Source organism: Eulemur rufifrons, chromosome 19 (genome assembly GCF_041146395.1).
Source record: "Eulemur rufifrons isolate Redbay chromosome 19, OSU_ERuf_1, whole genome shotgun sequence".
Taxonomy (NCBI): Eukaryota; Metazoa; Chordata; class Mammalia; order Primates; family Lemuridae; genus Eulemur; species Eulemur rufifrons.
This window is the reverse complement of record NC_091001.1, coordinates 77803511-78091868: the sequence shown is the minus strand read 5'-3', so window position 1 is coordinate 78091868 and position 288358 is coordinate 77803511. Positions and strand designations below refer to the sequence as shown.

General features: G+C 40.2%; 1 protein-coding gene and 1 non-coding gene across 3 annotated transcripts; one reads left to right on the top strand and one right to left on the bottom strand.

Moving 5' to 3' along the window:
• The first annotated feature begins 58632 nt into the window (after positions 1-58632).
• On the top strand, positions 58633-58775 carry LOC138400343 (U4 spliceosomal RNA). The gene has a single exon (XR_011236245.1). It is a non-coding gene; the product is annotated as a U4 spliceosomal RNA (small nuclear RNA).
• Positions 58776-69340: 10565 nt separating this feature from the next.
• Positions 69341-236954, bottom strand: FSHR (follicle stimulating hormone receptor). 2 transcript variants are annotated; one of them, XM_069494448.1, is made up of 10 exons: positions 236714-236954; positions 169270-169341; positions 121902-121976; positions 118597-118671; positions 96790-96861; positions 95620-95697; positions 87718-87786; positions 87532-87606; positions 75557-75742; positions 69341-71147 (listed from the first exon to the last, which is right to left on the bottom strand). In XM_069494448.1, the coding sequence occupies exons 1-10, from the start codon at positions 236863-236865 to the stop codon at positions 69914-69916; spliced, it is 2088 nt and encodes a 695-aa protein (XP_069350549.1). In that variant the 5' UTR covers positions 236866-236954; the 3' UTR covers positions 69341-69913. The 2 variants fall into 2 exon arrangements, with proteins under 2 accessions (XP_069350549.1, XP_069350550.1); XM_069494449.1 differs by lacking the exon at positions 95620-95697.
• Positions 236955-288358: the final 51404 nt, after the last annotated feature.

Sequence of the window (288358 nt, the reverse complement as noted above, 5' to 3'; positions counted from 1 at the left end):
AAGTGTTTATCTTTACTACTCTGGAATATCCCTAGGGAGGGGTCTTTAAGCTTTATTATATTTGTTAGAAACAAATCCTTCCTCTGACCTGGAGGGATACACCATCTCTAGTTTCCAAGGTTGTTTGCTTTTTAAATTTTCTGGAAGAGATAGTTTGAGATGTATAGAAATGCCAGACTCATGGAGAATTGTCTTCCAACATATATGTAGGCCATATCTTTCCCACAAACAAATACATAATCAAAAACCAAAAGCACATAAACTATTTGAGGCCCCTCATGACCTACAGGACAACATCTAAACTCCTTAGGTTGACATTCAAGGCCCTTCACTGTCCCTATCTACAATTCTCCATCTCTAATCCTCTGCTTGAGCATAACCAATCTTCTCATTGCTGGATTTTCCTTCATACATCGTCTCCCTTCATGGCCTTTGTTCACTTTCTTCTACTTTTGGATAGCCCTCCCTCATCTCCTTTCGGCCTTTTTGTGTCCTTTCCCTATTTTAAGAATGAGTTTATTGAGGGTACATCATGAATCAGGCATCCATTCTTTCCAGCTGTAGGATAAGTACATCTTCCTATCTGAGCTAATATTAAAACCCCAAATCATCCTATGCCAAGGGAAGAGCACAACCTGATTTGTGTGAAAGGAGATTAGCATTCCTGAGGCCTGGGGCTTACCTGTTTAAGGTTGGATTGCAATTGGGAATAGAGTGAATCACACTGGTCGGGGGACTGGTTAGCCTAGTGCCTCAACCCCTCCAAGGTCCCCTAGATTGAAACAGGATGCTGACAACGCCATGGCTGTAGATTCTATTCTGGTCCTCTAAAGCCAAGATTAAGATATGCCTCCAGCTTCTTCACCCATGTTACACCTCTAGCTCTGTTCAGCTTTGTAGAGAAGGGCTTCTCAAAGTTTAACAGGCATGCGCAATACCTGAGGACCCTGATTCAGTAGGTCTGAGGAATTTGGATTACTAACAAGCTCCTGGGTAATGCTGATGCTACGGTCCCCCGGATGAGCACACAGCCCATGGGGGGTTGTGTTGTGTGCATGCACATGAACCTCTGCAAATGCTATTTCCCTAGAATTAGAGTCCAGAAAAGGAACTGATATTTTCTGACCATATCACCTTTTTTAATCTTCACATGAGAGGTAGTATTTTTTTTTCTTTTTCCATTCTGCAGCTGGAAAAACCTGATTTTAGAGAGGATAAATAAATTTTGGAAACAAGCTGAAGAGCTGGTATTCACACTCATTTCCCTTCATTTCAAATTATGAGTCTGCCCACCGCACTAAGGTCAAGCCTGGTATTTCAGGTCTGCTGACTACGAAGTGGAACTAACACACTATGCAGTCCACAGACTCTAAATAACCAATGCTTTTAGCTGAGGTGCGTTGCAGAGCACGCAGTCACGAGGTGTGTGGTCAGTTTGGTTCTAGTTGCTGAGAACCCCTGGAAGGCAAGACACCTCATACAAAGAAGCATGCTTGAAAGTTCACAGTTTTTCACCCACTCTGTAATTTTCTCTAAATTATCCAGACCACTTAATCCTCTAATTTTCAGAACCTAATAACTTTTAAAGTCTTTTCTCAATATTTATTTATTACTCAGCTGATTGGGTTGATTAGCTTGTAACCAAATGGCTTACAATAGGTGGGCAGTGAATACCAGTAAATAGGAGACTTTGGGGTTGGATGGAGATGCCACCCCCTCTTTGGCCTCCCCCCACCTCCCCTTCCTCCCCAAGCCCTAGCTTCTCCTGACTGCATCTGTGGTCTGTGTGATCTCTGGGTGGAGTCTGGCCAGTGAGCCATGGTGGGGGGGTCGTTTCCCATGCTCATCTTCAGATACTCCCTTTCACACACCAGGGGCTCCCTAAACGGGTGGGCTTCTCTGGGCCTTCAGCCCCACGAAGGCCCCAGCAGGCACACACTGGGAGCAACTGACTCCCAACCTGGCGACGTGTCAGAGTCACTTGGGGAGCTTTATAAAAATACAGATTCCCAGCCCCACCCAGATCAGGTGATTGAAAATCTCTATAAATGGGGAACCGACACTCTGTATTTTTAGAGAAGTTTTTCTGTGTGATATTGAATACAGCTGGGTCTCTGACCAGAGCTCGGGAACCTGGTGTGTAGAAGAAAAACACCCTCACACTAGCTGGCAATAGAGGCTGAACTTTGGCACCACTTATTCCTGGGCTCCTCGGCAGATGGTTGTCCCTGTCCTAGGCCTCTATTGTCACATCTATGAGATGAGGGTTTGGGTTAGGTAATTAATTTGGCTCCTTACAGTTTAAAATTCCTAAGACTCAGCTGGGATTGCTCTGGCCCTAGAGAGAGCTCGTGCTGGCCTCAGAATCACCTTCGTGCAAATCCTTGAAGTGTGGCTGCTTGTTTAGCCCTTGCCTGTCCACTCCTCAGGTGCAGGGCAGAGTTCGTCCCCTCGAGGGTGCCGCCGTACAGCCACTGCCAGCATCTGTGCTCACTTACAGGACTTGCCTCCTTCCCTACCAGTCACGTGGAGACATTAGATTTTTACTGTTTTCAGGGTAGCAATACTTTAACTGGTGTAATTCAATTTGGCCTAAATTCATTCAGCATTATGATGTGTCTAGTACTCTGAGTTTATGAGCTCTGATTCCTGTAGCTGAGTGCTTTATTATCTGACTGTAGAAACAGAAAGTCAATATAATTGAACTCAACAGTGATTCCACATGCGATTGTAGGTGCTTAGGGGTGGGAAGATTGGAGTCAGCTGGAGAAGTTGGGAAGGCTTCATGGAGAAGCTCACCAGCTTGGTTTTAGCCAAGTCTTTAGCACGGGTAGAGGTCAGGGGGGCAGAAAGAAAAAGGGAGGCTCATCCAGGAAGAAGGATCATTCTGGAAATCCAGGACACATAAGCCAGGAGACTAACTGGAAGGAACTGGGGAGTAGGAGATGAGAGTGGGTGGTAGATTGGCACATTGAAGAACTCTGACACTGTCCTGTGGCAATAGGGACACATAAGACAGGGATGAATGAGGCAGGGATGTGATAAAAATGTTGTTCTGAGAATATAGCTTCAGATGAAAGCCAACACAATGGTCTAGAGAAGGGAGGTAGCAATGGTAATATTAGCCAAGGAGTTAATCTGTGCCTGGGCTCTCCGCTGGGCAGCAATTCTGGGTCTGCTTGTGCTGCTTTGGCCTGATGAAAACCCCTTGCCTTACGTTGGATTCCCTTGGTGCAATATGCCCTCTGTCAATTCAATACACATTTACTCGAACACTTTCTTTCTTTGCTGCACTCAGACTTCCTAGGGGATACGAGATAATCAGGAGAGAGACCCTCATTTCAAGAATAGCTGTGTTCCTGACTTCTAGGTCCTGGCTCTCGCCAGCAAGGTTCAAAAATTACCTGTTTATTCTACATCCATTTATCCACCCTTTCCTGAGCACCTTACTTATTGAAGGTGTTAAGGGGAATTCAAGTTACTACAAAATATTCTCCCTGCTTTCATGGATCCATATGGAGAAACCTGTGGGCTAACAATCACCTGCTAAATTGTGAGGTCTCTAAGTAAAATAGAAGCCAAAGGATTCACTCATTGTGATGAGAGAGAGCAGAGAAGCCTTCTTGGAGGGAGTGAGGCTTCATTTTGCAAGTTGATAGGATGTGCCCAGAGCAGTACAGTCTAATAGTATATGACGTAAACCACAGATGTCATTTTAAGTTTGCTAGTAGCCACCTTAAAAAATGTAATAATAAACAGGTACAATTAATTTTAATATGTTTGATTTAACCTACTACATCCAAAATATTATCATTTCAACATGTAATCAATATAAAAATATAAATGAGACATTTTCACTAATCTTTGAGATCCAGGATGTATTTTACACGTACAGCATATCTCAATTTGAACTGGTCACATTTTGAGTGCTCAATATATTGAGTGCCACATGTATTGGACAGCGTGGGAGGAAGGAGCCATTTCGTGCAGCTATGTGGTCCCTAAATGTCCAATCTAGAGGCTGGGACTCTGGGGCTGGGCTAGGTGGGAGAGGGAGGACCCAGCAGCTGTTGCAGGAGGGAGAAGCCTGGGGCTGAGGAAGCAGAGGGCTGTAGGAAAATAAGAAATAAAAATAACTATAGGTTCTAGGGAGTTAAAAGACTTGGTGCAGGGAGGTAAGCGCTGCAACAAACAAATTCTAAATGGCTCTGGGAGAAAAGAGGCTCCGAATAGGAACTGCATTTCCAGAGAAATGAGAGTCCTTAAAGCTGTCTGAATAGAAAATAAGGTTATCATTATGCCTTATCATTAGAAGAGAGAAGAATATTAAAAGGACTCAGTTCAGCTTGAATAAAAAAGATAAATTTCAAGTAAACTGGCATACAGTTTATCCATGACTGGATTTGCTGTAATAAAGTCAGCGAGGGAATAAGCTGGGTGATTTACAGGGAGGCTGCTTCTGTAAAATTTACAAACTGCTGTGATAAAATGTCACCTTTTATGATGCATTCCACCCGGGTTGCATATATAAAGGGCACTGCAATGGAAAGAGTTGCAAAAACAAAGCAGCAGCCTGGCTCCCCAGCTGCCTTTGTCTGCTTTTCCAGCAGAATTGGGGATTTATGGAGAGATGACCCCGACACTCGTCCTTTCTGGTTGTGGATTGCAAGCAGCGAAATGGCATCATCTCCTTTAGTTTTTATTTTGTGACCTCGGGGACTGCTTTTAATAATTTAGACTAGGAAAACTCAGGGTTGGGTAAAGCAGGGTAGGATGAGGGAGGAGAAGTTCCCTGATTCCAGGGGTTTCTAATCCAGTAGGGAATCTAAACGCCTCATGAGTGATTTCACACAAATGTATCAGGTTTGAATTTTTAATACAATCCATGTCATAATCCCGCATTTTTCTAGATCACAGCTTATCTGTTATGAGTTTCTATCTGCCTGGTGGTTGGAAATTAAATCTCAGTCATTGTTGGGGTTTCCTCCCTGACTTTATGAGATCATAGGAGAATCCTGGGCTTGCATGTTTCCCCACACTGGGGAGGGGCCATGTCCTTGGTCCATGATGTTTCCATTTTTGCATTTGCCTTTTTGTCTACACAGTGGCTGTGTAGGAAGCGATCCTGTCCCTCTGTCTCCCAGTCCTGATGCTCTGGGGGACATCACAGAGATGTCCCTCCTGTACCTTTCCCAGTGACTGCAGACCACCATCAAGCAGCCCCCATCTCCTGTCCCCACCCATCCAAGGTACTGCCTCTGAGCGAGGCACTGGTGTCTCACCTTAACCTCTGTCACTAAAGAGACTTCAACTCCCCACAAGTCTGGTGGCTTCTCCCTTTTCCCACACAGCACTCTCGTCCTTGCTTCCCCAGCAGCAGCCCCCGCTCAGCCTTCCTCAGTGGGCCTGAAACTTCTGAATGTGTGTGTGTGTGTGTGTGTGTGTGTGTGTAACACCAACTTGGGTCTTGGATAAAAAAGCAATATTGGCTCCCTTATCCTGAGGTTGATGTGGGGAAAATAGTGTTCATGTCAATGACTTTCTTTCTCAATAACTCTCCTATTTGTATTAAGTAGACGAGGATAATACTATCATGGGGCTAGAAGCACAGAGCCTTGGGATACCCAGAGGTGAAGGAGATTACTTTGAACATGGGGGAACCAAGGAAGGCTGCATGGAAGAGGTGAGATTTGATCAGGGCTGTGAAGGACGGAAGTTTGCTTCATGGGTGAGGTTATTTCAGGCAGAGGAGAAAGTGTGAACCAGGCCTGCAGTGGGGAAAATGGGGCCTGGGGGAGAATGCTCAGTTTGTGAGGGGGCAGTGTGGGGGCTGGGGGGAGGATGAGGCTGGGGTTTGACAAGTGGAAGAGAGGTTGGTGGCTGTTGTGTGAGGTGCTAAACAGTATAAAATCATAAGAAGGCTTATATCGAGTATTTAAGGTCATCTTTGGCAGTTCTCAAGTAGTAGAAATAATTTCACATATAAAACTGGATATGTGGGTTGCACTGAAAACAGGAATGCTTTCCTGAGACATTACCACAGAAATGCTCATCCACCAGGTACTAGAGAAAATCCAGGCTTTCATAGCCAAACAGGTCCTTGGACAACTCTATCCAAAGTGCACTCCTTTATATTCCCTTGACCAGGACCTAATTCTTCACCGCACTGAGAGCCTGGGGCAGCATTCCCGAGCTCCCTCCCAGTACTCTAATCCCTGCCCACTCCTGCTTCCCCCTCTCCTCTGTTGTGCAGTTCCTGCACAATGTCCAGTTCCTGCTCGCTAGACCTGGACGATCCTGGGAGGGGGGAACGGAGTCCAACAGAGGCTCCTGGACTGGCATCGGCCGGGGAGGCTGGCAGCTGCTGGCAGTTGTGCTGGAAGGAGAACCCCAGGATATGGTACTGGGAGAACCACGACGTAGTCAGTATCAGTTGGGAACAGACAACAAAGCAAGCAAGCGAGCAGTTCCTTTACAGCAAAGAGAACTGAGAGCACGTTAGTCCAGGGATTAGTGGAGCCAGTGCTTATCCAGATACTAAAATTCCTCAGTTATATGCTGCTTGGTCCATATGGTAGGTGTGAGGACTTGCAAGGACCATAGACCTAGCTTGCTAATGAGAGAATAAAGCTGTCTGGTTTGAACTTCAACTTCTCCTAAGATCTGAACTTTCTTAGCCAGAGGAGGGGAACGTCAGCTTCGTTGTTTCACTTTTCCTTTGTCAGAAGGTACCTGAGGGTCTGGTAGGAGAGTGGCCTTGAGTGTCACCTTTGTGTAGTTACAATTGGTCACATCTGGATAGCGTCCCAAACCCGAATCATTGGGCTCAGTGATTTTATGCCGTGGTTTCCTGCTTTCCAAAGTCAAGTCAGGCTTTGGGAGCTGTCTATTAAGGACCTGTCAATTGCAAAAGATGTATCTCCCAAATTAAGAGTTTAACTAGATTTCATTCTGGGAATTGAGCAAGAACTGGAAATAATTTAGCTTGTAAAACTGTAGTTTAATGAAAGTATAAGACAATAGGCCTGGTAGAGGCTTTTTACTATCATAAGATGAGAGTTTCTATGGGCTGTTCTGACAGATTTACTGTTGTTTTAACTTAATAAGCTATTTCTGTTTTAGCGTTGTTATTGTTTCTCTGGTTATAGGACATTTTGTATTGTTTTATTATATTATGCCTCCCCCTCAGTTTTTATGGTGGCATTTTTCTCTTTGCTTAGCTTGTAAATATACGAATTTGCTCTGATCCTCCCAACTCTTCTGGGCACATGTGGAAACAAAGCAGTTTGTCAGCACATGGGTTGGAATTTGCCCAGCGCCTCCCTCCCTCCCTCCCTCCCTCCTTCTCTTCTGCCCGTCCTTCCTTCCTTTCTTCTTTCTTTCCTTCTGGTTCATAAGGGCAGGTTCTTCTTGAAATTGGTGCCCTCCTCCCAAATTGTTTTCATTTCTTCCTTTAAACCATCTAGATAAGAATAACATTAATAAGGTTTTATGCTTGTAAAGCATTTTTAGCTTTTAAAACTGTTGTGATCTTTTGAAAAATTTTTTATGTTTTATTTATTTCAGAATATTGCAGGGGTACAAATGTTTAGGTTACATATATTGCCTTTGCCCCACCCAGGTCGGAGCTATAAGTGTGCCCATCCCCCAGACAGCGCACACTGTACCCATTAGGGTGAATATACCATCCCCTTGTTGTGATCTTTATGGGCACTTTCTGCAGTGGGTCAGGCATGGTTACCACTTCAGCTTACACATTGGCAAATGCAGTCCTAAGGGGATAAATAGGCTGCCCGTGATTGCTTAGCAAGTCAGTGGCAGAGTGTAGACCTGAACTCGGGTTTCCTGGCCTGTGGTTCAGGTACTTCCAAGGTTGGAAGTGCTGGGTTGAGGCAAGAGGCCTCTTCTAGCAGCAAGGACTGATTATCAAAGTGCTGTCCCATTGGCTGTGCAATCCTCCATCACTCCTTCCATTATTGGCTGAACAGAACATAGAGCGTTTTATTCCCTCTCCATATACTCTAAGGATTATAGTGGGGGTGGAAAAGTAAGTTTAAACCCATCTTTCACTGTCAGTGGGCAGAGCTGATCAACATTCGTTGGGCAACAGGTGGTCAAAATTAAGTAGGGAAGTTATAATATTCACTTGGGAATGGGTTAAGGGAAAATATCAAGTCTAGTAGGGAAAGGAATGGAAAGAGAAGCAATACCCGTGCCAGGTAAGTTGTGTCAGTTAATCCTTTTAATTCTGCAAGGTAGGTGAATCCCAGCCTACAAAAGGGAAACCTGGGGCTCAGAGTCGGGGATGTTTTTGAGATCAAGCAGCTAAAGTTGTGGCAGAGTTGGGATCCAAATCTTCCTTTAAAGCCCACAGGCTTGGGTCTCTGTCCACTTCTATTTCTGCCCTTTCTCTTCCTCAGGTACCCAGGAGCCGTATCCTTAGTGAGAGTCTCCAGTCTCTCTCACTTAACCCCTGAGAGTAGGGCTTAAAAATTGAGCAACATCTAAGTATCTCTGAAGGGAATAAAGGGTTGACAAGCCCAAACCTTTTGGCTATGTTTGAATTTTAAAGATGATGAAATACACTAATCTGTTAGATCAATCAGGATGAAAAAAAGTAAAATGACTATTCCTGGAGCTTTAGGCAGCCAGTCAGGCTGGGGCTCCAGTCCTCTATCCATCTGCATCCGTCATTTTCTGGTTTCTCAGATGTCACGTGAAGGTTTTTGCCCTAGTTCTAACATTCTAGGTTTCTATGACTGAAATCACCTATGTTGATCCCTACCTGGGCCTGGCCCCTGTGCCCCATTCAGGAAGAGCATGCACTGAGTGTGTGCTGCCCATCTACAGATACTCTGCTTTCTGCAGCTGGTTCCTTGCCCAGCCCACCTCCTCCTTCCCGTGGACAGCCGCAATCACAGTCTTCAGACAATTTCCTGCCCCGAAGTCCTTAACTGAAAATCCAGAGTACAGGGGCAAGGAGGGCTTCAGCCTGTCGGGGTTCACATTCTCTATTTTGTCTCCTTTTTGTTTTCCCTTCCCTCTACATCATGCAGATCTAAGATTTCTGGGATTTGAGTTTCAGAATGACAGGGAAAGGGTGCCTTTCCTAGAGAAGGAAATTCTTCTTGATCCGAAAAGACCTAGTTGACCTCTCTAGCGCTTTCTCTTTCTGAGCCTTCATATAATGTTAACTTTCATTTCTGTCTTCCTTTTCCTTTTCTTCCCTTCTCTCCATCCCTTCCTTTTTTTTCCATTCATAAATATGGATTTTATTGAGAACTTTCCTTTGGGGCACCCATAAGAGGGAAGGCTAAGCATGACAGATGATGAAAATCATTCTAGGAGAAATTCTGATAATTTTAGGGTCTGTTTCCAGTGTGGTTCAGAAGTGTAAGAACTGCTAACTTGGGGTTGAGCTTCTTGATTTCTTATGTTTTAGGAGGTATTTTACTATTAATAGTAGTAGTCTTTTTATGTTCTCTCAGCATCAGCATTCCTAGCTCCAGGTGACTGCTTGACTTATCACTAATATTTTAATTTTGGCCAATTCTGCTATTTCTTTGAGCCCCAAGTCAGCATCCCAAGTCTCAGCATCATAACTCTATGGGAAGCTGCAAGGCACTGGCCCAGGCTCCAATATAGCTGGAATAACTCTCAGTAACTATTCTTTAAGCACTGAAGTGAGTACCAAAACCTAGCCTCTTAGGCCAAGCATAGAACACATTTTTGGCAATGATTATGGACTCTGGACATAAGGAACTGCCAAAGATTTTGAGGATGAGACAGAATATAGTCAATGGATTACTTTATGAAGTATTTACTGAGATTTTGAGATACTTCAGGTCAGCAGTTGTGTTTTATTCATCTCTGAATCCCTAGTGTAGAACTCAGCACCAAGCATATACAGGCATGAATAGTTTGGGTAGCATTAATGAATAAATGAATGAATAACTATGTGCATGGCACTGATTGTAAAGAGGAGAAATCAGAGGCTGGAACATTTTCAGAAGGCTTTTGTAGTAGTGAGTTAAAGTGACATGGTGACTGATTACAGATGGAGGGAAGGAAATAATAAAAACTGATTTTAGGTTTTATTATTAAAACTTGGGAGAATGGAGATTTTAAGTCTTTAGAAACAGGGCAGTTAGATAAGGGAGCAGGACTGAGGTGGGGAGGGGAGATGTCAACACTTGTGCAGGCATGTTGGGATTGAAGTGATACTGGGACATCCAGATGAACACACAAAACAGGCAGCTGCAGAGGACAGGAGGTCAGGACAGAGGTCAGAGCTAAGGGTGGGGAGGCTGGAGTTCTCTTCTAGTAGGTGATATTTGCTGTGGAAGAAAACTAGATATTTGAGGGAGGTAGTACAGAGAGAATGAAAGAATGGAAAAATTATGACTTGATGAGAAAGTATTTAGTCCTTGTATGGGGTTGGTGGGTTTGACTAAATATACTTCAGTCACCTATAGAAAACTAAATTAGTTGTGATACCATTTCCAGTGGCGCCAACTCCAAATGACCACTGTTTAAAAATACTATTGGAAAGCAGAGGATGGATTTTTCTATGTGGTATAGAGATCTACCCATTTATCCACCCATCTATTCATCCACATCTGTTTACCTCTCCATCCTCCCACCCACCCATCCACCCATATACCCACCCATAATTTTTGCAACATTTATGGAATGGCTGTTCTAGGATAGGCTGAGGAACAGAGAGAGACTTTTTAGCACTATTGATAAATCTTAACACCAAATTGATATTAAAGTGAAATTTTACTTGGAGCAAAATTGGCAAACAGCCTTAAACCCTGAAACTAATGTTTGGACCTTTTCCCTCTTACTTCTGCAGACCCTGGGGAAATAAAGCTGAAAGGGATTTCAGAGCCTTCAGAGGTCAGATGTCAGTCTTAAAAATGTTTTATTAATATAAACCTTGGCAGTAAGTTTTAGGTACTTCTCCATTTCTTCTTTCTTCCAGTAATTCCATCTTTCCTCCTTTGTCCCCCAGGTCTGGCACTTGTTCATCTCCCTGTCTGTGAAAAATATAGTGATTGATATTTTTAATATGGGTGGGTGATCTACGAGCAGAGGGAGTCCCAGTGGTGGTGGAATTGGGGAGGATGAGCTGTTTTATGAGCAGTTTTCATTCCAGATCCTGGAAAGGGTGATATGAAAAATGAGTAGGGGTGGGACATGCAAAGAAACGGGAAGAGAAAGTTCAGTCTTGTCTATTACTTAGGTCTGGGATAGTGGGAAGTCCCTCTCTATCTCTTTCTTCTTCCTTCCTCCTTTCCTCCTCTCTCTCCCTTTTCTGTTTCTTCTTTTTTTCCCCTCTTCTAACCTCTTTCTGCTGGAGTGAAATCACTGGCCCACTCCAGTTCAGCCTTCTTTAGAGGTTCATGGTAAGCTATGTTCTCTGTCTTGGGGATGAGGGTTGAGCCAGATCAGTCTCCATCTCACCTGTGCCCTTGGTCCCTGTCCTGCCACACCAAATGAGTAAGCTTAGAATACTCTGTGCCTACAGCAGAGTGGAAAGCTCACTTTTTCCTCATGAGTCAATTTAAGAAACCAACCATGAGGAGCAATTCTGGGAGGGCCACATTTGCACTGAGTCTGCCCACATATGCATACCTGTAGCACCAGCTTCTCACCATGCCTATCTCTATTTCCTTCTGCTCCAGACTGTACAAAAATGTGATGTCCCACAACCTGCAGTACTCTTGTGGTAATGTTTCCTTCGGAAACCACACCTCCTATGCAGCCCTCCTATTACCAGCTCAGTGTAGCTCTACCCAAGCCTGACCTTCCGAGATCCGACCTCTTTCCAACCCCAGATAAAACAAAAACTTAAAATCAGTAGCCCCAGAGTTCCATTCTCTGGTGATCCTTTTGCAACTGGCCATCTGCTGATTAGTTGGGGGTGGGGTTCTTACTTTATAAAAGGAGCTTGGAATGAGATACTTTACCTTGAAGGGTGAGTAGATGCTGTACTTGGCTAATGGGGAGAAATTTTGTGTAGTGGCTCTTCCCAGAGCCCCCCAGGCTCTCTGGGATGCTTACTGTAGCAAGGCTGGTCTTTGCACAAATCGGTGGTTAAAAGCATAACCTTTGGAAGTGAACAGGCTTGGTTTGAATCTGACCTTGTCAGTTCTCATCTGTGTAGTCTTAGGTAACTGCTTTTACTTCCTTAAGCCTCAGTTTATGAATTGCTAAAATGTTGATGGTACCTGTTTTGTAGGACTGATGTGAGAGATAAATGGGACAGGAACAATAGCTTTTTACTTATGGATGCTTAGTGTGTGTACCAGGAACCAATCTAAGTTGTCATTATAGGGGTTGCATGATTTAGTCCTTGTAACAACTGCATTATGCCCATTTGGTAGCTGAGGAAGCTGAGGCTAAGAGAGGCTAAGTAACTTGCCCAAGGTCACATAGTTAGTGAGGGACAGAGTTGGGTGTGACTCTGACAGTATAATTCTGCAGCCAGGCTCTCAAGCAGTTTATTGCCTCCTGGATTATGAGAGTACAGTCCTTGGCATGTGGTTAGCACTCAGTAAATAAATGGCAACTATTATCATACAACCTCCCTCCCCTTCTTCCCCACTGCCAAAGCCTTAATTTATTCAGCACTTTTACTTGTTTACTCACTCATCTAGTTCCTAAAATGTGAGCTCCATGAGGGCGGGGATGGGATTTTTGCCTGTTTTGTTTGCTGTTATATCCCAAGTGCCTAGAGCAGTGCTTAGTATAGAATAGTCAATAAATCCATAAATGAACGCATCCACTCACGCATCCATCTATTTGTCAACAAAGATACTGAGCACCTACTATGTGCCAGACTCTGTGCAGGGTGCTAGGATAAAATAGCATTCCTGACCTTGTGGAGCTCATAATCTGGTGAAGGAAATAGATTTGTGAACCAGTAACTCAATTTCAATATGATGTATCTGAAAGTGTTGCCAAGTACTAGGGCAAATGGAGGGGATGGCTCTCTTTTGGGCTGTAAAAATTTTCATTTAATGCTGCCACCTGATATTCTTCCAGTCAACAAATTCCTGTCTATCAGAGTTAGCTTGCATTCAGCTGGATGAGCTACAATTTCCTGCAAACCAGAGGCAGGGCTATGGCTGGAAATGTTTCGTTGTGCAGGTTGTATACTGCACAACTCCAGGGGGTTGCTGTTAATGTAGACTATGATAGGAATGGTGACATCATAATTATGCAATGTGTTGGTTCTGTGACAGCTGCCTTTAAAGCATCTCTGAATCATTTAATTTAGGGCCTGGGAGATTGGAGATGATGTATATAAAACCTTTGAAGGCACTTGCCAATGCATTTTCTGGGTTGCAGTGACGTGTGGAGAGCCATGGCATGGTCAGTAAGCAGTATAAACAGACTACATTGCTAAAGGGGATGAGCTCTGTTGGGGTCCCATTGCTGCTTCAGCCTAACTGGGTGTAGGCTACATCGGTATCACCAGGGACATAGCTATGACCTCTAGGTTTCTCCTTATGCAAACTTGGGCCCTTTTTATTTTCCACATATCCTCCATTCAGCACTGCAGTGGGGCCTGACAAAGTAGGCTGCAAGCCTTGCCCTTGGCAACCTTGTGGAATTGAAATTAGCAGTAGTTTTTTTTTTTTTTTTTTTAACAAGTCTTCTCATGCTTTCCCAGGTCTCTTCTGAGAGGCGTGGTGGGGGAGGTGAGAAACTTCTGAAACTCATCACCCTGGGATGGCTGGAACTCAATGTCAATAGGACCCTGGGATTTTAGCTAAAGACTTTGGAAAACAATAATACTTGTCCTCAAAGGGAGGAGGATGCTTCAATAATGGGATTTAAGTCTTAATGACTAGGCTGAATCCCTTACCTTAGAGCTTGTGGACCTACCCTGTTTCAGGGCATGAGGGCTCCTCAAAAGGTTCATACCCGACCCCTCTTATCCAGGATCTAATGCCACTATACAGGGTTTTGAGGCACACCCAAAGCCTAACCAATGTTTTTCACCTTGATCACTTCCCTTTCCTCATATTAATATTTGGGTTCTCTCCCATGGCAGATTAGTTCCTGTCTTTTCACTTGAGACTCTAACATATGGGTTAGAATTTCAGGGTATGGTGAAAAGAACACTGTCCTGCAAAATTAGTTCTAGACTCTGGATCTGCCACTCATTGACAACTTAAGTTTTGGGAAAGTCAATTTTCCTTTGTGGGCCACAATTTCTCCATCTATAAATGATGTTATCACATCACTTAGGAGGAGTTCCTCCTCCTAGACCTCTTATTAGGGTGCTGTGGTCCGAATGTTTGTATGTTGGAAGTATTGGAAGATGGAGCCTTTAGGCAATGATTAGGTCATGAGAGCTCCAACCTCGTGAACAGGATTAGTGCCCTTATAAAGGAGGCCCAAGGGAGCTTACCTGCTCTTTCTGTCACTTGAGAACACAGTGAAAAGCTGGCCATCTGTAAGTCAGAAGCAAGCCCTCACCAGACGCTGAATCTGCTGGCTCCTTGACTTTGGACTCTCCAGCCTCTTGAAATAAATTTCTATTGTTTGGAAGCCACCCAGCTTATGGTATTTTGTTGTAGCAATCTGAATGGGCTAAGAGGATAAACCGAGATAATGAATGAGGTGTTTGAAGCAGCATTTATGCTTTAAGAATGTGAAGCACTGTTGCTTGTTTGCTGTTTCAGCACAGTTTGGCTTGACCTCATGGAGCTATGGACAGAGAGGTGCCTTTTAGTTCCCAGACATCAAGGATTGAGCCTGTCCCATGCAAAGGAGATACTAAAGAACACCTTGAGTATGCTTTGGAATAAAAATGAAAACATTTCATTAAGTCTGTATCCCTAATGGACTACATTAGTTGTAGTAATAAATTCTACTGCTGTAAGAAATAAATTCTCAAAGTATCCATAGTTTAAAATATTAGAAGTTTATTTCTCTCATTAACAGCAAAACACATGTCTTCATTGTTAGTGGTGTTTTCCTTGCACTGTTCAGAGATCCAGGTTTCTTCTATCTTGTGGCTCCACCATCCCCCCTAGGGCAGTGGTTCTGTCTTGGATGATTACTGGAATCTCCTGTGGAGTTTTAAAAACTGACACCTGGATAGCACCCCAAAGATTCTGATCTGATTGGTTTTTGGTGTGGCTCTTGTATTGGAATTGTTAAAAGCCTCAGATGAATCTAACATGCAGCCAAGGTTGAGAACTCTGGCATGTACTGGAATCCTCTCCTTTGCCCATCAGATGGGATAAGAAACAGTGAGTGTGGTACCATCTATTCTTAAAAATCTCAGCCTGTAGTTGATGGAAACAGCACTTCTGCTGACGTTCCACTGGCAGGAGTAGCCACATGGCTACCCTGGATGCAAGGTGGGCTGTGAGGTGTGGTCCCAGGTTGGGTGATGTTTCCCAGTACTGGCTTTATACTATGGCAAGGGCCATGCAGTTGTTCAGTTACACATCTGTGTCCCAGGGGCCAAAGCGTTGACTTCCCCAGACCCTGTGAGACCTGAGCTGTGGCAGAGAAGCTTGGAGCAGTTGTTAATTCAAAGAACCTTTCCTGGTGCTGGGAAAGGAATAGGTATCACCTGGATGCCTTGGATGTGGGAGCCATGGCCACTCCACATTCTGTGTACCTCCTACAAGAGGGGGCAGTTTGTTGTGATAAAGAGTGCTGACTTTGCAGGCAGGCAAACTTGGTTAAAATCCTCACTTACTGCTTACTAAACTTGTGATTTGGGGCATGTTAATTAGCATCCTTAACCTTCATTTTCCCAAATGTAAAATATGTATAATTATGTCTATGTGGAAGGGCTTTATAATAATACAAAAATGCCTATCTTGCCTTAAATAAGATAATGTCTGTTATGGTGCTGGAAATGACAGGCTGAGGGCAGGGGTGGGATCCTTGTAGACTCTTTCCTCACTCAAGTGAGGGGGAGGGGCTCTCTGTAGTGGCTGAGGGTGAGGAGAAAGATTGTGTTTCACCAAGAGGCTGAGAAACAGCTTCAGGACCACACCTCTCCTAACATATTGGAATGATGGCACTGGTCCCACTGGCCCCAACAGGCTGGGACCCCCTGGGACGTTGAGGATCAGGCTCTTCTAATCAGTCCAGGGCATCAGATGGTGGGCTGCCACCCCATTTCTCCGCATCCTCCTGGTCCTAACTGCCTCCAGTAAGGAGGAGACCTTACTCCTGGCACTCTCTGCAGCTCGGTGAGAGACCGCCTTCCAGGAACAGAAATGTTTGAACAGAGCAGGGGCCCATCCTGGCCTGGCTGGAGGCACCCACTGGGGTTGCTGAGGCTGACACCTGGGGCTGTGGATAAGGGAGATGGCAGAGATAGCAGGAAGCCTTCCTATCAGTGCCAGCAAAAGAACAGCTGGGCACAGATAATGCAGCCTGTCAGCTCCCAGCCTGGAGTGTGACAAGACTGGCTTTGTGTGGCTCAAAATTAATTCTGTGTGTCTGGAAGCGGGTGGAGCAGTAGCAATGGGAGGAGCGAGAGGCTGAGGCAGGACTGGGAAACTGGCAAGGATAGCTTTTTGGGGCTTTTCCATTTCCTCTCTCCACACCTCTTTTCAGCTACCCAGCACCTGTGGATGCCTCCATAACCCCTTCCCTTCATTAACCTGCAGTGAGGTGGGGCGAGATTATCTCCTAAGATCCCAAGACAGCAAAACTGAGGCAGCATCTGCTCAGGACCACAGTTTGCCAGCTGATGCTGCGGGTCTGTGTGACACTCCAGGCAGATGGTATCAATAACGTTTGGGGAAAATCCTGCTCACTTTACAGTTTATCTTTTGGGGGCCCTTAAGCCCTCATCTTTTTGTTTCTCCTGGTATTCAAGAGTCTGCAGGGAAAGCTTCTGTTATACAAATTGCTGAAATGATAGCAAACACCTACTGTGTGCAGTGCACCGTGCTTGACATATATTCTAGTGACGGCTCAAGCTTCACAGCAGATGTTCAGGGTATCTATTTTTATCCCACTTTTACCATGGAGGAAAATAGTCTCAGAGAAGGGAAGAAATGTGCCCAGGGTCATGCGGCTTGTTAAGAGGTACAAAACTGTCTGGTTTCAAAGTTGCCTCCTGCATGCTCTGATTCCCAGCTGGTTTCCTAAAACATCTTTGTAGATGAACAATGAATTATTACATATAAGAGATGAGGTGCTATTTTATGAGACAGAGTTTTGCAGTCTGAATCCAAACACATCATCCTCTATCCTTTTGGAAAAAATTATGGTTCTGTGTCAGTAGTTACAAAATTAAACCCTAAGATCCCAACATGCCCACTGTGTCTCCTTGGCCTAAGATGACACACTGTTATTTTGGTACAGTCATCAGCAATCCTGTTTCCTTTCCCCCCTCCCTCTGCCCAACCAATACCTGGCAGTGTTACTTTTTTTGTTTTTTAAACGATGCTCTCAGCCAGTTGAGGTGGTAATCAAACAAGAGGACGAGCTTGTCGGTGCATGAGCTCTGAGATGGAAGGATCAGAATTTCTGGAGAGCATGTGTGATTTTTTAAAAAGTATATTCAATACTATAATTTCTTTGATTTGTTTTAGTCATGATACTTATGGTGGTAATATTAAATAATAAACCAATAAAATATTCATTTATCAAAAAGGAACATAGGTTAAAATTTTGTGAAATATAGGAATTTATAGTCAGGTATGAAAAGTCAACATAAAATGTCTCACCTTTCTCAGAATATGCTGATTTTAACATGTGGCTGTGACAAAGGAATGATGGGGTTTCTATAACAGGTCAGGCCAATGAGAGAAATGGGGAGGAGAAATTTTAGGAGCAGGAGAGTTACATGTCAGCACCCCTAAATCATGCTCTGTGGACCCCGCGGAAGGGTTTGAAGGCACACTGGGGAGATTCAAGTCCGTTGTGCCCTTCCTCACCCTCCAGGTAGTAACTGACTCCTCAGGAAGCTGCTCTCTGGCCAGTGTGTTTGTGGTGGGGGTGCAAGGGCTGTGACAGACAGAGCCCTCCTTTGGAGTAGAGATAAACGCTTTGGACCACTTTTGTTCTCACTGTCTGGGAGGACTTGATTGTGGATATAGTCATTTTGATCATAACCAGTATGTGGAATAAGTAGGACTGGGAAGGGAAGAGAATATTGCTTTCTCTATGTTTAGATTAGCTCAGTGGGGAGAGCTTTCTCTGCCCTTGGGGGAAAATTCTGGAAGCTTCCATGGCCTTAATGCTCATCCTTAGTTCATAGTCTGGTGGATACTATCAATTATACAGATTCAGTTGAGAAATTAGAATAGCCAGTCCAAAATACACATCAAAATTTTGAACTGGACCAACATGAAACATTTCCCTGCTCCACTCCCAAGATTGGACCTGCCTCACCCTGGAAGTCTTTGGTGGGATTGGGGACCTTGCCCTATGCTGCTCCTCCTCTCCTCAACCCCCTTTTATTGTTTGCTGCTGTTTTGATACCCCATGGATTGGTGTGAGAAAAAGAGAATAGGACAACTTTTATTGGCTGGGTGGCTGGGTGCTTTCTGGGTCCAGAAAGTGGTTAAAGAAAAGTCTTTCTCTGAATGCTTTAATGGGCTTTTGGGGGCTTCCCTACTGGGCCCTTCTACCTGTCCTGCTGTTCCAGGTGTCCCATTGAGATTCCTTCCTCAGCCTCTGTTCACTCGGTATACCTTCAGCCTCTTACAGACACCCCTCTCAGGGCCCACAAAGACCTTATGTCTGTTGTCTTTCCTGGGTGGCTCACATGTAGCTCATGGGGAGAGCTCCCATGTTCCTTGGGAGGACAGGCTCGGCCCTATGCAGCAGCCTCTCTCAGCTACCACTAAGCAGTTGCTCTTTTCTTGACTTCTACGTTTCCTGTACAGGAATCAGTCCTCAGTCTACAGTCCTTGTGCTCTTCCTCAGATGTGAGCCAGGCACAAGACCTCAGTATCCCTTTTTCCAGAGGTCACACTGTAGAGCATCCTGGGGTGGTGGTTTTGGAGCCCCTCTTTAGGTGAATTTTCTATTCCTGAGAAGAGAGCAAAGTGGGGAATCATAGCCTGCAACCACTCTCTCCAAAGAAATCTCTCAGTCAACTTATCTTAAGATCCTCCTCTGACCCAGTTTTGTATCCTTGATCTGGGTAGAGGGTCCATGCATCATAGAATAGGTTCTCCTTCATTCCCCTTGTAAATTCTTACACTGTGCACGCCTGCCTGGGAGGAGGTCTGCTTCCCCCTTCCTTTGACATCCTGATATCTATCGTTTTGGTGCCTCCATCAAAACTGAGGCATACAGCATTCTGTTCTCATATCCTGTGTGTGATCCGTCTGACATGGGCTGTCATTCTTCAAGTAGAGTATCCTGCTGAGTGGAGACACAGGAGACTTGACAGCGAGTGATGTGAGCGTACCTACCATACCAACCACAAAGCAGTGGGGCTCGGGGGTGGTGCAGCTGCAAAGGGCAAAGGAGAGCAGGGTGAGGTGGGAGGTGCTAGCTGGATAAGGGAAGGGGCACCTCATATCACTTGTGGTGGTAGAATCCTCTGATGAGACTTTGACCTTTATGTGAGCAGACTGCGCTCTCCTAGGGAAGCAGTATGATCCTTGGATCCAGAGCAGCCCAAATCCCGAACCCACAGGCCTTTACCAAGGATAAGCTGCCCACCTAGGAGGAGCAGCAGGCAGCTTTCTGTGATGCTAACACTTTGGCTCACACTGAGGAACCTCCAAAACCCATCCTTCTCCCTGGCCCTGGTTCAGCCTTTTCTCAGCTCCTTGCTGAGTTATTATGGTGCTGTGTCCTGTTGAAGTCAAGTGTAAAGATGGGCTGAGCTGCCCAGGCTAACGCAGCTCTCAGGAGCAGGGTGCAGGGAAGAGTGCAGGTTGCTTGACAGCTGGGGCTGGCAATCCCAGAGGATGTTCCCACTGCCAAGAAATGCTTCCTGTATTGAAAGCATTCAGCCTAGCAGAGAGCTGCACTCTCCAGTTAGAGTGAGGGCCTCAGTTAGCACAGAGCTCCAACGAGGCTCAAAACTCCTTCAGAACCTCAGAGCTTTGGTGTGTTGGCTCCTTGCAGTGGGGTGCAGCACCACGTCGGGGTTGGGAACCCCATCTCTGGAGTGAGGGGACCTAGGTTTGAATTTTTACTTTTTGAATTTCAAGTTGTGTGACCTGAGCAGATGACATTTTTTCCCTGGGCCGTAGTTTTCCCATGTGTAATGTGGGAGTAATGGCAACATGATTGAGGTAAACCATAAGGCACATAATTATCTGTTTCTCCAGAACAAACCAACAAAATGGCAACAGCCAAACACATGGACACAAAACCCTCCACAAGTGACCCAGGTAGTGTGGGAGAATCTATCTTGGGGACAGACCTTTAATCTGACAACCACAGAATTAATAATATTCATGCTCACAGGGTTGTAACACAATGAAATCCTGTCCCCCTCCATCAGAGTACAGATTGTTCTGTCTTTCTTGAAATTGCATTTTCCTAAAAGTAGCCTGGATTAGTGAGCAAGGGTTAGTAACAAGGAACCTCACTTACCTGGGCAATCCTGTTTGGAAACCATGTCTAATTCCCAATGTTTTTACCCCAAATCTCGCAAGCCCATCTACCATCTTGTTAATATTTACAGTTGCAGTTTGCTGTTCCAGTAGAAAAAGCCAGAAGTGCTCACGAATTGCCTCATAAAAGAAACTCAATTTAGAAAGTCTTATTCGCTAAGGATTTATTAGCTCTTCACACTCTGGAAGCCTGGAGTTTTATTTTGAGTCAGATAGTTGTGTACCTAAACAGGCTGAATAATTCTACCCTTGAGACAGCAGGCCAGTTGGAGGCAAGAGTTTTTCAGCTGCCAGCAACTTCTCCATTGGCTTAAAGTCTGGTGTGTGTGTGTGTGTGTATTTTGGGTGGGGATGGGTGCTTCATCCCCCACAGTGTAGCCGTATGGATGTGCCTATTCATACAGGCTGAGCCAGAAAGTCTTCAGTTATAACCACTTGAAATAGATGTTGGAGTTGGGGTTGGGACAGACATTTCTAAAAATTCATTGCCCAAGATAATTTACAGTGAAATTACACAGTAGCGTAAGCTCTGCATGTGGTCAGAAGGAGGATGGAGTAATGAGGAAAGGCCACACTTGAAGAATTAAATACCAGTAGGAGACAACCTTGCTAAAGCAGTCTGGAGGGCCCAGATGAGTAACTGAATTGAATGCAGAGGACAGCTCAGTGTGGATTGGGTTGGTCAGGGAGGGCTTCGTGTCATAAAGAGACAGGCTTTTAACTGGGCCTGCTAGCATGGGTTTTATTTAGTCAGGCAATGAGGAAGGGGAAACACTTCCAGTGTGCACTGCTAAAAAGATCTCCATTTGCTTTGGATTTCAGGCAGAACTTGTCTGCCATTGAAAGGGGAAACTGTTAAAGCTTTTGGAGCTATGCTCAGTTTTAGCTGCATGTGCCCACACCAAGTATTTGGGAACATACGGAAAAAGGAATGATCAGAAAGCTGTCTCTAGTGCTTCCTACTTTTTACCCTCCCACCTAAGCCTTAAGAACCAAGTAACTAATGCAGACTCAAGGGAAAATACAAGTTGTAAGTTACACATTTAGTAACATCCACTTCAGGTGTTCCTTAAATTTTTTGGGGGGGGTGAGGATGCACTTCAACCTCCAGAAAACATCCACAAATATGGAAGTCAGATCCAAAGACCTCTGAGAGTGAAGGAGAAGAGCAGCCACAGAGCCTGTAACTATCACTCTGTAGGAAACAACAGCAGGAGCATCTTCCGCCGGAATCTATTTTGAATTATAGTTTGGTGAAAATTGAGGTTGGTGATGTGGCAAAGGCCAGGCAGGGAGGAATGAGGGTGGGAGGGAGGGAGGGCTGCTTGCAGCTGATGCTCTGAAAAGTTCCTCAAAAGAGGAAGAAGATGGTAGAGTCAACGATCTCTAGCCACTCAGTGTAGAAGCAGATAGTCTTGCATCTCAGCTGTGGCCCTGGGATATCAAGAGAAGGCTAAAAGATGTACATTTTGTTCTGTTTAATAAGTCAGGGAAGATGTTTAAGAAGATTTCTGTAAAAGTTGGTCAACAGTGTTGACATGTCTAAGGGGAAGTTGTGGATGTCCCCGTGGGGGAGAAGGGAGCAGGCCTCTCCTGAGGGCTTGCTCTGTTAGGTGCTCCGGCCACTGTATCATTGATCATCACAACTTCTGGTGAGGTATTCTTATTGTACTTTGCCTTTGATGCAACTGAGGCTCAGAGAGATTAGGCAATTTGTTTGTAGTCACATAGTAGCTAAGAAAGGATCTGAACTCACTTCTTAGACATTGCAAATCACATCTCCATTTACACTCCATTTTACTTTGCTCTATTAGCAACATAGAAACTTTGCTTTTCAACAATGTGCATGACAGAAGTTTTGTTGTTCCGCTTTGTGGTTCCTTTGTCAGGCTGCCTGAAATAAAACCATCTGAGGACAGGCACTAGCTTTGTTTAAGGTGAGGAAGGAATGCCTTGTGCCCTCTGATACTTTCAATGTTTTCCGAGGCTAGGAGAAGGAGAAATGGTAATTCATATAGAGTGACTTGCATATAATAAGAATTCAATAAATGTTACCTATCTTTATGATGATGATGATAAAGATGATTAAATAATCCCTGCCCAGAAGGATTTCCTCTGACAGGGTATTGATTTCTGCAGCAAAACAATCAGCCTAATAGGATAAAGATTGTCATCTCAGCATCATTAATTATGAAGCACTTATAAAATGAAGATGAGGAAACACGCTCCACAACTCAGGGCTTAGCTTCCTGTTCTACTGACTCCTAGGGTCCTATAGGGCTCTGATTCTATGTAGCAGAGGGCAAGGTGTGTTTAGTTTCTGGGGTTTTTTTTTTTTTTTTTTTTTTTTTTTGGCAATGAAAAACATTAGAAGTTCCTCTCTTAGATTAAGGTAACTGGCTGAATGACCTTGTGAAGGTTTTCTTTAGGAATGTACCCAGCCTTTGCTGTGTGACTAGTGTTCTCTTAGCCAGTAACTAGTTCTCCTTTTGCATATCCCAGGTCCATGTTCCCTTGACCAACCCCTCTGTGCCTTTGTGAAGACAAAATACTATGCATGGTAAAGTCCTCATTTGGGCCTAAGGGAAGATGAGTAGACAGGATCTTTTGGCCTTAACTTCCATGCAAGAGCACCAGATGGGGAGTTAATCACCAAATAAATTGTGCTGAAAATAATTGCTAGAGGGTTTCAGAAAAGGTACAGAACTTATACCTAGGTTGGGGTGATCAGGTAGGCTTCTTGGAGGACTTGACCCTGAACTGGTGGGGCCCAAAATAGTTCTCAAGGCAGATAAAAGCCAGACTGCTTAGCTTTGAATCTGAGCTCCACTACTTACTAGGTGTATGGCCTTATAGGTTTCTTCATCTTTTTGTGCCTCAGTTTCCTCATCTATAACATAGGGATAATAATAGTACCTACCTCATAGGATTGTTGTGAGGATTAAGTGATTAGGTACTTCTCAAGTATGGAGAACAGTGCCTGAAACCTAGCAGAAGCTCAATAAATATTGGTTCTTTTTATTAAAAACTGGGGAGATTTGGGTAGTCTGAGAGAAGAAGCCAGATCTCAGAGACAGGGAAGAGAATTCAGGTCAAATGTATTCTGCCTCCCAACCATGGCAGGAGGCCTGACTTATCCTGTTCACTAGTGGACACAGCAAAGGCAAAATGTTTTCCCACTGACATCCCTGAAGACATAAGTGAGTGACTCCCTGGGTGGCTGCAATGTGGTACACAGTTTTCTAAAGAGCTTAGTTCGCTCTTTGGGAATATATTTGGGCCTGGGGAAATGCTGGCCCCAAAGGGGACATTTTTGTTTCTTTTGGAGAACATGGCTTGTGGGAAATTCAGAAGACTTGCCTGCTTCACTAAAAGCCATGCCTAAGCCCAGTTACTGGTTTACATATTGGTTCTAAGCTGAGGTTGCATCTATTCTTAAGGCAATACCTGGATTCTTCTTAACACTTAGTATGCATTTATCAAATCTTCAATGTGCCATGTTTCTGCCTTTACAGAGCTCACAGTTTATTAGGTGACCTAGACAAGTAAAGAAGGAATTACCTTGGAGTGTGACAAATATTCTCATGGGGGAAGTGTAGGTACCATGAGAGCAAGTAGGAGAGGCAACTGGTCCAGTCCGGGATGCTGGAAGGATGGACACATAAATTAAGACACTCAGGAGGAGGAGGAATTACCTAGAGCTATGTGCTGAGGGTGGGAATGTGAGAAGTAGAGGGGCCGGCTGAGAGGATGAGAGTACTGACCTGCCGACACGAGTCAGGATTTGTGCTGTGTGTACATGTGCATATGTGTTGTGCATGTGTGTGTAAGGGGAAACGGGATAGGGTGGGGGCACTTTGGGGATAATTAAGAAGACCTGATCTGGATTAAGGAGAAAAATATAGTTTTTGTAATATCTTAGTGGCCAACTTTGGAAAAGTCACTTCACCTATGTGGGACTCAATTTCTTCATCTGTAAAATGGAGATTATAATAATATAAATTTGGCCTACTTCCCCAGGCTATTTCATAGCTTAAAACCTATAGTATTCTACATATTTAAGGAATTATCATTGCCATGTTATGATTTCATTCAGGAAGACTGACAGTAACTTCTTTCCTAAATCCATAGATCCAGGAGTATGTGAAAGTGATGAGGAATCACTATCCTGAACAATATCTTTAATATTTCCAGTGCCATTAATAGAGGCAGAGAAGTAGTGCCTCTGTTTATGGTGGTGGGCAGTGTTAGCCTACTAGCAGGTAGAGTAAGTGGTCACCTATGCTGTCCATTCCCTCTGCCTCACAGCACCCCACCCCCACCTGCGCACACAAAAGGTGGTGGCTGATAGAATGTATAAGAAGATGGAGGCTGTGTCTCTCTAAATCCCAGTTACAGAACAGCAATTCTTGCTACTACTTTTCCATGGCGGGTTTAGTGATTACTTGGTCAGATGGGTTAAACAACAGTGGGAGGGCTGTAAACGGTGGGATAATACGATACAGCAGGGAGATTTCTCACTGCAGAGATCTGACAGGGAGGACTTCAGAGACAAGCTCCAGGAATAGGGCATGTGGGTGGTGATCTGGTTGTCAGAAAAGTCGAATAGTCTTTCATCTGTAGCCAGTCTCAAGGCTACTATGTGATCTCGGCACAGTTCAGTTTCCTTCTCAAAGCCTCAGTTTCCTTACCTGTAAACTTGAGATAATGATACCAATTTTATAGGGTTGTTGTGAGAATTAAGAATTTTTTTAAAAAGTAAAATCATGACATACAAATAAAATGAACAAAGATTTTATATAACTCATTAATTAATAGGGAACCAGTGAGATGGTATAACTGGCTTGCAGAAGAATTCAAAGAATCACACATAACACAGGCAATACGGAATTACGAAGTGAATTTTTAAGTAATTGCAAACTGGGTTTATTTAAAAGGCAATAATCAATTGCATTCCACTGTGCACATTACATTTGCATTTCAATGGATGAAAGTTATTTTCATTGTTATCAGTTTTCTACATCTTACAGTGTCGTAGAATAGCTTAAAAAATCATAACTTGGATCATGCCGTGTTTTCCATTCATGACACCCAGTAATCTTTTTGGTCCCTTTTAGTCTTACAATTTTCCCTCACTTAATTAAATGCAGACAATGCATGCAGAGTGTTTGGCAAAGAGTAAGTGTTCAATAAATGCTATTGTAAAAATCATTGAAATGATAGTAATAAAAAATCTGTACTGCTAACAGTCACCTCTCTGAAGTAAAGCTTTGGTCATCATACCTTCTTCTCAGACTTTCAGTGACTCCTCGTTGTTTCTGAAATAAATTCCACACTTCTTAGCTAGATATTTCAGGTTCTCTGCTCTGTCCCCATCCAAACTTGCCAGTCTGTCTTGTACACATAACTTCCTGCAAGGTCTGTCGTGATGCCTGGAATTTTACCATTAGGGATTAATCTTTTTGGCTATTGAAGCTTTTTGGGTCTGTAAGTGTTCTCCCTGAAAATGCAAATGCTGCCGAGGGAGGATTTTCCTAAGAAATGATCTGGCAGCAACACAGTTGTCCAGGTTAGCCAGTGTTAGTCTGCTTGGGCTGCCAATAGCTTAATTAAGCAACAGACATTTATTTTTCTCACAGTTCGGAGTCTGGGCAGTCCATGACCAAGGTGCTGGCTGATTTGGTTTCTGGTGCTGGGTCTCCTCCTAGTTTGCATGTAGTCATCTTCTTGCTTTGTCCTCACATGGCCCATCCTCTGTGCATGTGGAGCAGAGAGAGGTTTCTGATGTCTCTTCCCCTTGTCAGGACATCGGTCCTATCAGGTTTTAGGGCCCCACCCTATGACCTCATTCAACCTTTTTTTTAATTTCAGCATATTATGGGGGTACAAAAGTTTAGGTTATGTATATTGCCCTTGCCTCCGCCCCCTGAATCAGAGCTTCAAGCATGTCCATCCCCTAAACGGTGCACATCGCACTCATTATGTATGTATACACCCATACCCACCCCCACATCTCCCTGACACCCGATTAATGTCTTTCCTAAATGTGCTCTTAGGTGATCAGTGAAACCAATTTGATGGTGAGTACATGTGGTGTTTACTTTTCCATTCTTGGGATACTTCACTTGGTAGAATGTGTTCCAACTTTATCCAGGAAAATACAAGAGGTGCTATATCACCATAGTTTCTTATAGCTGAGTAGTACTCCATGGTATACATGTACCACATTTTATTAATCCACTCATGTATTGATGGGCACTTGGGTTGTTTCCACATCTTTGCAATTGTGAATTGTGCTGCTATAAACATTCGAGTGCAGATGTCTTTTTTATAGCTCATTCAACCTTAATTACCTCCCTAAAGGCCCTATCTCCAAATTCAGTTACATAGGCATTAGCATGTCAGCCTGTAAATTTTTGAGGGAGGACACAATTCAGTCTATACAGTAAGGTATATGACAGAGGGTGACCAAGAATGGAGACTGGAAAGGCTGGCTTCACCATTACCCCACAAACTTATTCTGTTGACTTTTCTTTGTGATGACGTCAGGACAGCTCTCGCCTGGACAATTCCACACCTGACCCCCCATCCCAGAACACCAGTCAGCCCTAGCTGGGGAAGATGATGGGTGCGATTGTTTGTCCTTCTGCCACTCTCTCAGCCTCCAGTGAGTGTCTCACTTAAGCTAAAAACACGGGACAGCTGTCTAGAACTGGCTGAAATTTTCACTGGGAAAGAAACACCCAGAAATGCTACCAGACTCTTTAAAAAGAGTCATGAGATTCTGTGGATTGCTTTATTTTAAATATTTTTTTAAAGTTTTATAGAGACAGAGTCTCGCTATGTTGCCCAGGCTGGTCTCGCACTCCTGGCCTCAAGCAATCCTTCCATCTAAGCTTCCCAAAGTACTGGGATTACAGGTGTGAGCTACTGCACCTGGGCTGGTTTGCTCTTTTGAGTGGCTAAAACATATTTTTCTTTATTCATACATTTGATTTTTGCCAAGACATGTTTATTTTAAAGAATTTTTTCATTCATACCACTTTTTAGGGACATTATAGGGCATCATTTGGCTTAATAACAACAATCCAGTCCATCTCAACATCATATTAAAAAAATCCCAAACTATACATACAATTTTGGGGCAGCAAAGAACTTGGAATTAGCTAATGACATTTTTGTCTTGGGAAAAGTATTTTCTTTTTCAAAGTGTGCTGTATGCCAGACTGTAATACCAAGGTTTGCAGGAAGACATTTGGGTAATTGCAGGAGCAATTTCAGGGTAGGTACTATCATATGAAATTGTCTGCTGAGTGGGTAGATATTACTTCCTATTATTATGGTTTATTTATTGAGAGCCAAGTGGGATGAGTGTGTTAAGTGGTGTATACATAAGTTGAGGCAGTGAAACACAGTGAAAAAGGAAAAAAAAAAAAAAATGATGTGTTGGATAAGGAGCCTAACAGACCAGAGCTTACTAGCTCTGAGAAATTGGGTATGCCCCTTAATTCTCTAGGCTACAGTTTCCTTATCTGTAAAATAAATGCTGATGACCTCTGAAGTTCTGTAATAGTTAGGATAATTTTAGCTGTTGTAACTAACTCTACAATTCCAGTGGCTTAGCACGATAGATATAACCTTAAAATAACAATACTTTTGGCTGTTGAAGTTTTTTTTTTTTTTGTATTTTTATCAGAAATAATAGATTTTTTAGAATTATTTCAGCATATTGTGGGGGTACAAAAGTTTAGGTTACGTATATTGCCCTTGCCCGCCCATCCCCCCGAGTCAGAGCTTCAAGCGTGTCCATCCCCTAGACAGTGCATTACACTCATTATGTATGTACACACCCATCCCCTTCCCCCCACATCTGCCCGACACCCGATTAATGTTATTCCTAAATGTGCTCTTAGGTGATGATCAGTGAAACCAATTTGATGGTGAGTACGTGTGGTGCTTATTTTTCCATTCTTGGGATACTTCACTTGGTAGAATGGGTTCCAACTCTATCCAGGAGAACATAAGAGATTCTATATCCCCATTATATCTTATAGCTGTTAAAAGAACTTTTAAAGTTGACGTGTAGCATGTATGCTGAAAAATACACAAATCAAAAGCTTGTAGCTCAATTAAGTTATATGAAAGTGAATACCCTTGTAACCAACACCCCAGGAACACCTTTCATAGCTCTCTCATCACTCCTTCCTCCAAGTTCCTCAAAGCAGCCACCATCCTGACTTCTAAAACCAGAACTTAGTTTTGCTTGTTTTCATATGTCATATAAATGGAATCATATAGCGTGTATATGATGTGCATAAAGTACATATACTTTTGTATTTGACTTCTCAGAGAAAATTTTAAAATTCACACATATTGTTGCATATAGCAGCAATCCACTAATTTCTATTGCTTCATGGTATTTTTTAAAATTTCAGAATGTTACAGGGTACAAATGTTTTGGTTACATATATTGCTTTTGTGCAGTTTGAGTCAATGTAGCAAGTGTGCCCATCACCCAGATAGTGTGCATTGTACCCACTAGGTGTGAATTTACCAACCCCTTCCTCCCCGCCCCCACTTGCTTGATTTTTCTCTGAGTTTTCCTTCCATGTGTGCATATAAGTGTTGATCGATTACTTCTAGTTTAATAGTGAGTACATGTGGTGTTTGTTTTTCCATTCTTGCAATACTTCACTTAGAAAAATGATCTCCATTTCCATCCAGGTTGTTACAAAAGGTATTATTTCCCCATTTTTTTATGGCTGAGTAGTACTCCATGGTATACATATACTACATTTTATTAATTAGCTTATATATTGATGGGCACTTCGGTTGATTCCACATCTTTTTGATTGTGAATTGCACTGTAATAAACATTCTAGTGCAAGTGTCTTTTTTATAAAATGACTTTTTTCCTCTGTTTAAATGCCCAGCAGTGGGATTGCTGAATCAAATGGTAGATTTACTTTTAGTGCTTTGAGGTATCTCCATGCTGCATCCCATAGAGGTTGTACCTAGTTTGCAGTCCCACCAACAGTGTGTAAGTGTTCCTTTCTCTCTGCATCCACACCACCGTAGTAGTATTCTATTACGTAAATACACCAAAATTTATCCATCCTTTGATCTTTGGATTATTATGAATAATGGTGCTATGAACATTCTTATATACATTCTTTTTAGTACATATGTATATCCATGTCAATTGGTATATATTTAGGAACTGCATTGTTCAAAAACAGTTTTCAAAGTGGTTGTACAAGTTTATGCTTTTGCCAGCAAGATTTGAATGTTTCTGTTTTTCCTCATTCTCACCAACACTTGGTATTGTTAATCTTTTTAATTTTAACTATTTTGGTGGGAATGAAGTGACAATCTCATTGTGTTTTTAACTTGCATTTCCCTAAGAACTCATGAGGCTAAGCAACTTTTCATGTTTGTAAGCCATTTGGATATTTTTTTTAAGTGTTTAAGTTCCTTACATATTCTTATTTTGGATTATCTATTTTTTATTGATTTGTAGGAGTTCTTTATCCATTCTGGATATGAGTTCTTTGTCAGCACTTCACCATTATATTGACTTCTATTTTCTAATTTCTATTTTTTCCTTTTATCTCTCTCTAGTTAACTCTCTCTCTAGTTTTCTTCAGTTTATTTGGTTATATTAACTTTTTGCTTTGGAAACTTATTTTATTTTTAATAATTTTGCATTTAAAAAAAATTAAGGCAGTGATCCTCTGAACACTGTGTTAGCTTTTCCTATTGGTTGTGACATGTTGTGGTTTCACCACCATTATTTTCTGTGTAGTCTTCAATTTCATTTGGATTTTCAGTTTAGGGAAAAAGATTTTTCTCTTTTGTTAATTTCTCATTTATTGCGTTGGGATCAGAAGGCATTATTTATAATACTTTTGGAAATTTAATGACATTTTCTTTGTGACCTATTAATAATTTTATGGTGGTTTCATAAGCACTTGAAGATATATTATTTTCAAGGAATAAACATTTTTTCAGATTTACTTTATTATGTTATTTAAATCTTCTGTAACCTTAGTTTTCATTGCGTTTTTGGTCATAGATTGAGATTACTCTTAAAGGACTGATGTGTGTTTCTCTACTTCATCTTGAATGTCCTAAAGAGTTTTGTTTTGTGGATATTACTTCTAAAGCTCATATTCACATTGTTTTATCTTCATTGAAATTTTTACTCTTTGGTATTATAAAACACCCTTTCTTGTTAAATACTTCTTAGCCTGAATTAAACTTTGTATAATATTCATATTGTGATATTTTTCTTTTTATATGCATTTACCTAATACATTCTGTCCATTCTATTTTTTAACTTCTCTGAGAATCTATTAATATATTCGGCATAGACTTGAATTTTATGTTGTGATTCAATCTGAACATGTTATTTAGAGAGGTGAGCTTAGCCCTTTCACATTTATTGGTATGACAAATATATAATATCTCAATCCTCTATTTCTTTATATAGTATCTATTAATTTCCTCGTATGGTCAATGGATAGAATTAACGTGTGTCTTTTTCTCTGTCTCCTGCTTCACCTCCTGATACTACAATTATATTATTGTTCTTACTGTTTGTCTTTGTGTGGTTCCGTATAATTAGGTCTTTATTACTTGATTTTTAAAAAGTTTGTCCTTTATCCTCAGCAAAATCACTTTATCTACCCCACCTTTCATCTTCTTTCTTCCTTCCTGTCACTTTTTTATTATAGTAATTCCACATTGTCAGGACATATGACATTTTCATTTTATCTGTCACCATAGACTCCCATTTGTTTTGGTCTTAGTAATCCAGTTAAGCAAAGGAGGCTGTATTCTACTTTTTGTCACAATTATTCTAGTAATCTCTTGGTTGGATGAAGTTTTACTTCTAGTAGGTTCCTCAGGATGGCTTATTCAAATGATCTAGTTTGTTTTATTTAAACCTTAATCACAGTTTTGATGAATTTAAAAATTCTTGGGTCCCACTTTTTTTTTGAGGATTTAATAAGGGTTGTGTCACTCTCTTCTACCACTGAACGTTGCTATGAAGAACTGTGAGGCCAGGCCATTTTACCTCTTGAATTTGTGACTCTAATTTTTTGTTTGCCTGCCTAAAGAGTTCCTTCTTCATCTTTGAAGTCTGGAATTTTTATTAGTATATGTCTTAGCATTGGCTCTTCAGAGTCTCTTATCTCTAATATATGATGTTCCCTTTCAATAGATAGATTCAGGTTATTTTGAATTATATTTTATGATACTGTGGAAATAATCTAAGACTACTCAAGTGAGAATAAGCAAGGGCTATTTATTCAGAGCTTGCTATACAGGGGAGTCAGCAACCATCATTTGTGTTTGGCAGAGACTCAAAGGCAGACAGAGGAGTGGGAAAGTTTTAAAGTGTGGGGAAAAAGGAAGGCTCCAGGTAAGCTCTGAATGGAAGAATCTTCAGGCATGGGGGGAGGCTGTAGGTGGGTGCTATGGTCTGAATGTTTGTGTCTTCCCACAATTCACATTTGAAACCTAATCCCCAGAGTGATAGTGTTAAGAGGTATGGGGCCTTTGGGAGGTTCTTAGATCACAAGGGCAGAACCCTCATGAATGGGATTAGTGCCCTTATAAAAATAGGTCTGAGGGAGCTTGTTGGCCCCTTCCACCATGTACAGACACAACAGGAAAGCACCATCTATGAAGCAGAGAACAAACTCTTCCTAGACACCAAATCTGCTGGTGCCTTGTTCTTAGACTTCCCAGCTTCTAGAATTATAAGAAATAAATTTCTGTTGTTTATAATACATTCAGTTTATGGTGTCTTTATTATAGCAACCTGAATGGATTAAGACAGTAAGCTAACTAGCAGTGTGGCACCTTATGTGGTTGGTTTAGGGAGCATTTTTGGCTTTCTCAGGTTGTTACTAAGTGGTAGTTGGGGCAAAAATTATGAAAGCTGGCAGTTATTGATCAAGTCTTGTCTGTTTGGGGATGGTTGCTACAGTGATGGTTATTTGGTTTCCTGGACTATTCACTGCACAGTGTAATAGTTGTGTTTTTTAATATGGTCTGAATATTGTCCATTTGTATATTCGGTCTCCCAATTTTTATTTTTCCCTTAAGATTTCTTCCTCGGACATTCCAATTATGTTTGTTCTGGCTATTGTTTAACTTTCTTCTATATCAATTACCTTAAATCTTTCAACTCGAAAGAACTTTTTTTTCTACTTTTTTCCTTCATTTCTCTATTTTTACGTCTCATACTGTGTTCACTGGTGTTTATTTTTGTTCCTTATGAATTTGCCTTTATTTCTGTGATGGCTTTCTTTTTATTTTCTTTTGTGTTTTTTTTTTTTTGAGTGATTCCAGTCCATATTTAATCTTTTCTTATTTTGCTGTTTCTTCTTTGAGTTCCTGTATATGTGTTTTGTCCTTGTATTTAATAGAGGAAATTATTTTAGTAGGTATTTTAAAATTCCATAATAATTTTCACTTTCTCCATGGGAACAATGTTCTATGTTCTTCATTGCCATCTGCTTTTCTTGATCTTTTTCTCATTACATTATCTTTGTGTAAATCCTATGCTTTTATTTTTCTAAATTATTGCTACATTTTGGATATGGTTTGGCTTCACCAAGTCTCATATTGAAATTTGATCCCAAATGTTGGAGGTGGGGTCTGGTGGGAGGTGTTTGGATTATGGAGGCAGATAACTCATGAATAGCTTGGTGCCATTTTTGGGGGTGTGAGGGAGTTCTCACTCTTATTTCCTGCAAGAACTGTTTGTTAAAAAGAACCTGGTACCTCCCCCCACCCCCTTGCTTCCTCTCTTATCATGTGATCTGCACACTCCTGCTCTCCTTCACCTTCCACCATGATTGGAAGCTTCCTGAAGCTTTCACCAGAAGCAGATGTTGGTGCTATGCTTTTTGTGCAACCTGCAGAACCATGAGCCAAATAAACCTCTTTTCTTTATAAATTACCCAACCTCAGATACTCCTTTACAGCAACACAAATGGAGTAAGACAACTATTCAACTTTAAAAGAGGCAAATATTTCTTGACATACTAAATGTGTAAGAGAGGAGCCAAGGCTATTCAGATTGGTTGAATTTTTTTCTATGATCCAAGATTTTGTATAAGTTCATTTAGATTTCACTTAATGAAGACAGTCAGTTCCATTGCTTTTTATTTACTGTTATTTTAAAATGAATTTCTATACTTTATATTATTTTGTCTTGAATCAACTTTTCTTATGAAATCATCTCAGATCCAGCATTACCAGAAAGATGAAAGTAATCTCTGGAATGTGATTTTTTTTTTTTTTTTTCAGAGGCTTTTGGAAGCCCCCTTGGCCAAAAAAGTGTCCTCCATGGGCTCTTCTTCCTGCTTGACTTTGCAAGGAGAGAAATGAACTCCTTTGAAACCTGCTCCTGAAGTCATCTTCCAAAATGCCAATTTCCTACAGGTGAGGCAGTATACCAAGGACATATTTTAACCACTACTGAGGTAAGAGCCATCCTTCTTATTTGATTCTCACAGCAGTTTTTGAGCTCCATCTCCCTGAGAATTTCCTAGCTCTGCCCCCAATGGTGACAGTTACATTTGTGATTGATAATAGACTAGGTCATCAAGCCAATGGATTAAGCTATAATGCACAATATGGCAATGAAGGTGGGGTTGGGTTCTTCTGCCTCTCCCTCTTTGTCAGGCCTGGGATTTCAAGCACATTCCCCATCTGGTAAGGTGACTGGTCAAAGCCTGAGTCTTTGGTTAGTCTCAGAGGGGGTAGGGTGAGGTTAATTATGCCTAAAAGGAGCAGCACCCAGTCTTTACCTTCTCTTTTTTGGGCTCAGTGATTTCTCTTATCCCCAGTTGACAATCGTGAGTATCTTTGTTGCAACATTTAGAAGAGAGAGGGAATAAATACGGGACCCCACTCTGACCTTGAACCTTTATCCACCTCAGCTTTTAATCAAAAGTGTGTATAGGTGGAAAGCATGCTTGTGACCTGGAATAAAAATAGTACTCTGATTTCCATTCTGAATCTGTTCTCTGTGAATACCTCCCTAGAACTTTTCTGGGAGGGGATGGATAGGGTAATTAACTGATCAAGATTAGGTCATTCTCTGGTCTTGACCAAAATACTATCGTAATAGCACCTGATACTCTACTCTTCTAAAGTAAGCTCACTGGGATGTAAAGACCAGGAGCGAGAAATATGCCATGGGAGTGGGGAGAAAGCCCACCAGCTGAGAGAGGAAGAAGTTCTGAAACAGTCAACTAGGAGAGCCTCTGGGGCAGGAGGATGTGGGTGGGGGAGTTGGTGGCTGCAGACACTGCAGTTTTTAAAATTAGTGAATGATCTTATAAAACATAAATCTGATTGTGCAGCTATCTTGTTTGCAACCCTAGTGCTTCCCCCCTGCTGGCTCTGAGGATGAAGTCCAAACTCTTTAACAAGAAACTGCTGCCTGATGTGGACCTTGTCTCACATCCTGTCATACCTCACCCTGTCCCAGGCACACTGAACTTTAATTCCTTAGGCTGAGCAAATCCCATATTGATTCAGGGCCTCAACATCATAGGTGCTGTTCCCTCTCAGCATGTTTGACTCACCTGGCAAATACCTGCTTCTCCAATATGTCCCCACTTAAACTCTTTAGAGAAGTATAGCAGGTGTCCTCTATTTAACCCACAAAACTCAGGGGTGTGTCAGACATTCTGTATCTCAACTATCTTTAAGTCCTCTTTTGTCTAATGGCAGGAAAAACCCCTACAATTTTGTTAATACATTAAATCCTGTCACTTCTTGGATTTCCTCTGTGATTCTAGAATTAAATTTAGTCAATTTGAATATGTATCCCACCTTTGTTTTGGGTCTCCAAGAGGCTGTATCTAATTTTGGGGGGTGCTTGCAAGTTGTCAAGGCATTTGGGAGGATATCAAGTCCTTGATCTCTAGCCACACAATGTCTGTTTCTATTACTGCTTTTTGTCTCATCTCTGGTCGTGGTGTCCTGGCTTCTGTCAAGGTGTGCCATCTTGTCCAGCCATGGGGGGTGGTCATTATCAAGAGAGAACTAAGTATGTACTCTACCATCCATGGCAGGGCAGTGTACCACCCAGCCTCTGCTAACATGCTACTTTTCTGGATTGTAAGATATCCACAGGGCATGATGACTTTGTCTTCACAGCTAACCTTGGGAGTCATGTAAATACATAAATTCACTCTTCACTTATTCTCATTTTGAAGCATTATGGGAATAATCTGCTACTATAATTGTTTCAACATTGTGTGATTGATACTCAAGCATAGGCTTTGAGAACTCAGAAAGCTCTTATTTCTCAAGAAGCCCAGCTCTTGCCGATGAAAGCTTTGGCTTTCAAGCCAGTTTGCTCTTATAGCAGATTTAAAAGTCTATTTTGAAATTCAAAAGCTGCGAATGGACTGTTCCTTTGTATTCTTGCTATAAAAATTCTATTCCTTTTTTAGAGCATAGAATGCCTCTGACAGTGTAGAGAAGAGTCACAACAAGAAAATTATGGGATATAGAGAGAAGTACTTTGATTGTTCAGGAAATTAATCCACCACAGAAGACTTCTTCAATGTCAGGACCAGATCAAGTTCCACTGTTTCGGTCTGAAATTATGTGAAGTGACTTATGTCTCAGTGTAAGGCCCGTGTGTCCCACCAAACTCTGAGCTTCGTGAGACATCTGGGACTGTCTTGCTTACCACCAAAGGCTGAGCTCTAAGCACAGGATTTGGCAGAGACAGGGGTTCCGCAAATTCTCATTAAATGGTTGAATAATCTAAGGAGAGAGAAGAGATCAGTCTGGCAGCAGGAGGGTTCTGGTTCAGAGTTGGGAGGCTGAATGAACAAAGATGGGAAATGGCAGCCTGCTAGTTTCTCTTAATTAGTGCAGTGATGCTTTGTAGGTGCAGTGAGGCCTTGAATATTGCTGTGGAACCCATTGGTCCAGAATCTTTGTGCCCTACATAGATTTCAAGTAGATGTTGAGTTCAGTTGGGAACAAATTCTCTGGGATAGCAGCAATGGGCATGTAATAAAGAACAATGGTGAGAACACATCTGCATGTAGGTAACACTATTTTCATCCAAATGTAGAAGCCTTCTTATATGATTCTTTTCCCCATCCCCGTGCCTCCCCCCAAACATAGACTGAGTATAGCTCTAGTTACGACAGAGCGGGGTCTAGGTTGCCATGGTGAGGACAGGGCTTTGGAAAGTTCTATGCTCTTTTTTGTAGCACTGGAGTCATAGGTTCGCTGCAGAACAAGCAGGCTTGCTTGAAGAAAACAAATAAGTTAAAAATAACAAGCTGGTAATTCACTTTCTCATTTTATCAGGTTGTCAGGAAATTTATGAGTTTTGTGTGTGTTTTCATAATTTGAAAAGCATATCTGACTCTTCCTTGTCAGAACTGATTTACTTTGGGATTTTAAAGGCAATACACTCAATCAGAGTAAAACTGTGGAAATTCCTAACTTTAAAGCAGATAGTGAGATTTCATACTCATTTGGCTCTCAGGGAATGCTGGCACTCCAGAAAGAGGGATAATATCATTAGTGTCACTGTGTCAATTTATTTTTCGCAGAGGACACAAGAGGAAAATAAGGCTTAGCTTACCCTCTACATGACCCAAGCTTTAGAAGTTGGTGGCATGACATTGGCTTTGAGCTTCACATCAGAGAGAGAACCTTTATGAAATGGATTCAGAGACCAGCAGAGGACCTCCAAGGCCAGTGACCCAGCATTTGTGTTTCATAGCCGAGGAAACTGAGGCCCAGGGAAGTGAACTAACTTGTTGAAGGTGATACTTACTTGATTAGTGAGAGAGCTGTAATATGCATTTTGACATACTTAAAATGCCACTTCTTAAAGATTTCTTTTTGTACAAGTCACATGATGACCATGTTAAAAATGCAGATTCTAGTTTAGGAGGTTAGAGACATGGCCCGAGAGTCTGCATTTCTAACGTGCTCCTGTGTGGTATTGATGCTTCTGTTTCCTGGGCAGCAGACACTGTGATTTGTTATTTTTTAAACTAGGTAGCAAGGACTTCATCCTAAAGCATCCCTGAGAACCTCCCTCGGGGGGGATTCTGTGTTCAGGTGTGGGAAGAATGCTTAGAGGCCCTCATCCAGTGTGGGTTCTCGCTGGGCATGCTGAGGTGCACTCACTCCATAGAGGAGAGTTTGTATGGTTGGAGAAGCTAGGTCTGGTTTAAAAGGCTCTGACTGTTCGGGTAATCTTTTTCTCTTTCGTTGTTGACTTTGGTACTGTTTCCCTGCTTCTGTGGGACACAATCTTGGTAAGACAGGTGACATGTTAATAATGTAAAATATTTATGGAAGACTTTGCAATGGCCAAAAAATACATATTACTGGGTATCCTACGGAATTCTAGGTGCTGTCTAGCATACCTATCTGGATTATCTGATGCTATGGTGGTCTGTTCCTCTCATTGTCTATGAGCTGTTTCTTCATCTCTTTGAATTGTAGAACTCTAAGTATAATGCAAATGATTCTTGTTTGATGAAATGCAATTGATTGTTGCCATGTGGATATTGGCCACCTCCATTTGTAAATTCATTTTAGCATTCTTGATTGTCTATATGTATATGTGTTCTTTGAATTATTCTTTAAACTGATTGTAACATGATACTGGTTCGCTCATTAATAGGTTATACAAAATAGCTGCCACAGGTACTTATTATTTCTTGTGCAAGTTACAATTTTGTCCCCTTTTAAAAAAAATTGTCCTTTACAAACTTTGTGTATTTGGTTAAATATCTTCTCCAAGAGGTAAAATTGAATCTGCTCTTTAATGTGAAAATTTAGAATGTTGATTTTCAACGTTTATATAACAGTGTCACACCATCTTGTGGAGTCTCAAAGGATCCCAAATTACTGATGTTACAATTAAAGCTCAAGGAAGTGAAGAGACTTATCCAGGGATAAATCTTGGCTAGGACAGAGTAGAGCAAGGACTCTTTCCATTTTTCATACTACCTTTTAGTTATTTGTGTATTTGAATGTCCCAAATCTTTTTCCACTCACTACCCCAAGCAGTGAGTTGGTCAAATGTAAGAGAAGAATCGACATGTGGGCCTGTTGGAACTGGTACCCTTTGCCTGTTTGGACCCTTTGGGAAGAGGGGTGAACAAACATATGAAGGCTTGTGCCTTGTCATAGATTTTTATGTCCTGTTGTCAACCTTAGGTCTGTGACCTACAAAGATACAGAGAGCATCTTTGCAGCTAAATGGCTCAATGCTCCTGCAGATGAGCATGGCTGTGGTGACAATGATGGTGATGATAAAAATACTTGGAATGAGCACATGCTTTGGAGTCAGATTGACTTCAGTTTGAATTATGCTCTCTTGTTAACAAATTGTGGACCCTTGGTAGAGTTGCTTAACCTCCTTGTACTTTTTTTTTATCTGTAAAATGGGATAGCACAATCTCAGCATTGTTGCAAAGAATTCCATAAGATAATATGACAAGCATAGCATAGTTCCTAGTCAGTATTTATCAAATATTAGTTCTTTTCCTTTTTGCCAAGAAACGTACTCATTGACATTCAGCTCTGTTTATCCAGAAGACAGTTAGCTGCTCAATGGCATTTATTGAGTGCTTATTATGAATCTAGCCTTGTGGAAGGAACTGTGAGGTATACAGAAATACACACATTCTCTGCTTTCAGCAGATGCATGGTCTAATTAAGGAGAGGGTGGTCAGTGACCTGGAACAAATGAAGACATCAGTGCATTAAGAGTTTGGAGAAAGGAAGCATCAAAGAGGGCTGGAAAAGGTGGTTGTGGGCACAGCACGGACAAAGGGGAGGCTGTGGGAAGGAGCATGGTGTGGGGAAGAAATTGGCTTAGCCTTCAGGGAGGCGGGAGGTGGAGAGCAGGGAAACACAGATGGGGAAGGCAGGCCTGTGCTAGGCTGGGGAGGGTTTTGGATGCCAAGCTTGAGTGGTTAGGTCTTGATGCAATAGGTGGCAGCAACCTGTGGCAGGTTCTGAGCAGAGGAATGAGTGACATGCCCTGCAAGCCGGGATGTCGCCTTCTGGAGTTTCTTTCATGGGGCTCTATTTGTTACTGTTGAACTCCCTGCACCTCCCTTGGAGGTCAGAGACATCGCCTGCTGCCTGACGCTGATTCAGAGGTTGAGTCTAAGGAGTGGTGAGGAGGAGGCTGCTGTTGTGGGAAGAGATGACAATTTAAGTGCCCCATGAGGGCAGCTCCCTCAGATTCCTGCACATGACACTTTTTTTTTCTCTGAGTGTCTGCACTTCTAGTTACTTTGAACAGGAACATGTTATCTGTAGTTTTTCATTATAAGTCTGTTTAATTATCTTTTTTGTTGTTCTCTGGGGCCTCAATTTAATGAAAAGGTATAATTTTGACTGGTAAAAAAATCAAGGTTTGATATTCTAGTCAATATTTTTTATTACCATTGTCGTTTCTAGACAAGCCTCTTGATAATGGGATTGCATATGAACCCTTCATGAGGATTTTGACAAACTTCCATTCTAAACCAATGGCTTAGACAGCAGATGCTGCAGGCTTTGGACAAAAGAGATGGGGGCAGCTTTCTTTTTATGGATGTGTTAGTGTCAGTGCAGGTACAGCAGGCAGACCATCATGACCAGGTACCATATTCATCAGCAATAGAAATGGGAGACACTGAGCCCTGGGGCAAGGGGAGATGGAAAACACATACATGAGCCACTTGGGAGGTGGATGAGAGCCGTTTATGGTGATGAGATGCAGAATGCAACTGACAAATGACATTGATGGGAGCACAGCCAGGGTTGCTACCAGCTCCTAGAGTGGGCAAGATAATGAAAAGTAACGGATACCCTTGCTGAGTATCTCACATAACACCATTTCATTTTTATCCTCACAACAACTCTGAAAGTTCGATATTATTATTCTGATTTTATAGATAATGACAGATCTGTGATTAAAATCCTGGTCTTCCTGAGGCTGGAGGCAGAGCTCTCCACAGCATTGCACTCCCTAGGGAGCATTGTCTCCCTAGGAAGACATTCTAACTAGGAGGATCTTGGCTTGAGGTGAAACTGTTCTTACCCCGGGGTCAGAGGAGACCCAAGGAATGGTGGGTTGTGCTTGCAGTAATCTATGTGCATGGGAGAGTGGAGAGCACCTAGGAACGAACAACTTCTCAGTGAAAGGGAGAGAGAATTAAGTCCTATTTGCCAGAATCAGAGTCTCTTCCAGCTGAAATGGGGGACTGATTTGAGTATAGCCAGTGGCAGACACTCAGGCCATCCTCTGGTTCAGTCCCCGTGGAATGATACGTGGATGTTAGGAATCATAGGATTATTGGACAGGATGATACCTAAAAGTAAAGACTGGGTGAAGTGTATTGTCAAGACCGTCATAAAGTGATAAGAGAAATAAGATGCTTGTGATGACGAGTGCATTGCACACCGTTTGGGGAGTGGTGACACTTGAAGGTGCTGACTCGGGAAAGGGGGGGTGGGGAAAAAAATATGAAACTATTGTTTTTAACTTGCACTGTTCACTTAATAATTTATCATGAATATTTCCCATATTATTTCATATCATTGTACAAGAAATAATGTATACATTATGAGGACATACTGTATCTAACAAGATATACTGTTAGACTCTTTGATTCTGTAAAACTAAATTGAAAAAAATATATATATAATTAAAAAAAAAAAAAAAAGATTCACACACTTCACACAAAAAAAAAAAAAAAAAAAAAAGATGCTTGTGATGGAGCTAGGAGAGCAGTTTTTGAAAGGTTTGGTTTAGAGAGGTACTCTGTGAACTGCAGGTATGAGGAAAGTAGATGGGGAAGGAAAGGGAACTTCATTAGTTGTGTTCCCATTCAGTGTCTGATAAGTACAAGCAAAGTTATTTTGAAAACACATTTTGGTTTTCTGGTCTGTCTCTTTAACTGTGACTTCTCTCTGAGGTGTCTGCTGGGTTGGTCATGGTTTTATAGTTTTTATACCAACAAACTTGTTATTGGCCATGATAACTTTTAAGGATATGCCCACTCACACTTTGGTATAAGCAGGCCTTTTAAACCAGGAAAGCGAGTTATGGGTATGAAGTCTCAGCAAAATCCCGAAAATAGGCCCTGTTGTTTTTTCTTTTAGTTTTCTAGTCCTCATTTCCCATTTTCCTCTTGTTTCTAATAGTGTTGCTAGTTGATGTTACAATGCAGTAGCAAATAGCAAATGTTTGCTGCTGCTTAAAGTTCGTCAAATTGCTGATTTTACTGGCCATATATTATCTGCTATGGATATAAGGAACAATTTTGTCCTTTTCTTAGACTGATCAAGAATAAATGACTAGGGCCAGTTTTTTCCCCTTACAAGTCTTCCAGCCATGCAGAAAATATGACCTTGACCCAAATAGAACAATGTCTAAGAGATGCTGGGATGAGTGACCCAATATCCACAGGTCACCTTTCCATCTGAGCCTCTGTGCTTTCCTTCTTGACTGTATATTGGGGACCACAGGTTAGACTTTAGATAAATAACTGTGCATCAAAGGCAAGACTGTTCTCAGAAGCAGCTCAAGGTGGGACCTATCTCTGCCTGTCGTATTTGGCATTCCTATTGTAATAAACATCCTTTTGTTGTAATAAAATATGTAATTGGTATAACTTAATCTCCTTAGACTCAGTTTCTTTATCTGTAAAATGAAAGCACTAGACTAAATGACTTCCAAATTATTTTTGAGCTTAATTTTCTAAAAGTCCATGGATTTCAAGCATGAACAATAGGCGATGAAGGTCTCCCTCTCATTTTTCTACTATGCCACAGCCTGCTGCAGTTCTGGCCTTGGTGTTGAATCTACTGATTAATAGAGAATCAAATTAACTGGAGTGAACAGTTCTCCAGTTAATTCTCCAGTTCTCTATTTTGGCTAATTAAGATTGCTCTGTAAGGACACTCAACTGCCAAAATCACTCTCTGGCCCCGAATGGAAACGTGAGCGCTCACATAGGCAGAACAGGTCAAAACTGGTAGAATCGAGTCAAATGATGCCAACTGGTGGCAGCCGTTGGTGCAGGTTAACACTGGTCACTTCCCCAGTGATTCTGGGGGTTATTTGGAAACCTTACGGGACCAAAATAATAGAACACTTTGGCACTGGGAACCTGGGATGGGAGAGGAGATGCCACAGGAAGTTCATCAAGAAAGCAAACAGAGGTGCTAAGGGCGGGCATCCCTGGCTTCCTGTCTCACTGAGGGACAATGTGAGCCTCAACAATGGTCTGGTCCAGGACAATGCTGGTTACCTCATGGATACTATCACAGTCTCTTCAGGTCAGCTGCTCCCACGTGAAACCTGGGACAAGACAAGCTCTTGGTCACCTTGAACAGATTGACACAAGCTCTCTTCCTAAGCCCTGTGGTGGCCACAGACAAATATCACCCAGGCACTGGAATGTATACATGTTGCTTGAAAACTAACACTTATTTTCTGGTGATGAAAGAATTGTCTTTCTTTCATTACTGTTCCATCAGCTTCAACTCACAAAACGGCTTAGGTTTTGAAGAGCACTCGTATAATTGCCTGCTCCAGTAATAAAGAGGTGATATTCTCTTCCGTTGTGATGGCAACAGAACATTTTGGGAATTTCCACTCCCCTCTGGCCTCTCCACTTGCAATGTGTTTGTTGCGGGAGGGATTCTGGATCTGACTCTTTTTCTGTTTTCTAAAATTAAATTCCCCTGTAAGTTTGCTCCAAATAATCTAAATGAAGGGTTAAAATCACGTGCTAACTGGTCGATAGTAGTAAAGTTTCTCTCTGGTTTTGCCTGGAGGCACTTTTAAACCACTTTCTGGGAGAATTGGGGTTTAGCTGTTCCACTTGGTTCAGGCTTTCAGAAACACTGCCTCCCTCTTCAGTCTGCTTTTCCTGTTTCTTTCCCCATTCTGGCAGGACCGGCCCTTAATTCGACTTGCCACTCTTCGTTCTGGCCAGTCTACCCTTCCAGAACACACTGCACCGTTACCAGGCTCCAGAGACTCAGCTCAGGTTCATTTTGCCACAGAAAACAGGTAGTTGGGGGAGACGGTCACTGTCTTGGTCTCTTTAGGTTCCTTTTTCTTTCAGGTTTGCCGGAGAATAGAGAGCCTACATAGCTTATCCAAAATGGGGACATTCTTTGAGTGTCTATTGATAGTTAGGTATTGGCAATTACGCATGGACAACAAGAAACAAGCCAGGACCATCCCTGGTGAACAGGAACATACGGCCCCCACACCAATGGACTAGGTGTTCCTTGGCCCTAGGCCTTCATATATGCTGTTCTGGCTGTCTGGAACGTTCTTCCTCTCTCACCCTGGCTAGTTCCCATTCACTCATTCTTTAGGTTTTGGTTTAGATGATGAAATGTCTTCTAGGAAGACTTCCATGACTCCCTAAGGCTGGGTTAGATGCTCTGCTTCCAAAACCTCCCTTTCCCCTCAAGGCCACCACACTGTATCGCATTTCCTGTTTATGGCTCATTTTCTCATGAGTGTGCACGTAGGGCCCAGGGACTGGGCACTGTTTACCTTGTCTCTGCAGCACAGCACCTAGCCTGGTGATTGCAGCTCAGTAACTATTCACTGGATGCTACACTGATTTCCTTCCCTCTCTCCTTTCTTGTGCCTTAAGTTTTTAGTGTCTTCTACGGCATTTGCTTATATTTAGTTTAGCTTTGGCTTCTCACTTCTGGTTTCTCTGTGCTTTGGGTTTCCTCCTCACACTTTTTGCTTCCATCAAGCTCATCCTTCTCTTTTCTCCTCTCTGCTTCCACTGTGTCCTGCGCTAGACAGCTCAAATTCTCTTCCCACTCTTTCCCCATCTTATTAATAAAACAGTGCTTAAGGTAAGTGGCTGGCTCCTTCTGTGAAAACGTACCCCTAGAGTAAAAGCGTCTGTGCTACATGGCTTTGAAATGAGAAAAATGGGAGTCCAGGGCTTGCCAGCCTACAAGATCTCTGCTTCTATTTTGAGTTGGTGACAAATTCCTTTTGGCAGGTATGCATGTTTGTAAGTCTTTAGCTCTGCTATTCTCCCTTTGCAGTTTGGTCCTTTTCATGGCTGTAGGTTTGAAGCAGGATGGCTGCTGGGATGCCTTCTATTATTAATACTGAATGTCCTTTGAATCCTCAAGCATTCCAGGTTTGAGAAGTAGCTAACATTGTTTGTCTTGATCTTCTTGGGCACCAATAATCCTAACCTGGAGAAAGGTATCTTGCTTGACATAGATATTCCCCCCAAAAATGTGGCTCAGGTGGAAGGGGGCTATTCTGCAGAAATTGAGATTTTTCCCCTCATGCTGCCCCTTTGGACTCCACCTTCTCCTTTAATAGTCCTCCCTACATTTTGGGCAGTTTTGCCCTTGGTATTTGCTCTCTTTTCCTGCCTTTATTCAAAGCTAAAAATGAATCCTGTATCGCTGTTCTCTTCTGGCTTATCTGAGCTCCTCTGCCACCTCACATGCTTTGTCATGTGTGGCTTCTGGGCAGCCTGTCGTCCAGAAACTGAAGGCTAGACATTGGTGTGCTGGAGCCACCTGGCACTGGCCCTCTAGAGCCAAGCCTGTGGATCTCCTCATTTTGCATTTGGTGACATCACATCAGTGGTTTGAAATCTACCGTAGTGGGAGTATTTACACCACGGGCATTAGCAAACTTGGCAAATGCTACAAATCAAGGGGTGTGTGCATTTGTGTGCATATGTCCACCTCGTTAAACACCTACCAGTACACAACTGGCTGAGGCATCAATGTTCTAGCTGTGTGCTATTCAATATGGTAGTCACTAGCTATAAGTGGCTATTTACATTCAAATTAATTAAAATTGAATTCTTCAGTTTCCCACATTTTAAATGCTTCATAATCACATGTGGCTGGGGGCTACTGTGTAGGCACAGACGTAGAATGCTTCAATTATCACAGATGATTCTGTTGGCCAGCCCTGTTTTTTTTCTGTTGTACATTTGGTATCATGGTCCGGTTGAGGCATTAGGGTTAGAATTAGGTATTTGTAGTCCCCACAATAAACACATGCCATAGGAAGCTTAAACTACAATCTGTAGATTAAGGGTAGGCAAACCTTTTCTGTAAAGGCCAGATAGTACATTTTTGGCTATGGGGGCCATTCAGTCTGTGTTGCAACTATTCAGCTCTGCTGGCAAAGCACAGAAACACCCACAGATACTACACATAAGAATGAGCATTTCTGTGTTCCAATGAAACTTTGTTTACAAAAACAGGTCATAGACCAGATTTGCCCCATGGGCCATAGTTGGCCAATCTCTGACCTATACAGCCATCCAATTTTTGGAACTTAGAAATACATTTGGAAAATCTAAACTTGAGTACATTTTAGTGACTAAATTCATTCTATTTTTAAAACGTCAATGTGCAAAATTTCAAACAGATATGAAAGTAAATAGTACAGTGAATTGACACATCCCTATCACCCAGTTTCAGCAGTTATCAATACGAGATGAATCTTATTTTGACTCCCCACCATTATACATTTTTTTTAAATGTATGAGAACATTATATGTCAAAATGCAATCAAACTCAAAAATCATTTAATCAAACAGGAGATCACTTAGTCTACACAAGCCAAACTCTGGATATTTTCGAAAGGAAACTTATCTTCTAATATTTGATTATCATCTGTGACTACTGGGAGCTAGGCATTCCAAACTCACATTCTAAAAGCCGCTCTGCTTCCCAAGGCTGGTGGCTGTCCTCACTTGGGTAGTGTGAGGTAGAAGTGCACGTCATGGATTTGCTTGAGTATTAAAAATGAAATGGGCTGTGTGGAGCATGCACCAGAAAGCCTCCGCTGCTTTGTGTTCCCGCAGCCCCTGGGCTATTCTTTAACAAGCCCAACCTTGTCTCCAGGGAGTGACACAGGCAGATGACAAGGCTGCTGTGAACTCGGCCGCTGCTCAAAAGCACAGCCCCCCTGTTCTCCTTTCCTTTGCACACACCTCCTCCTGCTTTTGCTGTGAGAGGTCTTAAGGACCAGCTTTCTTGAATCAGAATTAAAGAAAGTTAGAATGGAAAAGGGCTTTCAGGAACATATAAGTTCAACTGTCACAATTTACAGGCAATGAAGAAAAGGGCTCAGAAGTGAGTGATTTACTCAAGGCCACATAGTTAGATGGTGACAGAGCTGGGTCTGGGACTGAGTCTCCTGATTCATAGCTCAGCATTGGCAAGAAAAACGATGAGGAGGAGAGGAGTCATGTACCAAATTACCAGCTATTTCTTTACTGTCTGGGTTCCACTTGCTTGGGCCCTGCTGACCTATCTTGCTTTCAATTGGCTATTGACTAACTAATCCCTGGCAGGAGCAAGTCACCAACTCAGACAGAGCTGATGGAGTTACGTCTCTTAGGGAAAATAGTGTTATGATTGCAGAGGCTTGGGCACAAGAACGATACACTGACGCTAAGCAACGAGTGGGCCTTTCAGTTTGTCCTTCCTTTTTGCAGTATCTTTATCCCCTGCTGGCTCAAACCAAACTCTTTGAATAGAAAAAAACCTATGCTCTTCTCCCCCACCACATATAAACACAGATTCTGCCCCAAAGATAGATTAGAAAGCTGCTAGTCACTGCAGGATAAGCTCAGTTTCCTAATGAATGTTCAATAGCTGGAGTCAGATTTGAATGGCTGATGTCACATTTAAAATGCATCCCAAAGGGCTTCCTCTTCCACTGGATTTCCATTTCATCAGAGAATGGATCTGTGACCGAATCAGCAAATTTGATGAGTGAGTGATTCCCACTGTCCTATACTGTCAAAACATTGGGTAGATCGTGATACTTCTTGGCTTAAAACCCTCAAAGTCTTCACATTTCCACTGGGGTAGAAGGCAAACTCCTTCACCTGTCCTCAGGGCCCTGCATACTTCTCCATTCTCTCATACTTGCTCCCATTTGCAATGCATCTTTCCAGGAACTGAAAGCAATTTCCTGCCTCAGGGACTTTGTTCATGCTGTTCCTCTGCATAGAACACTATTCCCTGACTTTTCAATGAACTAATGCCACTTCCTCAGAAAAGCCTTCTATACCAGATCTGAAATTAAGCTGCTTTAGTTAGGATACTTAACACATGTTCTCTTTTGTGGCACTTATCACTTATATTTGTGTTTTTGCTGATCTAACATTTTTCTCCACACCTAGATTGTCAGCTTAATGAAGAGAAGGACCACGATTATTAAATACCTAAGCCTACTGTTATGCCTGGCATATGGACATATGCAATAAATATTAGCTAGATATAGTTTTCTAATTATCTCATGCCTCCCTCCACCCTCTGCCTTCCTTCCTCCCTCCTTCCCTCCCTCTTTTCTCTTTCCTAATCAGTTTGCAAACTTTTTGCATTTAGGGACCAGATTTCTTTATTTTTTTTTCTCTCTCTCTCTCTTTTCTCTTTCTCTCTTCCTTTATCTCTTTCCCCCTTTCCTCGTCTCTTCTCCCCTCCCCTGTCCTCCCCTCCCCTTCCCTCTCTAGCCAGAGTCTTGCCCTGTTGCCCAGGCTAGAGTGCAGTGATGTCATCATAGCTCACTGTAAACTCAAATGCCTGGGGTCAAACTATCCTCCTGCCTCAGCTTCCCGAAGTGCTGGGATTATAGGTGTGAGCCACCATACCCGGCTGGGACCAGGATTTCTGCTTCTTATGTTTCTATTACAGTGCTCAGAACAGGGCTTATTTAATAATTGTTCACCTGGAGTACTATTTTCACTATAGAGAGAAAGGGACCTTGGGGATCGCAGCTCAGTGTGAAGATGTTCTTCTAATTTTGTAGTTCTCCTATGCGGAATATAATAGTTTAAAAAACATATACTTTCTAGAGCAGTTTTAGGTTCACAGCAAAATTGAGCAGAAAGAACCAGTTCCCATAAACCCCCTGCCCCTACACAACCACAGCCTCCCCCACCACCAACATCCTCCACCAGAGTTGTGTATTTGTTAGAATAGGTGAGCCTACATTGACATATCATCACCCTAAGTCCACAGTTCACATTAGGGCTCACTCTTAGTATTGTACATTTGGTGGGTTTGGACAAATGTACAATGACACGTGTCCACCACTGTACTAACATACAGCATAGTTTCACTGCCCTAAAATTCGTCTGTGCTCTGCTTATTCATCCCACACTCTCCCAACCCCTAGCAAACACTTATCTTTTTACTGTCTCTATAGTTTTGCCTTTTCCAGAATGTCATATAGTTGGAATCATGTAGTATGTAGCCTTTTAAGATTAGCCTCTTTCACTTAGTAATATGCATTTAAGTTTATTCTGTTAATATAATTTTTTTAAGCTATAAGATTAACCCAGCATTTCTTAAATGTATGTTTCATGGAAGGTCTCTGTGCCTCTAGGTGAAAAAGTGATCCATGGTCAATTAGGTTGGAAAACCTGACTGCCCTGTCCTCCTTTGGGAGGGTCAAGTTCACACTGGCATTATCAGCAGCATTTAACCCACCGTTTGACTCAGAGACTTTTCCAGTGAGAACTATTGATTACTTGCCACGTGACATCGTTTGTGAAGCCCTTATCTAACCCAGCCCCTTATTTTGCCCCTTCTTCCATCTTGTTTCCTGCTCAGACAATGGCTCCATTACATTATCTTCAACTGTTCTGGTGGAAATAGTACCAGAAAGTACTTCATAAAGCAATATTTTAGCAGTACCACATGTTCTGTGCCAAATTTATCTGTACAAATGTTGCTGTGGCAACAACACAAACAGCCAAATACTAGTTAACACAAACTGGCAGGCAGAACAAAAATTCCTTTTGATAAATTCAAGGCTGCCTTAGAAACACTGTCCACATTTGTGGTATGTTAAATTAAGGTCTTGGAGGAGGTGTGCGATGGTCAAAGGCAGAGTCAGTCTGAGAGTTTACCAGTGAGTTATGCTTTTGGAGTAGATTCATGCATATGTCTGTCCATATTGTGTGGTCATTGGTCAGTAGAGTACATGTCAAACAAGCTAACGTCAGAAACTGGCCAATATGTACACATTTTGTGCAAGTACACTGTATTAATATTTCTGTTTACGTTTGATAACTGGTTCATTCTCCCTGTGTTATCTGAAGTAGAGGCTCTTATCATATCATGTATTTGCAGTTGTCCCAATGGATAATGTCCTGCTGTGTCATGCTCTGAGCACATGTTTTTTGTCTGCAATATCCTTCTTTATCTTGACTGCAAAAACACTCATCCTTTAAGACCCAACCTAAGTGTCTTTTTGGTGAAGCTTTGCCAGACTCCTACCTGCCCTCTTCCATAGAACCTTCCATGCAGAACCTTGTCTGAGTTTGTATTTATAGCTCTTACCTCTCTTAGTGTTTTATAATTCCCTGTTATGCTAGAAAGCAATTTTCTTAAGGATAATTACAATGTCATAGTCATATTTATCTACTCAGAAACCAGCTCCTTGCCTGGCACATAGTAGACATTCAATAAATGTTTATTCAGTGAAGGAATGAAAGAATGGATAAATCAATCACTCAGGCATGTAAGTCTGTAAAAATCAGAAATTAATATTGGGACTACGAACAAATACAAGTCTTGATTTTTAGTTTCAGTAAGCATCAATTTTAGCTAATCTTTCCAAGTATAATAAGCATAATTTAGATTTTTAGGTTTCCAACAAAATGATCAAAATAGGCACACACTACTAATTTGCCTCCTAGTAACAAAAGCTGGTGGTTTCATAGTTTTGACTAAGGCAAAGCACGTGTACAATTTTCGCCTAATTAACCCCATCTACCCTCAAAAGTTTAGAAGTTGTTTCTTAATTTATGAAAATGATTTCATAAAGTTAAGCAAGAGTTGAGGTTTAGGAATACAACCTGGTCATTTTCTTTTCTTCTTTTTACTATCGACTATGTACAATGTGTCTCAAATCCTGAGTTTCATTACAGTTCACTTAATGGGTAGCCTGGAATGAGGTGTGAGATGGTGATAGAGCATCTTGTTCCGTTGAATAAAGGAGACAAGGGTGAGAATGTTGAGAAGCTTTTATTTATGCCTTTCTTCACTCATATTTTTTTTTTCCTTTCCCTACAATAACAGATATGCCCTGTCAGAGCAAGGCTGCTGTCTTGTTTGGTCCCTGCTATGTTCCTAGTGCCTAGTTGGTGCCTGGTATGTGACAGGTTCTCCAGAATATATACTTAAAACAAATATTTGCTGACAGATGTGGTCAGAGTAGGAGAAAATGAGAACCTGAATCAGGGTAATGACCCTAGAAAGAGATGGAAAATGGGGATGACCAGAGATCACTGCAGATACAGAGCTGACTGCCCTTGGAACTCGTTTAGATAGAAGCCATTGAGAAAGGAAGGAGTTAAAGTAGCAGCAAAGTATGGAGCCTGCTGGGAGGAAATGATGAACAAAGAGAAGTGGAGCAGGGAGCAAAGTTGCTGGTCTCTGATACAGGTATGTGGAGTGTGAAGTTCCAGTGGGAGATATCCAGTAGGCGGTTAACAATGTGAAACTAGAGCTTAGGAGTCATGGATGGAGATACAGACATAGCACCTATATGTTATGACAGCTGAAACCACAAACGTGATAGATCGTCAAAATAAAGAAAAAGAGTGGAAAGAAAAGGAGCTCCAACCAAGCTAGATCTTTGAGGGATACATACCTTTGGAGGTATGGGGTGGGGAGGAGGGGATCAGAGAGGTAGACGTACAACCACGAGGGTACAGGTGTTCAATACATGCTGCTTGTTTGAAAGCAGAGTCAGAATTCACATTCTTAGAAGCAGCTGTTTTTGCTTGTGAAGTTCTTGCTTGGTTCCCAGGAAGTTGCTGAGATTGACTCTAGAGCAACTGTAATGAAAGTAGAGTCTAGCACTTAACTCCAGTTGTGATTATCTACAATTATCTGCAATATGGTTTGTATCTAGTGTTCACTTGGAGCCTCTTTGGATGTTAAGCTTTAGGCTGCTCAGAGCAGTCTGCTGGCAGGTAGAAAATTACATGTATATGAGTCTAAGTGTATTGGCTTAGTAGATGCCTAAATCTCAAAATAATTTTAAAATTACTTTGTTTTTATAATGGGAAATTAATGACTTCCTTTGCAAATTATTTCTAGAAGTTGGCTGAAAATAACTTGGTGGAGGGTAGTGGGCTTGGGGTAAAAACTGGGGAGTACTGAGAAGAATATTAAGATGTGCTGTGTAGCCTGCAGTTACTTGCTTCAACCACTAGATGGTGAGCTTGTACTGGCCTGGTGAGCTGCCCACTAACAAAAGGTGGCATAAAGTCAACCATAGGTGGTTGGAACCTACTACAATGAAATAGAGAAGCTTTTCTGATGTTATGAAATAAAATGGCTGAGATTTGAAGTAATAAAAATTGAGGAATGTCAGTGTCCTTCTGACTCGTTTGCACAGACTATGATGAGTTGAGAATACTTGAGCATCTGTTTAAAAATGTACATTGTGGGAAATGGGGAGAATCCTGTTTTAAGAAGCGCAAAACCTGCGTCTAGTTCACCTACTGCCGCTCGCTTGTAGGATACTTGACAAGTCGTTTAACTTCTAAGGGCTTCGGTTACTTCATCTGTAAAATGGGAGATGATAATATCTAACTTGTCAAGGGCTGGGCCAGGTTTCCCCAAGACCTTTTCTTGTTCTACTAGTGTTGGGGGCAGAAGAGTTGAAGGTGTAGTGTTTCTTTGGAAGGATAAGAGGGAAGACACTAAAGAATCATGGTTGGTCATTGTCTACTTTTTTCTAATTTTGACTTTCTTCCCTAGTCAGGTGGATGGAGTCTCAGAAGGTATTTCTCTCATTTAGATAGCCAGCAGTATGAGTCTGCGCTACAGACCGAGAGTAGAGAAGGAAGGAGGTGGAGGTGACAGCTGAGACGGAAAAGTTCTATGAAGGTATTATGGTATATGTGTATGTCTGCATGTGTGTCCATTTAGGTCTAGAACCATAGGAAAGGTGGAGAAATAGGGAATACACGTTATTATCGGGAATTACATTATTATTACTGATAATGATTGGTTATGACACCTTAGTTGTCACTGAATCCTTGTAACAACCTATAATGACGATCTTGTGGTCCAAGTCTACAGTTGAGGGATTGAGGTGGTCTTGTGATATATCTTTATTCAATGTTGAGGCCTTATTTTCAACCTCATAATCAATACAATTATTAATGGCAGTGCTTTTATTTTATTTCGTGCTTAATCAAAAAGCCTTGTATAGGGGATCCTTAGCCATTTATCCAGAAATTATTTGACTTATAATTGATACTATTTCACCAGGAGAAAATAATGTCTCTAGCAAGGTAAATTTCCAGGATGCTCAAGTCATGGCCCTTTTTCTCAGTTTTGTACAGGATGCTATGCAAATGCTGAGTTACCTTTGGCAGAGAAAAGGATTTTGATTCTGTCCTCTGTAATCCAGAATGTCAATAGGAGTGTCTTGCTCAATCTCAGAGTGATTGGAGGTTATCCAGAATTCGCTGAAGGAACTAGATAGTAACATTTCTGATATGAGAACCCATGCAAGACTCTATTTTATTGTCTATATTTTCTTACTAAAACAATAAATAAAATTAGGGTAGATGAAGATTTGACATTTCTGGGAAATAAAGGAACAGATAGCTATGGAAGTTTAAAAAGATATGCTAAGAGAAAAGAGGGATTCGATGAGGGAAGAGACTGTGCCCTATGGGATATATTTCTGTGACTGTCAGTTCATACCCCTTAGGAGTATTGAGAAATTGTTAAAAGTAGTCAAATATTCTGTCTAGTACCCCTGGTGAACTTTGATCAAACTAAATTGATTCTAAAATTCTCTCTCTGGTTTGAGGCTGGTCCGGAAAGCTGTGTAGCCTGAGTTCAGCGAGCACATGCTCTAGCTCTGGCACTCAGTCATCCATACCTGCTCTCTTAGAGCTTATTTTAAAAAATTTTCTCTTGGCAAAGTGTTTATTCTGTAGCCTTAGTATTTCTAGAGTCCTGCGTGGCTCAGTCTTTGCCTGTCGTTGGTTTTCTTCTCTGAACCCAACAATAGAGAACACCGGGGGAAAATCAGATTGGCGGATCTCAGTGGTTTTCAGCAGCTAACACAAAAATGTGAGAGCTCGTAGGAGGATGAATGTGTTTGGCTGCCAGGCTGGGAGGAATGACAGCCCGGAGAGGAAGAAATCCAGGGACATACAAGGGACTGGTTGGCAGAGAGCTTTCTAGTGTGTCCTTTCTTTCCCCCCCATTACTCTGGGTGATTGTTGCCTGTGATCTGAGGGCAGGAAAGCAACAGTGCCTGGCAGAAGTGGCGGTGTAGTGTCAGGGCAGCTCCGGATCCAAGGTGAGAAGTCAGTAGTGACAACACCTCGATGCCCACTGAGCATTTTCTTATCCTGCCTTCTCCTTCTGTCCAGTGGGCTCGGTACTTACAATAGAGCCTTTCTGTTCTTCTGAGAACGTGCCTGGGGATGAGGTGATGAGAGGCCAGGGTGATGCTTGCTGGTAGTGATGGTGGTGGGGGTTGTGTAACGGTTGAATTCAGATTGCAACCTTTGAGGCTTTCTACCTTAAAGACTACCCTCCTTTAACTCACCTGGATAACAAGTAAGACCTAAGTTTTTACCCCTTTCCTAAGTAGACATTATTTGCAAAAGCAGTTGATAGTCCTAAGGGAATGAAAGATGAGCTTACAAGAAAAAATGGTAAGACAAGTGAGGAGTAAAAATTCCATGAAAGAAATTTAACAAAATATCAAATAAGCTGAAACAAAGGGAACAGAATAAACAGTAATTTAAAAAATACAGTAATTATCCTTAGATAAAGGAGAATATTGAAACAAAGCAGGGAGAAGCAAATATGAAGAACCAACTGGATATTGGGTGTCTAAATACAATTGCTGAAATAAATAACTCAGTAGATGGGCCACATATCAGAATGAATACAGTCAAAGAGCATATTATTAGACTAAAATATTAGAATAAGGAACTTTCTCAGAAGGCATTGGAAAAGGATAAAGAGATACAAAGAATGCAAATTAACAGAGATGAAGGATTGAAGTAGAAGTGTAAATATCCCTCTAAGAGAATCATGAAAGAAGAACAAAGACTTCAAATTGAAAGGACACAGAGTGGTGAATAAGAGAGGTAACCCCACACAGAGAGATTCCATAGTTAACATAAAGGATATCAAAGAAAAATAGAAAATTCTAAAAGCCTTCAAAGATAAAAAGCATATTACCCCAAAGGAACAAGAATATTAGATTATAATCATACTTTCAACAGCCACACTAGATATGGGAAGGCAATGAATTAATATCCTCCAAGTGCTGAAGAAGAAAAGAAGACAGCACTACTAGAATTTTATAATGGGCAAAATTATTACATAAATTTGAGGTTGAAATACAGATAATTTTGGGCATACCACGTCTCAGAGTAATTACTATTATGGATTCATTTTGAAAGAACTCCTGGAGGATGTATTCCAGCTCAAAAGTAAAATGAATTTGGGAGAAAGGAATTAAATCCAAGAGGATGCGATGACTCCAGGAGGAAGGTGAATAAATAACAAATACAGAATACTTAGTATTCTGAGTACACAAAAATACTTCTTAAAAATTGGCAATGAAATTAGCCCCCCACAAAGGATTTATTATTAAATTCTAAAGAATCAACTCTATACAGCCCAGTTCTCCAACTACAAAGAAATAGTTTAGCAATTAGAAATAATTAAAGCACCATATGTATGTATTGGTGTTTCTTAAAGAATAGGTGCAATGGTCATTCTTGTACACGTCTTGTGCATGAGAATAAGACATTTCCTGGGGGCACATTCCTAGAAGTGAAAATTCTAAGCCTTGTGATATGTATAATATATGCATCTTTACTTGATATAGTCAAATTGATCTTTTAAGTTCCATGAATCCCTACCCATGAATTAAAGTTGGGAATTTCATTAGTATTGCATTGAATTTATACATTCATTTAGGGAGGGAACTGATATATTTATAATATTGAAATTTCCCATTGATGAACATAATTTCTCCATTTATTTAGATCTTCATAAGTTTTGTATGTACTTCTTTTGTTATATTTACTCCTGTGTACTGTATGGTTTTCATTACTATTGTGAGGGTTTTTTCCCCCTCCTCTATCATATTTTATAATTGCTAATAAAGGAACACAATTAGACTTCTTTTGTGAATTAAAAAAAAACTGAAGTATAATGTATATGCAATAAAATGCATAGATCTTCAGTGTTTGATAGGTTTGGTAGTTTACATCTGCATAACTGCTTCACAAAACAGACTATTTTGATTACTGTAGAAGGTTCCCCTTCTCAGTCAACGCTTTATCCGTGAGACAACTGCTTTTGGACATACATCTCTACACATTTGTTTTTTCAGTTCTTGAATTTTATATAAATGGAATCATACAGTATTTACTCTTTGTGTCTGACTTCATTCATTTAATGTAGTGTTTTTGAGATTCATCCATCATTGTTGTGGTGTACGAGGTATATCATTAATTTATTCACTTTTATGGCTGAGTACTATTCCATGGTATAAATATGCCACAATTTATTTACTTATTTACCTTATTTGTAAAACTTAAAGTATTATGGGGGTACAAATGTTTCAGGTTACATGGATTGCCTTTGTAATGCTTGAGTCAGGGTTAAAAGTGTGCCCATCAACCCTGTTTAGCTTTTGATGGACATTTGAGTTGTTTCTAGCTTTTGCTCTTTATGAATAAGGCTGTTATATATATATCTTTTTGTGATATATCTTAAAAATTTCTCTCATGTAAATAACTACAAGTGGAGTTGCTGGGTCATATGGTAGATGTATTCACCCTCCCCTTTTTTATTTGTTGGATTATTTATCTTTTTATTCATTTGCAGGAGTTCTTTATGTGTCCTGGATATGAGTTCTTTTTTAGATCTATGTCCTGAATATTTTTTCTCAGGCTTTGCCTTGCCTTTTGATTTTCTAAATGTGTCTTTTGAGCAGAAATGTTTAATTTTGATTAAGTCTGATTTATTATCTTTTTATGATTAGTGTTTTTTTGGGTTCTGACTAGGAAAGCTTGGTATTATAAAATCATGAAGATAATTTTCTGTTAGTTTTTATGAATAGTTCTATAGTTTTATCTTTTAGAAGCTAAAAGTTATATTTCTATCTTTATTTTGTTGTGTTTCCATTCAGTGATTGCCCTTTAATTTTTAGCACATAATCCTAATTAAACATTTTTTTCTACATGTAAAGTTATTTTTATCTCTTTTCTTATCTAAAACATCAGAAGGACTTAATACTCTATACAGTTTTACCATCTTGGTATTGTTCTTAAGCAATAAAAAAGTTATTTCTAAAAGGGTTTATCGTTGATTACATCTACTCATCCATGCTGTTGCTTCTGTGTTTCCCATTGTCTCTTACTTCCCCCATTTCCCTGTGGATTTACTTCTCTTCCCGGGTCTGAGATGGACAGCTTTCATAGTCATTGTATTCTGGAAGGTCCACTCTGTCCTTGCACAGCGTTGGCAGAAAGGGTTCACAGTTGTGCATTCTGGGGTTACAGCTGAGTCTTGCTCAGTTGATTTCTGCTGATAATCATGCCTTGCTGCTGGGTCCTCTGTGACTGACTGGTGGTCAGGGGCCCACGCTGCGCTCTGGCTTTCTTCTGGGCTGTGCTCTGGCCCTGGAGGAGTCCGAGTCCTGTGACATGGCTGGGTTGCTCTTCAGTGTTCCTTCATTTCCTTTTGGCTGTTTCTTCTTCTCAAATACTCATGTCCCCAGAGCTCTAGTGCTGCCCATCTAGCTGCCTAGGAAGCTCTAATGCCACGTGGTCCACCCTGGCTGCCCAGCACCCTGACTCTCCTTCCTCCATCACACAAGCCCTGTGAGCACCATGCCTAAGGGTAGTGTTGGGGGCAGGAGAAGGAGCTCAGCTGATAAATAACATTAGCTGGGTACCTTTCCCAAGCAGACTTTGTATTTCAGCTGGACCAATATTCATGATATTTGGTCAGTTTTTGACATTTTTTCATATATTTTAACTCACATATCCTTTTCAAAACAGGGTGTTTCCCTCAATTTACAGTTGCAAAAATTGAGAATCCTAGATAATCGTGATTTCTTTCAGGTCACAAGACCAGTGAAGGGTGAAGTTCAAACTTTCAAATTAGGTCTTTGAATATGTTGTTTCATGTTCTTTTCACCACAATACATTTGATTGATAGAATGAGGATTTCGGGTGTTGTAGGACACTGATAGGGAGGATGTTCTGAATTTGGTGTGAGAAAGGGGGTGGTGAGGGAAAGAGGAGGTGGGTGGTAGTGGTGGTGGTTGGGAAGGTAATGAGCTTTAACCTCCTTCAAATCACTTGAATTGGGAGATGCTCATGAACAGACATGCAGCTTGCAGATAGATCACAGTGACCTAACTAATTCATCCACAGTCAGCAAAGTGTACATTAATCATGAATTTCCTTATGATCCTTGCTCTTTGGTCACGCATTGATAGATCTCCTTTTTATTCTGTTGAGGGAGAGAAGCATTATATGAATTCTGCAGCATCTTAGGGAAAGAATCTGAGAGTAGTATGCAACGGCAAGCTTTGCAAATGTTTGCTAGACTTGGAAAAAGTGGCAGAATATATGGAACCAGAAATATGTACTGCAGAGGCACACTGGAGGGACAACAGGGATTGTGAAAAGAACTGTGCTTTGCAACTAGACAGATCCTTGACCATCCTGTTCCAGAAAGCATCCACCCCTTCCCAAATCCTCCTCATTACATCCTTCCATTTATTTATAGTATTGTCCCAATCTGTTATATTGCTTGTTTCTTGACTTACTTATTATCTGTCTTCCCCACCAGAATGCAAGCTCCATCTGGGTAGTGACCACCTTGTCTGCTCTGTGCAAGTCTTTATCCACGAAGTCAGGCATAACACTTAGCATATAACATGAACTCAATAACCACTGAATGTAGCTTTACGCAGTGGCAGTATTGTAGTCAATGAAGGTTATCCGAGGCGTGATTATTGCTAATTGAAATCTTTTCCCAATACCCTGTCACGATGACTTGAAATACAGTCAGCAGTGGCAATTTTTTTTTTTTTTTTCTTTGAGACAGAGTCTCGCTCTGTTTCCTGGGCTAGAGTGCTGTGGCCTCAGCCTCACTCACAGCAACCTCAAACTCCTGGGCTCAAGCAATCCTCCTGCCTCAGCCTCCCGAGTAGCTGGGACTACAGGCATGCATCACCACACCCGGCTAATTTTTTTCTCTATATATTTTTAGCTGTCCATATAATTTCTTTCCATTTTTTTTAGTAGAGACGGGGGTCTCGCTCTTGTTCAGGCTGGTCTCGAACTCCTGACCTCGAGTGATCCTCCCGCCTCGGCCTCTCAGAGTGCTAGGATTACAGGCGTGAGCCACAGCAGTGGCAATTTTTGACAGTCTCTATGGAGACTGAACAACAACAACAACAACAAAACCCACTGAATGAATGAATGAGAGCATCCTGTTTGACCACTTGCCAGCCATGTAATGCTGGATAATTTAACTTTAGTTTTTGTGTTTGTAAAATTGCATAAGACGTAAATACCTTGCAGCATTGTTGGAATAAGTACTTGGAATCATGGTGTAAAGTCATAGCATGACATTGGGCATGTTGGAACTCAGAACATGATACCCCACAGTGTGGTGCCTTGAAATGCTGAGCACTTTGAACTAAAGGAGACCAAAGGGGCCTCAAGAAGCAAGATCTCTCTGACCCTCTCCCATACTCCTTTCTCCTTCTCTATTTTCTCCTCCAAGGCAGGCTAAAAAACTAGAATGCCTCTTTCCCAAAGTGAGTCACAGAAACTAGAACTCCTCTTTAGGAAGCAAGCCATAAAACCTAGAAATACTACTCTGTACTTCCCCCTTTTCTGTGTAGGAGCTGGCCATAAAGAAATTCTCTGATCTATTAATACCTTGTCTGATAGTAGGTCATAAGACCCTCATTCCAGAAAGAGTCCCGCCCTATACCTGGGAAGAAGAAATGCCACATAGAGGGGTCAAGAAGAGTCTGAGCAGACAGGCCTTGCTGGTTTCCTCCCAAAGTCTGTTACTGTTAGACCTTTCTTTACGCAGCTGCCCATTCTTCACCAAATCTAAGCGTACAAATGAACAGCTTTTCCTGGGTCTTCGGGTCTTCATTTCTCAAGGCTCCTGTGTCATGTAAAACTTTAATTAAATACATTTGTATATTATTTTCTGTTAATCTACCTGTGTCAGTTTTATTTCAGACCTAGCCAGGAACCCTATGAGGGCTGAGGAAACTTTTTCTCCTCTACAGGAATGTAGTAAGTGCTGAACTAATATTAGCTGCTTTATTTCCTAAGATGAACTCTGTTCAAGTGGATAACAACCCAGTAGAAGAAATCAGACAGGATGTTTCCATTTTGCCTACAATATATGTATTTTTTTCCAAGAAGATACCTGAATGTGTAAAACTCCAGGCAGGACATCCTTCTTTCTCACTGGGCACCGTTCCCTGCCTGGTAAAATTGAATTTGGTAAAATCCTCTCTGCTCTCGTGGTAACTTGTTTAAATGACCACACAGATGGAATTATATGTTTACTTGTCTATTTTCTGAACTAGCCTCTGTGGGGGAAGGAAGACATTCTACTAATTTTTATAATCCTGCTGCCTAGCACAGTGCCTGCTTCCTAGGAGTAGGTGCTTAATTGATGTACATTGAGTGAAAAGTGCTGTTTGAGCTGAGTTTTTATAGACAAAGATGCATATCCTGCAGACAGGTGCAGGGAGGGTTTCTAGGCAGGGGGCGTGGCGTGTGCAAAGGCACGGCAGCCTGAAAGACGAGGCATGCTCCAGGTGGAAAGGCTTGAGAAAGTTGGTAAATTAGTGAGGGAATCAGGGAGTGGGTTTCATTGGGGAGAAGGGGGTTATTTCTGGAAATTTCAAGATCAGGATTGTGGCTTCAAGTTGCCAAACTCCATGAAAGTGTAAGGCACTGGGATTGGGTAAGTCAAAGCATTGTGAGGCATAGATCCAGGCCTATGAGGATGCTGAAGTCTCCAGGAAGGTGCATGAGTGAGAAAGGAGATGGAGACTGAGTTAAGGGTCAAGGGTTCTGATAAATATGATGGAATGATCTGAAGGGCAGAGCAGGGTCAACATGTATGCATCCCCAGTGAAGGTGACCACACTGGCCTGCCAGCTGTGCCTTGCGTGGTTTTCTCAGCAGTGAGGATGGGAGTGCGTTGATTTCTCTCTACTCCGTCATGAAGACCAAACTGGCATCCGCAGGACTCAGGCAAGGGTGCAAACAGAAGTTCTGGCCTGCAGAGCCTCCTTTCTCTCTGTACCCCAATTCCACCCAGCATGCATTGGGCCACCCCAGCCTGCCCCTGTGAGCCCCATCAATACTCTGTAACAGCCATCTTCAGGCCTGTGTGTGTACACTGGGGGTTCAGTCCACCCTGGGGAGGACAAGCCAGGCCCCAAGTATTTAGGTTGCAAATTTTGGGGTCCCAAGTATCAGAGTATGTTTAGTGTGGACTTGGGTGATCATGTCCTTTTGGCCTGTGAGCACCCAGACTCCTTTCCTATGGGTGGAGTATGGCCAGAGCGGGGTCCTCTGAAGCATGGTGTCCAGGGAAGGGGCCACACTTCTGCCCTTATTTTGCTTCATTATCAACTAGCACCCAATTGTGAAATGACTGACTGTAGCAGAGAAAATAGCCAAGGCCATGCAATGGTCTTATTTTCTTCCAGCAAATGGGCTCTTTTAGGGATGAACAAAGATACACTTAAAGGTTATTCTCCTCTTGAGGAAACACCTTAGAGTTTTCAAACTCCTTATTAACCATATCAGACAACAGCCAAATTTGGCCCATGAGTTAGGGCTCTCCTGGGCCAGAGTACATTTCATGGACTCGGTGTTTCTCTCTCTCTGGCTTTTGCTGAGCTCAGCTGCGTGTCTGTCAGGGGGCAGCCTGTGCTTAGGTTCAGGAAGAAAAATGATGTTACAGGGAATTAGGAAAAATTCTGCTCACTGGAGTGCTGGGCTTTGCTTTGTAACTCCATTTTCCTTGTTCACCTAATTAAATTTGTACCACCAAGGTTTCAGGGTGACCAGTGGCCATGAGCTGCGTGAGAATGCAATACCTGGTCAGCTGCTGGCCCAGTCTTGCTACCAGAGGTGTCTGATCTAGGTCACTGCCCTTTATTCATGCCAAGACCAGAGTTTCCAATAAATCTACTTTTATGTAACTCTAGGAAGTGGACACATTTAGTTGTGACAGTTATTAAAGGGACTAGAACCAAGGGACTTGAATCCTTTTATTCTGCCATTAGTTAGCTGCATGGCCTAGATAGATCACTTAACCTCTGAATGGTGATTTCTTCTTTTATAACAAGAGAACCCTGTCTTCCTTCCTAACTCACAGGAATGTTTTGAGGATCTAATGAGCCAGTGCAAGCCAAAGTCTTCTGGAATGTGTAAAACTCATTGAAATGTAAGAGATTATTATCACTGTGGTATGAACCATTTATCATATCCTTTCCAAAGTGACAGCCCCACAGGAGCGTGGCTTTGCTGTGGGGAGGGTGGAGAGATGACAGTGGGAGAGGATTAGTATAGGGGCTGGGAAACGGGGAGGATGGAGCAGGGGCAGATGAGGTAGAGCAAGCTGTTAAAGGAAATGAAAAGTGACTGGAATTCAGGACCTCCTAGTGCTAAATGCTAGGCTAGGCAATCTACGCACACAAGCTCACTTAATATTTACTATACTCTTTCAGGCATTTCTTTCTTACTACTCCGCTTCTACCTTTTTAGAAATAGGGAAATTGAAATGTTCTGGCTTCCTGTACTTTTCTGTCTTCATCTCTTACTACTCTCCCTCACCTCCTTTTTTCTACTACAGCCACACTAATCTTGTTTTTCTGGAACATACATGCCCGGCTCACTCCACCCTGAGGCTTCTGCACTTGCTGTTCCCTTTGCCTGGAACCCCCTTCCCTCAATATCCTCATGTCTCACTTTCTACTTCCTTCCGTTCTATTCAAAAGTCACCTTCTCAGGGAGGCCTTTAAGTACCTCCCCCCCCCCCCCAATGTTTTATATCTCATCCCTCTTCCCTGATCTATTTTTTTTGTCATCAGCACTTGTCACTGTCTAGCATCAATGCATTTCCCTAATTATCTTATATGTCATTGAAATATGTATTTCTCACGACTGGAATAGTGCTTAAAGTAGGCACTCAATATCTATTTGTTGAATGAGTGAATGAATGAATGGAAAACAGAACCATGTGGGCTTGTTCAGAGTTAGTTTTTGATGTCTCTGGGTGACCACCAGTGGATATAATTTATCCCAACACCAAATATTTGCACAATTCCAAATGCTAGCTCTTATGTCTTTTAATTAGACTCCCTCTCACAAATAAGTTTCTTGAATTTTGCTGAAGTACATAGAAACCCAAAAAGCTGCCTTAAACATTCCAGACTTCCTGGGAAGGAGGCTTGGCACACCAGCCTGGTGGATCCGCAGCCAAGGCTCCAACAGCTTAAGGTGGATGGAGGTCTTCCTGGGCCATTGCCTGAAGAGGCGTTGCCTGGGCTTGTGGCATTGGGGAGCCTGGGCTGGAAGCAGCTCCTACTGCGTAGGGAACAGATGGGGAGGAGAGTTGTTCAGGGTGTCTGTGGGGGTGGTCTATGAAGGGTTCCCATCACTTCATAGGCAGAGGCAGTCCCTTTTCTTTCTGTGCAGAAGGGTTGACCTAAATCTATTTTGGAGGTAGAGCATTTGCAATTGTGTCAAGGAGACTTAGGGAAGCATCCAAGGGTGGAGATAAAGGCCAGGGGCTCTGCGCCTCCTATGGTGGTCACCAGGAGTCGGTGCGCCCAACTTTTTCTCTCCCAGTGGAACATTTTGAGAGAACAGAGATTAGAAATTAACATAAACTGAAGGATAAGAATGTGAATTCTCACAGCTCTTTTAAAGTCTTAAAAAACAAACCACCCCTGATATTTAATTACCCAGAATAGGTGTTTTTTTTTAGGCTGAGTCCTCAATTCAGGGAGGCTGGCTCTGTTTAAGTGTAGGGTGTATGTGTGTCTGTCCATGCACGTGTCTGTGTACGCACATGTGTGTGCAGCTAAGCCCCTTGATTCAAGGAGGGAATTATAAAGAAGAGCTCTGGCTGCAAGTCATAATTGAATTCCAGTCCTTGCTTGATCACTGTTTAGTCATATTACCTTGGGAAAGTCATTTCTTCTCTTCCCTCATTTACTCATCTTTGAATGAGGGCCTTGGATAAATAAAACACTGGTTTCCTTCAGTTTTGAAATTCCTTGAATCTGTGCAATGGAGAGTTAAGCCAGACTGTCCCAGGTAGTGGATGGTACTGGGCACAGTTCTCATACTTCTAGGCTCATCCTCCAACCTGACTTGCAAGGACAGATGGGAATAACTCTTTCAACTCCTGGGCCACAATGCCTTCTAACTTGGTCAATTGCAGGAAGCAGGAAGTTATTTGGGTGGCCAAGTCTCAAGAGGTACCCTGGGTATCCTTCACCTTCACCCTCCACTGGCTGCCTGATTTCCATAATATAATAGGAACAAAAAGCTGTTAGATTCATACTTCAGAGGCAGGAACCCTATGGTACAGCTTTTGCTACTTGTGAAACAACAACTTAAAACTTTCCCCGACCCAACTACATCTTTATGCAACTCGCTAATACCTGGCAGTGTGAGTTACCCTAGCTAATGACACATGGGGGAAAATTGCCTGAAAGTTCTCTAAATGCAGAGCCAAAAATATTCTTTGCATTTGATCATGTGGAGAATATCACTCAAAATAAGATGATTTTTTTATATTCTCCTTGTGTATGTGTTTATAAGGAGTGTCTCAGGATTCAAGAAATCCTGTTATAAGTAGAAGAAAAGGGAGCAAGAGCATAAGGAATAGATTTGCTCTTACAAACTTTGGGATTCAGTGCATTTTCAAAGCTCATCTATCCCAGATCAGAATGCTCAGGGGCTGTGGGCGATGCTGTTGGAGAAATATGACGAAGACCTTGGGTCATGAAATGGATCCAGCTGTCTTTACATTGTCTGATGTCTGAGCTGAGGAGGCTTTGAGATCTTCAGAAATATTTTCCATTACTCATTCTTTGAACTAGATCTGGGGTTCCCCAGATCTTGGTATGGGGAGCCGTTGGAAACCTAGAACATCATAGGACCATCGGGCCTTTCTACTAGGACCTAAGACTGAGCTCATTCAGTGTTTTGAGTTGAAGTCTTTGTAACAAATTTAAAAAGTTTTCTTAAGACAAAGATGAGCGGGTACCAGCCCAAAGGGGCACAGTAATGGACTGGCTTTCTTCCACATTGCCTCTTTCTTTGGTTTGTCTTGACCTTCTCTCTTTTCTCCTCATGTCTCCTCCTTGCTATCCTACTCCATTTTTTATTTGTTACTACTTCTCTTGTGTCTTTTCTTTCTCCTTCTCTTTTTCCTTGTCTTTTTCCACACCTTTCCTCGAACGGGGATTTCTTGGCCAATGTCTGACTCTAGTGGTTGCCTTCAGATCTGAGTAGCCTTTGGGTTTTTTTTCAGGGAGGGATGGAACAGACCAACATGGGGTGGAGGAGCTGCACTGCAGGTTACAGGTGGAGGGAGTGATGGCATGAATGTGAGGTGTGAAGGTGCCACATGTACCTCAAACCCCATTGGCTTCATCCCATGGGAGAGGAATTGGGTTGACTCAGGTTGGAGGATAAGGTTGCCTACCCAATCACTCCCCCTATTCTAGCACCTTCTTCCACTTTACTGACTGGCAGAGCCTGTCTTCCACTATAGAGGTTGAAAATAGTAGAGGCTCATTTTGCTACCTCTTTTGCAGCCAGGACAGCAATCTTGGATAATGAGTAGGAAGGAATGCTTTCTTAGGGTCTTTGGGGAGAAATTGTCTTCCCTTTGAAGTGAGAGATGCATGAAGGGGAGAAACCTCTCTTGTTTGTTTCTGGATTTTGTCTTTGCCTGCATGTGGCATCTGGAACCATGTAGCAACCTAGCTATGATGTGGTTGAATACTCCAAGGATGGCAGAGCAAAAAGATGGAAAGGTCCTGGGTTCTTGAGATCATCAAGCTGCCAGTCAAAGCCTGAGTGTCTTATGTAACTGGCCTTATTGTTTATTCCATTTTTAGAGTTTCTGCTTCTTGCAGATGAAAGCATTTTGATGAGAACCAGCAAGCACAACCTTATGGTTGAGCTTTATTTTGTCCTGACTTTTATTTTGTTCCTATAATGGAATCAATTTTATTTTAAACAAACAAAACATCCTATATATGTCTTCTTTCTCCGATGTCCCTTGCTATGCAGTAGCCAAAAGTTTGTTTCTTCTTTGCTTGTGCTTTTTCTAATAAAATAAAACACTTTATGAACCCAAAGGTTGGCCATCAATTTCAGTGATCTTTTCCTGATTTCCTAATAAATGCCAGGTGATGCTGGCCTAAATAAGGCATAGTGCCAGGTATGGTGAGAGTTGCAGCATCTTGGTGATAGGAGTAAAGAGGAGCCTTTCTCTCTTACTCTCTCCCTCCCTCCATTTATCCCTCCCAGAAATAAGGTCTGAAGGGTTCCCATGTTTAGCACATGGAGCCCTGCAGGTGAAATGATACTTTCCAGTGCCCCACCCAATCCCTTTCACCAAAATTACTGCTTCTGTATATGGCAAGACAAAAATTGTTTATCAGTGTGTTGTTTCAGTTCATCTCTTCACTCTACCCCTTAAAAGCTCTGGATTTACCCATTCAGTCTCTTTGCTCTGACCCCTTCAAGGAGGATCCTACCTTGCCATCTTTGGAGGAAAGCGGGGAGGGAAGAAAGCAATATGAGAGGCTAGCCAGGATGGGGCTGAAGGAGTTTATGATGCGTGAATATTTGAGGAAAGAGATAAGGGAAGCAGCTCTTGGGTGAGGTGAGGGTTAGGAGGGAACCATGCAGGGCTGGAATTCACCCAGTTTATACCAGGATAGCCAAATGAAGTGTTCACAGCCAGCATCCATTCTGGGAGATCAGTACCTGGGCTGTGTCAGTTGTTAATATTTTGAATTGCACCCCTGGAGATGTGGGCACTTTAAGAAATCTCTGGGTGCTATTAGTCCTCTTCATGGTTTTTAAGACTTGAAATGAAAGCTTAAAAAAAAACAGGGAAAAAAACTTGTATTATTTTGAAACCTCTTTTGAGTGTGTATGTATGTGTTTTCCATTTGGGTCACCACTTGGACTGAACCTCCACTGCAGGAGGCACAACTTCAGATGTGTTACCTGTAAAATCACTATTTAGGGAGAAGAGTGATTGATATACTAGATTTCAATTGCTTTTATTCCAATATAGGAAGTGTAGGAAATGTTTCCTTCCCTTGTCTAGAGGGTTTAGGAGCACTGAATTTAGTGGCCCATAAATCTGCTTGCTTATTTGAGAAAAGTCTCATCTCTTCCCAGGATGTAATGACAGAGTGATAGAAGGAATACCTTCTGAGCATGTCTTGGTGTGTATTTGTCTCTGAACATACTCTTGCCTCTCAGAGCCACAATTTCTTAAAGCAGTGTGTCATCAGAAGCCATGTTGTGAGATAATTAATACTCTATCATATTTTTAATTTAGCTGCTACTTGCTTTGGAATCTAAATTCAGAGATACATTGCCTCTGGCCACAAATAAGAAAGATAAATGACTGCAGATGGAGCTGGGACAGCCCAATAGTGCAGCAAACAGGTGCATGGGGGCTGGTAAGGAAAATGCCACCAGAGAAAGCTTTATTTTTGTATAGCTGTAGATCAGTGCTCTCCAACAGAAATATAATGCAAGCCACAAATACAAGCCATATAGGTAATCTTAAATTTTCTAACAGCCACATTAAAAAAAAGTAAAGGAATAGGTGAAACTAATTTTTAAATGTATTATATTTGTCCCATATGTTCAAAATAGTATTGTTCTGAATATGTAATCAATGAAAGAATTATTGAGCTATTTTAAATTGTTTTGCTTGTGCTAAGTATTTGAAATCCACCATGTATTTTATGTATAGCACATCTCAATTCAAGCTAGCTACACTGAGTGCTCAATAGCCACATGTGGCTAGTGGCTACTAAACAGCGAAGCTGTAGACTACTTATAAGGATAATTACTTTTCACTTCATGCTCACAATATATTGAGATGCTGCCAGGTCAGATGGGCAGGAATGATTGCTTTTTCTTCTGGCTCTATAAGGACTTCCTCGTTAATGCATTTTGGGATCAACTTTTGAAATGTTTGCCAAAGTGCAAGAGGAGGAAGGATCGGCTTCAACACTGAGACTCTGAGAGGAGAGCTTGGCCAAGGCACAGAGCTTGGTGGAATTTATGGGTGATACTTACCACCCAGATTATCCAGATGGGGTCATTTATGAAAATAGAGGTGGGTAGTGTGATTATTTATCAAGAGCAATATGCTGCAATGGAATGAGGTCTAGACTGAGAGTCAGGAGAGGGCACTAGTCCAAGCACTGGCCTGGGGGGAGAGAAATAAACTAACATTTACCCAACCAGTTACAACACTAGGCACTTTACAACCACTTTCTTATCTATTCCTTATAATAAGTTCAAAAGTTAGTTATGTATATAACCAACTCTAGTTTACAGAAGAAGTTGAGCCTAGAGAGGCTGAGTCCTGGTTTATCATGGAGTACAAATAAAATCTCAATACTGGATGGGCGTGGTGGCTAATGCCTATAATCCCAGCACTTTGGGAGGCTGAGGTGGGGGCGATTGCTTGAGGCCAGGAGTTCAAGACCAGTGTGGGCGACATGGTGAGATTCTGCCTCTACGAAAAGAATTTTTAAAGAGTCAGCTGGGCATGGTGGCGTGTACCTGTAGGCCTAGCTACTCAGCAGGCTGAGGCAGGAGGATCACTGGAGCCCAGGGGTTCAAGGCTGCAGTGAGCTATGATTGTGCCACTGCACTTCAGCCTGGGTGACAGAGCAAGACCTTGTGTTTTTTTTGTGTGTGTGGGTTTTTTTTTTTTTTTTTTTTGAGAACTCAGTGCTGACAGCAAAGCTGCTGTGTTCTTAACATTATAATCCATACACATATCATATAATAGGTGTATCTTCTATTACGGTTCAACCAGAGAAGCAGAACCAGTCACATATATGTATGTATGTAAATATACGTAGGTGGTAAATATTTGTTGCAGGGAGTTGGCTTACACGATTGGGGGGCTGGTTAAAGTCTTTATAAGGATGTTTTCGTATCTGATGCTGACGCCTCAAGTCTTCAGGGCAGGTGTTCGTAATGGAAAGATCATGAGCATGCTGGAAGCAATTGCACGAGGTGGAACTCCACAAGCACAAACTGAGTTCCGTTTACGTTCTTGTTCTTGTTGCCTCTGACCTTGGTGATGAAAGTATCCTGCAGAAGTTGGGACCTTCATCATGGAGCTAAACACATACACCTGGCTCAGGAGTCAGAGAACCTGGAGGGAGGATCCAGGGGAAAGTGGAGCAATTGTAGACCCACCTGCTGCTTCACAGTGATGAGCTGAATCAGCATTGGCAACAAAGTGTGTTGAGCTACAAAGTGGCCGCTGTTTCCCTCTGCCTTTGGAGGGATCTTCCCTGTGGCCCACCCTAACTGGAAACATGAGAAAGAGAATTCTGGGAAATGTAGTTCAGCCTATCCAAGTTGACACATTACAAAGCCATCACTCGGGTGCTTAAAAAATATTTGTTGAATGAATGAATGAATACTGTGGTGCTTCTCTTGGAAATTTTCTGGAAGTCAGAACACCTAATCCTGGCTCTGCCTCTTACAAATAAAGCAATTTTGAACAAGTCACTTAATTCTTTGAGTCTTGGTTTCCTCATTTGTAAAGCTCCAAGAATAATCCCTATCCTATATTTAATGGAATTTTGTTGGGATCAGTTTAGATTATCTGAATAAAAGCACTGTAAACATTATAAGGGTTCAAAATCAACATACAAAAGCATAAAATATGACATAGTATTATTTTAATTATTGTTATTAATAATTCAGCTTCCTAATGTATCACATGGAATTAATAGTTCCTGACCAATTTACCTTATAGGTATGCCAGGAAGATTAAACTAGATAAAATATGTAGAAGCACTCTATCAGCTCTCCAGTGGCATACTCTTCAAAGGCGAGAGTTAATTATCATTCAATACTCAGATACATTTTCACATTGTGTTTTTAGTTCTGGGCTAAATGGCTTAGAGGAACAAGTATGTAACTGGAGCCATTGGTGACTCTGGGAGCTGAAGAGCAGTGGCCATTCCTTGGATGGGAGTTGTGGGCAGTAGATGAGGTTTCTGTCCTATAAATTTGGGCTTGCATTTCATAGCAGCCAAACTTGCTCAGCAGAATGAAGAAATCTCTGCGGAAGTTTTTGGTAAAGATGGCATAGAGGAAGGGGTTGGCACAGGAGTTGATGGGGTAGAACAGGACCAGGAGGATCTTTGCCTTGGACACAGTGATGAGGGGCACCTTGAGGGAGGCAGAAATGGCAAAGAAAGAAATGGGTGCCATGCAGAGGAAGTCGGTGAAGATGAGCATAGCCATGCGCTTGGCAATCTTGGTGTCGCTGGAGGAGGATACGATGTTGGGGTTCCTCACTGTGAGGTAGATGTGGGTGTAGCAGCCACAGATGACCACAAAGGCCAGGACATTGAGCACAAGGAGGGACATGACATACAGCTGTGACAAAGGGCTGTCAATATCCATGGGCAGGCAGATGCTCACCTTCATGTAGCTGCTGATGCCAAAGATGGGAAAGAGGGCAGCCACAAAAGCAAAGATCCAGCCCATCACCATGACGCTGGCAGCATGACGGAGCTGCACTTTGCAGTCCAGCTGCATGGCATGGGTGATGGTGTGCCATCTTTCGAGGGTGATGGCTGTCAGAGTGTAGACGGAAAGCTCACTGGCAAAGACAGTGAAAAAGCCAGCAGCACCACAGCCTGCTCCAGTTTGCCAGTCAATGGCATAGTTGTGGTATTGGCTCTTGGTGTGGATATCAACTGATGCTATGAGCAGCAGGTAGATTCCAATGCAGAGGTCAGCAAAGGCCAGGTTGCACATAAGGAACCGGGGAACTGTGAGTTTGTATTGGCTGGTAATCAGGATCACCAGCACTATGATGTTCCCGGTGATGGCCAGGATGCTGATAAACCATATCAAGACTCTGAGAATGTTGTACCCCATGATATCTTCACATGGGTTGAATGCATCTGGCTTAGGGGAGCAGGTCACGTCAACCACTTCATTGCATAAATCATAGTCAAATTCACTGTACATTATGTCAAATCCTCTGCCATAACTGGATTCATCGTCTTCTGCCAGAGAGACTCTCTGACCCCTAGCCTGAGTCATATCATCAAATTCTTGCCTTAAAATAGATTTGTTGCAAACTGGATGAAACTCAGAGCTAGAAAAATACAAAAAAGAAAAGAATCAACAGCCTGGATCCAAAATGGCAAATACATCACTCTTTGTGCACAGTAGAAATGATGGGGTTTCTTCCTGAGATGATTATTTTTTCTTTAACATCTTGTCTGCCCTTGTGGCTAAGCTCAAGGGTTAATGCTGCTTACTGTAAATGCGTATAACAACTTGTGTATATATTCCTAGGGTTGGATGGCCCACTGGGGAAACCATCTGGCCACAACCTGAATGTGGGGAGGAAGGCGCCTGGGACTAGCGAAGCCTTGCTGTTAAGTGCAAATAATTTACAGACCTGGCATCAGCTCTACCCTTTTCCTTCCCCCATCCCCATTCGTCCATCTCTGAATATGCCCGAGTAGGACATGCCCCTATTCCTCTACTCTATACTCCAGTCACTGGAAGATTTGGACTGTTGTCTGACTCAAATGAGAAGTTATTTGCTGCTTCTAGCTACATAAACTAGAGGATCAGAATCTGTAGTTAGTTCCCAGCCAGCCCCTGTTCCCTGGCTCTTTGGTACTCAGGCTAGGAGGAGGCCAGCTAATTTGCGTGAAATGTTACCAGGGTCCTGTTCTTTATTATCTCACTCCCCAGGAGCCACAGTAGTCCTTGGGTATGTGTTTGTCTGCAAGGTAAGCCTGGCTCTCTCATACTACATAGTTTCCTAGTGCATGCTCAAAAGAACAAATGCAAGTTGCAAAAGGGCCTAATTTATTCCAAGATTGCAACTTATCCCCTGGGAAGCCTGGTTCTTCTTGGGCTCACTTTCCTGTCTTGCTTTTCCCTTTAAACCCAAATGTACAAGAGGCCTTGTTGATAGGATAGAGGCACTTACAGAGGGATTTGAATGAAATCCAGATGATAAATATTCAATCCATGAGCATACTTATAAATATTCTACCTCCGAGTATTCTACTAATACACTGCATATAGAGACAGAAGGTAGCACTTTGGTTTTGAAGCAAAGGCTTACAGAATGGGAATGGTTTACACTGGGACTCTTTTTGGATGGAAAAAAAAAATCACACATACACACCTCTACCTCTCCCTCCCTCCCCAAGGGGCAAATTCACAACAATATTAAGTGACTATCTTTCTCAAACCTTAACATTATCTCAGATGAGAGTGGGGAGGTGAGTATCAAACCTTTCAAAAGCCCTCATAAAAAGAGAGGTGGCTGGGGAAAGTAAAGACGTTGTTTCATGTTAAAGGATGTGTCTTGCCAAATGTTCCAACATACACGGACTGAACCTTTCCCATCAACCTCAGTGAGAAGCGGCTTTTGGGGAGAACCCTCGCCTCCCTTCCCACACCTCTGGGAAGTAAATTGAGTTGCCAGGAAGTCATTTTCCCTTGGCCCAAGGGATTCTTTTGTTGTTGTTGGAGAATGTGTCATCTTTTGTTTTAGAGACTGTTAAAACTTTTCAAATTAGTCACAGGTTGCACTAAGGGGGCTAAATGATTAATGTGTGTAATCGAAAGGGAATGGAACCAGAGCCTAGAAAATCTTTTGGTTTGGTCAGCAATATTTCAAGAAATGTGAGGCAAGCTCTTTAATGGGCATAGAGGGGAAAAGAAGGTCATTCTGTGGTCTTTAGTCTAACTCCTGACTTCTGTTAATAAATCCTATCATTGAATTAGCTGCAGCTCAATTCTAGGAACAGAAAGTAACATGGTACTTGCTGACTGCAGTTTGGTCCATTCGACTGACATCTGACTTAACCACCTAGAGTTTTCACTTCTTGGAGCTTATGGTTGGCTTCTGTGAATATTCCTATTATTGATACTGCTACCAACATATTTCAAATGTTGTGCTTCCCCTTTCTGAAACAGAAGTGACCCAATGACATGAGGTGGCGAGAAAGGTAAATAATGTATGCCTCTGAGATAAGAACAGACACAGAAGTGGAAACTGAGGGAAATACAGCCTTGCCCCTGCAGTACCTTGGCAAATCCCAAGTATCATAAGGAGCTGAGAATTCAGCTTAGGGTCAGTTTAAAAAGTGACATTCTTGGACTCTGATCAATCAATGAACAGATGCTTAGGAGGTGACATAGCAGAGTGTCCCAGAGCCTGAGCTTTGGAGACAGGCAGGCCAGAGGGTTTGGATTTGACTTTGGTCAGTGTTGGTCAGTTTGTGTAGTATCTCTGAGTCTCAGCTTCTGCCTGTTTGAGAAGAGACTAATAATAAGTTACCTTTGTGAGAATTAGATAAAGGTGCAAAGTATTACAGTGCTTAGCAGTGAGTACTCAGCAAATGTCAGCAATATGAAGACAAATGATGGTGACTACTTATTGAGTTCTTGCTGGGGCCCAGGCCTTGAGTGGGTATTTAGAAGTATATGCCACAGTGCATCAATTCAAAATCTAGTTGCGAAGAAATGGCCTAAATGCAAGAAATATTAAAGAATAAAATGAGAGCAAATAACATAAGCTGAGAACAGAACTATGACAAGGAAATATCTGTATCTGGTTCAATGACAAATGAGGAGTGTGATTTACACAGCCTTTGGCAAAAGTCCGGGAGGACCACTGGCCAAAATCTCAGTCACAGGGGCTCACATTTACAATTTGGGCATTATTTCCCAATGAAGACCAGAGGCACAATTTCATCATACAACTATCATCAAACTATACCTACTGTGGTGTACAATGAAATAACACTATATAAGGAATAAATTCTGAGATTATCTTATGAATAGCATAATTATTTTGTATTGTTTGTGTGAATTTGTTACATGTAAAAATTAAGCACCGATTTCAAAAGAAAACACAACACCCATTGCAATTTTTGTTACTCCATTGTGGCATGTCATGGAAAAGGTGTGTGCGTCTCCTTTGCTGTACCCTGAAAGGCCCAGATGGTAGGTTACTACACAACAGGGACACAGAGGGGATGAGGGCTGGGTGGTCTGCAGGGATCAGGGAAGGCCTCATGTCATGGTACCACGTAAGGTGGTCCTGGAGATTTCTGGTTGGGAGAACCCTGAGACTATGTCTATACTACCAGGAGGTGACGAGACCAGAGGAGTCTGAGCAACACAGTGAGATAATAAATTCCTGTGGTGTGTTGGCATTGGCCCAAACACCACATGCAAGCTGCTCTTACAGTGATCTTAACATCCTTTGAGATTTCTCCTTAGGGGTATTCAGTTCTAGGGACTTGGCAGTGCATTGGTATCTCACTCTAGAATTATTCTTGTCTGGAATATAAAAGAGGCAAACCTTTGTTTCAGCCAGGACCTTAAGAAATTCTGGTTGTTAGGAAGAAATTTCCTGGCTTTCAAGCTAATCTGTGAGGAGTGCCCAATTCTGGATAGTTTCCCCATGATGCGTGCTAATTCTGAAAAGCAGCCTTTTTTCCCTACACATCCTTCCAATGGGTCTTAGTATAGATTCCCAATTACTTTGAAAACATTTTAGGGTATGTACTGTTTTGTCGCTTTTCTTGTTTTGCTCTTGAGCAAGAGATATGTATGGGCAGGCGGAATAATAGAGGAGACTATTAAACGGTGAAATAGTACCATAGGAAAGCTATATTCGTTCTAGGCTACCACACAAGTGTAGTGAAAAGGCATCATTTGGTTGTGTGCGACTACATGGTATGGATTGTATAGGTGAGCTCAAGGGAGAGTGAGAGCTTTGAGAACTCCTGATATTTGTTCAGTTCTTACCTCCAATGGATTCTTTAAATGTCTGCAACATGTGTAATCTCCACCGCCATTCCCTCTTCATTCTCTCCAGATCCTGTCTGATTACCTCAACTTGTTAACCAGTTACCTACTGGGACTTAGGTCTGTTTAGATTGTCCTCTATAAGTCAGGGCCTCCTTGAACCTGGCCTTCCTTGAAAGCCAAAGTAAAGCATTGCTTCAATATTTGTCCTCCCTGTGAGGTGGGAAGATCTGAAGGTGGATTAGAGAGGCCTAGTGTGGTTGGGACGTGCTGCAGATATGCACATCAATCTCTGGCATGACATTTGTGCTTCTCCCCTCCAAAGCTGACATGGATGGTAGTGGGCTAGGGCAGACTTTGAGACTTGAAGGATAAACTCATATTGGTATGAAGGAGAGAGGGAAGAGATATTAAGCACCAACTATGAGTCAAGCATTATGCTTGGTGCTTTTCATGTTTTCTCATTTAATATTTGGTAGATGTTTCATCATGTGGGTAACTCTCTCCCGTGAGCCCATTTTCAAGGAAATTAAAGGGCCTAACCATCCCTCAACCTCCACAAAACTGAATTTTTGACTCAGAATGTGCCTAAGGACTTTGGTCAGGGAGATCTCTCTACAAGTAGATTCTCTGCATGTCACAGATATGTAGAAGTTGTGGACTCAGTTCTACGTTGGGGAATTGCCCAGGCAGGGCTCAAGACAGAGGAAGACTCACATTTGCCGTCTCCAGTTTGCAAAGGCACAGCAGTGGCTGGGATAGGTGAGGCTGGCCTCCATGAGGGCAACAAGCTTTTCCAGACTAGGAAGCTTTTTTAAGTTGTAAGTTGACCTGGCCCTCAGCTTCTTAAGATTTTCTAAGCCATAGCTAGGCAGGGAATGGATCCTTGTTCCTGAAATATCTCTATAAAGAGAAAAGGTAAATATAACATGATTACTGTGGGCCTAAAATTTTCTGCTCTCAGTTAACAGCCAAAACAGCAGACATTCTAGTGATATTCTTACACGGATGAGGAGGGAAACTACAGTTCATCTAACACACCTTGGTTAGATGAGTATTCAGCTAACAAGAACATTTAGTTTGGTAGGAGTCCTGGCCCTTGTGTTCCTGGTAGGAGAAGTTAGGTAATAGGTCATCCTGATTCCTAGATATACTTACATTCTGACTGATTGGGGGCTTAACTGTTGCCGGTGAGTAGAATTAGCCATCTCTCCAATGGCTTTACAGCTTATTTGTCTGTACTCATGTATTTGCATAGGACTTAAGGGGTTGAGACTATTTGCCCTTACCATAAAGCTGGCTACAGAAATATTTCTAATGAGCTCAGGTGGAATCTGTGGCCAAATTTCAGAAAAGGGTGAGAAGAAAACACACCATAAGGAGAAGAAGTATCTGGCAGGTAGTAGAGGCAGCCTCAGCACAAAGCCCAGGTGTCAATACAGAGTGGTGGTTGTGAACTTGGCATCCACAGCAGGCTTGTCTGCCTATGTGTCCTGGCCCTACTATCAGAATTATGACTTCAGTCAAGTACATCACTGGTCTGTTTCAGTTTCTTTAGTTATAAAATAGGAAGATAAAAATCATACTTACCTCAAGCAATGGCTGTGAAAATTAAGTGAATTAAAGTACATAAAGAATTTCGTGGTCAACAGACATCATGTAATGGTTGGCAATTATTATTGGTAAACATCACACACTGAGAGGCAGCTGTTCTTGCTTTGTAGGAAAGTCTCTCCCCAGGTGAACTAGCAGAGGTCTAATGGGAGCCAGCACAAAGGCCAGTTTAACCAAGTCCCTGTCCCTGGAGAGCTCTAAGTCCCATCGTTTCTGGCAGCAACACCAGAGATGTGGGTGCTTTTCTGGCAGCACCACTGGCAGCTGAAACCCTCAAAACCAAGACCAGCTGGTGAGAATGAGGAGATTTAAATGGCACCAGCTAGGACCTGTTGGGGCCAGCAGCGTGGTCATGAGTGGGTGCTTCCGATTGGGGTTGGTAGCAAGTGATGATCAGGATGAGCTCATTTTAGCACCCCTGGGGACCCTTGGATATACTTGAGGAAGAAGAATCTTTTAGTTCTGGCATTCCCTGTAAGTCAGAACAGTAATCACTCACAGCAATGAAACTTGGGGGTGTGAATATATATTTGCTACCCCATATGTTCTCACAATCTGGTGAAAATCACATTCTCAAAGTCTTGTTTTCATTGTGTCATTCTCTTACTTAAAAATTTATTAGGGCTTTCTATTGTCCAGTGAAACCCACCCCAACTGCTGCTCTGTTTGTCACTTTCCTTTCCCAACCAAACTGATACTAGTTGTTCGTACTTGATGTCACTATTTCCTCATCTCATGATCCAGAGTTTCTCCCCAATCTCTAGAGAAATAATACTAAGGTGCCATGTCTTAGTTCTAATCTTCTTGATTTCTCACTTATGTTGAATAGGGAAAACACTCCTTTCTGAGATGCTTTTTCTTGGCATCACATTCTCTTTGATTGCTTCTGACATCTTTGACTTCTGATTTTTTTTGTTTTACTTCTTTTCTATTTGTTCCTTAAATATTGGCATTTCTTCAAAATTAGGTCCATTCTGCCTATACATAATCTTTTGTTGATCTTACCTACTCCCTTAGTTTCGGATACTAGGCATATGCTGGGCTTCCAAATTTATGGCCCCATTCAGATCCTACTCTTGAAACTCAGGCCCAGATAATCACTGGTCTACTGGACCCCACCATTTTGATGGCTTGTGGGCATCAAAACTGAACTTACCATCATTCTTATATTCATCCTTGTTTTTCCCCTGTCATCCAAAACAGAAATCTGGGCACCATCCTTGACTCCCTTCACTCCCTTCACTCCCTCACTCAGACATCAGTCTCTGTCCTCTCAAGCCTACCTTTTAAATGTATTTCAAATCAGTCTACTTCCTTCTCCTGTTACTTTGGTCTCAGTCACCATAATCTCTGCCTAGACATATGCAATAGTCTCATAACTGTTCTTCCCGTGACCATCTATTTCTTTCTTTAATGCAGTCTCTACACTGCAGATTTTAAAAATGCCAATCAGATCATGATTTCCTGCTCAAAACTCTTCAGTGATTCACCATTGCTCTTAGGATGAAGGACAGATCACTGGATAGAGTGTCCTGGGGATTTTCTTGCTGTCTGTTGCATCCATTCCGTGCCCTTCTCTGTACTCAGCTCTGTATTGCAGGAGGCATGATCCCTGTGGGTTCCATTTACCAGGTACCAGCTTGTCAATCAGCTTCCACTTGGCTTTAGCAAATGACACTGCTGGGAGATTTGAGAGTAGGTAAAAATTAAGGTGTGTCTCATCCCTCCTCTGTCTCAGGCCACAGCTGAATCTTCAGCTGTCATTGAACAGATCTGCTGAGGATCCAGCTTCTACCAGTTGGCCCAGTTCCTGGGCATCAGTAAGACTCACTTCCTTACTTGCTGCTCAGGTCTTAGGGTTAGTGGTTACCGGATTGTTGATCCCCTGTTTAATATTTAGGAACATTTACATTTTCAGAACTAATGATTACCTTTATATAGTACATATATGTATATTACAGTTACTCTCTTCTTTGTTAGATGCCAATTTGATCAAATTTGTTCATACTATTCAAATTTTTTGTATACTTATCAATGTTTTGGTTGTTCTATCACTGAGAGAAGTGTATTAAAATCACTATGATTTTTGGATTTGTACACTTCTAGTTTTGTCAATTTTTGCCTCATATATTTTTGATGACTTCTTTTAGGACCATACGAATTTAGAATTTTTGAACTTCTTGGTAACTTTCTTTATGTAATACTGGTCTCCTAACTCTTCAGAAGTTTCTTCATATTTGCTGGTCCCTCCCTGACTGCCAATCATTAAGAATACCTATGAACTCAGTGCCTAGACTTCTTTTCTCTACCTTCACTAACTTGTGTAGTTGAGCTCATTCAGCCTTATGATTTAAACACTATTTATATACTGATGGATCTAAAATTTTTATTTCTAGGTAGGTTCTTTCACATGAACTCCAGACTCACATTCAACCATCTCCTAGTAATCTCCACTTAGATGTCTAATAGACAGGTCAAGCTTTGGATATTAAAAATTGAGTTCCTGATCTTTTCTGAAAACCTGCATTCTTTCCAGTTGTTTGTGCAAAGATTTTGAAGTCATCCTTGATTCCACTCTTTCTTTCACTTCCCTCTCAGAAAAACTTCTTGGCTTTACATACCACTTTATCTGGAATCTGACTACTTCTTAAAATATCCATTGCTGTCACTGCAGAGTAAAGGTTCTGGTGTTTCAAGGTATCTTCTAGTTCCTGCTCTTGAATTATAATTCTTCAGATTTGGGGTCCCTGGAGATAAGAGTCTGGTCCAACCCTTGTCTTTGTGATGAGACTTTGCTCTCTGCTGCCAAATGACCCAGCTGTCCCAGCCAGCTCTCCATTTATATTTGCCATTGTTCCAGAGCTTCCCAACTTTTTCTGCCACAGGAGATGTTTCTGGTTTCTCTCTTTAGTCAATCCCTCTTATGACCAGTTCTGCTAGCAACACTTGCTCTGTTCTCCGAGATCAAGTTCTCGTTTCATCTGGCATTGGGGCTCCTCTTTTTTTCTCAAGTGTAGAAGAAAGCAAAAATTGAGACCCAATTCCCTGTTTTTCTAAACAGTTGAAGGCTCCCTCCAAGGAATGAGATAAAAGAATATAAAAAGTCCTTTTAGAAACAATTTAAACAGTTAAACCTTTACCTATTATGAACATTTTTTCATATTTTTCAAAGCAAGCAATACAAAACAGAAGACAATTTTTTTTCTTAATTATGCCTCCTTGAGTTTAGAATATTTAAAAAAATCACATTAATTGAAAATTTCCAAAGAAACAAATTTTTATATTACATGGAATATTCATCCTATTATCTCATATACTCTGTGGTAGATTAAAGGTGACTGCAATTTCTTTGACACTCTACTCATCAATGGTCTATTTGCTCTACCCTGGAATCTGGCCACAGATGCAGCAGGCATGTGAGTGAAGGGAACAGCTTGGAAGTGGATCCCTCACACCCAGCCACCTGAGCAGACATCGCAGGGATTAGAGACAAGCCATCCAAATTTCTGTCATACAAAATTGTGAGCAAATGGAATGGTTGTTTTAAGCCACTAAGTTTTAATGCAGCAATAGAGAACCAACACAGACTCCACTGAGGTCTCTATGACTTCGTCACCTCCATAATTTTTAATGGTTATAGAGGTAATTTTTCCTTGAAAGCCAGTAAGAATGCAATAGCATTATATTCTGCATACTTTCTGCCTCTTGCCACTTACTATGTTTTGCTTTATGTACTAGCTATTTGTATTTCTATTTTATCTCTCCTTGAAGGTAGCACTGACTTTATTGTTGTAAGGACCCAGAAAATTATTGCTTTGTTTGAAGATATACTGGGAAATGACATTGGAGAATGATCGGGAAAGGGAATAGAGAGATCACCCCAGCCAACTGTGACATCCTCTGACCTCCAAAGTCTTGTACCTTGTGTTGGCTCTTCTATTGTTTCATACGGTTATTTTCATGTATGTATGTTTGTCTCCTCAGCCAGATTTCAGATGCCCTGAGATATCAGGGATTATTAAGACACTTTTGTGTTCTGTATCATATCTGGCACAGGGCTGGGCTCAAATCTATTCAATCAGTAGTTGTCTCATTAGCAGAGATGCCTTAGTATTGTCAAAAAATGAGAAGCTGGAGAAATCTTACAGGAGAGCTGATTCTAACAGGAGAGGGATGTAAGGCAGACTGAGGAATCCAGAAATCCGGTTTAAAGTGGGCTCAGCAAAATGGTGCTTGTGCAGCAGGAAATTATGTGACTGAGAGTATCAGAGTTACCAAGGAAGGGAGCAACCTTGTGCGAAGTTTACAAGGAGACAGACGTGCATTAGGGAATGAGCAGAATATGTTGTGTGGATTGACCTGAATGCAATTCAGTGTTTAGATGTCAGATTGGGCAGCCTCCTTGGGAGACTTCAGTGCCTTTCTGTCTGCCCAATGTTCTGGAGCAAGCTTGTTATCTTGGATTCCTTCTTATCACAGCTACAAAATATTTGTGCTGCTGCCATTTGCACAAAGTGGCTTTGCTCCTGTGAGACTAAAGCATCTTGACAGCGTCCTGGGATCCAGATCTTCTGTTGGTGGATGTTGAATGAGGAAGTGGTCAGTAGGAGAAAGAGGAAAAGTCACTTAAATTTCAGTAAAGCAAATTCTTTAGCAAAAGTGGTTCCTGGATGATAGGGAAATAAAAATTTTTGTAAATGTGTTTACTTAAAGCTTACTGGCTAGAGTGACCAAATATAGAACCTGTCAAGACTTCTAAATTTTGGACTGAGAGAAAAATGTTTGGTATCTCCATGGATTAAGAAAAATCCACAGAAATTTATATAAGCAGGGACAAAAATAAGTAGATCTTATTCAGTGTGGTTTGAGATTTAACTACATTAGTATTCTGACTTTTGCTTTGTTCCCCTAAAACATGCACTCACACACACACACAGTCTATTCCCTGGCTATGATTTTTCCACATGGCCTGAAAATCTGATGTTTCATTTTTATTCCTTTATTAAAACACTCTCCACTTTTAGGATGCAAGTATCCATAGGGGGAAATAACAAAAAAAGACATTATCAGTTATTCATATCTTCATGGAAGTAGGTTAGTATGACTGTGATGGTTAATTTTGGGTGTCAACTTGACTGGATTAAGGGATACCCAGATATCTGGTTAAGTATTATTCTGGGGCATCTGAGAGTATTTCCAGAAGAGACTGGCACCTGAGTCAGTGGACTGAGTAAGGAAGATCTGCTTTCACCCTCTGTGTATCATCCAGTTGGCTGAGGCCTGGACAGAACAAAAAGGCAGACTCTTCTAAGGCTAGGGCACCTTTCTTCTCCTGCCTTTAGACATCAGAACTATGTCTTCTGGCCTTGGGCTTAGGGACTTGCAATGGGTCCCCCAGACTCTCAGGCCTTCAACCTCAGACCAAGAGTTACACTATCGAATCCCCTGATTCTCAGGCCTTTGGTTATGGACTGAGAGTTACATCAGTAGTTTCTAGGTTCTGAGGCCTTTGCACTTGGACCGAGCCATGCTATGGCTCCCCTGGTTTTCCAGCTTGCAGACAACCTGTCATGGGACTTCTCAACCTCCCTCGTTGCATGAGCCAACTTCCCTAATAAATCCCCTTTCATCTCTCTCTCTCTATATATATCCTATTGGTTCTGTCTCTGGAGAACCCTAATACAATGACTATTGTCTAAAAATGGGCTGAGAGAGAGGCCAGAACACAAATCATGGCACAGTGAGGGGTATTTAGAATAGTTATTCTGGGCAACTTTATTTTGAGGAATAAAGGTAACCATGAGATGGCTTAAATTTTTGAGGCTTGAAATCCAGGCAGAAGAGTTCAGAATTTACATGAGCAGAAGAATGACTTATTGAAAACTATATTTTTGTAAGGCTAGTCTTGAGAGCCCTGAGCCTGGCATGCAGTAGGTGCTCAATAAAAAATACTTGATAATGAATTGGAGAGAGGATCGAAGGTAGGAAGGGGACAAAGAGGCCATTGCAGAAATTTAGGCTAGGATGATAGAGACCATCTCCTCCCACATAGTAACTTTGCCTGTTAAAAGTCATTGTGTCATATGTCATGTCACATGATGACAAGGATTTATTGGGCATCTGCTCTGTGTTACTATAGTCTTCTGTGAAAATTTCTGCAGTGCTTATCGTCCTGGGAAGTAAAATTTATCCCTCTACCAGAGATTCATTAGGGCAGCTACTGTTTGTGGTTTTCATCTCTCTCTACTGAGTCGATGCTAGATACATAGTAGGTATTCAGTCAACATCTACTAAATGTGTGTCACCTAAGACTTGATACTCTCCATGAGTAGTTGAGAATGTTTTCTTTTGTTCTTGCCCTTGTTGCTGGTGGGCTGGGCAAGGGGGACGGGGCAGGATATTTAATCCTTTTCTTTCTGGGTTGTCTGGTCTGATGACTGTGGTCTTTATTTTTAAATTATCACTGTGGTTAACATTTCAACACATGTTACAGTCTGGCAGTGAGTGGTTTGGAGAATTTAAATCTCCAAAAGTATCAGCAGAGACACCATGGGATGATGGCTAGCACTGAAGAGATTTAGTAATCCTAAATTGTTTCAACATTGCTAGGATTCTTGGATTTGAGAGACAGAGTGGCAAGAGAGATAGCAGTTGGTAATATGATGCTGAGTCAGGAGAGGCAGGAGTTAAATAGCGCTCTGTGCCCCATTTAATAAAGTGTGTTATAGCCAGTGCCACAAATTTGATTTGAACAATTTCTATTTTTCCCAGCAAAGATGTTATTACAGGTCAATCATTTCCATAAGTGAGAGCACATTTCTGGTGTATACTACACTGACAGATGGCTAGAAGACCTCTCTTTCATGATCCCAGGCGGGATAAAAAGGCAATTTACTATCTATAGGACTGTGGGTACACTGGTAATGGAAAAGAATCATTCTTATACAAATAACTCAGTGTTTGAATCTGAACTATCAAATGAATCTGAGCTATAGCCAAATCAATTTGATAAACCATCAGAATATGATTGTACTGGCTCCAGCCTGCAAAGGCAATGCATTAAATTTTCCCCACAGGAAACTGTTTCCCAAGAAGACAGCAATTGCTCGATTGCTTAAAAAAAAACAAAACAACAACAAAAAAACTTGAGTGAGTTCAGAAAATCAGGTGGAAACTCAGGTGACTGCTGATGTTCAAGGTCAAGACTCATGAAGGGGAATGAGGATTCTGGGCTGCTACTCTGAAGCCTGATGAGGCTTGTTTGTGTGGCCCTGGCTTTCTCTGCATCTATTTCTCTTTGCAGTGGAGCTGCTTGGCCTTGTACTGTTAGCTGATCAGAGGCTCCCCGTTCTTCCCTCAACTAGAAAGGAGCTTGGGTGCATTCCCTTAGAATCCTTTTCACATATCTACTTGGGGCAAAGGACTAAGCCTGTGGGGGAAGAAGATCCACCACAGTTAGCTCAGGGAGGAAATATTTTGGAGGCTGGGAAGTGATTTCCAGAATGCTCTCTGGACCAGCAGGTTTACTGAGGAAGTTGTTAGGAATACAAGTTCTCAGGTCTCAACTCTGGCCTTATGAGTCAACTCTGAAGGTGGGGATCAGCATTCTGAGGTTTTGTGATCCCTCCAGGTGATTTTGATGCACAGTTTTAAAACCACTTCTCCAGGGCAGTTGAGAACCACTTAGAGCAGGGGTAGCTCATAGCCAGGTTCTACTCTGGGAATTTCCTTTGGCTGACTTAAGGAAGATTTGGCTTCTCCCCAGAGACAGCCTGCACCCAGGGACTGTTGATGCATAGGACTGGCCCTTGTCTTAATTCAGTATGACTTTGAAGGACCATCCTCCCTCCAGAGCTCCCTGTGAGATCCTCTGAGCCTTCTGTTGCAAGTGCATCACTGTTCAACTTCCCTCTAAGCCTGATTCTGCTTCCATCAAGCATTCTCCATGTACCCTGAGAGCACTTTCCAGTAAGCCTCCTGCATGCAAATATATCACAATCCAACCCAAGGCAGAGTCATATCCTTGGCACAAACAGCACATGCTGTAGGGTGAGCAGTCTGCAAAAATTCCCACTCCTAACTCATGGCCTGAGGTGGGCCAGTCTTCTGCAAAAGCACCTCTCAGGCCAGAGCTTAGCACCAACATGCTTGGTGTTTCAGGTTGCAGAAGTGGGAAACAAGATAGGCCATTCATCTTCTTGCATCTTAAGTTAGCAGGTGGAGAGACTTGAAGGACATCTATGGACTAACCCGAAAGCCCTAGAAAGGGAGGCTTGATGTTAAGGTGATCAATTCTTATGCCGCTAATGGGAGGGGAAGGAAACTAGTATTTATAGGCTGGGCTTTCAGCCAGTATCTTGCATTGAGATGAAAAAAATGTGGAACCATATTATCGCTTTCTTTTCTAAGTCATGGGAAGTGCTTCATAATTCGATTGGATTTTCTGTAAATTTTATTCACTTAATTCTGGCCGAGATATTCTTGTGGTAAAAGGAATAAAACAACAGGCCTGTAACTTGATGGACGCTGCAGAACTGCTTCTGATGCTTTCACAGAGGCTCTCTTCTTGCCTGCGTTCACAGCAGGGCTGGCTGGGGGATTTGAGTTTTGTGCTCTCTGTTAAACATTCTTATGCGATACGTTGTGCAGTGCCTTGGCCTGGAACCTGCGTATGCAACCTCAGGAGACGATGTTCTTCTGTGCCATGTTTATATATCATTGACTTGTGTTCCTAGGCCGAGAAGCTGATGTCAATAATTAATTTCCCCTCTATTTCAGTTCACAGCCCGTTGCGAGGGCCTTATTGAATAACTTTTATATGTTTGATTAAACTTACTTATGGCAACATGATATGGTGAGAACACGTGGAATGTGAGGCAGAAGCCTAGTTTCTGCCAGGCTCTGCCACCTCCAGCTGTAGTGTGAGCTTTAACAGGTCACTTTCCTCCTCTGGCCCCAGTTCCTCTGCTGGATGATGAATGACTTGGGGATCTTTTCCTTCTTAAACATTCTCAGGAGCAGACAGTGGGTTAAGTGCTATGGATTCACTACTGTACCTGTTTACAGGTCACATATGGAAACATACCCTTTCACTGATACATTCTGCCATGAGCAGACAGAGGTGCCTATTTAAGAACATTCAAAACTCTTAGGCCTTTTAGCTGAGTAAAATTGACAAACTACTATTGTGGGGGTCAAAGGTATCAAAGGTACTTTGTAAAGGTCATTTGTCTCCCCCGTAGTCAAAGAACAGGGACAATTAACTAAGCATCAGAAGTTCTAGGTACTTTGCATACTACTAGCACATAGACGATATGCCCAGCACCCTTCATTTGTTAGGACTGTGTCTTGCTTTGTACTTCATAGCACCTATCATGACCTCATATATTAAGCTGTGAATTACTTTCTCACTCCCCTCTGCCCTCCTGCACCAAGAGAATATAAGCTTTCTGTGCAGAAGAACTTTATTGTTTTCCCTGCACTATACGTAGGGCATGACATAGAGCTGGTGCTTAAAATCTATTCACTGAGTGAAAAAAAAGAAAACATATTTACATATGTATTTTTTAACTTCAAACAACATTAGGAAATAGGTATTACTGTTTTTGCCATTTCTTAGGCAAGGAAACAGGTCTTAGAGAGGCAAAGGCACTAGTTTTAAACCAGGGCAATCTGGCTCTGGCACTTCTGCTTTAATCGTGCCAATGCTACCTCCTTTTGCAGAGGTTGCCTATGTCAAGCCAGCCATTCTGGAATAATCTTTAAATTTGGTCAGGATGATAAATCTGTCTTAAAGCATACATTTCTTTCTTCAAAGGGGCAGAGTCCCATGTATGGGTCACAATATACCCTTTATCATCAATAATAAACATTTATGGAGTTCTCATTCTACCATACAGGGTCTAATTCTAGAGATACATAAGTTTCAGCCTGCAGGAGAATATAAGCTATTTGGTGAAAAGAAAAGTGATGTTGACAGATGTTTAGTGGGTAGGTAGATAAGTAACCACATATGCCTACGCTGATTGCCAAATAAGAGGTTCAGGTGAGTGGCTCCAAATGCCTGAATTGACTTGAGGCAGGCTTCCTAAGGTTCTTCCAGTAAAGCTTTAGATTTATTCACAGATTTATCCGTTTCTTTGCTCACCATTCCTTCTTGCATCTCATGCCTGCCTTCTGGGTTCCTTTTTTCTTCCTGAAGTACATTCTCCAGCAAACTTAGTAGGTCTTGCTCAGAACCCAGAAGAACACGTTTTTTAAAAAAGGTGTTTTGACAACTGTGATGCAGATTTACTCCCTCCCTCCAAGAAGCCACAAAGGCTACTGGAGCCATAGGAAGAAGTCACTGGTGGCTGAGGTGGTCAGAGAGGCTCGAGGAGGTGGAACTTAGAATGATCCTTGATGGGAAGGGGCAGAGTAGATAAGGAGAGAAGAGGGGCAAAGTCACTTGTCAAGGGAAAGATGGGGGTGAAGAAGTGACAATATGAGAGGTATGGATGCAGGGCTATGAGGCACTGGATGTATCCCAAGGTAGCTGGAAAGAGGATCCCAAAATAATGTGCCTGTGGGTCTTGCTGGGTTGAAGGAAATTCCTGGATGTTGAGGATAAGAAAGGAGAACTGTGCTTTCCCTTCTAGGAAAGATACGTATTGCAGAGTGGTTATGAGTGTGTACCACGGGTCAAACCAGTCCAGCTTTGAATCTCTGCCGTAACACTTGCATGACCTTGAGTTAATCAACCCCTCCAGAGAAAGTAGTTTGCTCTTCTCTAAAATGGGAATAATAGCTCCTACCACAGTGGGTTATTACAAGGATTAAACAAGAAAATGTATCTTAACTTCTTAAAACACTGCCCACTCAGTAAGTGCTCATTAAATGCTATTATTACTGTTGCTATTTTATTGAAAGTTAGACAGTGGATTGGCCTTAAATTATCCCTATAAATCTTTGTAGATGACATTAATAAAAATCTACTTTGATTGCCAGCCCTATCTTGGAAGCTTCTTTGAGTGGAGAGGGTTGACCTCTAACTTACACAAACTGAGCTCTTACACACAGAAACAGGGGATGCTACTCACAGAATGACTGGTCCAGAGGCTCCCTGGAAAACATCATTAGGCAATTCTTCCAAATTATTGTTATCACTTAGATTCCTGGGGATGGAGATGAGGAAAGAAGAAGGAAAACACAAAGCCATATAAATATTGCTGTTGCAAGAGCCATTTCCCTCTAAATGGCCTGGAAGAATAGTCAGGGCTACTTACAGCTCATCTAGTTGGGTTCCATTGAATGCACAGTTGTGTATTTCTTGAATCCCATTCTTACTCAGCCATCTGAAATAAAAGGCCCATTAAAAAAACAATAATGTCAGATGCAAACAATACACGGATTTCATAATTGAAAGCACAGGGCAAGGTCAGACAGTGCAAGTTAGTGGCATAAAGAAAGTGCCACCCTTAAAGCTCACAGACAGGGTTGTGAGGGAGACTGATTTATCACTGTATAACCTTTTGTAACTTTTAAAGTTTGTATTATGTGCATGTATTACCTATTCAAAGGAATAGATGAAATTTAATGTTGAAGGGCACATTGAGGCAGAGTAGCCTGAATCCTGTAACTGTAAGGTTTTTGCACACATGAGTAGATGTCATGGAGGGAGAACAGAGATCTAATCCATCCCGAAGGAACAGAAATCACACAATTATTGAACAAGTGTTTATAAGACAGAGAAGGAACATTTTGTGTCGCCTTTCTCTAAGGCTTTAAGCCTTACACCCATGCTTACCCACAGCAGCAAGCCTGGCTGTCATCAAAAAGTGATCTAATTAAGTTGTCAGACAACTTGAACATCTCCTGTGACCCGGGGGGACCTAGTTATTGGAGGTTTGTGGAGGTGGCTCTGGGTTAAGCCAGAAAGGAAGAGAAATCAATTACAGAGATTGTGGGCTGTGGCAGGGCAAGGTGGTGTGAAGGGGTGTGGGAGGAAGCTCTGAGGGAGGTGGTGGGTGGGAGTAGAACAGTCACCCTGATTGTGCTAAGTAGGTCAATGAGCAGGGTTGCCTGGACAGGGGACCCCAAGGACACCTTGGGCCCACAGTTCTGCCTTGCTCTGCTTCTGAGTGGGTCTGAAAACAAAAACAGATATCCAAGGTCAGGAGTGCTTAGCCCGAAGAGCCGCTGACCACCTGCTCTTGTTTTGCTGTTGCGTTCTTTTCCCTGTCAGGATTAGTGGGTTTATAAATAACACTGTTCAAAAAGTGGACCCAGAGATGCTCCTATGTGTTCAGGACTCTATTTCCTGGGCTGCAATGGGTAGCTAGAAAACACTTAAAATCCCAGGAGGACAACTGTATGTCTTTTTCCTCCTCTTGAAAGCTAGTTAGCTCAAAAATTCAGAAAAGAGCAAGGTAAATATTTTAAAACATTTGCAAACAATTGGTAGGTTCTGATGGGAAGGAAGTGGCTATGTACTCCCACCATGCCCACTTCCTCCTACCCATGAGAAACCCTCTCCCAGGGACCTCCGGGCTCCTGCCTTATTTGTCAACTTGTCCCAGATTAGCGAGAGTTTCTGGGGCAGCTGCCCCTAACCTGTGGGATGAGGGAACTAGAAAAGGCAGAGCAAACCAAATGCAAAGCCAGCAGAAGAAAAGAAATAAGATCAGAGCAGAACAAAATAAAATGGAAAGCAATAACAACAACAACAAAAAAAAAAATACAAAGGATCAATGAAACAAAAAGTTGGTTCTTTGAGAAGATAAAATTGATAGACCTCTTTGCTAGGTTAACCAGGAATAGAAGAGAAAGGATCCAAAAAGCTCAATCAGAAATTAAAAAGGAGATATTACAACTGATACCACAGAAATAGAAAATATCATCTCTTAGTACTATGAAGATCTCTATGCACATACACTCAAAAATGTTCAGGAAAGGGACAAATTCCTGGAAACACACAATGTCCCAAGGCTCAACCAGGAAGAACTAGAACCCCTGAACAGACAAATAATGAGCAGTGAGATTAATACATTAATAAAAAATCTTCCAACCAAAAAAAGCCCCTGACCAGACATATTCACAGCTGAATTTTACCAGAGCTACAAAGAAGAGCTGGTACCCATACTGCAGAAGTTATTCCATAACATTGAGAAGGAAGAAGGGAATCCTCCTCAACTCACTCTACAAAGCCAGTATCCACTTGATAGCAAAGCCAGCAAAGCACACAACAAAGAAAAGAAAATTACAGACCAATATCTCTTATGACTACAGATGCAAAAATCCTCAATAAAATTATTGCAATTCAAATTTAATAGCACATCAAAAAGATAATATCCACCATGACCAACTTGGCTTCATCCCAGAGACCTAATTCAAAAAATGTGATTAACCACATAAACAGAAGCAAAAACAAAGACCGTATGATCATCTCAATAGATGCAGAAAACGTATTCAATAAAATCTAGCACATTTTCATTGTAAAAACCCTCAACAAATAAGGCATGGAAGGAACATATCTCAAAATTGTAAAAGCCATATATGACAAACCCACAGTCAACATCATACTGAATGGGGAAAAGATGAAAGCATTCCCACTCAGAACTGAAACAAGACAAGGATGCCCACTGTACCACTTCTATTCAACATAGTGCTGAAAGTCCCAGCCTGAGCAATCAGGCAAGGGAAGAAAATCAAGGGTATCCAAATGGGGAAAAAGGAGGTCAAACTATAACTCTTTGCTGATGGTATGATTTTATGTCTAGAAAACACTAAAGATTCTGCCAAGAGACTCCTGGAATTGATAAATCAGTAAATTCTCGGGTTACAAAATCAGGATACACAAATCAGCAGCATTCCTATATACCAATAATAGTGAAGCTGATAATTAAATCGAAGACCCAATAGCTTTCACAATAGCAACAGAGAAAATACCTAGGAATATATTTAAACAAGGAGGTGAAAGATCTCTACAAGGAGAACTATGAAACACCGAGGGAAGAAATCACAGATGACACAAACAAGTGGAAAAACATATCATGCTCATGGATCAGTAGAATCAACATAGTTAAAATGTCCATACTACCCAAAGTGATTTACAGATTCAAAGCAATCCCCATCAAAATACCAATTTCATATTTCAAAGATCTAGAAAAAATTCTACACTTCATTTGGAACCAGAGAAGAGCCTGAATAGCCAAAACAATCTTAAGCAAAAAGAACGAATCTGGAGGTATCACATTACCAGACTTCGAACTATACTACGAGGCTATAGTAACCCAAACAGCATGGTATTGGCACAAAAATAGAGACACAGACCAATGGAACAGAACAGACAATCCAGTTATAAAACATCCACATATAGCCAACTGATCTCTGACAAAGCAGACAATATACACTGAGAAAAAGAAACCATGTTCAACATATGGTTCTGGGAAAATTGGATAGGCACATGCAGAAGAATGAGACAGTATCCATATTTCTCACCATTCACAAGAATTATTTCAAGATGAATAAAAGACTTAAATGTAAGGCATGAAACTGTAAGAACTGTAGAAGAAAATGTAGGAAAAGCTCTTCTAGATATAAGCCTAAGCAAAGAAATTACGAAGAAGGCTGCAGTGGCAATCACAGCAGCAACAAAAATAAATAAATGGGATCTGATCAAATTAAAAAGCTTTTGCTCAGCCAAGGAAACTATCATTGGAATGAATAGACATCCTACAGAATGGGAGAAAATATTTGATCTCTACAGATCCTATAAAGGGCTAATAACAAGAATCTATCTAGAACTTAAAAAAATCAAGAAGAAAAAATCAAACAACCCCATCAACAAATTGGCAAAGGAAATGAACAGAAACTTTTCAAATAGAAGACAGAATAATGGCCACCAAACACATAAAAGAATGCTCAACATCTCTAATCATTAGAGAAAGGCAAATGAAAACCACAATGAGATATCACCTAACCCCAGTGAGATTGGCCTCTATCAAAAAATCTCAAAACAACAAATGCTGGCGAGGATGTGGAGAGATGGGAACACTCTCACACTGCTGGTGGGACTGCAAATTAGTGCAACCTCTGTGAAAAAGAATTTGGAGATACCTCAAAGAGCTAAAAATAGAAATATCATTCAATCCAGCAATAGCACTATTAGGCATCTACCCCAAAGAGCAAAAGACATTCTATAATAAAGACATCTACACCTTAATGTTTACGGCAGTGCAATTCACTATTGAAAGGATATGGAAACAACCGAAGTGCTTGTTGATTCATGAGTGGATTATTAAAATTTGGTATATGTATACAATGGAATATTACTTAATTATAAGAAATAACAGTGACCTAGCACCTCTTATATTTTCCTGGATAGAGCTTGAGCCCATTATCTGAAGTGAGGTATCACAAGATGGGAAGAATAGGCTCCACATGTACTTGTCATCAAATTGGCACTGACTGATCACTATGGTGCTCACATAGTAGTCATATTCTCCAGGGATTAGAGGGTTGGGGGGCGGTGAACTCACAACTAATGGATGTGGTGAGCATTTTAGAGGGGAAGGGCAAGCCTCTAAATCTTGCATGGGTGAGGCAAAGATATAAAATGTAACCAAAATGCTTGTACCCTCATAATATCCTGAAATAAAAATAAGAAAAGTCCCAAAACATGAGATATTGGTGTGGATGCAGAGAGAAAGGAACACTTTTACACTGTTGATGGGACTGCAAACTCTAGTGTAACCTCTATGGAAAGCAGTATGGAGATTCCTCAAAGAACTAAAAGTATAACTTCCACTCGATCCAGCAATCCCACTACTGGATATTTACCCAAAGGAAAAGAAGTCATTTTATCCAAAAGACACCTGCACTCAAATGTTTATAGCAGCACAATTCACAATTGCAAAGATGTGTAATCAACCCAAGTGTCTACCAGTTCAGTAGTGGATTAACAAAATGTGGTATATGTATACTATGGAATACTACTCAGCCATAGAAAGGATGAATTAATGCCTTTTGCAACAATTTGGATTGAACTGGAGACCATTATCCTAAGTAAAGCATCCAAAGACTGGAAAAATAAAGACCACATGTACTCACTATTAAATTGGAACTAACTGATGAACACACATGTGCACAGATGGAAGTAAACCTCAGTGGAAATCAAGTAGGGGGGAGGGGATGGGATTGGCCACACTACCTAATGGGTACAGTGAATAGTGAATGCTGTCTTGGTGATGGCCACAATTATAGCCCTGACTCAAGCATCACAAAAGTGATTCACGTAACCAAAAACATTTTTACCCCCTTAATATTTTGAAACAATAATAAAGAAAAAAAAAAAAAACGATAAAAAACAAATCATGTCCAGAACTGATGCCCTTGGGTTTGTTAGGCTGTAGGAGTCTCAAACTGCTAACCAAGGGTCTTAAGAAATGTAGTACCTATTTTAAAACCAGATGATGATGATGACAACATCAACCTGGGCAAAGCATCAGCTAAGAAGTAAGTGCAGCAGGAGCTTACCTTAATCTTTTTGTTTCCTGACCAATGTGCTCACTCAACAGAGGCTCAGGAGGCTACAAAAGCAGTCTGCCTTCATCCTAAAGAGTGAAGGTGCTGGGGGACCTGGCCAATTAATACTCATTGAGGGGCAGGCAAGGGAGGTGGAAGGCAACATGTGAAACAAGCCTCAGAGTGTGCTGGGAGCTCCCTTCATTTTATTTCTTCTGAATTAGGCCATTCTCCTGGCTGGCCATAACCAGGTGCTTCCCCTATTCAGGCAATCTGCTTGCCAGGGCAGAGTGGGAGTGGGGAAGGTCTCCGAGGCCTCCACATGGTGGACTTTCCACCCCCCCTACACCACTAATTCCCCTGCCTCAGTAACCAAGTGTCTGATAATCCCTCATTGCTGGGCTGTTTGAAAAATATTTAGTTTTAGAAGAGAGCCTCAGAATTTTGAAAAATGCTATTGATAGAAAGCTTTGTCAATCATCAGTGCCATGTTAGCCATGCTTTTTTCCTTGTGTGTGCTTGGATGTTCCTGCTGTACAAAAGTACCCCTGCATCAGATAAAGCACCCAAACTAAGATCAGTTGGAGACTTAAGCTATGTTGAGTAGGAATCTTCCGATTCTATTGATTATGGATTTTATGGATTTTATTGATTAAGGAACAACCAAGGTAGGAAAAATAGATGATGTTCTCACAAATGGGAATTTATCCTTTAGAGACATGTCTGAGAAGTATTAGCTGTTAAAAGAAAATTATCCTCTCTTGAAAAGTGTATTCCTAAATTCTGGGGAATCACAGTATCCACGAATAGGACTTAGTGAAGAGTGCACAGGATCTATGTTTCCTTTGTAGCACTGGGTTTGCAAGGCTACATCAGAAGTTATTTCCTCAGGTTCTTTTTCTTCCAGTTGGGGGAGTTGAGACTAGGTAGCTTAAAATGTCTTATGGTTTGAACAAAAAAGATGCATGTCAATTTACAGAACTGTGAGACTCCTACTAACTGTATATTTTATATGAAAATAAATATTTTATTAATTTGCCACATTATAACATTAATTTTAAGTCACTATTTAAAAGTGACATGTTTTGAGTAAGAGTCAAAGAAACAAACATCCAGGTACAACTGTTGACATTTATCACTAATCTCTGTCTATGCTGTAGCTCAGGAATCCTTTTACTGTCGTTTGCTTCACAATCCAGCAGGCCAGCATTCCTCACTCACATATTCATCATTTTCCAAAAGCTCTTTGTGTTGTTATTTTTGTTTTTAACCTTCATGTCCTTGATTATTCTATTTCCCTTGTTTGCCCTTTGCCAACTCACGAGGTAACTACCCCTCATCTTTTAAAGTCCATTTCAAACACAACCTCTTTTCCAGCTTTCTTTCCCTTATTTAACTTTTCCTTTAACCCTCACATCACAGGCTAGTCAGAATAAAATTATGCCTTCTTTACTCTTAGGACAATTGCTTGTTCTTTTTATATTGCACACCATTTATTCTTCTTGTATTTTAATTAGTTTGTTTCTTTTTCTTTCTCTTTCTCACTCTTCCCAGGCCCCCATCACCTCATCTCAACACACATACCCCCTGCTTCACTCCGAATACCATGAGCTTAAGTGAAAGGATTTCATATTACTCACTTATTTGTTTTTTGTCCTAATACTAGGCACTCTGAATACATGCCTTTGATTTAATTTTATTTTTCCCCTCACACATTCCATTTCTATGCTAACCTGTTTTCAAACCTTTTCCTTTGTTCTCTGTAATTAACGTCAAATATAGTGCTTGGCTTTACTCATCAATGTATCATCTCTGTCTACTGTTTCTCTCTCTCTCTCTTAACAGCTGGATCTCTGAATTAAATACTTGCTTTGAAAAGGACTAAAGTTCTTTTTGAACTTATCTTTTGTACATATTTTAAAAACTCATACTGGTATATTTTTTAAAAATGCAATACTTTGTAAAATAGAAGGATAAAATAGTTTTTTTATCTTACAGAGGAAATTTGCAATTACTGGTCCCCAAAATGTCATTCTGTGCATCTCACTGGCATGGATCCCATGAGTACGTAATAGCCCACAGTGCCACATTTCTTTGCCATCCGGAAGTCAGTAAACTGCCACACTGGCCACCGGCACACAAGATTGGAAGGTTGTTCATTAACGACACAGAGTGCATTTAAAAACTTTCCCAAAAGTCAGAATAACTCGAGCTCATTAAAAAATGTGATTGTTCCAAGAAAATGAGAAGTCATCTTATGCTCAGCGTGGGCCTGAACGGGAGCTGTTTAACACGGTTATGAGGAAATAGCCATATCTTTCCTATTCTGCCTCCTTCCTGATCTTTTTTTGGGGGGCAACAAAAGACTTGCCAGGCAATAACTAGCTTTATTGATGCATGAGTTATTCTGTCCTTTGGAACAGATGTTGCATCACAGGAGACCATCATTCAAAGAGCAATTTTAAATACTTGAATTGCACCACAGAACCATAAATTATTAACATGACTTCATGTCGTGATTCTGAAACGTAAAGATGAGAGAAACACACAGATTTAAATGCTGAAATGCCAAAGTTACCCAAACAAAATAGGAGCATCCCATTATAAGAGATCATTAAGTGAAAAATCAAAATGTTGGTCTGTTGGATTTTTTCCTTACTTACAGAATCACACTTTCAAAACTCAGCCCCATGAAAGAATTTCTTTCAACTGTATGGATGTTTATGTTATCTTGAACGTCTCTAGAAGAAAGAACAAATAAGATATTTATATCAATTCCACTCGTGTAACCTTCCCACATTTAGTTTACTTGACATGATGTGGTCTTTAGCTGAGGTCTTGATATAATACAGTTAGCTACTGTTCAGAGGATAATAAGCTCAACGTTTGGGAAATAGATGGCCTCTAATTTATCTTTAGTATGTCCATTCTTCTTAAAAATGGATTTACAGACATATAATGTCTTTTCTCTTTGAAGATTTTCTTAGCTAATTTCACTGTGTTAAAGTTCTCTCTAACATACTCATTTATTAGCCTTGCCTCCATAGTTGGTCTTGGCTCAATATAGAACGCTTAAACTGACCTTTTACATCCATACCAAAGTTGAGCCACCTTCTTCCTCCCATCTCAATCCCCCTTCTTACAGCTAGGTTCTTTCCTTGTATTCTCCTTGGGTCACAGAACAATTTTATCATTGATTTTTCTTTTTCTGGATGAAAGGATGGGGAAATTGTCATTTTTCTGTTTGTATTTCTCATGTTCCTATCAAACTTGCCTGTTAGGTCTGATCTAATATATAAATGGAGAAGGAACAGCTGTAGAAGTAATGTAGTAACAGCTTGGAACAATTTGAGAAATTCTGAAAGATTCTCTGTCTTTCTCTCTCTCCTCGCTCCTCCCTCCCTAGCTCCTTACACCCCCTTCCCAGCTTCTTCCTTTTGGGTCTGTCCACATTCTTATAATTTCACTACTGGAAATAGTCACCATTCTACATTGCCTTTTCTTCCCATCTTTCAACATAACCAAGATACTTCGGGAAAAGGCAAACACATCCTGTCACTAATATGTTGGTATCGATTTGTCAGATAGTTTCTTTTTAAAGTGAAAAAAGGCTTGACTTGCAGATTTTACTATAACCTGGCTCTGTGGGACAACACTCTTACTGAGGACTCTGTGACTTCCAAGAACTTTACTGCTTGTGTTCCTATCTCTGCTTACCCAGAGTAATGCTTTTGGAGGATGTAGGCTACACAATGCATATTAGAGGCCCAGTAGGCTGCAGGGAAAGACAGCTACTGAGCAAAGTGTTGGTAAGTGCTCAAGGAAAAACTTACAGTAAAACCTTTTGAAGAGATTGAATCTTGTGAACAGCTGGCAAGTGCTTAATACCTGTGTTGGATATTAACCTAGAGAGAGACAAGATGAGAGTAAGTAAAAAGGAAGCTGGCTATTTAAACAATTGTTAGAGTATGAACTTCCCAAAATCAAAATATCAATTTTGAACCATCAGAAAAATCTACAAAAAAAAGCCCATAATATACCAGAATTATGCTTACATTTTCTGTTTTAAGATTCTCTCCAGGGTCTAGTAAGCCACTGATTTCTTAGAGAAAAGAAACTTACACTTCAGACACAAGGGAACTAGGATGCTACAATGTTTAATACATTATTAAAAAAAAGATTGATAAATTATTATGATCCCAAAAGAACTTCCAACTAGATAACAAAATTTTCCTAAATTGTCCCTTACATCCAACCTTGTCATACTCGTTGGAGAACTGACCCTTCCCCACGCCAAGTGATTCTCTTGGGATTAGAACATGAGATTCCATGTCCTTTGACCCCAGGGTATGCATGTGACCTGAGCAGGGCCAATCAGACTCTGTCCTGGAAAGTGGTTGGAGGTAGGTTAGAGGTGAGTTTGCTGCTGCTGCCACCCTTAAGGGAGGGATGGTCATAAATTCCTGTTGCTGAAAATTCCAGACCTACCCTGGATCCTTCCCTGGTCGTCTTAGTCTGCCTTCCTCAGGAAGCAGGGCCTGTGATGAAATCTGACTGTGGGTAATATATTTGATAATATGAGTTCAGAGCATTCAGGGCAGGGGAGTAAAACAGGGAAGGAAGAAAGCTAATCAATACAAGGATGAATTATTGAGTTGGCCATCACTACTGGTGATTGCTGCTAAATCCCAAGGACTTGACTTAGGAGATTTTCAAAATGGATCTCAGAACTATTGATCTAAGTAGGGGGAGAGTAGTGAGGGGAAGTATTTATCTAGAGAATTTATTTTTGGTCAAAGGTGACCCCGTGGTGTTAACTTCCCACTTCTGGCTTGTACATTTGTGAGTAGCTGGCGAGTTCCTGATGAGCATCTCTTACAGTGGTGCACAAGAAGTCTCGGGGCAGGAAGAGGGAGGTATCCAAGGCAGGGCTGGGTGATGTCCAGTTATACCTTCATTAAGCTGGATGAAATTTGGGTGGAACTGGCTGCCTCAGCAGTGAAGGTTTTTAAGTGGCACATGAGAATTGTCTGACACATTGTTCTTTAGCATTTCCCTCAGTCCTGTGAGTTATTTGAAATCCTTCTAATACCTCTCCACTCCCATTTCCCTTTTCTGTGTGGTTTACCTAAGCTGGAGTTGGTCTTGCTTGCAACATAAAGAACCTTCACTAATATACTCATTATTGTGAAGGACCAAAAGTCTTTTTGAGATTATCATTTTAAAGTAGATTTAGTATCTTATTCTCTGCCTCTATATTGAGAGTGGGTGGATCCTGTCTATGGGTTCTCTGTAAAGGTTCCCAGATGTTTTGTTCCCTCTCTGTTCCCAACGATCCACGTAGAACCCATCTTGGTCAACTCTTCTTTTGATTACTTCAACAGCCCTTCGGATGATCTCCCTTTGCTTTTTATTTGGAGAAAGGGGTTATTAATATACTTTTTGGAGGATGTTTTATGTTGCTATTTCACTTTAAAAACTTCACATGCAGAAAAATGAACTCTCCTTGGTGTAGAGGTCTATGAGTTAAGACAAATTCATATAGCTGTGTAACCACTAGCACAATCCAGATAGAGAACAGTGCCATCACTCTCCAAATTCCCTAGTGTTTTCCTCTGTAATTAACCTCTCCATATACTTCCTGTCCCTAGCAACCACTGATCAGTTTTCTTTTCCTGTAATTCTGCCTTTTCTAAAATTTCATATCAGGGGAATTGTCTAGAATGCAATCTTTGAGTCTGGCTTCTTTCACTTAGCACAATGCCCTATTTCTCTTCCTTCTTTCACAGCAGTTTCTAGAAAGCATTGTCTTATAAACTCTCTTCATTTTCTCATATCCCATTCATTTTCCACCTGCTTCCACTTCACTGAAACTGTGATTGTCATGCCAAAAATCCACCAACCCACTAACTACCAAATCTATTGAACACTTTAACTTCTCATTTTATTAGACCTTTCTGGATCATTCAGTACTCTTTGCCAGTCTCTCTCTTCTATTGGTTTCTGTCATTTTGCACTCTTCTGTTATTCCTCCTTTTCCCCTGTTACTCCTTTTTAGCATTCTTTATTTCCCTTCCTTTATTTGTACTCTGGGGCTTTTGCTTTTCTTCTAGGTAGATCTGACTAGGTAGATCTCATTTCCGAAGGTTTTAAGTAGTATCAATGTTGGGACTCCTAGATTCAAATGTGCCATCTGATCTCCATAGTCTATTGCTAATTAAAGATACTTCACATAGCCTCCTTAATGTCTGATTGATGTAGCCAACTAAACTTCTTCCCCCCTATTGTCACCTCCACCAAACTTGTTTGTTCTTCTCCATAGATAGTATTGCCATCCATCAATTGTTTCTTAGAAGTATGACAGTTAAAGTCAGCTTCTTCCTCCTCACTCTCTAATATCTAGTCCATCTCAAAGTCCTTTAAATTCCAAAATACATCTTGATTCCATGTCCATTGACAACACTCAGATACAAGCTACCGTTCTCCTGCCTCTGGATTTTTGCAATAGTCTCAAGCTTTCTACACATTTAATCCTGTGCTTTCCAACCCATTCTCCATTCAGCACACAGAACATGCTTTTAAACAATGTAAATCAGATTGCTGTACTTCTTTGCTGCTAAGGCTTTAGTTCTTTCCCATAATATTTAGCATACAATTTATATTCCTTACTGCCTACTCTTGCACCTTTATCTCATGCCATTTCCTCAATGCACTTAGGCCCCAGTGCCTTTCTCTCAGTTTCTTAAGTTCTTCCATGTCTCTAGGTAAGGGCATGTGCTTATCTGGAAGGCTCCCACCTGGCCAAATGTAACTTATTTTTCAGAGTTCAGTTACAAATGTCACTTCTTCAGAGAGGAACTCCCTGTCTGCCAAAATTAGGCCCCTGATTTATTCCTAGTATAGCTGTATCCTTTTTAGCATTCATCAAAATTCTAAGATGTATATTATTTTGTGTTTATTTTTCCAATATCTGTCTCCTCAACAAGATTGTGAATCATACGAGGGTAGGATTCAGGTTTTCCCTGAAAACCCACTATTGGCACAGTGGTTGGCACATATAACGTACTTGATGTTTACCAAGTTCTTTATGCCAGGTAATGTGCTATGTGCTGTCAAGAGATGAGCTCACAAGGAATTATTCATTACCTATGTTCATTACACCTAACTGATTTGACATTATACGGGTAACAACTTGCTCATCTTTCTTAGTGAATAAGAGTTTTATATAATTGAAGAAATGAAAAGTTCATGATTGCCCAATAAGAATGGTACAGATACATCATTTAACATCAATAGCATAAGCTTCCATAGCCACTGTACTTATGGAATATATATATATCTGTAGATGCACATTGAAATTGTTGGTCTTTATAGGAAAGAAAACACATTGCAAAAATGGCTAAAATTATTCCTGTAGTGCTGAGTTTAAGACACTTAAAAAGATCTAGTGACTATCTAGTGAGATGGATTATCGGTGATAACTCTGTAGCTGAGATTCTCTATAACCCCAAGATAACACAGGAAATAGAGTTGGGATGAACACTTAGTTTTCAATTCATTTTTCCCCTCTGATCAATAAATTCATGTCTGATGGAGACTGGAAGTGAGTAATCAGCTATGAACTCTATGTCTCAATGGGTTTGCTTTGGTCAAATGACTGTTTGCTGCAAAATTATTTTGATTCACTCAACCATGGTTTATCTTCAAAAAACAGTTAAAGGCCTGAGGGTAAAATGTCAGCAAATTTAAGATCTGAAAATGGGTCTTTTAAAGAAAGGTAACTGGCTCCGAGTTTTCCCTCTCAACAGCCAGTTTCACATTCTAAGCTGGTGTTAGCACTTTTCATGCCTGCCTCATTGCTCTTAATGTTTAGGTTGCAATAATGAAAATGAGCACCTCTCCTGTCAGGATGAACTTTTTGGGGTCCCTGTGATTGCTGGGAACCTCATTCTCACCTACCCTACCACACGATAATATACTTGTCTTTCATGAACAGGTGACCCTGTGGCTCTGATGCTCATTACCCTAAACAATGAAAGTACTGATACTTTCATTAATCTTCAGTGATGTTGGTGGGTTCTTGTTTTTTCTTAACAAGATCTGTGTTTGCTTGTGTTGCTGGTTTTAGGGAGCTTGCAAGTGAATTGAGAAGCCTAGCAAAGAAGCCTAGCATAGAAGAGACACTCAGAATGATCTAGTGCTAAACTGTATGCTACTGATTATGAGTGCCTTAAGAATTCAGAGAAGGGGAGAGAAATGTGGGCTGGAGTAGGCAAGAAGGACTGCTTACAGGAGGAAGAAAAAACCAGATATCTTAGTACAGAGCCTTCTGGCCTAAACTAAGAGTAGTAAATGTGCACAGCTGGACCACAAGAGGCGGTGGGAGGATAGGAAACAGGGGAAAATAAAAGGGAGGGAGGAGGCATGATCTCAGGACACTTTAAAGCTAGGTAGAGAAGTGTGGGCTTGATGGGCCAGCATTGGAAGGCACTTTAGGGTGCTGAACAGGGAAGCAAGAAGACTTGGGGGTTCCCTGAGCAGAGGTGGCCCATGTTCTCACCGCCCTGTCACCTCCAAACTTCACAGTAGCAATAAACCAAACCAATCCGTGGTTATCAAGAACCTCCTGCGGAGGTAAATACTTAACCTACTGGACTGAGAAAAGTAAGTCAGGAAAAAAGATAAGATATCCCTTATCACACATGCCAACCAAAAATACAATTCTTTATTCCACCCAAAATCCACCAGGCCACGGAATGATCAATCTGAACCAGCTCTCTCTTAATCCAGGACCTGAGGCAGCCAGAGTTCATGCTGTGGCTTGAACAGACCATTGATGCTTTAGGCAAATTTGATTTAGGGAGGGGATGCTGTCAGCAGGGTACATGTGCTCAGCTTATCATTGTTGCCAAAGAACGTTTCCTAGTAGCCAAGGCTGAGGGTTTAAAGCTGAATTCCATTCTCTACCTTCTAATTGGTTTCCTATAATAGAATTTGTTTGCTTTTAAGCCGTTTGAATCTTTAATTTTTTAAATTTTTTTTTTTTTTTTAACATTTTTAAAGTGTCCTACATAAAATTGAAGTTGATTCCTTCTTCCTGACCATTCTGGAAGAAGTTAGGCCAATGATGGGTAAGAATAGTTGATTATTGTTATTCACAGCAGTTATGTTCTATGAAGTCACCTCAAACACTGAATTAGTGAATCATTGCTCCTAGGGAAGTGCAAGGTTAGAGTCCTACGAGCCTTTGGTCACAACATTCTTGTCATGGTTTGATCAATATGTAACCTTTTTTTATGGTGTTTCTATTTAAAGACACCTTATTTAATATAGATTGATTTATTAACATTGAACTCATGGCCTGCAGCACTATAACTCATGTCTGAAGGAAGCTAATATAACACACATTATTTTCTCCATAAGGCACATCAATCCTTCTTGAGGTTAAGAATACTAGACAGCACTTCAGCCCTACTCTTGGGGGGCATTTTAAATAGTGAAATCACCAACAAAAATGACATACATGAAAAAATCTGGTGCTAAGTAGACTATGCAAGGGACAGTTGTTTACAGTATGAGAGCTGAAACAAGAAGGCAGACTGTTGACTTGTTCAACCTCAGTTGGGAACATATGTCAGATAAATTTTTTGCCTCTCTGCACATGTGCATGTCCAAGAATAATGCAAAAGTGTTTGGAGGATAAATTTAGCAAGTAGGTGAATTAACAAATATGGAATACTGAGGATCAAATGTATATGAAAAGACTCCTTTATGTGGCTTAATGATGTTTAGATTTCTATTAACTACCGATCCTTATTAACTGGGAATTTGCATATTTGTATACAATATGATAAAAGATACTAACATATGCTTTCTGAATCATTAAATAAAAATCTAGCTTAGTATCACAGAATCTTGGGGTTAGATGGCAGAGAGTGTAAGAAGCTGTGGTGCTACGAGAAGGGCCTTAGACTTGAGGTTAGCGAATGGATTTGAGTGCTGCCCACCAGCTAGCTGGATGACACTGAACAGTTCATTTCCTTTTCAGAGTCTCAGTTTCTCTCCCTGTAAAATGATTTGGTGTAAGGAATTATGTGTGATGGTAGGAGATGCCGGTTTCCTGCCTTCTCAATCTCATGTCTTCAAAACTGGATCTCTCATTTAACTGGGACTGTTTGTCTCAATCTCCATGGAAACCAGACTCCTTAGTAATCAGGGGAAATTGAAGGAGCATAAGAGCCGTATTTCCAAGAGGTCAGTCATATAGTTCTGGCTGCAGATTCTGTTTGGACCTAGTGTCTCAGTTTAGCAATCAGCCTCTGTTTTTGAGGAGGGCATGCAGCATAGCTTCAAAGGCAGTGCCTCTGGTGCCAGATGATCTGGGTTCAAACTCTGGCTTTATCACTTTTTTAAGATGTGTGGCCTTAGGGGTGAGTTGAAATCTCTAGGACTCAGATCCTTCATCTTCTACATAGGGAGATGAAAAGATTTACTTTCTGGGAAAACTTAGCACCATGGCCAGGCACTGTTACTGCTGTGGCTGTGCTCCAGCCTCTATTCAATTGCCATATCTGAGATCCTGTCTGATGGCTTTGTTCTACTAGAACCTGGGTCATGTCTGGCATTTCCCCAGTTCTCTTGGGTGCTGAAATGCTGTTTCCATGGTCTGAGTCCCTGTGGGACCTCCATGACACCTGAGTGAGCTGGTCTGTTATCTGCTGCCTGAGGCTCCTAGGGCTCTGCTGCAAACACTGGAAGCCACAGTGGAGTTTCCCAGATTCCTCCTGCCCCTGTTCACTAATTGCCCCTGCCTCCTCCTGATAAACTTGCCTGGATTAACCCTCTCACCTGTCTGATTCTTAGTCTCTAGGGTAGGCCTGGCTTTTTCTGGTCAGGATCATACTATCACTTAGAGATTTGCTGAAGTCAGGGAAAATTACTACAGAGTTGACAAAGATGACTTGCACATTTTTTTTTACAAAAACATAAGTGATCCAAATTTGTTGACTTTTCCTATGATGACAAATGGCTGTCAGAAATAATGCTACAAAGCAGATATTTTCAAATTAGACACATTTGATTTGTCCCTTAAAGGGAAAGGTGATATATTAACAACGAGGAAGAAGTCAACAGCATTTGAAAGAAATCTATGCAATGGAGAGAGCATTTGGCAAAAATGTGTGTAAATGGTTAATTTATTGCTGAAAATGATGTATGTCATCATGTATGAAAGCTCATTCATGTATTTAAAAAATAAGAAAATATAATTTTCTGACCAGTTTTTCATGGGGTTTTGAATACTTTCATTAAAAAATATAAAAATGCAACATCTTCCAGGTAGTTTGTAAGAACATCTGACTGACATTAGGGAAGGAAATTTACGAGCTGACTTTCACACAAATTTTTGCATAAAAGGAGTATAGAATTGAACACTAAGAATCATGACCCAGGGAATGTATTTATAGAGCCTTTCTTCCATTGGATCTGCCTATTTTAGTGAAATTTTGACAGCTTTCACAACCATTAAAATCTAGTATTGATAAGACCTGTGAGTTAACTAAGGATTAAAAAAAATAAAGCATGTCCTATGATATTTATGTCTCTAAAATATTATTATATTTAATGAGAGCAAAACAGGCTTTTTGTGCCATATAAATGATATATCAGAGAAGATGAAAATATAGAAACATATTATTTATCTCTATCTCATGTTTTAAAATATTTTTGTGTATATTTTGCAGTGCACAAAATGCTATAGTCATATATGTATCTACTTTATAAATTAACTTGGGATATATGCTCAAATATTTTTTTGGTTGATGGGGTGCGGAATTAAGACTGTACTATTTAATGCATAGGATATTTGGCTTGGATGAGAAACTTGTGATTTTGAAGTGCTGCCAGGTGGAAATGGTAATAGATTTGTGCTGTTCTGTTCTGGAAAGTAGATATAGGATTCATAATAATAATAGCCAACATTTATTGAACACTTCCTATGTACCAGGTACCACACCAAGTACTTACCATTGATTATTTTATTTATTCCTCCCCACTACCTTAGGAGACAGATATCATTACCATACGCATATTAGAGTTGAGGATGCTCAGCAGAGAGAGGTCCAGTAACTTTGTCAAAGCCACATAAAGAGAGGCAGAGCTGGAGGTTGAATCCAGATCTTTCTGAATCTAAAGCTTATGCTCTTACCATTATCTGGCTTACCTTAATGACAGAGTGTAAGAGTCGCCCAACAGAAGAGTGCATTGTACTGCTAAACACTTGGTTCCCTACCTCTGGAAATGTATCCAAGAAACTGCATGGAAGAGTTTATTCCTAAGGAGGGACTTGGCCTCTGTGACCTCTAAGATGCCTTCCAACTTAGAAACTAAGCGTTTCTCTAGAAATCCTATTTCCAGAGGATATAAATTCTTTGTGTACAAATTAAAGGCTATGATGGTCTAGTAATTTTGGGAGGTTCTGGGTTAGTAAGGTTAAGCAGTTTCTTTCCTACAGGATTTTCAGAGCCTTTATGATGATACTATTCATGATAAATGTCCAAGAGAAGGAAATAGCATATTGGCTTTTCCCAAACCTAATGACCTAGGACGCCCCCTTTACTGTAGAGTATCTCCTGAGTTCGGTGTTTCCTAGTTCAACCTTGGAAGCCCTGGTAGAAGCTAAAGCATTTATGTCAAGTTTTTTTTTTTTTTTTAACCATAGATTAATTCTCTACAAATGCTATTATTATACTATTAGGACATGGTCGGCAAACTCTCTGTTAAGCAGGGTATTCTATTAGTCAGCATCTTCTATTCCGCTACCATGATGCACATCAAAGTTTGCAGTACAGAAAATAAGAACTGTATTTGTGAATGGGCAGACTGTGTCAAGTGACGTCTGAGTTACATTTTACTAGCACTTTGGACGTTTTAGAATGGACTTCTTTAGATTTCGACCAGGAGAGATAAGGCAAGAGACTGCATAATTCACCTAGAATTGTATAGGATATCAATCACAGGATCAGATTCCTGCTCTTAGTCCAACAATTAGAGTTGATATAACTGGGTTGGGGTAAAAAGAAATCTCGGCAAACTGAATCAAAAGGGAACTGAGAAAGAAGTCTTTGACAAAATGGGCCTGACCTGAATGTAAAAAATAAAGTTATTTGTCCTTTTATTTTGGAGCATGCTATAGGATACTTTTGGGGCTAGGGCAGAACTCAGTGTAACAGGATGTCATAGTCAGTTTTCCTTAAGATTCTAAGGTATGTGAGATGCTACATTCCAGGTTTCTGGAAACTAGTTACACACTTCTTAACCTCTCATATACATTGGGCATGAAAATGGCATGGAGAGTTAAATTTGGGGAGAGACCTTGCAAGAAGGGTTTCTGGAGATAGCTATGAATTTTCCCTTGCTATTCCCCCAGCATGGAAAGGATGGGGATTTCTTGGTGCTTCATTTAGGTTGAAAGAGGGACTTTAAAAAGACCATGTAGCAAGTTTCATACCCAATCCACGCCCCCCCGCCCCCAGTTTGGGGGACACAGTAACCAGTGTCTGACTTAGGCTGGCTAAAGTGACAATAGACCAGAAGACTGCTAATTGGGAAGTAACTGAACTCCTAGGAACTGGTTACGCACACCACGGTTCTGACCCGGGTTTCTCTCCTAAGAAGACAAGACTGGGAAATAACCTCGCTTTATTATTTGTGCAGGACATACGACTGACAAAGTTATTTTGTGTTATCTCGTCTGACTTTACAGTGAGCTTCTAAGGTGAGCATAATTATGACTACCATTTTACTGACAAGAGAGGCAAGACTCACAGGGGGTAAATTACGTGCCCAAATTTCTAGACTTGAACCAGAAAGGATGACAATTGGTACTTGTCTGTTACATTGCCACAAGCTAGGTACCATTGTAAATGCTTTACCTGTATTAAAGTCACTTAATCCTGCCCACAACCCCATGAGGAAGGTATATTATTAGCTCCATTTTATAGATACAGAAATGGAGGCTTAGAGAGTTTAAGCTAACTGTCTGATAAAAAGTGAAAGAAATGGAATCTGAACCCAGGTACTCTAATTCCCATGCCTCTTGGTGATATTGGTTTTATTATACTACATGGGCTATATAGGAACTTTAAAAACCTAAAGATCTCTCTAGGTTAGATTTAGAGCTAACAGTGTTGCCAAGTGGCAACCTTTTGGGACCTTCTTGGATGCCGATGTAAGAATAACTGTAATCAAGCTACCAATTTGTTGCAAGCATATACTTTAAAATTACATATGGGAGTCACAGAAGAGTTGATATTTTAAACAATTTACACACCCTTCTCCACAACTCATTTCTAATATTAATTATTTAGAAAGCTATTTCTTAGGTACACACTTCAACTTAGCCCAAGTCGATAACAAATTCCAACTGGCAAACATATTAATAAGGTGTCAATGTTGTGCTCAGAACACTGGGCCCCTTCACGTTGGCTTCATCCACATCCTATACCCCTCTAGCTATCGTGTGATGGAAAGTGGGATGAAGTGGGTTGGAGTCAGACATTCCTGGCTTCAGTTCTCGATTCTACCAACTGTATAATCTCTGAGTTTCAAAACCCTCATCTGTAGATTGGGGAAAATGCCTACTTCACTATTTTGGAATATTGGAAGATAGTTTATGTGAACAAAATGCTTAGTTCAGAGTCTGCCACATAGTAGATACTCAATAGGTATCTTTTCCCTGAGCTTTCTGCCACAAGATAATTTCTTAATCCCATTTTGTGAGCTTGGGCGATTCAGTCAGCAGCTCTGAAACTCAAGCTTCTCATCTGCAAAACGGAGCCACCAGTTAAATACTTTGCAGGGCTTTTGTGAGGGTAAGTGAATTACAAGGTGAAAGTGCTTTTTGAATTATGACTCCTGTTACCCACCCTCATACCATCCAGCAATGCCTTATACAACTAACAGTGCTTGCACTTGTTTGTTCCTTCAACTTTCAAAGTGCTCTCATACCTGGTCTCATCTTGCCCCTTCCCTTCTTTTCTTTACAACAACCTTTCGTAGCAGATGGGGAAGTTATTGTTCTTGAGGCCTAGGGAGGTCTTCTTACTTGCTTACAGGTTCTCATAAGCTGGGCCAGGGCTGGAACCTAGGTCTTTGGCTCTCCTGTAAAGAAAACAGCTTTTCCTTGGTGTCTTGCTGAGTGAGTCTGTGTCCCTCATAGTCTGGTCCTTGTCTAGAGACACTGTGCTGGAATGAAAGTTGGGAGGGAGGTCGGCTAGTTGCTTCCCTCACAAGTCCCCCAAACTTCCCGCACCCTCTCTTTTCCTAGCACTGCTATCTTTGCATTCCAAATGGAGGAGGGAGAAGCACACTGCCTCTTGAACTAGACGTTACTTGTGGGTTCTTTGCTGTGGGTGAGCTCATGATTAAACCACAGCAGAACATTTTTTTGATGTCTGCTGAAGATGAAAATATTCTTTAGAGCATTTGTCACTTCAGTGTTCACACTCTGTGACACCCCAAGATATTTCTCTAAAAACAGCAGCTGCTCCCCTCTCACTACCCAAACAGAAAGGCTCTAAGTCAGGCCCATATTCTCATTAAGGGCCTACTGTGTACAGACCCTGCACTTTCTAGAGACCTAGAGATAAAGTGAACACAGCCCTTGCTCTGGATGGGAGGGCAGTGGAATCTGCCGGGGGGCATCTCCCACTGCCTCATTGTTTCCCGGTCCTGATCTGGCTGGCTGGTGAGTTCTCTGCATGCATTCTCCCTGCAGCCATGCCCTCGGGGAAGACACCCTCCTTCCCAGAAGGGCAAGTGAAGAGTTTGGGAGAAGCTGGGACATTCTGCTAGAACAAACCTGCACCAGGAACTTGAAGCCTAAGAACACACGTTACAAAAGAAAAATTACATGAGATGAACGAATGTAAGGAAAATGAGTTTCCCTCAGCAAGTATTGCAGAGTGAAGTGAGAATGAGGTAGGTGTAAGAGGTCTGGGCCATAGCCAGGTTCCTCTCTAAAATAATAATAATAATAATGATAATTTTCCTTCCTTCCTCCCTTCCTGGGCCGTGCGCTGGGAATGAGAAAACCTGATCCTCACCCTGGAGTTGCATAAAATTCAGTTGGGCTCGCTTGGGGGGCAGTCTCCCTCTGCTCCATGTCCTGCCTACCCTCACTGCCCACTGCCCTGCCCTGCTTCCTATGGCCCAACCCCATGGAGATGGTAGCTCTCAATGTGTGACCTTTCCCAGGTTTCATTGCAAATACAAAGGTGTCTGTAAGGAAAAAAAAATGTCCTTGAAACCTCTCAACATGAGTCTGCAGTGGTGGGCTAAGAGGCAGCAGTTTATTGTCCATGGGCTTTGCCTGCTGCCCCTTCCAACGTCACTGTCCAAGCTGGCTGTCATCCTTGTGCCCCAGGCAGGCCCTGCCAAGGATCTGTCCCCCCCACCCCCCCGACAGGTGAGCTGCAATGGCTGCTAGGTACTGTTTGCCTCTTAAGCCTTATCTTCTCATCCAGTGCCTCTCAGGCTCTGCTGAGGTGGTCGTGAGGCACTGAAGTGCCAGGGACACAGCCTATGACTGTCCTTTAGTGCTAGTTGAGTTTCAACTGTACTTAATTGATGAGTAATTTGCAGCTGGTTTAAATTGCTTACTGAACCCACAGGATCTCAGCATTTAAAGGATCTTCTTGAATCCTGGGGAAGGATGCTGGATTTTCTTATCTTGCTGAGCAACTTCCTCCTTTCACATAAGGCCGTTCATGCAGGGCCTGAATGTGCTGAAGTCAGGACAGGCAGGGCACGGGAAGCCCCAGGTTCATGAAGGTCCCTGTTCAGAAATCAAACACTTGAGGTCCAGAAGAGATCTTAAAGGATGTAGAGTCCATTTTCTTCATTTGACAAGCCTCTTAAAGCATATTTTGTTATGTCAATTTTTCAGATGAAGAAACTAAGACCTGGAGGGATTAGTACATCACTGTCTGTTGGGGTGGGGCGCGTGATACTAGTGATGAGGAAGAAATAGGGGCTGAGCTTTACTTGGCTATCTGTTTCACATTGAACCCTCTCTAGATTTGTCTTTATATCTGATTTCTGGTGATGAGAAACAGGTCTTGTTTCAAAGTTAACAAGGTGAGGATACACCTACCCATAAGAAGGTGTATCCTATGAAAATAAAACTGCACAGACTCTGCAAGTGGCTAGAGTACATGGTTACCCATGTGCTATTTGAGTGGGTCTTGTAGAACTTATTTTTCCCTCTTGGAAGTCCCTGTGTCTGGGAGTCCATCATTATCAGCTCTTGGGTTTAGCATTACCTTTTCGAAGTTCCTCTTTTAAAAACACACATTCCCCTGGAAAGAGGACTATTAGGACCCAGAAATATTGACATAAATTGGATCAAGTGATTTCCTTGCTGATGGCACTGACTTGGGCTTCTTGCAGGGGAAAGCAGACTGAAACAGGTTAAAGGAAGAAAACAGGGAGGAAAGGTTAGCAGCATGAAAAAGTCACCGTCTTTATGATAAAGAGGAGGCCTTCGCCCTCCTGGAGATGACATGCTTAGGCTGAACTCTCACCTTGAACATCAGTGTTCTGGAAAGAAAATCTGGCCCCATTTTTCTAGAGTGGACAATAGTAGGCAAAGTTGAGTTGGCTCTGCCAGACAGCTTACTGATAAAAGCAGCAATTGCGAATGTACATTGTGCCCAAATACCTCGTAGTCATGACAACATCCTTAGATACATACAACACTGACATCCAGGGAGATGGCTAATAATTTCTTCCCAATAATCACAGCCCCATGTAAGATGACTGGATTCTTGATGAGTGCTGCCTGCAGGGTGACTGTATGTGGCAGGTGCTTGGGGGAGGACTGGGGGAAGGGACCCCTTGGGGGTGACAAGAGGTGAGTGGGCAAAAATTCATTGCAGTCACTTGGCTTCCTATCTGACCCAGAGGTAAATCATGAGATTCTTTTTTGGAAATGTGTCCCCCATTGAGCCATGCCTTTCTGTTCTTCCAGGTGTCATGATTATTGTGACCCTGATCATTCTCATCATGTCACTCTGCTGCTCAAAAATCTCTTATAGCTTATTCTTTCCTATTATGTTAGGCTTAAAATCTCCTCCCTTAATTTTTCTCCCAATCTTACCCAACCCAATCCACCCAAATCTAGTCATACTTCATCCTAGTGTACAAACTCTTAGTCTCTCCCCATCCTCTGCCTACTCCATGGTCCTTTCACATTCTGTGCATTTACACTGTGCACCTCTTTCTTTCACAGGAATTTTTGCTTTTTCGTCTCTCGAAATCACATTTATCCCTCAAGCTCCAGCTATGTTCCCCCCAAGAAGCTTTCCCTGACTACTGTGGCCCAAGGCGAAGTATCAGTCCTCTGATTTGTGACGAGTGCAACACAACTCTACAGGTATATTGTTACTTTCAGGGGTTAGTGGATGATAGTCTTTTCTCCCTAAGGGCTGAGCTCCTTGAGGTTAGAGCTGTCCATTGACATCTGTGTGTGATATCACACTAATGTCACACATGTGTTCCCCTCCCCACTTTCACTGCTTTACTTTTCTTCCTAGCACTATTACCACCTGACATTATCCAACATCGTTTCCTTGTTTATCTTCCCAACTAGAATGTAAGCTCTGTGAGGGCAGAAGCTTCATCTGTCCTGTCATATTTTGCACACTCAACAGCCCAACACAGCCTGGGATGTAGTATGTCCTCAATAATTATTGTCAAGTGATTGAATGACTGACTGACTGAGTTCTTACTAATTGGCCAATTCACTTCCAAAATAATGGAGAAAGGGGGAGGCACCAGTCCTTTCTACCATGCACGTGGCTACCACAACTTCTAAAAATGAACCCTAGTCTGACTCTTTTTCTAGTCATCATAGAGAGGTGAACACGGATGAGAACCAAAAGCATCACAGTAGTCTGTTCTGTAGGGACATTGTACTTTGCATTCAGAAGAGCCCTACAACCAAGGACTACATACTTCTCCTAAAAAATGGATGTACTTTTAGTGCCCTGCCTGCCCTATGGATTGCTGTGAGGTTCAAATACAATAAAGTATGATAAAAAGCATTACATTATAAATCAATATAAGAATGGGAAGCATTATCCAACCAGCTGTCTCTGTGAAGAACTGTTATTAATTTGAATGGAGATGGCAGGGAGCTTGTGGACCACTAGTGTTGAAAATAAACATTAAAAAGGTAGGGTTAAGAATTCACTATTAGAACTCTGCAGGATACTGTAGCTTTGCTTATGGAAAGACCTTTCTGGATATATCAGGGGTTCTGTAAGATTCCTTTGTCCTCTGAGAAACACAAATGATGTGTTTCCATGTTTGAATACGTTCAGTGGATTCTGTCCAAAAGAAGCAGTTAAAGATGCCTCCTTAGAAATATGGGAAGGGGAAAGAGGCCACTACCACCACCACCACCACCACAATTGTCATCATCAAATCAGAAACACTTATTGTGCCTGAATGATATACCAGAGACTTAACAATCAGTATCTCATTTAACCCTTACACCAGTCTAAAAAGGTAGGTATTATTATAATTTTCTTTTTCCTTTTTTAAGCAGAGGAGTGAACTGAGGTACAAAGAGATGAAGTTCTCTGCATGTGCACCCTTAAGTGGTAAATGACAGGGTCAGGAATTTAGTAAGAATTGCTAACAACATTTATTGAGAATTTTCTAACTGTTGGTCATTCTTCAGAAGCACTTCATTCGTTTTATCTAATTTAGTAAAATTCAATGATGCAGGCAATGTTAACATTCCTATTTTACAGAAAGGAAAATTCAGACTTGGAGAGGCTAAGCCAATTACGTAAGGTCACACAGCTAACAAGGGAAGGAGCTGAGACCTGAGCCCACACAGGCAGCAGTGGCATCTGTGTGCTTTCTCGCAACCCCGACTGCCTCTTGACTCCCTGCTCTCTGTCCCACCTCTAGCACAGGGTTCGGCTTTTATAATCAGAAAAGCTACTGTTATTACTCCCCCCAAACCAAATGAAAGAGAGGAGACTTAGCAGAGGGCTGGGAAAGAGACAGCCTGGACTGCTGAGGGGAGTCCCAGTGAAGAATCTCCTGGAATTGTTCACAACTGGAGAAAGCAGATGGCGTGACAGCCATTTACAGGCCCACATCTGAGTGGAAGATGGGTGTCAGTGGGGGGGTAGGGGAGGGGCCCACACAACTGTGTGAAAGCTTTGCTAAAATAGAATTATGGTTTATTGAGTAGTAAAGAGCAACATGCAGCTGCCTGAGAATTACATTGACAGGATGCAAAGGCAAGAGAATATTGTGTAAACCTTATTTACTGATCAGAAGATAATCTTTCATACACAAAAGGTCAGCTCCAGGAAGGCAGAGCAGTAAAGAAAGAAATACTGCCTGTAAATACAATATTGACTTAAAAAAATCCACCCAGATGAATCTTTTGATGCATATTCTTCTAGTTAAAGAACATTTCTTTATTCATGAATTTTTTTCCTAACCATTTCAGGTTCCTCAGTGAAGCATGAAAGCATTGATGAAGAGTACTGATTTCTAGTTGTCTTGAATTCTGTGCCATCAAAGGAGCAGCACGAAATGACATCAACAGGGAGAACTTCAGAATAACATTTATAAGTATGTGTATGTAGCAATTAGTGTGCTCAAATCAAACAGCAGCTCATTGCTGCTTTAATGGCTGTGATGATAAACATTTATCCAGGCTTAAGAAAAAAAAAATTCCAACCACTCAATCCTACTGGTCTCCACTGGATTCCTTCATCCATTTTGTGTTTTTTTTTTTTTTTTTTTTTTTTTTGCCTTGCAGCAAGTACTTCATCAACCCAGAGAATATCTGAAATCATTGCTGTTGACCTCTACCTGGTTGCTAGATCATAAAGCTGTTGTGACTGCTGCTCGGACACAAATAGGCACAGAAGGAGATACGCTATGGACTGAATTGTGAGAACACTAAATTCATATGTTGAAGACCTAATCCCCACTGTAACTGTATTTGGAGATAGGACATTTAAGAGGTAATTAAGTTTTAATTAGGTCATAGTATGGGCCCCAATCTGATAAGATTAGTGTCTTTATAAGAAAAGACATCAGAGATATGCTCTTGCTCACTCAAGTACACTCTCTCTTTTGCTATCTCCCCACTTCTCTCTCTGTGCCAGTTGATGACACAGGAAAATGGCTGTCTGTAAAGCAGGGAGAGAGCCCTCACCAGGAACCAAATCAGCCAGTACTTTCATCTTGGACTTCCCTGCTTTCAGCATGGTCAGAAATAAATTTATGTTGTTTTAGCCAGCTAGTCTATGGTATTTTTTTTAAATGACAGTCCAAGCTAACTAATATAAGATGGAAGCTTAACAGGGTTTTGTTTCCCTGATAAAATCTTTCAGATTCAAGGATCAACTGTGCAGTTAGGTGATCCCTCTTAGCAGTTTGGAAAATATTTCAAAGGGCTACAGGCTTAGCCCTGAATAGATGTATTGCTGGTAGAAGTGCCTTTGGAGGGGGATCACCATGTGCCACATGCTGAAGAGGTACATACAGCTGGGCAATGTACACTCTGCCCAAGAAGTTGAAAGGCAGACAACTCTTAGTCTTAATTCCTAATGGGGGATCTACATGGAAGTAGATGTAAAAAGATTGTATACAGAGAATTATAAAAAGAAATATAGACTGTATAATTGTGTACCCCCCAAATTTATATGTTGAAACCCTAACTCCCAAGGTGATGGTATTTAGAAGTGGAGCCTTTGGGAGGTATTTAGGGTTAGATGAGGTCACAAGGGTGGGACCTTCATGTTAGAATGAATGGCCTTATAAAAAGAGGAGAAGATTCAGGATCTCTTTCTCTCCATGTATATGCACCAGGGTGAGGCTGTGTGAGGATACAGTGGGAAGATGGTTGTCTGCAAGAGGGCACAGTGCCAAGAACTGACCATGCTAGCACCCTGATCTTAGACTTCAGCCTCCGGAATCATGAGAAACATTTGAGTCACCCAAGCTGTGGTATTCTGTTAGAGAAAACTAAGACAATAACATGTTACTTTTCAGAGCAATCAAGAAGAATCTCTTGACAATGACAATCCCTCCCAACTCCTATTTGTTCATTTCTTTCCCCAGTTGGAGAGTTGGTATAAAATGCTCTGAGAACAATAACTTTCTCTCAGAAAAGGATATGGCTGTAATCTGTCACCCCTGGCATTGTGTGAACTTGATACAGGAGCCAGGTGGAACTGAGGACTACTCAACACCTAGAGTGGGACAAGGACACAAAGAGGAGGCTGGACTTAGATGATAGATAACACAGATTTCAGCCTCTTCCACAGTCAAAGGCATAGCTCTTTTCCCCCTGTTCTGCCAAAGATCTCCCACTTTCCCTTTCTCTGTCTGGGACTGTGCTTATACGTTCTTACTATTTTTCCCTTGCCCTTATCCCTGAATGGTGGGACCAAGGGTCCTTATTAATAAGAGTGAAGAGGCCAGACTAGAAGCAGCACATGCTTGCGCCACTCTCAGAGAGGCTCAATGGAAGATGCCTACCTACAGCTGGTTCTTCTTGGAAAAAACATTGTAAAACCTTGAAGAAGCAATGTGGGACATTCAGAATGAAAGAGAAAAGGTGATGGGGCCATTCATTTGGCAAGCTCAGATCAAAGGGATCTGGGGGGGGGGAGCATCCACACAGGGGGAAGGTCAGGAACATAGAGCCCAGGGGCACCATACTCAGCCTGCAGACAATGTGGCCCGAGTTGGTGTGGGGGGGCCCCTCTACTACTGCAGACCTCTGGAATGACTGAGGAGCTGCTTAGAGTCTATGCAAAGACATTGCACTGAGAGCAGACACAGCAGGGATCTGATGGGTACCAATTCCAGGTTTCTGCAGCTGATGCCATCCTGAGCTCCCAAGTGTACACAGTGCCAGGTCTGCTCAGGACTTGGCATCACAGACACTCCCCAATGCTGTGCCCTGTGACTGGAAGCTGAGCAGGGGCAGTGCCTTAGGTACTACAGTCACCATCTAGGAAGCCTTGGGGCCCACCAGAACTGATCTCTGCCCACACAACTTGGCATCCACAGTCCCCATACTGGTGAAACAGCCCTCTGTTGGGTGGCCCTGCCTCTGTGGTCCTAAGCCCCCACCCCCGAGTCTCCACCACTGCTGCTGGGCTGGCAGAACTGCACCAAGGTCCAATAATCTACCAGCCTCAAGCCACAGTTACACCTAGACCTGGTTGAGCAAACACTCACAGCCTGGTCAACCTGGACCACTGCCTAGATGGCGTCACCCATATTCACTGTCACCTCTACAAGGAGACCACAGGCAGAACAATCCCCCATAATACCAGGCTCTGTAGAAAGGGTCTCACTCAGCCCCCAACTCAAACTTCCTACAATAACCTGGGGAACAACCTACCACTCCACACAAAGATCATCCAGCACCAGCTTGAACTGTGGTAATCACAGCACAATAGATACCCACCAATATAAAATCACTCAAAAGGTAGAGCTCACAGGTTGTATAAAACAATAGCGTAAGAGGGAAGACAAAGCAATAAGGTACTATTCAACATTATGAACACCACAGTATCCCATATATCAATTCTATCATTCAACATTAATGGTCTGAATACCTGACTCAAACGACATCGTCTGGCTGAATAGATGAAAAAACACAACCCAAGTATCTACTGTCTCCTGGAAACACATCTAACCCACAAGGACTCAAATTGAAGGGATGGAAAAAAATATTCCATGTGAACAGACACCAAAAGAGAGCAAGTGTAGCCATACTCATATCAGATAAAATTGATTTTAAATCAGCAATGGTAAAGAAAGACAAAGATGGTCATTATATAATGGTAAAGGTAGCAATTCAACAAGAAAATGTATCAGTCCTAAATATACATGCACTTAACACAGGAACGTCCAGATTCATAAAGCAAATTCCACTAGATATAAGCAAACAGATAAAAAATAGTAACATAATTGCTGGGGATTTCAACACCACATAAAAGCAGAAAAACACTGGACTTAAATGGGACTCTACAACAAGTGGAACAGACATTTACAACACATTCTACCCCAAGGCTACTGAATATACATTCTTCTCCTCAGCACATGGGACATTCTCCAAGACTGATCATATCTTAGGCCAAAAAACATGTCTCAACAAATTAAAAAAATAGAAATCATACCATGTATCTTCTCAAACCACGGTGGAATAAAGCCAGAAATTGATTCCAAGAGAAACACTCAAATCTACAGAAATTCATGGAAATTAAACAACTTGCTGCTGAATGATTATTGGGTCAATAGTGAAATTAGAATGGAAACAAAGATTCCTCAAACTGAACAACAAATGGGCCACAAGCTATCAAAATCTATGGGCTTCATCAAAAGTGGTCCTAAGGGGGAAATTCATAGCCTTAAATGCATATATCAAAAGACAGAAAGATCACAATTAACAACCTAATATCACATCTCAAGGAACGAGAAAAGGAAGAGCAATCCAAACCCAAACCCAGCAGAAGAAAAGAAATAACAAAGGTTGGAGCAGAACTAAATGAAATGGAAAACAAAAAACCAATACAAGGGATCAACAAAACAAAAAGTTGGTTTTTTGAAAACAAACAAAATCAAGAAAGCTGAGCCATCCCAAATGAGACCACCTAGAGCAGCCAATCACCAGCTGACCTGCCAACTAACCATAGACGCATGAGTGAGCTTAGCTGAGGTCAGGCAAACATAGTTGAGATCAGCAGAACCATTCCACTGACCAACTCACAGACAGGTAAAAAATGACAAATGGCTATTGCTTTAAGCCTCTATCTTTGGGTGGTGGTTGGTTATGTGGCATTATTGATGCTACCATAATATACACATGCATTATTATTATTTCCATTCTCTTGACAAGGACACAAACTATAAGATGTCAAGGCCTTGCCTGGGATCAGTAACTAGTAAATGGACCTAGAAAGTTTAACTCCAGGGTCCAAATTCTTGTGTTATTTTGTTGGGGACCCATCAGAACACTCAGGGCTCTGTCAACAGCCCTCAGCAAAGTTGAAAGCCATTTATTTGATTGGAGGAAGCTGTGTTTCTGCTGATAAGAGCAGGCCCAAAGGAATAGAGCTCATACACCAGGAATCTCACTGCTGATAAAATACAATGTCTGTTACTAACCAAAACTTACAAAATAAAGTGCTGTAATCTATCAGAGGAAAAATGCATATATGCAGAAAAAGAGACAATGCCTTCAAGGTCAAGGTCACAAGCTAAATGCTAGCAAAAATTTTGGCTGCATCTTATTAACACTAAATTATGACTGAGTTCTATAAGAGGTCTGTATGATAGTCCCATTAATGCAAATGACAATTCTTATATCTGTTTTTGCAAATGGAAACAAAATGCAATTATATTAGAATTTGCTCATTAAACTAAACTAATTTCCACCACCATGTGTCTCTTACCTCCATTTCTGCCTCCCTCACATCGTCCTTGATAAAAAGCAATTGCTCCTCAAAGTAGTAAGTGGGAATTTTACTAAAATAGGCATGCACAAATTGATTATAGAGAGGGTTCCAGAATATATGCGTTCTTACAGATATCGGAGGTTGGGAAGGTTCTGGAAGGCCTCTGGGTTGATGTAGAGCAGGTTGTTGGCCTTTTCAATTCTACTGTAAAAGAAGAAAAAACATGCAAAAGTGATTTCAATAGTAAGGAATGCTGTAGTACCTTTCATGTACACAGGATTCATTAATAAATCATTCATCCCATCTGTCCGTTATTCATCCATCCATCCAAAATTTCAACAAATATTGAGGATGCATGCAGTGTGCAAACTAAATTAGCTAACTATACAAACTAAATATTAACCCTGTCCCATTTAACCCTCATTGCCTGGGGCCTGTCCATGAGAGGCAAACAGAGCATTGGCTGGGTGAGTCGTTTTCATCCTGAACAGAGCTGGGTCTTAACCAGTAAGGATCTGCCAGGGTTTGAGAAGGCTAAGAGGGCAGGGGTGAGACTAATCTGGGAAAATGAGCTTTTGTCTGGCCTGGAGATAAGAGAAAGAGATGAAAAACAACAAAAGAAGGTGAAAAGAAGATGAGAAGGTATACATATACCACATTTTACTAATCCACTCATGTATTGATGGGCATTTGGGTTGTTTCCACATCTTTTCAACTGTGAATTTTGCTGCTATAAACATTCGGATGCAGGTGTCTTTTTTATAGAATGATTTTTGTTCTTTTGGGTAGATGTTCAATAATGGGATTGCTGGATTGAATGGTAAGTCTACTTGAATCTGTTTAAGGTATCTCCATATTGCTTTCCACAGGGGTAGCACTAGTTTGCAGTCCCACCAGCAGTGTATGAGTGTTCCTGTCTCTCCGCATCCACGCCAACATGTATTGTTTTGGGACTTTTTGATAAAGGCCATTCTCACTGGAGTTAGTAAAATGTGGTATATGTATACCATGGAGTATTACTCAGCTATAAGAAATAACGGTGATATAGAATCTCTTTTGTTCTCCTGGAGAGAGTTGGAACCCATTCTATTAAGTGAAGTATCCCAAGAATGGAAAAATAAGCACCACATGTATTCACCAGCAAATTGGTTTCCCTGATCATCACCTAAGCGCACATTTGGGAATAACACCAATTGGGTGTCGGACAGATGTGGGGGATGGGGGAGGGGATGAGTGTATACCTACATAACGAGTGCGATGTGCACTCTCTGGGGAATGGACACGATTGAAGCTCAGACTTGGGGGGATGGGGGGGCATGGGCAATATACATAACCTGAACTTTTGTACCCCCATAATAAGCTGAAATAAAATAAAAGAAAAGAAGATGAGAAGGAAGGAGAAAGGGTGAGGAGGCAAAAGGATATTGGAGAAAAAGAGAGTAAAATAACAAAGAAAAATGAACATTGGGAGAAAACCAATCAACATCTCTGGTTTTAGCCATGAAATCTTGGCAAACAGTAGCTGGGAATGGCCAGTGGTTCCCTTAGTGCTGAAGACTGAGGCTGCTCCCTCACAGCTCATGGAAAGGGGTGACTTCCTCCCTGTGTTGGCCTGTGTTGTGTGTCCTGATCAATAGTCTGGAGATGAGCATGTTCACATTTGGATTCCCACAGAGAGCCTGCCCTTGCCTTGTCTTGCTGGATCAATGTATATTTGCAGAGATGCTCTGTTAATTACTTCCTCCCCGTTTCATTAGTTTTTATGTTGCAGTAACCTGTAGCTACCCAGATCCAAGCACCAGGCAATTAATCATTTTAAGTACAGTTAATGCTGCCTGGGGGGTGAGCACCTCTTCAGGAAAGGAGGAGATGAAAGACCCATTCCATCAGCTCCACTGTCCATGGAACTGCATCGAGGGTTGCATGCTTGACCGTGCCCAGAGGGCTGGCTCCCCTTTGGTTCATTTCTCTGATATTCCCCGTGGGTTCTGAGACCCTGGTCAGATTTCTTTTCCCAACTTGGGTTTGAAGAGACCAACGAGAGACAGAAGAAAGGAAGGAGCATGAGGGTAATGAGTAGAGGCAGAGAAAGCATCTAGGAGGCAGAGAAAATGAGGAAGAATGAGGGTGGGAGGCAGAGTGGCTGGAAGGAAGGAAAAAGGAGGGCATTTGCTAAAACGGACAGACCGAGTACCATTCCTAAACACATTCCATAATATTAATATATATTCCTTAATATAAGTCCCCTATTGATATTTGGCAAATGCTAAAAGCAAAATTCTTACTTTTTAAAAAGATACACAAGAGTCAAGAGATTTATGTTCAAGATCTTATCCTGTTGTGGATTAGGCTGAATGACTTTAGAAAAGCCTCACAAATTCTCCATAACTTTCATTCCTTGTCTGTAAAATTAGGAGGTGGTTAGCTTTCCAAGTGTGCTCCATGGGAATTTTATAGATGTTAATAAATGATCCACAAAAGAAAATTTTCCAGTGGCATTAATTGAGAAATCCTCCTATATTAGCATACTATAGGCTCTGAGAAGTTTTCCAATGGGAAGCAAACCTAACTATATTTGCCCAGGGTTTCCTAATCTTATTTAACCATAGAATCTTTACTTTTTTTTTTCTTTAAACACCTAATAATTTCCTGTGTCCTCAGCGATACACAGAATATACTTTGGAAAATTTTCAACCAGTCTCTAAAATCTCTCTTGGCTTTGACATTCTATGATTCTCTGAATTAATTTATGGTAATTATAGACTGGTACAAAACAGATGTGGATCTGTGCGAGCACTGACAAATATAAAACTGGAACATCAACAAGAAAATTTAGTTGAAGAAGTAGAGAAACTAAAGATTGTTATGACATACTTACTCTAGGCCAGCTGATATGCTAGATCTAATTTATATTTATCATCGCCTTTGTTCATCACGATAATTCTAAGACGGATGTAATTTTATTATTCCAGTTTTACAGATGAGAAAAACTAAGTCTCAGATGTCTGTATCTGGGCCAAGGTTTCACGGTGAGTGTATGGCATAGGCCAGTATTCAGACTAGGACTACCTGGTTTCAACTACGTCATGTGGGACTTATCTGGGGCTTTGACTGTGGCATAACTTTGAAAGGGAGGATGGCATAGAGGTACTTTCTCACAGTCACTGGACAAAGTTCTCAGGTCTATGATGCTAAAAACTCTGGGAGGCAGGGAATAGGATGAGACTAGGCTCTGGGATGGTGCCTGGGTCACCAGCCATAGACACGTAACAGTGCTTTTCAGGCTGACTTTGACATCTTATAATGACAGTCTAGGGATCTGAGGACAGAGCAGAACCAGGGCCTCTCAGGAATATAAGAGCACTTTAATGCTTTGGCCAAGAACAGCCATAAACCACCAACCACACCCCTCCCACCCCAGGGCTCTTGCTTACATTTCATGTAGCTTGGGAAGGTTGGAGAACACATCGGCCTCTATCACTTCCAAGACGTCATTCTGAGTGATCTCTCTGCAGAGAAAGAAACATCATTCCAGCCAGTTCCGTTACACTCCATAAACATATTTAGCGCTCAACACAGAGCCCTGTGCCTAGGAGGATTCATGAGACACACAAAACTCCTTTTCCTCCCTCAAAGAAGTCAGCTGTAGTAATGAGACAAAACTAATATATTAGATGCTAATATTTACAGAACATGAGAGAATAAGTCCAAGGCAATGGTTCAATTTAGAGATTATCCAGTCCATAGATACAGAAACTGAGGCCCGGAGAGGGAAAGAGACTTGCTTTGAAAATATTTGGGGAATATAAAGGATGAGAAAAAAAATTTGAGTTCCTCAGAGCAGGAGGTCAGGGCACTTTTTCTACAGATCCAGATAGTAAAAATATTTTGGCTTTGCTGGCAATTTGGTCCCCATCACAACTACTCGGCTGAGGTTGTTGTGCCAAAGTAGCCATAGATGACACACAAACGAATGACCCTGACTGTGTTCCAATAAAACTTTATAACAGCAGATGGCAGGCTCTGTTTGGCCCAGGGGCTTTAGTTCAATGACACTGTCCTGGACTTTCTGCTAACCTGGCTCTGGAAGATGAGAACCCCGATCCAGTCTCTTTCATAATAAACATGGATTTAAATCCCCTCCCCTCCATGCCATTACCCAAGTGGAAGTTGCTGTTGTAAGGCCTGTGGCATTAATGATATCTTGGACTAAAATACCCAGAAAAGATCCTTCAGGTCTCAGGCTTTTTTTTCTCCTGGAGTAATTTGAGGGCAGTAGAGAATGAAGCCCATTATGCAAAACCCAGAGCTTGTGAGGAGAGAGGGTGGCTTAATCGGTTAATATTTATAAAGCGGCTCACAGATGAAACGTGCTAGTACTAGGCCTCCCGAGGAAGATGCTTATGCAGTTTTAATGCGGCAGCTGGGAGTGTCAGGAAATCTCACAGGCGGCATGCATTCAAATTGGCTGAGACAGAAGCACTGTCTGCTGGCCTGGGATTTAGAGAAGAGTCCGAGAAAGGCTCTTGATCAAGGGAGAGGCCTGGGTGGGGGAGGAGATGCATATCATGAGCAGCGGCTGTCTCAGTGAGGGGGGGCTGGCGGACGTCTGGAGCTTGTCAACCCCGTGGTGGCAGGGCCTTTTCTCACAAGCCCCCACGAATGAGGAGACATTTTTGTGAGAGAAAAGCTCCTTTTATTCCATAACAACATCTTTCATCATTAATTTAGTAAATTCAGGTCTTCACGGTTTTTACAGTGGAATATGGATAAGGGTGGTGTATGCGAATTTTGATTTTTAATAGAACATGCTGGCTACTGGCCATTTGTTTTGCCCTCTTGCAAGTGAAGGGAGTTCTGGGAAGTATAGGAATGAGGAAGGAGGGGAAAGGGATGGAAGAATAAGGCATTTATTCGAACACTTAAAAGAGCTGAAAGGGTGGAGAATGAGACGTGGAGGAACAGGGTGGATACCAGGGAGGGCTTAACTGCAAATGGGCCAGATCCCCCAAATGCTATTTCTAGCAATAGATTTGGTCACCACTCAAGGTAACATCTCAGCCTAATGATGAAGACGTAGCTCCTTACCAGAATTCACGCTTGCGAGTTCCCTTATCTGGATTTTTTTTGGTCAAGAAATTATTAGAACACACGAGCCAAGAAATACTTCTAAATTATTTCCGAATGTAGCTCATATTTTATGGTCTCAACTTCAAAGACAGAAGAGAGTACTGGGGTTAGATGAGGGGGGTGCCTTTGGCCAGGTGAGGGTTGGGGGAAGTTGAACAGGGTACAGCAGTGGAAAAGGAGAAATTCAGAAATCTTGTTCCAGCCTAACCAAGTTTTGCTTCTAGTTATTTCTATTATCATTTTTTGGGTGTTTACTATTTACCAGCCACTTTACATACGTTCTCACTAATCCTTCTGATGTACTCTGGTCTCCACTTTAATAAGTGGCCCTGCCTGTGTGCAGAACCAACTCTGGCTGACGGCAGGGCTCACGTGCTTTCTTCAACACTCCCTGTCTCCCAGGCCACACTGAGCCCCTCTCTGGACCTTGGATTCTTCATTGCAAAAAGAGGGGGTAGATCAGATGATTTGTCAAGTCCTTTCCAGAACAGTGCAACAGGCCTCCGTCCTCAAGCACAGCAGCTCTGTAGAAGGCTTATTTCCAGAGAGAAGACTCTCCTCATCTTGTAGGACAGCACTTCCCCAAGGCTAACACATATACAAATCACCTGGGGATGTGTTAAAATGCAGATTCTCACTGGGAAGGTCTTGTGTGGGACCTGAGGTTCTGCATTGCTAATAGCTCAGGTGCTGGTGCTGATCACAAGACCATGCTTTGGATTGCAAGGTTCTCTAGGGACATAGTAATAATTAATACTCTTACCAGACTTTTCCCGCCAATGCACATACACATGGGTGGTATGAAAAGCGTGAAGGAGGAGTTCAACTACATTAGTTCAAGGGGAGTGAAGTACCTGATTTTAAAAAATGTACATCCCCCCTGAAAAGCTGCCCTTTACTCTGTCATCACTGAAATTTTCACTGAAGTCTTTCTATTCTCTAGGTACTCACAAGACTTTTTAAATTTCTCAGTTACAGCACTCACCACCACGTTTTTATCTTTTTTTTTTTTTTTTTTTGGTAATTGTCTGATTTCCAAGCCTGACTTTGGGTTTCTGGATGGTATTTTTATTCATCTGTCTTTGTATCCCCAGCATCTAATGATGAGTTGGTATGTGGTTAGTGCTCAGTAAATGATTAGTAGCTGGATGAATGAATGGATGAATAGAGGAAGGAAAAAAAGTCTTCAGGCCTAGGAATGGCATCTGCTACACTGCAAAGGAGATAAAGTGTGTCTGTGGTATTCTCTCACCCCCTTTTCTGTAGCCAACATGCCCAAGTCCAGCAAATGACAGCCAAGCCTAGCTTGTCCATGACTTAGGCTTTTGTCTCAGGAATTTTCAAGAATGCAGTATGTAACATGCAAGGAGCACACACATTCCACACTAATAGCATCTGCCATACTAATGGCATGAACTAATAGTTCTGCCATACTAATAGCATCTGAATGCCTTTTTCCCTGCCTCTCTGGGTCACAGTTCTCCCCAGCCTTTCTCTGGCTACCAGATGAGGTCCCTGAATGGAAAAAACACCCACAGAAGAGAAAACAAGGGAGAGGACTGGTATCTGGAGGGGTTCATAAGGTGTCTGGGGATTAGAGAAGAGAACTTCTAAGGCCCCTTCTGTGCATGAGAGCCCATGTTTGTAGGAGGGAAGGGAAATGTGCTTGCATGAGATGCTGTGGGTTATCAGTGCATTCCCTCTGGAGTGGGTTTCAGAGCCATTATAAAATTTTCCTCCTCAGATTTGCATTCTTCTGGTCAATGGACTGATATTCACATAGAAGTACATTTGACGGAGGGGTGGGGTGGGACTTTAGGGAGCGAATGAGCGTTTAGAATTCAGTATGGTTCACCATTAAGTTTCAACCTATTATAGAGTACTAGAACTGTGTTCACCACTACAGCTGACACTCATTTGCTAGATGCTTGAACTATTTCATTCCGAACAGAGTTGCTAATGGTTTGTAGGATGAAGAGATGAAGAGCTGTGACCAGTGATTAATGGCCTCCCTAGCATTTCAGTGACATGAATTGGAGAATAGGAAATAAGATATCAAATACAGAAATCTCTTCTTTGCTTTCTTTCTGATAGAGGGAGATATTCTCCAACTGGGTCTTCCCTACATTTTCTTCCTCCCTTGTGTCTCTTGTCGCAGAGCATTTTCCTCCAACATATCCAATATAAATTTCTCCCTAACTTGGTATATTAGTGGATTCAATTGAATTAAGATATTTGTAATACTCACTGAATCAAATTTCTACCTTGTTTTTAGTAACCTCAAACTAAATTGAGTTGACTATTTTCCTTCCCTGAGTCCCTCATAGTCTCGGATTCCCACAGACCCTCTGTTATTACCCCTCTCACACTTCATTGGCTTTGCATTCTGCTTTGTCTTCCTTCCTAGGCAACGAACTCCTGGAGGACAGTGACATTGCCTTTTATCTTAGTATTCCTGCTCCCAGTGAATTGTTTGCTGAATGAATGAATTAGAAAGATTATAAAAGATTTTCCATGTCTGCTTTTGCACAATAAAGCTGTATTCCTGAAAACTTGCAGCAAACAGAGTATTTGCAAATCAAATCGTGTACTTGCACAGGAGGGAGCTTCTTGTTTAGCAGAACCTTGGAGTGAATCTTTAAAAGAGTGGAGAACTAATTCAACAAATGTTTAACAAATTTTGATTAAGCAGCTGCTGTGTTTCGGGTACTGGGATCATTGCTGGGAATCTAGAGGTGAAAAAACTGGGTCCTGGGTTTCATCAGTCATCTCTAAGTCAGCGAGTCTAGTGTTCTAGGCTTTCCTTACCTCGGTGCTGTCTTTATTTGATGGGCTACACTGAGTTACCAGAAATAATAAAACAAATTTTTCATGTAAGGCTTTTCAATATAACAAGATATATATATGTATAATATATGAATGACATATAATTAGATATGTTGTATATCTTGTTATATTGAAATGCAATATACATACAGTGCAATTATAATTATAATATACATGTAATTCTTATATATATATTATAGAAGAGGGCAAGTGAAAATTCCCATGAAAATGTGTTGCAGAAAAGTTCACAGAGCTCTCCAAATACACATTCTCACCCTCACTTAGAATTCACTTAAGGTTAGATCCAGAGACTTTACAAAAAAGTAGACAGCTGAGTTTGAATCCTGCCTTCATTTCTTATTAGCTCTATAGCTGTGGGCAGCTTACAGAGTCTCTCTGAGCATCAGTTCCTTGTCTGTACGATGGGAATAATAACTCCCCTGCAGGGTTGCCAAGGGGATTAAACAAGATAAGGTGGTCAGTGTGAAAGCACAGTGCTTGTCACATGCTCAACTCCAGCATCACCACGCCTGCCTGGCATTCTGCCTTCCTGTCTCTGTGGGTTTAGGACTGAGGTCACCTGCAGCTGGAGATCCTGGGCTAGTCAACCATCACGGTGAGGGAAAACTGCCAGCACAGATCCTACCAATGCCTCTCTAAGCTTTAAATACAGAAATCCAGGTTATTCCATTAACCTCATCTATAGGATCATTTAAATTCTTTAAACCAGGCGATCGCACTGTCCCAAACTCTAGCACCATTCTGATTCTTACTTACGTTGAGACCACCATCTGATCCCTTGGCCACACAAAGGAAATCAGGCAGAGCACGTAGGCCTCTCAACGCAAATTGTCTCCGCCACTGAAATCCTAACCTAGAAAGCATGCTGCTCCCTTGGGGAAAGGGTCAACTCAGGGCAGGACATGTTGTCAGGGTGTGGTAAGGACATTGCCAAAGGGCTCCTTTCACCTCCTCACGTGGCAGCAGCAGGTAGATGCCTTTCTTTCCTGACAGGTCTGAGATGGTCCTACCTCCCCAGATCTGCTTCCTTTTCTCATGGGCAAGGACAGTCTTTGCATAAGATGTCCTGAAGATCTGCCCCAAACGAGACAGAGATAAAAGTACTTTCAATGGCTTGGCCTAATTCAGAAATCTGAAGTCAGCTCATTCATTTTCAAATAAATTAACAACAAACTGTTGTGTTCCTTTTTAGTTTTATCTTAATTTAAATATTAGGTAATCTACATTTTGGTATATTAGGTTTCTTTTGCTTCCCTTAGCAGGTGAGGAAAAGGACTAAAAAATCACAGTCACAAGAGCTGACATTTATTAAGCACCCAGGTGTCAGGCAAGTTTTTTGTGCTTCTCATTTATTACGTTACTTAATCCTCTCAGCAACCCTGTGAGTTAAACACCATCCTTAGCCTCTTTTACAGAAGAGGAAAAAGAGACACAAAGAAATCAAAGTTCCAAGCAGCAACTCATATAATATGTGCCTTTTTAGCACATTTTCTATGCAAGTATAAAGCATACACAATAATAAAAAGTACTGCCCTTGCCTTACAAAAATCTGCACTGTGGTTGGGTAAAAGTCACATGCACGACAAATTGAGAATGCGAAGTCAACGAAACAGAAGTGGAAGGCAGGGTGGGAAGGATGCCAAGTGCCCAACATGGAGCTGGGTAAACAGTGGGGCTTGAATATATTTTATTATTTTTCCTTATCTACCATATTTCCCTCCATCACACCCTCTCTAGATGTCAGCATTTCTCAAGCCTGTCTTGGTATCCCTCAAGCTTTCCCTGCTGAAGACCCCTTGGACCACCTCATCCCCACTCCCCCTCAGTTAGGACCTCTCTGCTGATAATCACAGGTTATCAACATAAGCTCCCCTCTTGGGCCAGAGTCCCATGTCTGCAACTACCTGAGGCATATTCCACTACATACTCTGTGAGCCCATCACAGACTAGTCTAGAGCAGGCCAAGTATTTTCCTCTCCCAACTCTCTTCCCCTCCCTAATCACAACCCAAGCCAACAGTTCTGTCTGACATCCCCTACTGGCCCAGTGGATCCTGGGCGGGGAGGATCATCTCTGACTCCTCATCATTTAATGTCCAAACAGATCCTAAATTCTCTCAATTACTTTTTTCAGTAGTTCTTGCAAACCTCCTTTCATTTCCTACAATTATTGTCATAATTATGGCTCCCTGCAATTTCTGCCAAACCAGCAGTTTTTTGTTTTTAGAGATGGGTCTTCACTCTGTCACCTAGGCTGGAGTGCAGTGTTGTGATCATAGCTCACTGTAGCCTTGAACTCCTGGGCTTCAGTGATCCTCCTGCCTCAACCTCCCGGGTATCTGGGACTACAGGCCTGGAGTGTGCCACCATGGCTGGCTACTTTTGTAGAAATGGGGTTTTGCTACGTTGCTCAGGCTGGTCTCAAACTCCTGGCTTCAAGTGATCCTCCCAACCTGGCCTCCCAATGTGCTAGGATGACAGGCATGAGCCACAACACCTGGGCCAGACCAGCAGTTCTTGACAGTTACGGCATATCACTCAGGAGTAATTTGATGTTGGTCATGGGTCATCTGTTTTCAAACAAACTATGTGTCCCAATGAGTCACTTAAAATTTTGGAGTAGATTCAAGGTTATTTGTACAATATTCAAGACAGGGAGAATGCAGTAGCATGTGAAAAACAGAGAGAGCAGAAGCTGGTGGGCTATGAGTCATCCATCTCTGCCTGCACACAGGAGTGCAGCTAGTACTTGTGCTTGGGAGCCACGCATAGGGTATGGTTTGGGAAAGCACATGGAATTAAAAGAGAATGACAGAAAGTGAAGGAGGGACAAAGATTTTCTGGAGGTAGAACCAGATTAAAATTGGGAGCTAGAAAAGGTAGTCAATTCCTTTCTTACTCTGTGTATATTTGTCACAAATTGCTTAAACGGGAATTCACTGAATTCTTGGTGATGAAAGACAACTGGTTTGGAAGGTAGTAAGGGAGTGGACATTGTGTATAGGGCAGAAAGGAGAGGCATGTTGATTGAGTCATTTGGTTTCGGTGTGACCTGCCATCTTTGGCAGAGACCAAAGAAAGGGAGTTGGGAAGTTAGAACACCCTCTGACACACAAGGGACAGGAATGGTAAACTGTTCTTAGGTTCAGGACACTTGTAAGTTTGAGCTGTATAGCTCACAGCTGCAGGAATAATGATGATGGTAATAATAATTAACCTTTATTAGACATTTGCTGTGTGGCAGGCATAGCAGTAAATGCTCTACATGGGTAATCTCACTAATGGCCTTGTCTTGTCAGGGCCTTGCTGGCTTGTATTTGTCTTAGTTCACATACATATGTGAGTGGCAGCATGAACCTGGAAGCCAGACAGGCCTGAATTCAAATTCTGGCTTTATCATTGCCTAGTTGTGTGACCTTGGGCAAGGCAATTAACATCGTGACATTTGTTTATTTCAATGGGGACGGTTAAAACTACCTTTTACAAGATTTGTGAGAATTATGGAGGTAATATGTGGCATGGAATAGATTTCCAGCTGTCCTCCAAAATCATTTTCCCCCTCTTATTCCTGTGTGCATAGCTGGACTACATTTCCCAGCTAATCTTGCTGTTAGTTGCAGCGTTGTGAGAAGAAAGCTCTTCCCGTGGAATGTGAGCAGAAATGATGTATGTTGCTCCAGGCCTGACCAGTAAACCCCCATGTGTGAGGAGCACCACCCGGACTACTAGGTAAGAAAGAAACAAACTTGTTCCAAAAGTCCCTGACATTTTGGAGTTTGTTGTTTTCATCTATCCTACTCTAATACCTAAAGTGAGAGTCTAGCACCCTGCATGGTTCCTAGTACTTGCTCAATAAATGCTCCTCCCATCGGATCAGGGTAAGAATTTGGCATCTACCATCTGGTGAGAACTGATACATATAGTAGATGTTCAGTAAATTCTTACTGGCTGATTAATTAGTAGTCATGCAGGAGTATTGCTTGGCCAATAAGAAGAAAACAAATAACGAAAAATATCCTCCTCAAAACTAAATCTATACGTGACCTCTTCTATCAGAGACTACTCTCCCTTAGTGACACAGTATGTACTACCTGGGACTGAATTGCCTGGCCCCTTGTGGTGAGCACACAGGTGGCTGCTGCTTATTGAATTATGAGCCCTTGGCTTCTTTTCTCCCTTTTCCAATTACTTTGTGAAAAAAAAAATCTCAGCATGCCAGAAAGAACAATTTTTAAACAATGGAGACTACTAAATTCATTAGCACGCATAATCTAGGAAGTATTAAGGTTAAGAAATTTGAATCCCCAGCTTTCTAAACTCCAGAAATGCAGAGCTACATGAGGCAAGGTCTCTGGAGTGGGCAAGAGGAAGCCCTTCGCCACTTTGGCAAATCACTGGAGCTCTCTGAGGTCCATTTTCCCCTGTAAGATGTTGCTAAGGTCCTCTCTCCCTCAGTGTACTTCATACTCAATCCCTTGAAGTTGGCTGGGCTGTTGAAAATCATATGAATAATGCATGCCATGCACTAGGAAACAGGCACAACGTGTTACGCAAAGGTCATGCCGCTTACTATTATTTTTATTATTTCAATGGAGTCAGGAGACCTAGGTTCTAGTCCTGACTCTGCCACTAATTAACCATTCTCCTTGAGTCAAATCAATTACCTTCTTTGGGCCTTTGTTCCTCATCTATAAAACAACACTCTTGATCCAAATGATCTCCAGGGTCCCTTCTGGCCCTAGAATTCTGTGTTTTTAATTTTTTCTGTGATTCTGTTATTAAAAAGCAGTCAGCCACATCACTGGCAGCCCTCCATGACAGCCGGCTTTCACTCCTCACAGGCGAGGGCAAGGCGGGGCTCCGTGAAGCGTCCTCCCCAGGTGCTGCCCGTGTCCCCCTGGGAGCGGCTCTGGGGGAGACCCGGGAGGGAGCAGCAGCAGGGGGGCCAGCAACAGCCATTCTTTCTAAGTCCCAGTCAAGGTGAGAAAGAACCCCTAGCCTGTGCCATTATTCTCTTGAAGACAGTGTATGTTTTATCATCAGCTGGAAGAGGGCTCCACTGATACTCCCTGTAAGCCAGTATTGATTTCCTCTGGAGCCTCTTTACTGAAGAAATAGCAAGTGTGTGTGTGTGTGTGTGTGTGTGTGTGCGTGTGTGTGTGTGTGTGTGTGTGTGTGAGAGAGAGAGAAAGAGAGGGAGAGGGAGAGAGGGAGAGAGGAGAGAGGGAGGGAGAGAGGGAGGGAGAGAGGGAGTGGGGGAGGGGGGAGAGAGAGAGAGAGAGAGACAGGGAAAGAATTATTGCAGGCTGTCCTGTCCACTGCTCTCACCCCACAGTACCCCAAAAGCTTCCTCAATAATTCTCTCTGGGTTCTACTGCGCCTTTTTGCTACCCTTGCCACACCTATAACATAATTCCTCCTTCCCCAACTGGCTTTCCTCCTCCTACCAGCCTCTGTTTTCACTCTGTAATTCATAATTACTCTATTTTTTATGCCTCTCCATTTTCTACCTCATTAACTCTTATTCTTGGCATGAAAGAGCTTCCTTTATGAGCCGCAGTGAAGGAACAACAAGGACCTCACATTTGGCCGCTTCTGAATCTGAGTCACACTGATGATTTTATTTTCATTTTTGGAAAGCTTGAGTGTAGCACCCTTATAAGCGCCCGGCCTGCAGAGCTGTTATCCATCTTGCCCTTTGCGACCATTCAGACACTGAGGGTACTACATTCTCTAACTTCATATTTAATTGATTTTTGAATCCATTTCTGAGCAGTTTTTCCCCATGCCACCCCCAAAGGGTGGTCAAAAGTACTACTCTTGCATCTCCTTTGCCTTGTGAAGGTCCCAAGAGTGTCCACATTTTTACAACAAAGGACCACATGGTCAGGAGAAAAGAATGAAGGTTTTTACAAGCTTCCTATTTTATGAGACTTTGCCACTGACTAGAGAAAAATGCCATCCTGCCAGGGAGGAATGTGGAGAGTGGATTCTCTTTAAATGCCAGTCCTTAGATTCAGCTGGTTAAGGCCACCCAAGATGTTGGGAATCCCCAACCTAGTTCAGTACCTGTTCAGGCCCTGTTTGTGCCTTGGAACCCTTTGTTTAAATGAAAGCTTAAAGAGTAGCAACACAAACAATGGCATTATTCCTGCTGAGCACAGAGGGCGCTGGCTGTGTGGGTGGGAGAACAGAACCCAGACCCCTTCCTCCTGTTAGCAGCTTCCCAGGGGCTCTTTCCTAGTTCCATGGATTTGTGTAATTTAATTGTGAAATACACATTTGCCTTTACTAAAATAATTTCAGGTAATGGGGATCTGTCAGAAAGATTCCTTTCAGGAAGCTCTTTTTGTTATTTTTCAATGCCCTTGAAATTAGAATTTCAGAGTAATCGGCAAAGGAGGGAAGGGAGTTTATCAGCTATCTTCTAGATTTATTTTCTTACAATTTCCTGCTCTCTTTTTTTCAAACAGATAAAGTAACAAAGGCACAAGAAGCAATTGTTACGTGGCTAGTTAATAACTGAGCTGGTCTAGGTTAAGACAGTCTTTACCTATAATGACAGGAGTGCATTTTCACTAATCCACTCAAGTTCTATTGCATGGGTCTCCTTGCTGGGGCTGTAGAACCAATGGGTCAAGGCTATTACTTCCTGGGAAGGGGGTACCTAGGTTGTGAGCCAGGCAGCAAAGGTAGCATTGCAGACCCATAGAAGTACTTACTAGCTGGGTGAAGCTGACAAAGTTACTTAGCCTCTCCGACTCTCAGTTTCTCATCTTTGAAATGGGTATAGTGGCATTTGCCTTTATAAACTTTGTGAGGGTTATGTATAGTTACATGTTAAATATCTGAAGTTTAGTAAGTGCTAAAGAAATGGTATTTATTATTATGTTATTTTCTAGTGGCTACAAATCCCGTGGGGTCGAGGACTTTGTTATATTCATTGTTTGTACCTGTGCGCCCAGCAGGCATGTCATAAATGCGTGCTGAATGGACGGATGGCGTCTGCTGGGCTTACAGTCTTTGCCTGATACTCAGTAAACATACATTTAACCTCACATCTGAGCACTGGAGCAGGAAGGAAAACCCATTCAAATTTCAAAGCCCAACCTTTAAAATTCTCTCCCAGGAAGCCCTCTCTAGCCCTCTAGAATTAAGACATTTTTCCTCCTCTGAGCTTGCCTAGCACATTGCTTGTGCCTTTACCAGAGTATTTTATCACAGTCAGACTAATGGTCACACTAGCTGTATGTACGTCTGTCTGTAGCCCCTGGGTGTCAGAGCTGCAGCGGTTGTCACAGTGCCAGGCCCCTCGAATCACACTTGGCAGGCTCTCAATTTTTACTGAGTTGGAGGGAACAGGTATTAACAATACTTTAGTATTTTTGGCACCAATTCTCATATTCCTTTGTAGTCCTATTCTTCAGACATGTTCAAGAGAACATAGTTTTTTGCCTTCAAGGAGCTCCTGATCTAGTATTCATAGAAACTGCACTATCTTCTGCAATACAAAAAGAACAGAGACTGATTTTCAAAGCTGCCTACTATTGGCCTGGAACATAGTAGGTGCTCAGTAAGTGACTATTGATAGACTAAGTGAATGAAAAAAGCCTAAGCTGTCATCTCATTTACTCATGAGGAATGGTAAAGCACAGAAAGGTTAGGGGATTTACCCAAGGCTACACAGCAAGTTAAAGAGAGGAGGAGGAGCAGCATCCGGGTCTGCCACCTCCCATGCTCCTGTTCTTTCAAGCACATACGGCAGCATCCCCGTGTTATAGATCCCGTACCTAATTTTGAGCTATAAATAACCACCTACTTCTTGCTTGTCCATGATACGTTTTCTTTCTTTTCTTTTTGTTTTCCTAAAAATATAAGTATTTGGAAGGGGAAAAAATACATTCTGACCAAATGTGCCTTTGGTAGAAATTCCAGTACCAACTTATTACATCAAATCCTGATTTAGATTTCAGAATTCGTTTGAATACATTAGTTTTACAATTTGCATATCTAATTATGTTTTCCTCTGTCACCAACCACAAGCAATTTTCCCCCTTTGAGGATCATTGTGTCTTTAAATGTAAGACATAAGACACAGAAATTACCATAGCAACTTGCTTTCCAATTAGACCGCAATTGCTGACAATCAATATGATTAGACAAGGTCAGTGACTGAGGAAGCCCTGTGGTATTTAGAGAGAGCTAGGGATGTGCAGGGACAATGAGGAAAGAGAAAACCATTGGCAATCTCTCCTCAGAATTGAGTGTGACTCCTTCATTGCTTGTTGCTTATGTAACCCAACGATATTTCTTACAGTAGCAACAGTTTATAACCTGCCAAGAACCTGGGAATGGGGGCTAAAAGATGTTTGAGTACGGTTGTTTTTTCTTTCTCCTAGTCTCCAAACACTTTGCAAAACTAAAGATGGAAAATCACCAATTTGAAAGTGAGAATAAATAGTAGCTGAAGGGGGGTTTGATGGAGAAGCAACCACTGGAGGGCTGTTTTCAGCTCAGACAGGGAACGAGGATACTTGAGAGGAAAAGGTTGGATCACAGCCAGGCTCACCTGCCCTGGGGGCCGTGTGCAAGCCGGAGCCTGGCTCAGGTGCCATGGCAGGTGCAGCTGGCCTCATACCCCGTGTCACCTGGGACCCTTTTAGAGTCCTACTCTCCCCTCTTTGCATCTACTAGTCTACATGCAAAAAGAAACACTCATTCACCCCAAAGTGTCAGTGTCTGATGACTGATTAAAGTCTGATTAGAGGAGAGGGAGATTACATTTTAATAAGGAGCAAAGCTTTAATAAAATAATCATCATGAATTTTGGGCACAAGGACCAGGTTGTGGAGGAATTTTTGGTGCTATTGGGTCTTTCTGGAGCCCCTTATATCACGTCTGTGACCAACTGTGATTTCATAGCAGGCTGGATATAAATGAGATTCAGGTCTTCACTCATTGAAGGAAAAAATGAAGTGAGGTTAATTGTTCTAATGCCCAATTTGCAGACACCTCTTGGGCACAATGCAACACTGTGGAAAGCAAACACAAAGCCACACTGTCTGGGAACATTTGTATTGAGCAGATAAGACCCAGAGTCTGGGGGGGCTTGGGTGGTTACTATGCAGTAGAAAACTTAGAGTGATTGGCATTCTGCCTGGCGCTCCCTCCCCTCTCCTTCCCCAGTTATTCTCTACCTGAGGACTGAGTGGGAGGAAGCCGGTTCTACTAACACAGGAGAGGATGAGAGCTGGAGCTCATGCAACTGGTAGGATAAGGCCTTGGGTTACAAGAGTATCAACTGACCCCCTAACAAGATCCTGAGTAGGTAAGAAAAGTCTGACCTGCTAAGCTTGTGGTTAACTTCTGCAAATCTCTCTCCTCTACCGAGATTCTCTGCAGCCCTTCAGATACCTTTAGAACAAAGCAGTATGTGCAGGAGTCAACAGCTGGCATCTAGTTTTAGATTTCCACCTGCCTGTCGGTGGTGGCCTAGAACAAGACCCTTCAGTTCTCCAAATCTCATGTGTAAAGTGAATGTGTACTTCATATGATCAACATGAAAATTACACGATGCCTGCAAAAGTGTTTGGTTAACTGTAAAACATTAAACACATAAACACCTTTTTGGAATGATTGGAATGCTTATTATCACTGCTGTTAGTTAGTTTTCTTTGGTGACACCCCCACCCCTGCCCCATCCTGCTCTAGCTTTCCCCTTTCCATTATGCTTTTCCTCCAGACACCCATGTTTGCGAAGAAACCCATAACTAACTTGACAGAGTCACCCCCAGAGCTATTACTGTAGATCCAGCATTTCTCACCCCTGAAGAAATGGATGGAAGGGTTAGAGGGTGACACTGACAACAGAAGATGGTGTCGGGAGGTGGAGACGAGGTGTGTGGGATAAGCCAGGGAAGGCGTTTTGTTTTAAAATTCTGTTTTGTGGCAATGAGCCCTTCCAGTGCCCTTGATGCCGTGCTGCAGCTCGGGCTGCCTCCTCTGCTCACACAGGTGGCTGCGCACTGCCACACTGGACGTGTTCCAATGTCTTTAAGCATCAAGGCCAGTCTTTATAGGCTTTATACTTTACACAAAGCCTTGCTCTTGTAGAACTTGGGATGACTGTGTTAAAGATAAACTGTATTCTTTAATGCCGATGAAATGACAAATCACTGGGAATTATAGGAGAGAGAGGGGAACAGAAATGCTAACAATGTCCTAAGGGGGTCTTTTTATGCAGCTTGCTCCCTGTGGGCATGGTTTTGTCAAGTGCTTTATTTGATTTCACACTGGCTTTCATTTTCAAAGGGTCTTTGCCAGTGACAGAAGAGACCAAGGAAAATGAGCATTTTATATACATTAACATCATGCCCATCCAAGGAACAAACCTGTGGAGTACAGCTTCTTGGGAACATCTTCTCTGCTTCCCACCAGGGAAGTGTTTTGGATCCAGAGGACTTTGTGGCTATGCCTATCTTGGCTCTAACCACCCCTCCACCCCAACTACCCCAAGTAGCATTTAAGGCTCTGGATCCACCCTGATTCCTAGTGCTCTATCAAAACTTATCTGCCTGTGAGATCATCGTGATACAGAATAACAGAGCTACAGAATAATACCTAGTGAGAGCAGAGACCAAGAGATCATTTATCTCAACTCTTTCAGGAATCTAAGGCCACAAGGAGGTGACTGGTCTCTAGCCGCTCAAGACATTCACAGGTACATGTGGTTTCTAAGTAACTATTTCCAGACAACAGCTTTGCAGTTTAATAAGGGCTGCAATCCTTAAACCATGAGTATGATGAGAATTTCAATCACTCCAGTAGGCCAGTAGGAAGAAAAATCTTTGAGCAAAGTGGGCTTTGGGTATGTATTTCTTAGATCACAAGATGTAGAACTTGATACCTTTTGCTTAAGGTGAACATCACTAGCAAGTTCAAGCATATAGATTTAGATTTCATTTGAAAAGTTGAACAATACTTTTTTTTTTTCCCTCCCTCTCTCCCCATCCCATGATCAATACGTGGATAGGTAGATATAGATACTATATATACTAGATCTAACAAAAAGAAAGGTAGATACATGTACCATATATTTTAGATTCTTTGCTATGGACATTAACCAACATCTTTAGCCAAGATTATTTATACTACATGGACACGTCCACCAGACCCATGTTTAGAAATTGTGATGAGAGGAACAGTGGCTGATATTTTGCTGCTCAAGGAAATTATTCTCTCTCTCTTTAGGGGTCTGAAATTTATTACCATCAAAGAAGGATTAGACTTGATGTCTTTGATCTCTGTTTCATCATCTCTAGTCATCCTTGTTTATGCTTTTTTGTCTATTTACTCTCTACTCTCCACTTAAATATTGTGTTATGTTGAAGCTTTGAATGTCCTTCAAAGCTTTACTCAAAAAAGCATGGTGTGTAATGGAAATGCCTCACTCTGGGATACCATCTTCATGATCATGGTATCTTCCCTGCCAGACCTACTGAAGAGTTAAGATTTTTCTACAACTATGTAACTTTCTACATTTGCTTTTGAATTCTTTTAATTATCACTCTTGTTAAATGAATGACTGTTATTTAACAGTGACCTGTGATTTTATTTTAATCAAGTATTTTAAACTTTCGATATTTTCGACAAACTTCTCAAAATAAAATTTTAAGTTAATTAAAAAAAAAGCTTGGATAGACTCTCTTCCTAAGGATTCTTGCTGCTGGCTATCATTTCAACATTAGTTTACTTTGAAACCTCAGTTTCTCAAAAGCTTATTGAACACTGGAATTTCATATTCTATTATCGTTCTTGGAGTCCAAAATATGATTCTTGCTGCTTTGTCTTCTCTCAGACATGTGACACACTTGGAGCGAGTGGGAGGGGAAATCTGGAACAGGGTTGACGTAGAGGAAGGATGGCACCAGCCTGCAGGTCAAGCTTAGCAAGGGAGTAACCATATGCCAGGCCCAACTCTGTCCAATCTTTGAATCAACTTCTCTTCAATGGTGCCTATCTGCACACCGGTAAAGACAGTTTAACACAATATTCTAGGAAGAGAAAGGGCTCAGGAGTTAGGAGAATCAGATTCTAGTCCTACCTTTTCTACACACCAGCTGTTGGCCCATCGGATACTACATCAAATGGAGTCCAAGTAGTCTCATGATTTACATAGAGATGATAATACCTATCTCATCACCCTTCTAGGAAGACACAAAGATCAACTTAGCAGCATATGCTGAATCGATAAATGAACAGCAGTAGGAAAATTCTTTGAAAAGTTAACTGTGCAACTAATGCAGGCATAATGCTATTACCTGGCTGTGGAGCTGCTGTGGTGGGGTGAATTGCTCGATTTGCGATCAGACTGACTCAGTTCTCATTTGTAGGCGTGTTATCACAACCCCATTTTCTCACCCCATGGCTTGAAGATATTTTTCTATCCTGTAGTTTAGATTCCCAGCTAGTCTCACATATGAATGACAGGATTTAGCTTGTTCAGTTTCTGTTATGGGACATCCTTTGATGTTTAGATATTTATATGGGAGCTCTGTCTTCATGAATATATAGATATGTATTATTGTATATGGATATATGTTACCATATATTATTATATATAGATATTATATATATTAGTATATATAGATATATATAGTATATGTAGATATCTATACTTTTTATATATACTTCTATATAACTATATTTACATTTATATATGAATATAAATATATTTATATTAATTATATACTGCATATCTATTTCTATTTTTTCATATATATCTCTATATTTAAATACACATGGCGCAGTCATGGCTAGAACTTTGGAAAATTTGGCCTTCGGTGTCCTCAGCATCCAATTTCTATAACCTCCTCTTTCTATCATTTCTTCTATGTCTAGATGCTTGGTACCATCAGGCAGCCCCAGTTTGTCAGGGTAGAAGGTAATCTAGACTATCTCTTCTACTAAGGCATTGGCTACCTCTCTCTGGCATCTTCCTATCTGCAAAGGAGAGAGGAGAGGTGATACACTACCACAAAGAATCAATCAGTGATGCTGCGAGTTCTGGCTAATATGGAAGTCTGAGATGAAGGCCTGTCTGCCTCCAGACACATGGAAATGCTGAATAAAATATGTCAAACATTTAAAAATCACATAGTCAATTTAGAAACCATAAAAGTTACTCCATCCCCAATACGGTCAGAATAGTGAGTGTACACTGAAGTCAAAGGACCAAGGAAAAATTTAAATGAGCATAATGGTTAGGTCTTGAAGCTTCAAAACCCATGAGAAGATGAGCCCAAGTTGCAGACCCCTTTGTCTGAGAGGAGCTAGAACTTAAGTTCCTGCATAAGTCAGGAGTCAGTAAAGGCTTCCCATTAGTGAAATGGGGGGACTCTGCACCAGGGAAAACCTCAAAGGAGCAGTCATCTTGCTGGAAATAGTCATCTGCAAGTATTTATAACATCAGACCAGTGATGTGTGATTATGTTGGGTGAGGATTCACAGCATCCACTGGGTACAGTAACCTCAAGCCAAGAAATTAATAAAAAGATCACCACAGAACTGTGGAAAATGAAAATGCTTGATAGTAAATGAGAAACTTAGGATTTTTTTTTTTTTTGTCCATGGAGGGAACAGAGTCTCACTCTGTTGTCTGGGGTAGAGTGCCGTGGCGTCAGCCTAGCTCACAGCAACCTCAAACTCCTGGGCTCAAGACGTCTTCCTGCCTCAGCCTCCTGAGTAGCTGGGACTACAGGCATGTGCCACCACGCCTGGCTAATTTTTTCTGTTTTTTGTAGAGATAGAGTCTCACACTTGCTCAGGCTGGTCTTGAACTCCTGAGGTTAAGCAACCCTCCCGCCTCAGCCTGCCACAGTGCTACGATTACAGGCATGAGCCACCATACCCGGCCATGGATATTTCTATACTTAGAACATGGGACTCCTACTAAACACATTTCCTCTCTCCTGAGATGGAATGAGAGTAAATGTTACAGATTGTACAAGGAAATACCATACTAGAGAGAGTATTTATACTCTCAATAACTGAGGATTAAAATAAGACTGTGGGAGATTTTAAAAATTATTTTTAAGTGCTCAAAGAGATAAAGATATATAAAATATAACAAAAACAAGAAAGTATAAAAAAGGACAGATTTGAAAAAAGAATAGGGAATGCTGATATAAGAATATGAAGTCAAGGTAATTAAAAACCCAATAAATAGATGGAACAGATATAATAAAAAATGAAATGAGTGACTTGGAAAATAAATGTGGCACTCATAATACAACTCACAGACAAAAAGATGGAAAATAGAAAAGACAAGTGAAGAGACATAGAAGATAGCATAAGAAATTCCAACATAGGTGTAATTGGAGATCCAGAGGGAGAGAAGAATAGAGAGAGAAGAGGATAGAGATAATAATAAAAGCTTTTACAGAATTGAGGAAAGACTGCCTTTAAGGAAGACATAAGCATTAAAAATAAAACTAAACAAAACGACAAACTAACAAAAAAACTCAATTGTGAAACTACAGATGAAGAAAAAAATCTGAAAACCTATTAGAGAGGAAAGACAGATTACCAAAAATTAGATGGATAGCCAATTTTACATAAGCAACAATAGTTACCAGAAGATAATGGAGTTATCTGCTAAATAGAAATTATGGTCAACCCAGATTTATAAAGTCACCTAGTCTATTATTAATAGGTCAGAAGAGACAAGGATGGCATTTCAGACATACAAAGACTGAAGAGAGCTTACCACTGAAATTTTAATTAAAAAGACAATTAAACGATTTTCTTCAATAAGAAAATGAGACCTAGAAGCGAGTTTAAGAAGCAAATCTCTGGCAAATGACAATAATAAATAATTATTCAATTAAAATAACACTAATTTGCAGGAATTTAAAAACAAGATAGAACTAAAGTACTGGACAAAAATGGCAGGGACAATTACAAGGGAAAGAATGGGTTAAAGTATTCTAAGATTCTGGTGTTGTTCAGATAGAGCAAAGTGATGCTGATTAATTTTGGGGTTTGGTTAAGATATTTTTAAGAATTTAAAGTAAATATCATATGAATAGACCATATAACTTCTAGAACAGTAGAAAGGGAAAAAAGGGAGCTAAAGAAATTGTAATGATAACGTTTCAAGCACTAACAGGAAGTTTTATTACCATATGTGTGAATACATGTGTGTGTGTATGTGCTGGATGCCAGATGTCTTCTGAGAGCACACAAATCCACTCTATTTCCATGAGGTCCTGTACCTGTCCTAACAGATAAATCTAAAGCAAAGTTTTAACACAGCCACAGACCTAGAATGGCAATTTTTTCAGGTTATTCTGTTGCAGCAAGTACAATTATACATGTTGCTGCAGTCAACAGATTCTTTATCTCTGGAAAACCAGGCTGCAGGTGCCTCCAGGGGACTTTTTACATCTTTGCTTTCTGGTCAGTTTTTGAAGGAACCCAGGGTCTTTTTTTCTTGCGTTGCCAGGCTTGTATTCTGGAGATCTGATGTCTTTTATATTGATTTCCCTCCCTCTTGTGATGTTCAACACCCATTGTCTATAAAGATATATCACAGAGCCCCTTTCAGAGAGGCCTCCAGCCACAGCACAGTCCACACTCAGCCTTCGTGCAGGAGGACATAGAGCAGCACAAAAAGAAAAACAATGTTCTGTATTCTCATTGTCTTTCCAAAATGATTAACTAACATTTACTTTCCTCATAAAAGTGTCTCCCTGTTGGGTTTTTGGTTTTGTTTGTTTTTTTGCATTATTCTGCAAGGCTTTTGGTTCAGACTAGAGGTGATGTATTCTTTGCAGGATCCTAGTTTTTCCCTAACTGGTATCTGATCCCTTCTACTTATCACAGTCATGGGTGAGTTCTAGTTTTCTTGAACTAGGGATTCTTGCCTGTCTCCTTTAATATCTTAGCAGCCATCACTTTTCTCTAAAATATTTTGTCAGCATACAGTTAAGTGAAAAAAGTAGATTACAAAAGGGCATGCATAATATAATCTCATTTTTATTTTTCTTTTTTTGAAAAAAATGGGAGTTGTGAAACATTGTTCATCAAAATGTTAACCATGGATAGCTTACTATGGAATTATAAAAAAATTATTGTTTTTTAAAATAACTTTTATAACTGTTTTTTTCCTATAGCAAGCATGTATCACTTTCATAATCATAAAAAGTCCTGTCTTTTTTTGTACCAAAACCTAAAGGGTTTCTATCAGGTACATCATTTCTGACCTCACACCCTGGAGAGTCTATAGATTGTCAAAGGCAGGCATACAGTAAGTATGTAGACTGTTTTGTGAAGGAATATAGACACTGCAGTTTGGTGAACCACTTGAAAAACAAAGCTGCTGCCTACTATTCAATTGCAGTTAGGTTTATTTTAGAAAAAGGCCCGGTGAAGTGCTGCAGAAGTGGCCATGGAGATATTATGACATGGTAAGACCAGCATGGAATTTGAGAATCTTATGGACTGTGTACCTCAGGCCAGGGGAGCAGGCCTTCATACAAGAGGCGCTCCTTATCCTTCTTACCCTGTTCTAATTTTTCTCCCCCACCAACCCAAGAAGTTATCATCTTACTCTCTATATAAATTACTTGATGTTCATTATTATTCACTTTCTGTCTCCTGCTCCAAGAATCTAACCCCCCTGAGGGCAAGCATCTCTGTCTGTTTCCGTCATTGTTGTCTCTGCGGATTCCAGCACACAGTAAGTGCTCGGTCAATATGAGTTGAAGGAAGGAATAAACGTGAAATGGCTATGTCTGCACGGAGAGAAATGTGGTACACTGCAGGCAGGGGGGTGGCATGAGTAGAGATGAGAAGGTAAGAAAGGCAATAGCATGGGTATGGGGCCATGAGGAGTCTGACCTCGTGGCAGGGAGGATCCTTGAAGATGAGTAGTAACAAACGAAGTTGGATGATTAGACTGGGAACAGATGATAAAAAGGAAAGGAAAATAAAACAGAGGAGAATGAAAATAAAATGTGAGCACACTCAGAGGATATGCTGAGAGCAATGCAGGATTTCCTGACATGGCCTTAGGTCAGGGCTCAAGCTTTGAAACAGGGAAGAATCTCTCACCTGACTTACTTTAAAGGAAAAGTGGACACTGGTATAAGATTTGAAATAGGAATGGGCTGGCTGGTTACTTTCATTGTCTGTCTGTGATAATATTACCTGATTCAAACATTCAGAGCTTAAAGGCTTTGCATTTGGAATTATTTTCAGTTCAAACCACCTGACAATGCAAGACAGCTATATTCATGCAGAAACAGAACACTTAAGGAGACACAGACCTTTTTTTCTTTAGGCTTCTTTGAAACTCTAATTAAATGAAATGGATCTGTGTCTCGTGCTTAGCTCTGATTTTTTTCCATACAGTGCATTTGGGAGGCAAACCGTGAATATGTATTTGAGTATTTTGGTAGTGCTCATTTGTGATGAGTATGGATAGAAATGGAACTCACTCAGTATAAAATGTTTACATGCTACAATGAGCACGCTTTTGCTGTTTCTGAAAAGAGACAGCACGCCTTTTTGCTTAGCCCAGCTTCTGAGGGTGACATGTCAGGGAGCTCCTCCTGCCATGCGGAAATCATGAATTACACTAGAAAATGGAAATCGTAATTAGGATGGGCAGAACTGAGACCCTGTATTCTTTCCAGATATGTGCGTATCTGCTATGTGATTTCCAAGCTGCATGAAGAATTATTTCAGTCCTCAGGTTGTTTGATTGATGGCCCTGGAGAATTTTCTATTTCCAGATTATTCCAAGGAAGACCCAAAATGGATGTCACTGGGAAACATTACAATGGAATATTCTAGAACTGAAAGGGAGTCTGAGAAAGTCTAGACAAGGAATGCATTATTTCCTTGAGATTATCCCCCTGAAGGGAAAAGGATAGACTCTCTCAGTCTCAGAGGGATCTTCCTTCCTGTCTCAGCCTGGGACATTTACTTTTAGAAAGTGAAGAGGAGAAAAACACACTGGAGAAATGGTGCAGTGATAGTAGCTTAAAGTACCTTAACCACCCTCTTACGATGTGCATAGCCATTCATTTTGGAAATATTTTTAAGAGCATAAGCAAAGCAAGTATTCCATGCCTTATTTTATACTGCAGAATCCAGAACTGGTGCTTTTGAAACTTTACCTTTCCAAATTTTTCCAGTGGCCTGGTACTGAGGCATTTAACCTGTGGCTCAAAGCTGGTCAGTCATTCCTGTCTTTAAGATTTATTTGGAATGAGAACCAAACCAGCGTAGGTGTCAATGGGGGAATGAGGAGATTTTGGATGCTGAAGAAGGAATGGTAGAACTAGAGCAGAGAAACACAACGGCCTGAAAATGGGATCATCAGAGCAATGGAATAAGTGTCATAAGGGGCAGGGAAAATCTGGCAAAGGTGAGAACCAAAGTTCATCAATGCCCTCAATAAAAAGCTAAAAAATTCATTGTCAGTAAAATTTTCTCTGGTTTATATGACGGCCACAGAACTGTCGCATGTGTTCATATTATCGTATCTTTTGAATTCTTTCACAGGGCATAGTTTTGCTTTTAATCAGTCATTAGTGAACATTGGAGCAGCAATTTACTTTTTTCATGGCTTCAAATGAGGTGTAATAATCTCTAAAGAACCAAATGTATCTGTAAGACTGGTTATTCCTAGACTCCAGGGACAGGAGCAGGTTAGTGCCAAAGAGACATAGTTAATGGGGAAAACCTGAGGATGTGGCATATTTAGTCAAATCTTGCCATTTTCATTGTTTAAAGGATTACTAAGAGTCAGACAGACACCAGCTATAGTGTTATGTCACCCATAAACTTACTGACCAGTCAGCCTGGTTTTTATGCCTGACACTGACAACAGTTTATGAAAAAAGAAAGAATATAGCATAACCTAGAGCATTTGAAGAACCATGCCAAGACATTCCAAGATTTCTACAACTGAGAAAACTAGGCTTAAGAATAGCCAGCACTCACCTGACTTTCTCCAGAGGAGATTAGGAAATCACTATCGCTCTTTCAATTAGAAGCAGAATATTTCCCTTTCTGGCTTCATTCCTGCCCAAGTTTAGGAGAAGATTGAGGAATTTTACTTTATCCCCAGTAAGGAGAAATACTTCTTAGAGCCAAGAGCTCTGGTTGCACCAAACCACCCTGGGTATGGTTTTCCAACTCTCCTATGTATGCTCCTGACTTGGGCGGGCAGGGTTGGGTTTGGGGTTGGGGTAGTGGAATGCCTGTTTATTATTTACTCAATGACTGAAGTCTACAAAAACAGAGATATTGGACAATTAAGGCCCTGAAGTGACTTTTATGTGTGCCCTGATTTGACTACGTAATTAGGCTGAGATAAATGGGCACATACATATCTCCCATTTCCCTTGTATGAGCCTAGCCTAAGGGACATCTATGTTATACGAAGAGCCAACTTCCTTAACGCCAGCTCCCCTAAGTCAATGACATTAAGCAGTCTTAGATGTAATTTGAGTCTGTCTATTCTACATAGACCACCACACTATCAGGACATTGATGGACACACTCCTAGCATCTTGAGAATCACGGATGGGACATAAAAGGAGTCAATATTCTGATAAATCCAGATACAGTTATCCCAGTGCAAGGAGCTTCTTTTCTATTTCTGTTTGAACTTTCAGAGCTCAGTGGGAGCCCATTGTGCATAGGGTGATCAAATGGCAAGGATCGTGGGAGCCTGCAACCTCTTTAGGAAGACCTCAGATCCCCATGATGACTTTGAATCCCTTTCATTAATATCTGCCACTCAGAATACTTTCCCCTCTCTCCTTTGATAATGGAAATCCTACAGTCTCCGGAAAACCTCTTGCTTCTCTGCCTCACACTGATCTCTCACCTCCTCGAACTGTTTTAGCACCAAAGGTCTGGACAGCAACACTTAGAAGTTGCTTATATTCTGGTTTGTACCCAGTTTCACATGAATTCCTTTTTCTGTGACCACGTTATAAAGTTAGAACCAAATCCTATCTTTTCTTTTAGCTCCTCCTATGGAAGACTGGCAGAGACGAATGGATAGACTGATAAAAACAGCTTAGGAGCTACTAATAAGAATGAACATGAGAATGTAAGTGATGTGCTGTCTTTTCCTGATTAAACAAAGTCATAAACAGCCAGGGGACACTCACATTTTCAGTTGGTGAGGAGTACCTATTCTGTTTATTACTGTTCCTTGCAGGAAAACTTTCTCCCTCCCTCATTTCTTTTATACACCACACTTAAAATTGGAGGCATAACCTTGTTCAAGAATGTGCAAAACAGGAACATGGTAATGAACTCTTGTTGCTGCTATAAACTTGATGAATGACTTGTGGAGGAAGGGCATTAAATGGCAATCTCAGTCCAGTGATTAGCTCTGTGGCATTCCTCCCTTGGAACTCATGCACACCAGCATAGATTTCATTTTGCTCTAAGTTTCCTATGGGCTCCAGCAGGTGTGCAGGAATGTTACTGGGGCTTGGCTGGAAGAGAAGGAGCAAAGAAGGTCTTTCCGTTTCTTTTTCCAGCATTCCTACTGCCTGCCTCCATCTCACCTCCCCCAACCCACCTCACTCACAATTCTGTGTTTGGTCTGGAAGGAACCTTAGGTGTTACAATGACCTGCACTTCTGCACTTGCCCTCTGACCTTTGCCCACCTCAGACTGCCAGGACAGGAATGCCCATATTTAGTCTCCTGCTTCTTTTTTTTTCTTTTCTCCATCTTGTTTTAAATTATTACTATTTTAAAATATTAAGGGGATACAAATGTTTTGGTTTATGTGGGTCCCTTTGGTAATGCTTGAGTCCTGGCTATAGGTGTGCCCATCACCCAGATAGTGTTCATTGTACCCATTAAGTAGGTTTTTGCCCCTCCCCTCCTCCCTTCCCCCCTAGTGGATTTCCGCTGAGTTTTCCTTCCCTCTGTGCAGCTCAGTCTCTTGCTTCTTACCTAAGATTCAGATTCCTGCCACAAGAGGGCGTGCTCCGGCCAATTTGCCCAGATGAACCGTCCAATGGGTATGCTCCTAAAACAGTTTTATGTGGATTGCCTTTTTCAGTGTCTAGCTGTTTTTCCAGAACACCAACAGAGGGGCTTTCAGAAACTGCAAGAGCACTTTTATAAGTGACTAGTTATACTAAAAACTGAGGACCATTTTAACTATTAAATGTGATCTGACAATGACAAAGAGAATAAGAAAAACTTTTTCCCATGACCTATCATTTGGCTAATAACAATGAAGTGTGTGTTTGTTCTTCCCCTTTCTGATTGTTTCATGTGTATTTTATCAACAACTCAACTGGAGCAGAGATTGTGTGCCACGTGTCTTGCATCCTCTATTGCACAGCTCCTAACACAGGACTAGTATTTTATAGACCTTATTATCCAGTATGGATCCTGGAGCAGCAGTGTTGGCTTCACCTGGGGGCAGGTTAGTGGTCCCACCCAGATATGCTCAATCAGACCCTAAATGGTAGTGAGGTCCCCAGGTGATTTATATGCACATTAAAATTTGAGTTGGCTTGATGTAGGAGACACTAAGCAGGAAGTCATGAAATGCTGAGTTTAACTATAAGAAAAATCCTCCCTTTTTGCAGAGATGAAATCCTGTATCTTGGCTAAGAGATTCTGGTTGAATCTACATGTCCCTAGAATGTTAATTTCAAGGGAAGGCAGAGAAAAGTAGGCAAAAACAAGAACAAAGAAAGCCAATAAATCTAGTTGACTTAGATAGAAAATTTCCTTTAAAAATGTTTTGCTGAGACAGCTTGGGCCAATTTTTATTAATGGATACACCCTATTGGAGCATTTCCCCTTTGGCATGGAAAAGGCTAGCTTTGCACTCGGGTTTTTACTGCTTGGATCAGACACCCATCCACTTCTAAGGCATCCTTTATTTCCTCACTGCCAAGTGCTTAAGGCTGAGTGGGAAGTAGGAGAAATGCTGAGCAAAAAGACCCGCATGTGAAAGTCACATACTTGGCAGAAATAGAAGGGTTACTTTTTTCTTCAGACTTGGACATGCTCTTACTATCCTGTACTAACATGACTGTAAGACTCGCAAGATCTAATTTCTCCTTAATAGATGAGAGGCAACATGGCAAAAAGCAAAGCATTATATGGAAAATTGCAGAGGATGTAGAGTCTGAGGAAACCCACTTCCATGACTTCCTAACTGTTGATCTCAGGCCAGTTAATCAAACTTCTCTGAGCTTCATTTTATCACCTGTGAGATGGACATAAATACTTATCCCAGCAGCCACTACAAGCCTGCTGTGGGAGATTAATGAGCTAATAGGTATATGAGGCATTTTGAAATCAAGAAATAGAATAGCAATACAAAGATATTCAAGCTACCACTGCAAATAAAATGGATGAGAACTTTGTGTGTATGTATGCCCTACCTCTCTCCATTAGAGAGCAAGGTTATCACCCTCCTATATATTATCTGGGCTATCGTTGTTGCATTCATAAATATCACAGAATAGATCATTGCACGAGCTTTGGAGTAAAAATGCCTGGTTCGAATGCTAGCTCTGCCACTTACCAACGGTGTAATGTTGGGCAAGTTACATAACCACTTTGGCTTCCAATTCCTCACTGTAAAATTGGGATGATAATAAGATTGTTATGATCATTAAGTAAGATAATGCATGTAAAATGGCATATCTCAGTTTCTGGCAAAAAAAACACCTCAACAAATGGCAGCTGTGATTGTTGTTGTTTAGCAATATGGGAACTCCTCAAGAGCAGGGACTGTGTGTCTTTATTGCCCATAAGATCTAGCAGTGAGTGAAACATAAGCTTCACCAAATAATTCCTTCATCTAATTAACACATTTTGTGGCTCAAGAAGAATTTGTTGAATTATTGATTGATGGACAGATTATGCTTCTCTTGTTTTGCTTGGTTTCCCTTACAGTTGCTCACAGTAGAATGGAACAAACACAACAGTGCATATGCTAGTGAGAAGGAGGTGGACCCAGCTTGAGGAAGCTCATTAGTTCTAAGCCTCATCCTCCCAGATGCACAGGGAGTGATGGCAGCTTCAATCGCTTACTCTGTGAACCCTGATAAATCACCTGATGGATTAGCAGGTGTCATCCATCAGCCTGCACTTGTCTTGAGTATTTGACTGACGTCTATAAATCTCCTCCTCTTAAAAATTGGCAGTGATCTCAGATTTGGCCTCACTCTCTTAAAGTTAGCGTGAAACTTACTCTCTATGCAGGATTTTGTTGTTGTTGTTATGGGACTTGATGCTTCAGGAAACCACCATCCTTTTCCCCCCAAAGCAAATATCTGCTTTAGTAAATGAAAAGTTGCCTCTTAACTATCTTAACTTGATTGGACTGAGTGAAAAGTTATATGTACAAGTGAAGAGAAGCAGGAATTTAAGGGAAGGTATACGGGGGCTACCTTCTAAACAAATATGTGAAGGTTGGTATCTCCATTTTTAACATTCAGTAAAGAAAAAAAAACAGCTTGAGTTCTTCACCTGGTCAGTCAGGCAGCGAGGGGCCACCCTCAGTAGATAGGATCTCGGAAGCACAAATGTCAGTGTGATTACAGGAAGATCATCCTCCTCCCAAATTTAAGTTCATGTTCACATAGACTTGCAGTCCAAACAAGTAAGTTAGTCAAGATATGGTTTTTCATGTATTAAAGCAGATCTCTTTAAGCACCTGTTCCACACTGACTGAAATCTCACCATTAGTAATTAATCCTTTAGACTGGGAATTAACCATTTCATCTTTTTTTTAAAAGGCAAATTGTCTTGGAGGAGCCAGTTCATGAACTCCTTAGACTTTCAGTGTCAATAAGTTCTTCAGATGCTGCTATCCTTACTGGGAAAGAAGAATTAAGCATAAGATTTTAGAAGATTGAGAGCCTGATTTAAGAAAGGTGAGGTGATGGATATTTTAATTAGCTTGATTATGGTAATCATTTAACAAATGTACACATATATCAAAACATCAGGTTGTATACAATATATGTGATTTTTATATGTCAATCATACTTCAATAAGATTGGAAAGAAAAAGTTTGGGAAAATAATAATAGGCAAAAAAAAGTGGTTTTCTTATAGAAAAAAGGGGAGGGCATTCTAAAAGCTTGGAAAAGGAACCAAGAGGTAGAGATGACAAATTCACAAATTTTATCTGCCACGATCATTTCCATGTGCCCAGGCCTGTGCTAGGTGCTTTGGAGGTATGTGAGAAGAGGGAAAGGCAAGATCAGTGGTCAGTGTGTGGTTAAGCTGAGACCCCATGAATGGGAAACAGAGCAAACACGATTTCCTTATTATTCATATCTTACATTTCTATGCACTTTTAACGTTTCAAAGCACGCTCACATCCAAGTGCAAATTACATGTTTATAAAACATTTGGCATCAACAATTACTATCTCTATGTCCAGACTCTCTCAGAATCTCAGACCTACTGGAATGGTTAACCTCCTCTTGATTCATTTAGGCTTCTCTGGCATTTATCCCTCACTTTTATACTCTTCCTTTCTGCCTGTTTAACTTCTGGAATGGTCTGAACCGTAAAAACGCATCTCTGGTCATTTGATTTCTGTGTGGGCGGGCGAGGGTGGATCTCAACACTGCCGGGGAGATTTATGAAGTGTAAGATTCAGGTAATTTATTTGTTGGGGGATGGGCAGGCGAACGGGTCCATATTCTATTTGAGTCTTTTACTGTTTAAAACATCTTATTAAGCCATAAACAGCCCAGATGGATGTGGTTGTGATGGGCATGGGCTAAATGAGGAAATAAAAATAAATAGTTTGTGCATCGATTGGAGCTTGCCTTTAGACTGCATCTTTTCATTTTAATACCATTCTATTAAAAAACAAAAAACTAGCAAGATTCCCTAGAGCAAAGCCATGAGGATATTTTTAACTTGAGTATTATTCTTTCTTAATTGTATCTTCTCTGGGTAGACACACACATTGAGTTACCAGCAAGGAAGGAAAAAAGCCAGTTCATTTCTGGCATATCTGTGAGTGCCGACAAACATAACACATTGAGAGGTCTTGCTCACAGTTTGCCTTGTCAAGAAAGGTCAGCAGGGCAAGCATGGCCAAAGCAGAAGTCTTAAAATATGGAGATGGTGACCTCCCTTGGCTGTTGATTAGAAGGAGACTGTGTTTGATGGCAAGCCAGAAAGGCCTTGAGTGACCTCTGTCAAGTGCTGCCACCTGGAAGTATTAGCTGCTGAATAAAAGGCACCAAGCAGGTCACCAGGGCCATGAAGGCTTGGAGCATCAAATAACCAAGAGGGTGGAGGATCTAAGAGAGGGAAAATGTAAATGAGAGAATGCCTGTGCTTTCCCAAGCAAGGAAGCATCCTTGTTACTATAAGCTTACTAGTTCACAGTGGGGCTCTCACCTGTCTTCTTCCTATATTCCCTTCCAGCCAAGGGAATTGCCCTCTACCCTCATGGATAAAGCATAAAGGAGAGAAGTGTGGAGAGTTACAATGAGTACAGTGTCAGGGGCATCTATAAAATTATGGATTTCAGGAACTCTGCTTTTTTTGTCAGACTCACACAGCCCCTTCTCCAATACATAAAAAAGAAATAAAAGCAAAACCAAACTAAAACAAACAAGCAAAAAACCCAAGCATATAGATACAAAGCTAATAAATTATTCTCTTTCTGAGCTGGGCAGCTCTTAAATATTATAGGTTTTATTTTAAGGATCCACCTAGAAACAGATAAAAATAAGGAGACTTAATGGGAACGCTAAAACCACATCACCCCCAAAAGTGACAAGAGCTTCTGTGTTCTTAGTTGAAGCAATAAATACAACAAAGATACTTATTTACAGAGTATTTATGGAGAACAGGAAATTAGATAAGGACTTTCACCTTCTAGACACTAATTCATGTTTGACCTTGGTCAATAATGACAACTTAATTGGCCCAATTCTTCCATTTCCCAGCTGCTGACTAAGTTAATTTGCAATTTAACAGGCAGTTGTATGCAAACCCTTGGGCCAAAGCTACTCTCAGTTGGAGCTTTACCCAGGAATGAGTTGGCACACTGGAACTTGAAGGCAAAACAGCTCCAGGAAGAGATTTCCTTCCCTCTATGACTGTCTCAGTGGAGAAACTGTAGGTTCTGGTTTATGACAGTCCCAAGTGCTTAGGCTCAGTAATCCTTTCCTCTAATTATAGATGACAACAAAGGAAGTTTTAACAGTATTAATTTTCCTGTTAGTCCCTCTTTTACTCTAGTAGGATAATTCTGGAAAATGGTAGATGCCAGCCAAAGGGAGGCCTTACGTAGGTAGCAGAAAGAACCAGACTTGGGTTCAAATCCTTGATTCACCACATAAAGACCTTCTGATGTCAGTTGGTTGCTTACCCTTTCTGAACATCAGTATCTCTGTCTCAGATGTAGTGTTTAGAACACCTGGCCCTTAATAAGTGTGAAATAATTATTGTTTTTAAAAAATCAACTTTGTTGAAGTGTAATTTGACAAATAATAAAATGCTTTCATTTTAACTGTTCCACAAGAAAAAAAAATAAAAAAAATAAAAGAAAAAAAAAGAAAAAAAAAGAAAACAAAGAAAAAAAGAAAAAAAAGTTAAAAAAAACCCAGAAAAAAAAACCAGAAAAAAAAGAAAAAAAAAAGAAAAAGAAAAAAAAGATACATTCTGTAACTATCACCACAATCAAGATATAAATGTCTCCACCACCCTGAAAAGTTTCCTTTTGCTCCTTCCCAGACCATCCCCATCATCACCCTGGGGCCCAGGAAACTACCAATCTGCTTTCTTTCATCATAGATTAGATTTTCTTTTTTTGAGTTTCATATAAATATAGAATAATATGGCATATATTTTTTGGTGTCTGGCTTCTTTGCTTAGTATTTTTTGAGAAATGTTTCCATGCTGTTTTATTAGCGGTTAATTCTTTTAAAATTATTATTTGGTATGGTATTATATGGATATAACACAATTGGTTTACCTATTGACTTGCTGATGACTATGAGTAATTTTCAATTTGGGGTGTCATGAATAAAATGAGTGAACATTCTTGAAAAGTCTGTGTGAACATATGTTTTTATTTTTCTTGGGTAAATATTAATACTTTATAAAAAACTGACAGACAGTTTTCCAAACAGATTGTACTATTTTACATTCTCACCAAAAATGTATGAGAGTTCCAGTGGCTCCATAGCCTTACCAATACTTAGTAATATCAGTTTTTAATTTTGGCCATTCTAGTGGGTATGTAATAGTATTTCACTATGGTTTTAAATTGCATTTCCCTAATGAGTAAAGATTAGCATATGTTCATGTGCTTATTGCCCATTTGTATTATCTTCTTTTGTGAAGTATCTGTTCAGATCTTTCACACATTTTTAGATTGTCTACTTATTTTTTATTTCTAAGAGTTCTTTATATATTTTTGATATAAGTCCTTTTCCAGATATATGTATTATAAATATTTTCTCTTAGTCTGTGGCTTGTTTTTTCATTTTGTTGATGGTATGTTTTTAATTTTTTTGGATGGTATCATTTGAAGAGTGGAAGTTTTTTATTTTGATGAGCTCCAAAATAACATTTTTATTTTATGCTTATTGTGTCCTCTTTAAGAAATCTTGCCTACACCAAGATTGCAAAAATTTTTTCCTACGTTTTCTAAGTTTTAAAGTTTTAGCTTTTGCATTTAAGTCTATGATCCATTTAGTTAAATTTTGTATATAACATGGGGTAAGGCTGAGGTTTATTTTTTTTCCCATATGGATATGAAGTTGATTCAGTATCATTTGTGGAAAAAGACCTATTCTTCCCCTATTGAATTCTATAGAACAAACTCTTTCAGGATACAGAAGATGAGGGAACATTTCCCAATTCACTTTATAACACAAGTAGAACAAAACCAAAGAAATGACCAAAAAAAAAAAAAATAGACAAATATTCCTACAAATAACAAAATTTTTAACAAAAATATTAGCAAATCCAAATTTGTGTGTGAGCAATGTTTAACAAATGTAAATCAGATATTTTCACTTGGTTTCTCAAAACATCCCATTAAATTCCTATCACACTAGCTATGACACCTAAACTTGTTCCCATGGCCTATAAGGTATTGTATGACAATACACAGCTTCCTCTTTGACCTCATATCTTACTAACTTCCTCTTTGTTTATTCCGCTCTAGCCATACCATGTAGACACACTGTACATGTTCATATATATTCTTTTTACAAACTGGATTTAAACTTAGCTATCATCCACCTCACTGGCTTTCAACTCTAGATGTATTAATACATTAGAATCATCAAGGGAGTATTAAAAAATAATTAATGCTTAGACTCTCTCCTAGACAAATGGAATAAAAATCTCTGGAAATGGTATTTAGGCCTGTAGATTATTTTAAAAGCTCTCTAGGGGATTCTAAAGTGCAACCTGAGATGAGAACCACTCACCCTCATTTCCTCATTATTCCCAGGGACTCAAATCCCCTTGCCCCATTCAGAGATCTAACCAGTCTAACATTGGCCTCCCATTTTTTACCAGGAGCCAATAGAATCATCATCCTCTCCTTCTTGCTTTATTTGAGTAAGTGGGACTCAAGGCTCCTTGGCCCATTAACTCTCAGAATCACAGAATGATGGGATAGAAAGGGACTTAAGTCATCTAACAAGGAAGTGCTCAGAGAGGCAAAGCTGAGTGGAACCCAAATTTTCTAGTACCATTACAGTTTTAGTTACCCAACTTACTTTCTTTCCTTTCATCTGTGCTGAGTGTGCCTAAAGAATTGAGAATTTTGGGGCGTGGGGGGAACAAGATGGCAGAATAGAAACCTCCAGTGATCCTCCCTCCACAAGAACACTTAGTTCAGCAACTATCCATGCAAACACACACCTTCTGAAGAACCAAAAATCAGGTGAGTGATTGTATTACCTGTTTTAAAAGAGGTACTGAAGAGGGCAAAAAATACAGTCTTACATTGCCTGTACCACCCCTCCCACATCCCCCAGCAATGCCACACCAGCATGCCAAGCGGAGAAAGAGTCTGTGTGCCCAGGGGAGGGAGAGTGAAGTGACTCTGGGGTTTGGATTGAAACTGAGGGCCACCTTGGCAAAGGGGAACACAGCACAGGGAAGAATTCTACCAATGCTCATGGGGGAAGCATTTTGACCAGCCTGGCCAGAGGGAAATTCTCTGCCCAGAAGTCTGAGTTTCCACTAGCCCCACCACTGGCAGACAAAGAGCAGCTTAGGGCCTGGACTAAATTTGTGAGGCAGTTGGGCCACAAGGGCTGCAGTCCTTGAGCAATTCCTGCTGCTGTGCTGGCTCAGAGCCAGTGAACTTGAGGTACACATGACTCAGTAAGATACCAGCAGCTATGGCCAAGGCAGTGATTATATCACCCCTCACCAACTATAGGCACCACAGCTCAGAGAAAGGCTTTTTCCACTTGAAGAAAGGAAAGGGAAGAGTCTAGCAAACTCCTGAGGCCCCTGATTCCAGGCCTTAGTTCCTGGACAGCATTTCTGGACCCACAGTGGGCTAGAAGGAAACATGCTGCCTTGAAGGAAAGGAACATTCTTGGCAGGATTCACTACATGCTGACTAAAGAGCCCTTGGGCTCTGAATAAACATCAGAGGCAGCCAGGCAATGGTAACCACTGGGTTTGGGTGAGACTGGGCTGGCTTCAGGTGTGACCTAGTGCTGGTGGTAAGGGAGTACCCATATCACTCCTCCCCAAACTTCAGCAGCCTAGCACAGAGAGTGAGGAAAGAGAGTGAAAGGCTTTGCCTGGTAATCCAGGGAATTCTCTTGTATCTCACTCAAGCTGATCAAGGTGGTACCCACCAGGAGTCTGCAAGAGTCACAGCACTACTGGGCTTTGGGCACCACCAGTGCTGATATGCCTGCAGTGACCAAAGAATTAGATCATAACACTCAATTCCCTTTGAGTATCTGGAAACTCTTCTCAAGAAGTACAGGTATAAACAAGCCCAGACTGTGAAGACTAAAATAAATACCTAATTCCTGAATACTCAGACATCAGTGAACATCCACAAGCACCAAGAACACCCAGGAAGACGACCTCATAGAAGGAACCAAATAAGGTACCAGTGACCAATCCTGGAGTGATGGAGATAGGTGAGTTTTTAGACAAAGAATTCAAAATAGTTGTGCTGAAGAAGCTCAATGAACTTCAAGGCAACACAGAGAAGGAATTCGGAAGCCTATCAGAGAAATCTAACAAATAGATTAAAATAATTTAAAAAATCAAGCAGAAATTCTAGAGCTTAAGAATTCAATTGACAAACTGAGACATGAATCAGAGTCTTTCAATGGCAGAATTGACCAAGCAGAATAAAGAGTTAGTGTGCTTAAAGACAGGCTATTTGAAAATGCACAGTCAGAAGAGAAAAAAGGAAAAAGAAAAAATAAGAATGAAGCATACATATAAGATCTAAAAAATAACCTCAAAAGAGCCAATCTAAGAGTTATTAGACTTAAAGTGGAGGTAGAGAGAGAGATTGGGATGGAAAGTTTATTCAAAGAAATAACAACAGAAACTCTCCAAATTTTCCAGAAAGATATCAGTATTCAGGTGCAAGAAGGTCATAGAACATCAAACAGATTGAATCCCAAAGGGCTACATGAAGGTATTTAATAATCAAGCTCCCACAGGTCACAGATAAAGAGAATGTCCCAAGGGAAGCAAAGAAAAAAATGTAAAGAAGCTCCTGTAAGTCTGGCAGCAGACTTCTTAGTGGGAACTGAATAGGACAGGAAAGAGTGGCATGATATATTCAAAGTGCTGAAGGAAAAGCACCTTAACTCTAGAATATTATGTCCTACAAAAATATCCATCAAACCATGAAGGAGAAATAAAGACTTTCCCAGACAAACACACACTGAGGGATTTCATCACCACCAGACCTGCTCTTTAAGAAATGCTAAAGGGAGTTCTTCAATCTGAAAGAAAAGGACATTAATGAACAAGAAGAAATCTTCTGAAGTTATAAAACTCACTGATAATGGTAGGGACACAAATACTCTGTTGCTGTAATTGTGATGTATAAACCACTTATATCTTGAGTAGTAAGACAAACACTAACCTATCAAAAATAACGACTTCTTAAGAGACAGATAATATAAAAAGATATGGATAGAAAAGACTAAAATTTAACAAGTGGTGGGGGATGGAGTTAAAGGGTAGAATTTCTGTTAGAACTGTTAAATTTCTCCTATTTGTTTGTAAGCAGAGTTATCATATGTTTAAAATAATTTGTTACAAAATGTTTTTTGCAAGCCTCATGGTAAACTCAAATCAAAAAACCTACAACAGATACACAAAAAATAAAAAGTGGGAAATTAAACACACTACCACAGAAAATCACTTTTAACAAAGGAAGAAAGGAAGGAAGGAAGGAAGGAAGAAAAAAGAGAGGACCACAAAACAATCAGAAATCAAATAACACCATGACAGTAGTAAGTCCTTACCTATAAATAATAACATTGAATGTGAATGGACTAAACTCTTCAATCAAAAGACACAGAATGGGAGAAAGAGGGAAGACCAGAGACACCAACTGCCAGAGTGTCTCAGTAAGAAGGAGAAGTTTTAGATGAAAGAGAAAAAATGAACAAGGATACAAACAGATATCAGGTGTGAATCTGAGGGAAGGGTGCCAGAATTTTCAGGATAGTCCATGGGAAAAAGTTGTGGATTAGAACAGGAAAGAGCAAGGTATTGGCAGAGAGCAACCCCAGAGAGGCTTAGAGTCCAGTGAGCAGGGTAGGTGGAGAAGTTTCTTTTTCTCTCCCTCACATCTCTGACAGTGGCAAGTTCCTGAGCTGCTGAACAGATCCTCCAAGCAGAAAATAAATAAACACTGGACTTAAATGGGACTCTAGAGCAAATGGCCCTAACAGACATTTACAGAACATTCTATCCAAAAACTACTGAATATAAATTTTTCTCATCAAGCACATGGAACATTCTCTAAGATTGATCACATCTTAGGGCACAAAACATGTCTCATGAAATTCAAAAAGTAGATATTATAATATGTATCTTCTCATACCATAGTGAAGTAAAATTAGAAATCAACTCCAACAGAAACAATACTACACAGTCGTGGAAATTAAACAACATACTGTTGAACGATTATTGGATCAAGGAGGAAATTAAGGTAGAAATCAAAAGATTCCTCAAACTGAATGACAAAGCAAACACAAGTTAGCAAAATCTGTGGGATTAAGAAAAGAAGTCCTAAGAGGAAAGTTCATAGCCTTAAATGCCTATATCAGAAATACAGAAAGATCACAAATCAGCAATCTAATGAATTATCTCAAGGAAACATAATAGGAAGAGCAAACCAATGCCAAACCCAGCAGAAGAAAATAAATAAGTCAGATCACAACTAAATGAAATCAAAAACAAAACAAAAAAAATACAAAAGATCAATGAAACAAAAAGTTGGTTCTTTGAAAAGATAAACAAAATTGATAGACCTTTCACTAGTATTAACCAGAAATGGAAAAGGACCCAAATAAGCTCAATTGAGAATGGAAAAGGAGATATGACAACTGATACCACAGAAATACAAAATATCATCTGTAAATACTACAAAAATCTCTATGCACATAAACTTGAAAACGATAAAGGACAAAGGAAAAGGACAAAGTCCTGCAAACGCACAACCTCCCAAGGCTCAATCAGAAAAAATAGAACCACTGAACAAACCAATTATGAGCAATGAAATTGAAGCAGCAATAAAAAAATCTTCCAACAAAAAATAGTCCCAGACCAGATGGTTTCACAGCCAAATTGTATCAAACTTACACAGAAAAATTGGCACCCATACTGCAGAAATTATTCCATAACACAGAAAAGGAAGGAATCCTCCCCAACTCATTCTGTAAAGTCAGTATCATCTTGTTACCAAAGACACGAAGGGACCCAACAAAAAATGAAAACTGTAGACCAATATGCCTTAGGAATATACATGCAAAATCCTCATCCTGAGAATAAAGAACAAAACTGGAGGGATCCCATTACCTGATTTCAAATAACACTGCAGAGCTGTAATAAATGAAACAGCACGGTACTAGCATAAAACAGACACATAGACCGATGGAACATAACAGAGATCCCCAAAATAAATCCACACATCTATAGTGAATTTATCTTCAACAAAGGTGCCAACAACATACAGTGTGGAAAAGACAGTTTCTTCAATAGATGGTGCTGGTAAAACTGGATAACCATATAAGGAAGAATGAAACTAGACTCTTATCTCTCACCCTATACAAAAATCAAATCAAAATGGATTAAAGACTTAAATTTAAGATCTGAAACTATGAAATTACTTAAAGAAAACATTAGGGAAATGGTTCAGTATATTCGTATGGGCAGGGACTTTTTGAGTAATACCCCAAATACAGGGAATCAAAGCAAAATTGGACAGATGAGATCACATCAACCTATAAAGATTCTGCACAGCGAAAGAACCAATCAACAAAGGGAAGAAAAAACCCACAGAATGGGAGAAAATATTTGCCAACTACCCATCTGACAAGTGATTAATAACTAGAATTATAAGGAGCTCTAACAATTCAATAAGAAAAAATCAAATAATCCCATTTAAAAATGGGCAAAGGAGCTGAATAGACGTTTCAGAAGACGACGTACAAATTAACAGGCATATGAAAAAATGTTCAATATCATTAGTCATCAGAAAAATGCAAATCAAAACCACAATGAGATATCCTCTCATCTCATGTAAAGTGGCTTTTATCAAAAAGACAGGCAATAACAAATGCTGTTGAGAATATGGAGAAAGAGGAAAACCCTCATACACTGTTGTGAATGTAAATTAGTGCAACCTCTATGGAAATTGTATGGAGGTTCCTCAAAAGACCAAAAATAGAACTACCATATGATCCATTCATCCTACTGCAGCGTACATATCCAAAGGTTGGGGATTCAGTATATTGAAAAGATAAATGCACTGCTACGTTTATTGTAGCCCTATTCACAATAGCCAAGATATGGAATCAACCTAAGTGTCTATCAATGGATAAAGAAATTGTGGTACATATACACAACGAAATATTATATGGCCACAAAAAAGAATGAACTCCTGCCATTTGCAACAACATGCATAAACTAGAAAACATTATGTTAAGTGAAATAAGCCAAGCATAGAAAGAAAAATCATACATGTTCTCACTTATACGTTGGAGCTAAATTTTAAAACAACTGATCTCATGAAGACAGAGAATAGAATGATGGTTACCATAGGCTGGGAAATGTAGTGGGGAGTGGGAGATAAAGTAGGGATGGTTAATGGGTGCAAAAACATAGTGAGATAGTTAAATAGAATGAACAATATTTGATAGCACAACAAAGTAACTATAATTAACAATAAGTTAGGGTACACTTAAAATAATTAAAATAGTGGAACTGTAATGTTCCTAACACAAAGAAATGTTAAATGCCTGAGGTGATGGATACCTCAATTACCCTGATTTGATTAATTCATGTTGTATGCCTGTATCAAAACTGCACATGTACCCTATATAGATATATAACTCTTAGGTATCCATAATAATTAAAAATTTCAAAAAAAAAAAAGAATCGAGAATTGGGAGGATCCTTAAATTTTTTAATGTGCTTGCAATCGTTATCATTCAATAAATTTCTTCTTCTAAAAGTGCTTGTGTTAACTTTTCTTTCCCCAGTGATCTGGGAGTGGAGGCTTTAGTGTCGGACCAGTGTTATCCTTTTTATATGCAAGTAAATCACTTGATTATATTTTTTGTCCTTATGTTATCATGAATATTTCAAATGAATTTTATATGGCTCATATTTATGGGTTGGGAGCTATTTCACATTTTGGCTCATTGCCGCCTCATCTGCATATACCATATCTCAGCTGATGTTGATTGGTCTCATTTACATATTCATCATGTTCCTATTTTCAAAGATATTTTGTTATAAACTGGCTTTTTTCCCCCTCCAGTATTATAATAACACATAGATGTGTTTTTAAATTGCACTCATTTCCATACATAATTTTTCTGGTTACCATAAATCACCACATTGTCACTTACTCCCCCCACCCTATTCAGTGTAATCCTCACACTTTATACCAAGCTGACATATGGCTTCAAAGTAATTAAAGACAATGTAAACAGTTTACAATGCACTTTGCAAAGCCACTTCACATTGCAGAGAGTTTAATGATTTCCTTCCCCCCCACAGCAAGTCCTAAAGCAAGGAAGAATAGGGAGATTTGAGGTAGTAATGCTGATAAAAGCTAGGTGTGAATAGTGGCTATTTCATTTCTCATGGAGAAGCTCCTTTTCCTTAGAAGCAGAGGTGGCTGGGTTAATCTGAGTTAATGAATGAGGAAGAATCAAGCAAGAATTGGGTTGTGCACTTTCAATCATTCTAATGGAAGGGGGAAGAACTAAACTCATTAAATGCCCATGTTGTGCGAGACACTGAGATTGGGTATTAAGGGCCTTGACAACCTTATGAAATATGTCTTATTATTAACATTTTATAGCAAGGGAGTTGAAAACCAGAGAGGTTTAAACACTTGTACAACATGGGGGCAGATCTAAAGGGAGAAGGAAATAAAGATGTGTGAACTCAGAATCTGTGTAAGTTAGTCTAGTTCCACACAGATCAGGTACATTCCATTCTGGAATATCTTTTTCTATTGTTTACCCACTGTGTTACCTTGGACAAGTATGAAAAATCTCTATAGGGAAAACTATAAAACACTGATAAAAAAATTGAAGGGGACACAAAAAATGGAAACACATTCTATGTTTATGGATTGAAAGAATATTGTGAAAATGACCATCCTGCTAAAAGTGACCTACAGATTCAATGCAATCCCTATCAAAATACCAATGACTTTCTTCACAGAAATAGAAAAAGGTAATCCTAAAGTTCACATGAAATCACAAAAGACCCCAATTAGCCAATGCAATGCTGTTAAAAAAGAATAAAGCTGGAGGCATCACACTACCTTCACAGTGTACTACAAAGCTATGTTAATCAAAACATCATGCTACTGGCACAAAAACCAACCCATAGATCAATGGGATAGAATAGAGAACCCAGAAATAAATCCATGTATTTACAGCCAACTGATTTTTGACAAAGGTGCCAAGGACTTTCACTGGGGAAAGGACAGTCTGTTTAATAAATGGTGCTGAGGCCGGGCGCGGTGGCTCACGCCTGTAATCCTAGCACTCTGGGAGGCCGAGGTGGGCGGATCGTTTGAGCTCAGGAGTTCGAGACCAGCCTGAGCAAGAGCGAGACCCCATCTCTACTAAAACTAGAAAGAAATTATATGGACAGCTAAAAATATATATATAGAAAAAATTAGCCGGGCATGGTGGTGCATGCCTGTAGTCCCAACTACTCGGGAGGCTGAGACAGGAGGATCCCCTGAGCTCAGGAGTTTGAGGTTACTGTGAGCTAGGCAGACGCCATGGCACTCACTCTAGCCTGGGCAACAAAGTGAGACTCTGTCTCAAAAAAAAAATAAATAAATAAATAAATGATGCTGAGAAAACTAAATATCCATATACAGAAAAATGAAACTAGATCCCATCTCTCACCATATACAAAAATCAACACAAAATAGGCCGGGCGCGGTGGCTCACGCCTGTAATCCTAGCACTCTGGGAGGCCGAGGTGGGTGGATCACTCGAGGTCAGGAGTTCGAGACCAGCCTGAGCAAGAGCGAGACCCCGTCTCTACTAAAAATAGAAAGAAATTATATGGACAACTAAAAATCTATATAGAAAAAATTAGCCGGGCATAGTGGCGCATGCCTGTAGTCCCAGCTACTCGGGAGGCTGAGGCAGTAGGATTGCTTAAGCCCAGGAGTTTGAGGTTGCTGTGAGCTAGGCTGACGCCACGGCACTCACTCTAGGCTGGGCAACAAAGTGAGACTCTGTCTCAAAAAAAAAAAAAAAAAATCAACACAAAATAGATTAAAGACTAAAATGTAACACCTGAAACCATGAAACTACTAGGAAAAAACATAAGGAAAATGTTTAAGGAAATTGTTCTGGTCAAAGATCTTAAGGAGAAGACCTCAAAAGCACAGGCAACTAAACCAATAATAAAAAAATGGAATAATATTAAACTAAAAATCATTTGTACAGCAATGGGAACAATCATTGGAGTGAAGAGACAGCCCACAGAATGGAAAAAAAAACATTTGCAAACTATTCATTTGACAAGGGATTAACATCCAGAATATAAAAGAAAACTAGTTCAATAGCAAAAAATAATCACATTTAAAAATGGGCAAAAAGTCTCAAAAGACATCTATCAAAAGATATACAAATGGCCAACAAGCATATGAAAAAATGCTCAATGTCAGTAATCAGCAGAGAAATGTAATTCAAAACCACAATGAGATATCATCTCACCCCATTTAGAATGGCCGTTATCAAAGACAAAATAAATAAATAAATGCCAGGGTGGATGTGGAGAAAGGAGAATATTCTTATACTGTTGGCAGGAATGTAAAATAATACACCCATGGCCAGGCACGGTGGCTCACGCCTGTAATCCTAGCACTCTGGGAGGCCAAGGGGGGAGGATAGCTCGAGGTCAAGAGTTCGAAACCAGCCTGAGCAAGAGCGAGACCCTGTCTCTACTAAAAACTAGAAAGAAATTATCTGAACAACTAAAAATATACAGAAAAAATTAGCCAGGCATGGTGGCACATGCCTGTAGTCCCAGCTACTCGGGAGGCTGAGGCAGGAGGATTGCTTGAGCCCAGGAGTTTGAGGTTGCTGTGAGCTAGGCTGATGCCATGGCACTCTAGCCAGGGCAAAGAGTGAGACTGTCTCCAAAAAAAAAAAAAAAAAATAGTACAGCCATTGTGGAAAACAGTATGGAAGCTCCTCAAAAAACTAAAAATAGAACTCCTATATGATCCAGCAGTCCCACTAGTGGATATATAACCAAAGGAAAAGAAATCAGCATATCACAGTTATCTGCACTCCCTTGTTTATTGTAATGCTATTCACAACAGCCAGATATGAAATCAACTTAAGTGTCCATCAACACAGAAATAAAGAAAATGTAGCATATATAACATATATTTATATACACACAGTGGAATGCTATTTAACCATAAAAATAAACAAAATCCTGTCATTCCTAGCAACATGGATGAGCTTGGAGGATATTATGTTAAGTGAAATAAGCCAGGCTCAGAAAGGTTTATAACACATATTCTCATTCATATGTGGGAGCTAAAATAGTTGTTTTCAAAGAAGGAGAGAATATAATAGTAGTTACTGGAGGCAGGGAAGTGTGTGAGGGAGAGGGGACAGCCAAAGGTTGGTTAACAGATACAAAAGTACAGCTAGATAGGAGGAATCAGTTCTGCTGTTCCATAGCACTATAGGGTGACTAGAATTATCAAATATATTGTATATTTTTCAGATAGCTAGAAAAGCAAATGCTTAATGTTCCCAAGACAAATAAATTATACATGTTTGAGATGATAGACTTGTTAATTACCCTGATTTGACCATTACACAATGTATATATGTATTGAAATATCACACTGTACCCCACAAATATATATCATTATTATGTGTCAAAAATAATAACAAAAGCAAAAGAATAAAGAAAAATCTATTTAACACATAGAACAAGTAAAATACAAAAGAAAAAAAGCAGTGGTCATGTATGGAGTGTGTGTTTGTGTATGTTTCTATGGTGGGGCAGATGTGGAAGATGACATAATCTGACATGATTTGAAAATATCACTCTGGTTTCCATATTCAAAATGGATAGAAATGAACAGGGGTAGGGGACAGCATGCTGCAGGTGGATGGGGACAGCACTGGTGGAAGGCTGTTGCTATTATCCAAGCACTATGGTTTGAATATTTTTGTCCCCTCCAAATTTCTTGTTGAAACTCAATTCACAATGCAACAATATTGGGAAGTACGGCCTTTGGGAGGTGTTTATGTCATGAGGACTGTGCTCTCATGAATGGATTACTGTCTTTACAAGAAGGGCTTTGAGGGTGGGTTCATGCTCTCCTGCTTTTCTGTCATCGAGGACACAACATTTGTCCCTTTTTGCCCTTCTGCCTTCTGTCATGTGAGCACTCAACATCAAGGCCCTCACCAGATGCCAGTGCCTTGATCTTGGACTTCCCAGCCTCCAGAACTGTAAGAAAATAAATTTCTGTTCTTTATAAATTACCCAGTCCATGGTATTCTGTTATAGCAGCACAAACAGACTAAGATATCAAGGACAGATTATGGTAGCTGGAGGAGATAAGCTGACAGGTTGGAGGCATAATAAGGAGGTAAAGACAACAGGACTTGGTGGTGTACTGTAACAAAATTACATTACATTCTGACCTTGCCCTTAAAGAACAATCAAGGAATCTGGGAAAACCCATAAATTCTGAAAACAATCTGAGAAACATGTTGGACATTCTAGGAACACAGGGTTATCATCTGGAAGCACTGGGAAGGTTCTGAAAAGGCCCTATAGAGGAATCAACATTTCTTCTGGCCCCTGGATGAAAAGCAGGATTTTACAAAGTAGAATTTTAGGCAGAGGGATAGCATCTATAGAAGAGCAGTGTGAAAGTATATTTTGTTCATCTGTTTACTCTTTCATGCCTTCCCCTGCAACTATTAATATTTTTTGATCAATCTATGCAGTAGGCATTGTCCCAAGAATCGGCTGTCACATTCTAAATAAGCAATATGATGCCTGGTAATGACAGTGCTTGGGGAATGGAAAATTGCCCCACTTGGTGAAAGTGTGGGAGATAAAGGGTTTTGATTTCTGTGCCAGGGACTTAAGACCTAAGTCTGTAGTAATGAGGGTCCCCAGAAGTTCTTCTGCAAGGGAACTGTTCTGGTAGCTCAGTGGCAGGAAGACTGGAGCTGGGATAGGCACGGCATGTTCATGCAGTAGGCTACGTAAATGCTGATGAAACTTTGGACCTCACAGCAGCAGGGGTGAGTAGGGGGCTGAATTCCAGAGTACATTTGAGGGGCGGGGGGCAATAGGACTAGAGGAATGAATACCTGGGTATAAGGGATAGAAAAGTCATGTGAGTCAAGGGAGGCTTGAGATTTTCTCGCTCAGGAATCTGGGAAGATGAGGATGTTATTTATTGGGCAATATGAAAAGATGAGACATTTAAGGGTAAGGATAATGAGCTAGTTCTGTATATGTTAAATTTCAGGTATTTTCAGTTCAGTCAGATGTAGATATTTAAGCATCTCTCCATTTGAAAACAAGAATTATGGATTCAGAAGAGAGGCTGCAGATCAATGTTTAGGAGCCCTTGTAGTAAAACATTCTTTGATGAATAATGGTTTGGCAGGGGTAGGCCTATTAAAAAAAGAAAATGGCCCAAAGTGGAGCCCTGGAATATCTAAACTTTTAAGGGGTAGTTGAGGACATGAAAGATGATGAGAACTGGATATGGAGCAGTCTGGGAAGTTAACGAGGAGGCAGGAGAGTGTGGTGTCCCAAGGTTAAAAGGGGAAAGGGCGTTGAGAAGAATGACACTAGTGGTCAATGAAATCAAGAGCCACATATAGAGTCAGTAGTAAGAGGACAGAGTAGCTGTCATTTGATCTGGCAGATACAGCATTGTTGGGACCTTGGGTAGAATAACGTGATAATGTTGAAGAATTTGGGGCTAAATAGCAAGTGGGCAGGCTGGGGAGTGATTGAAAAGAGGATAGAAAGGCAGGACATGCAGGCTGCTCTTTCAAAAGAGTGGTCGTGATGGGAAAGAGAAAAAGGTATCACGGCAGGAAGGAAGGTGGAAGTTACACAGAAAGCTTTTCTTTTTCTTCTTTTTAAAATAGATGGGTGAAACTTGGTCACGTGTGCAGAACGAAGAAAGGAGCTCTGCGATTTGTGGAGAGGGAGAGACTGAAGAAAAAGCCAGTATCTATTAAGTTCAGGAAACTGGCTAACAACTAGAAGATGATGACAGTGAGGGGGAAAGGAGATGAGAACTTGTCAGTGACCAAGAATAGAAGGTGAGGCAATGGAGGGAGGTAAGCATATAGACCATGGGGTACAAAAGTCTCCCCAGAGTTCAATTTAGTGTCAGGCCCTCTGCTAGGGATTGCTTTTGAAGCCTTAGGGTATAAAAAGTCTTAAAAAGATGAGATCAATTTAATATCATCTTTGGCATCTCACTGTGTCAGTACAGGCTGATTAATGAAGGCATGAGGTGGAAATGGACAAGCTGTGTCTGAGCAGGCTGAGTTCCTGAGCCAGCTGCTCTGCCTCTTGGATTACTGCTATGACAGCTTGGTTCAACCATCGTACCACCGCAGGAGGGTCGCATCTGACGCTGCGCCCCCAAAGCGGGGTCAGTCACACCTGCTGGATTAAATTTGATTAAAGGGGATATTTGCGAAATCTGATATTCCTGTCTTTAGGATATAATTCTATGTAATTATAGGCATGTTTGAGAGGCACAGTTACATCCAATAGTCAGCTAGTCTATGTTAGCTCCAGGCAGGGCAATGGCAACATTCTCCAACTCTATTCCTGGAAGACTGCAGGTCTTAAACTGAGCTCTCACCCAACATAGGGATAGAAATTAGAAATCACTTAAGTCCCCTTTTAAAGCCCCTGTTAATACAGATGAGGAAATGAAGCCCCTGGATGATAAAGTGTTTTAATTAAGGTTTCACAGTAAGTTTATATTAAAACTAACACCCCAAACCAGCATTCTGACCACCCTCCTTTAAACAAGCGGCTTAGTTGCTGAAAAACATTCCTACTCTCTCTACTTTGTATTCCTTTTGTTAATGGATTCCTTTCCCATTTCCTCCAACCTCAGCACGTAATATTTTTAAAGGGGGGCGTTTAAAGAAATTAGAAGAAAAATTGAATGACTACAAGAAGGAGAAACATGTGAACTGGAGAGTTGCTTTGCACAACAACAACAACAAAAAAAATCATTCCCTTTTGTATACTTCATCTACCCATTGCTTTGCTTACTGGCATTTAAGTCCTCACTCCTGGCTGAGTCACCATAGAGAAGAACACATCTCCCTGGCCCTGCAGGCCCAAGAGGTGGGATCAAGAACCTTCAAAGAAGGGCAGTTAACTTTAAGTGTGGGAGGATTTTTTTCTGTTTTTTTATTACTGTATCCCACTTTGAGAAAAGTGTATTTGGGAAAAACCCTAAATTAAACCAGCCCATTAAGGAGTCAATGTCTGCAGTAACAAAGGAGCCTTGTCTGTCAGTACTGTAAACTTTCCTACTACTTTCAATGTTTATATATCAATTACCACTCGTCTGTATACATAGCTTGGGAACAAGAAGTCTAGAGAATCTCTAAAGCACAAATGTTAGACTCTGCTGTCAATTTAAAGAAATTAATCAGAAGTAGTAGAAAGTATCTCTGAAAGAAAATGGATGTCAGCAGAAAAAAAAAACCAGGCTTTGGTTTATGAAAATTCCACTGACAGGTACTTACAGAGCAATGCTTTATACCAAAAAAAGAGGATTGCTTGAATTGGCTTTTGCTCATTTCAATGGCCACACTGAAAGATTCCGCACTGTCACTTAGGAACCATGGTTAAGAAAATAATATGGGAGGAGACGCAAAAAGTTGGCTTGGCCATATCAGTCTGGCTTCTACGTACAGAGCACGTGCTAGATGTGATCTGAGGTTGCTGCCAATGGCCCACTGGAGGCATTCACTCACAGAAGTGTCGGGTACGTACATTTTCTCCAGGTCCCCAAATCCTGAAAATGCGCCTTTTGGGATGACTCGAAGCTTGGTGAGGACAAACCTCCTGAAAAGAGAGTAGACAGAAAATATCACATAAAATAAGTAATTGAGTACCTAACGTATAATATCAGCTAACAGCTAACATATACTGAGTGCCTACTACAAGAGTAATGGTTGAAATTGCTTTTGCCTTCTCTTTCTTCATCCTCTCCAAGAAGCGGTGATATTGGCACTGTTATTCTCTGCATTTTACATGAGGAAACTGGAGTTTAGAGAGAATAAAAAACTTACACAGGGTCACATGGCTGATACATGGCAGAGCTGGGATATGAACCTTGCTTGTCCCCACGACTCTTTTGTCTTCTGTGGCCCTGTGTGAGGCCTCTTCTCTTTTTCTACTCCAACCCCAAACACCTCTTCCTTTATTGTCATTCTCAGCTGACCTTGCTTCCCATTCCAAGGGAGAATAAAACCAATAGAAGGAAACTTCCTCCTGCTCTCAGGTGGCTCACTGCCTGATTAATCCATCTGTACCTGTGCTTTATACTCACTGCCTTCCCTCCTGTCACCATGGGTGAACTGTCCAGGGTCCTGTCTAGGAACAGCCTCTCCGATGTGCACTAGGTCTCTCCCTCTTCTCTTCTAATCCCAGTAACCACTGCAGCAATTTTCCCCTTTCTTTCATGCATTCCACTAACCTATTTTCCCTTCTCTACTGGGTAATGCCCGTTAATATAAAAACGGGCCATGATTTCTCCCACTTATAAAAGGTCTTCTCTTAACCTGAGCCATCTCCAGCTTTGCCATTTTCTTCTGCTTGAAATATTGTCTCACACCTGCCTTGGAATACCTTTCAATGGCTCCTCAGCTCAGTCAGGAAAACTCCAAATTGTTTACAGTAGCCTTCAATACCCGACAGGAGCTATTTGCTCTCTATCCCCATAGTTCCTCTCTCCTTTCTTTTGACAACTTCCTTTGCTCATCCTGATCTTGTCATAGCACCCTCTTGCTATTCCTTGGGCGTGCCAGGTTTCTTCTTTCCTAATGTTTCTGCATTTGCAGTTCTGTCTGTCTGAAACACTCCTCTCTCAGATGTCCTCATGACTTGATCCCTCACAGCCCTCTATTTGCCCGTATGTCACTTTCTGCGAGATTTTCCCTAACCACCTTATTTAAAATGACAATCTATCCAACTTGGGGCCCTGGCCACTTTTTCTGCTGCTTAAATTTTTCTTTGCAGTACTTCTGACATGTTATACATTCTATTTATTTATATATTTGTGTCTTCATGTATTTATTTTCTTTATCGTTTCCTCATAACTAGAATGAAAGCTTCATGAGGGCAAAAAGTTTTGTCTGATTTGTTACTGCTGTATTCCAAATGCCCCCAACAGTGCCTGGTGCATGACAGTTACTCAATAAACATTTGTTGGAATGACTGAATGGCTATTGCACAATCTGAAAAGTCCAGGCTTGGAGATGAAATTATAAGTGATCTTTTGGGAGTCTCTGCAACAGAAATATTATTCTTTCCTCTGGCTTTTCTCCCTCTGGCTTTTTCTTGCTTTGTAACTCATTAATAGGGATTTGCTTTTCTTTCCACTTCAATCTCTTCCTTCCATAAGGCCATCTGTGAGTAGGAATTACAATGAAACACTGTGAACTTGGATGACTTCACAAACATTTTATTGCTTTAGTATCTTATCATCTATTCATGTTAGTGAGATGCCGGTTTCAGACAGAATTGTTACTTAGGCAATCAGGGCTTTTGTTCACCTTGTTTGTGTTGGGCTACCAGATGCACCAACTCCATGGTGAAGAATCATAAGAGAGTATCCTGTGTGCTGTTCTTGCTTTGGAGGGGGTTCTATACTTGTTGGGAAAGCAAAACCAGAAACCTTGGAACTGCAACAAAACAATCGTGGGCTATAGTTGATGTAATAACTATAAATGTTATACAAGGATTAAAATGAGAAAGATCCCAAAGTACATAAATATGTAACAGAAAAGTTGGTAGGAGCAGGTGAATTTTGAGTCTGGGCCTCAAAACTATCAGGTCATACTAAAAGCATAGTCTATAACAGATGCATTTAAATAAAAGGTGATCTAATTTAGGATCAAAGAAGAGTATCTACTTCTAGAATGTTCATCTGAAAAGAATGAAGGTTAGTTTACACTATCTTTACTCACTTAACCTTTGTTAACATATACAGGTTTCTTTTGTTCCTATCATAAGACAGAAGTATGATAAAAAACTGAAAAAAGCAGATAATAAAACTTTAAAGAGAAGATAATCAAATTGCTTTAAAATAGTCTACAAGTTTCAAGGAAATTGAAAAATTAAAGATGTTAATTAATGATATATACAGAGAGTAGAGTCTTGAATAGTTGAATTCTATTTAATAAGTCAGCTGGTAGCATTTTTTGATTCAGACCTGGTAACATGTACATTTTCTAACATTTTCAAGGACCATGCCTGTATTAAGTGGTTCAAACTTATTAACATAATTAAATCCCTTTTGAAGATCAAAAAAAATTCATTTATTTCAATTTCCAGGGATGTTATAAACTAGATAGTTTGAAGGTATTTTCACTAAAAAGTGCATGGAAGTCGTCTATAAAGCATAACAAATATTATTTTAAATGCATAGCTGAACTTGCAAGGAAATAAGATAAATCTCCAGGGGCCCAGAGTAAAGCAACTGAGTGCCAGCTGGAACCTGAGTGGTAGATGCAAACCAGAATTCTAAGAGAGTAAACTGAAGCTAAGGTAACCTGGTGGAGTTTCTGAACTTGGTAACCAGGGGATTTGTGTTTTGATGCCAAACTGGTACGTAAGATGAGACACGGAGGATGGAATGCAAAGATTCTTTCTTTCTCTCTTTCTTTCCTTCCTTTTTCATTCCTTCCTTCTTTTCTTTCTCTTTTTCTCTCTTTCTCTTTCTTTCTATAAATCACATGCATTCTAGAAAGAAAGGTACAGAAAACAGAGGACAGGCAATTTTCAATAAAATAATATCAAGACATTTTTCATAACTTATGAAAGATACAAATCCTCAGATTCAGAAATCTCAACAAATTCTAGGGAGGGAAACAAAAATAATTCCACTTCCAGATACCTGTGAATTAAAACTATAGAGCCATAAGAGAAAATATTTTAAATGTAAGCAGAGAGAAAAAGGTGAATTATCTTCAAAAAAAATTATTAGAAACCATTGTAAAAAATCTTGAAAATTATTAAAGAAAACTTGCAATTTAGAGTGCTATACTTTAGAAAATTATTATTCAAATGTGAGGGTAAAATAAAGATACTTCTGGACAAATTTAATTAGCCATTAGTAAACTTTTAGCAGAAGAATTCCTTTACAGAATAAGAAAATTTAATTCAGTAGGAAGGCACACATACACAAAAGGAATAGTGAATGAAGAAGTTAGTGTTCCTTATTGAAGAGGTCGGCTTTCATGATGGCTGGAAAACCCACCAAGTCAATAAGGAATATATATAAAAAAAAATTGACCAAGAATGAAGTCACACGGCACATAGTATTAAAAAAAATCAGTTCTTTGACAATGATGCAATTAAATTACCTAGAAATCCATAATAAAGATAATTAACTCTCCATTCCTAACATACATATACTCATCTGGAAAACCAAAAGCTAAGCAAACAAACCAAACCAACAAATCAACCAAACACCCTTTTAAGTCCTACATGGGTCAAAGAAGAAATCACAATTATAATTAGGATTTATTTGGATTAAACTATAATGAATATACAACATATCAAAATTATAGGATATAGCTATTCTGCTAATTATAGCACAAATGTATAGCTTTAAATTATTACACCAGATGGAAAAAAGATTGAAAATTAATGAGCTAAGCTTCAAATACAAGAAACTAGTAAAAGAACAATGGAATTATGGAAACAGGAAATTATAAAGCCAGTATTTATTTTTTTCTGGCTAGAACTTGAAACTCAAAAGCAGTTTAATAAGAAGCATTGGTAAAATGAGACTTTATAGAGCTGTTTTGAGAAGATAAACACTCAGGTAGACATTACAATTTGGTATTTAAAGTTTAATATACACTACCTTTCTATTTTGCAATTATAAGGTTAAGTTTCTTCATAAGTTTATTACTAAGATCGGTAAGGACCTTCTTATAATAACGAAAGGTTTAGTGTACTGATTTCAAGGGCTCTTGACTTATAAATTAAAAATGATGTTACAAAAACCTACACTTATTTAAGTGTTTATTGAAGAAAACTGAATTTACTGCTTAAAGTTGTAAATTCTACTTATTATAGGTTTATTTTAAACAGCAACCTTCTGATAATTCATTATAACCTTGCTGATCTAGTTCTAATTAATGGATTCAAAAGGTATGTGCAGATTTCCTTTGAATAAGGAACATAGGTAAAGGCATTATTCTTGATCAATTTTCATTTTAGAACTAAAGTAAATCGGAGCCTAAAAGATGAACTTTAAAACACATTGCAAAATGTAAATTTGCCTTGAGAGAGGAAACCTAAAGAAAGTAGAGAGAAAGAAATAAAGTTAAGAGAAGAGAAGAAATGAATTAAAAATGGAAAGAGGATCAACAAGACCAAAAGCTAATTCTTTGGAAAGATTAATAGAATAGAAAGAAAATATGTCCATACTGAGCAAGGAAAAAAAAGTGAGAGAGGAAAAAACCCTCAAGCAATAAAAGGCATGAAAAATGGAACCTACCTACAGATATAACAGATGTTAAACTAGAGAACTCTAAGAATAATTTTATAACATTAGATTTGAAAAATCAGATAATATGCATAATTTTCATAGAAATATATAATTACTAAAAAGTTACGAAGATACAGAAAACTGAATACATCTATAGCTATAAACAAATGGGGCTGGTAATTTAAAAGCTATCCACCAAAAAACAAGGTCAGCATCATGTGATTTTAGAAGTAAATTCTACCTCTTTAAAGGAATAAAAAAATCTCAATCTTATACAAACTCTTCCAGAGACTAGTAAAAGAGAGAATGCTCTCCAATGAATTTTATGTGGCCTGTATAACATACGTAACAAAACCAGACAGGGACAAGAAAAGAATTGAAACATTTAGACAATAAAGGAATGAAAATTATATGGTGATAATATGTATCCAGTAGAGCTTAAACAAATAATACATCATTATTATTTTGGGTTTGTCCCAGAATTCAAGGGTTGCTAAATATTAGAAAACTCTATCAAAGAAAATTTCCCTATAAAGAAATCAAGAGAAAAGCCCCATGATTTTCTTAGGCATAGAAAATGTATATGATCAAAACTGAAACCCATTCATGATAAAATCTTTTGACAAATAAGAAAAAGGAGAAATATTCTTAATCTGATAAGAGGTAAAATCATCAACACTAAAATAAATATACTCAATGGTGAAATGTTAGACACATTCCATTTAAAATTGGAATGAAGCAGAAGGCCTGCCACTGCCTCTTGTGTTTGATACTGTGCTGGAGGCCCTAGCCTGCACAGTTAGAGAAGAAATAGAAAAATATGTATCTGGATTACTAACGAAAAATTATCATTATCCACAGAAAACCCGGCAGGGGTGAGGAACCTGCAACCTTAAGGCCATGTGTCCCTCCAGATCCCTAAGTGCGGCCCCTTGACTGAATCCAAACTTCACAGAACAGTTTTGTAAAATTTGGATTCAGTGAAAAGTCTGCACTTAGGGATCCAGAAGGCCACAAGTTCCTCACCTCTATGAGCCTATAACCAATTTAAGAGATCACTATTACAACTAATAAGAGAGTCTAGTCAGGTAGCTGGTATATTATTAGTGAACAAAAATAATACTCTTCATATTATCTTAAAGTATATCAATTATGATGGCCACAGAACTTTTATAATATCAAGAAATTAATCTAAGACTAAAAAGAATCAACGATTTAGGGGGAATAATCAACTACTTAATTGAAAAAATTAAAACAACCCTGAACAAACAGAAATAGCACATTTATAAATGGGAAGTTTCAATATTGTGAAGATATCAGTTTTAATCCACATTAATATATAAATTCAGTGTAAGACCCATCTAAGGCACATTAGTTTGTTTTGGTATGTGCGTGTAGAAACTGATGAGATGATTAATATTCATATGGAAGAGCAACTTTCAAAGAATAGCCCAAATAATTTTAAAGAGGTAGAACAAGACTGGGGGAGGTGGTATACCAGGGAATATGACTTTTATAAAGTTATGGTGATTAAAATGCTGTGGAACTGCTAGGGATTAAAAAAAAAAAAAACAGACTAGTGGAAGAGAATAAAGAGCACAGAAATAGACCACAAACAAAAGAAAATGACAAATGACAGGGTATCATTAAAAATCCATGGAGGGAGATACGGACTAATCAATAAGGGATACTGAAACTGTTGATTATCTTTGTGGGAAAAACAACATAAGAACTTTGCTTGTAACTATATTAAAATCTCAATTCTGAGTTTACTAAAGATCTAGTGGGAAAAGTCAAGACTTTGAAACTTTTACATAAAATATAACATGCTGTTCAGAAGACATGGAACTTAAAATTTATGTAAAACAGAGATATGTAAGCTGAGAAGATAAACTATAGACTGGGGAAAGGTATTTGCAAAACATACAAATGAAATATATAAAGAACTTTGTAAGATAATAGGAAAATGCAAACAACTCAGCAGAAAAATTGGCAAGAGATATGAACAGGCAATTTATAGAAGAGTGCAAACTGTCAATAAACATACAAAAAGATGTTCTACTTCACTAGCAATCAAGAAAGTGCAAATTTGAACAATAAAAAGATATCATTATACACTAGAGTGTTGGCAAACATTAAAGAAAACTCTCATAATATCAGTGCTGGTGAGGCAGTGTAACATTTCTGCACTCTTGATGGAAGGGTGATTTGTCTGGGGAATGGGCACGCTTGGAGCTCTGACTCAGGGGGATGGGCGGTACACAGGCAACGTATATAACCTGAACTTTTGTACCCCCATAATAAGCTGAAATAATAAAAAAAAAAAAAAAAAAAAGAAAAAAAAAAAGAAAAGAAAAAAAAAGAAAAAAAAAAAAAGAATCACTTGACAGTATGTACTAAAGTCAAAGATACAAATGCCCTTAGACCCAGTTATTCCACGTCTCTCTCTGACACATGTGAACTTGGAGACAGGTAAAAGATTAATCACTGCAGCATCATTACTGATAGCAAAAAACTAGAAACACCTTAAATGCCCCTAAACAAGAACATGAATAAATATTAATACACTGTGGCACATTGACACAATGTAAAATTATAGAAGAGTGAAAATGAGTGAACTGAGTACAGCTGCATGCAGCCATCTGGAAAAATCTCCAAAGCATAATGTTGAGAGAAAAAAAAAAAAAGTTGGTGATATATATATATATAACATGAACAGTATGATACGATTTTTTAAAGGTTAACAATATGCAAAATAATACAGTATATTGTTTTGTATTAATCATGTCTTTTTTTTCTGTATTTTTGATGTTCTGACATCTTGGGGCTTTGCTGATTTTACAGGGACTGCCCCTTCCAGGGCTGACTAATTCCTAGAGACAGCAACCACCTGGCCTGTGAGTGAGGCTTTCAGTGCAAACCAACCAATCCAGAGTCCATACCCAGAGCCACCTCCTTTATGGAGCCCTGATCACCCCAGGGACAGGTATCAGACAACTGTAAACAGCTCCTATACTCTGCAAGTTATTCAAACTAGCCAGTCTTAACGTGTTTACCTTGTCTCCTGCCTGTTTCTATGGAAATGACAACCAATGTTCTTGCTCACATTTCTCCCTTGCTTCCTCTGCCTTCTAATTGTCTCTGGTGCTTCCCTGTGTCCCCTGCTCCCCCACCTCCAACCCATGGTGTGAACTCCTTCTCTTGGGATCTGTGAATATGACAAACTATCTTTTTAATGGCAGTTGTCTCCTGATCTATTGGCTTCAACATACCTGAATAATAATAAAGCCTATATTTTAAAACATGTTTAGAGACATATTTTTATCTAAAGAAAAATAAATTTTTGGAATGACCAACACCAAAATCAGCATAGTCACTTCTGTAATAAGAGGAGAAGGAGTGCACACCTATCTAAAATATCCTATATTTTAAAAACTGAATAATTGTGACCAAATGTTAAGATTTGGCAAAGCATAGTGATGCCTTATGGGTGTTTATTATATTATTCTCTATACTTCATGCTTGAAATATTTCATAATTAATTCTTAAAGACTGAAATGCTCACCAGGCCATATCTCAAGCATCATTTATTAAATTATTTGTTTTTAAACAGAGATGTTGAAAAGTATCATCACACCATTCTTGTCAGATGGCACTTTTACCCTGCTCTGTAAGGGGCATTAAGTGCCTGAATGATTTTTGTAAAGACACAATTCACTAAGGTGGGTCTAAAAAGAAAATTTTCATCACTATACGGCAAGTTACTTAAAGTCTCTTCCATGATAAATTGGGTGGGTGGGATTTACTTTTTTCTTCCCTGCAATTGGGAAGCTTTAGGATTCCCTTGAACTCTGTCTCTGTTAGAAGCAATTCATATCTTGGGTAGTCCATTCACCCTTGGCCAAATTTAATTTCTCTTTCTGGCTTAAAGGAGAATGGTTTAAAAGATTCCATAAAAAGCTTTCCAGCAGCCTGGAAAACAGCCAATATTCTTTTTGAGAAAGCTGCCTTTTCATGATGGCCCAAGTGTAAATGACACTGGGTACTGTGTTCTTTGAATTTTACACAAGTTTAAAAATTAAAGTGAGAACAGCTTGGCAAAGGATATACAGGAAAGAAATTGATCATCTTCCTGACCTCAAAATGCCAAGAGTTTTTGTGCTTCACACTCTTTAGGTCAAATTCTTACCCTGATTAACTTTCTGGGAATATGTTTAGGAGAACTATCCAAAGAGGTGGATTGAACTGAATAAGCAAATCATCCAGAAAAAAAAAATCAAAATAACTAGGATTAGCTATGTACCATGACCTTGAGGATGGTTGCATTTCTCATGTTGTTATACATGAGTCTTGAAGCCAGCTGGGGTAAGGAAGAGCAGTTTTTAGGTAGGAAAAGGTAGCTTTCATATATAACTTGACTTTAAACATAAAAACCCCACTTTTTCATATTTTGGCATAAGTCCTAACTACCTAAAACAATAAAATAGATACAAGTGTCCCATACCTTAATGTGAAGTGTTGGGTCACAGCAAAAGACCGAGAAATCAGTTCAGCCAGCATTAGCCCATCACCCACCTTCCGGCTGTGTAAATAAATGCAAAGTCTTCCCAGGAGGATTTCTTAAGAGAACTGTCAGTGTTCTCTGCATCCCTCTTTCATGGCTGGAAGGTGAGCTTGTCCTTCACCTTAAGAAAGTGTGGAAGGTATTGGGAGCACTAATTAAAAGGGTTGACATGCATTTCCAGCAATTTGGGAGAGGCAGTACTGGAACTTGACTCAGTGCTGAACTCTAAAGGTAAGAAGTAGCCAGCTGTTTTGGGATTTCCTCATTTCCCCATGAGCCATACTTGCACCCAGCAAAAGGATACTGCTGATCCTGAGAAAAATTAGACTTGCTTGTCTAGTAAACTGACCTCAAAAAAGAGGCTGTGTTGAATGGACTATTGAAGCCAGTGTAAGGAAGTATTGCTCTTACCAGGAATTACCAATGGAAGGAGGTCTCCAATGTGTTCACCCCCATGGGAATAAGAATTAGCTTTTGGATACCTGCCACTTCCCAAGGGTCTCAAAGCCCAATGGCTGCTGTGCCATTATTGTTAAATGTAGCCTTCCCTCCAATCTTTGTCCCTCCTGGGCTCAACTCAGCTGGGCTCAGAAACAACAGTAACTGGAAGAGGTGGTGGAATAGGGAAGGGAGAAGAAACTCCTCCTTCTTCACCAGTTATGGGTTTCCAAGCTCAGAGTAAGCCATGCAGGGGAATAGAGACATTTAAAATAGGATGAAAGAGTGGGGCTTTAATATTAGAGGGCACTAGACTTTTATTACATTTGTAATACTGGAACACCTATGGTACCTGCCCACAGTTTCATCTGGGGTCTTAAAAAATGAGTCAACAGAATGGGTTTGCCTCTATGTTGGTCAATAGGTTATGATTTCTGAGTTGGTGAAACTTTTTCCAAGTCATCGTTTGTAATCCTCTAATCTGTGGGAGGGAGAAAAGTACTGTGAATTTAAATGGGAGAAGGAATGGAGAGACATGGAAAGCATTCTTATTCCTTATTTCCATCCCTCTTATTTAACTCTTATTCCGTGGGCTGTCGATGAGCAACTTAGGACAGAGAAGGCAATTTGGCTTTGCCCCCTGGCATGGTAAACAAGGAACATTTGCAGCTCAGGGTTCCAGCCATAGGGATTGTCTACAAATTTGGCTGGAGGAGGGGAGATCCAAATGTGGAGATGTTCAGCCTCCATTAGAACATTTATTTAGCCAAACTTCCAGATAATCTGTCTTAAGTAGACGCTGCCATAGTCCTTTGTGTACTCAACTCACAATGCAGGATATTTTGTTCAGGAGAGAAAGTTGATGGGTACAAGATGGAAACTCACGAGGCAGGCACCGCCCCAAACCCAGCTCCAATCACACTTGTTGTCCCCTGAGTCTCCATGACTTCCCCTCAACAACCTTTCCGGAGCAGCGATTCTTCACTTTTATCGTCTCCTGGTGAACAAGTGCTTTCTAATGGCTGTTTTGAATCTGCTTACCTTTTATTTCCATTTATGTCCCCTTATCTCAACATCTGTGCTAGGCTGATGAAAGGGACGTAGGCACGACTGCCTGCTGTATATCACTCCTGACTTTTCTTCTCCTTTGTACAACCTTTACATCAAGGTTGTGGAGACTTTTCTTCCTGACTCCCTCCTCCCTTGTTTGCACTGACTGGTTATGGAATTGCTCTCTTCACACGTTTTATCACCTGTTCACTTTTGTCTTCTTCCCTGAATCTGATACCTGATTTATAACCTATTTACATATGAATGTTCTGGATGAAGAAGCCACATGGTGAAAAGATCCCCAGGGTCAAATACTAGAAACCTGAGCTCTTTTCTGCCTCTGCTGCAAGGTACATAAATGACTGGGCAAAGTCAAGTCCCATCTCTAAACTGTAGGGGTTGGACCAGATCTCTAAGGCCCTAAAAGATAAATATTACAATGTGGTTATACAGTGGAATCCTCCAGTGCTTTCCCGTTTTAGCATTATTCTGTTTAAAGAGATAATTTTATGTTAAGTGCTCAACACAGAAGGAAGCCCATCCTAGGGAATTACTGAATAATAGCTAGCCCTTCTTTTTCTTCATTCAAGGTCAACATCTCTTGAGCCTGCTCCTTCCTTCCCATCCATCTGTCACCACCCAGGACAGACCTTCACCCCTCATGTCTGTAGCCTTGGCTGTGATCTGCTTATGGATCCTTCTCCTCTGGTCTCCAGTGTCCGATCTGTCTCATCTATCATGGTGAGAGTGCTCCTCCTAGATGCTATTTGGTCTGATGCTCTCCCACTCAAAAGTGAGACAGAACAAAAGCCAACAGAAATTAAAAGCATACAAAGCCCCTTCAATTGCTCACCACTGTCTTGAAAAATCTTAACTCATTTGTCCTTTACTGGAGATACTCTACAATATGCTTCTACTTTTTTTTTTTTTTTTTAGCTAAAAATTCTACTACTTTCTGGATATAAACTCAACTCTAGCCAGCCTTCCACTATTTAATGACTGGCGTTATATTTGTCCTAAAATCCAATGGGGGTAGATCCTATCTCCCCAAGTATATGGGATGGCTCCTTAGAGTAGGAACTTGTTTGGACTTCAAAGGACGAGTTGGTCCTTTGCATATTTCAGGTATTAATAAATATCAGAAGGGGGATGATCTTTATATTGGCAATTGCTCTAAGCTTAAGGCATTTGAACATCTTATACTCTAAACCACAGAAATTTTTAGGCCCTTTAAAATTATTTCAACCATACTAATCAGTTTTGTTCAAAATAACACCTACCTAGAGCATATATGAATTATGAAAAAGGAATCTAGCTAAGAATTTAATACAGATTTGGTGGAAAAAAAAAAAAAGAAAGGATTTCTCAGGATATGGGAAAGCAGTTGGTATAAGGTAAAAATTTCAAAATATTGGCCCATGAATGTAATCTAGGCCAAGACATATTTTTTTTCCCAAGCCCATACAGTTTTTTTTAAAAGAAATTTGAATTGGTTGCCAGCATTTCAAATTGTGACAGTTCATCTAAAATCACAGATGTACAGTTTCTCTTGAAGACATGGAAGACCTACCAACTGGGCTTCATTCTCACATAGTCACAATTGGCTGCCGTTGAGTGATGGGTGGCACCTCAGACTGGCTAAGCTGCCAATTGGCAGAGTTCTTGCTGGTCTGCTTTTCTGTCTTGTGCCTTCAGATCTTAAGTTTGGGATTTCTGGCACCTGAAAAGCTATGGTCTGAATTGGATTGAATCCTTTAAACCCAGTGATTCTCAACTCTGGCTGCATTTTATAATCATCTGGAGGAGTTTTTATATACTATAAATGCCTGAACCTCTCGCCTGGAAGTGGGTATGCCGTGAGACATCCTTATTTTTAAAACTCCCCAGGTGATTTTCGTGCATAGTCAAGGTTGAGAACACCTGCTTCAGAGGGATGGGAAAAAGAACCAGCAGCAAGCTGCTCTAATCAGTAGCTAGGGACTTGGAAGCCACCTGTGGGCATGACGGAAGAGGTTTTTATAAAGCTGTACATGGGTAAGAACAATCTAAGCAGTTCCTTATATCCTGGGGGTAAGGGGAACCCTAGATAAACACATTGCCGTGATTTACTGGAAAAACAACCCAAATAAACAGGATATGTACACATTCTCTTGAAGATCCCCTTCTTTGATCAGTGGAGCTTAGGTTTTGGGGTGCCTGGGGCTGGATCAGGGTGGAGAGATCTCTTCTACCTCAGGTGTGTAGTGCAGTAAGAGTAATGTGTATAAAAGTAAAGAGGAGAACTTTGGATGGAAGTGAGACAAGTAAGCCAGAGAGGGCAGTACAAGATAAAGAATTGAATCAGATGTTAAAAGAGTCAGAGAGCATCCACTTATTTTTTTGACAAATATTCACTGTGTTCTTACTCATAAGTCTGACACTGGTCTAGGCCCTGAGGACACAGTGGCACAAAAGACAAAGTATCTTCCCTATTGAGTTTATGTTCTAGCCAGGGAAATAAACAGTAAGAACTAGTTTGGGGGAAAAAAGCACGCGCAGTCATGGGGCAATTACTTGGCATGAAAAGAGAATCAATCGTGCATAAAGTAACAGGGATAAAGAAGAAACAGCCCTTTAAAAATTACATATGTACATGTGTACAGATGAATAGATAGATGCAGAGAGAGGGAGAAAGGCTGGGAGGGAAGGTGAGGGTAGTAACATGTAGTTACTCACTTACAAATTATTTATTGAACATTAACTTCATGACACACGTTATCTAAGGTTCTAGGGAAGACAGTGGTGAGCAAGACACATTTCCTTCCCTACCAATTTTAATTCTATTGTCAGAGATATATATGTAATCTAATAATTATAGTGTGGCGATGATGACAATGGTGGTATTTAGTGCTTGCTGTGTCAGGCACTGTGCAAAATATTTCACTTGCATCATCTAATAAAACCCTGAAATCACCTTGTGAAGTAGGTAACTACATTTGCGTCCACTTACAGATGAGGGCATTGAGTTAAGAATGGTTTAGTAACTTGACAGAGGACACAGGTAGAAAGTGGCAGATCTAGTTCTCAAACTCGAGTCTGGTCTGAAAGCCCATGCTCCACACGCGCACACACACACACACACACACACACACACGGTACAGAGGGATAGGAGAATAGAACCCAAGGCTGGTTAAGTTTTAATGAGGGCAAGTGGGATGGATGGTAACAAAATAGGTCTGGAGATTAGATGTTTCTTTAAGAAGCAGGACCAGGTAAGCTAGTTCAAAAAGTAGACAGCAGTCATCTGAGGTTGTGCTGGGAATTCGAGGAAACACAAAGATGTCCCGAGAAGGTGAAAGGAGAAATTTTACCAGACATTCCTCTGAGCAACAGTCTGTTACCAAATTAATTCAGAATTGCATTTTATTACTCTAGATTCTGTGCCTTGGTCTGGATGGAATTCAGGGCTACCCTTCCTTTTACTCTGTCAGAGTGAATAAACAGAATTCCACTTTAATGACTCTCCATAGTCTCAGACAGCACATGATAAAATGGCAAATATATTATGCCACTAAAGCAGTTCTTTGGTTCCCTCAGTTAATGTCAACCTGATTTAACTGTGATTTTTATTGACAATATTTAGCTTAAGATGTAATAATGAAAGGCAACTGTCACATAAAGGTTAGTTGGGGGCTCCTTCTGCTCAGATATAGGAGGATTAACCTAGGATAAACTTCCTTCTGGAATCTATGAACCCTGGCTGACTGACAATCACTGAAAGTGAAACCACAAGGAAAGCTGCTCACTGCTCCATGAACCAAAGATAAATTTAGGTCTTTCATAATGCACTTAAAACTAATTTCCGTTTTCTATTTAAAAGTTTCACACATTTAATCAGAAAGCATATGCATTGAATAATTATCTTTTACTGACTGTGTAAAATGCAAATGTTGAACGTTCAAATGAACTCTGTTAGAGACAAGAAAAAATGCATAAAACTATTTAAAATAGATTCAGAGAAAAGTGAACAAGACAGTGCTCAGAATGCAACCCTATACCCAAATTCACTTCTAAGACTTTATGTTATTTATTATAGGATTTTGAAGGATAACTTATTCAATTATTTAATCTTTGTGATGATAACTGATGCTATGTACACCTAATCCTCAAGAGCAACATGTATTTTGACAGAGGAAAAGATTCCCTGAAAATGTTAATTTCCCCTGTGGGGACGGAAAGAAAGCATTTTTTTTTTAGTGTTGTTTTTTTCTAATATGGACCAGAGATTTTAGCAGAAATTATGATAAATCACTTCTTTGCATCAAAGCAACATAAAATAACATCAAACACACATTCTGCTTCTCTAGATACTACTAGCACAGAGCAGGTCCTGCATAAATAGCACATATATTAGAGTAGAGGAAAAGCAATGTTTGTCTTTTATAACACTTAATTGGTAAAAAGTAAATAGCAACAGTCAACAGAAACACGAGGATTCTTCATTTAAAAATATTGAAATCTACACATGGTCATCTCTATAGTAACTGTGTGTGACAAAGCAACAGCCCATCCAGTACAACGATGATATGAGAGTATCCATACTTTGCATTTAACAAAGAGCATGTCTCCAGTTTCCAGAAAACAGGGATATATTTCATGTTAATCTAAAAATGAGACCTGTATCTTGATTTTTGACATTTCCAAATTTGAGAGCAGCCCTCGAGCTAAGAAATAAACGTTCTTATTAAAAGAGATCTTTGCATTAACGTAAGTCTGAAACGTGGGGGTGAAGAGCTGAGTCATCACCAGTGGGGACGCAGACCTGTGTAGTCTCCACCAGGCTTTTCTAATTCTAAATTGTGCAAAGCACATAGATTCTAGCTAGAGGGGGCACTGACCTGACTGCCTGAAAGGGGATTAACCTTGGCTAAGAGGAAGAAAAGAGCAGGAGACATGAACTAACATTTATTGAGGACCTACTATGGACAGTCATTGTTCAGGGCTGTTAACCACATAATCTTGCTTTTAGTTCTCACAGCAGTGCAACAATTTTTTTTTTTAAATGACATGCAGTAGAGTATTGTGTGTACAGTCCTATGAATTTGAACACATACATAGATTCATGTAACCACCATAATCAGAATGCAGAACAGCTCCATCACCATAGAACTCCCTTGTGCTGCCTTTTTGAAGAAATACTGTCCCCTTTTGTCCCCCCTTTCCCACTGGCCACCACCAATCTATTCTCTGTCACTATACTTTTGCCTTTTCTAAAATGTTATATAAATGGTATTATGCAGTATATAACATTTGAGACAGGCTTCTTTCAGTCAGTACAGTTCATTTGAGATGCATCTATTTTGTTGCATAGGTGAATAGATAGTTTGTTCCTTTTTGTTGCTGAGTAGTATTCCATTGTATGGCTACACCACAGTTTCTTTACTGATTCACCTGCTGAAGGACATTTGGGTTGTTCCTGTTTTGGAGTGACTATAAATAGATCTGCTATAAATATCCACATGCAGGTTTTTTGTGTGAATATAACTTTTCATTTTTCAAGATAAATATCCAGGGATGAAATTACTGTGTCATATAGGAAATGTAAGTTTAAGTGTATAAGAAGCTGCTAAATTGTTTTCTGGAGCAGCTATGCCATATTGAGTTCTCACTAGCTATTTATGAGAGCTCCAGATGCTCTACATCCTTGCCAGTGAGTGGTAGTCGCAGTCTTGTTCTGGTTTGGTTTGGGCAGTTTTATCACATTGTGGTTTTAATTAGTTCCTTAATAGCTACTAAAGTGGAGCATCTTTTTATGTGTTTGTCATTAATACATCTTTTTTGGTGGAGTGTTTGTTCAAGTGTTTTCCCTGATTTTTTTTTTTTTAAATTTCCTTGTTTTCTGTTAAGTTTTGAGAGCTCTTTATGTATACTTGATACAAGTCCTTCTTAGATATGGAGTTTATAAATATTTTCTCCCAATTTGTAGTTTGTCTTTCACTCTCTTAAGATTAGTTTATACAGAAAAAAATTTAATTTTGATGAAGTCCCATGTATCAGTTTTTATTTTATAAATTGTGCTTTTGATGGTCATGTCTAAAAACTCTTTGCCTAACTCCAGGTCATGGAAAATTTCTCTAATGTTTTCTTCTAAAAGTTTTACAGCTTTATGTTTTACATTTAGATTTATGATTTATTTTTGGGTTAATTTTTATATAAGGTATATGAGGTTTAGGTAAAGGGTTTTTTTGTTTTTTTTTTGGTAAACTTGCGCTCCAATATTATTTGTTTAAAAAGACTATCCTTTTGCCGTTGAATTACATTGCACTTTTGTCAAAAGTCAATTAGCTATAATTGTATGGGTCTATTTCTGAGCTCCTTAACTAATTACATTGATCTATGAGTCTATCCCTTTGCCAATGCCACATGTTGATTATTGTGTTTTATGTTATTGTATTTAATAGTAAGTATTAAAACTGGCTAATGTGAGTTTTCTGATTTTGTTCTTGTCAAAATTGTTTTTACTGTTTTAATCTCTTTGTCTTCCCATGTAATTTTTAGAATCAGCTGATCTGTATCTACAAATGATTGCTGGCCATTATGAAAAGCTAGGAAAGAGGCACAGAACTGAAGGAGAGGCTTCAGGAGGAATCTATACTACTGACAGCCTAATTGTCAAGTTCTAACCTCCAAGAACTGTGAAGAATAAATTGGTTGGTTTAATCCACCCAGTTTGTGGTACTTTGTTATGGAAGTTCTAGACAACTAATATGATGTCTAATGAGACACTCCAAAGCTTGGGGAGAGTAGTATCTTAAAAATGCATATTTGTAAGCACTACTAATAATAAAGGTAGTAGCTAACTTTCATAGAGCTTACCCTGTGGCAGGCTCTGTCACTTGCACCTGAATGCAGTGCCAACTGATAAATTGGCAGAGTGTTTAGAGAGAAGCACTGAGGAGAACCACCTCTGAAGGAGGGGACCAGGGAAAGAAATTGGGGAAGGAGATTGAGAAAGAATGATCAGGGAGTTTCAGGGAGAACTGGAAGGTAAAGTGTTAAGAAGGAAAAGGGCATAGACAGTTTTTAGCAGAGTAACAAAAAATGGCAAGTACATCAAAGAAATGTGGTAAGATAAGAATTGAAAAGTATACATTGGATGTAATCATTGGGAGATTATTAAGAACAATTTCTGTGAACTGTTAGGGAAAACACAGAGATTGCGCTGAATTGAGGCAAGGTGTAGAAAAGTTAAGGCAATAAATACAGCAAGAGTAAAATAATGTCCTCAAATTTTTGGATGAATCTGGGGAAGAGATGTTGGAGGGTAGCTAGAGGGAAAGTCAAAGAAGGGCTTTTTTCCCTTCTCAGTGTGAGCAACTCAAACATGTTTACAGGGTAGAGGAGAAAGAGCAAGTTAGGAGAGCAGGCCGTGCGATGGAGCGGGCTCCTCCAGGACTGGGAGGAGACAGGGTCAAGGACATTAGAAGAGATGCTGATCATGAACAAGACTGAAGGACTCTTGTCTACTGAGAATAGACAATATTAAATGGCGAAGGGAGAGATTGCAGTTAATTCTAAGAAAGCAGGAAATTAAGAGAGAAAGATATCAGATGCACTCAATTTTCTGAATTATATAGGAGGCGAGCCCATTTACTTCAAGTGTGGAGGTGGAGTTAAGAAGGGCATATGAAGAGAGTAGTGGGGATTTGGACTCTCAAAGGGTGTCTTAGTCTATTTTCTGTTGCTTATAATATACGCCTGAAACTGGGTATTTTCAAAAAATTTCTTACACTTACGGAGACTGAGAAGTCCAAGGTCAAGAGACCATATCTAGAGAGGCCTTCTTGCTGGTGGGGACTCTGCAGAATCTTGAGGTGACACAGGGCATGACATGGTCAGATGGCTGAGCATTCTAGTGTATTTTCCTCTTCTTATAAAGGCAAAAAGATAAAAAAAAAAAAAGGAGTAATAGGCTCCAAGCAATTCTGAAACCCAGGAGGGCAGACGTTAAAGCTTTTGGAGAATAATCTCTTTTGACTCTATATGCAAACTCCTGCATACACTGGGGATGTGGGCATTGGGCCGCCAAGGCCTCTGGCAGCCCTGCCCCAGTGGCTTTCCTGGGTACAGCCCACGTGTTTCCTCCTATGGGTTGGAGTCCAGTGCCTGAAGCTTTCCCAGGCCAGCATTGCATGCTGCTGTGACTCTACACTTCTGGGGTCTCAATGACAGTCCCACTTCCATGGCTCCACTAGGCATTGCCCTGGTGGGGACTCTCTGCAGCAGCTCTGACTCTAGACTTCCACTTGGCATTGCTCTAGTGGACACTGCCTGTTGTAGTTCCTGCCCTGCAACTCCTCCTCAAGCCTCTGCCTGGGCCCCCAGGCTTTTGACAACATGCTTTGAAATCTGAGTGGAGACTGCTAAGCCTCCACAGCTCTGGCTTTCTGTAAGCCTGCAGAATTAGCACCACACGGATGCTGCCAAAGTTTATGACTTATACCTTCTGGAGCTTCAGCCCAAGACACACCTGGGGACGGTTGAGCCACAGCTGGGGCAGCTATGGAGCACTGTGCCAGGGTGCAGGGAGCAGAGTTCCAAGGCAGCCCTGGGCAGCAAGCCTAGGGAGAGCGCCCAGGTCTGCCCTCTGAAACCATTCTGTCCTCCTAGGCCTCTGGGCCTGTTACGAGTAAATGGCCAAAAGTAACCATGTGGCTCTTTCTATGTTTTATTTAGAAATTTCTCCTTCCAGATACCTTAGTTCATCACTCTCAAGTTCAGCCTTCCACAAGCCCTCAGGGATAGACACAGTTCAGCCAAGTTCCTTGCCAATTTATAACAACGATGGCCTTGACTACAGTTTCCAATACCTTGTTCCTCAGTTCCAGCTGAAAAGTCATCAAAATGGACTTTACAGGTCATATTTTATCAGCATTCTGGTCATAACCACTTAAAAAACAATGTCTAAGAAGTTCAAAACTTTCCATAGTCTCCTTGAGTTCTAAGCTCTCAACAGAATCTAGGCTTTTTCTAGCTTGCTTCCCCAAATTCTTCCACCCTCTGCCTACTCCCCAGTTCTAAAGCTGCTTCCGTATTTTTAGGTATTCATTATCAGTAACACCCTACTCCTGGCACCGATTTTCTGCCTTAGTCTGTTTTCTGTTGCTTATAAGAATATCTGAAGCTGGGTAATTTATAAAGAAAGGAAATTTGTTTCTTACAGTTATAGAGGTTTAAGGTCAACGGGCTGCATCTGGTCAGGGCCTTCTTGCTGTTGGGGACCCTGCAGAATCTTAAGGTAGCATAAGACATCACCTGGTGAGAGGGCTGAGCATTCTAACTCATGTGTCTCTTCCTCTTCTTCTAAAGCCACCTGTCCCACTCCTATGATAACTCATTAATCTAACAAAGGTAAAGCCTGCTGCAGGTAGAACCACACTGGCTCCCCTCTGCCAGTCTGTTTTCTCCAAAGCCAAGAACTCAATTTGCTTTGCAGTTTCCCTTGTGAGTAGAAGTGAGCCTCAGCACAGACCTGGAGGCAAAGGCCAGCCAGGCCCCAACATCGCAGAACAAAGGGCACATCCTGAGATGGCGTCCCCCAAGAACCAATGGCCTGCCTCTAATGGATGGCTCAAGTGAGGCCCTGCCCCCTGTCTTTTTAAATGAGTGTGAAAGTGGTGGGGGAGGGAGACAAAACCTCTAAGGAGTATATCTGACTCTCCTCCACTCACTGATACAATAACCTACATAAGGGTCAGGGTTTTCCTCTCATGATGTTACAGACCAGGCATAAGAAAGCCCACAGTCATGACTCTATGCCTAGGATGAAATTTGGAGGAAAGACAGGTCAGTTTATTGCATAGTGAATAGGGCATAGGAGATGCCTTGCTTTCTTTTAGTGTGACTTAGTGCCCACTGGTTTCCTCCAAAGCCCAAATGCCATAAATTATTGTGACTGGATGGACTATGTTTTTTTTTAATCCTTTAAAAAGACATTGAAAGAACTCACCATTATCATTGCAATTTCAGTCTGTAAAGCTTGAGGAGATGACGGTATCAGTAATCATGCCAGAGAAGAGAAAAGGTTATTATGTAACAAACTCTTACCTGGAAGAAGACTAGAGTAGATTTAATCTTTGCAAAATGCTGACCCTGGGCCCAACGACCCCTCAGAAGAATGGAGTGGTCCTGAAAGCCGGCAAGTTGCCTTTTCGCCAGCGTCCCAGCAGGCTGATCAGATTAACAGGCACATCTGGACTTTCTGGTCAGCCATTGCCATTTCCTTCCGGCACAGGCAGAGAATTACTACGTGTTGGGCAGAAACAGGTGGTGCTACAGAGACGCCACCTGAGCCAGAACTCTTTGTGAAGCAGGGAAAGTTGCCTTTGTTTGGTCAGAGTCTAAAACAACCATGGAAAGTTGTTCTGAGAGCCATTCTGCTTCCTTTCTCTTTCATACCCATCAAGGCTTTTCTTTTAAATAGAAGAAAGGAAAAGTTTAAGAAAGAGAACACGTGTCTGTTCAATCTTTTCTTTGCATTCTAGTCAAGCTGTAATCTTAATAGAAGCAGGTTGATTTGTGAAGTTAATAAGGAAAAACGGTTTGTAGAAAGATATTGTGCTGCAGAGGGCATGCAGTATGGCATGAGAAAGAGACTGGAAGAGGCCAGGAGTGTAAGGAGGACCAAAGTTGCTTCATTTGGGTCTTTTTTTGTTCTTCCTGTCTACCTCTGACTGACGTCCTCAATAGAATGGGTATATGAAGAAGGGATCAGTCAACCCCACCGCAGCTGGGTAGTTCTGCTCTGCTGAGCCCCGAAATGCCCCCTCTGGGTGTGGGGTGGTGGGTGGACCGAACACACCTGTGGCAAAGAGGCGACCAACTTTCTAAAAACTACTTGGGGCATGTAGAGAGTGAGAAGGGCTTGGCAGCAGAGATTCAAGAATGTAAGGAAATCCGGATAACAGAAATATCTATTTTAAGTTGATAAATTCATAGATGCAAAAACTTTGGGGAAAGGGGCTCAAGCTATCAGTCCTGGACAGGGTGAAGGCAGCGGGTGAGTATTGGGAGCAATCACACTTTGTACTTTTCAAAGAAACATAACAAAAGCACAGAGATGGAGTATGTTTTCACCATTGTTACCTAGTTTATCTGAGTATCAGGGACAGCCTTGAAAAGCAAAAAAGACAGGCTGTATTGAAAGCAAGGGCAGTTTCCTCCTGTTTGCTTTGGTGTTCAGGGGAGTGGGGCTTGTATTGATTGGTATGTCTCAATTGTGGTGTTTTGGCAAAGTCCCCTCCTTAGCTTTCTCTACCACCTGCTGCCTCCCTAGTTACTCTTGGAACTAGAAGCCCAATTTCTTAAGTTCAAGGAAAAAGTGAAGGTTCCAAGAAAGCTCACTGCAAGTCACTTCATACAGCAGAAAGCCAAGCACCTCCTCTTTTGTGCTCAACAAACAGCAGTTGGTAATTAAACTTCAAGAACCAGGAGGTAGAGAAAAACATAAGTGGGAAAGATTTAAATGAGAAAAACAGCTGAAGTTTCTGCTTTCTTAGAAAGACCAGGCTCTGCGTGCTGACTCTCATCAATGTGCCCTTTGGTTCCCATTTCCCAAACGGCGCATCCCAGTCTCAACACTGATACATTCAGTCTCTCAGGACAAAGCATTGCTGTCCTTGTGAGCTGCTCCCTGCCAGCCAGCTGGGAGCTGCCCGACTCAAGGCCACCAGTGAGACAAACAAAGCACGGGAAGAGGTACTGGATGTGTTGATCTTTCTTCGCCACGTGGGGCTGGCTGTATCTTCCAAGTGAGATGGAAGCTGACGAACACTGACTCAGAAGAGTTTCATGGCAAGCTGAGGGTTCTCCCACTTCCTCCCAATCAGCAAGCTAGACCTTACTCTAAAAGCGAACTGTGTGTCCCTAGTCAAGTCACTTAATCCCCCTGGATCTGTTTTCTTCTCTGCAAAATGGTTGTATGATTATCTGCTCTACCTTCAGACCAGGTCAGTAGGACGTCCAAGCGAGGCAGTATCTGGTAGCTATTGGAGACATCTTCCTCGTGTGAAGCCAGGAGCATAAAGATAGTGCCCTCTACCTGCCCGCCTCTCCTGCCTGAGCCCTCCCTCAGGCCTGCAGTACCTTTCAGAGGAGGCAGGCCTTAACACTGAATGATGAGATGCCATCTGAAATGCACTCCAGGGAGAAGATGCGCAAGGACAGATTTACACCTAGGGGTGAGTGACCGTGTCAAAGATGTCTCCCAGAGCCAGGTTTGATAAGGAGAGGGAGAGAGAGACAGAGCTCATGAAGTTGGCCCACAGAGAGGGTTTGTGGGTACACAGGGGAGAGTGACAATGGGAAAGACAGGATTCCCAGGATAAACTCCACTAACTTTAGAGTTTGGGGACTGATCCTGTCATTCAAGGCATTTCTTCAGAGATACACACAGAAATCATTTAAGGAAGAAGAAAGACACATTTTTACCCTATTCTTCTCTTTAGCTGGTTTTATGCCATGTAAAGAGATATCTTATTAAATTCTGATAAACCCAGGCCCGTGGGCATGGAGGAACATTCTAGACACTAAATCTATGTCACTGGCTGACATTTTTCTCATTAGAACTTGCCCAAATAGCCTCAGTGTAGTTAATTCTCAAAGACATTTCTTCCCTGATGACCTTGCCTCCCTCTAGTCCAGACCTTCCTAACCCTTTCACCCTGGTGGGCTATGAGGAGGCTACATATGTACAAAATGGTGACACCCTCAATTCTGGCAAATCTGTGGGACCTAGAGCAGCCTCTCATTGTATGGAGTCCTATCACTGACCACAATGAGCCACACTTTTACTATCCTAGCCTGCATGTGCCATAGTGTTAAAAAAGTTGGAAAACATTATTCCAGTCCATTTGTTTAACGAGACAAGGTCTCTGTTGCTCAAGCTAGAGTGCAGTGGCATTATCATATCTCACTGCAGCCTCAAACTCCTGAGCTCAAATGATCCCCCTACCTCAGCCTCCTGAGTAGCTAGGACTACAGATGTATACCACCATCCCAGGCTAATTTTTCTAAATTTTTGTAGAGATAGGGTCTTGCTATGTTGCCCAGGCTGATCTCAAACTCCTGGCCTCAAGCCATTCTCACACTTTGGCCTTCTAAAGTGCTGGAATAACAGGTGTGAGTCACTGTGTCTGGTCTCTAATCCATTTTCTACAATATCTAAAGAAAATTTTCTAAATGAAAATCCTATCTCATCATTGCCTTTCAATGACACCTTATTACCCATAGAAGAAAATTCAAACTCCTCAGTTAGAAACAATTCCTATTTTATTTGGCTCTTGCTTTATTTCACTCTTTGGTCCTGTCTTCTGGTCACTCCAAATGGTTTGTTGTTTCTTGAATGTGCTATGTTATTCTCATCTCTGCTTTTTGTACATGCTGTTCCCTCTACTTGAAGTGGCTTTCCATCCTATTTATAACATCATAGGGATTTCCTCCTTTCCTTTAAAATTCATCTTCAGTATCATTTCCTCTGGACAAATGCCTGTGGCCTTCTTTGGCTCTGCTAAACCTTTTGTCTCCTGAGCACCTTGCTGGCTTGCACAGATCCATCTTACGCACTTTATCTTACTGCTGTGAATATTTGCTGACCTGGCTGTTGTGGCCTATTATAATTAGGGAAGCAGGCTCTGTATTTCATTCATCTTGTGTCTTGAAAATTGTAAGTGTTTAGTAAGTACTTACTAGAGAGTAATTGATCCATCTATGATGGTAAGAGAGAAACTATTTGGTTATAAAGTGAAAACTGATTGGCAATTGCTAATCACATTGGTAATAATCGCTACCTTTTATTGGGAATTACTGTGTGGCAAGAGCTACTGGGAGGCTCTACGTGCCTACTTCTTGTTCTTTTGATAACCCTACACAAAGTAAGAACTAAACTCCCCAATTATACAGGTGAGGAAATGAGATTGAAAAGCCCAGTGGCTTTCCCAAGTTCACACAATTTGTGAACAGCAGAAATGAGTTTCAGCCAAGGTATTTCTGACTCCAGTGTGGAGCTCTTCCTTGTCCCCCACCATGGCCTTCAAATGCACATTGAGATATATTTTGAGTACACATTTCTTACCTGGACATGTCAATACTGTGATGGTGAATTTTATATATCAACTTGACTGCACCAGGAGGTTCCCAGTTTAAACGTTATTTCTGGGTATGTCTGTAAGGGTGTTTCTGGACAGGGTTAACATTTGAAACAGTGGACTCAGTAAAGTAGATCACCCTTCCTAATGTGAATGGGCATCATCCAATCCATTGAGGGCCTGAATAGAACAAAAATGTAGAGGAATTAAAAATTCACCCCTTTTGCTTCCTGCCTGCCTGCTTATGCTGGACATTGATCTTCTCTTAATCTTGGACAGGGATTTACACTGTTGGCTCTGCTGGTTCTCAGGTCTTTGGATTCAGACCAAAATTACACCACTGGCTTTCTTGCATCTCCAGTTTGTAGATAGCAAACTGTGGGACTTCTCAGCCTCATACGGGATCATGTGAGCCAATTCCTCATAATAGACCTCTTCCTATATATATTCTATTGGTTCTATTCCTCTGGAGAACTCTAATACAAACGCATATCCATACCTGGGTATATTTTCCCTCCGAGTCTTACGTGTCTTTGCCTCCCTTGCTCCACCCTACTCTGGCCAACTAAGTAGAAATTCCCTATCCAAAAAGATGGGTAATGTGTTCTAGGCCAAAGGGCAGAGTTGAGAGTTTTGACAAGGCCAGAGAGAGTAAGCAGCCTGGTGTTGCAGGAACAGAGTGGGTGGGGGAGAGAGTTGGAGAGAGGTCAGAAAGGAGAGATGGTACGAAGGGGCCTTCATGCCCATCTGAAAATGTGAACTTTATCCTGTGAGAGATGGGGTTTCCTTTAAGGGTTTTATTCAGAGGGCCGGGGAGGTGCCATGGCCAGATTTATGCTTTTTCAGAGCGATAACACTGATCACAGTGTGGGAAGAGACTGGAGTAGGCAGAAGCTGGGTGGTGAGAGAGCATTTCCAGAGGGCAAGCACATGGCGGACCTAGGAGTTGTTCTCTTCATACAAAGGGGGAACTGGGGTGACAGTTGTGTAAAACAGGGCGCATCCCTGTTTTAGCTATGTGGACCAGACATACTGAGAGCTGGTCAAATAAAGAGACAGCCATCTGCCATGAAAAGCCTCCTGCACCTGTCACAATTCTGTACAGTTTGGTATCACTTCTTCTAAGAACCCTCTTCAATTCCTCGGAAATTGGTTTCTCCTTCGCACCACCATGCTGGGAAGATGGGAAGCAACTTGGCCACATTAGGAAAATGAAAACAAAATTACAAATCAGGAAAAGGATAAGACATCCTGCAGTAAAATTTCTTTCCACTTATCCTAGGAAATCAAGGCAAATCCATTTAGGTGTGACCAGAGAAAAGAGTAAATAAAAAAGAAGCCATCAAGGATGAGGGCCTGGGCCATGTAGGTGGTAGATTAGGTGAGAGCACCTGAGAGGCAGGGTCAGAAGAGTTGCAAGAGAGGGCAAGGTTTGCATGTTGTTATTTTGCAAACCAGGTCATGCAAGGATTCTCACATTTACATGTTGTTTATGACCTTTACTTTTAATATGTTGTCACTCAGTAATAAGAGCCAATATTAACATAGTGCTTTATGCCACACATGGTTCTCAGTGCTTCCTTTACCTTTATTAGCTTACTTAGTCCTGTTAATAACTCATGAGGTAGGAAAGACCCCCATCCTCATAGCACAGGTGAGAGAACTGAAGTCCAGAGCAGATCTCTCCTGGGAAGTGGCAGTCTCAAGATTTGAACACAGGCAGCCTGGCCCTAAGGCTGACTCTGTTAACCACTCAATATACTGCCCCTGCACATTCAATTTTTCAGTCAAACTTTCTGTGAAGAGTATTTGCATTGTAAATCATTTATTTCTAGGTAGGGATATAACATTCATCGATATTCCGTAAAAGTAAATTAGCTGGCACAATTCAGGGAAAATGGAATGGACGGAGGAGGGTCAACATCTAGTTAGTTGTTAGTCGAGTGCATATTTGTCATCCTCACTAGGTTTTCATCCTCCTAAAGATCAAGCCTTCTATTTCCTCTGTCTCCCTTATGACAATTGATATAGGTCTCTGCATAAAGCAGGTGCTCATAAATACCTATTAGTCAATTCCTCACAATATCTGTCCCCCCCAGTTTAACAACTCTATGCAGTTTCTAAACACACCCAGGGCTTGTCAGAGTCAGCAAGCTGCTCTTTGTGCCACATGGAGTTGTTGCTGGGAAGTGGCTGCCCGGCCAAGGACGACATTTTCAGCCCCCTCGCATCCTGAGGGTACTGTTTGGAATTCTGGCAATGGAATTGAGTGGAAAGCCACGCAGACAAATGGAGACTTGGCTAGAAAGAAAATAAACTTTTGTTGTATGAACCCACTGTGATCTGGGAAGGTTTCTTGTTACAGCAGTTAGCCTACCCTTATAAATACACAGTGACTTCCTTAAGTAAAAAAACAGAGTCTTGCTTCCCATATGGCCTGTGGCCATGTAGCTTGTCTGGAGGCAGAAACCTCCGGGGGCCTTGTCTTTGTGCTGATTAGTTCAGTTCTCACCATCTCAATCTCATCAAGCCATTAGGACATGTGAGAGCCCGTGTTCTAAACGCTGGAGAGAATGGCAGCCCCAGAACTCTTCTCTGACAAAGGGCCATTGTATAACCAGCCATTATTCTCTTCCTTCCCGGTGCCCATTCTGCCTCCTGTTCTTTTTTGGCTAGCCCTGTGAGGGAAACAGAGGAGGGAAATTTTTGTTTTAATCCACTGTCCATTCTTCTCCCCAGGTGTTTTTGCCTTTAAAATGCTTTAGGTCTTTGAATTCAGACCGATCATAGTTTTTGCTGAAAGAATAATCACCTCCTTGCAGCTCAGCTGGTCACTTCATTTCTCCGGCTGGCTGAGGAAAGTATTATTATTAGACAGTTTTTCTTATCTCTAAGGGGAAAGAGCAGTGATTTGTTCCTCTGTTCAGGTCTCAAAAGAAGGTGAAAAATATACTTTTTCTGGTAGCTTTTGTGTCTGAACACCGTGCGCTGTGGAGGAAGAAGCCCAGGATGGCGGGTTTACTGATTGTGATCACAGATGGGGAGGCCTTTCCTGGCACAGCCCTGCCCAGGGGCTCTCCACGGCCCCTCAGCAAGTGTCCATTGTCAGCTTCCACAGAAGGTTCCAGGAGCCATGACCATATAGGTGGCAGGGAAAAATCTCTGCTTCTGTCATGTGTTTTTTGTTGTTGTTGTTGTTCTTTTCCTCAGTACTTATTTCTTACATTCAAACAGTACACTGTGTTTACAAAGTGATTCCACACGGATTGTCCCGTGGATTCTTCACAAAATCTTGGTGAAACAAGTAGGGTAGACAGTATTGCCCCTAATTTGTAAAAGAGGAAACTGAGGAAAGATAAAGTCTTTTACTCAAGGTAACACAGCTTCCAAGTGACAGGGCAGCAACTGGAATCTCTTATAGATCCTTTTCACTCCATGGTATCACTTAGAATAGAAAATGAGATAAACGCTTTGGTTATGAGTGTGAGCTGCCTTTAATTGGAGTCCTCAAGTTCAGCAAAGATAGAAATCCCATTCTAATCATTCCATTTCCAGTCACAAAGCTGTAACTAGGTAGGTTCAAAGTGCTTCAGGGTAACGTATATATATTATGATGAGAAGGTAAAGGTGAGTAAGGGAAATGTCATTTTTTTCCCCCAATAGAATACATACACAAATATTGATGGGTGAAATAACAATGTCTGGGACTTGCTCTAAAATAATACAGTAGAGAAGGATTTGGGGGAAGGAGGTAGACATAGATGAAACAACATTGGCCATTTATTGACAATTGTTGAAGTCACGTCTTACACTGGAATTATTATGTTACTGTCTGCATTTTTTTGAATACTCTAAAATTTTCAAAACAAAAGGCTAAACGTGTAGAGATTCACTGATAGGTGGAGAAGCCCCTGTCTTTGATCTTCAAGCAGAAATATCAGACCACTTGGTCTGCTATTATAAAAGCAGTGGTCCCCAACATTTTTGGCACAAGAGATTGGTTTCATGGAAGGCAATTTTTCCATGGACCAGGGCAGGGAGGGGGGATAGTTTTGGAATGATTCAAGTGCATTACATTTATTGTGTACTTTATTTCTATTATTAACATTATTACATTATAATATACAATAAAATATTTATACAACTCACCATAATACAGAATCAGTGGGAGCCTTGAGCTTGTTTTCCTGCAACTAGATGGTCCCATCTGGGATTGATGGGAGACACTGACTCCCTAAGTGTGTTGTTGTACGTCCAGTCACTCCGTAATGTTGTTTTGGTTGCTGTCCCTGCAGAAAACCCTGCTTCACAAAGATAGGATGTTGGAAATAGAAGCAGGCTTTTCAGTGCTTTCGTGGCAATCTCAGGGTATTCTGCCTTGACTTTAATCCAGAACGTATGGAGATTTGAAGTTATCTCAAACATACTTTTAAGGCCACTGTCATTTGCAATCTCAAACAGTTGTTCCTCTTCTATAATAGCACAGACAAAGTGCATTTACCTGGCTTATTCACAAATGGGTCAGAGATCCATTCCTTCCCAGTTCGGGGGTCTTTTGTGGTTGGGAGGTAATGCTCAAACTCTTGAAAGCTGAGATAGGTGATCATGCACCAGCTGGGAGAAAGAAGGCCCTGGCTCAGTCTCTTTTGAAATCTTTGCTAATGTTTAAAACATGTTAAAAATCCCAATGTTCACTCATCGCCCCCATAATTCCAGTTTGCCTTTGAATGCAGCCACTTTATTTGCTGACTTGAACACAGTTGTGATTTTTCCCTGAAGTGACAGATTGAGTTTGTTCAGCAGGTTGAATATATCACACAAGGTAAGCAAGTTTTTTGACCCATTCTGTGACTGAAATGTGCTGCCAATGGTGACTGTTTTTCTAAAAGAAATCTCTGGAGTGTCTCTCATAACTCAAAAACTCTGGCCAGTGATCTACCTTTAGAAAGGCACCACTTTAGAAAGCCAGCTCGTTTTTATGTATAAGAGAAGACATGTGTGTTCTGCGTCCATCTCCTCACAGAGCTGAGCGAACAGATGTGAGTTAACGGGATGTACTTTAATGTGGTTGATAATTTTAATCACATCCTACAAAATGTTGTTTGGTTCAGTTGACACTTTTCGGCTAGCCAGCATTTCTCTATGGACGACACAGTGCATAGACTCACGTTCAGAAGCGACCGGCTTGACCCGAGCAGTGAAACCAGAAAGCCATGTCATGGCAGCCACTCTGTCCGTGCATATACCAACACAAAATGACCAATTCAGTTTACCTGATCTGTAATCATTCAAAGACTTGAGTAGTTATGCAGCTGTGGTGTTAGCAACAAAAAGGCACATAACATATCCTCATGCACATCCTCTTGAAAAGTATATTGCACAAAGACAAGCATTGTTGCCAACATTGCATACCACAGTGACTCATTAATCCTCTCTAACAATTGTGCCTCAATATCCTCTGATATTTCATCAATTCATCTAGTTATGGTGCTAGCTGAAAGAGGAACATATGCCACCTGTCGAACTGCAGCCTCTCCTAAAAGATCATGGAAAATGTCCTTAGCAGGATCAACTCTTCACCTATAGTAAACGGCTCCTTAGCTTTAGCAATGCAGTAAGCCACTAAGAATGATGCTGTCAGTGCAGACACATTTGATGAAGCGGTGGCCTTTAATAATTGCTCCTGGTCTTTGTGTTCATGTTTTTTTCTTTTGAAAAACTCCAAAGGCTTGTCTTTTAATGCATGATGCTTGGTGTCCATGTGGTGAAGCAGTTTTGAAGGTTTTTTGGCTTTGTTGGATAGCCGGTCACCACATATGATACAAGTGGGCTGGGAGAATGTGAATCACCTGTTGAAATGAACCCATAATTTAAGTAGGACTTGTGGCATTTTCTTTTAAATGCAGCTTTCATTTTGTTGCAGTCTTAGAGTCTTCTGGTTTCTCATGATTAGGTCTTTCCCCCTTCTTGAAGACGCTTTTCAAAAATGTTTGGTTTTTACTCATTTTTTGCTAGAGTTAGCTTGTGGGCTTACCAAAACTGTGACTGAGACAAGTGTGCAGCGTGGGAAAGACAAACAGAGGGAAGTGGTAAATAAAATAATGGGCGGGCAATGCACGTACTAAAATAAGTTTTGGATTCTGACTTAAAGCCTGACATCAGATGCAGCTTTACAAGTGAAGTACGATGCTCACTTGCCACTATAACACCTGCCACCAAATGCAGCATAATTATCACTTGCCACTCACTGATAGTGTTCTGATATGAGTCTGCAAGCAATTGATTTATCATAGTCTCTGTGCAGTCAGACCTCTCTGCTAATGATAATCTGTATTTGCAGCCACTCCCCGGCACTAGCATCACTGCCTCAGCTCCACCTCAGATCATCAGGCATCAGATTCTCATAAGAAGCTCTCTCACACGAATAGTTTACAGTAGGGTTTGTGCTCCTATGAGAATCTAATGCCGCTGCTGATCTGGCAGGAGGTGGAGCTCAGGCAGTGATGCAAGTGATGGGGAAAGGCTATAAATACAGATGAAGCTTTGCTCGCTCACCTGCCGCTCACCTCCTACTGTGTAGCCTAGTTCCTAACAGGCCATGGACCCGTATTTGTCCATAGCCCGGGAGTTGGAGACCACAGTATTAAAGAGAGTACCCAACGAGAGGATCCCTGCAACCACTAGAACCAAATGCTGACTGCCATTTTATTTTTATTTTGGGGCGAGAAACTTCCCAATACCTAACTAAGTAAAGGGGATGGTAAGACCTTCTTGTGCTCGTAAGTTTTGTTGTTGCAAACAATGCTTACTTAAATTTGTAAGTTGCACCAAGATATTTTGATGCACTGGTCATGCCACATATTTGAAAAGTACATTAGCGCAAAATGGGCCATTAGGGATCCAACCCTGAGAACTTTTATTCTCAAATGATAAGTCTCAAAGTTGGGAGAATGCAATTGGAGGGAAAAGAACGGCCTCTGGGAACATGAAAGGAAAAGAAAAGCGGCCAGTTAGTGGACTGTGTTTGAGCAGCAGGCTGGATGGGATCCAGGGCAGGGCTATGGGGGTTATGAGACCAAAGAGGTGAGGACGGGGACACTGTGGGAAGGGTGCCCTTCATCATCATCATCCTTGACTATCAGTGACCTCAAGCAGATGCCAGTGCCTTCAGAGGTGTGAGGCTCCAAGCTCCCCAAGCCAGTTCTGCCAGACAGGACTAAGCCATTTTAACACATTGCTTATCCCGCTGGCAAAACCCAGGTTGGAGACCTCTGTGCAGGTGGCCATATGTGGCTCTGGGCAAGTCTGGCAGGCACCAGGAGTGAAAGGCTGAGCTCCAAAAAACTAAATTCTAAGCTCCTATTAGTTCTTGTCTCTTTGGTGCTGGAATTTAAAAGGATGATTATTTATGAAAACAGTTCATCCAGCCCAGCAACTTCCCCACCTTCTGTTCTGGGAAGCTGTGGATTTACAAAGATAAGGAAAGAGCTCATGTTAGCTCAGCAGGTGAGGAACTGAGATTTAAGTCAAAAACCATTCAAGCCTTCTGAGAGTTTGTTTTCCTTTTGTCCAAATGCATTTGTTACCTTTAACCTGTGAGAACATAATTTTATTCATTTGTTTGTTTCCTCCCTCAAAAAATAATTTCCTTTAATTGAATTGGATAGTCCCATTCAAGACATGGCTTCTGGTTTCCTGTTTTGACAGTTGCATTTTGTAGGAGGTGGTTTCTGAACTAAGATTGGGCAGGAAAAGCCTTAGGGCATTCTGAAGGAGGCCTTGGCACCCAGGTACATAGTCCCCAACAGATACCAGACGTGTTGACAATAAACTCTGCTTCTCTGTTGATCACAAGGACAGTGCCTTAAATGCTTTCATGTCCATTATCTCCTATCACCCTCAAGTGACCCAGAGTTGTCTGGAGTGATCCTTATTACCTTCCATTAAGAAGATGGAATAATTAAGGCTTAGAGAAATGGCAGTCTGTCAAGAGCTCATTTCTCCAGCCAGGTCACACCAGCAGGGCATGCTGCTATTCCCACTGGCAGGATGGTTATAACCTTGTGCCTCTCTCACAGCAGACTTGCTCCCCAACAAATCTGTCTTCTGACTCCCCCTTCTTGGTTACCAGAGGGTAACATGGAGACCACCGTGCAAATGTATAATTTTGGAATCCCCGCATTACCACATCTCCAGTACAGCCACTTGCACTTATGGAAGCTTTGCTGGTTTTCACATTACAGGGCTGGGTATTATCTAAATGCTAACCATGGTGATGGGGGAACAATCAACTATGCATCTTGGGGAACCTCTGTGGACTCATACATTCATTCTAGGCCAAGACAATATTCTCCCCTAAGGTGTCTCTTTAACATAACGTGTCAGTACTAGCAGCTTGCTATGTTTCCCTTTCTTCATAAACCATAGTCTTGCCTTTGAGGAAGTGCTTCAGAGAAAGAAAGAATGAATGAGAAGCTTTGCACATTAACTTAGAGTCCCATATTCAGACTTTGGCTCTAATACTTAACAGCTGCATGACCTTGGATGAGTGAGTTACTCTTTCTGAGTCTCAGTTGACATAACTATAACAAATAAAAAGAAGAGTAAGAACCCTCATAGAGTTACTTGGCACTCAAAAGGAATACCATGTATGAAAATACACTTGGAAAGTGTAACAAAGACAATAGCAACAATCATAATAGTTGTATACCATGGAAGAAGTCAGAAGTTGGGATGATTTCTTTCTCACTCTGCCTTGGGGAAACTCAGGCACCCAGAAATCAAATAAAAGCAAAAATTGTTGGGGGGCTGGGGTGTTTAAAACATATTAGGCTCAGATATGGACATTGTTACAATGATCATACAAGTCTTTGTGGTAGAATCAAGGTCACATGAGGGAATGAGGATCCTTTGAAAGTAAGAAGATATACAGAAAAAGCATCATTGTCTAGTGCTAAAACAGAGAGCTAGAATTTGGCTGAAGTCATCTGGTTAAAAAGTTTTCTCTTGTACCGTTCCTGCCCTTAGAGGATGATCCAATGAAAGCCCAGTTCTGGGGGACAAGCTGCACATAGAAAGCACCCGTTTCCCTCAAACCCAAGAGTGGCGTGTGGGGAAAACCTGGCTTACAGGAAGAAGGGTAGATGGAAAGACTGCGCCACTGCATGAGCCTTCGCAGGGTCCAACCATCCCACCTGGCGGGAGGAGAGCAGAGAGGGACCCTTGCAACTGGACACACTTCCTTAATCCCTCCAGAAAGGAACACCAACTCTGAACCTAGCATCTTATACATGTGAAATATGACAATTCCATGTGATACTTATTATTACCTCACACCAAGGTTAAGGTCTCTCACTACATATCGACTGAGCACCTTCTATGTACCAGACACTATTATAGCTTTGTAGAAAGAGGGAAGAAGTAGCCCAGCATAGCCTTGATTTTTATGGACTGGGCAATCTGGTAGAGCCATAATTGTAATTTGGATTAAGCACTAAGGTGAAAACAAATATGGGGCTGTTGATGAGAAGATGAGAGAATGGCAAGGAAAAGCTTCTCCTGGAGGTGGCTTATTTTAAAGAATTTTTAGTGACAGAGCTGGGATTTGAACCTAGGGGCTATCTGCTGCTAGAGACACATTCCCCTTAAATCGTGCTGTGCTATATCATGAAAAGGGTAAAGAAATCATGCCCTCATGATCTACTGGCCTTGTTGCATCATTAGTAAGAATCAGCTGTAGTGCCAAGTTGTCTTCATTCACTTTACTGATTTATGGAGGGCCATTCAGGGCTGAAACCATGGTTACGATACAATCACTGCTCTCAAAGACCTCAGTCTAGGAGTAAGAGAGGAAACTTCAATGTGGTGTGATATATGCAATGACACAAGTGAAGGTGTGGCTATAGGAGCCCAGAAAAAAGGGCAGCTAGCTCAGCCTATTGGGGCTTTGAAGACATATAGGAGGAGGTGAGTTTGTATTAGAAGAAAACAGGCACGAAGGCTAGGAAGGGACAAAGGAGAACTTTTTGGTAAGGGGGGCATCTCATATCAAAAGCTGCAAGTAAGAGGAATCCTGGCATTTTCCAGTAATTGTAGCAGAATCATCATGGGTAGAACAGATGCATGAGGAGTTTGCAAGAGCTGAGTCTGATAATGTGAGCACTAGTTAAGTCAGGAAGGTTCTCAATAAGCCACGTGGGGGAATCTGGACTTTGTCCCAGAGGAGAGTAGGGAATCATGAGTGGTTTTAAACAGGGGGGTGAAATGATCAAACTTGAGTTTTGGAAGTTTATTCTGCTCCCTTATGGAGATGGGGTGCCTTATCAAGTGATAAGACAGCAGCATTCAAGTAGTGCGAAGGCTCTGACACTCATGTTACCTGGAAGCAATATGGCCAGGTAGAGAATGTGGGCTTTAGCCTTAGGTAGATGAGGGTTTCTGTCTCTGTTACGCTGCTTAAAAGCTATGGGTCTTCTGAACCTGAGTTTTCTCCTCTATAAAATGAGGATAAAGATAGTACTTCCTAATAAGGCTGCTGTGAAGATTAAATGAGATAATGTAAATACATGTAAAGTTCTCAGCACAGTGCCTAACATAGTTAAGTACTTGAGAAATGATAGTTGAAAAAGTCAACTGGAATTTTTCATGACCTCCAATTATATCATCAAGAGCTTTTTATACTCCCACATTTTGCTACTATATTTTTTTTAAATTGAAAAAACTGTTTATTTTATTTTTAATTGACAGTAATAATTGTATATATTTGTGGGTTATAAGGTGATGTTTTGATACATGTATACATTGTGGAATGATCAAATCAGAATTCTTAGAGGAACTCACTTATTTCAAGTTTCTGGCCTCCTTTCCCAATATCTGCCCTTTTGCTCAAATAGAAGGCAAAAAGAAAACAAGGGAGCAGTCATCCCCCCCCACTCTATTCTATTTCTGTTTGAAACTTTGATAAGAGTGGAAACATTTTCAATACAGCAAGCTCTAAAAGGAAGAAGAACATGAGAAAGGAGAGCTTGGGAGGGGCAAGGGTTGTGTAAAACATGGCCCTGGCACTCTGAGAGTACCAATCAACGTTAGCTGGAATTGTGATTGGCGTGGTTAGAGTTTGTGGGCTGCCAGCACAAAAGCAGGCCAACAAAAATAGTTCACAGGAGAAATCTACTTCTGTTTTAGATTTGAAAAAAAAAAAAAATCACTGAGGGCAACTATGGAATATCCATATTCACCCTCTTAGGCTTCCAGGATGCTCTTTCCAAATCAAAGCAACCCCTTCACCACCCAGCACACACACACCTTTGCACCTCTGGTGTGTCAGTAGTGACATTAGGAGAAACCTCTCTTGTGAATTGGACACACCATACATATTTAATCTGACAGGGCTTGCTCTGGCTCTACTTTCTGCATAATAATAGTTTACTGATGACAAGGTGAGAGCAAAGAAAAGTTAGCTTAAAGTGGATAGTCATTTTGCCTTTTCCTTCTCTGGAATTCAGTATGACTCATAAACACTAGCAGCTGCTCATTTTAGGTCTGGAGGAGGGCAAATGGGTGACAACGCAGGCAAGGAAGCGGCTGAGGGTGGAGAGTGGGAACTGAATTATAGCTAGGAACCAAACTGTGGCTAGGAACTGTTCCCTAGTGGGAACATACACAGTAAGGAGCTCCTAGTGACCTTTAACTGACCTGGGGCTCATTACCATCTAATTAGCATAACATAGGTGGCGTTTTCGTGAAGGATTCTGGGAAAGATGCCTGCGCAGAAAGTGGAACAGTTACATAATCAACCTGTTATGTGATCTGTTATATAACCACAACCTGTTGATCACCCCAAAAGGCAGGAAACAATCAATTCGACCAGGAGAAATCCAGGACAAATTAGCGAGCTTATAAACGGCAGCATGTGCTCAGACTTCAGAGTCTTTCTCCACTTGTGGACACTGACCTGTTCTCTCTCTCTGGAATGTATTTTAACTTTGTGTAGCTTCCTTCCTTTCTTTCATTCTTTCTTTTGTGTGATAAACTGTTTGTATAAAATGCTTTGTGTTTGTGATCACTCTGTCATTGGCTAGACTTGGTATCAGTACTCATTCTTGACATTGGGAACCGGGGGACCAGGGAAAATGCAGACAGATCTAACACTCCTGATGCTGAGGACCTGTAAGAGTTCCAAAGAGTGGGTTTTGTGCCAGATAAATGGAGTGTCCTTATTGGAAATGCTGAGCAATGAAGCTAAAGGGGAAGAAAAAAGGTTCAATGAGGTTAAAAGGCCAAGAATTGTGGACCAATTAGTTAGATTGAGTATAAGCACCAAAAAGAAGTATTATAAACTTTTCACTCCTGGGTCTCTTTTTCGTTTTCAAATTTCTTTCCACACATGCCCCTATCTCTACTTTTGCTTGATCGTTCATCAAAGTAAATTACTTTATCTTAATTTTTTCACCTGATGTCATGTTATCATTTGTATGTACCTCTATTTGCATCACAGTGATGCTCACCCATTGTAGCAAACAGGTATAAAATGCAATGCAGAGAAGAGTTTGTAATTATTTTAGGGAACTATGAAGTGACACCACAACTTCATTTAATATTGCTGAGCACTGGACTAGGAGTTAGGGTGATGAACAAATGTATGGGATTCAGATGACTTTAACATTTAGGATTTAGAAGTGTCTGGGCACAGTTGATGAGTAGGTGTGGCCAGTAGCCCCCGGGTTTCTCTTTGAAATTTGAAGGATGGTTGGGTGGAGAGAGAATGCCTTTAAGGAACAAAATTTGCATGTGTGTGGGGAGGATGGGGGTGGGGGTGATGCCTGGAAACATGTTGGCAAAGGGAAAAGCTGGAACTGTGTCTATCTGCTCCAGGCTGTGGGCCTATGTCTGAGTACCCTGCAGAGAGGGACCCCAAAAAGAAGTTGAGTAAGTTATTTCTGTGGAGACAGAGGGTTAGGGAAGTGGGGAGGGGGTAGGGGCAGATAGAGTGAGGGAGAGGAGGTCAGAGAGGAGGTTTCTGTGATATAGCCAAGGCAGGAGTCTTCCAGAGTGGCTGGCTGAATGGGGCCAAGTGGGGGAAAAGGTGTTTTCTCTTCCACTCCTCAGCACAGTGAGCTTAGTCACCAAGGGGACATAGCACTAGTTGTACCTTGAGAGACAGTGGCCCCTACACCCCCATGGCTCTCATGTGGCAGCAGCAGGGCTGAGGAAGTGTCACATGAAATGGCTTCATGGGCAGTGGACATCAGCGAGTAGAATAGGATTACTTGTAAACACAGGTGATCCACCCCCAGGAATTTCCAGTGCAACTCAGGGACCCTTTATGGGTGAAGTGAAGGCTGGCATTGCTGGGGAAGGAGAAGGTGGGGCAAGAAGCCAGAGACTTTATAATTTACTGTTACTTCAAGCGATTCGTCACTGCTGTGCTCGTGGAGTGTGAGGAAATTTAGGTTACATGTATTGGTAAGCAGTATTCCATAAGCAAACAACACAGAGTTTGGCCAAACATTGAGACAAGCAGCATTTTTCTTTTGTCATCCCAATTATCTTCTCTTTTCTAGAAACTTACATGCTAGAAACCTAAAATATTAAATATTCCCTTAAGTTCCCCTTCAAACCCATCAATTCAATTTTCCCTACACCTGCACAATTTCATTCTTTTTTTAACGGCACATTTTAAATCACTGCTTTGTTTTGCTCTGACAAAATATGTTAGCACTGAATTATCTTACAGGAGTCTTGTGCAAATATTCTATAAACATTTATACTAGATTGCCACTGAAATGCCAGGTAACATATATATCGCCCTTGGACACTCTGCCTTTGTTGACTGCAATTTTCAACATAAAACAAGTGGACAGAAGCACAAAAACAAAGGAATCCACACTCAGGGTGTGTATCACATTTCACACTTAGAGCTGTGTGAGCCAGCATGTTGCACAACCTCTTTGAGCTTCAGTTTGATCATTTACAAACTAGGGCTAATAACAGTCTCTACGTTGTAGGGTCTCTGCAAAGAATTAAGTGAGAAAATGCAATTATAGCAAGTGACAGTGGCAATGCAATTATAGCAAGTGACAGTGGCAAGCACATAGTGAGGCTCTGTGATGGCTCTTTAATGGGGAAGGAAACAGTTACAACCCTGTGCTTTAGGTACAGAATTTCATCACCTAAGTCAGGATGGTAGTAACATTCATTATGAGTCAAAATTTGGATGGAAATGCATTATGTTTCCCTTTGGATGATACTGATGAGTTCTGGTTTCTGTTGTTGGACAGGATGGCTTTTTATAGTTTAGTTGATACTTTAAAATAAGTCAGAGGAAGATCTAGCACTTTGAATTGTATCAATGTAGTGTTGTAATATTGTGTCCTTGAACAAGCTAGAATTTGTTGGCATAAATTTCACTCCATAGCATTCTAGCAATCTCTATAATCAAGAGATACTGTGCTATAGATGAAATAGGATATACTTGGAGCCAGACACATTTTCTGGGGTCAAATCCTGCCTTGATGACATACCAATTATACCTTAGACATATTACACAACCTCTCTTAGCCTTACTCTCTTCCATGCAAAGAGGCTGCTTTTCAAAGTTGTTTTAAAAAGGCTTATCACAGTTGCTGACTATCGTAGGTGCTGCGTATGTCTTGGTTTCCTTTCTATTTTGCTTCCATATTTTAAGTTCTAAAGCAACATATTGCCAGTGTAAGTCAATCAGATATTAGAATATAAGAGCCAGAGACATTGTAATGTACTAGAAGGACATTGGTGAATTTGAATTTTTCTTCATGGCCTAATAAATTGTCAGGAATTAGAAGTTCTTTGGAGACTGTCAGACAGCAAGTGATAATGAACCAAATTATCTACTTAACATGGTCATCCTCTAAAGGGAGAATCGCTAAAGTATTTGACAAGTTGTTTTGGATAACATGTGGTCAGTGAAATTCTTGTGTGTTGGGGAATAAGGTGCTATACTATTTATTGACAAGCTCCTATGTGCCAGACACTACTGAGTGATCTCCATAGCTCACCTTTGGTCTTCACAACAACCTTGGATTTACAGTCTGTTTCATCAGTTATAAAGTGTATACCTTTGGGCAAATCCTTTAACCTCTCTGACCTTCAGTGCTCTCATCAGTGCAGAATAATAACGTCTATGTTCCTGAGGTGAGAACCAAATAAGGTTAATACCAAAGTAAACTGTAAAGTGCTCTATAAATGTTAGCTATTGTTGTGAATTGAACTCTCAGGAACAGAAATCTGGCTTGTACTGATGTCTCTGTAAGCCTCTAATCTGGTGCATCTCTATAGTTGAAAGCAGCACGGGAAGGGGACTGGTCATTTATTGGTATCTACTATAATACATTCCAGATGTCCTGTGGGGGCTTTGCCATACTGCCTGAAGTCCTGGGTTCCCTGAAAGACTTCTATATAACTCTTTAAGTTCCTTTGCACATTTACTTGTTGTTGTAGATGTCTTGGTGCACACGAAAACAGCAACTCAGGGAAGAGCTAAACTACATGCATAGCAGTCTTAACTCCAACCTTGGAGCCTGTCATAGAAACACTGGTGACCACCACATCAAAGTCCCCAAGTCTTTCATTTTTGATAGTAAAAATTTCTTTTTTTTTTTTTTTTATTTTTATTTTTTATTTTTTATTTTTTTTTATTTTTTTTTTATTTTATTTTTTTTTTTTTTATTTTTTTTTTTTGTTGAGACAGAGTCTCACTTTGCTGCCCAGGCTAGAGTGAGTGCCGTGGCGTCAGCTTAGCTCACAGCAACCTCAGACTCCTGGGCTCAAGCGATCCTACTGCCTCAGCCTCCCGAGTAGCTGGGACTACAGGCATGCGCCACTATGCCCGGCTAATTTTTTCTATATATAGATTTTTAGTTGTCCATATAATGTCTTTCTATTTTTAGTAGAGACGGGGTCTCGCTCAGGCTGGTCTCGAACTCCTGACCTTGAGCGATCCACCCGCCTCGGCCTCCCAGAGTGCTAGGATTACAGGCGTGAGCCACCGCGCCCGGCCGTAAAAATTTCTTAAGAAAAAAATCCGTAAAGGTAGCGTCTCTTCTCTACCACATCCTTTTGTGATCTGTGTCTTCAGGACAAAAATAAACACCCTTTCTCTTGAACATGATGTTTCCCTACTTATTTATTTATTTGTTTGAGAAAATTGTCATCCAAAGCACTTCAATCAAATCTCCTTTGTATTTACCCTCCCTGATGTCTGCTCAGTCAGGTGACACACATAGCACTGTAAATTGCTCATAACCGAAGAATCAGAGCCCTTACTGTAGGTTATTTTCTTTTATCCACTTCTTAGTGCTTTCAAAATCCTGGCATTGATGGCGACAGAGGTGAACTTTTTCTTTCTCAGCTTTGGGATAAAATATGCTTTGCCTAAAGCACACTCTGAGTGTTTTTCTTTGTACCTTCAAGATGGAAAGAGTGAGCTGAAAACAGACTGACAGACCCACACGGGCATGTTCTTGGCTTACATGGGAGCGAGCTGGTGCCTTACTGATATTGCTGACAGAACTGTCATCCTTCTAACGCATGGGTTGGGGAAGGTTCTAGCTTCCTCTAGGAATGGATCCACAAAGTTAGAACAAGTTTGTGAAACAGTGAGTCTGTTTCCATGGTCACAATGGACAAGGTCTTCTCTGACTTGTCTCTTGCTCTCAATCTGCATTACTCCAATGTCTGATCACGTCTTCCTTGGAAATGCATCTTAGATCCAGTCTTTTTTCTGCACTTCTAAGCTTTATTCTGGTCAAGAGTCTTAGTTACCTCATGACTGAATAACTAGAATGGCTTCCCTCTGTCTCCATTTTACCAAATTAGAAAAGTCTGTCTGTTTCCCTTTTCTAATTCGTCTTGGACACTTCAAGAGAATACTCCAAAAATATGACTTCCCACTCCTGCTCCAGGGTATGCAATGGCCTTCCACTATCTATCATATTGAATCCTCTGCCTTGCTTTTAAAGTTTCTCCTGGTAGAGAGGGCTCACCACTTCAGCTCAAGATTAAGGTCCAAAATCTCAGGCTCCATTCTTAACCTCGTCAAATCCTGTCTCTGTGTCTTTGGGAATTTCACTTTACCTCTTTGAAACACAACTTTTATAATACATTTACAAAATTAAGGGTGTACTAGATATATTGGGGTCTATCTACCTAGTCCACGATGATCTTCTTCTCCCAAAAGTGTAGTATTCCTTTCTCCTCACTCCCCTCCTCTCCTCCATTTCCTTCTTGATTTCCTCCCCCATTCCTTCCTTTTCTCTACATTTTTATTTGATAAAATATTTCCAGGGCATAAAGAATTTACGTGACTTATAAACTTGAGTCACATACAGTCTATCTTCCCATTTCATACCTATAAACTCTGTTTTAAAAGGAATCACGTAGTGTGTATTTCAAAATAGCAAAAATAGAAGATTTTAAATGTTCTCACCACAAGGACATGATAAGTATCTGAGGTGATGAATATGTCAATTAGCCTAATTTCATCATTCCACAATGTATACATGTATGGCAACATCACATTATTCCCCATAAATATATACAATTATCATTTTTTAATTAAAAAGAAATTAAAACTTAGAAATAAAAAGGAATCATGCCCTCCAAGCAAGGTTTAGAGATCAAAGACTTCCATTCAGAAGTGCTGCTCAGTGGAGGGAGAGAGAGGACTCAGTAGAAGCATCAGGACTGTGCTAAAGCCTGGGACAAAGCAAAGCAGAAGGGTGCCGAATGTTGAAGATAAAACAAGCCATGTTCATCAGGGAAGAGAGCAGTCCTCCCGGCATCACCACTACACATGCTAGGGTATGTGGCTTAAGTCTGTAGCTGTAGGGATCTTGTTTAGCTATTTGGAGGTATTTTTTAAAGGTATCACTAAGGTATGATGTAATTATTCAGGAGCTCTTGAAGTTTTCTTTAAGTTTTTAATGGAACATTCCTAAGGAAAAGGGCTGGGAAAAAGTTTAGCCTGGGTGGCATCAGAGAACAGAAATGTAGTCAAATATCCAAATCATAATCTTTAGACTGTGGAATTATTTTTAAAAGTATAAAGATCTGTTTTCCATAGGATTAATAAGTCTATTTTGTGACCTTTATCCTCCCTGCTTTGTTTCTCTTGCATTCTTCCTTATCCTGGGAAATGGATGCTCCCTCTTTCTAGTTGTTCGGGTTTATGACCCTATAGCCATCTTTGGCGCTATTTTCCCTCACACCATATGTTCAGTTTGTCAGCAATCTTCTTGTCTCTACCTCCAAAATACGCCCAGAATCTGACCCCTTCTCATCACCTTCACTCTTATCACCTACATGTGCTATGTCATCTCCTCTCCAATGCGTTATTTTGATAGCCTCCTAAATGGTCTTCCTGCTTGTGTTTTGACCTCCTTTAGTGCACAGTAATTTTGTTAAAGCTTAAATCACTTCCCTCCAATAGTGTCACATCTCACCCTGAAGAAAAGCTGGTATTCTTATGTAATAAGGGTCTACTGGCCCTTTATTACATGCAACCTTCTTTGTTACTCTCTGACCTTACCTTACACTCTGCCCTCTCCACTCATTCATTCCAGTGTTTAAGTTCTTTGCTACTCCTCATACATGCAAGATGTGTTCCTGTCTCTGAATCATTGCCCTTGCTCTTCCATCTCCTGAAACACTCTTCCCCTAATAGAAGTGCATGTAGTTCAGTCCTTCACCAACTTTGGGACTTTACTCAATTGGTTCCTTCTCAGATGGGCTTCCTGGCCAATGTATTTACCATGTCTAACCCTCCCTATTCCCTTTCACTCTTCTATTATTTTTTAGTAGCATACATTACCATCTAGCATATCATATGTCTTACCTATTTTTCATGTTCATTTTCAGTCATCTGCTATAGAATATAAGTTCTGTGAGAGCTTATCATCTCTTCCTGTAGTCTGTTTTGTTCTCTGATGTATTTCCAGCATAGAGAGCAGTATCTGGCACATGGTAGGCAATCAGTATTTGTTGAATGAATGAATGAATGAATGACTGAAAACCAATCTTTGCTGTTTTCTTTCCTAGGAAATGACATTCAATAACCTGAGGAATTTTAAGTCCATTGCTGCCTCAGATTTGCAGGGTCCAAATTTGGACTTAGATAAGGAAAGCTGGGACTTATCATACACTTACATTTGAAGTGACCTTAACTCCACAGTCTTGCCACTAGCTGTAGTGGTGCCGATGAAATGTCAGTTGCTAACAGACCTAAAGACTAGGAAACTGTGGATGACTAATGAGCTCAGTTAACCTCTGCTCTTCCTTCTGGGGCAGGGTCTAGAGGGCAAACTGTCAATAAATAGACACTGGGTCCTCTAGCTTGTTCCTGCTGCCACTTAATTATAATGAGCCAGAAGACAGAGGCTGGCAAGAGAAACAGGATTTTCACCACTAACATGGGATTCCTAGAATCACAAATGACAAAGCTGTAAAGGGTCTCGGGAAGCAATAAGCTGGGAAGGTCTGTTTTGTGCTGCTATAACAGAATACCTGGAACTGAGTAATTTGTAAAAAAACGGGGATTTATTTCTTACAGTTTTAGAGGCTAGAAAGTCCACAATTAAGTGGTCCACATATAGCGGGGGCTTTCATACTTCCTCATCTCATGGGGGAAGGTGAAAAGGTGAATGCATGCAACAGAGAGAGAGAGAGAGAGAGCGCGCGCGCGCGCGCGGGCATGCACGAGTGTGTGAACACGCAGGTTTCGAACTTATTTTGATAAAAAACTCTACTCCTGCAGTAATGCAATAACAAACACATTCCCATTATAACATTCATTTATTCATGAGGGCAAAGCCCTCGTAACCTAAACACCTCCCATTAGGCCCACCTCCCAACACTATTGCATTGGAGATTCAGTTTCCAACACATGAACTTTGGGGAACACAGTCAGACCACAGAAAAAGAACAGTGAACAAGACACGCAGCTGGTTCCAACATTGAATGGTTGAATGATCTAACTCATAGTCATTTCCAGGACTCAAGTTTTCCTTCTGTTCGATGGGGATGGAGATGACTGGGGATCATTGTATTCAAGTCTGTTACTTTATAGGGAAGTAAGCTGAGGCTCAAAGATGTTAAATTATTGTGGGTTGTACAATAATAGACTCTTGGTACTAAAACTACAACCCAGCTCTTCTCACTCCCAATCCTGGGCTCATTCCTTGTCCTTGGGCATATTCTCAGGACGTGGAAGTGAAGGTTGCAGAGATGGCCTGCAGGCCTCCTGCCAAGAAAGCATCCCTCCAATATCTCTGAATCACCAAACAGAAAGATTATCTACTTCTATTAAGCTGGTAGAGAAAGGTGGGCAACCAAGGATGGGTTTAGAAAAACTTAGCGGAAGGAAGGGGAACCATTTGGGAAAGGCAGAGAATAATGATCCTGGATGCAAAAAGAGTCCTGAGTGGTAAAATAATTAGAATATCTGAGCATAGAAAAGGGTAGAGATAAGAAATAGCAAGAAAAGTGCACTATGGAGAAGGAGGAATAGGAAATGGAAAGGCACAAGTATATACATGGAAATTTGCTGTATTCATTAAAAACTGATATTTGATAACATCCTTTCTTTCTTCCTTCTGAAATACCCTGCTTCTTTCTCAGTGACCACTACCACAATACACACACACACACACACACCCCTTTTCATCTTCTCTTATCTAAATTACTCAAGGCACAGATCTACTGATATCCACACTGTGAAGCTTTCCTTCTCCGATACACAGTGTCATCTTTTCAATGCTGCCTCTGGTACCTGCCCCCTTTGAATTCACAGAGACTTGCATATCTCTTTTGGAACTTTTGATTTGTATGTGACTTATTCTTGAAGTCAGATCAGTGTCTAGTCAGTCTTTCTGTGCTTCACAGTGATTACCTCACTGCCCTCAATAAACAATTGTTGAATGAATTAGTGAATGAATGGAAGATTTTTTTAAGGTAATAAAGACAAAATTGTGAGCATTTCTAATACATACTACACACACACACACACACACACACACACACAAATAGAGCAATGCTGAGAAAATGGCTTGAAAAATACTGTACTACCTAAGAAAGTTACACCGTGTACGAAATAAAGGACCACAATATCGAGGATAAAGACAGAAGAGTAACAGGAACCTAAACCCTAGAGTGAGCTGGGGCTTGGGGAAAAATGTTAAGGCTTACAAAAATTTTTCATGTATATTCAGGTTACGAAGAAAAACACGGGATGATCAGCCTCCTGCTACTTTAGCACTCACAGATGACAAGAGAGCACTAGAGTATCTACCTTCTATTTGACTTGTACCTTTTAACCAATGAGAATTGTCAAGGAAAGTGTTGAATAATCTTTATTATATTAAAGATGAGTTCAATATATGAGAGGAATGAGGATGGAAACAGCTAGCTGCTTTAAATGAGAATCTACTTCAGACACAGATGAGTGGTATCTCAAAGCTCTGGAAAAATCTGGCTAAGTGAACAGAAACTCCTTAATCTTTGAAGAATTATGTAGAATAGAAATGAGATCAAAAGACTTAAGAGTAATATATAATGGCCCAAGTTTTCAGAAAGGTGAAAAACAGATTCTAGAAACTTTAGACCAGAAAACTTAGCATCCATCCTATTAATAATTTCTTCACAATCCTAATTTCACATTCTCAGATGATGGTTAAAGCATATGGAGCATCTAGATCATTTATGTATTTCCTTGTTCTTTCCAGTTTTCTGTTTCAAATCCATCTCAAACTTATGTCCTAAACTGTACTTTTGTCTTCACTCCCTCTTCTCTCCTGCCAATCTGCACCTCACACAATCCAGCAAATGACATTTGATTGATTGATCACACCAGAATAGGTGTTATCTTTGCAACTGGCCTCTTCCTCATGCCTCACACCATCTGTTATTAACATGATGACCCTGAACCATCTCAGTCACCCTGCTCCCACGGCCAGGCCAGGTAGCCTGATTTCTATTTGGTTCCTAGTCAGGAGGGACTGCTAAGTAGCCTACCTATGGAATGACTTCTGTGTGCTCTGAACTCCAAAGAACTCTGCTCTTCAGGACTAGAATAGTCAATAATCAGAATCACTTGTGTATTTCTGATTCCAATAGAATGATCAGAACCCCCTACGTGCAGGGCTCAGCGGAGGCATGCAATCCATCCTCACTGATGGGAGCTCCAAATCCAGAGATGGCTGGACCTTTCTGTGCACAAGGCAGAGAAATGACACCAGGTCAGGATTCCTGGTCATTCTGAAGGTGAGGGCATGGTACAGTGTCCTGTACTGACTGGGACCTCACAGTTTCCAGACACTAACTGAACATTTTCAGTGTTGTGGGACTATGTTTTCACATATAAATTATACATAAATTTAAACATGAGGTAACAGTATTTCAAAAAGCCCTTATGGTATTCCCATAAATACCTTTAAATTCTCCATAATATGATCTGACAGACTGTACTAAGGCCAAACTTCAGGAAACAGAGAAAGAAAGAAAACCTAGATATTTTTAAATGTTTAAGTTCAGAAGATTGGAACAGTTTATAATTTCAAGTTTTCAAGGGGAAAAATGTTTTTTCTATTTCTCCATTTCCTTAAAATTATATTATTTTGTTTTAAACTCTTTTTAAAGCTATATTGTAAAGTCTCTTCCTCATCTGACCATGATGTCTTGAAATGGTTAGGAGAAATGTCTTGAGGTCTTGCTTTCTGGGTTCAAATCCTGGCTGTACCACTTAGGCAAGGTACTTGATCACTTCCTGCCTCAGTTGTTTTACCTGAGAATGAGGATTATAGAGGGGCCTGCCCTGAGGGGTTGCTAGCAGGAGGAAAGGAGATGATACTGTGAGCACTCAGAGTTGTGCCTGCCGCGCAGTACGTACTCCATACGTGTGAGCCCAATCACTTGTCTGTGTTGTTATCATGGCTGGAGTCTCAGCTCTGCTCTCATTTTGCTATCTGTCCTTGGGGAAGTCACTTAATCTTAGTTTCCTCAATGGCCAGGAGGGCCTGGACTCTCTGATCATTCCGAGTTCTGGGCCCGATTATCTGGTGAATAGAGAACACTCTGGCCTTCCTGCTGCTCTCAGGATAGCCACCTTGTCAGGCCAGAGAAGCTCAATTGAATTTAGTTCAATCCAATCCAATTCAGTTCAACTCATCAATTCCATTAAGTACAAGTCATTAATTTCATTTATTCAAAAATATCTCCTGAGGTTTAAGACCTGCACAACACTTGCAGACCTGCGGTCTTACAAATCTGAATGCCTTCTGTAGCTTCACATCTTTCTTAGTGGAGAGAAAGTAAGGAAGACTCTATCCCCTTAGGGGTTTAAGGGGCTTTTCCTTTAAACAATCTTGAGGAAAACAACATCTAGCCAGTTGCTGGGAAATGTACTTTTGATGTCTAAATGGTTCTAATTATTCCCTACTCCAGGGGGAAGTTCTTAAAGGCCGGCAAACCTTCCCTGGAGGCTGCAGCAGACAAACTACTCAACTGAGGTGAGAACAGGAGGTTGGCTGTCATCACAGAGTTCAAACTGCAGCAAAATAAACAAAGGCCCAATTATAATTCCAGGGAAGTAAATGGGCTTTTCTATTTAGTCAAAAGGAATTGATTTCCCCTGGAGTGTCACTTACACCATAATGATTATTGGAAGGAAGACAACTTAAGAGTGAGTGACACAAAAATAAAATGAGATGGGCTGCAGATCAGTAGCCATAGACTGCTCGCCTTAAAGGCAGAGTTAGAAAAAATCCAATAATGTGGAGGCAAGATATTTAAAACATTTTCTTATTTTTTTAATACCCATTCTTTTATTCTCTTTTTTTCCCTTGCTTTAAAAAAGGTGAGTTGAAGACCCACAAACAAAATGGTAAACTTAAATTAATTCTGGGAAAAGTTGTCTATATCTAATTGAGGCCTATTTGCTTTTACATGTAAAAGACTAAATTAACCCAATGTGTAAGTAAGTTTCTCTGAAGGAATTATTTATTTCAGAAGCATGTGGCTTCAGACTCAAAGATCTTCTAGGCATAGTGTGAGCTTAGCCAGTCCCTACTCCAGGCAACTGAAACAAATAAATGAATAAAAATTAATTCTATGCTAAAAGGCATTTGTATTTCTCAACTGAAAACTAAAGCAGGGTCTAATAATTTGTTCTACATTCAGTCATAGAGATTTTTAAAGTCATTTATTGTACCACACTAAATTTCTCTGAACTACACTTTAGTTCTTTATACCCAAACCTCCACAAATTATTAAAAGAAAACTGCACTATTTTTTGCTGGATTATCTTGAATTTAAAGATCTGGAGCAGAAATGCTTTGACTTCCCTTACCTCCACCCAAGTGTTGTACTTGGCACATTTCTAGAAATAAAATTGATAATTCAGAGGTAATACTGTTTCCTTCAGGACTGAAAACTATTTCTTGGATTTGATGTTGTTTGACTAGCTCTCCAGGTATTCTTTCTAGCTACTATGCATTTTTCCTCACTATTGTATATTTAAATCTTTTTTATACCCAGTACATGTCTTACTTTTTTGAGGAAGTACCTCATCCTATGTTTATCCTGATGCAGTTACCTCTTCTTTTAAAGCACTTATGCAGAACTCAAGTGTTGTTCTGCCCATTCTATCCTTACGTTAACACATGATAACTTGAAAAGTCTTATTCTCTTTCTGTGTCTGTGCATATACGTATGTCTATTCTCTTTAGTTGTGATAAAAAGGTCTAAATGTCAGGGCTTCATCCTTAGCTCTTATATCCCAACAAATGGCTGTACACACTCTAAGTGTTCAATAAAGATGTGTTGCCTGTAGTTACACATCACAGATGATGTACTGCTTTGTTTAGAGTCTCAATGATCTGCTGTGAAAATGTTGAACTCAGGACTTTGACGTCACTTTTGGCTTGTTTTCCATTTGGTATAACTGCATGCTCTCTGTTGTTGAATTTACTTCAGTCAAATGGTCAGGACTGTAAATACTCAGGGAGAAGGTCATTTTGTCTCTGTCCTACCCAGGAAAAAATAGTTTGTTCCTTTCCTTTAATCTAACAAACCAAAGCAGCCCTGAAAAGCATCCTTTCAGTTGTGATTCTATTTCCACGTGTTTTGCTCATCATATCACAGTGTTTAAGAAATCGTTATGCCTGCCAAAAAGAGCAGTTATTGGCCTTATTTTGTAGGTGATAGAGCCATTACCATTCACCAGACCAGTATTTAGGACATGTGCACTGAATTATTTAAAACTAATAATGAACATGGAAAACATTAAAGTAAAAAATGGGATGAATAACTTCATTGTGATGACATATTTCCTCCTGGCTTGCCCAACTGTTCTCTTTTGTTCAAGGGCATACCAAGAACTTCAGAGATGATAATTCTGGGTACTTGACTGCTTTGCTGCTTTTAGCCACAACTCACTCACTCTCTGCTTTGCTTGCTCAAGAAGATAGTGGTGGGATTGACTTCCAGCTTGACAGTGGAAGTAGCTCTGCTGTTTTGTTCTATGGTAAAACTGATCAGAATTACAAAAAAAAAAAAAAAGAAAAAAAAAACCCACCAAACTATTCAGAGCCTCTGGAAATGTTTCTAAGGGCAAAAGAATAAAGAAGCAAACATCAATTCTAGAAAATTTATGAAAATCCAGTAGAAAAGAGTCTATGGTATTTGAACCAAGGCCACCAAGTCTCCCTCCACCACCCCCTGCCCTCCAGACTGCTGGAGTAAAGAACCAGAGTTCCTCTCCCCGAGCTCCTAACTGTAGAACTTTCTTCCCAGCAAAAGAAGGACTCCAGCATTTCTCATCTCACCCCCAGCTGCCTATTGCTGAGGCTAAGTCCTGGGCAACTGTAGTTGAGAATTAGGGGCTCCCTTCTGCCCAAGTCACACTTGTGCAAGAAAGGCTCTACCTTGAGCATGGCCTGCTAAGAATACTGAGTCACTGACAGCTCTTGCCCCAGTTCATGAGGCAGTGGTTCCATGTCAGGAGAGTCAAGCTAAGATCTGTGGCTACTACCTCCTTTCCACTGAGTGCTTAGCTTCTAGAGTCTTGGTTTTAGAGAGAAGCTTGCCATCCTCAGCTCCAGAGCCCTGGCTCAGAGATTTTGCCTCAGAGGAGAAACAGGCTATAAAACAGACTATTGGCCCTTTTCCCTAAAAGGACTGAATAGAACATGGAGAAGTTTAAGCCTTAAGAGTACGCTCAAGAAAAGTAGAGGTTGTGGTGAAAGGCACATGTGAGACTCATGGAGTTAATGAAGTTCTAATGTAGGTCAGCTAGATGGAGCTGGGGAAATCAGACAGCTGGAAGGAGTCCTCTGGGGGTCACAACAAATATTAAACACAAATATCAGAAATGATTTCTTTAGGGGAGCCACAATTTGTTTGAATTAATTTGCAGAGAGATTTATGTCCCAGAGGATTGTTTAGACAATAGCACTGTCTGCTTGCAATTAGTGATGTTTAACAGCTCTGTGTGGTCAGGGAGACAGTGGAAGAGAGCCCCACCAGTACCGTCACCATCTCAGGGCATATCCAAAGCTGTGCCTCCTTTAGGAGCAACATCAGAGTCTTTCACTAAAATAACCCAGCAGGTCACTAAATCAATAAAACAAATAAATAAAATTAATGAGCCATGAAGGAGGAAACCAATACTCAGGAAAACTATATTATCTAAAATGTCAAGTTTCCAGCAAAAATTCACAAGGCATGAAAGAAAAAGGAAAACATGCTCCATACATGAGAAAGAAAGCAGGAAACAGAAAGTGCCTATAAGAATGATCAGATGTCATATTTAGCAAAAAATATTTCAAAGTAGCCATTATAAATGTTTTTATAAGCAAAGGAAAGCATTAAAGACACAAAGGAAGGTATTATGACAATATTGCATCAGATAATGAATATCAATAAAGAATTAAAAATAGAAATTCTTGAGTTGTACCCTACAATATCTGACACTTTAAAAAAAAATCACTGAATCACTAGAGAGCCATCATAAATTTGAAACTGCAGAAGAAAGAATTAGCAAACTTGTAGATCAATAGAGATTATGGAAGCCAAAGAAGAAGAGAGGAAAAAATGAAGAAAAATGAAGAGAGCCTCAGAGAAATGTAGGACAAAATTAAGTACACCAATATATGCATAATGGGAGTAATAAAAAAGAGAGAAGGAAAAAAATAAATAATGGCTGAAAACTTCCCCAAATTATTGAAAAATAATATGCCACACCTCTAGGAAGCTCAATAAACTCCAGTATGATATACACCAAGAAAACCATAGACAGACACATCCTAGTGAAAACGTTGAAGGTCAAAGACAAGAAGAAACTCTTGAGTGTAACAGGAGAAAAATGACTCATTACTTATAAGGAAACCCAATATCATTATCAGCTCACTTTTCATCAGAAATATTGCAGGTCAGAGGCAATGGATAACATATTTAAAGTGTTGAAAGAAAAAAAAAACACAAAATAAAACAAACAAAAACCTCACAAACCCTGTCAACCAAGAAAACTATATCCAGAAAAGCTATCTTTTAAACTTGAAGGCAAAAATAAGGATTTTCCAAGAAAAACATAAACTGACAAAATTTGTTGCTCACAGACTTGCCTTATAAGAAATACTAGAGGAAATTCTTCAGGCTGAAGCAATGACCTCTAATGGTAATTTGAATCTACACAAAGAAAGAGCACCAGTAAAGGCAATTATGTAACCTTAAAGACTCTATAAATGCATATTTTTCTTCTTTTTTCCCTTACCTGATAGGAAACAGAGCAATACAGGTGTAACAGTATCTCTCTCCTCCTCCCTCTCTCTCTCTCTTTCTCTAATTAATCTATCAAAAAACCAAAGCTGATTCTCATGAGATAATGTGTATATGATAAACCTTAGAGAAATCACCTAAAAAAAGCCCCGACACACCATAATGAAAAATCATTAAAAAAATTAAAAAGGAACATTAGAAAATATTTACTTAATGAAAAAGAAAGTAATAAAGGAGAAATAAAGAAACAAAAATACGTGAGACATAAAGAAAGCATATACAAATCAAATGGCAGATGTAAATCCAACTATATCAATAAAACATTAAATATGAAATGATTCAACAATCCAATCATAAGGCAGAAATTTTAAAACTCAATAAAAAACATGATTCAAGTATATATTCTCTAAATGAGATTGGAAGTAAAAGAATTCAAAGTGGTATATCATGAAAATAACAACCACAGGAAAGCTAGAGTGGTTATACTAGCAGCAAACAAAAAAGACTTTAAGGAAAAATATATTAATGGAGATAAAGAGGGGCATTTTATAAGGATAAAAGGATCCATCCATCAGAAATATAAAACAATTATATATGCAACAGAGCACCAAAATAAGTGAAGCAACAACTGATAGAAATTAAAGGAGAAATAGATAACAAAATTTGAAGACTGCAATAAACATTTTTATTAATGGATACAACAACTAGACAGAATATCAACAAGGATATAAAATACTTGAACAACATTATAAACCAACCAGACCTAACAAACATGTTTGTTTAAAATACCCAACAATAACTGATACCCATTCTTCTTAAGTTTACATGTAACATTCTCCAGGACAGATTATATGTTAAGGCCATTAAAAAAAAAAACCCTCATAATTTTGATAGGATAGAAATAATACAAAGTATGTTCGCCAACTACAATAGAATGAAATCAGAAATCAACAGTAGGAAAAAATTTGGAAACTCACAAATATGTCAAAATTAACCCACACATTACTAAATAACCAATGGATAATAAATATAATAAATAAAAAGGAAAACAGAAAATACTTTGAGATGAATGAAAATCAAGACACAACTTACCAAACTTATGGGATAAGCTAAGGCAATCCTTATAGAAAAATTTATAGCTGTAAATACCTATATTAAAAAATAAGAAAGATCTCAAATCAATAACCTAACCTTCCACCATAAAACACTGGAAAAAGAAGAGCAAACTAAATCTAATGCAAGCAGCAAGAAGGAAATAATAAAGATTACAGTTGACCCTTGAACAATATAAAGGTTAGGGTCATCAACTCCCCATGCAGTAAAAAATTCATGTGTAACTTTTGATTCTCCCTAAAGTTAACTACCAATAGCCTCCTGTTGATCAAAAGCCTTACTGATAACATAAATAGTTGATTAACACATATTTTGTATATGTATTATATACTGTATTCTTATAATAAAGTAAGCTAGAAAAAAGAAAATGTTATTAAGAAAATCTTAAGGAAGAGAAAATATATTTAGTGTTCATTAATGTATCATGATGAAGTTCTTTATCCTCATATCTTCACATTTATTAGGCTTAGGAGGAGGAGGAAGAGGAAGTGGAGAGGTTGGTCTTGCTGTTTCGAGTGGCATAGGCAGAAGAAAATCCACATATAAGTGGACCCACATACTTCAATCCTGTGTTGTTCTAGTTTCAATAGTATAGAAGAAATTAATGAAATAAAGATTAGAAAAAGAAGGAAAAAACATGAAACCAAAAGCTGGTTCTTTGAAAAGATTAAAAAATTTGACAAACTTTAGCTAGAATGACCAAGAAGAAAAGATAGGAAACTCAAATTAGTAAAATCAGAAATGAAAGAGAAGACGTTACACCTCTGACTACAGAAATAAAAAATATTTTAAAGGAACATTATGAATAAATGCATACTAACAAATTAGATAGCCTGGATAAATTGGGGAAATTTCAAGAAAGACACAAACTACTGAAAATGACAAGAAGAAATATATATCCATTTCAAATGAAGATACTGAATTAGTAATCAAAATACCACTCACAAAGAAAATACCAGATCCAGATGGCTTCATTGCTGAATTCTACTGAACACTTAATGAAAGATAAATACCAATTATTCACAAACTGTTCCCAAAAACAGAAGATGAGGGACACTTTTGACCTCATTCTATGAGGCCAGTGTTATTCTGATACAAAAACTAGACCAAAATATCAACCTTCAAGGTTCATCCACGTTGTAACATGTATTAGTACTCCATTCTTTTTATGGTGAAGAAAATACTCCATTTTATGGATATACCACATTTTGTTTATCCATTCATATGTTGATGGATGTTTGGGTTGTTTCTACCTTTAGACTGTTATGAATAATTCTGTTTTTAAAAATCTGTATACAAGTTTTAGTCTTGACACATGTTTTCAGTTTTCTTGGTATATACCTAGGAGTGTAATAGTTGGGTCGTATGTTAACTCTTTGTTCAATCCTTTAGGGGATCACCAGACTGTTTTCCAAAGTGGCTGAACCATTTTATATTCCCATAAACAGTATATGAAGTTTCCTATTTCTTCACATCCTTCTCAACACTTAGTAACTGTCTAGAGGTGGGGTTGGGGGGGTAGGAAGGTACACTAACAAACACATTCAAATTGTAGTAAGTTTATGATAAAAGGGTCATATGTGAGAGCAATGGGGTATGTTACCACAGTGGAATGGTCAAGAAAGACCTCTCTAAGGAGATGGCATTTGGGTAGAGACTGAAAAGATGAAAAGCTGTGTAAAGAGGAGAGAGAAAAACAGTCTGGACAGGAAGAAAAATAAGTGAAAAGACATGAGGTGGGAAAGAACTTGGAGTCCTCATAGTCATGGCAAAGCTCCACCAGGACAGGGATTTTGTCTGTTTTGCTCACTAGACCTCTGGCACCGTGAGCAGTGCCTGTCATAGTAGGTAATCATAAGATGTGGGTAGAATAAATTTTATCTCAAGTGCGAGTCTATGTTATTGCCATATTCTTTTCAAATGCCTCTAGCTGCTGCATGGGGGATGGACTGTAGTAGGTTCAAGTGAAACCAGGGGACGGAAACAGGGGCAGGGGGAAGTTTGCAGTAGCCCAGGTGTGCGGTGATGGTGGTTTGAGCTAGGGTGGTGGTAGGGGAGATAACGGATAAGTAGAGACTTTGGAGCTATATTTTAGGGGTCAATTCCCAGCACCTATTGATGGATTGGATCTGGAGGTGAAGGTTTGGAGATATATGCATTTATACAGATGGTGAAGACTGAGAGAAGAGATTCTGTGGGGCTTGAGGGAGGGCAATTAAGTGTATTATTTTCTACTTACTGGTTTTGAGATGCTTATAATGGATCCAAAGAGAGAAGTCAAGGTTTTAGTTGGGTATTACATGTCTGGGGCTACATGAAGTGGTCAGGCATGGAACGTACATTCTGAATGTTAGTTATTTCTACAGCCATGGGACTGGAGGAGTTCACCACACAGGAGAGTACAGATGCATGAGAGAAGGGAGTTCAGAATGAAGCATGGAAAGAAAAACTAGTGTGGCATCACTGAAGCTGGAACACAAGAGGAAAGTATTTCAATCACTCGGGTGGTCTGCTGTGTGGAGTGTTCCTGAGAAGTGTGTAACATGTAAACAGAGAAGTGATCATTGGATCTGTCACCTGAATTGAGGTCATTCATCTTATATTCAAACTTTTATGTTTTTTATTTAAAAATAATATAACCATAGTATAAAACATACTGAAAATAAAGAGAAATTTATTGGTACCTTTGACAAGAAGAATTTTCAGTGGAACCATGGAGACAGAGCCAGATAGAGTGGGTCGAATAATGAATGGGGATTCCTGGGTGGAAATGGCATATTAAACACACAACTATTTGTTTCTTCCTGAAACCTCACTGAGAAGACAGTAAGGAGATTTGTTGTTTAAAGGCATAAAGCAATAAGGAAAGAAGAAAAAGAACAAGAAAAGTTTAGGATTATAAAGAAGATGGATGAATGTGGTTCTGGAACTAGTATTACCAGCATCTCCTGGGAGCTGGTTAGAAATGTAGACTCTCAGGCCCCACCCCAAACTTATTGAACCGGAATCTGTTTCACAATATATCCCTCTGCTCTGCATGCACATTGGAGTTTGAGAAGTGTAACTTGGCAGACTCCAGAAAATGAAATCCTAAGCCAAAGTGATTTACACTGCACCATTCTTAAAACACTCAGGAATTGGAGGCACTGGGTATCTCTGGGAGTGGACCAGGGACTGGAAATACGGTGGGGTGGATAAAATATTGGTGGAAAGTTTATTTAAGAGGCAGTCAGACTTCCCACTCAGAGCAGTCAGGTGAGTGCCTCTACCTACCTGAGCAAAATACCAAAGATTTATTCTTTAGAGAGACTAAAAGAGAGTTTCTGAACTTGAGAATGTCAGATACCCTTAGGACTGCTGGATGCTGAGACCCCCAGCCCTTGTCCACCACCAGAATGCTGGCAGTTAGAGCTTCACCCTCCAGCTAGGAGTTTGGAAGAAACTTCTTTATGAAATTCACCCAGCCCAAGAGTCTAGACCTAAAGATTTTGATGTTGCAATTTTCCAATTTAATGGCCCACTTATTTATTTTACTGAAATTCCTATACTTTCTGTTGCTGCTCTTCTTCCTCCTTCCTCAGTCTTACCGTAGAGATCTGCTTCCAGACCTACTTTGTAATTTTCCTATCTATCATAACTGTTTGTTCTCTTTCTACTTGTGTCTGGTATTTGTTTTGGGGAACTGGATGCCATTCTAAGACTATGTGTTCTTACTGAAGGAGTTCAGCAGATTTTTATAATCAGGGGCATGATAAGCAATTTTGCTACTGTATGCAGGATTCCACATGACTTCTTTGCTGTTCATCATAATTCTTATATTTTCTTTGTTACCTTTTCACTTCATTTTCTATCTTAAAAGTGTTTCTTGTTGCATTTTCTGCTGCCCATCGTCCCCAATATATTTACTTACAGAAATGCTACATTGCTTGCCCACAAAACACACACCAATTAAATGAAGGTTTCTTCCCTTCCTGCCCCGACCAGAAATTAGCTTTGGTGGGCACATGGCAGTGGCAAGGCTGTAGGGCTAACTGCTGATACCTGCTCAGGCTATGATCTGGTGATGGAGAGTGAGCATTCTCTCGCATTTGTTTTTTCATTCAAAAGCTAACACAACCATGCGGAATTGTTTGAAATTTAGAAGAAAGGGAAATTACTCATAAGTTTAAGAGCATTCAATAATTCCTTATGAGGGTTCCCTTATGCCAAAGCAGAAATTTTTAAGATGTGTCATTTTCAGAGGTCTCTGGTTAAGGGTAGCTCTGTGTGATTACCAGATGTCAGAGGTTATGCCCAGCTGGTTTGGGGGAAGCTGGCATACACAATCCATTGACAGGGAAAGTTTACCCAATAGATATATAATAGTATTTATGAACACAAGCAGCTTTAGGGAAAAGTGAAGTTGCCAAAGAGAGCAGCACAGCCTAAGTTTCTCCTTTTGGTCCTGTTTTTCATCTTCTGTGTCAACCTCACTTATCCAAACTCAACAGATCCAGTCCCTTGTATTTTTACAATTTGAAAACTTCTAGTTAAATATTTGGACACCTGCCAGTTAAACCCCGTCATTAATTTGCTGGTGTTCATTTGTCATTCTATTTTATTTCAGGTCTGTTTCTCCTTATAAAATAAAGCAAGTACTTGCTAGCTTTTAAACAATGGGGGTATTTTGGAAGTGGCCCTGCACAGCTCCTGAAATCTCTCTAATGTGGTCAGAGGAAGATGGAGATGGGACAGGCAGATGCCCATCTTAACATCAACTTTCTCCTGGCATCAGGCATGCAGTCATCCACTTCTTTCAGATTGCACTAAGCAACATGCAATTAATTGTCAAATTAGTGGTTTTGACAATGACAATTCTGGGTTCCAAGAGGAATTTTGATTGTTGTGGGCCAGAGTGAGGAAGAACATTATTGTATCACCTGTTTGATGTTCTTCTTTTTTAGCAACTCCATGAGGACAGGGCCTTGCCTCTCCTACTGACTGTTTTCTCCTAAGTGCCTGGTATAGTGCCGTGAACATTTACAATCAATAAATATTTGGTGTTAAAGGAAAACTTCATGAAATATGAGCCTCTTTACCTGGTCACAAAGGTTATCTTAATATTGGGGTAGAATATATTCAGGTTGAAGAAAATGATACTAATACTCTAATAGTTTAGGGAATAGAAAATAGTATGTAGAGCATAAGCTTGAGAGGATGGAAGAGGAGAGAGGAGATTGAGAATTACTTTCAGGCCAAAACATAGAGGACCTTAATGCCAAACTTGTAATTTTGGACTTTTGTCCTGAATCTTGGCATTGGAGCCCACAGAGGTATTAAACTAGGCAAGAGCTCAGAGCAGGAAACTTGGAGGGAAGGGGAGGAAGGCTCAGAGACCAATTTGGAGGCTATTACAGTGAGGTGATGAGAAAAGCACACGTACAGGTAACTCTGTCTTCTAGGAATGTGATCCTATCTTATGAACCAAAATTTAGAAGACTTTCTTAGAGGAGACTAAATATTTTAAATTGAGGCCACTCCAGAACCTTCCATATAAGGGGCCTTTCTTTCTCATGTCTTTATTCCAAGAGGATTCAGGAGGAATGCAATGCTTAGTGACCTGTTTTGTAGATATAGTTTACCTTCGTTTATTTAGTTAAAAAATCATTGCTGGAGCTGGGATCCCTCACAAACTCCTTGAGTGAGGTTTAAACCCCCTCACTCAACTGAAAATAACAAGATAAAGGTGTTTGTGTGAGGGTTTTCCATGCTACATTTCAAAATAACAGACCTGTCTATGAAGCCCTAGGGAAACAGCCTCGTTCCCTATGTCCCACAACCGAGATCAGCACGGTTTAAGAATTACGCAGCTGCTGGAAATCTGAGACCCAGAAAATGCCTATTGGTTTTGAGAAGCTTGGTACCTTGAGATGCTTGTAAAATCAAGCATTTTAGAATTGAAAGAGCCTCAGAATTATTTTACCTCAATCTTTCATCAATCTTCTGATGCATTTTCCCTCTGATATCCTCAATTTGTTGATCTGTTTCATTGAAACTTAAACATTTAGGGTCCCTATTTCTTAGAGGTTTTCATCAAGGTTGGAATTAGAGAGATACAAACATGGGGTCATGCTGTACATTCTCCGTGATTTCTGACACAGGATTCTATGATGACTCTACATTGGCTCTTGCTGAGAAGGGTCTGGGAGAAGAGATAAAAGAGAGTGGACTCAAGTCACTCCAAAGACTAAAAATATAATTGAGTTCAAGTCCATGGCAAGGGTTTGACGCCTTTATGTGAACATTTTTTGCATATCTCTTGAAGATTTTCAGATCAGCCAGCATATTCTGTATGAAAGAACAAGGTAGTGGCATGTTCAGGTCAGAGATACAAAACATGGTCTGAGATACTGCAGGCAGAGGTCAGATTAAGAACAAACAACCAAATCTCATTATAATCAGATCCTAGGCAATTAAAAATAATTACTCTCTTTCCCAGCTGACCTTGTGGGATATGTAAGCTAGAATCTAGTCTAAATAAAGCTAAATTGGAGAGTCTAAATCTAAGAGCCTAAAAAAAAGTGTTAGTTCAATCAACTACAGTTACTAGATAACACAATTAGTGGCTTTGGAGAAGGATAATCAAAAGTTAAATAAATTTCCCATTTGCTGCCAAGATGTCTTGCTTCTGAAGCTTAGGCTTCTTTAGTGGAGGACATGGGTGAGGAAGGGGAGCATGCACCTTTAGGTAAACAAGGGGATTTTATCATCACCGAGCAAGTACAATTCTGCACCATCAAACCCCTACTCTTCAATTGCTGATAATGACTCTGTAAATTATAGCTCTTAGCCAATTCTCAGGGTAGAGTTCATCTTCTACTTTAAAGGATTCTTTCTCTGAAATGTAATTTCCACTTTTTCTCCTTCAAGGTACTGCATTCTATAGCTGTTCCTTTAGTCGTTTTTCTGATTCCTCTGCAGGGAATTATAAACCTCCCTTTCCCCCAGCCCAATTAAATTCCAAATGTTGAGCATAGACATATCATTTCTCACTAAAGTAGGTGTAGGATTCTGTCAAGAAAAAAGGATTATGTATGCATTAGCATGAACAATGTGATGTTGTTTCTTTCAAAGAAGTATCTAAACAAGGCAGTAGGAGTCTCCGAACATGGGCACCCAGGGCAATTTGCACAGTGGGGTGTTTGGTTTTGATAACTAAACAGAACAATCAGAGTATATCTGGGGAATGTGGAAACCTAACATTCAGGGTTTACGATCTGACCCTAATACACAAAAATTAGATTTCTTTGTACATTTCTGTCTGGCTTAAAGTGATTTTGTTTAGGCAATTTCTTTCATCTTTTCAATATTTTTGTTAGGTATAGAGAGGTAGGTATTATTACTGAGGTCAAGAGAATTGAGTGATGTGCCTAGAGTATAGAATATTGAACTTTTAATTTAGGAGACCTTGTTTCTAGTCTATGTGCCTTTCTTTCTGAATAAATGAATGGTTTCTGGAATGACATACAGGCATTTTCTTAAAACAAACACATTAAAAAAATAAGGAAAATAAGAAAACTATCAAATCCTATAGTAGTTCACTGCAGGAGAAAACAATAATCATATTTTACAAGAATCTTTCCTTCAATATGGAGGAGCAGAGCAAATAAAGAGGTGTAATTCCTCCTGATTTATTGAATCATTTGTTCTACACATAATCAAGGGTCCAGAACACACATTGTATTGAACCAGACACAATAAAGAGTACAAAGGAAATTTTCACTGCAGTTGAAGAAATAAGACACACATGAAAAATTAAATGCAAAGCAAGATTAAGCATGAAATGAACTGCACAATGGTTCAGATGAAGGCAGGATTGAATAAAGATGGAGTGGTTAAGGGAGGCCTTCATGAAAGAGGCAACCTTTGAGCAAGATTATGATAAGTAGGTTGGATTTCAAGAGAGAGAAGAAACTGAGAATAGTGTAAGCAAGAGGCATGACACAAAGATACAGAGAGGTAGAGATGTGCAAACTGTGCTTGAGAACACGTCCGTATGAGCCTTGTGGACAAGGCTGCTGCTGGAGAATAGTGAGAGGTGAGGCCAGAAAGATGAGCTTTTGAAAGATTCTGAACTGGGAAATCATAACATGGCGGCAGTGGTGTTTTATGGAGGAAGTAGAATGATGGTGTGCAGGCTGGTTTGGAGAAAAGAGGGATTGGTAGGAAGGAGATAAATTAGAAAGTAATTATTTTAATATAATCTAGGCCTTAAATGGTCAGGGCCCAAGCAAAGATGACATCCATAAAAAGAAAGAATTACTGTTAGCAGCAGTATGAAAGGGTTGTAATTGAAAACTGATCAGACATGGGTGATCGGGAAAGTTTGAAACCTACATGCTGAGGAGAATTACAACATGAACGTTCAACAAATGAGGAAGTTAGGAGTGGTTTTAGTAGTTTTATAATCCATTGTTATATCTTTTCTTTCTTCACCTCAGAGCAAGTAATGCCTAATTACCTCATGGTTACTTATAATCTATACTTCAGAACCATCTCCTTCATGAGAACACAGCGCATTCTTAAATGGCCACTTCTCAGACACAAAGCAGTAAACTGCTTCCCCGCCCAAGGGTCTATCTCTAGCTGTTATTGAGCACTGAACTGGGATTCAAGAGGTCTGGGCTGTGGTTCAGACTTCAGAAGGGATTTGTTCTGGTGGCTGGGGTTGGACAGACCAGCCTTTGATCAGCCTTGCCCAAAATGTGTTCTGTGGAATGTTAATCCCCAGAGATGCTCTTAGAGAAAACGTTCCACAATTAAACATGTTTGCAAACAACAACAATTCTTGGAGATCACAGAAGTAATTGGCATAGCCAAGGCTTCCCTTTTTGTATACAACACCGATACATCCCTCAAAACCAAAGACCCATTAAGGACAGACTAAACTAGACATACTTTAAAACTCCTAATTAAATAATAACTGATAGTTATGGGATATGGAAAATGATCTAGACCAAGACAACAAAATAAGGATTATAACGGGAAGAAAGAAAATAGAAAAAAGATAACTAGATAATTAAAAGTGCTAGTCAAATTAAAAGAAAAAAGATATAACTAGATAATTAAAAGTGCTAGTGAAATGAGATTGCAAGGAGATATGGGAACTTGCTGTGAGGAGGGGGTTTGACACAGGCAGTCTACAATATAATCCCAGAACAAGTCTCCTAAACCGAGGACGACCATCAGTGGATCTTTCCCCTGTTTACTGTTGTGGTCATCTGACCCTGCTGAAGCAAAAGATCATGGTATCCATACTGTTGCTTAGACTTAAGACTTCAGATTTAGAATGAGTGTTTGTATTCTTCTTAGGAATTCTAACTCTAGGAAGAACAAAGCAAGATCAAAGGGACCTTCCTAGATTCACTGACTGCCCCCAGGTGAAGCTGAGTTTCTCGGATAAGTCAGAAATCAAAATTCCTTTGACTATGGCCAGAAGGAACCTGCTCCCTGAGTTCCTGGCAAATAGTGACAGCCTTAAGGAATACATTTTCTTAGAAAGTAAGTGCATCGAGATTAAGTGCTACAGCCACTGGGAGGAGAAGATTATTCTTAAACAAGCAGGAGACTGTAAACTATCTCAGAATTATAAAGATCTTTTAATCAATTTTCCAAATCATTCTCATACTCTTCACTAATTTGATCCCCCTGAAGGCCCTCTGTGGGGAGTGGTTTTTGCCTAGTATTTCACAGATGAGAACAACATCATCATCATTAATAGCAACAAAAACGTGAGAGACATTGTGCTAAGGGTTTTCCCTGCATTGTCTCGTTTAATCCCAATAGCAACTCTTCCAGTTAGGTACACATTGTAATTTCCATTATCCAGCCTAGGGCCCAGGTAACATAGCTAAAATTTAAGGGCACAGCCTGGTTTTAAACTCAGGTCTCTCGGAGTCTAGACCTTATACCAGCTCTGACTTGTCAGAACTAGTTAAAGGCTGACCTGTGAATACTACCTCAGAACTGCCCCAGTTCCTTACCTGCTTACCAAGTTTAGTACTTTCTCCGTGGAGCCATGTTGTCTCAGGCTGCTTCAACCCCACTTAAGCTGGTAACACCGAACCCACTCTCTCAGCTATAGTCAAAACCAGAAGTGGACACTGCACAAGCTGTGGGGCAAATCTGCCCCCTGTTTTTTCCATGGCCCATGAACTAAAAATATTTTTCACCGCTTTACATGATTGAAAAAAAAAATCAAAAGAATATTTTTTGTGACATGAAAATATATGAAAGTCAAATTTCAGTGTCCATAAATAAAGTTTTGTTGGAACACATCCATGTTTATTCATTTAGGTTTTATCTGTGACTACTTTGCTGCTACTATGATACAGATAAGTAGTTGCAAAAAGAGACTATAGAATCCACAAAGCTGACCCCCCCCCCCCCCAGAAGAGGAAAGGAAAGGAGTCAGAAGATGTTCATTGCACACAACATGCAGAGAAGATATAAAAGACTCAAATTGGATCCCAGCTCTGCCACCCAGGAGCTGCAGGAACGACTCTGCCTAAGTTGTTCAACTCCTCTGTGCTTCAGTTTGCCTCATTTGAAAAATAGAGCAATAATATCAAACTTGCAGTCTTACTGTGAAGTTTTAATGAAGTAGTACGTATACAGCATAAAGCAAATAGTAGGAGTCCTTTAGTAAAAGGAATCCAGCTGCCCGTCGATGGTGATTCTGTGTCCTTTTAGTGGACACGTGCAGATCAGCATGTGCAGATCACAGGGAGTTAGCAATCTCTGGGGACAGCTGGCAGATATATGAAATGAAATGAAACTGCTGCAAGGTGGATGGAATCACAGGATAAAAATCCAAAAATGTAGTCCCCTCTCCCCCAGGTAAGCCTGAGTAACAATGAAGTTTTGACATGTTTTATAAATAAAACAATTGCAGTCCATGAAGCCCAGCTATTCATTCCATCCACCTACACCTGATGTGATCATTATTAAAGTCAATACCCAAACTTGGGAGACTGCAAGGGGAATTAGAAATACTTAGTTGAACAGGCTATTTCATCTCTTTTCTGCCAATGTTCTGAGATAACCCTGATTCAATCCTTTTAAGGAAGCAAAAATAAAGAAAATTGCTTTTTCATTCTAACAGAATGTCTGGGTTCTAGTTCACTTGACATTTTCTCTGCTTTTCAGTGATTAGCACACTCAACTAAAAAAGATCCTCAAATAATTTTCCTTTTTTATTTAACAGCCAGATAAACATTTCTCCTCTTTTCCTCAATACACCTTGCCAGGAAGACGGTCAACTCTAGGATGCTCCAACTCAAGCTCTGTGAGTGGGTGTGCAAAGAAAAGAATCTTCTCAAGATTCTTTAGTCCCCAAAGCTCTCAGATAACCATACTTCTTCCTCAGGTGGCAGAAACTGCCAATAACTGGCAAGCACTTTCTTTCCTCTTAGTTTTATATGACTTTGTCCTCCATTAAACACATCTAAGTAAGGAGTTGACCCAGAGCTGGCCTTTGTCAAGAATGTGAAAGTTTGTTTCTGGGGCTCTAATACACTCTCTCTCACAATCTCTTTCCATAATATCTCAACGTCGTATACTCTCTTTCCTCTGTTCCAAAATACTCTTGGCCAGAGATGGTTTTAGTCATTTATACCTCAGTATGGTTTAAAATAAAATCATACTCTGGCTCCTCCTGCACTATTTCATACACACATACTCCCTGGGGGTTTGAGATATGAGGGTGAACTTTCTTTCTTTCATTCGTTTGTTCTTTTTTTCTTATTCTCCTTAGGCTCCCTCCCTCCCTTCCTTCCTTCCCTCGTTTTCTTTCTTTCTTTCCTTCTTCTCTCTCTACCTCCCTCTTTTTCTTTTTTCCCTGTATTTTTCTAAGCAGCATGAAAAAAACTCTTCTGGTAAAGAGATTTCAAAAAGCAGAGAGCTTAGTGTGGAAGAAAGTTTTGGGAGTAGAGGAGTGTCATCTTAAAATTAGACCCTGTTTGGGGCTATCTGCTTTAGCAAGTGCATACTGCTTCCTGGTCTACAGGGAAGCATTGGAAGAGGTGGAGTAGGTCCAGGAGAGGTAGAAATTGGCAGTGTTGGGGAGTGGGGAAGGAGTTCTCCATCTTACAGTGTTCAGGACAATTCAACCAAGCAGGTTACATTAAAATTGCTTCAGAAGTGATGAACCTGAAGCTCAGAGGGGTTAACTAATTGTTCAAAGTCACTGAGGAGCACACGGCTTCTTTAAAGGAGCTCAGGCACGTTGGCGTTCTCCTGTGCTCATACTGACCTAATAAACCAGACTGCCTTTGTGCACAGGCTCATTCTTCAGCATAATCAGGACTAACTGTCTTATCTGAGGCAGTGGAGCCAAAACACAGAGCTGGCCAGTTATTTTCCCTGTCTCTGCAGCTGCCTCTGGAAAAGACCTGAAGACTTGAGTTGTCAAGGGGAAATGTAGCGAGCAGAACCAATCAAGCCTGCAAGTCTGCAACTCATCCGTGAGTGAAAATCTGAGACGCAACACCAACATGTTCAAGTGTCAATGGGGCAATTGAACTGAAAAAATGACCAGCTTTTGCAATAAAATAAAAGTCATCAATAGCTTGAGGGGACAAAAGTTGAAACAGGGCTCCACCCAGAATAGTGGCTTCTGTTTAAAATCCTTGGAATAAAAGCAATAAGGGTATCTACAATTTCTGAGTCACAAACTTGCCAGTTTTTAGGGGAAGTCATAACTGGAAAATTAAACAGACCTGCCTCACTGTTGTTCTAATACATCAGACACAGGGATGCCGGGGGGTGGAAAGCTGTAGACTGTGAATCAAAAGGCCTGATTTCTAGTTTTGGCTCAGCCTCAAATCACTGTGGGAGTTTGGGCAATTCTCTTTCCTCTTCCAACACCATATTCCTAATTTGTAAAATGAAGAGATAGAGTGAGATGGTGTCTAAGTTCTTTGTCCGATGTTAGGAGTCTATCTACTTCCTGTTAGAATAAATAGCTAAAGTTGGAATCCCATTTTCCCAGCTATGTCAAAGATTATCCTATATTTCTCTCTCCCTCCTTCCTTCCTTTTTCTTTCTTTATACCCCTTCCCCTCTCTTCCACCTCCCTTTTTCCCCAAAAAGCAGAATCTCAGCTCTGAAATTATTGGCTGGTGGCTTCAAAGCTACAAAGACTCTGACATTCTTTAACTCAGTGTCCTCAGGAGACACAAATCGTGTATTCTGGTTACATCAAAGCCACCTTTCTGCCTCTAATTCTACGTATCCTAAGTTTCTACTTTGCCTTCATTTTACTCTTCTGCTTCCAATAAAGAGATTATGAAACCCCAAAGGACATGTGTTGAAATGATTAAAAACTCTTTCCTTTGCCTGTAGACTCGGGTTTCTACACTGCCCTTCCCCAGCAAATGCTGATACAAACTCTCACCCTTAAGATACTTGGAAAGCCACAGGCAGGAGCGTTGGGCTGGGAGAGTTTATTGTTTTATTCAAGACTTCGGTCAAGGCAGAAATATTTCAGCTCAACAGATATCAGCCTAATGTGAAAATAATAATAGCACTCAATGCACAAATGCCGGCCACGCAGCTATTCCCGCTCCGTCTGATACTCACAGTTCAACCGCATTCCTGGGGAGGTCGGGGGGAATCTCTGTCACCTTGCTCTCTTGGCAGAGAAAAACCCTGTTAGAGCAGTGACAGATCCGATGATGACATCCTGAGCCCATGCTCAGGAATGCTAACAAAGAGACCAGGAGCAAGTCCATGCTTATGTATCCATCCACTTGCTTTCTTCCTGCATTTGCAGAGAAAAACCTCCGCAGATTTCAGAGGCTCCACGCAGTGCCCTTGAGAACTGGTAGGGTCACGTGACCCACCCAGGGATGCTTTTTATTTATTTATTTTGGTCATTTCCAGTAGAATCGTGAAAACCCCTGTGTGCCAGCAGTGATTCTGGGGCTAGATAAGCTACTCCCTTATCCTTTGACATTGGGTTTCTTAGACCCTGACCCAAGTAAGGCAGCAAATACAACCTTGATACACCTCTGGAATAGTTTGTGTTATTTCACTGCAGAAGTGTCCCTGCTGGTCACCAGTCTCTTCCCAGCAGTGTGATATGATCGACTTTCTCCAAAAAAGACAACCCAGAATATGACACATATCTAAGGTAGCACTAAGTGAAGGGCTGGGACCTAATCTTCAGTTTTTAGCATCCACTTCTTCCTCCAACCCATCTGATATAAAATCAGACCTTCTGGGTTGCAGTCATTGATCCTTTTTCTTGCTGTAATTAATAACCAAAAATGACATTACTCAGAAACAGGTAGGTGGGTTAGCAAGCCCCAGGCAGATCTCCGTAGGTGGGAGACACTTCTGACAGGGGTATCTGCAGAGATAATTGACTGATTTGATGACCGAAGGAATGGGCAATCTTTCCAGTGAAGGCTTAGTAAATGCCAGCACGTCCACCCCCTCATGCATATCCGCTCTGGCTTCTCTCATTTCCAGGCTCTGAAGACTGCCCTTGCCTCTTGGCAGTTGGCACAAGTGAATTTATTTAATAGATGCTTTTAACTTAGTTTTATATGTCCCCTGTAGGTGACAGCCCTGGCACTTTTGTTGGCGTTCCCAATCTCCTTGATGGTGAGGGATCTGAGGAACGTTTGGCAACGCTTTTAGTAAAGTGGCTTTCTACTTTCAACTCTGGATTCTATGAAGATTAGAAGACAGAATATTTTCTAAGATCCTGGCTACAACTTATTACCTGCTTAAATTAGTTTCAACACCATCTTTAGATAATCAGTTGCATAAAACTGAGCTTCATGAAAATGTTAAAAATATATCTCTATCCCACTCTTCTTTCCCCTCTCCCCTGTCTCAACAAGGAAAGATGACATGTAATGAATGGATTAAATCATCAAGAGAAAAACAGAAGCAAATGATTTTGAAGGTGAAGTTCTTCCCTAGCTTTTGCTGGAAGCAACTGATTCATTCTAATTCTGGAACTGGAAATTAAGGGCAGTATCTATATGGACTTTATATTGTTAACAATTTTGGCTAACATGAACAGTTAAATTAGTTCACTCAAGAATTGATCCACGGGGCAGAGCGCGGTGGCTCACGCCAGTAATCCTAGCACTCTGGGAGGCCAAGATGGGAGGATCACTCAAGGTCAGGAGTTCGAGACCAGCGTGAGCAAGAGTGAGACCCCCATCTTTACTAAAAAATAGAAAGAAATTATATGGACAACTAAAAATATATATAGAAAAAATTAGCCAGGCATGGTGGCGCATGCCTGTAGTCCCAGCTACTCAGGAGGCTGAGGCAGAAGGATTGCTTAAGCTCAGGAGTTTGAGGCTGCTGTGAGCTAGGCTGACACCACGGCACAGCCAGGGCAAAAGAGCAAGACTCTGTCTCCAAAAAAAAAAAAAAAAAAAAAAAGAAAAAGAAAAAGAAAAAAGAATTGATCCACAGAATAATATTCTCTCAGACATAGAAGGGAATTAATTCAATCAACCAACTAATGTTTAAGTTTATTTTAAGATATTCACATTAATTTAAAAGGGATTTTTTTAACCTGTGCTTGAATAACTCCAGTGATGAGAAACTCATTACCAATTTGAACTTCCCAGCCATCCTTCTGCCCCACAAACCCCACTTAGATTTTGAAGAGCTCCAATTATAACTAAATTAGTCTCTGTATAATGAGCAGAAATATTTAAAATTGAGATTTTGATTTTAAAAGCTATTTAATATTCACAAATTATAGATATGTATAACATATAATTTACAAAGTGTAATAAACAGTTGTGGACTAAAGAAAAAAAGAATAGCCGATGCTGTTGCAACTACTTAGTAGATCCTCATTTATCCCCTTATCTACTTATACCCAAAAGTGACAAGTAATCTGAATTTTGTATTTATTATTCTTTTTATTTAAAAAATTGATTTTAATAGGGATTGCATTGAATCTGTAGATCACTTTGGGTACTATAGACATTTTAACAATGTTGATTGTTTGGATCCACGAGCATGGTATAGTTTTCCACCTATTTGCAAGTTCTGCTATTTCTTTTCTCAGTGTTTCATAGTTTTCCTTATAGAGATCCTTTACCTCTTTAGTTAGATATATTCCTAGATATTTTATTTTCTTTGTTGCTATTTTGAAGGGTATTGAGTCTTTAATTTGATTCTCCGATTGACTATTACTGGCATATATAAATGCCTCTGATTTGTGTATATTGATTTTGTAGCCTGAGACTTTGCTATATTCGTTAATCAATTCCAGGAGTCTCTTGGTTGAATCCTGGGGGTTTTCTAGATATAACATCATATCATCAGCAAAAAGTGAGAGTTTGATCTCTTCTTTCCCTATTTGGACTCCCTTGATTCTGCTCTCTTGCCTGATAGCTCTCGCAAGGACTTCCTTGCAGGCAAGAACATACTCTGGGGACAAGAATCCCTATTCAATAAATGGTGCTGGGAAAATTGGTTAGCCACATGTAGAAGACTGAAACAGGACCCACAGCTCTCACCTCTCACAAAAATCAAATCACGGTGGATAACAGACTTAAACCTTAGGTGTGAAACGATTAGAATTCTAGAAGAAAATGTAGGAAAGACTCTTACAGACATTGGCCTAGGCAAAGAATTTATGAAGAAGACCCCTAAGGCAATCACAGCAACAACAAAAATAAATAAATGGGACCTGATTAAATTAAAAAGCTTCTGCACAGCCAAAGAAACAGTCCAGAGAATAAACAGACCACCTTCAGAATGGGAAAAAATTTTTGCATACTACACATCAGATAAAGGACTGATAACAAGAATCTATTTAGAACTCAGGAAAATCAGCAAGAAAAAAATCAAACAACCCTATCAAAAAGTGGGCAAATGACATGAATAGAAATTTCTCAAAAGAAGATATAAGAATGGCTAACAAACATATGAAAAAATGCTCAACATCCCTAATCATTAGGGAAATGCAAATCAAAACCACAATGAGATATCACTTAACTCCAATGAGAATGGCCTTTATCAAAAAATCCCAAAACAACACATGTTGGCATGGATGTGGAAAGACAGGAACACTTATACACTGCTGGTGGGACTGCAAACTAGTGCAACCCCTGTGGAAAGCATTATGGAGATATCTTAAACAGATTCAAGTAGACCTACCATTTGATCCAGCAATCCCATTATTGGGCATATATCCAAAGGAAAAAAGGTCATTCTGTAACAAAGTCACATGTACCCGAATGTTTATAGCAGCACAATTCACAATTGCAAAGATGTGGAAACAACCCAAATGCCCATGAATACATGAATGGATTAGTAAACTGTGGTATATGTATACCATGGAATATTACTCAGCTATAAGAAATAACGAAGATACGACATCTCTATGGTTCTCCTGGAGAGAGTTGGAACCCATTATATGAAGAGAAGTATCCCAAGAATGGAAAAACAAGCATCACATGTACTCACCAGAAAATTGGTTTCCCTGATCATCACCTAAATTCACATCTGGGAACGACACCAATCGGATATCAGACTGAGGTGGGGGGTGGGGGGAGGGGATGGGTGTATGCCTACATGATGAGTGCATTGCGCACTGTTTGGGGAATGGTCACGCTTGAAGGTGCTGACTCGGGGAGGGGGGGTAGTGAGGAGGGGATGGGTATATACCTACATGATGAGTGCAACGCACACTGTCTGGGGAACGGACATGCCTGGAGTTTGACTTGGGGGGACAGGCGGTACATGGGCAACGTATATAACCTGAAATTCTATATCCCCCATAATAAGATGAAATAAAAAAAATTGATTTTATTAACAATGTGTCTATCCTCAAATATATTATTTAATTTTTGCTTGTTTTTGGATTTTATACAAAATTATCAGTCTTTAATCTTTTGCTACTTGCTATTTTATACTAATATGACATTTTTAGGACTGACCCATGTTGTTAAGTGTGGTTGTAGTCTTAATTTACACTACTGCATGATATTGTATAAATATACAATTTATGTTTTCATTCTCCTGTAATATTTCTTTATCCTGAGTTCATGAAAATATTCTATGTTTTCTCTTAAAGTTTTGTAGTTTTGCTCTGGACATTTTAGTCTTTGATCTGTTTAATATTGATATTTACATATGGTATGAGACAGAGATTCAATTTCAGTTTTTATCCAATGGCATATTGGGTTCTATCAACTCAATTTCAGTTTTTATCTAATGGCATAACAAGTTTTATCCACATAAACAATTGTCTCAAAACCATTTATTGAATGGACTCCTTCTCCTTTCATTTGTAAAACTACCTGTCTCATATCTCAGGTAGCTATTTTGCATGCGTTTATGTCTAAGTTTTTTTAGATTCCACTGTTCTTTTTATCTACACTGTACCAACACTATACCGCGTCTTAATTACTAGAACTTAAAAGTAAGTTTTGGTATATAGTAAGAAAATATTTCTACCTTATTTTTTATAGGAGTATCTTGCCTATTTTGGACTTTTATGAATGAGCTTTAGAATCAGCCTATCAACTCCTTGAAAAAACCCTGGTATAATTTTGTTGGAATTATATTGATTATATAATTTTGGGGAAAATTGTCACCTTTAAAGATACTGTGTTTCTATCCACAAATATGGTGTATCAGTATATTATTTAAGGCTTTCTTTGGTGTCTTTCAATAAAGTTTTATACTTTCCATGTATATCTTAATATCTTATATTTGTTTCTAGGTAACATATACATATTTTATGGTATTGTAAATTATACCAATATTTAAAATCACATTTTCTGTTTGTCATATTTCAAATGCAATTGACTTTGGAATATTTATCTTATATCTAAATTACCTTGTTGCATTTTCTATGTAGACAATTACCCACATCTAAATAATTCCGTGTGTGTATGAGTTTATTTCTTCATTTTCAATTCCTTCCTCTCTTCTCTCTCCCTCTCCTTGTGCCCTACTTCCTCTCTTTTTCCTCTCCTTCTCTTTCAATAACATTTTTATACAATTAAACTATTCATAGTCCTGGGATTAGCAAACTTGGTTATGAGTTATTGTCATTTTATACACTGAGAGATTTGATTTCCTAATATTTTATTTAGGATTTTTGCATCTATGTTCATAAGCCATTTATAATTTAGTCACGAGTAATGTTAAGTGAATAATTTGATTTCTAATTTTCCTTTCTTGTGTCGTCCTTATATAGTTTGGTATCGAGGTCATATTTGCCTCATAGACTGAATTAAGGTATAATCCTTCTCATTTTATTCTTAGGAAAAAACTGTTTCATATTAAAATAATCTGTTTCTTGAAAGTATGGCTGTACTTGCCTATAAAATCATTCAAGCCTAGTTTTATATTTGTGTGTATGTGTATGTGTGTGTGAAAATTAAAAGTATTGATTCAACTTCTTTGTTATTGGACTATTTAGGCTTTCCATTTCTTCTTAAATTTATTAAGTTATAATTTTTCTAGGAATTTTCCATTTTACTTAAGTTTTAAAATTTATTGTCATAAAGTATTCTTTTTAAATCTCTTCTAAATAATTTCTAGGGTTTATTTCTACCTAGTTTCTTTTTATTAATCACACTTGCCAGAATTGTTCTTATTTGTTCTCTCAAAGAACCAAATTTTTTACCTTTGCTTATCCAGTTCTATCTTTATGTTTTTGTTCTATGATTTTTGCTCTTATTTTCTCCTGTTTTCTTATTCTTTTTTAAACTTCTTATTCAGATATCAGCTCATTAGTTTTCAGCCTTTCTTCCTTTCTAACATATACACTGAAGCTGTAAATTTCCCTATGATCTCTGTGCTGGCTCTATTCTATAAATATTGATAAGTAAACTTTGTATTATAATTTATTTCTAAGTATTGCTCACTTTTCAATTAAGATTTCTCTTTGTTACATAGATAATTAAGATGTGTGCTTTTGAAATTTACAAATTTCAGAAATATTTAAATTTATTTCTTTGTTATTGCCCCCCACCTTAATTGCATAATGGTTAGGGAATGTAGTCTGTATTGATTTTTTTCCCCAAACATGTTAAGATATTTTTTTATAGCTTAGCACATAATTTTTGCAAATATTCAATGCAAGTTTGAGAAGAATCAATATTCTCTGTTGCCAGGTTCTATATTTTCCCCATAAATTCAGCTTATTATTTTCCTAAAATCTTTTATATATTTACTAACATTTTATGTATTAAACTAATTGAGAATTTCTGTTGAAATTTCACATGATCAGAGTGACACAAGTTGTCTCTATAGTCCTGTCAATTTTTCTCTATATTTCAAAGGCTGTTTTATTTGGAGCATACACATTTAGATAATATACCTCCTGAATTAAACCTTCTATATTTTGTCACACATTATTTTATTTGTAATATTGCCTTTTATCTTGAAGTCTATTTTATCTGATATTAATATAGACGCACCAGCTTTTCATTTGATAAATATAGTCCTAGTATTTTTTTTTTTTCTACTTTTGGTCTTTCAGCCTTTCCATGTCTTTAAGTTTTAGGCATGTCGTTTATGACAACTTATCAACTGGATTTTGTGTTTTAATCCATTTTTACAATCTCATTATTTTAACAGATAAACTTAGTCATTTACATTATAAGTATTGAACTATGTAAATGTTTTCCTATTATGTACCTTATTTTCTATCAGTTCTAATTGTATATGCTTCATTTTTTCTTGCCTTTTATTTGTTGAACTTTTTTGTTTCCTTTGTTGCTTGTTTTGTCTTGTTTTCTTATTTCATTTTGCTCCATCTACTGTTTTGCATATTATATACTCTTTAAAAATGTTTATGGTCACTCTCATATTTTTACTTTTTACTTTTACTGTATATATACCTTTTACTTAATACAGTTTAATTTTATCAGGATTTTAACTTCTTTCCTGAAAAATACATGGCTACTAATTTTTAAAGACTACTCACTGGTTAGATGATATGCACTAACTGTTGCATAGTATTTTAATTATGTCATTGTCATATATCCTCATTATTTTATACATTCAATATTTTCTTGGATTCTTTGCCACTTCAGATTATGTCACTGAAGCTCCTAAGAGTTTTTTTTTTTTTTTTCCTCATTTGCCTCTGTAGATGTCATGTTGGAAACCTTTGAGAAGCATTGCTTATAACCAAATATAATCTCTTTCCAAAGAAAAGCTTTAAAATAATTGAAGACAGTGAATTTCAGTGAGATGCTAGTAAATATGAACAATTAGCTCTCCAGAAAAAAAGTCTTATTTGTAGCATTTATTAATATCCATGGTGTAAATTCTCCCACCATAGCTTCTGTCAAGCTACCTATATGATTTCACTCAGCTTGCAAAATTCCTGAACATTTATCTATCTGCTGTCATGAGCTGGTAGAGAAGGTTCTAGCACATCACTGGCTATTCTGTATTTCTTAAATCATCTTTTTACTTGTTGGGGTAATCTCCAATTAGTTCAGCCATTCCTTATCTGACACAGTTTTAAATGTGCTACAGTTTAACTGGATCTTTATTTTCGAATCACCTCCAACCTGGTCTGCTTTACCTCAGGGGCTGAAGTTTAAAATGTTGCTCAGGGTTGTTTAGTTCACTCTTTAGTTGCATTGTATGAGCTTTATGAGAATCTGGCTAGAAAGTGTTTTTGGGTGTGAATATACATGACCTGCTCTTGGAAGCAGCTATCTGGAGTTGTACTCTTCTCCTAGAGTGAAGAGAAAGGCTACTCATACCAGAATCAGAGAACTTGGCACAGCAATTGTGGCAACAATGTTTGGCTACAGTATTAGATGCAGAAGGGAAAAAATCCTAATATAAAAAAGAATCACATATGGAGAACAAGTCTCTAACAGCTTACCAGGATATTAGTGGTGATAAACTGGAAGCAAATGCCTGATTACTAAGTGTTCAACCTGGAAAAATTATGTGGAATACAGATCTTTTTTCTACCTCTGTAAATCTACCACCTGAGCTTCTTTACCTTCATCCTTTTTATCCTATCATTAGCTTTCCTTGTTTTTCCTCTCATTTATTCTAGTTTATTAAGAGCTTTCTTTTGAGGTCATTTACCAGTTCTTCCTTATATCAGAGGACACCTTGTATTTGGCACTGCCTTCAGGTTGCTCAGGCTTCCATAGAGATTAAGAACTATGCAGGCCGGGCGTGGTGGCTCACACCTGTAATCTTAGCACTCTGGGAGGCCGAGGCGGGATGATCGCTCAAGGTCAGGAGTTCGAGACCAGCTCTGAGCAAAAGCGAGACCCTGTCTCTACTAAAAATAGAAAGAAATTATATGGACAACTAAAAATATATATAGAAAAAATTAGCCGGGCATGGTGGCATATGCCTGTAGTCCCAGCTACTCGGGAGGCTGAGACAGGAGGATTGCTTGAGCCCAGGAGTTTGAGGTTGCTGTGAGCTAGGCGAATGCCACGGCACTCTAGCCTGGGAAACAGAGTGAGACTCTGTCTCAAAAAAAATAATAAAAAAAAAATAATAATAATAATAAAAAGAACTATGCAACCATCAGGTGGTGATGATTATGACTATTATCTTAGAAATCTATTTCTTAAGAATTCTACTAGAATATCAAGGTCTGTTTTAACTTCATGATTTTATAACTTAAAAGTTTCTCAAATCTCAACAATGAGGCAGTAGCATGCCTTTGGATAGCTGGCCTGGGAGACTAAGCACACTTTTTTCAGGCAGCTTTTATTCCTTGGACTTTCATGATTTCACAGAACTGTATATAATTTTTAATCAAGAATTTGTCACAAGTTAGAAATTTGAAATGGCATATAAATAAATCTAAAAAATTGATTTCTAAGCCAATTTTTTTTTCTTTATAAGGCAGTCCTGTGAAGATAAGGTCTCCGGGGTCAGTGGAAAAACACCTGTATGTGTATAGTTGGCTGAGAAGAAAACTGTCCTAATGGTGAAGAAAGTAGCTACATAAAGAATAAAATTCTACAAATAGGACTATAAAGTGAGTTTAGGTAGAAACATTTGTACTAGGGACTCTTCTGCAGAAAGAAAACTAGATCTGAAGAACAGAACATGATGTTTTTCTCTCTCATATATTGAGACAGATTTTGATACTTAACAAACAACCTCAAATCATCATGTCTGAAAAAAAATCCACTATTTTATTTTTGGTTCTGCGGTTCAGCAGTTTGGTCTTGGTTGAGAAGTTTTAGACTTGGCTGGGTTTGCTCATGTGTCTGTGGTCAGCTGGGGTCTGGCTGGCCAAAGATGGCATCAGCTGGGATGACTTAGCTCTGCTCCACATCCCCAGCGGCTACCTTGGTGATATTTACACAGTGGCATTCCAAGGGGCTCGGAAACAGGATACCATAACTTCTGCTGTGGTCTAGTGATCACTCCAAGACACAAGCCCAGACCAGATTCAAGAACTAGAGAAACAGACAACACTTCTTGATGGAAGAAACACAATGTTATTTTGAAAAGTGGTGTGCAAAGATAGAAATAATTGCAGCCACTTTTGCCAACAATTTACCATAGGTACCTAAGCATTTAAAGGACATCATTGTCCATGGTAGGTAATTTTTACTTTTTTTCGTACTTTCAAAGAACAAGTTACTCCAACTGAGAGGCTGACAACAATAATGTGGAAGATTCATTATCAGCTGCTAGTAGTTCATTCAGTTCCTAGCTCAGCATATTGGTAACCCAAGAGGGAAAATAATGTACGCTGGTGTTTTTAAAATTATGACATTATAAAATAATCAAAGACATTTATTCTCCTTTCAGAAATTCTTATTTGGTAGTTTTGTGTTTATTTTAAAAAACAGATTCTCTCTTTTACACATTATCATCCTGTAGTTTCAATTGATTATGTGAGTCTAACGTAGCCTTGCTATAATAGTATAGGCTTTAGTAAAGTATACGATGAGATTTACGGCACGAATAAAAACTCCTTGTAATGTGGCAAGAGTATAAAGGTATAGCTTATGAATTTTCAATAAAATATGATGATCTTTGAACACTAAATCTTTCAAGTTAGCATCCCTGAATCCACATTATTGACAGAATGTTAACTATAGTTCTTAATGTACTCTTTTTTACACATTAGACTTTATTTATTGATATTTTATTGTTCTATCATATAATTTATTGTAAGGATCAGATAAGATTATGTAAGTGTAGCAGTATATCATACATGAGCCTAGTAGACCATGTCCACAACCAGCCACACCTGGCCTGATGGGCCATGGCACACTTTTTGCATGCTGATATAGGACAGCTATGTGAACCATAATGTTAATTAGCCCTCTTGGGTTGAACAGTACCCAATCTATACAACTGTGCCTGGTGGCCCTGCACTGGGGGCTCAGGATGGGTGCCAGCAATGACTGCTGGACCTGTGGAGGATAAGTTCATTGGACACTGGCAGTGGAGGCTAAGAAGAGGCACTTGGGAGAGTATTCAGAGTGTTGGGAGGTATGAAAAGGAACATCTTTTAGGATGCCATGCAGCTAGCTGATGGTCTGCATTGCCTATTCTTAAGGCCAGCAAAGGAAGGAGCAGTATGCTGGAGTCGGGAGACCTGGGCTCTGGTCAAAGCTTTGTCACTACTGTGGGATGTTGGGACATCTGTAATCATCTGGAAGTCAGTTTCTTCTCTAAAATGGGGGTTTGAACACAACTTATGGGGCTCCTCTGAAGACAAAATCAGATGCACGTGTGAAAGCCCAGTGAGGGAGCCTGGTGTGAATGTAGGATCATACCCTCCTTACAGCTGTTGTTATGAAAAGGAAAAATAGACTTTTCATTACTGCAAAACCGAGTCTTTTTGATGGCAAGTTCCCATTTTCTTATATGGGGAAAGGGTATGCAGACAACTTTGGTCACATGATTATTTGGACCTACATGCCACTGACCCTGCCTGAGCTGGTCACCACAATGATGCCATTGACAACATTTATCCTCACTGACCTGCATTTCCCCTTTTGGAGCCATTCTCCCACTCAGGACTTGAGGAGATCAAGGTCAGCCTACTGTGGGCCCAGTGAAGATTTGCCTTCTCCGACCTGTCCTTGACCACTTCAGAGAACAAATGAACTGTATGAGCGCATTTATATCAACAAAAATGTTACTGTGAAGACTAACAACAGGGGAAAGAAAAATGTTTTTGTAAGCTTGTTGGGGAATTTGGTGCTTTTGAGTGAACAAGGTGGATTTTAAAATCTTGCATTAGTTTAATTTCTCATGGAGAGACACAGAAAGTCCCAGGCTCCTTTAAAAATAAAATGGAGTGAATCTGAATGACAGTTTAGTTGTAGCAAACTGTGTGGATCAGTGTTTTGATCTTCACATTTCTAGGTTTCAGAGTAAGCAGAAGTTAAAGGAGAGCATGCTTGGGAAGTGGGGTGCACTGATATGAAAGTCATATGTTTCATATGTTCTGACACCAGGAGCCAGTGGGATGGAGGGGAAGCAGTAGACTCCGATTTGATCATGGAAAGTTTCATTAAAAACTCAAGCCATGCTTGTAATGAGGCCAGTATTAATATAAATCTATACCCAACATCTACCAAAGAAGCCTAGCCCTAGGAGTTGATGTGTACCATTCTGGTACACTGCCTCTTCCCTTGGAAAACTCAACCATTTAGCTATTACATAATTGAATCATATTTCTTTATTTCACAAGAATATAGTCAAAATATAGCATCATAGCAAACTATATATGCTGTAGCACTTGCAGAAACACTGATTTTAAGTTGAGTTGACAGTGAAGATAAATAGATTTGACAATTTCCCAGTTTATCTGGTTCTTGCACCCACTTAAACCTATCAAGCTTCTAGTTAAATAAAATATTTTAAATATGTATATATATGCAGCATATTCAACACATAACAGCATTCTGGGGTAGGATCGTCATTTATGAAAGCAGGAGTATCAGTTGTTAGCACCACAGAACTGCAAGCTGAAAATCCAAGGCCCGTTTTTTATTTTTATACTTTGGAATGAAGCAAAATAGTACTAAGTTTCCATTATTTATAATTATAGTTTAAAAAAAGAGAAGAAGTGAAATTTCACTGCTTTCAAAGAAAGAATTTATGAAGAGGACCTCAAAGGCAATCACAGAAACAACAAAAATAAATAAATAAATGGGACCTGATCAAATTAAAAAGCTTCTGTACAGCCAAGGAAACCATCACGAGAGCAAACAACCAACCTACAGAATGGCAGAAAATATTTGCATGTTGCACATCCAATAAAGGGCTGATAACTAGAATCTATATAGAACGCAGGAAAATCAGCAAGAAAAAAAATCAAACAACCCTACCAAAAAGTAGGCAAAGGACATGAACAGAAACTTTTCAAAAGCAGATAGACTAATGGCCAAAAAACATATGAAAAAATGCTCAACATCTCTAATCGTCATGGAAATGCAAATCAAAACCACAATGAGCTATTACTTATCTCCAGTGAGAATGGCCTTTATCAGAAAGTCCTAAAACAATAAATGTTGGTGTGGATATGGAGAGATAGGAACACTCCCACACTGCTGGTGGGATTGCAGACTAGTACAACCACTGTGAAAAGTAATATGGAGATACCTCAAAGAGCTACAAGCAGAACTACCATTTCATCCAGCAATCCCATTACTGGGCATCTACCCAAAGGAAAAAAAAGCATTCTATAAAAAAGACATCTGCAATAGAGTGCTTACAGCAGCACAATTCATAATTGCAAAGGTGTGGAAGCAACCCAGTGCCCATCAATACATTAGTGGATTAATAAAATGTGGTATATGTATACCATGGAGTTCTACTCAGCCACAAAAAACAATGGTAATATAGCACCATTTGTATTGTCCTGGATGGATCCATGCTGCAACCAAATACTGAAATGCTTTCTAGCAAAAAGCAGACAAAACAAAGTCACTAATCTAAGTGAAGTATCCCAAGAATGGAAAAACAAGCACCGCATGTACTCACCATCAAATTGGTATTAACTGATCGACACTTAAGTGCACATATACTAATAACATTAATTGGATGTCAGGCAGATGGCAGGGGGTGGAGGGGATGGGTATATACACACTTAATGGGTGCGGTGTGCACCGTCTGGGGGATGGACATGCTTGAAGCTCTGACTCAGGTGGGGCAAAGGTAATATATGTAACCTAAACATTTATATGCCCGTAATATGCTGAAATAAAAAAACTTAAAAAAAAAAGATTAATTTATTTTGACTTCACACAGGGCCTTTTGCCTTTCCTCAGAACAATCTCCGCTCCCTGAGGATACCTCAGGTAACCCTGGTGCTGTGACATGTTGGCCCCTGCTGGGACAGGGGAGAGAGAGCTGACAGGCCTCGCCATGGGTGTTCACTGGGCTTGGGAGGCAACTGATTATTGATCAGGAATGTGTTAAAGGGCTGCTCTGTGCCTGGTAGTACGCAGCAGTAGGTGCTGTGGGCGAAACTGAGGTCTAAAATGCAGACTTTGTCCTCAAGGGATTTACCGACACATAGGAGAGATGAGAGCAAGGCATATAAAAATAGGAACTCATTTATAAGCTGTGGAGAGTCACATCCCAAATTGTTCAGAATTTAGATTTAGGCTATGAAACAGCTTCTACTGATTTTGTGCTAACTTTATGCTAGGCATCAGGCTCAACACCTTACTTATGTAATCTCTGATCCTTACACCGACCCTACAAGGCAGCCCCCATTATCCTCATTTTGTGGAGGGAAAGGCTGAGGCTTAGAGAAGTTGAGTGAATTTGTGCTAAGTGACACAGTCGCTAAGTGAGAAGCCCAGAAGTGTTATGGCTCTAAAGCCAGAGCCCCACCACATAGGGGCAGCCCAAGAGAAGGAACAGAGGCAGCAGGCTGAGGCTGGCTGCCTGGCAGGATGACACCGACTTCTGCAGGACTGTGCTCTGCCGCCCTTCTTGGGGAGCAGAGACTCTCCCTCCATTGCCGTGGTGACCCCAGAAGAGCCCCAGTCTCTCATTTCTTTCTGCCAGATGGTGCTGCTGAATCATTTCAGCCTCACTATGGCCGCATTGCTTTCATTAATTCTGTATTTTTATTTCTCTGGCTCTGACTTAGCTAGAAATAGCTCAGCTTTAATGCCAGTTTTCAATAGAGTGAGATTTTTCAAGAAATGATTTAACTCACGATGTAAACCAGGACAATTTTGACAATGAAAGGAAACTCTACTAGTGATTATACCAGGACTATCCCAGGCATCCAGGATTTACAATCTCTCCACCAATATGGGACCGAGGGATATAGTTAACATGGAAACGAGACCCACATTATTCAGGCAAGAACACCTCTGGGGCAAAGAGCAGCCAAATGGAAGTGAACTTAGTCTTCAGCAGAAATGGTTATCTCCTGCCTGATGTCAGTGCACAAATTTGGGCAACTTAGTTCCTCAACCTTTCCCTACCCGTTACTAAGCCAAGGCAGCTCTGATTTACTGTGTCAGGGTGGCATTGTCATGTTGAAACCTCTTGCTTATACTGCCAGAGATGGTATTAATAAATTTGGACTGTTCTCACTTATAGGATTTAAAGAACTTATTAAGACCTTTTAACTCCTGCCTGCTTAAAATTTACAAATTGGACTGCAACCAGCAATACTAGAGTTTCTCCCAACAGAAAATCTGGCAAGAATCTGGAGAATAGCACACACTGCTGATCTGGGCTCCAAAAGAAGGGAGGGAGGGGAGAGAGGTGAGGCGTGGGAAGGGAGGAAGAGAGGACAGGCTAGGCAGCTTTAAACCAATACGGTCCAGAATCATCTTCCAATGTGACAGTGGCCTTCTAACATAAGCCTCTCCTCTTTTCAATCCCTGACCCTCTTGTCATTTGTTCTTTTCAGGCTGACAAATGGGTGTTGGTTTATGACAGCATCATCGATCAAATGACACGTTGTCTTGTGTTATGTCTGGTAATAAAGAAACATAAAAATGCGTCTTGGATTAACTTGACAGTATCAATTAGATAGTAACTTCCAGTCCTAAATCTAAAAAGCTGAGAGTTTTGCATTACTAGGGGCTCCTCCGCAATTTCCATCAAACTACCCCTAATGGGGGAGGGGCTTTCTCTCCAAAGGGATCCCCAGTAAGGTCAAAATTTCTTTGGAGTCTTTCATTGTATATTATTAATGTATGCAAATTTTGCAATCTATTTTACAATATAGTAATGTTTGTTTTACAGTCAAATTTCTGGTCATATTTTTAGTAAGAGATACGTGCAAAGGAGAAAAGAAGATGAGCCCTTTTTATCCTGCAGCTTCATGCTTCCCTCTGGCACAATGCCACATCCTCCAGTTTGGGCATGTGGGGATAAAACCACCCAGAGCAGCTGACAGAAGGGAAGAGTTAATTATTTTTAGAGTTATAGACATAGATTTTTGATTATAAAAGTCAACTGAGAATCTGGAAATATTAATTTTATTTCAAAAATTTTTTTTTTTCAAATAGTTCATTGAGTCAGAAGTATAGTACCAGATAAGGAAGTTACTTTGATGAAGTTATTACACACAATATTGGCCTGCAAGGAAGCCAGGGAGAGGACACAAGGCGAGAAATATCATACTGAAGTCTTTGTACTGACCAAATACTACAAAGTCTTTTCTCCCCAAATGTTCTATCATCCATAAATGTTTCATTGATTTTTATCAGAAAGATAATTTATAACTTAAAATGTCAGGATAAGTACAATTAAAATAAAGTCACAAAATTTTATGGCAGGACTCAATATCTCTGAATTTGCTCTTCCCTTTTTATTGATGGAAACTCGTTTTTTTGTTCACTAAGATGGAGACAGATGCTATGAACTTTAGCATTCTTGGAGCAGACTTAGAAAACAGATGTACCTTCAAACTCATTTTGATTTTCTGATAACAACCTCAGAATAAAATTTGTTGACATAATATGATCCTTCATTACATGTTACTGTCAGCATCCTAAAAACAGCAGCAGCAACAGAAAACAAAAAAATGAATGGCCACCCTCAAACCAAAACAAAACACAGTAAAACTGAAGATGTTGATAGCATTAAAGGGAAAAGGCAAATTTGATTTTAGATAACATTTCCCTATGTTCTTTAAATTTCAAGTAAATATGTTGATATATTATTGGCTAATTTAATTTATCTTCCACAGTGGAATCCTTCCATTCATTCACTGGAATTCAGTCTTGATGCGAGAGATTTTAATCCCAAGAATGCACAGCACCATTTCCAACACACGCTCTGAGAATGATTGGAAACCCAAATGCCGATCAGCCATATCAATGCTCTTCATTCACTGCCCAGACCTCTACTGAGTCTGTGTCTCAGGCACTGTGCCTGATGCTGAATAGTTTAAAATGGAGGTGACATATTCCCTGTCCTCTGATCTCACAGTCTAGTGTACAGGCAGATGGCTAAGGGATACCAGGCCGTGTTAGGTGAACTTGGCCAAAGCTAGGAAGTATGACCTTCTCTGACTGGTTTTCCTAAAGAAGAACTTGCTTGAGATTTGGCTGCAAATAAAGCAGAATTCATTGCTCTCAGAAGGTTGTCACCATCAACTACGGTGACAGACAGATGCAGAAGTGCCCAGCTGTCTCCACTCCCTGTCCTGCTTGTCTTCAAGCAGTGCCCCAGGTCCACCACCAGGGGACACAACAAAGCCGCAGCTCTGCAGAGGCAACTTTTTCCCCAGAAGGGACAGTTTCCATAGACTTCTTCCTGAGTTTTCCCTGTATGGTCCAACTTTGGTGACTTCTTGGACTTCCTTTCAAGCTCCCATTGGTCCACCTACACCTTTGCTGCAGGGCGCCTGACTAGTGACTATTTGTTTTTTTTTTTTTGACCCTTTAACTCCCCCTTCCAAATTTTCTCTTTCTCAGCTCCTCCCATATTTGTATAAGGTCTAATTCCTGCAATAAATCCCTTATTTCCATAGTACTTATAGTGAATTTATTTTCCTGTCTGAATACCATACACACTACTGCAAGAGGATTTTATAATGAATACAAGTAATGGGCACAAAAGAAAGATTGGAAAGGGACAGCATCTTACCCAGACTGGGTGATACAAAATGTTTTATGACTGAATTTATTTGAAAGTCAATCTTTCTCCCAGATTTCGCCTCCAAGGGGGTCCCCTGATGAATTCTAAGAGGTTTCTCACTAATCACTTGTTACCTGGTCCACTAAGCTAGCTGTAAACCATTGCTTCCCCCAAATGCCATATTATCATGCTATCTCATAATTTGCTTCTCCAGGCTGCTGGCTCTTCCTGCGCTAGGTACAGGCACAACTTCCTCTGTTAAGTCTTCAAAAACACAGCTAAGGCTAGACTCATTCACTGATTGCTGATAGAATAATGGAAGATCAGCCCCAAGTTCAACATGCACTGTCACAGCAGTGACCACTTCCAGAACCCACAGGCACTAATCCCTGAGCCTAGATTAGGTCATACCCCCTTTCAAATACAAATTTCCATTTGTTTCAGAGGAACTCTAGAAAAGACAGTTGCAATAGTCAACAATGTATTTTCCCAAGTCTGAGATATTCTAATTTAAATAACACCATTTAAGGAGCATTAATTATTAAACATACTATTTAGAACAGTTATTAAAATCTTTAAGGGCCCAGTCTGGCTTACCATGGGTGTACCCAATTTACCCAACGAAAACAAATGAAAACTTCAACCTACATCATCTTCATTCACATTTGTGGGGAAATCACAGTTTTCTCTAAGAACAATTATTGGTATTTGCATTATCTACGTGTAACTAAAGGGGTCCATCCTGTTGATTTCCCACAAACTAAGGAAGTCTGTGTCAAAATATTCTAATGATTCCTAAATACTTTTCTCATTAAAATAAAAACATGTAAAGCTTGTCTTTATCAGTACCCCATTACATAAGTATTTGTTGAATTAATAAATGGATTTTAGAGTCCTGTGATTTTTTAAAAAAAGTACCCTTAATTTTTTTTTTTTTTTTTTTTTTTGAGACAGAGTCTCACTCTGTTGCCCAGGCTAGAGTGAGTGCCGTGGCGTCAGCCTACCTCACAGCAACCTCAAACTCCTGGGCTCAAGCGATCCTACTGCCTCAGCCTCCCGAGTAGCTGGGACTACAGGCATGCGCCACCATGCCCGGCTAATTTTTTCTATATATATTTTTAGCTGTCCATATAATTTCTTTCTATTTTTAGTAGAGGTGGGGTCTCGCTCTTGCTCAGGCTGGTCTCGAACTCCTGAGCTCAAACGATCCGCCCACCTCGGCCTCCCAGAGTGCTAGGATTACAGGCGTGAGCCACCGCGCCCGGCCAAAAAGTACCCTTAATTATTGCTTCTCAAACCAATGGCAAATAGAGCAAATGACAATGGCCAGAGAATTTAATCTAAACTTCTGCATCATCAGTATTATTGTTATTGTGGTTATTTGAAAATAGGAGGTGCCAGTGTTAAATCTTAATAGAGACTCAGAATGGCTTCTGCTTCTTTCCTTGTTCTTGTGCACATTCTTCCCTTTATATTTAATTGTATTATTAATGCAAGAATCTCCTGCTTCAATGCATCTTACTCAGATGAAGCAGTGTGTTTTAATGAGAAAAGCATGAACTGGAAAATCTGTAACCTCTCAGTGATTTTGTCAATTCTTTGGGCTGTAGTTTCCTCATGTATTCACAGAGGGTGATGAGGCTTATGTTCTTACAAGGTAAAACAAATCCACACAGGGCTCAGAGCCATTACTTTACTTACTGATGGACTTCTCTTGGGAAAATCCGAGTGCTGGGAAACAAGAGTTTCTATGTCTGTGGATGGGACATATCGAACTAGGAATGTGGGCCTACGATTGGGTTCCACCGGAAAGGAGCCTCTGCATGTATTTTGAGAGATGACTCCAGGACCAAGGTTTTCAGTACTGGAGAATCCTGAAGAACTGTGCCCCTCCTGACTTACTGGATGCAAGGGTATCAGCAGACATGGTCCATGATTCACAAACTGGAACCCATATACAAATTTTCAACAGTCCAAATGTTTCATGAAAGAATTTTTAAAAATTATATTGCATTTCGGTGATAATCTGATGAGTTACAGGCAGAGTCTGATCATTCTAAAGATCACTCATTCCAAGAACTGCCATATGATTTCCATGGGGACGTCTACATTTGTCTTAAAAAAAATGTTATTTTCACTAAGTGAAAGTCAAATGATGTCAGGAAGTGATGCATTAATGAAAGTATCACAGGAAGAAATGTGATGGGAGATCTGAGCCATCGTCAGGCACAAAGGCATATATGCAAATCAAACTCACAACCATATGTTCCTGAGCAGACACTCCCAAACTGCAGACACTCGCTACAGAGCCCGTCTTTGAACAAGCCAAACTGCCACCACTCATTCATGGCAAGCATGGCCAGGCACATGAAATGAGACCTGCTTCTGACAATCAGGGTTTATTTAATGAAAATTTCAATAATGCTGCAATCATAACCTTCTTTTCAAGTAAACAAGACAGCATTACAGAGTTATCAAATGACACTTAATTAAAATTGACACTTGAAGATTGTTTGTTGGCAGTGTTTTGAAAAAATATGAGGTCTATTTATTGTGAACCAGCAAGCCAAACCTTGAAATAATTAACAACACATTTATACTAACAGGCATTATCTGAATTACTTCTGAAGCCAAAGTACACACAAAAAATTATTTAATACAGAACCTGACCTGAGGCTTATCTTTCTCCTATTAAAACTGATACTGATGATCTAGTTTAAGCAGAACAGCATCCTTCATCACAGTGAACTAATGTTTTTAATTTGAATTTTATTGGTCTTACAGTTTAGTTATTAAGTGTTTTTAATGTATATGTTTGGCTTTGGTTTACTGAATTTAGAAGGAGCTTATAGCTGGTTTTAGTCAGTACTGGAGGTTGACGAGAACTTTTTTCTCTTTCTAAGGTATCTGTGCATTTTTCAAATTTGGGAGGCACTGCTATTGGGGTTGAGAGCATAGAGTTAAAAATCAGACCCGGGTTTTTACACACTTAAAATCTGTGTAAACTTGAACATGTTATTTAGCTGAATTATACTTCATTTTCCTGATCTGCTAAAATGAATATAATCATAATTATAATCACAATAACCTACATCATGGAGTAATTGTGAGAAATAAATACAACAATAGCTTCACAATATAAGGATCTCTGGTACATAGGAAGTGCTTAGTAAAAGTGAGCCATTATCATTATCATCATTATCATTATTGTTTTTAAACTCTGGTCTGAGGGCCCCAAGAGCTGGTGGAGGCAGATAAGGAAATAGAAGCAGACGGAGCAGCTGTTAGGAGCCATTGCTTTAAACAGGAAAGATTCTTTCTTTCCCTTTACAGGTTGTTGGGCTGGAGCTACCACCCTCTCTGGAAGAGACTGAGGGTGCCTGTCTGGTGAGGTCTCATTGCCTGGAGGTCCTGCCCTAACTGCCCTATAGCTATAGCATGGGTCACCTTTGAGGAGGAAAGCGGTTGTTCAGTCCTTGTTGTGTCTTAGACTGCTGTTTCCAGAACTTTCTTGACCTCCTCAGCACAGCTGCTTGCCCTGTGCTCTCACAGTCCCCCCTTGCATCTGGCACTTTATATGGTTTTTCAGGTCTTGACTCTGGATTTTCCTTAAGGTGTTTGTTGTGGCCATTCCAGGGACACCCAGCCTCACTATTGTGTTGCCTGGGACCCCAGTGGCTGCCGTTCTCTGTGGGTTTCCCCAGCTCCCAGGAAAGGATGAGATGGCTGGTAGGAGGACTGCACAGTGTAAATTACTTCCTACCATTGTTCTCCTTTAATGCCTGGGGGTTTGTTGAAACATATCTCTGAGGTATATTTCAGAGAACAGAAGTCCTGATCAGATCATCCAGTGGGCTTCCCTCAACCCCAGCTTCCTCCTGCAGTTGTTATCACACGTTTTTCAGATTTGGTTCAGACATCTCAGAGCTACTGCCTAGCGAATTGGTGGGGGATGGGGTAGGGTGAGTATCAGTGGGTAAAGCTGGTTTATGGGGAAAGGAGACAGAAACTTACAATGACAAAGAGAGAGAAAAAATGGGTAGGCTGTTTCAGCCTTGCAGACCACACAGAATGTATGATGATTAAAGAAAAAATCATTTGCAAACCTGCTTCAACTTCCACAGAAAACCACCCTGATTCCTTATCACATGGTCTGTGGTGCAATTTGCTGATTCCTTATCACATGGTCTGTGGTGCAATTTGCTGATTCCTTATCACATGGTCTGTGGTGCAATTTGCTGATCTGGACACCTCGTTAGAGTTGCATTAGCATGTACGGCATATACCCTTCTCTTCCCCAAACCACAAACCTCTCTGGACAGATTTTTTTCCCCCTTCTTTGTCCTAGAGAATCTCAAAGCCTTTCTGTGATCCCAAAGAGCATGAATTATTCACTATATATAGCATCAAGCACCAAAGTATACTTTTCAAAAATGTAAAACTATCTTAACTACTCTATAGATTGCTTCATTTTCGTTAACTGAACATCTTTAGAATCATTACCCACTTTCCTTTTTGGCCATCTTTTTCTTGGTTTGATTCTCTGCCCCACTTCAACACCCCACCCCCTGCCAGCCAGCCAGCACCACCCCCCCCACCTCACCCCCGCCGCCTCACGAAATAATGTAACATGGGTTCATCCTCTCTTGCCTCAGGTAATGTTGAGCACAAGGGTGTGGTTTACACATACAGTTATATTCCATGTAAATGTCATTGTTTTCATTTGACCACACATAAAAAGATACAATATCTCTCTCATATAGTGTCAGCCCAACAGCAAATTCTATTGACAGAGGTATCGACCACCTACCTGTACTCCTTCAGCGTTTGTTTGGATTCAGGAAGCACCACAGCTTAAGTTTGCAGTCCAGCCCTGCCATTTGCCACACCAGGGACTTCAGCCAACACCAGAAGCTTCCTAAGCCTCCATTTTGAACTACCCAGCAGCATGGCAAAGGTTAGAGACGCCTACCCAGCACCTGGCTTAAAGAAGGTACTTAATTAGTGGTGTAAATAATTTATTTAATCAGCTGCAGTTGTTTGTTTATTAACCTGAGTCCAGGTTAATGATATCTCAGCTCCTGGATCCAGCAATTGCAGCCCTTCCATATAAAAAAACCTTGGTGTTACCATTTTGTGTTTGACACAGTATTCAGCACATGCCAAGTGTACTCTGTAAGTAAAGACAAGACCAAGAGCAGCAACTTGAATAGACACATTATACCTCGGGTGTTAGGAGCGCAGGCTCTGATACTCAGCAGATTTCAGTTCAAATCCTGTCTTGGCCACTTACTTGACCATGTGACTTTGGGTAATTTAATTCATCTGTGAGTCATTTTATCTCTCTCATGTGTAAAATGGGGACCATACAAGTGCCTACCCAGTTGCTTCTTGTAATGATTAAATAAGAGATTGGATAGAAAGTATTTACTCCATTGCTTGACACATGATAAATGTTTGTTTTTAAATTGCAACTTATACACAGTAGGTCTGGCCGTTCTGTCTTTTCTCCACAGATACAGAAAAATGTTTAAAACACGTGAAAGAGAAGAGAAAAATGGCCCCAGGCACGGTGATCTGGTGTTTTCCATGTGGACTAAAACAAAATATGAAGCCCCCCCAGCTGATTGAATGGACCTCCTCTTGGCCAAGGGGACCCCAGAAACACCCTAAAGCTGAGTTGCTGGCCATGAGAAGGGAGGTCAGACGCGCCTCGTTATGCCCCCCTCCCTTCTCGGAGATGTCCTTTGTAACTCGTTAACAGGCTTGAGGCTATGCAGGACAAAGCTTGAACCACACCTGCAGGTCCTCAATTTTCTTGACAGATCATGGGTATATGTCTGATGGTTTGTCTCTGATTAACAGACTTCCTAATCTTAACTTAAAAAATTCCAAGCCTTTAGACAAAACTTCATTTCTTTAACCAATTACAAGTCACAATTACAAATCTACCTATAACCTGTAAGCCCCCCACTTGGAGATGTTCTGCTTTTTTGGGCCAAACCAAAGTACACCTTCCATGTATTGATTTAAGTCTTTATGTGTAATTCCTGTCTTGCTGAAATGTATAAAACCAAACTGTAACCCAACCATGGGGAGAGACCACTTGCTCAAGGCTTCTTGGGCATGGCTCTGGGCCATGGTCCTCCCACATGGCTCAGAATAAACCTCTTTAAATTATTTTACAGAGTTTGGGTTCTTTTCCCTTGACATCCAGAACTTCTTTAATTTTCCCCCTCATTTTATTATGAAGAATTTAATATACACAAAATAATGAATGTGTTAGCTATGAATCAGAATAATAAAAAGATTACCTATGAAAACACCTGTAAAAATGAAAAGTTACATAAACCCTTGAAATTTTTGTAATTTTTCCTGATTCCATTTTTCTGTCTTCCCTCAGAGGTAACCACTATCTTTGTTTTTTATTCCCTTGATTTTTTTCATAGTATTACCATGTGAGTTCGTATCCCTGAACAACATATTGTTTAGTTTTCTTCCTTTTGGGCTGGTTTAGGGTATGGCTAATGTATCCTTAGCAGTGGAATTTCTGGGTCCTAGGGAAAGGTTCATCAGCTTTACCAGATGATGTTAATTGTACTTCCAATTGGTTGTACTAATTTGAATTTGTGTATAATTCTCATTGTTCTACATTCTTGTCATACTTGGTATTAACAGATTTTTAAAATTTGTCATATTGGTGATTGTAAATTGTATTTCATTGTCTTTTTTTTTTTTTTTTTTTTTTGCAATTCTATGATTACTACTTAGGGTGAATATTTTCCCACCTATTTATTAGTCATTTGTTTTTCTTCTGGGAAATACTTGTTAATATATTTTGACCATTTTAATGTGGGATTTTTTTTGCCTTTTATTTGACTTTTTAAGGTATTTTAAAACATAATCTTTGTTCTAATCCTTCTCACAGTTTATGGCTTATATTTTCATTTTCTTCCTGGAATATTTTGATGAGCAAAAATTCTTAATGCAGTCATTAACAGTTTTTTAATCTAGTAAAATATGTTCCTTTTATGGTCAACCTTTGTTTCTCTTCCCCAAAGTCAGAGAGATATTTTTCAAAGTTTTGCCTTCTACATTTAACTCTATAATCCATTATCAATTGCTTTGTGTGTGTGTTGTGGCCTTAAAGGTATAATTTCAATTTTTCCATATGGATAACCAATTTTTCTACTTCATTTACTGAACAGTCTCTTATTTCTCCACATGCAATGCTAGATCCATCAGTATAGTAAATTACAGATATGTGAGACTTTGTTTCTGCGTTTTTTCTGTTCTGGTGTTGTATTTATCAATTAATTTCCATTTTTAATCTATTATAGTTTTATGATAAATCTTTTTCTCTGGTAAAGCAAGACTCCTTTCCTTAACAGTGTTGGCTTATCTTGGCCTTTGGTTATCACGTAGATGTTAGAATCAACCTGTTGAATTTCTTTTGAAAACTTCTTGGGATTTTGATGAAATTGCATTCAAACTATGTATCAATTTAGGGAAAATTTATGTCTTCATGATATTTAGTCTTCCAATCCAAGATCATCATGACATCTGACATCATTTATTTAGTTCTTATTTAATGTCTTTAAATCAAGTTTTATAATTTTCTCAACAAATGATTTGCATATTTTTTGTTAATTATGTTCTTAGGTAAAATACATATTTTTTTTACTGTTGTTAATATGAGGCTATCTTTTTAAAATTGCATTTCCTAATTATTGTCGGTGTACATAAATGCAATTAATTTTATGTCAATCTTTTATCTAATTATATTTTAAAACTCTTGCTAATGCTAACACTTTGTCCTTAGACTCTTTTTGATTTTCATTGTAGACAATGACACAGTTCTTTAATTATAAGATTTTGGGTCTTCTATGCCAATCTTTGTACATTTTACTTTTTTATTCTTATTTCCTAAGATCACTAATACCTTCAATACATGTTTAATAGAATATGTTGAATAGTAAGCATTCTTGCCTTATTTTTTATTTTAAAGACAGTTTCATTATTTTACTATACAGTGGATCATGGCTGTATATTATTTTGGTGAACACACTTTGTCAGTTTAAGGAGTATCCAATCTTTTATTAGTTTGCCGGAAATATTTATTATGAATGGATATTGAATTTTATCAAATAATTTCTGTATCATTAATATGATCATTTGATTTTTCTCTTTTAGTGCTCATATGGTAAATGCCATAACAGATTTTATAATGCTATATTAGTATTGCATCCCTGTGATAAATCCAGTTTGATTATGTGATTTCATTTTCAAACACTGCTGAATGTAATTTGCTATTAATTTGTTTATGATTTCTGTATCTATGTCCAGTTATCCAGTCCTTGTCCTTCTTAGTCTATCAAATGCATTTGATGAATTTGGCCACTCTGATTTTCTTCTTGCATGACTGATCATGCCACAGTCAGCATGGCTACTTCCTCCTTAGCTTCCTAACTCTAATAGTGGGTTGACCCCAAATTAAATCCTTGGACCCCTTTTCTTTTCTATATACCCTCACTCTCTCCATGATCTCACTCAGTCTCATGGCTTTAAAAATCAACTGTATACTGATGACTGTCAAATGTATATCTCTAGCCTGTACCACTCATCTGAACTCCAGTTTCATATTAAATATATCCAACTGCCTACATGATATATCTCCTGCATATATGACTGACATCCAAAGGTTGATGTGTCTAAAATGGAGCTTCTGCTCCTCCCATAGCCTCCCATTTTAGGAAATGGCAGTGCCATCTTTCCAGCTGTTCATACCAAAGAACCGTGGAGTCTTGCTTGACTTTAATACCTGACATCCAATCTGTCAGCAAATCTCATTGACTACTTCACAGTAAATCCAGAATCCAGCCATTTCTCATCACTTTGAGTGTTACCACAGAGTTCCAAGCCACTGTGATTTCTTACTTAGTGTTTTAATAGTTTTCTAACTTGATTCCTTGCATCTGTTTTGCTGCTTTGGTCTATTCACAGTTTAAAAGTCATACTGGTATTATGAAAATGCAAATCAGATCAAATCTTCTTCCAATATTGTCCTTTCTCACTCACAGGAAAAATTAACATCTCTTATGAATATTAATAACTCTGAGGTGCACCTGAGCTGGCATCCCACATCTCCCAGACCTCATCTCCTACTTCTCTCCCCCAGAGTCATTCTGCCCCAGCTTCCAGCCACACTGATCTACCTTGTTGGAACAATCTGGGCATGCTTTAACCTCAGGCCTTTCTCGTTTCCTTCATAATCTGCCTGGAATGCTTGACCCCCAAATGCCGCATTGCTCCCCATCACCTCCTCCCGGTCTTTATGCAAATGTTTCTTTTTCAGTGAGGTTTGACACGGCCTACCCATCTAAAATTGATACTCTTTCCTCCCCTCTCCCCTTCTCTCATTTCCAGTTTTATTATTCTCCTTATTACTCATCATTATCTCTTATACTATAAACTTTATTTACTTATTTATTGTCTGCCTTACAGAATATAAGGTCTTCCATGAGGTAGGGGTCTCTGTTAATACTTGTAAATATTCCACGTGTGCTTGAAAATAAAGTGTTAGACACAACATTCTTCATCTTCGTATTCATTAATTAAGCTTATTAATATTTAAATCTTCTTTACACTTACTAATTTTTGGGCCACTTAAGCTATAAATCACTAAGAGAGGATGTTAATATCTCCCACAAATGGACAGATTTGTCAGTTTTTCCTCATAGATTGTTCAGTTTTTGCTGTGTATATTTTGGGGTATGTTAGGTTGATACAAATTTAGAAATGTTACATAGCTCAAGAAAAATGAACCTGTTTTCATTATGGTGTAATCTTCTATAACTCTGGTTTTATACGTATATTTGCAGGAAAGCCTATCTTGACGGATATGATATAGATATACTAGATGTTTTTGACTAATATTTGCCTAGTATATTTATTTCATCTCTTTATCCTCAACATTTCTCTGTCTTTATTATGAGGCTTATTTCATATAAAGGGCACATATTCCTCGATTTTTTTTGTAATCAAGTATGACAGTTCATGCCATTTACCCGGAGTGTTCAGTCCATTCTCATTTACTGTAATTTCTAAAATATTTTGACTTATTTTTACTACCTGATTTTCAAGCTTTCTATTTGTTCCCCTTTTTCTGTACCTCAGATTTTGCTTCCTTTCTTGCTTCCTTTTAAATGATTGATTTTCCCTCTCATTCCATTATCCACCCCTCCTCATGTGTATGTGTAAGGTATATACTCCACTTCTATTTTTCATTTTTAAAAATTTAACATCCACACTTCATATACATGTCTAAATTTAATTAAGAGTTTCCTTTTCCTTCAAAAATTTGAAACATGTAATTTTCTATTTATTATAAGATAAATTTATAAAAAGAATACATGGACTGTAAAAGAGATATAAAGGAATAAGAATATAAAGGAATAAGTGCTCACACTCCTACTTCTGTTTTATATTTTTCTCCATAGAATTTATCATCATCTGACTTTGTCATTTGTTTATTGCCTGCCTTTTTCTACTAGCATGTAAATTTCACAGGAGCAACATTTTTTAACTCTTTTTTCACTCTTATTTACCCAGTGCATCAAATAGTTCTGGCTTGTAATAAGTGCTTACCAAATATTGTTAAATGTATGAAAGCTTCAGTTGCAAACACACACTCCAAACCTACATAATATTGTTGTTTAGCCATTTTAACTCTCTCATTTCTTCTTAACTTCATTATTTTTATGATTTTGTACAAGTAATGTTTAGTTTCAACCACGTCTAACATTTTTTTTTTACCCACTATTCATCCTTAGGGTAATTTTTCTTTTTTCTTGAAAAACATCCTTTTGAAGCTTTAGTATAGGTATGTAGATGGCAAAATCTTCCATTTTTTGTTTATATGAATGTATTTTTCTTCCATGCTTGTTCTTAAAAGATACTATTTAAAGGGATACAAATGTAGGTTGACAGTTCTCTCACAATTTGAAAATATTTGAAGGAACTATTTTATTTATTTATTTTTTTTACTGTCTTTCCTTCCTCCATTGAAAAGTTAGGTATCTGTCTAAATATTGCTCTCTGTACATGTCTTTTCTCTGTCGTTGCTCTTAAGACCCTCTCTTTATTGTTGTTGTAATTCAATTGCATTGTATCTAAGAATGGATTTTTTTAGTATTTACTGTTCTTGGGGATTTACTGTCTCCCAGTGACTTTCTGGGTCTGAGTATTCATGCCTTTCATCATTTCTGCGAAACTCTCAGGCAATCTCTTGAAATATTACCCATCCCCCATTTTCCCTTTCTTATGCTGGATGTTGCTCCATTCTCTACGTTCTTAACTTCTCCCTCCTATTTTCAATGTTGGCATCTCTCTGTGCTTCATTCTGTTCAGTTTCATCATACCTACTTCCAGTTACTTAGTCTCTCTATAGTTGTCTCTTCTACTGTTTAACACTTCAATTACATTTTTTATTTCAATGTTCATATTTTTCAATTCTAAAAGTTCTACCTGAATCTTTATCAAACCCATTTGTTCATTTTTAATAATCTCTTGCTATTTACTCTTTTTGTTTTCTCTTTTATTTCTCAAATGTGAAGTTTTTGTGTGTCTGATTTCTTTTATTTGTGTTTCCACTGCCTTTCCCTCTGTGTAAGAGTGTAAGAGACTCATGCCGAGGTGTGCTCTCCCTGAGAGATGTGTCTTGATTCTGCAGGCATCCAGGGGCACTACTACAGACCCAGGTTTACTTTAAATCCAAATTCTTGGATTGTGGTTTCTTCAGTTGAGAAAAAATGTAAATTCAGACCCAAACCAATGTAAATCTCAGGGGATCCAGAGTGAAGGGCAAGATGGAGATTTGCTGTGGTTTTTGTTGTTGTTGTTGTTGTTGTTTGTTTTGTTTTTTTGCTGCTGTTGGTGGGTTTTCTTTTGATTTATCATATATACCCCTTCCTGAGCCCTTGTTCTGTGCAGAGTAATCTGAGGTTTGGTGCCCTGTTCTGCACATGCACAAGGCTTGGTTAAACTTTCCCCTTATCTGCTGATGCTATAGCCCAAGTGGATCCTTAGATGTGTTTTGGGTTTTTCATGGCTACAGTTCTGACTTACCTCCCCAGACTCACATTTCCATTTTTTCCTGACTTTAGAGGAATTCATTTACTGTATTGTAAACTTACTCATGAATTTATAAAGGTCCTTTAAAAATATTTCTACTAACATATTTAGATTTTTTTGTAACTATTATGTTGCAAGATTTCTGATCTATTATTTTGAGGAACACAAATTATAGAACAATCTTTCTTGACATTCTTTCCTGGAAACTTATTGCCATGCATCAAGATAGGAGAAGAGCAGGATAAATAGCTCCATGGGATCTGTGTTCATGAGCTCCTGGAGACCAGATCAGACTATTCAGACTATTCAGAGTCTTCTCTCGGTTTGTCAATACTGTACCTTCAATCACTGCCTTATTTACTTCTACAGGCCCCAATAAATTTCTGCTGCTGCACAATACTCCCACTCCACCCATGTGTCTCACCATGGGGTCTGATGTAGCATCTGGAGTTAAGCAATAGCCCTTAACATTCTTGTTGATTTAAAAGCTTGCTATATTATAATGCTGTAGCAGCCAACACTCTGGGAGACCAACAGAGATGGTTGAGCTTTCCTTTCCCAGCAGCCTTTTGAGGTCTTAAAACCACTTCTAAAAGGGGAGGGGAAGGGAAGTGACTAAAAATATTTGCATAAGTTAACAGTTATATTTTTGGAAACTGCCTGTTATGACTCTTCTACTTTCCACTTCTCAGCATGACTGCTGGATGTTTCTTTGTGTGGCAGGGTTGCACTTGAGCAAAGCAAAGAAACATTGCTGTATGATGAACATGGCATATGTTGACAACTTATTGCAGAAATCACTGCAGCCATTGGGTGTTTCTTTCTCAGAGGCTGCTGCTGCTGCCCAATCCCCAGAGAAAATTGAACTCATATGAGAATTATTTCCCAGCTCTTGGTTCTGAGGGACAAGGAGGTGGCTAAGGTTTTATAGATAATTACCACCTACTTCTATAAGTGAAGGACTGTTTCCATCTTCAGGGCTGCTTTTAAACTCAAGGAAGCAAAATACTCATAATTTATCTGAGAGTTAAGAGCCAAAGTTTTACTGAATCATGGAATATCTCAATGTTCAAATTGATATTTTGGCAGTGAATATCCTGGCTTCTGGGAACTAAAGAACAGAAGAGAGAGTGTTCTCCTAAGCTGGCCTCCTTGCCTTGCTTTTCTGTGTGCATATGCAGCTCTTTCCTCAGTCATTTGGTGCCAGAATGTCCCAGTAGGAAGAAATAGCAGAAGCCATAAAGTGTTTAATTTTTCTCTTTTATTTAAGAGCAGAGTTGTGGACCCTTGATGGGGTCTGAGGATGCCCTGCTGTCCTCTGTTCTTGGAAAGCTGCTCCTTTCCCATCATATTCTGTGATCCTGGTAGGGCTTTCCATCACAGCACCCAGCCTCACTGGCCTTTGGGATAGACATGAGACCAAGACCAGTAATTTCCATATCTTTCCTCATAGTATCCATAGTGCCTAGTTGAACTGGAGAAAGAAGGGCCCTGCCTCTGAGTTCATGGACTAGGAAGAGCGTGAACTAAGGTTTGTTTTTCCTGCACTGGGGGGAATCACTTGTCTATAGAAGGAGGGAATAAAATAAGACAAAGTAGACTTGAGAGAGAGATGCACAAAGAAATGATCATGTTAGCATCAACCCCTTGTTCTAGTTCTCATTAGTCCTAGAGCTGCCCTGTTACCTTAGCTGTACTTTGTTTCTGTGAGTCTACCTAGTTAAATGGGACAATGAGGTCCTTTTAGTGCTAAATATAAGTGACTTTGTGTTGAATTTCTGTTGCAGATACAGATTCCTGAAAAAATAGAACTTAGTCATTAGAAGTAGAGTGTTATCAGGCTCTAGAATTCAGAACTGGCTGATTTCAGGTAGAGTGTGGTGGATAAGATAGCCTTCATCTGGGCTGGGAAAATGGGATTATCAGTATGTGATCCCATACCAGGTGGCTGAGTGTCTGCCATCTCTTGGTGTCATAGACCAATTAAACATACCAAGACATGGACTTTAAGAACTCGAAAGAAGATTGTAGGTTTATTAGAGGGTGTTGGCTTCTTCTTATAGTTATCAGTGAGTACAAATAAAAGGAAAATTCTTATTACTAGCTAACATGGCTAAAATCGTAAAAGGAGCAGTGTTAGGTATTGTTAGGATAAGCCCTTTCCACCTGTCACCAGCATACTTCTTGCTCCTGTCCCAACCCCACCTCCTGCAGGAAATCTTCCCCAACTACCCCAGCCCACACACTAATTTCTTCAGGGGTTCATTCTGCAAATATCTATTTAGCACTTACTGTGTGTCAGATATTGGGCAAGGAGTCAGACATTTCTACTGACTCTACTGTTTCTAGGATATGGTATGTTAATAATATAGTTATTTACTGAAGTTGCCATTTAAAAACATAATGAAACCATAAATCCTTGGCAGCTAAATGAAAGAGCTCTGGCCATGTGATATTCTTACAAAAGGAACCACAAAAAAAGCAAGATACACATTCAGCAACATTAATTGAGTGCCTGCTACGCAAATTTGACATGACTTCTGCCCTTGGGGAGCTCCACAGATTCCTAGGAGCATTGTTACAGTCACATGCTGGGATCATGGTGAATTCTCAGGAAAACCAGCTGCTAGATTTCCCTTCACAGAGATTATATTTTCATCCTTTACTAAAATCAAATCAGGCTAAGGAAATGATGATGTATTCTGAACATTTGGGCAAATGCTAAAGCTGCAAAAGCACCTCGTGAACAGGAAGAAACCTTTTTGCTGCTGAATACAATTCCTTTGCAGGTTGGTATTCAAACCTCCCTACTACACCTTTCCTGGTTCTCTGTATGCTTAATATAAGATTACCAAGAATCAGCTTCAATCGCTAAATAAATTTGTAAGTTTATATTTCATTCATTCGTTTGTTTGTCAAGTATTTATTAAACTCATGCTATGTAGCAAGTTGTATTCCTGGTGAAACCAGAGACAGCACGAGCTGAGAGTGAAGAAACTTGAACCACAGATCCTGCCTGCAACTGAGTGACTGTGTGATCCTGGGTGAGTCATGAAAATGTTTTGAATCTCAATTTCTTTATAGAACGGGGACTAAAATCTGTACTTCACAATTAGAAAATGAGCCAGGAGCATAAATGAGATTAACATCTATGTGGCCAAAATGATATAAATAAATTGTCAAATAAATAAATGGGGAATGAAGCAGATCTGAAGAATCTCCAATAATAAATGTAGAAGGAATTGGATAAATATAAATAAAATCATCATTAGATAATTGCTGCAGGCACGATCCATAAGTAAATGCTAAAACCAGTGGGTACAACTTAAAACAGGATATTTGCATAGCCTCAAAGTATCTTTCCCCAAAATTTATTGAATAAATTTGTGCTTTTAACATATCTACAAAGTTTTGATATTCCTCCTCTCAGAAGGTTGGGCTTAATTCCCCTCTCCTTGAACGTTGGCTGGACTCTAGACTCCTTCTAACAAGGAACAAAGCAAGGAAAAGATATCACTTTGAGGTGTATAGACACCACTTTAGCCAAATGATCACAGTTAACATCACCAGTAATAAGTCATGTTGACATTGTGTACACCCTGATATGATGCACAAAGAAGGCAGGCACATGTAATGTTTTTCCCAAAAATCCATAACCCTAGTCTAATCATGAGAAAACATCAAACTCAAATTGGCAGGTATCCTGCAAATGCTGGATCAGTTCTTTTCAAATGTGTCACGGGCAGGAAAAGTAAAAACTAAGAAACTGTCACAGATTAGAGAAGATTAAAAACCTAAATGCAATGTGGAATCCTAGAAGCAAAAAAGGATTAGTGGAAATTAGAAAATTTTGTAAAATCTGAATAAAGCCTGTAGTTTAGTTAATATTAATAGTATAGCATCAATATTATTTTCTTAGTTTTGATAAATGTTTCTTAGTTATGCAAGATGTTAACATTGGGAGAAGCAAGGTGAAGGGTCTATATGAATTCTCTGAACTATCTTTGCAACTTTTCCGTAAATCTAAAATTATGTCAAAATATAAAGTTTTAAAAGTATTGTATCTTACAAAGTTGTTTAAAAAATCTCTCCAATAATATTTGCTCTAATTGTCAGGAAATCCAAATCAAAACCAGAATGAAGTATCATTTATCTCCAGTGAGAATTGCTTTTATCAAAAAGTTCCAAAACAATAAATGTTGGCATGGATACAGAGAGATAGGAGCACTCCTACACTGCTGGTGGGACTGCAAACTAGTACAACCTCCATGGAAAGTAATATGGAAATACCTCAAAGAGCTACAAGTAGAAATACCATTTGACCCAGCAATCCCATTACTGGGCATCTACCCAAAAGAACAAAAGATATTCTATAAAAAAGACATCTGCACTAGAATGTTTATAGCAGCACAATTCACAGGTGCAAAGATGTGGAAACAACCCAAGTGCCCATTAATACATGATTAGATTAATAGAATGTGGTATATGTATACCATGGAGTTCTATTCAGCCACAAAAAACAATGGTGATACTGCACCTCTTGTGTTATCCTGGATAGAGCTGGAACCCATTCTACTAAGTGAAGTATTACAAGAATGGAGAAACAAGCACCACATATACTCATTGGTTTTAACTGATCAACACTGAAGTGCATATGTAGTAATAACATTCATCGGGTGTCAGGCAGTTGAAGGGGAGATGGGTATATACACACCTAATAGGTGTGGTGCGCACCATCTGGGGGATGGACACGCTTGAAGCTCTGACTCGGGTGGGGCAAGGGCAATATACGTAACCTAAACATTTGTACCCCCATAATATGCTGAAATAAAAAAGAAAAAGAAAAGAAAACCTAGAAAAGTATCAAGTATCATACTTACATAAAAACAGAAATTTTCTTTTTCCTTTGGGGAAATAGAAATAGTAAAGAGTAGGCATAGTTGCTAGAAAATGTACAAGATGAAGGAAAATATTTTAAGTGACATTCTTAAAAGGTCTCAAATCATTTTCTAACTCCTGCTTATTAGAACTTCAACTCCAAGAAGGGAGAGGTTTTCATTCGTTTTGTTCAGGGCCATATTCCAAGCCCTAGGACAGTATCTAGCACATAGCAAGTGCTCAGGGCACATTGTTGAATGAATGAATGAATGAATGAATGCTGTCCTATATTGGTCCCCAGGTAAGGCAGGGCTGGAATGTTCTGACACACATTCCAGGAAGAAGTGATTATTAACCCCCAAATCGTGGTTAGGATGTAGGAGAATAATCTCAATCTTAGTCTATTTGGTAGCGGGGATGGGGAGGTCAGGGTCCCAGCAAAATAAGGGCTATCAAAAGCAGGGGGAGTGGGTGAGGGAAATGTCTTGGGAGAACCAGGACCAAAAGCACCCAGGAGAGAAAGAGCAGTTAAAGTGCAGGACTCCTGGTGAATGTGGAGCAGCCCTCAGAACCTTTGGCCTTTGCCAAACATCTAGGATTGCTCCTTACCAAGGACTCAGTTCTTCTGAATAAATTCGGGAAAGGGCCTGAGAGTCTCTCAAGGGTGTTGTCCCCTCACTGACCAGAGCTAAGAAAAATTAGCTACCTGACTACAAACAAAGCCCTCTTATTACAATTAGACAGCAATATGCCCAAGCACATGATGCCCTTCAGCACAGTACAATTAGGATTATGCATTACCACCCCAAAATTTGGGTCTAGCATCTGAATGAAAACATCTTCCAAACCCATCGAGGGAAGAGGTAGAGAATATATTCCACTTGCCTTTGTGTAGTTGTCTGAATGCAGAGATCACCATGTTCTTTCAGAGTTGGGATATGCACTGTAGTGTAGCAAAACAAAGTGCAGGCGAGAGTAGTAAAAGCAGAGGTCTGAGACCTATGCAGGCAATTCCTTAATTCCAGGGAACTTTGAAACTGTGTTTTCTAGTTCACGACTGTTTACCAGGGCTGGGGAGCTCATTCTGCAGGCCAGACATTTGCTAGGTCACCGGCTGCAGTGTTTCCTGGTGAAGGAGACTGTACCCCAGAGAGCCCATACAGGGCCATAAGCAGCTTTGGTGCCATTATCTGAGGCCCCACAGAGCGATACATCAGCAGCATCTTTTCTTCATTTATGTAACGCGGAGACATCAGTTCTTTCCTTGCCTCCTTCAGATTGATTTAATTTCCCAGGCTGAACCCCATCATGTGAGCTAAGGCCAACTTCCAGGCCTATGACCATTACTGTTGAGTTGCAGTTTCCGAAAGTTAGTTTTCCCCAGAGCTGGTAGCTCAGCTGTTTCATATCATAATGCGGTGGGAAAGTGGCAGGCGGGCTGTCAAACCTGATGCAAATGATATTTTATAAAAAGTGGTTTAAATTGGCTGAAGCTGTTTTTAGACTGATCAGTTAAAAAATATGTAGGGCATCTTTCTGACTTGCAAGAACACAGCTCCCAAGAATTGGATTTTTTTATCACATACTTTGGGAGAGGTTTGTAGGTGGGTACAGGCTCATCAGGAGAGGCAGATGAAGACTTGTTAATGTGGGAATAGGTAACTTGGGTTCAGCCTGGCCCCAGCTAATTGGAAGGGACAAGTGAGCCCAGTAGAGAGAAAGGGAAAGTCTTATTGGAAGGGATACACTTGCATGCCCTGGAGAAATAAGCCTGTTCTTGGCTCTCCCTAGACAGGAATTCTGCCCCAAGACATAAGAGCAAGGGATTCTTTAGCTCCTCAGGAATACAAAAGCTCTCATTTCAGCAGGAACTGAGAAGGAAAGTAGTGTTTTGACCCTTGAGAAAGGGGTTTCAGGAGTAGCAGCCAGTGACTGGAGAAGGTTAGCTTGCTCAGCTCTGGGAAGACTAGTTCCCTTGAGACTAGATAAGCAGAAACTCAAAATTCCACTGAGAAATTTTGGAGTTTGTGATTCATGTTTATATTGGGGCTACCCAAATGCCTTTCTTCTCTTCCTTTCTATTCAAATCCTACTTTCAGCCACTTTTGTGGCTCTGGGCCAGTCTAGATGCAGCATGTGTGCTTTCTTCTCTGGAGTTCTGCGGAGGTACTGATGCTGCCAACACAGGAGATGAGCTACTGAACAGGATGGAGTTGTTGCTTTGTCTCTCTTGTGAAGTCTGTGGAATTGGGCTCCCTGGAGCTCATCTCTGGCATAATTTGGATGAGATGCAAAATATTGAATATACTCCTATCACATTTGGCTCAACATAGAGTAGACGTTAGAAGTTTGTGTAAAAATGGTTAATATGTGAACGTCTACAAAAATCTCTCTCTTCCTTCTCACTCTCAAAAATCCTGTGTGGATTTATTCAATATCTCTCTGCTACCTTCCTGGATTTTTTTTGAACCGAGGGGATAAAGAATTTGGGGGATAGGGGAAGGGAGAACCAGAGGGAGATAACAAAGTTTTGGGGGTGGCTTCAGATGGTTTTGAGGAGAGGCCCGAGAGCAGGTGTGATGTGTGAAATTCATGAAGTGGAGAGGAAAGTTTTTATTTTAAAAATTTTAAGAACTGTGCTGTTGATGAAAGTCTTTGGCATTGTGTTAGGTGTTAGAGGAAAAAAGTAAGTATTGGAGCTGAACTATTTTTATGTTATTTTGGTTGTGTGGACCATTCTGGTGCTGAGCCACGTGGATCACAGCATTGTAAGAATTATATTTGTTTTAACTACCTGGCCAATCCATGTGAATCATGGGGAGTTTATTCTCTTCCTCCTACAAGATAAGGCAGAACATAAGTTGTAGTCTGAGACCTGGAGAAACCTATTTGGGAAAATAAACAACGGGAAAATTTTATGGAAGTGTTGGGTGTCCACTTTGGTGGTAACCACAGTGCAACAGGAGTTGGGGAAAAGGCTTAAATCACATAAGACCTTCAGTAGCTACTGTTTCCTGCTGTAGCTAATCTCATGTCTCAACCTTGTAGTCTCAGCCTTCCTGGTCTTTCGTCCTGTTCTATTTCAACACTCTTATTTGCTTCCTTTAGGTTGTTTTCTTTCATCTTTGCACGTCTTCCTCAGCAATGACTTCCTGCCTCGGGTCAGGCTGTAACTGCCACTTGGGAATATCCTCTCGTCTTTTGTACCCATGCTTCAAGAGGCAATGCAAGTTCTAATGATCTATGAAACGTTTTCATGTTCCCAAGTCCACCAGGATCTTTCTGTGTTCATTGTACTCCTTTTTAAGTACTCTAAGTTTAGTCTTTAGAATTGTAAGATGGAGAGTTGGAGGGGCCCTTACAGACCATACCTCGCCATCTCCTTTCGATTTGTCAGGTGAGGCAACTAAGTTTCAGTGACATGACATTATTCACTTTAGATCACTTACTTGGAATATATGTTAACATGGTTATAAATTGAAAATTGCTCTAAAAATAGTAGTTATTATTCTCACAGTGACAGAGCTGCAACTATTAATAGAAGCCAAGTCCCCCTGGTTCCTTTCCGTTTTGTTCATTATGTTAAGCGGCCTCTGTTAAATTGCTATCATTCTATGTAAACCTTGTCTGTCTAGCTTGAGGGTTTGGATAGAAGGATCTATGGCACCTCCCATATAGCAGCCACATGTGTTAAAGTACCCTGTCAGATAATGGATCATCCTTATTGTTACAAAGGAGGACACTAAACCTCTGGGAGGTTGAAACATTTTCTCGAGGTCACACAGACATCTATGGAAGCAGTGTTAAAATGAAGGTCAGCCTAACAAAAGCTGCATATCTCTTTTCTCTTTCCTCTCTGCCATTTTCCTTGAGGCCAAGATGGTTTCTTTTTCCTTTTGTTTCTGTCAACATTTATCCCATCCTTGACCGCGGTGCACACATATGCTATTCTGCTTCATTGATGGCTAAGTCCTCCACAGGAAGTCTCTATGAACCTTTTATCAATGAACAATTTCCAAGTATGATCGTTCCTACAAATTCCATTTTCTAATGGTCCGCAGTCATTAAAAAAATAATGATCAAGTTAAAAAGAACTTCATATGCTATGGCTCTCTAGAGAAAGATGTGAGAATTTGGCTTGTGCTTTGAACTCTTTAGTTGAAAGTTACTCTTAAAACATAAAGGACAATTCATTTTATTTTATAATGGGTGAATTCTCTGTGATGATTGACAAGCACAAAAATGGGGTCAGGGGCCTGTTACAGACCAAATTGGTGTGAAGATGAGTTGCTCCCTGCTCCATCACAAGATTATAGATGCTGACAACTTTCCTTAGCACACAGGTAGCAATGACCTGGGAATGGTGCGCTTTGGTCAGCTCAAGGAGCTCCCTGATTTCCAATGTCACTTCTCTTTCTCTCTTTCCTTTTGCTCAGTCTGGCCAGTTCTTCTCTGGGCCTGCTCAGTGGGCTTCATGAGATGAGATGCCCCACAGGACACCTTATGCTGAGGCAGCCCTAAAATAGTATTAGTGCAAACCTCCTCCTTAAGAGGGTTAGCAGAGGCATATGCCTTTAATTCTAAAGAGTGAGTGTAATTTAGGATTCTTGGTGGTACAGGAGGCTAGTGAGAAGGCTGTTCTTGGCTGAGTCCCTACAGATATTAAGTGGAGAAAAGGAAGGATTATTCATTTTGGATTCACCATAGTATCCAATGAGTACTGTGCATTGAAAACGTACCCTAATTTTTAATAAGGTAATAATGGCTGTGAGCTGGGAAAGATAAGGAGAAAAGGTCCAAATTAGGGGGCGTTCACCATGAGACCAAAGTCATTTTGGGTCATGGTCTGATCTTTGCAGATCTCACTCTTTGTGGCTCTGGCCTCGCTCTGTCATTTGCTCATTAGGAAGCACTGCCATTGATTAGTAGCAGCCACGCATTCACCTGGCCACGGCCCAGTATTCTTGTATTCTCTCTCTGGCAACTACTGGTGAGTGATTTAACCTCAAATTATAATCTACACATTCAGAAACGACCCTCAGGCGTTCAATATATGTAACAGGGTAGCCATCATTCAATTTTACCTGTCACTACCTATCTTTTTCACCTAATGGTATGAGAATCTATTTGCCAGACAATTGCAGTTTGGACTATGGTTTTGAATAATATCACTGGCAGATGGGTTTATTCAGCCTCTGGGGATGGCATCTCCTGATGGCTCCTCTAATGCCCTCGCCTTTTTTCTTTTCACTGCCAAAGTGCTGTCCCATTCATCTAAACCACCAACTTTCCCAATAACCTGTCTTTTTAAATAGCACCTATTGTCTCTCTGTGTCCCCTGAGGACAGAAAGGTAAAAAGCAAATTTTCTGCTTCTATAGCATTCAGCTGCTGGGAGAGGCGTTCTTGATCGGACCACTTCTTCATTTAAAGTGATGTTACAGAACTGTGGCTAACTAAGACAATGGGGTAGTCGGATGGCCAATGCATTCTCTTCCTGTAGGTTGGAGGGTTTGTCCCTTGACATCTGTCACAAACCATTTATTCAGTGTTTTCTGTCTTGAGTGCTGAGGGGCTCAGAGCAACTTAAAACATATCCTTGCCCTGAAGAAGTTTGCAATCAAATCCATCCATTCAAGGATCTGTGTAGGCTACGTATTATATATAATACATTGTCAGGGTATTAAATAAATAAGATGTCGGCTGCGTGTTTTTTTTTTTTTTTTTTTTTTTTTGAGACAGACTCTCACTCTGTTGCCCGGGCTAGAGTGAATGCCGTGGCGTTAGCATAGCTCACAGCAACCTCAAACTCTTGGGCTCAAGCAATCCTACTGCCTCAGCCTCCCAAGTAGCTGGGACCACAGGCATGTGCCACCATGCCCGGCTAGTTTTTCTATATATGTTTTTAGTTGTCTGGTTAATTTCTTTCTATTTTTTAGTAAAGATGGGGTCTCGCTCTTGCTCAGGCTGCTCTCGAACTCCTGACCTTGAGTGATCTTCCCGCCTTGGCTTCCCAGAGTGCTAGGATTACAGGCGTAAGCCACCGCACCCTGCCTGGGCTACGTTCTTGAGGGATCACAATATAGTAAGATTAGTTTTATATAAAACACCACACAATGTACTATGTGATAAATGACTTCAGAGTACGTTATAAATGTTCAGAGGCAAGGATTACCTAGCTGTCTTGCATATATGTCAAATTTTTAATGTGCAATGCCAAGTTCATTTTGCTTTTATAGTCCCTCTCTCCCCAATTTGCTCCTTCTTTTGTCTTTTTCAGATAAAGTCAATCAAGCCTATAGGACGAAAATATTCTTTTCCTTCCCTCCCTTTTACCTTCCCTTTCTAACCAGACTTTGTCCATTCTACATGAAAAATGTCTCACAACATATTCCCCTCCTTCTCTTCATTACCCTCCCGCTTCTCTAAGTGCATTCTCTTTTCATTTATAATTTGGATTCTAGGAATAGTTTCTCAATAATTGATCTGTATATAGAGTCATGGTTTTGTGGGCTATGTGCTCTGTGTCACTACTATTCAACTTTGCCACTGTAGTGCAAAAGCAGCCATAGATGACACATAAACAAATAGGCATGGCTGTGTTCCAATAAAATCTTACTTCAGAAGCCAGGTGCAGTGGCATGCAGCTGTAGTCCCAGCTACTAGAAAGGATGATGCAGGAGAATACAGCTTGAGACCACGAGTTTTAGGCTGTAGCACACTATGAGACTGGGTGTGTGAATAGCCACTGTACTCCAGCCTGGACAACATAGCAAGATCCTGTCTTTAAAACCCAAAAATCTTATTTATGGGCATTGATATTTGAATTTCATATGGTTTACATTTGTCATGAAATATTACTCTTCTTTTGACTTTTTTTAAAGTTAAAAATGTAAAAACATTCTTGGCTCAAAGGCTGTACAAAATAAATGATAGGTCAGATTCAGTCCACAGGTTGACCCCTGGCTTACAGAGTCTGAACCCTCCTTAACCTCCCTGATGTCTCCTTTTCTCCACTCATTCATCTTCTCTCCAGTCCTTTGGTTCTGTCATAAAAGACTACCTGCCAATTCCTGTACATGCCATAGACTTTTATACCTCTATACCTGTGATTCTTAACCCTGGCTGCCACTTGGACAGGACTATTCAATACTGGATCCTGGGAATCTTCTCACATTCTTGAAACTAACCCCTGGGGTCCTTGTACTTTCTCTTCTAGAAATCCATGTCCCTGTGAACATCCATATATTACCTCCCAAATTATCAAGAACAGTAAAGGTTTGAGATTTTATGATATTTGCATGTATCTATGATTAGGAGTTTACAAAACTTCCTTCAGTTTAGGCTTTATTCTTATAACCTCATAAAATTTCTAGTGAGTATTTGTGGATTTTTTTGAGGCTCTTGTGAATTGAGATACATCAGGAGTTCCTTTTCCTTACTTTTACTTATTCCTGCACAGTTGCTAATACACAGGTCTATCATTAATAGTTTGAACTCACTAGTATTTTGGGGCTCCTCGTGATATCTTGTCACCCCATTTTGCAGTAGAAGTTGCCTGTGGGATTTTGGTTTTATAGTCGATCCGTTTTTATGGCGGGATTGGAAGAGATTCAACAGTTATGCTGCTGTTGTATCCCTCTTCCCCAGAGCTCTGTCATTTCCTTCTTTTACTGTTTTCATCTGATCCAATATGACCCTCCATTATTTTTCATTGTCTAAAGTTTACACTCAGCCTCCCCAAGACCTTGTTTGAAACATATCTTGTTTCCTTTTGTTCCATTAGCTAGTATCTAACCCAGGCATTTTTCTCAGAATATGGACATTTTATAGAGTGCTATGAGATACCATAAATGATAACATCTTAATTTGCTGAAATTCAACACCTGGTGTTATTATTCATTTTGTATGTAAACCTTCTCTTTCAGAAATGAACTAAGCAATTTCCTATAATGTATTTCTCTACCTTTCACTGAAGGCTAAAACGTAGCCTAATAGCAATGACAGAAAAAAATTGTCAAGTTATAGTTTATGGTGTATATTAGTGTCTTTAGCAATTTGTGAAGTTAATAAATGACCAAATCACCTTTGAAAGGCAGTTGATGCTGAAAAATATCATGGGTTTTCTGGCTTTTTATCCAGCCATTGGAACCTAACTTATATGCAGAGGCATGTAGATTCTGTCAAACCTCATTGATTTCTTGAAGATGAAAGTATTTAATATTTATATCACAACAGTCCTTTTAAAAAATATAAGCTGCTGCAATATTATGTTTTTATGTTGTAAAATCTCTGCAAATATGCTGAATCCAAAAGATCAGACTATCCCTTCTGAATCAGATGAGGTTTTACTAGACCTGTTTGAGTATCACATTAGTTTTCTTTTCTGCCATAACAATTTACCACAAACTTAGTAGATTTAAAACAACAGAATTCTATTGTATCACAGTTTCTGTTGGTCAGATGTCCAGGTGGGCATGATTAGATCTTATGCTAAATTCCAACATGGCCAAAGGCAAGGTGTTGGTAGGCCTGCATTCTTTCCTGGCACCCTGGAAAAAGAATCTGCTTCCAAACTCATTCAGAAAATTGCCTGAATTCAGCGTCTTGTAGTTGTGGAGCTGAGGTCCTTGTTTCCTTGCTGGCTGTTAGCCCAGGGCTGGTATTTACTCCTAGAAGTTGCCCACGTTCCTTCTCATACTACCTCAGTGGCCCCAAACATGGCAGGTTGAGTCCGTCTCCTGATTCTAATCTCCGTGACTTCCCCTTATTCCACGTCTTTCTTGCTTCCAGACGGAGAAAGTTCTCTGCTTTTAAGGGCTCATGTGATTAAATTTGGCCACTCAGATAATCCAGGCAAATCTCCCCATTTTAAAGTTAGTAACTTTAATTATATTTGCAAAGTTCCCTTTGCCAGGTAGTGGCACATATTCAGACTCCAGGGATCAGGGCATGGGCATTTTTGGAGTAGCATTCTGTCCACCACTAATATTGCTACTATGTTTATTTCTTGGTGGCTGGAAAACTTATTAGGATAAGAAGAATAATTAGTAACCTGAAAATAACTTTTTATTTATCATGGAACAAGAATCCTTACATTACAAGAATCCTGAAGCGTGAATCTGGTTGCTTCTCAGCATTCTCTCCTGCATGTAAGATCCAAGATTTTGGGTTTGCTCTTGTGCTTTCCAATTTTCACAGTGTTGTTGCTGTTACCTCCTCTCCTTATCCTGATGAATTTGTCTTTGAAAATTCCTTTCCTGTCATTTCAGTAGGTGATAGAATGGGAGCAGAGGTAAACACTTGTGCTCACTCTGCCATCTTCCACTGGCGTCTGAGCCAATTGCATTATTGATCCAGGCCTACTGTCCTTTTAGGCTCTACTCAGTCGACACTGGCAGATTGAATTGTCCATTCTGATGAACAAATAAGGATCAAGAGGGAGGGCAATATGAAAGGCCTTTACTTACTCCAGGGCCTCATAGAATACACTGGTGTTGAGTACAGATTTTCAGATGCAAATATCAACACCTGCACTTTCCTCACCAACAGCAGGCTTCAGAAGCAGCTGTAATGCTACCACTCACCTAAGCTTAGCAAAGTCTCATACAAGGAGTGTGGAAATTGTGGTCAAGTATTCTCTAGGCTCTTTAAGAAAGAGGACCAGAGACATGTTTTTCTAATTGTGTCTTTTCAAGAAGGAAGAAATCCAATTACCTGTACAAATCCAAGCATTAAAGCAAGGCATCCAGGTTTTTCTCTCCTCTGCAGGAACCATGCCATTGAGAAGTTACCATGGATTCTGAAGGGAGATTGGAAATAAATTTGTTACAATAATAGGTGGAAGACTGTCATTTAATGGAGAACCCTTAGTTCCTTTGAACCTGTACATTTTCTTGAGCTGATCAGTTATTTGATAACTGCTCACTAAACACTAGCTTCAGGCCAGGCAGACTGTGAGTCTCATGGTGTTAGAACTAAAAAGAGATGTGGGAAAGCACCTACCACAGTGCTTGGAACATCTTGGCCCTTGCTAATCATTTGTTAAATTAAAAACAGGGGCATTGCTCTCAAATAGCATGTGCTCTAGCCAACGAAGCAAAGGCCTTTTGTGAGAGTGCATAGATGAAACAAAGAGTTAGATAGTTCTGAAAACTAGAGTAATAATCAGATAAAAATTGCCCACCTAACTTCCCTCCATGCATGTCTAAAATGCTTGACTAAGTTGAGGGAAGAGTAAATTAATTGCCTGTGGAAATGTTGTGCAAAATATTCAAGACACTGAACATCGTCTGGTGTAGCTAGAGATGACAGAGATGTATATTTGCAATCCCAAACAATTCCGTTAATGAACAAGGGCAAGGTAAATATTTATATCTTAAAGCACTCATGTCTAACTTATGCATTTTTTCTTCTGTTTCTCAATGAAATGGGGAATATACATCTGGGCATGCCAGGCTTGTAAAAATTGCATATAAGGCATTTCTGAATAAACTGTTTTGACTAGATTAACTAAATTTTTCAGTCAAAAACCCACTCCTATAACAGGTTTGAGTGACACTGTGTAATAAAATCCTGAATCCTTTAATTTCATATCTGATAAATTGATGTATTCATCTGGTTATCTTGTTAACATGTGAATACAGGGGTAATTTCAGGCTTAATTTGTAAAACTAATGTAAAATGCTCAAGGAATTTTGTACCATGAATCCTCTTGGTATGAAATAATTTCAGTCTTGAAAAATGTGTGCCATTGCTCATGTGGAAATATTTAAACTGGTTTAATATGTGTGACAGATGTTGTTTATTGGCAGTTAGCCATATACCCACCATTCTACTGGTAGTATGTTTCCCAGACCTACTCTTTTTAGTTGGCTCAAGGGAAGGCCTGCCCATGGGAGATCTCCATGGGGTCTTAAAAGACAGGATGGTGGTAGAACCACCACCAATGATAGCAGTAGTGCCATGCTTCCTGTTCAGTACCTTTGGTGGCACTGGCGGCAAGCGTAGCCCTTTGGGCTCTTGCAAGGGCACTAGAAACTTCTTGATCTCTGGACAATACCACTCTTCCTCTTGTGCCCTACCAGAACTTCCAACAATTTTATAATTAATTTCTTGCATTAAATTTTCCTCTCCGCAGGCTAGGAAGAATGTTTTCTGTTTATCTCCCTGAATACTGGCTGATAAATAACAGAATTCCTAAAAACTAAAATCAGGATTTTTTTCTTACCTTTTGGTAAAGTGTTCTATAATTTCTGAGTGTTGGCCTGATGCTCTGGTTTCTCTACTTTTTGGTCTTTTGAAGAAATTAGTTTAATCTTATTTGGAAGTCATATTTATAACTACATAGTTTCCATGTAATCAAATAGTCTTCAATTTTATACTCTTTTACATTATATATAGATATACCATAATTTATTTATACTCCCCTGCTATGTAAGATGTTATATATTTAAATGTTCTTGATTTAGTTGTTTATTGCAGTATAATAAATTACCCTCAAACTTAGCGGCTTAAAACATTTATTATCTCACAGTTTCTGAAGGTCAGGAATTCAGTGTGACTGTTTTGGGTCTTTCTGTCTCAGCATCTCCCTCAAGACCACAATCAAGGTATCGGCTGGGAATATGGTCTCATTTGAAGACTCAGCTGGTGGAAGATCTGCTTCTAAGCTCCTTCATGTGGTTGCTGGCAGGACTCGGTTCCTCTTTGGTTGTTGTACTGATTGTGTCACTTCCTCATTGGTTATTACCCAGAAGCAGCCCACAGCTTCTTGCCACATTGGTTTCTCCATAGGGAAGCTCACAAAAAAGTGGCTGACTTCATTATAGAAAGCAAGAGAGAAGAGAGAGGGGGGTATCACAGTCTTTTATACTCTAATCTTAGAAGTGACAACCCATCACTTTTTCCATATTCTATTTGGTAAAAGCAAGTCACTGCATGCAGCTCATACTCAAGAGGAGAGGGATTACACAAGCTTGTGAATACCAGAGTGTGGGGATCATTTGAAGCCATATCAGAAGGTGCCAACCACATTACTTTCCCAAAGAAACAGTGTACTTTTTGTTTTCTACTTCAGTGTTTAGTAAAACATTGCTGAAAGTTAGGCTTGTATGAGGTCTAGAGTCAGCTAATTACTTAGTTTCAGTGACGATGCACATAAACTTATAAGCAGTAATAACAGGCAGCCAAACAGATTAAGCCACCTCCCTTTTCACCCTGAAATATAAATTTATTTCTTAAGGTTGCAATTAAAATATTATTAGTTTTTACTGGCATATTTTGTACCAAATCACCACATAAACAAATCACCTTAGCTATTACTAGTTTATGTGAGAGATTTTCTTTAGTTGCAAAGGAAACTTCAGGACTGTCAAGTCAACCTCCACTCTGGGAATCATTCTCTAATGGGCACAGAAATGGAAACCGTGCCACCTGCAGACTTTTAGATAAACCGATCCCCGTCTCTATTGGGTGTGGAAATGTCTGCTTTTAAAGGGATCTTTCAAAATTGAATCATCCTTGCACTTCAGTTTCTTTCCTAAATCCTGATAAATAGCAAAGTGTTCTCTTTGGATGGGGGCAGGTTTCCACTGTTAAAGATGTTCATATGGCAACCCCAGGCTGTCTTTTACAAGTCCTGCCAGCGCTTTTATCATTTCAAATCTAAAAAGGGCTTAAACTGGCTTCATTTTAACCCTCTCTATGAAAATCCAAAATCCTTCAATAAGTCAGAATGAGATGTGCAGCTATATAAAGACACAGCAGTTACATGATTTTTCAGGTAGGAAATATGTTGGCTATATTACAATTGAAGAAGAAAGTTTTTATATAAATTTGAGATATCAGAGATGTCAGCACACAAATTTTAATTATACAAATTAAAAATTTTGCCGCAAATCTTCGCCTTGCATGAAGGCAGAGACAGTACCTAAGCAGTTTAATTTAAAGAGCAAGGGCTCCCATCCAAGTACTAACCGGGCCCGACCCTGCTTAGCTTCTGAGATCAGACGAGATCGGGCGCGTTCAGGGTGGTAAAAATTAATGAATGGGACATGATTAAATTAAAAAGCTTCTGCACAGCCAAAGAAACAGTCACGAGAATAAACAGACCACCTTCAGAATGGGAAAAAATTTTTGCATACTACACATCAGATAAAGGATTGATAACAAGAATCTATTTAGAACTCAGGAAAATCAGCAAGAAAAAATCAAACAACCCTATCAAAAAGTGGGCAAATGACATGAATAGAAATTTCTCAAAAGAAGATATAAGAATGGCTAACAAACATATGAAAAAATGCTCAACATCCCTAATCATTAGGGAAATGCAAATCAAAACCACAATGAGATATCACTTAACTCTAGTGAGAATGGCCTTTATCAAAAAATCCCAAAACAACACATGTTGGCGTGGATGTGGAGAGACAGGAACACTTATACACTGCTGGTGGGACTGCAAACTAGTGGAAAGCATTATGGAGATATCTTAAACAGATTCAGGTAGACCTACCATTTGATCCAGCAATCCCACTACTGGGCATATACCCAAAGGAAAAAAGGTCATTCTTTAACAAAGACACATGTACCCGAATGTTTATAGCAGCACAATTCACAATAGCAAAGATGTGGAAACAACCCAAATGCCCATCAATACATGATTGTATTAGTAAGCTGTGGTATATGTATACCATGGAATATTACTCAGCTATAAGAAATAATGAAGATACAACATCTCTATGGTTCTCTTGGAGAGAGTTAGAACCCATTATATGAAGTGAAGTATCCCAAGAATGGAAAAACAAGCATCACATGTACTCACCAGAAAATTGGTTTCCCTGATCATCACCTAAATACACATCTGGGAACGACACCAATCGGATATCAGACTGAGGTGGGGGGTGGGGGAGGGGATGGGTGTATGCCTACACAATGAGTGCATTGCACACCGTTTGGGGAATGGTAACGCTTGAAGGTGCTGACTCAGGAAGGGGGGGTGGGGAAGGGAGGGATATATACCTACACGATGGGTACAACGCGCACTATCTGGGGAACAGACACGCCTGGAGCTCTGACTTGGGGGGAAAGGCGGTACATGGGCAACGTATGTAACCTGCAATTCTGTATCCCCCATAACAATAAGATGAAATAAAAAAAAATAAAAATAAATAAAGAGCAAGGGGCAAAATACCACCCAAAGCAAACTGTATAGTAGTCTTCCCTTATCTACTGGGGATATGTTCCAAGACCCCAGTGGATGCCTGAAACCACAGATAGTACCAACCCTTATATATGCTAAGTATTTTCGATCTGATCACTAACACATCTACTAAGTGACTAACAGGGGGCTTATACAGTATGGATACGCTGGACAAAAGAGATGACTCACATTGGGGTGTGGGGATGGAGTGGGACCGTGTGACATTTCATCATGCTCCTCAGCATGGTACACAATTTAAAACTTATGAATCATTTATGTCCATTTAATATTTCCAGACCATGGTTGACCATGGGTAGCTGAAACTGTGGGAAACAAAACCGTGGATACGCGGGGACTGCTGTACCTCCAGTTTCACTCTGGTGCCTGATATTCTATCACTTCAGAGGCACTCCTTTGCTTGAATTCATTGTCCCCTTTCCAAATGCAAATGCCTCTGGAAAGAAAAACATGGAAGTAATTTTCAGGACCCAGTACCTTTCTGGAAATTAATCAAGTTCTTTCCATAGGACTGTTCTTGACAGATGGCAGAAGGTGAAAGGAAGGAAGCTGGTTACCTTCCCCAGGCAATGGAGAGTGAGGATCATGGGGCAATTAGGACATTGCGGGGGGGAAGATGGCACACTAGAGGGGGATGGCAAAACCCTATGATTCAGGCATTTTTTGTGCATCAGATGCTGTGTGAAGTATGACATACATCAATACATTGTTTAGTTCAATTCCCACATCTCCCTGGCGTGGCTACAGGTGTCAGAGCTGGGCTTCAGGTTCAGCTCTGTCTGACTCTAAAGGCAGTGTTCCTTTCATCACACTTTCTCAGAATAATTCTGCAAGTGAAGGTGGGAAGCTCCAAAGATAGAATTGGCAATTTATTTTCTTAAGTGTATGTAAGTTTAAAGTGAGAGTGAGAGAGCCATCCCACATTAGAAGTGAGATGTCTGTGTTACTGTCTTTAGAGAGAAAAGAAAAGCTACTTGCATTTGGATCCATTTCTCTTTCCCCAGGAAAACTGTTTGTTTGGTTATCTTAGAATTTCTGTCTCACATGCTCTAGGCCATTTGGCATAGATGGCTGAGGGAACTGTGAGGGACCACATTTGCTTATGTGCCTTTCTTCCTTCTTGCAAATGTCAAACCTAACTACATCCTTGGAGGCAGAAGCAAACAATAATTGATGTCCATATTAATAACCCTGAGACATCAAGAAAATGTCAAATTGTGTTCACTGGCCTATATATAAGAAGGCAAAAATATTCATCTTATATTTCAGAAAGATTTTTAGTATGTTTATTTTTCTAAGCATTGATGCTTAAATCCGTTAATGTCAATTCATGCTTTGACATGTTGCTTAATTGTAAAAAATGTCTAAGAGGTGTTTGGCATGGTTCTTGTCCTCAAGGATTTCTACTTTTGTCCATTTAACAAATATTCATCCAGCACCTAGCGGATGCTGGGCAGAGGTCTAGCAGCTAGAGATAAAGCAGTGAACAAAATCATGTGGGACAAGAAGAAACAAAGACAAAAAATAAACAGGCTAGATGTAGTGTACAGACTCCCATCATGGTAGGATTGCAAGGAGAAGGGAAACCAGGGACAACCACAGTATTTGGAGAACTCTTCACTTGGTCCAGTAGAGACAGATTTTAATTTCCTGAAGGGTCTAAACTTTAACTTAAACAATCTACCTCATTCTCTTAAAATTGCTATCTGATTCACACAGGGTGTCTCTTCCATGAAACTAGGCTCCATAAACACAGTGACTGCATCTTTTGCTTATTATTTTATCTCTACCTATTTACTGGTAGGTATTCAATACATACCTGCCTAATGAATCTGTTTAAATTTTAAATTTAATGTAAATTTATATTAGATGGAGGATATAGTTATATTAAATTTTGTGATTTATATATTGTGATTCTTCATTAATATTTCACTTGTTACATGTATTGTAATACACACATTCCATTACTAAGAAACTTGGAAAACACTGGCCTATAGAATTACCCAAGAGTGTCTCTCTATAAACTCCTCTATCATTTGCATTATGGGCAAACTGATAGGAATTTCTAGTGTTACATTAAACCTTCCATGGCTTATATTTGATAGCTTGTATTATAAAAATTGTTTTCTGTCCTTTGGGCTAGGAAATTCTAACCAGGAATGCAGGTCTCCCTACAATCTGGTTCCAATCCACCCTCTAGCTTTGTCACCTGTTCTCCTTCAGTCTGCTGGCTACACTGAAGAGTGCCTGCCATTTATCTGTTTCAAAAACATGCGTTACGACTTTGTACTTGCTGCCTTTCTAACCCCAGGGATTGCATTCTGTGCTGAGCTTTTCCCAGCCTTCACATAATTAATTCTATTTAATGCTCACAATGATCCTATGAGGTGGACATTATACAAATTTTAGCTCAAGAAATTGTGCATCAGAGAAGTGAAGTAACTCAGCCAAGATGATGACATGGCTAGAAAGAGGCAAACTCAAGTCTCTACCCCAAAGCCTATGTTCCCCAACACAGTGTCTTCCCTTTTGAAAATCTCTACCCAAGTCTACCTAAATCTCTGAGGCCCAATTTGGGTCACACTTCCTCTATCAAGTCATTGCTACCCACTCCAGTTCAATGAATCATCCCTTTTTAAAACAATAAAAGCTACTCTATGTATCTACCACATACCAGGACTTCTGTTAAGTTCTTATATATAAATCATCTTATTTAATATTATCATTGACCTTATGAGATTAGTATAACATTTTAACAGATAAGAAGCTAGTTTCAGAGTGATAGAATAATTCTGTTCGAGGTCCTAGACCTATAACTGTTCGGAGGAGGGACTCAAACCCAGATCTGTCCTAGAGCTTTTACCTACTTGTGATAATGTCCCACTACAGGAGTACCACCTGCCCCACCAGGCATGGTGGTTATGGGATAATGTTTAACATTTAACTAATTAATGTTTGGAATAA

Bases quoted from the DNA above. Each gene is read 5' to 3' on its own strand.
- FSHR (XM_069494448.1), bottom strand. From the start codon at position 236,865: ATGGACTTGCTCCTGGTCTCTTTGTTAGCATTCCTGAGCATGGGCTCA. The intron at 121,977-169,269 runs GTACGTACCCGA...CTTTCTCTGCAG, and splicing joins TTTGGGGACCTGGAGAAAAT to AGAGATCACTCAGAATGACG. The intron at 71,148-75,556 runs GTGAGTCTTCCT...GTATTTTTCTAG, and splicing joins GCAAACTGGAGACGGCAAAT to CTCTGAGTTTCATCCAGTTT.